This window comes from Dasypus novemcinctus, chromosome 1, assembly GCF_030445035.2.
Source record: "Dasypus novemcinctus isolate mDasNov1 chromosome 1, mDasNov1.1.hap2, whole genome shotgun sequence".
Taxonomy (NCBI): Eukaryota; Metazoa; Chordata; class Mammalia; order Cingulata; family Dasypodidae; genus Dasypus; species Dasypus novemcinctus.
Window position 1 is genome coordinate 35,122,238 of NC_080673.1, and position 288,358 is coordinate 35,410,595.

Below are 288,358 nucleotides of genomic sequence, written 5' to 3' on the forward strand. Positions count from 1 at the left end.
TTCTTGACATTATTTAATAGCATTGAAGTTGATTCTGGCTTAATTAAATTTTTGCATATGAGATGAGATGAGATGAGAACTCAAGATTCCAGTAAACACCTCAACAAAAATGACCAAACATGACTGCCCAGTTACCTCTAACTCTAATTATATATAAATAAACCATGAGGTTGCGCTGATGCACAGTGCAATAAGGGTTTGGTAAATATCAATCTGATGAACACAAATACATAATCTCAATTCATAAGTAAAATTCAAAGACAAGAAATATACCTTAAAAATATCAGAGAAGTCAAAGTTAAAAAACTGGAACTGTACAATTTTAAAATCCTCTGTCTTCCAAGAGTCTTTTCAATATATGCTGTTTTTAATGTCTTTATGAATCAAGTTGACAGGAATATTTTAAATAAGCTATTAAAAAATTGAAGGTGCTTTGTTTTTAACAGGCATTGCAGTTATTTTTTCTAATTCTTATCATTTTAAATGATTTTTTAAAAATTAGATGTCTTTTTTTTCAGTTTTTCTAAATAAATTTGTTTACAGTGTTTCAAAAGGTATTCAGTGTGCGCAACAGTTTTATGAAAGAACAATATATTTTCCAACACCTCCATCTGCTGGCTTAGAGAAAAAGTAGATTTTTATTTGCCATTTATTTAAATTTAATATTTTTATAATTTATTTTGTTTTATAGATATAAAACATAAAATAGTCAAATTAAATTAGACTAATGCCATTTGTCAGTTATTCATCAAAAGAAATAGAAAAAAAAGATTTTGAAGTATAAATTTAACATTTAATACTTTCAATTGAAAAATCCCACAGAATCAAATACTCATGTTTATCACCCTCTTAAACAGTTTTATTTTCAAAAGTTTTAGTGATACATAAAGCATTAACATTAACAATTTTTAGAATGCAAAAATACTTAGCATTTCCTAAAACTCTGCTGTTGATTTTTTAGTTAATTACACGAGATGTATCCATATGCCTATTTTAAATCTATTATTACCACAAAAAAAAAAAAACAGATTTCTGAGTTACTGTACTAAACTAGTATATTCTCGCATCCTCATATTAAAGTTCTTAGACAAGACCCACAGCTGCAGGTGTCTATTGAAGGCATCAATGCCTATGGGGCTTTGGAAAGTATTCTAAAGAACAGAGAAAGGAAAAATTTGAAAAATGAATTCCCATGGGAAAAGCATCCTTATATTCTCTGACAGTTAGGAGGCACTCGATAAATATTTATTGAATGAATGAATGAATTCTTGAGGCCCATTACTGGTTTCAATTACTGCACACATCAGATGCTAGTTTGATTTTTTTTTTTTTCTGGTTTTATGCTTTGTAGTTTCTCATAATGAAGACTTAGCATTTGAACAACCTTCAGGAAAAAAAATAAGACTATTTCCAACTAAGAAGAAAAAGAAAGAGGAAGGGAAAGAGGAGTGAGGAGGAGGAGGAGGGAAGGAAAGAGGGAGGGAAGGAGAGAAAAAGAAAGAAAAAAAGAAATGGGAAATCTGGCTTTATTTCCTCAGGTACCCATGGAAACAAATGGGAACAAATTGGTACTTTCATTATTCCACTGTGACTGTGAACTAGAAGGATGTGGGAGTTCAATGTGATGCACATAGACATTTTACCCAGTTCAGAATATAATGACTTCACTTCATTTGCATAACCTTAACCATTCAGTAGATCTTGCTGGATGCTTAAACCAATGTGGATCTCAGCATTTCCAAATATGTCCCTCCTTCTGAAGAATAAAATTAAATAAGTAAACTAATAACTTTTCTACTTAATAATATTATACTATTGAGCCGTAAAACTCCATTTTCTTAATATAAAAGTTTAACCCTGTCGGATTTGTATAGATTACCTAGGAAGAAGAAAGCTCATTAATGAACATTGATTGGTGATGCATATCTTTTTAATAATGGAGTTAAAGAGCAGAATTCTTAGATTTCTGAAGGAAAATGGTGTAAATAAGTTGTTTTGGTCTTAACTATCAATATATTTTATGTTGTCACTTCCACTTCATATAGGAAAGAATTATAGACTTCCTGACTGAAAAGGTAAGAAAATAAAGGTTAAAAATTGGGATACAACCTTGAACAGACACAACAAATTTGGCATTAGAGATTTCCATCTATTTCTTTACTGCTGATTGTGATTGTAGTTTACACAAGCATCTCTCTCTGAAAAGAATTAAACTAAATTTACCTTTTCTACTGTAAAACTTCATACTATAATGAAGGAATTAAGTCACACACACAAAAAAAATTAGTGGCTGCCTAGTCATTGAGTCAATGTCAACTCCAGGAGGTTCTATCCAATGAGCTTTGTTTCAATATTTCTGTTTCACTAGGACTCTTCAGTGGTTAATAAGCTTATTATAACCTGGGCAGTGCAAATGCCATGATTCCCAATTCCCATGTCCACAACTTTTTAAAAAACTTTCAGTTCTTCACAGTAATTTGTGTTATGTCCTAAATTAATAATCCGTGGAGGAGTAATTACGTAATCTGAAGACATATGTATTTTTTTTCCAGCTTCACTTTGTTAGAAAAACAAAAATCCCAAGCACATGGAAACTGTGCTACATGAAGATTTGCAGAACTCAGCACTGTGGTTAAATGAATTAAGCGGTACAATTTTTACTTTACCAAAGTCATGTGCTGTACAGATAGATGTACACAGTCTGTGAAAACTCAAGGAACTTAATATATAGGTAACATCATTCCATTTTAGTCTGCCTATCTTATTTCAATAAATAGTATATTAAAAACAAATCTATTCACAAATATTGAGACTAAGAACTTAGTTACCTAACCGAAACTAGCCACAATCTTTTATCTTTGCAAGATCTCAACATAGTCATTCAAGATTTGTCGGTGTCAAAGTATATTCATTTTGTTCACTGGTCATAATGGTTATTTTCTCCATAAGTTTCTCTTATAATCTCCACAAAATGAGTGAACTTTTCAATCACTGACCATTTTCAAAAAGTATATCTGTCGAATACCTTCACATTATTTTTTAAATCTATATAAATCCAATACCCATGGAGGTGTCTTTCCTTAAGAGTCATCACTTCTGACACATTTTGACATAATATACAAATGCATACAGTTAAATATTTAGCACAGTTGCATGTCAAACTTATAAATCAGGAAAAATGGAGACCTTTTTATACCAAATGAATAGTTTAAATCAGATAAACTGGTCAAGCATAAGGGGCTTCAAAAATTAACACAGCTGTTTGTATATATGCATGTCCTAAAATTTTCCAAGATATTATTCTATAGGCATTGCAAAAAGCTGCAAATCCTCTTTAAGGGTTCTCTCTCTCTCTCTCTCTCTCTCTCTCTCTCTCTCTCTCTCTCTCCCCCCCTCTCTCCCCCCCGTCCCTCCCTCCTCCCCCCCCACCTCCCTCCCTCTCTCCCTTTCTCTCCCTCTCTCTCTCAACCATTTCTTTTCTCATTTAGCATCAACATTTGAAGAAAACATAGAGGACTGAAAGCTTCTTAAATCGATTCTTCTCAAACAATTGATCCCTAGGCATCTAATAGCATCACAGTAATGCCTCTCTTCCATCAAAGAAAATTGTTTCATTTCTTCATTCATCCGGGTGACAGCAGTATCAAAACGAGTTGATGATGTTCCAGACTATTATAATCAAGCTCAACTATCGAATATATGATTAAGGCTTAATATGGTGAAGTGGGATGGCAACGTGTGTGTGTCTAATGTGCAGTTGGGCTTTTCCTGTGGTAATTTTCTGCTAGCTCCTTTGCACTGTAGCCAAAGTGGGGCGGGGGGGGGGGGGCGAGCCATCTGCAAATTCCCCCAAATTGTCAGCTATGAAGTACAAGCTGCGAACATCAAGACAGGAAAGAAAAACCCCAGAGCAGCAGGCAGGAAATGATGGCAGCTGCTGGGAAGAGGGCAGGAAGGTACAGTGGCTGCTGCTGCACTGCCCACGCGGGAGCGGGGGAGGGAGGGCCTAGGCAAGCGCCTGCTAATCCTTCCATGGAACCTTCAGAGTCCTAATTACTTGGTTTCTGTTACTTTATCTGACACCCTGAAAGAGGTTCATCGCCGGCCCCGGAACACTGCGTGGAGTGTTAGGGCTAATATGGAGAAATGCAAAGACTAAAATGGCTGATCAGTGACTTCTTCAGATTTTCAGACTCGTGCGAATCCAACTGCTTTCGGGTACTTTTCCTCTCGCAGGCTCCGCTGGAGCCCCGCTACCTGAGAACAAAGCTCGGGCCGCCGGCACAGCTGACCGCGGCGCCCAAGACTGCATCGCCGCTTTCAAGTTAGCGGAAGCTCTACTGAGCAACTGACCGCGCACCCCACGCCACCCAGCCGGGCTCGGGCCTGCACCGGCCTCGCTCCTGCCCGTGCCGCGCCCCTCGGGTGGGCGTTATGTAACAGCCCCGAGCCCAACTCCAGAACCATCTGAACGTGGGCCTCGCGGGGCCGTGGAGTGAGCCGGCACTGGGGCTGCGGATCTAAGCCGGAGGCCCCAGGCGCGGGCCCCAGCGTGCACGGCGGAAGACCGAGCCCGGGTAGTCCCCTGGGGATCTGTCCAACAGCCCGACAGCGCGCTCTGGGGACCAGCGTGTTCTCGGCGGGCAGGGTGCCCACGGGCGCGCAAAGGGAGATGGGGAGGGGAGCGGGGAGAGCGCATCTCTAGAAGCATTCGGGAAGAGCGAGGAGACCCTGCACCTAAAAAAGTACTCCCCCGTTGCAACCCCCACCCCAGCTCACCAGTGCGCACACACTTCAGTGCCTCGCGCCCCCTCGTCACCGTTCTCCCTCCCCCCAGCCAGCGGGGGTCCCCGAGATTGCAGCCACTTTCCTCCTACGCCGTCTCAAGCACGCGCGTGTGCAACCGCTCACATCTACACATTAACATACACATGCACTAACATACACTCACACACACACATCACGCCGCACTCACACTCGCTGGCATTTCAAGTGCGGCACCGGCAAGGCATAAATATGATTTACTTACAAGCATTGGTGACTGCGAAGCTGTTTGCTACCTCCAAATTGTCGATGTGGGGTGTCAGTCTGAACTCCGAAGTGGAAAACTGAACCATCCCTACCCGAAATGCACTGTATTCCTGATCGGCGCCCCTCGGAAATAGCCCCCCTGCAAAGAACAAACACCAAGCAAGAGAAGAGTGTCAGTGCCCGGGAGGGAACGAGTGGAACCGCTAGCGCCTAACAGCCCTGGAGTCTCATATTGACGTTAACAGGCCGAAAAATCACAGCGGACTCGGGCCGAGGGGTTAGAACTTCCGTACCGTATCTAACGGGTTCACACATTAATTAAGAGTCTGAGGGGCATGGCAGATGGACAGAGACGTTCTCATTTCCTTCTGGTTGCAAGGTTTGTATTTAGACCCCAAGAGAATCTGAACAAATGAGAAAATGCTGTTAAGGATGAATTAATAAATATGGGTGTCAGAAATGAGAAGACCTTTTGCTCGATATAGCCAAGGCATAGCTTCTCCCTCTGCTTCATCCTAAGAAAAATCATGTACATTCTAGGCAGTTTTAAATCTGGAATGCAGTCAAGCTATGACATAAGTCTACATGACATGAATTAATTTGTCCACTGTGAACAAAGATTAGCACCAAATTATACACAATTGAAAAGCATAGCAAAAAGGATACCTACCTATCTGTATGCTGTTAGAAGAGACACCAAAAATAAGTCCCCAAAAAACAGCAGAAAGGAGGACAGAAATATGCATAATCTTTTGCATTTCCAAGAAAAGTAGAGCATCCACAAAACACCTTTTTTTAAAAAAATCCTTTTCCTCCTCTTCCTTCTTTGGCCGTTTATTTTCAGCAAATTAGATCCTCTGCATTTTGAGAGAGCAATATAGCACCAAGCTGCTAAAAAACTGGAGTGGATGCAGAAGCCCTTTTCCCCAGGTCCTGCTCCAGGCGGCTGCTGCCCTGCGCCCTGTCCCCGCTCCCGAAGTCCGGAGGACTGGCTCGATGCAGTTTTCAGCGGTGCTGTCGCTGTGGTACCAGTGTCTCGGAATATTCAGCACCCTCCCAAGCACTCACACACACACTCACCCTCTCTCGCGCTCTCTTCTCCCTCTCTCCTCTCTCTCACACCCGCGCGCGCGCACGCACACACACACATACACACACATACAGGCAAGTCACAGAGAGGGGTAGGCGGTCCCGGGCGCGCTTGCGCGACTCGCAGCAGACGGCGGGCGCGCGTGCCCACTCCTCCCCCGCCCTGCACCCGGTGCCCCGCACCGCCTTGGCAGTGGGGTGCGCGGCGCTGGAGCAGCTTAGCTAGGAGCTATACAGCCGCTGTCCTTCCGCGAGACCGTCGGTGTCCGGAGCCACCGCGCCCCCTGAGCACCTCTGCCTTTCAGCACCGAGGACAGCTCCCAGCCCCTAGCCGGGTGCTACTTTCACGCCGCTGCTGTGGTGGAGATGCTCCGCCGCTGGACTAAATGCAGCAAAGCTGATTTCCGGCTGCTGTGCAGGAGAGGCCGAATTACTAATTGTTGTTGGCGGTGGAGTATTCTTTTCCCCGGCCCTGCTATTTCACGTTAAAAGTAATTCTGATTCTCATCTCTTCTGTGAAAATCCATCTAGTAATATAGAAACGCTGCCATCCACTTTACCTGACCCAGCCGAAAAAGAAATAAGCAAGCAAATTACCCACGGGAGAAGTGCTTCAAAATTGTTAACTTTAGCTTCATGTGGTGTAGCCAGGATGCAGGGAAAACCCAAAATTCTATCTTTAAAGGCTAAAACCGTTAGGGGGAGATGAAGACTGAATTTTTGAATTACTTTGCATGGGAAGTCCCATATTTAGAGTGTGTTCCATGAGGGCTGTGATACATACCTGTCCAGCCACATTTCCTGCAGGTTTCTCTCGCTGCATTCACTGCTGACTCCCTTTGTCAAGCCTTGTAGACTTCTTAGAAGTGCTTTCTTTAGGCAGATTGAAAGGTGTAGACGCTGTTTCAGGAAAAGGCTTCATAGGAGGAAAAGATGAGAATTGCAAGGCTAGAAAGGCCACAGAATCTTTTTTAAGAGTTTTAGTTAAAAATTGGAGACCCCATACCGTTTTGGGCATGAGTTTTCTGTTTTTGTTTTTAATATCCAAGAAAGCAAGCGTCTTCACCACTTCGAAACCACGAGCTCAAGACTATTTGGAAACATGAGGTTAAAGAGAAAAAGGTTGTGGGGAAGGAGTTGGTGGGGAGGATCGATGATTGGACTTTTCCCTGTGGAATTTATGTGCTTCACACTGCTTGTGAAGCCGATCCCTAGGAACCTGTACTGGCAATTTCTTTTGTGTCTCAGAAATCCCTCACCAAAGTTTTATGGCTTTTGTGGTTTAAACAAACAAACGAAGATTGAGTGCAAAGGACTATTTCCAGGAGACAGGATATCGGAGCCCACAATATTAAAGGAAGAACCTGCTAATATTCCTGATTGCTGAGGGTTAGTCTATTATTATACATTGCCTTCCTGTGCAATTGTCACTTAATAGCACGCCTGCAGCCTCTTTGTTGTCTGTATTATGCCATACTTGCCTTTTTACCATTCTTGGCCTTAATTTCCCCCATATTAAAAATGACAAGGATGATCAAGATGGCCTCAGTGGCTGAGAACTGTTAAAATCCTATAATCCTGTTATGGCCTTCCCCTTTCTTTGATTGTGGAAAAAGTTTCCTACATCAAGAAGTGAGAATACATTTAATCTATTATTAAACTTATAAGCAATATGTAAATTCTATTACCAAGAATTTATTTTAATGTTATTGTCCACACTATATATAAAGGAAATCCTCTGAATCAAAATACATTTGGCCTCTTAAAAATTAAATAAGAATAAAAACAATAAGAGGGGCATAAATGAATACATATATTCAAAATTATAGTAAAAATATTTAAATATTATATATTGTATGACTATTTGTGATTCAAGGTACAAAATTGATTTGAAATTATTTCTTCTTTGAAATTAAAAAATATATATATAAGAATTTATAACAGCTCAGCACAAAATGAATAATACCTCTTGCATCATTTTCTTTTTTTCCCCTCCATTCAAATTTTTTTCACAAGCAAAACTTAAGTTTCACACAAGTAACTTGAAATGAAACAGAGTCTGGGAGAGGCACAGAAAGACAATGAGACAGAGAGAAAAGAGATAAAAGCTTAAGAAAGAGTGATATTTGAAGTGTGGGTCGATATAAATTGAATTTTAAAATATTGGGGATATTTCAAAAGCTATTTTTATTGTAAGTTATTTCAAAGTCAAGGACAGAGGTGAATTCAAAACTAACTAAATTGCATTCTATTAAAAACAGATGATATAAAAGTAAGACTATGCTGAATCATAGAGCATTTCACCCTAATAAATAATATGTAAGAACTCAGGGCAAATATTAGTGTCTAGTTATCAGTTATAAGTCATATAAAGAGTGGAACAAAAAAATTCAGCAGACATTATTTGTAATTCAACTACTTATTATATTAATGCATCTTTCATAAGATAGCTGGGAATGCATCTTTTGGATACCTGGAAACTTACCTCTTGCAATGTCACTATCATTGTGTTAATATTATCATCCACAAAACTTTTCAAATTCACTATGACCTTTAAATAACATATATTTGTCAAGCATAGAATACTGTCAATTTAAGCGCAATAAATTTAAATTGACTGAGACAAATGCGTTATAAATAAATGGAAAAACACTGGAATTCATTTTTGTGTGTCCAGAACTTTATATTTAATACTTAGAATCCTCATGTTTCAAAAATATAAATCTCAAATTGATTCGTTACAAAATCAATTTTGTTAATTTCAAAAATTCTTAGGTCTACAGTTGAAAAGTGTGCTCCAAGATATGGAGTTTGCTATTTTCTGCCCTCTGCTGTTCAATCTTGACAATTATCTAAAACATCAGAACTGTTTCTGAAGCAAGGATGACAGTAAAACATAGAAGGAATAAAAATAATATCCATCCCATCATTTGGTTAATTTTTGTTTGTTTGCTTGGTTGCTGTTGCTGTTGCTATTGTGTTGTGTATGTTTAAATTATGAAGATAATTTTTTCCCTTAAGGCTAAAAATAAGTATAAAAGGCAAAATTTGAATTTCTCCTCTATTTAAATGTAAGAAATAATTTTTCTTTTAAACCTTTAATATGTTTAGAAATTTTAAATATATTACTCATCATGCACATTTTTCAGTTGTGTCTCACAGAGAAAAAGTTGTACATAAAGGAAAGTCTTGTCAGGGTAAGGGTAGGAGATCATTTTGAAATGACTGGCAGAGCAAAAGTTTAGCTAGCTTTGTTATCAAAATTGGATTATAAAAGTCAGTATCATAACCTTTACTGATGGAGTCTGACCAAAGTGGAAATTGCCATTCCTCATTCTATTGATACTCTGGAACTAAAAATGTAGGGCATCTGAAAGTCTTAGATGTACATTAGAACATTAGAGAACTTAGATGTACATGATGAACATTAGAGAGGAAGAAGAGTTCATATTAGTTTCAGCAGAAGATGGCAAGGGTAGCTTTTCCTAGAAAAGAAATTCAGGTTCCAAGAAGGAGTCTGTAAAGACTGAGAAAAGAAGAAAATAATAGAGTGGGAAACGAAGATTTTAATTACTCAGGGCTATAAATAGAAAGGGGAATTCTGGGGAATTTTAGTTCCTTAATTAAGGTAATGAATGTAATGTTAAAAGTTGTTCAAATTAAGACAATATTGATTACAATTTTCTTTTTAAGGTAGAAAAATTTTAAAGCACTGATTCAATAAAGCCAATCAAATATTAATAACCACAAAATGCATAAAAAGCTAGACTTTGTAAGTTGCTATATGAATTTAAAATAAAGTCCATAAATGGGAAAAAAAATACTTAAGAGTTTTAAATTGTTTAGGGGATGTCTTAGTTTTTTGGCTGCTGAATCAGTTATCATGCTAAGGGGCGGTTTAAACAATGGAAATTTATTGGCTCATGGTTTTGAGGCTAGGAGAAATCCAAAACGAAGGCATCATCACTACAATGCTTTCTTCCAAAAGATTGTGGTATTTGGGCCTGGCTGCTGGCAATCCTTGGTCCTTGACCTTTGTCACATAGCAATGCCCATTGCAGCCTCTCCTGACTTCTCCAGGTTCCATTGACTTCCAACTTCTGGCTCCTCCCTATGTGGCTTTCTTACTTTCTCTGTGACATTTCCTATAAGGTCGTCAGTAACACTTCAGTAATCTGATTCAGCTGGGTCACACCTTAACTTAAGTAACCTCATCAAAAAATCCTATTTACTAGAGTTCACAACCCCAGAAATGGACTACATTTAAGAACATGTTTTTCTGGGGAACATAGTTCCAAACCACCACAGGGCTTTGATTACATGCTATGGAATTTAATAAAATTTCCCCCTATTGATAGCAATTCTGTGCAAGAAGTACTTACAGGGGCTCATGGTCTTCCATTTATTAATTCTTTATGTATATGTAAAGATAAGTATTTAATTCTCACTGTTCACTTTTAACTGACAAAGAAAAAAGTAGAAGCTACAAAAACTGTGGTACAAGTAGAAAAGTAGAAGCTACAAAAACTTCCCTGCTGTTCTGGTCCTGCATGTACCTGCCTCTGGCCAGTCACATACCTACTTAAAGCTTCCCAGTAAAGTACAACTTATAGGATGAGAATCTGAAGTCACTTTCAATACCCCCTACTACATACTGACCTGTCATATCAGGTATCAAATGTAAATCTTTCAAATGACAATATAATTGTGGAGAACTTCTGATTTTCTTTCTAATTCTGTGGGTTATGTTTAAAAAAAAAAAGCAAAAGTATGTTTACCTGATTTCTAGATACTCAGTTATATTGCACAGTTGTCACTTTATTGAATGTGTACCACAGTCCTGTGAAATTTATAAAGCATACCCTCGTATAGCTTCAGGTGCTAGAATTAAATTGATCTGTTAACACATGCAAAAAAAGTTAAGATACTATAGATACCTTAATAAATCCCAAATACTTTATCCTGAGTCTTCTGCTCTAGAAGAGACATCGTCTGGAAGTTAATTTTGACAATAATCAATCTGTGGTGTTTCATATGATAGTTACTAGTTCTTGAAAAAATCAGCTAAAACTAACAATCAATTGAAAAAGAAATAATTAGCTTTTAAAATCCTATTTTAATTCAATGCTGATAAATGTCCAATATAAATAAATGTCCAAATATTTTCCACTCTTTTAATATGGGACAAAGCATGAGTATACTGAATTGTTTCCCCTTTCCATTTATTTAAAGTGGAACAAGAATTTAAGAATTTTTCTGAAGCAATTTGAATAATAAATCTTATCCTATTATAAAGATTTTTCTAGTATTTTACATGGCCTTACACTTAACTGAATAACATTCTTTACCTACTTGCATTAATTAACCTTTCTAGAACATTCAACATAGTTTTCAAAAATTCTTTTTTTATGTTATCAGTTTTTTAGTATTTTAATTATACCACAAAATTACAATATGAAATTCAACTGTCACAAAAGATTTTTTTAAAATCACTTCAACTCGGTGGCTGAGAGCACTAGAAGGGCAGGCTTCTAGCAAAATTATTCAGCAGGACTCCATTGGTATTTTTAAGATAGTGTAAGAGGAGTAAAAGGGGAGAAAAGAAATAGACAGCATAAAACTTAGCTGCTACAGTATCTACTTCTTTAAATGATCATAAGACTTAGATTGGTAATTTCAGCCACTTTCGAATATTCCTTTTATATACACATAAATTTTGCCAGCTCCTTATCTAGCCTGTGTTCTTTACTTGGTGGTGTAACTCAAACTTTGATTCCTTCAGGATCAGAGTCCTTGATGTTCTTGTTTTTATAAGGTTACTAGAGCTTTCTTTGGGCTGATCAATGGACAAGGGACTATTAAGAGGCACCTGCTGATTTCCTGCTAAATAGTGGCTTCCCCTCTCCTCCTTTCCTCCATTGAATAGCACATCACCACTCCCCCTGGTAATCAGGATCAATCACATAAGCAAGAGAGAGACATTTACTTTACTTGTTGAACCAGCATCAAAAGGAGCACAAAATGACTAGAGAACAGTCTTAGCTATCAAAACTTCTGGAGCATAACATTTCCTGACGGAAACATTCCTTCTTTGAGCAACTAGAACATTCAAACCAACCATAACCAAAGATTCAGTATCATGAAGAAAAATTCAACGTGTAGGTTTGCTTTAGTTTCTCAGCAGCTAAAACAAATGCCATACAGTGGGTTGTCTTAAATACAGAAATTTATTGATACATGCTTTTGAGGCTAGACATCCAAAAGCACAACATCAGCAAGGCAGTGCTTTCTCCCAGAAGACTGTGGCATTTTGGACCTGTCTGCCAGTGATACTTGGTCCTTGGGTTTTCTTTCATATGATGATGTCTTCTCTTTCTATTCCAAGCTCTACTGACTTCCAAGTTCTGACTCTTCCCCATGGTTTCTCCTTCTGTGTGGCATATGCTTTGCTTATAGTAGCTTCAGTCATATTGGATTAAGGACCATTCTCATTCAGTTTGGTTACACCTTAACTAATAACATAACCAAAGAACTTATTTACAAATGGGTTCACAACCACAGGACCATGGAACCTGAACATGCCTTTTGTGGGGGACATAATTCAGCTTCCAACAGTCCACCTTCTGGACCCCCCAAAATCCATGTATTTCCCTCATACAAAATACATTAATTCTATCCCAAAAGCCTTAAGTCATTTCAGTAACAATGCTAAGTACAAACTCTCATAAAAACCAGTTACGGGTGTGGTCCAACCTGGGGCAAAATTCCTCTGTATGTGATCCTGTGAAATTTAGGATACTAGTTATATGCTTCCAATATACAATAGTGAGACAGGCAAAGGATAAATATTATCATTCCAAAGTTTAAAAATTGGAAAAAGTAAAAAATAAATGGAGGGGGGATGTCTGTCACGGGTCTGAAACAAGTAAAAAACACTTTAGGAAAGTCTCCATTAGATTTCAAGTTCTGATGGTCATCTGTGTCTTGATTCTTTGTCCTCTGGGTCTGACGGAGCAGCAGCCCCACCCCTTCCAAGGCATGCTCTCCAGGAACACTGGATTGAAGGCTCCAACCTCTCTGAGTATTTGGATGGTGACCATGCTTTCTGCAAATGCCAGGGCACACGCTCACCATCTCTGAACATTGGGGTTCACTCTTCCTGAACAAGAAGGTGCAAGACCTGCCCCTCCAATTGGAGGGTTGAACCTGCCTTTTCTACACATATGTGTAGGGCCACTCTCTTGACATAAGTAGATCTCTTCAGTCTACCCCTCCCCCCCAGCTTCCATGATACTGCCCTTAAAATCATTCTTCCTTCAATTTGTCCCTTCTCTGTCCCTCTCAGGAATAACTACTATTCTTACAAGTTTCTTGAAAAACCTTGTTGGTTTTGCCTGCAGTTCCAAGGGTTCCAAATCATCAGGCAAAAGAATGGCATTTCCGATCCTGACTTCCACTAAAATGGCTGGCTGGCTCCATTTTCAGCCACACTTTCTTTAGCAAAAGATTGTTCAGCTAAAACCTCACAAGGAAGCCTGTTTCTGTGTAATCACTTCTTGAAAGCTCAGGGAGGTGCCTGTTAGAGTTGCTTCTGGCCCTAGTCTCACTGCACAATATCTGGAGAGACAGAATTTTCCAAATCATCATTTGCTGGTTTCTTTCAAGTTATCCTTTTCCACTCTCAATTCAGCATAAGCTGCAAGAAGAAGTCAGGCTTCACCTTCTACAGTTACCTTGGTAATCTCCTGAGCTAAATATCCAAGGCCATTGCTTTCAGGTTCTGCCTTTCATTCAACATCAGAACACAATTAAACCAAGTTTTGTGCCACTTTATAACAAGGATTACGTCCCACACTCTTTCTGTTTGGGCACATCTTAACAAATAACATCTTGACAAGTCCTATTTACAAATGGGTTCACTCTCAAAGAACCACAGGTTGTAAACTCAACATGCCTTTTGTGGGGGACATGATTCAATCCCCAACAAGGTACTTAGTTGTAACAGTGATTTGGTCCACTCCCCTTATACCTTTTAATTGTCAGACCTATTACAATCTTGTTATAGGAAAGACAGTATAATATATTGGCCAATTATTTAAAACCATGTATTTCCTTAATTCTGTAAGATTTTACCCCATCCCTTCAGGGTGTCATCTCTAAGCTGATGTCAACCTAAGACTTTAGCAGGTTCTTCTACCATTCTACAAAGTCAGTTTCCTCAAAGTAATAGAATGTGTAACAAGACCAGGGAATATTGGGGCATGAAACTATTGCTACAATTCTTTTACCATAAAACTTGAGTGGTGGGAAGCAATGTTGTATGGGATTCTGTGGTGATAGATAAAACATTCCATAGGTCCATTAATGATAGCACTGAATAAGACTGCAAGAACTGAGCAGAGACTTCCTGGAAAATGGTGTCAAAGTAGGTATGCAGAGTCTGACTCCCTCACAAAAAAGAATAGAGAAAGGATAACAACCTATCTGAGGTACTAGCTTTAGAATGGGATAGTGCTATGCAGCATCCAGGAGAGAACTAGACAGATAAAGAGGCCAAAGGTAAACCATGAGTTACTTGCCCCTGTGGCTGGAAATGGCACACATACCCCATCCTCAAGGCAAATAGCCTCAGTAAAGCCCTTAACTCACTACAACCAAGGGAGTGGGATGGAGCATTCCCTGGGAGGAAGAGGGATCTAGTGGAGGGTGGAGAGTGGTTTCTTTCAGTAAATTTGGCCAACTGAGCCCCCTTTGAATCTTGGAGGGTCTTTAGCCAGTACTGAGGTGGTCTCAGGGACAGGAGAGGGGGATCTGATCAGGCAGGCTTTCACACCCAGCCAACCTGGGAGAGAGAGGAACTAAAGTAGAGAGGGGTAGAGACAGGTGCCTAAATAGCCCAGCTTGGCAAACTGTTAGACCTAAACCACCTGAGGGAGAAGAGGGCAGTTAGAGCCACATAAGCTTTTTGAAGCCTGCTTAAGCTGTGGAGCTGGTATAGCTCAGTGGAGGAATTCATGTCTTGGATATACAAGGTCCATGGTTTGTTACTTTGGTCTGCTTAAGGAAGTGATCCAGAGAGAGATCCACTGGTTTATCAGGTATCCAGCTGGTATATTATGACAGAGAACATATAGACAGATTTTTTTAAATTGTTTTAGGTTTTCTTGGAGCTGTTATTTTTTACTTTTTATAGGTTCCTTTTTTTCTTCTTCTTCTTTATTTTATTCAATGAAACCTGGTACATTACCTGTGGAGGGCATGCTAAAGGGTGATTGACTGATGTGCATCAACAGCCTGAGAAGTGCTTAGGGGCTTAAGAGGAAAGGCTGTTTTTCCTGGATATTTTGTTGTCAATGTTTTGTTTCTTGTTTGTTGACTTTCCCTTTTCTTTGTTTCATTTGTTTTTCTTTTCCTTATTTTTTCTACTGACTTTATTTCTTTTATTTCCTTCATTTTTTTATCTTCTGTTTTCTGTTGTTTTTCTTTTATCCCATCTCCTTTTGTTTGGCATTTTTTTTAATTCCCTCTCTTTTTCTTTTTCTTCCCTTTTCCTCTTTTCTCATCACTCCAGCATTTTAATTCATTCTATTTTTTTTCTCTCTTTTGGACCTTGTTTCATATTTTTTTTCCACCTTTTTTATTCTTAGTCCTTTGTACATTTTAAAATTTTTTCCTCATATTACAATTTTATTTTCCTAGCTCTTGTATGGTTCATTTTCTACCATTTTTTAAAAAAAAATATTATTACTATTATTCTTTTTCTCTTCTTATATCTTCCTTTTCCTCTGGCCCTAATTTTTTTTCAAGGGAACACAGACAACTACAAGGATACAGTATAAGAGGAACCAAGTATCAAAAAGGAACCTTACCACACACAAACACAAAAACCAAGAAAATAAAAGCCTAGAGTAGGAAGAGAATCTATCCAACCAAATAAGCAATCAAGATAAACTGATGCCTAGATACCAACAAAAACTGCAAGGCACACTAAGAAACAGAAAGACATGACCCAGTCTAATGAACAAACAAAAAAACAGGAGGAGATGTAGAACATGGAACTAATCAGGGATGTCCAAACAAATATCATGAATCAACTTAATGAAATGAAGGAAAAGGTAAAGGATATTAAAAAGACACTGGGGGAAACGGACTTTGGCCCAGTGGTTAGGGCGTCCGTCTACCATATGGGAGGTCCGCGGTTCAAACCCCGGGCCTCCTTGACCCGTGTGGAGCTGGCCATGCGCAGTGCTGATGCGCGCAAGGAGTGCCGTGCCACGCAAGGGTGTCCCCCGCGTGGGGGAGCCCCACGCGCAAGGAGTGCGCCCGTGAGGAAAGCCGCCCAGCGTGAAAAGAAAGAGCAGCCTGCCCAGGAATGGCGCCGCCCACACTTCCCGTGCCGCTGACGACAACAGAAGCGGACAAAGAAACAAGACGCAGCAAATAGACACCAAGAACAGACAACCAGGGGAGGGGGGGGATTAAATAAATAAATAAATCTTTAAAAAAAAAAAAGACACTGGGAGAACATACTGAAGAAATCATAAACTTACATTAAAGGATAATGGATATGATACTGATGTACAATGTAAGAAATAAAAAATATCCTGGAAGCATATAACAGCAGATGTGAACAGGCAGAGGAAAGAATTAGTGATGTCAAAGACAGTACAACTGAAATTAAACAGATAGTAGAATGGACAGATAAAAAGAGAAAAAAATCCAGCAGTGACTTAGGGATTTGAATGACAACATGAAACACACAAATATACACATTGCAGGCATCCCAGAGGGAGAAGACCAGGGAAAGGGGGCAGAAGTGTTAGAGGAAATAATGGCTGAAAAATTCCCAACTCTTTTGAGGGACATGGACATACATGTCCAGGAAGTGCAGTGCACCCAAACACTGTAAATCCTAACAGGCCTACCCCAAGACACATACTTGTCAAATAGTCCAGTGCTCAAGATAAAGAGAAAGTACTGAAAGCAGTAAAAGAAAAAGATAAATCACAAACAAAGGAAGCATGAAAAGGTTAAGTACTGATTTCTCTTCTGAAACCATGGAGGCAATAAGGCAATGGTATGACATACTTAAGGTGCTAAAAGAGAAAACTTCCAGCCAAGAATTCTCTATATAGCAAACCTGGCATTCAAAAATGTGGGAATAGTTCAAAATATTCACAAACAGAAATTAAGAGTTTGTCAACATAAAATCTGCCATTCAAGAAATACTAAAAGGAGTCTGCAGGTTGAAAGGAAAAAACAGGAGAGAGAGGGTTGGAGGAAAGTGTAGGAAAGAAGATTATTGGTGAGAATAACTAAAAGATTGAGAGACAAATAAAAACAACATATGACATATATAAGCCTAAAGAAAACATGGCTAATGTAAGCAATTCCTTGATAGTAATAACATTGAATGTTAATGGATTAAAATCTCCAATCAGAGACAAAAATTGGAAGAATGGAAATATGACCCATCTATATGCTGTCTACAAGAGAATCACCTTAGACCCAGGGACACAAGGAGGTTGCAAGAGAATGGTTGAAAATACAATTTTATATGCAAATAGTGAGCAAAAAAGTGCAGGAATAGCTATACTAATATCACACAAAATAGACTTTAAATGCAAAACTATTGTTAGAGACAAAGTAGGACACTATATATTAACAAAAGGAGAAATCTATCAAGAAGAAAAAACAACCATAAACTTTTATGTACTTAACCAGGGCACCTCAAAATATATGAGGCAAACATTGGAAAAACTAAGTGCAGAAATGGATGCTTCTACAATTATAGTGGGGAATTTTAATATACCATTATCACATTAGAAAGAACATCTTAACAGAGGATCAATAAAGAAACAGACACCTTGAATAATAATTAGAGGATCTAGACCTAATAGACATATACAGAACATCACACCCAAATACAGCAGGATATACATTCTTCTCTAGTACACATGGATCATTCTTCAGGATCGAACACATGCTGGATCACTGAAAAACTCTCAACAAATTCAGAAAGATTGAAATTATACGAAGTAATTTCTCTGACTAAATGGAATGAAGCTGAAAATCAGTAAGGAGCAAAGAACTAAATTAGGCACAAAGATTGGAAGTTAGGCAACACACTCTTAGACAATCAGTGGGTCAAGGAGGAAATTGCAAAAGAAATCAGAAACTATCTTGAAATTAATGAAAATGACAACACAATATATCAAAATCTATGGAATGCGGCAAAAGCAGTGCTGAAAGAGAAATTTATAGCCATAAATACCTATATTAAAAAAGAAGAAAAAGCCAAAATCAAAGACCTAACTGCAACCTGGAGGAATTAGAGAAAGAACAACAAACTAATCCCAAAGCAAGTAGAAAGAAGAAACTACAAAGATTAGAACAGAGCTAAATAAATTTTAAAATAAGGAAGCACTAGAAAATATCAACAAAACCAAAAGCTGGTTCTTTGAGAAGATTAATAAAATTAACAGACACTTAGCTAGACTAACAAAGAAAAGAAAAGAAACAATGCAAACATATAAAATAAGAAACAAGGAAGAAGATATTACCACTGACTCCAATGAAATAAAGTGTATCATAAGAGAACACTTGGAAAAATTGTTTGCCAACAAGATGGATAAAATAGATGAAATGGAAAGTTTTCTAGAAACACAAAAGCAGCCTATATTGACAAAAGAAGAAATTGATAAATATAACAGACCAATTACAAATAACAAGATGGGATTAGTCAACCAAAACCTCCCAAGAAGAGCCAAGGACCAGATGGTTTCACAAGTGAATTCTAAGAAACATTCCAGAAATAATTAACATTAATCCTGCTTAAACTCTTCCAAAAATAGAAGTGAAGGGAACATTGCCTAACTCATTCTATGATGTCAACATATTCCTAATACCAAAGCCAAAGAAAGACACACAAGAAAGGAAAATATAGACAAATTTCTCTAATGAATCTAGACACTAAATTTCCCAACAAAATACTTGCTAATCACATTTAACAATACACCCAATGAATTATAGACTATGACCAAATGGGTTTTATCCCTGGTTTGCAAAGATGGTTCAACATAAGAAAATTAATCAATGTAATACACATTAACAGCTTGGGGAGAAAAATCACATGATCATCTCTATTGATGCAGAAAAAGCATTCTACAAAATAAAGCACCTTTTCCTGATAAAAAAACATTTCAAAAGATTGGAATAGAAAGCTGCTTCCTAAACATGGTAAAGGGTATATAAGAAAAATCCAGAGCTAACATCATAGTCAATGGTGAAATGCAAAAAGCTTTCCTTCTAAGTTCTGGAACAAGACAAGTATTCCCACTTTCACTGCTCACACTTTCACTGCATTAGAAGTACTCACTCAATCACTTAGGAAATAAAAAGATATAAAAGGCATCCAAATTGAAAAGAAAGGTGTAAAAAATTCACTGTTTGCGGATGACATGATCTTATATGTAGAAAGCCCTGAGAAATCTACAACAAAACTTCTAGAGCTTATAAATGAGTTCAGTAAAGTGGCAGGATATAAGATCAAAATGCAAAAATCAATAACATTTCTGTACACCAATAATGAACAATCTGAGGAGGAAATCAAGAAAAAAAATCCACTTACAATAGCAACTAAAAGAATCAAAAACCTAGGAATAGACTTAGCTAAAAATGTAATGGACTTGTATGCAGAAAACTACACAAAACTGTTAAAGGAAATCATAGAAGACCTAAATAAATGGAAGAATATTCTCAGTTCCTGGATAGGAAGATTAAAGTTCATTAAGGTGTCAATCCTACCCAAACTGATTTACAGATTTAGTAATAATACAATCCCAATAAAAATTAAAAAAGCATTTTTCACTGAATTGGAAAATCTAATTACAAAATTTACTTTGAAAAGCAAGGGGCCTCAATAGTCAAAGACATATTGAAAAAAAAAATGAAATTGGAGGACGCACACTACCTGACTTTAAAACATACGACAGAGCAACAGTGGTCAAAACTGCGTGGTATTTGCACAAGGATAGACATACTGACCAATGGAACAGAACTGAGTGTTCTGATATAGATCCTTGCATATATGGTCCACTGATATTCCACAAGGCCCACAAGCCCACTCAACTAGGAGGGAATGGCCTCTTCAACAAACGGTGCTTGGAGAACTGGATATCCATATCCAAAAGTATGGGAGAGGATCACCATCTCATGCCCTGTAAAAAAATTAACTCAAGATGGATCAAAGATTTAAATATAAGATCCAAGACCATAAATCTCCTGGAAGACAATGTAGGGAAGCATCTTTAAGATCTTTTAATAGGAAACAGTTTCATAAACTTTATACCCAAAGCACAAGCAATGAAAGAAAAAAACAGATTAACGGAACTTCCTCAAAATTAAAAACTTTTGCACTTCAAAGGAGTTTGCCAGGAAACCGAAAAGGCAGTCGACTAAATAGGAGAAAATATTTGGTAACCATCTATCTCATAGGGGCCTAATATCCAACATATAAACAGAAATCCAATATCTCTGAAATAAATAGACAAACAACCCATTTTAAAAATGGGCAAGTGATTTGAATAGACACTTCTCCAAAGAAGGAATACAAATGACTATAAAGGACATGAAAAGATTCTCAACATCACTAGCTATTAGAGAACTGCAAATCAAAACTACAATAATATATCATCTTACACCCATTATACTGGTAGCTATTAAAAAGTAGAGGACCACAAGTGTTGAAGAGGATGTGGAGGAATAGCAACACTTATCCACTGCTGGTGGGAATGTAGAATGGTGCAGCCGTTGTGGAGGACAGTTTGGCAGTTCCTCGGGAAGCTAACTGTAGAATTGCCATATGATCCAGTAATCCCACTGCTGGGTATATGTCCAGAAGAATTGAAAGCAGGGACATGAATAGGCTTATGTACAACAATGTTCATAATACCATTATTCACCATTACTAAAAGTTGGAAACAAACCAAATGTCCATCAACAGAAGAATGGATAAGCAAGTTGTGGTATACACATAAAATGGAACATTACTCAGCTGTAAGAAGGAATACAGTATTAACTCACAGGATGACATGGACGAATCTTGAAGACCTTATATTGAGTAAAGTAAGCCAGGGATTGAAGGACAAATATTACATTATCTCACTGTTACAAATTAAGCAAATTAAGCAGACTCACAGAGCTAAAGTCCAAAAGATAGGTTTACAGGAGACAGAAAAGCAGTAGAGGATTGTGAGCTAATGCCCATATGGGCAAAATCTATGATAAGGTAGAAAGGTGTAGTTGTCCAGTGATGGGCCTGACAGTGTGCAGTGATACCATTGGTTTCTGTGGTGCTAGGGTGATGGGGGGGGGGGCAGTGCTATCCTTGGAAATGGGAGAAGGGTCAGGGGAAGCAGCAGGTGAACTCTGGGAATTTGCAGGTCTGTAGTTAAAACTACAATGTTGGGAATGTTCTTTTGGCAAATAGGTAGGGGAGGATTACTGGTGTAGTGTGTTTGATGTGGGGAGATACATACAAGATAGGGCATGCCTGGGGCATGCTTCTACAGAATATGTAAGGGTTCATCTTATCATAATGTTTTATATCAGTGGGTGGAGACCCGCACAATAAACAAGAAAATATTAAATTCCTATCTTAGGGAGTTGTGCTGTGTTCTCAAATGGAGGGACAAGAGGCTTTCAACATAGGCAGTGCCTAATAAAAGACAACAGACCAATATGCCAAGCCCTCAATATTATTGTAAATAACTATGAATCTTATTCTTCAAAAAGTGAAAGAGTGTGTACCATAGGTCCCAAGGTGAGGGGTAGGGAAGAATAGAATAGATGGAACCAAGGGCTTTTTTAGAGCCTTAGAATTGTTCTGCATGCTCTCGCAGTAATGGATACAGTCCATTTAAAATTCCATCAAAATTTATAAAAGTGTTCAGTTCAAAATGTAAATCATACTGTAAACCACTGACCATGATTAGTAGCAATGCTTCAATATTTGTCAACTCTAACAAATATACCATCTGCATATAAAACGTTATTAATAGGTGAGTGGGGAAAAGGGGAAGGGCACTAGGTATATAGGAATCTCCTATATTCTACGTGTGACTTTTCTGTAACTTAAAGCTTCTTTGAAGATAAAATGAAAAAAAAAAAAGCAGTGGGATAGTATAGGGAACAAAATGTCACTGTACAAACAAAACAACAGATCTTACAGTGATGAAAGACATAATGGCTAAAAAAGGGTTTTATATTATTTAAATTTATTTTAATTGTTTTGTATTTTACATGTTACTTTTTAAACTATCATTATTTCATTTTCTTATTGTTTTATTTAGTTATTTTCTTGGCTTCATCTTTGGAAATGTTTTGGATCACAGAATAGTCACAGCTTTGGCAGGGGAGGAACACTGGTGCGGGGAGATGCTTGGGAGGGGGTTCATCAGGGTGATGACTCTAAGGCATATAAATGTATTCAAGTGTTCATGGGGAATTGTCATGGTGGGTGGAGATCCACACAATACCCTAAAGAATATCAAATTCCCATCCTTGGGAGTTCTGCTACATTCTCTAATGGGACAGCAAGAATTCTCCAAGCACAGGGATAGTGCCCAGTGAAGGAGGATGAACCATTGTGCCAGGCCCTTGATCTTGATGTTTTTACTTATGAACCTTCTCTTTTGAAATTGAAACTTAGTCTAGTAGTTAGGTTGCCTAATAGTTACCTTCTGAGGGCCTCCTTGCTGCTCAAATATGTCCTCTATGTCTAAGCCAAATTCATCACATAAATGCACTACCTTCCCCCACCCCATGTGGAACATGACTCCTGGGGATGAGCCTCCTTGGCACAGAGGGATTATAACCAAGTGCCAGGTAACAATGCCTCTGATAAAAGACCTTGATCATAAGGGAGAAATGGTAAATACAAATGAGTGCTTCAGGCTAAGAGATTTCACTGTGATTAGGGAGGTTATTCCAGAGGTTACACTTATGCAAGTCTCAACAGGATCTCATTGACTGCCACAGTAAATATTGTCTCAAATAGCAGGGCTCCTGAACGCTCTAGAGACACCCAGACACTATAGGCAGGGAAGGCAGGGCTGGTGTTTGGCACCTGCCAGTAAACCTGATCTTGGAATTTTTGCTCCCCAGTTGACAGAGTTGGACTCATTTGTGGTTTCCCTATGCATGGCTCTTCTGCCTCTTCTAATTGAACCCATAGTTAGTACTATACTTGATCGGTGTATGTCCAAGAGAATTAAATCTTTGGTCAACCCATGTGCCAGTTGGGCTCTGAATCTCAGTAGAGTTTCAACACCTACTCTCTAGTTCATTGGACTCCTCCAGGACAACTAACAAGGTGATGATGATGGACAACGCCCATCCCAAGGAACAGAGAGCGAGCAACAGCAAGCAAGATAGTTCTCAATTGGAGGCAGAGTGGGCATCACCATCCCATAATCCTCAAGACTTGGGAATGAACAAAGGACTAAATTAGACCTACTATTATTCTACTATAGACTTACTGTTATTGTAGCAATTTAAGAACATTTATCATTGATGTGGAAGCAGTGGCCACCAGTTGTTCTGAGGGGAGAGAGATGGAAAAATACGTGTAGTATGGGGGCATTTTCAGGACATTGGAATTGTCCTGCAGGATGTTGCAATGACAGATACAGGCCATTATATATTTTATCATAACTTACAAAATTGCCCGAGACAGAGTGTAAACTATAATATAAACTATAATCCATGGTTAGTGGCAATGCTTCAATAAGTGTTCATCAATTGTGACAAATGTACACACTAATGAAGGATGTTGTTAATGTGGTAATCATGCAAGGGTGGAGTATGTGGGGCATATAGGAAGTGCTTACATATTTTATGTAACATTTATGTAATCTAAAGTTTCTTAATAGAAAGAAAGAGAAAGAAAAAGAGAAAGAGAAAGAGAGAGAGAGAGTAAGAGAGAGAGAGAGAGAAACTACTCAGCATAAGAAAAACAAATCCACATCCTGAGTATATATCTACTCTGTGAGAACTAAGCACTTCAAATTGACCAGGTTGCCAATCGTTTTCACCAGGATATGTTTGGCTTTTGGATTTTGGTAGATTGGGCACTCAGCAGAGGCCACAGTCAAAAGCCTTAATAAGGAAAACATGCTTTTATTGCCATGCATAGCTTCCATTCCTGCCACTTTATATATAGGCTCATTTTGAAAACAATAGTGTGGATAGTCAAAGAGTTTAACTGATGCCTTATCTTGGCCTCTTGATTGTTGAGTCTCTTCTACCACATATGGCCTCTGATAGGCGTCTATGAAGGATGCAAATATCTTCACACTTTATTCACAATATAATTATTCTCTCAGATCTTCTTGTCACTAACGTTCCAATTTTGTTTTTTCCAGCTCTTGGCAGCCAGCCAATCCATTATCCCTTGTTCATAAGACAGTATAATTCTGGATTTCATGTCATCTCTCATTTCATGCAGTGCTTAAATATTTGATGCACTACCCAAAGTACTGCCTGTTTGGTATACCAAAGGCTCACAAGGCCACTCCTGGGCAAGGTTTTGTGCAGCAGCCATCCACTTCTCTCTGGTGCCCAGAGCATGTATATCCATTGATAAATCAAGCTGAATTTTTCCTCCTGAACAAATAGGTAAAAGGGAACTACTAAATAGGCCATAGGTGGTGTGGGTTAAAGGAGAGGTAACAGTTATAGAAACAGGTGCCATGGGAGTTTGAAACATCTTTTCATGCAATTTATTTGGGCCTTGTGGACATGTTAAAGCCCATTCTTGTAAATATCATTTATATTTTATAATTGAGTGATGCTGTGCATGTCCAATTTTATGGTTCAATGGATCAGATAATGCCGATTTCTTCAGGATGGGAAGATCATGTTGCAGAATCATATAATGTCTTATGATCAGAAATTTAATATATACCAGAGCCCAGTGGCAAGTCAGTATCTGCTTTTTGAATGGAAAATAGTTGCCAGCAGAGGGGAGCATGGTCCTTCTTCAATCTTGTAATATTTTTGCTGTGATTTTTTTGTTAGAGATTGTCACTGACTCTGGATAGAATTTGTCTGCCCCACACTATCAATACGATTAGATCTACTTTGTCTCAAGGTTTAAGTGGCCACTTGCATTACAGTCTGGATTTGCTGCTGAGCATTTTATTTCTCTGATTGGTTCCAACTGTCAGCCTTACAGGTAATACTAATAAATGGGTAAAAGCAGGATGGACAAATGTAGTAGACATTGCCTGCAAAACCCAAAGAAGCCTACCAAGCATTGTGCTTCTTCTTTATGGTGGGTGGTATAAGGAACAACTAACCTCAGTTACTGGATGCTTAAAACATTTCACCTATGAGTCATGTCCCTTAACTGTAAATGGGTTTGTCTCCCATCCACAGTTACAGGTGTTTTTAGTATCAAATGTCATGATGTCATCAATATAACATGAGTTTTATGTTCTAGTTTAGAGGCCATCACCTCTAGAGTAGTCTTTGTACCTCTCTTTAGGATATGCTAGGATCAAACTCTTATTATGGCCAAGAGACAATGAGAGATTGGAGTGGGAGTGAATTGCTTTATCTTGGGAGGTAACTGTCCCATGTGTATTCATATATTTCCTTTTGCATATAAGGAATGGTTCCCTTAGAGAGCTGAAAGATTTGTGTCTTCTTGAACAGGAAGTTGTGAGGAATTTAGAATTTCAAGGTTCTCAATCTCATCCAAGACTGTCCATGTGTCCTTATGCCATATGTCAGGGTTCCACTTCTTCCCTATCAGTACCCTTGTCTTGTTCTACCCTGGTGTGGTAGAACATTTAATTGGCGCTGAATCTCCCAATTGTGTCCCCTTATTGCCAAAAATCCAATTCCAACTCTGTTCACTTTAAATCAGAACTTAAATATGTTTCTGAGCCATAAATGCCCTTTGACTACAAGAGAGCCTACTGTTTCAAAACTTCACATATGTCTTATGGTTCTCCATGAATATTCTTAATTGTATGCTCATAGGTTTTAATTCCTATATTCCCTATGTTTATTCTAGGACTAAAGAAGAAGATGGATAGCTCCAGTATTTAAAAATCAATACTGTTGTCATAGCACTAAGTAACCAGGGCCATCTGATATCCCTCCAGTTCTACTTTATCCCATACTACCATTAGTGAAACTTCTAATAATTCTGATGCCACCATCTGTAGATTACTCATGTCCCATATTTCTTGCTCCCCAAATATTTGAGTAACCAAATCCCTGAATCCCATATTGAGGTCTGTTTCCTAGGGCCAGTTCCAGCACCAATTACTCTATTTGGTCCCTGTAGAAAACAAGGTATATTCAACTAGTATGGTCCAAAGAGATTTTACTTACAAAAGTATGTGGGAGGGAAGGGAACCACAGGAGACAGTGCAATAATTCAAGTTTGGTAGCAGCAGAGCTGTTGACATCCTAAGGCTAAAAGGAATGAAGGAGGAACTGGCTATCTGAATTCAGAAGGAGGGGGTCATTTAGAGAACGCTACTTTGAAAGATGCAGTAATCTTGGCTGAAGGACACATATCACCTAGAGTAACCTATTAGGGAGTAAGTAAGAGGAATAACTATCCCAGTATTACTCTGACCAGGCTCCCTATCAGCTAAAGTCTAATGAAAGCCAGATTCTAATGAAAACCAGAGGAAAGGAAGCCACTGATATAGTCCATACAGGTCAGCTTGCTAGGGTAGAAAGCAGGGTGGAGGATAGAGAATGGAGGTGAAGGAGAAATTAAATATATCTACTACAAATGGTGATTATTTCTTAAGTCCATGTCAAGATTCAGAAAAATGTCAGAATGTGAAAGGAACCACTAGGTAGAGACACTGAAAGTTAGGTTGCAAAACGGGTATAAGATGGAAAATAAGTTGTTTTTCATGATCATGGTTGGCAACAGATTGTTGGTTGATTGTTGAGTTTTGCAGGAGTACCTGGGGGGAAACGGGAGAAAGGAAGGACAGAATAGTGGCTGTCTGACTTTGATTCTGATTCAATGGTTAAACCTTTAGAAAGAACAGAAGATGATGAAGGAGATGATTTCACAAGAGCCTCTGTGAGATGTTGTGGCAAAATTAGTGCCAACTTAGACCACCAGACATCCCCAAATCTGTTTGGGTCATAATATGACTATGTCAGAATGAATATCCAAGGAATTCTATGTTGCTTTAACAGCTAGAGAATTTTCCACCACAGGAACAGCTTATAAAGCACATAGATGTTCTCACAGACGGCACCAGCATCAGGAGGTGGGGAAGGTTCTACAATAAAATGGTTTAATAAATATCAAATATTGATAAAGGGACCAGAATCGAAGAACTTTGTGGACTGATCGTAAGCACATGTAAAATAATCCCAGAGACTCCCACAAGTGTGAGGAAGAATTTGTTGGAGGCTAAGATGCTTTATTGTGAAGGAGGGGTCAAAAGTCAGTAAAGATTTTTATCATTAAAAGTTACCATTTTGAATCCACAGCCTGAGGAAACCTGGAAAAACAGTTTGCACACATGAGGTCAGTGTTTAGGGGATCTGGCTACCTTACTTATATGAGTAAAATTAGAAATTTGTCTGACCTTCTGAATTTAATTTCTATGATGGAATTTCATTAATAAAAATATAGTCCTAATTTAGTAGCTAGAAAGGCCAGGAATCTGCCACTCTTTTCCAAATATACAAATAAGGATTTAAAAATTTACACTCCAGTGCTCATTTTGGCAGCACATATACTAAAATTAGAACAATACAGAGAAGATTAGCACAGCCCCTGCACAAGGATGACACGCAAATTCGTGAAGCGTTCCATATTTAAAAAAAAAAATTTACCCTCCAGTAGTTCCTTCTGGAATATAGCAAAGATAATCCAGGCAATTTTAATTAAGGAAATCTAAAATAGCCAGTGCAAATGAATATTAATTACTGACTGAATAGTCTAAATTATAGAAATAATTATTACATGCAGAAAGGAAGAAGTGAGAGTAATATCTAGATAAAAATGTGCTTAAGCCTCTGATATTTGGTCAACTTAAATTACTCATATATTAAATTTTTTGTTATTCGAAAAGTTGTCGGTTTACAAAAAATTGACACCATGCCTTAGTGTGGTACATTTGTAACATTCATGAGGGAATATTTTTATAATTGTACTATTTGTCCATCATTTACAATCAGGTTCACTGTTTGTGTTGAACTGTCCTATACTTTTAAAATTTTTATTCTAGTAACACATATACAAACTAACCTTTCCCCTTTTAACCACATTCAAATATATAATTGACTGCTGTTACTTACGTTCACAACATTGTGCTATCATCACCGCTGTTCATTACCAAAACTTTTCCATCAACCCAAATAGAAAAACTGTAAAATTTATGCATTGACCTGACATTCTATACCTTCACTCCATCCTCTGGGAAACGTTTTTCTAGATTCTGACTCTATGAGTTTGCTTACTGTAATTATTTCATATCAGCAAGGTCATACAATATTTGTCCTTTGGTGTCTGCTTCTTTAATTCACTGTGATGTCTTCAAAATTCATCCTTGTTGTGACATGTATCAGGACTTAATTCCTGTGTATGGCATGTATGTACTATATTTTATTTATCCATTCATCAGTTGCTGGACACTTGGGTTACTTTCATCTTTTGGTAGTTGTGAATAATGCTGTTATGAGCATTGGGGTGCAAATATCTGTTCTAGTCCCTGCTTTTAAATCTTTTGGATGTAGAACTAGAAATGGAATGGTCAAGTTATATGGCAGTTCTATACCTCACTTCCTGATGAACTCCAAGAATGTGTTCCACACTGGCTGCACCATTTTATATTCCCAACAACAATGAATGAGTGTTCCTACTTCTCCACATCCTCTTCAACTCTTGTAATTCTCCATTAAAAAAAAATTAGTCATTTTATGAGTGCGTAATGGTGTCTAACTGTTGCATTTATTTGCAATTCCCTAATAGCTAGTGATGTTGAGCATCTTTTCATGTGCTTTTGGCCATTGGTGTAACTTACTTGGAAAGATATATATTCAAGTCTTTTACCCATTTTTTCTTTATTAGAGAAATTATTGGTTTATAGAGCAATAATGTATAAAATACAGGATTCCCATTTACTGCCTTATTGTTAACATGTTGCAGTGGTGTGGAACACTGTTATAGTTGATGAAAGCATATTTTTGTAATTGTACTATTCACTACAATCTGTAATTTAACCCAGGGTTTGTGTAGTGAGGTTCCATGGACATTTTTATAAATTTCTTATTCTGCTGCCATATATATTTATATATGATATAAAATCTATCATTTCCCCTTTTAAGATATATATATTTCAGTGCAGTTAATTACATTAACAATGTTGTGCTACCATCACCACCATCCATTATTAAAATATTTCCATTGTTCCAAATAGGAAGCTTATACGTTTTAAGACTTAACTTCCCATTGCCTATCCTGATCTCATCCCATTGAACCTACATTCTAGATTCTGACTTTATGGCTATACTAATTATGTCATATCAGTGAGGTCATACAATAGTTGTCTTTTTGTTTCTGGCTTAAATCACTCAGCATGATGTTTTCAAGATTCATCCATGTTTTCACATGTATTAGTACTTGATCCTATTTTATGGATGATTAATAAGTGTATATACTACATTATGTTTATCCATTCATCAGTTAATGGACACATGGTTTACTTTCATTTTTGGCAGTTGTGAATAATGCCACTATGAACATTAGTGTGCAAATATTTGTTCAAGTCCCTGATTTCAAGTCTTCTGGGTTTATACCTAGTAGTCAGATTCCGAGGTCAAATGGTAATTTTATACTTGACTTTCTAAGGAACTGCCATTCTGTCTTCTAGAGCAGATGTACCATATTACATTGCCACCAGCAAAGAACCAGTGTTCTTCTCTTTCCACATCCTTTTCAATGCTTGTAATTTATTGTTTTTGTTAACAACGAGCATTCTAATAGTTGTGAAATGGTATCTCATTGTAGTTTAGATTTGCATGATGTTGAGAATCTTTTCACATGCTTTCTGGCCATTTGTGTATCTCAATTAGGGAGATGTTTATTCAAGTCTTTGCCCATTTTTATATTCTGGATATTAAACCCTAATCAGATATGTAGTTTCCAAATATTTTATCTCATTGCATAGGCTGTCATTTTGTTTTCATAATGAAGTCTTTTGAGGTGCAAAAGTTTTTCATTTTGTCTATTTGTCTTTTGTTGCTTTTACTTTGGATGTAAAATCTAAGAAACCATTGTCGAAAACAAAATCCTCAAGATGCTTCTCTACATTTTCTTCTAGAGGTTTGATAGTTCTGGCTCTTATATTTATGTATTTTATCCATTTTGGGTTAATTTTTATATATTGTATAAGATAGGGGCCCCTTACTTCTTTTGCTTAAGGATGTCTGTTCTCCCAGCACTATTCTTTCCCAACTGTGTGGCCTTTTCACCCTTGTCACAAATCAGTTTGTGATAAATGTGAGCATTGATTTCTAAGCTCTCAATTCAATTTCATAGGTCTATATGTCTGTCCATATGCAGGTACCATGCTGTTTTGATGACTGTGGTTTTGTCATAAATTTTAAGAACGGAATGTATAAGTCCTCTAAATCCATTCATCTATTTCATGATGATTTTGCTTATTTGGGGGCCTTTAGCTTTCCTTATAAATTTGATGATTGGCTTTTCTATTTCTGCAAGTATTTTGGAATTTTTATTGGGATTGTATTGAATCTATAAATCGCTTTGGGTAGGATTGACATGCTAACAATATTTAGTTTTGCAATCCATGAACACAATATGTTCTTGCATTTACATAAGTGGTCTTTGATTTCTTTTAACAAAGTAGTTTTCTGTGCACAAGTCCTTTACATCCCTGGTTAGATTTATTACTAGTTATTTTATTCTTTTAGTTGCTATTGTAAATGGATTTTGATTCTTGATTTCTTCCTCTGATTGTTCATTGCTTGTATATAGAAACTACTGATTTTGGGGTGTTGATTTTGTACCCCACCACTTTGCTGATTTCATTTATTACCTAAAGGAACTTTGTTGTGGATTTTTCAGGATTTTCTGTATATAGGATCATATCATCTTCAATTAGGGAAATTTTTACTTCTTCCTTTCTAATATGCATGCCTTTTATTTCTTTTTCTTGCCTAATTGCCTTGGCAAGGTCTTCCAGTACAATGTTAAATATTATAATGGACATCCTTGTCTTGTTGCTGTTCTTAGAGAGAAAGCTCTCAGTCTTTCATCATTAAGTAAGATGTTAGCTGTGGGCTTTTATATGCCGTTTACCATATTGAAGAAGTTTCCTCATATTCCTAGTGTTCTAGCTGATTTTATGAAAAAGAGATGCTGAAGTTTTTCAAATGACTTTTCTGCATCAATGGAGATAGTCATGTGTTTGTCTTTCTTTCATTCTGTTTTGTGGTGTATTACATTAAATGATTTTCTTATGTTAAACCACCTTTGCAGCAGGCAGGAGTGTGGAGTGCGGCACATTGGAGCTTTCTGCTAGTTTTCGCCCTTGCTCTGAGAACGGCGGTCCGACTGCACTTCAGTCCCGGACGTCCTTGTGTTTTGGGGCAGCAGCCTTCTCTCCGACCTAACCTCCAAACACTTTTCACACCACCTCCCTGCCATCGTCTTGGCTGCAGCCTAGGCCATACTGCTGCACGTCCTGTACTCCCACCAGCCGGGACCGTCCTGATACGCTTTGTCCAGCTCTGTCACATCGCTAGTCCAGATGATTGTAAAGTGCTGACCAATTGCCACTGAACATAATTGAAATAGAAAATAGGAAGATGGCAGCAAACTCTTCAAGACAAGATATTCAAAATGAAAATAGAGTTACCATCTTGACAGAACTGGGCAAAGAGAAAAGGAAATTACTTATGAAGAACCAGTCTTCAACAAATCATACTGGAGCTATATATTGACTTCTTCAACAGAATAGATGATATACCCATCTTGTTTTAATTGACTTCATTTGTTTTAAGTTATGCATACAGAATTTTTAAAGAAGAATATGGTTTGATTCAGTGATTTAAAAAAATTATTGGACAAAATAACAAAAAAAAACTGCCCTTGCATACCAGGAATAAATCCCACTTGATCGTAGTGTATAATTCTTTTACTTTGATGTTGGATTCAGTTTGCTAGTAATTTGCTGAGGATTTTCACATCTTTATGCACAAGAGTTAGTTCTTTTCTTGTTGTATCTTCTTCTGGCTTTGGTATGAGGGTGTTTTGGGCCTCATAGCATGGATTAAGGTGTGTTCCTCCTCTACAAATTTATGGAAGAGTTTGAGCAGAGTTGGATTTAGGTCTTTTTGGAAGGTTTGGTAGTATTCTCTTATGGAGTCATCTGGTAATGAGCTTCTCTTTTTTGGGAGGTTTTTTATTATTTATTCAATCTCTTTGCTAGTAATTTGTTTGTTGACATCTTATATTTCTTATTGAATTGGTGAAAATAGTTTGTTTATAAGAATTTGTCTATTGCATATAGGATATCTAATTTATTGATATAAATTTATTCATAGTATTCTCTCATAGTTCTTTTTATCTCAGGGTTGCTGGTAGTAATGTTCCCCTTTCCTGTCTATTTTTCATAATTGTATTCTTTCTCTTTTTCTTCATAAATCTCGAAGAAGATTTGTCAATTTTATTGATCTTCTTCAAGAGCAAATTTTGATTTTATTGATTCTCTTTATTTGTTTTTCTCTGTTATTTATCTTTGTCCTAACCTTTGTTATTTTCTCCCTTCTGCTTGCTTTGGGTCTAATTTGCTCTTCTTTTTCTATTTTTTCATGTTTTGAGATTATATCTCTGATTTTAAGTCTTTCTTCCTTTTAAATGTAAGCATTTAGAGCCATAAATTTGCCTCTCAGCACTAACTTTGCTATATCCCATAAGTTCTGGTATTTTCATTTTCATTTGCCTTATGAATGATCTGTGTGCAGTTAAGAAGAATTTGTACTCCCTTTTTGCTGAGTGAAGGTTCTGTAGATGTCTGTTTATTGTGTGCACTCTATGTCTGCTTGGAAACCGAACCCAGGACCTTCCATGTGGGAGGAAGGAGTTGAATTGTTTGAGCCACATCTGCTCCCTGCTTGTTATGTCTCCTTGTTGTGTCTCATCATTGCATCATTAGTTGCATCCTCTTGTGTCATCTTGCTGTCTGGTTTGTCTTCTTTAGGAGGCACCAGGAACTGTATCTGGGACCTCCCGTGTGGTAGGCAGGCACCCAACTTCTTGAGAAACATCTGCTTCCCTGTTCCTTCAGTTTTTCTTCCAGCTGGTGATGTGACAGAGATTTTCTTGAATGCCAAGAGCTAACCAAAACAAAGAAACCAAGGCAAAAAGCGTCTTTCACTATCTGCAAATTAGTTGTTTTGGCTGGTAGTCTCTTTCAGAGCTTAGCCCTCCTATCAAGTAGATCAGTCTGAGAAAAATGGAAAGTACTAGGTCTTTTCTGTCATATCTGATCCCTGTGTAGAGCTGGATCCAAGTAGACTGCTTCATCTCCTGGGTCTGTGTTCCCTCAAGGCCCCAGGAAATCCCCATTTACAGTTCACTGGAGTTTGAGTGAGCATTTCCATGCTTCCTTTGAAGCAGAACTCCTCCCCCCTCCACAGTGCTATTTCCAGTAACTTAATGCCTGTAATCCATTGTCCCAGGCCATTACAATTTAATTTTTTCTCACTCTGCCCCAGCTGTCTGCAAGTGGCTTCTCTGCCTTCAGAATAAGCGCTGGGAGGTGAGACATGTTCACAGGTTCAGTCTTTCAGACATCCAACCAATAGATTTACACTGGCATAGTTGTACCCTAGTAAACACACAGGGACCACTCTGTTTACTGTGCGACAGAGCGAGGAAGCACACTAAGAGCACAAGGTGTCTCCACCTTGGCTTGTAGAGGACACCAGCAAGGGCACCAGGAACTTCCATGGCTTTGGAAGTTGTGTTTTTTCTTAATTCAGCATTTTCTCAGTTAATGCTGCCCTTTAACTGTTTTCTGTAGTTTTGAGGAAGGTTACTGTTTTAGTTTCCTAGGATGCTAATGCAAATAACATGAATGGGTCAGATGAAACAATGAAAATTTATTAGTTTACAGTTCTGAGGCAAAAATAAAGTCCAAATCAAGGTATTATCAAGATGATATTTTCTTCCTGAAGATCAGCATTCTGGACTGGCTGCCAGCGATCCTTACCTTGTCTAGTACATGGCAAGGCACATGGTGGCATTTCCTGGTATTTCCTTTCTCTTCCAGGATTGGTTGAAGTCCAGCCTCTTGCTTCCTGTGGCTTCTCTCTGCCTAAATTTCATCCTGCAGTAATAAGATTAAGACCAATCCTGCTTGAGATGGGCCACACCTTCTTAACTGAAGTAACCTCATGAAAAGTTCCTATTCACAATGGGTCTGCATCCACAGAAAGTGGATTAGACTTAAGAACTTCTTATTATGGGGAACATACAGCTTCAAACGACCAAACTCCACCCTCTGAACACCAAAAAAACATGTTTTTTTCTACATGAAAATAAATTCATTCCATTATAATATCCCCAAATCCTTAATTCCTTTCAGAAAAAATTTTTTAGTAAAAAGTCCCATCAGAATCAACTGTGGATATGGTCTCTCTTAAAGAATGATTCCCCTCCATCTGTGGACCTGTGAAACCTAGAGAACAAGCTATCTGCTTCCAAAGTACAATGGAGGGACATGCATAGGACAAACATTCCCTTTTCCGTAGGGAAGATTTGGAAGGAAAACAGAGGTCTTGAGTTCCAAACAATTCCAAAACCTAACAGACCATTTTCCATTAGATTTCAAGGTCTGGCGGTAATCTATAGAAGAAGCTTTTTTGTCTTCTGGGCCTGATGAAGTAGTAGCCCTATCCCTACCAAGTGCTTGTACAGGAGCCACGCTCTCCCTGATACCGAGGTGAAGACTCAAACCTCCCCAAGCATTGAGATGGTGACCAGGCTCTCCTTTAATGCCTGGAGACAGCTCATCCTTCTCAGGGCATTGGGGTGATGGCAAGGCTCTCCACAATCTCTGGAGCACAGACACCACCCTCTCTGAGCATTGAGGGGGCAGCACTCTTCTTGAACAATGGGGCAGAAGATCCACCTCTCAAAGCACCAAGGTAGACTTACCCTTTTCATACACGTGGGTTTGCCCATTCTCTTGGCCCAAGATGTTTCCTGTAGAGCCCTCAGCTTCTATGGTTCTGCTCTTGAAGTGACTTTTCTTTCAATTTGTCCTTTCTCTGTCCCTTTTAGTCCAGGTTGACCATGTTTCTGTTCATAAAAATTATACAAAAAACTTACAGGTTTTGCATATAGTTCACAAGAGTCCAAACCCTAGGACAAATACGTTTCCACAGAGCCTACGTGGATGTTTTATTTTCCTGAGTTGTTCAAGAAAATACCATGAAGTGGAGCAAGTTAAACAATGGGAATTCATTAGCTCACAGATTTGAGGCTAAAAGAAAGTTCACATCAATTCATCATCAAGGTGATGCTTTCTCCTCAAAGACTGGTGTTCTGGAGCTGGTTGCTGGTCATCCTTGGCTCTTCTGTCATATTGCAAGGCACACAGCAGAGCTCCTGTTCTTTCCCATCTCATCCTGATTCGGTCAATGTCCAGCCTCTTGTTTCTTGTGGTTTTCTCTCTCTCTGTGTGAATTTCACTACACTTAAAAAGGACTCCAGTAATAGGATTAAGATCCATCCTGATTGAAGTGGTGACACCTTCTCAACTGAACTAACCTCATGAAAAGGTCTTACTTGCAGTGAGTTCATACCCACAGGAATAGATTAAATTTAAGAATGTGGGTTTCCAAGGTACATACAGCTTCAAACCACCGTATTTACTGTCTTTAAGATTCCTCTGCTGCCTTTGCCCAGGGAAGTTATAATAATGGCTGCCATCAGAACAGACCTCCAACAATCTGTAGTAATCAACCAAAGGTAGAGATCTGGGATCAGACCACACATCTCTGGAGTTTGGAAACCTAGTTCTTTATGCCCCACTCTGGCACCAGCAAGCTAAGCCAGGAGGCAGACTACAATCTCCATGACTTCCAGTCATGAGGCTGGGGGAACAGGGATGGTAGCTGCTGCAGGGAGAATGAAATCTACTGGTCCTTATTGCAATTTACCAGTCTCTTTGTCCCTTTCTTCTCTGGATGCTGCAGAGGGCTCCCTTAGACTCCAGAATATCAAAGTGGATGACCTGGAAAGTTCCTGCGAGTTCAATTGTTGTTTGGGTGGAATGACTGATTCCTGAAGATTTCTACTCTTTCATCTTCGCACTATTTTTTTTATTCCAGTATCATCAATTCAATGAATATTTATTGATATCTGTGTACTTGAGAAATCAAGGTCAATATTATAGGTTTTACCTTCAGAGAACTCACATTCTGGTGGAAAGGACGCACAATTTCATTGAAAGGCTAAAATGTTACACAAATTACTTCTGCTCTAAAAAGATAGGGCATGATTCAAATGTCGGAAAATACATTCTCTTTCTATAGGGATTGGTGACAAAACAAAGTTAGAAAGGTACTCAATCTTATAACCTCTGCAGTTTGGAGTTGCAAAAGTGTAAGAACTTGGATATGCCAAGGTGAATCTATTGCTGAGAAGAAACGGAAAGAACTACATTACACCATTTTGGGTTTTTTTTTTTCCAAAGGAGGAGACTTGAGTTTCCACAAGAAATCAATATGAGTGGCTCAGAAAACAGAGAATAAAATAAATATGAAGAGAGTTTTGAGGGACATTTCAAAACACACAGCATAGCAGGAGTCTGGATCCTACAGAAAATGTGGCCAGAAATTCTTGAGAAGAAGGACAACAGGCACTCATTTAATAAATGGAGATGTAACATTCAATTTTAAGTTGTGGTGTTAGGATGTAACCACTTTCCCTTGCTTTAATTTTTGGTGAAAACGTGTTATGGAGGTTGAGTTCCACATCTGCATCACCAGATTGTAGAAAGAAGTTAATATAAAGACTTTGGTTATTCAGGGAAAAATCCACAAACTTGTCATACATTTAAATAAATATGTTTTCCAAGGAGAAAAAGTATTACAACTATTTGAAACTAAAGACTAAAGAAAAACAAATAAATCCATTTAAATATGACAATACTAAATTTCTTACTGTATCTGTATGAAGCAAGAATGAATAAGTTTCATTTTCTAAAAAGGGTAATTTAGTGGTTAGGTTCTTTAATTTTTATGCAAATAACAACAAAAATTCCAGCTTCAATCGCTTTAAAAATAAGATAAGCATATTGAATTATAGAAGTATAATTACAAGGTTATAGCAGGACTTGGAAAATCAATCATTCTGATTTTCTTTGAAACAGCTTTTGTCCACAGTTAAGATTCATTCTTCTTATAGTTGTAGTCACTAATACCATAAACTTTTTATTTTGTTTTTTTCAGCTGAAGAGAAAGCACTTTCATCGCAGCATCTCAAGAAAATTACCTACATTTTGACCAGCTTTAAACCAAAGCCCATGTCCAAGGAAAGGAAATATGGTGACTGAATTATCCCAAACAGGATCTGGCCCTAAAGCTCAGAGTTAATGGAGTGTATGGTACTGTGAAAAATGGGGAAGATGGATGAGGAATGCTAAGTAGACTCGTAAGTATGTCTTCTAGGGTAGATGTGGGGGAGGGGGTGAGGAATAAGACTATTCTAATAAAAGAGAAATTCTGTGACTTTATACAGAAGCATACTTTCTCTAATAACCTGAGAAGCCTTCAAATCAATTAGATCACTTAAATATTATTTGCTATGACTATAACATTCCACTCAGTCTTCCTTTCACAGGAGATTCTTTGAACATTGTGTAAACTGGTAACTATGTAGACTCACTTGGAATACCATCTTTACTACTATATATACAACCTGGGAGAATATCAAGGCCATGAAAGTAGTTTGAAACCCAAATAAACTCTAAGCTATACTAAATATCCTCCACCCTTTTTCCAGCAGTTTTATAACATATAAATGTTTTATCTCTGATACAACTAATGAGTTCCATAAAAGAATTTTTAGGCCACAAACATATCTGTTCAATATTCTCCTTTTGGCAACAGCAATTAGGTTTTTTATGAGACTGTGCTAAAATAGATAAGGTCCAATAGCCATTTAAAAGACTTTAAATAACATTTTTCTTATATCAGAACATTAAAGACTATGAGATTTTTGCTTTTGTTTTTGTTTTATTTGTTTTCTTTGTTTTTTCAGCATTAAAATAACATTTACTGCAGTATATTACCAATGACAGATTTTTGCCACCCTATATCATATATGGATGAATGCTTTAAAATTGCAAACAATTTTTTTCAGATGCTGCTATTAAAGCAAAAAAATTAGAGTGTATCTTACAACATCCATGGATCAAAGCTACATACTAAAATAATGGGGGGGGGGGAGATGGAACTCAAATAAATTTCACCAACCACTTAAAGTTTTGAAAAGTTAATTATAAATTTATACAATATTACAATTTGTTATTAATTTTAGAAAAATGCCCCTGCCAGACTATACACAAAAGCCTAATTCAAAAGTGCCATTAACATTCTTTTCTACTGGAATGCATAACAGAGCATATCTTAGTGACAAGAAGTTCTGGTACAATTAGAGGGCAAGACTAATTTATAGAGATAAATAATTTATGTTTTGTTCTCCCTCTTACAGAAGGATCTTAAAGAATGAGAGCTATTTTCCTTCTCCCACTCACCCCTTTGAAATGTTCTGCTGGGTTTTAAGTCCCAGAGGCAGAAAGACTCTCTTGCCCTAGTATCAGATATGGGAGGCTTTGAATTAAATTGTCTTACAGAGAAGGATGTGGTTCTGTAATTGGAAGCATATTAAAACTAAAAAGGCCTAAATATGTAGAAACTGTCTCTTAGGTGAATGACAGTGATATGTGTTTTGTTACCTCTGGTTTTTATTTCTTTTTCACAAAGGTGGTGGGGTGGGTGTAAGGTAGAGATCTTCACAAGACATGGAGAAATATGGACATGCCTGAGAGCCAATAGAACCCAAGCTGGATGGCATGTGGAGACTTGGAGATGTGAAGAGTCCTAAAATCCATGGCCTTGGTATTTGGTCAGAGGAGTCTGTGCTCATGCTTGGACTAGCTCACGTATGAGTGATTAAGTAGCTCAGTAAACTAGAAAACTAGCATCTTAGCAACAACATGATGTACGAAAGAATAGAATTCTTTCTTTTATTTTCTATGTATTCTTCAGCTCTCCAAGGTTTTCGTTGTTGTTGTTGTTGCTTGTTTGTTACATTTAAAAACAGTTTTTTTGTTCTTTTTTGAAAATTCTTTTTCCCAGCTTTTTAATGTAACTCTAGGAAGTGGAAGGCCCTCAAAATACGGCAAATTGAATTTCTCACACCTTGGACAAGAGGGTATAGAGTAAGTTTCTATTTAATTTAGCAAAATAAGGGTACCATAACCATCCTATGTCCTTCCTATAATTGTGGATGAAAAGTATAGCCTCTATTTTAAGTTATACCTTTGATCATTACTACAACCCAACTGGAGCCAAATAAAATTTCCTTTGGGTTATAATATTTCCAAATATAAAATGATTTCCTTCTTCAAATTCTAAATATGAGACATAGAATTTCTTAGCTGAAATGTTTCTGTAAAGAGTAAAACTCTAATATTTTAAAAAATCTGAAATTAAAAAATCCCAAAATATTAGGATAAAAAGTTGTTCACAGACTTAGGTAAGGGCTACATTTATGTGAAGTTTTAGAGTCATTGAGAGAACAAATGGGAAAAGACAAAGTAACCATAGCACAGAAATGTCCGACTGTCTCAAATAACATTTTCTGTAAATGCAAACATCTAAAGAAATTAAACTGTTTGCTTGGAGTTATGATAAAGGCAATGTGATGGCAGAAGGCTAAAGGTAACTATAGAAACATTGCTGTGGATTGAATCATGTCCCCCACAAAAGGCACGTTCAGGTCCCAACCCCTGATCCTGTGGGCATGAGCCCATTTGTAAATAGGACCTGTGTAGATGTTCTTAGTTAATGTGTGCTCAAGTTAGAATGAGGGTGGGCTTAAGTACAATATGATTGAAGTCCTTATAAGCAAAGGAAATTAGTCATGGAAAAGATAAGCCATATGGAGGAACGAGAACCTGGAATTCCATGAAATTGGGGAAAGAAATAAGATGGTACCATGTGCATTACCATGTGATGAAAAAACCAAGGAACTCCAAAATTGCAGACAGTCAGAAGATACCAAACTCAGGAGAAATAATCCTTCTAGTTTCTGAAACCACGCATCAATAAATTCCTGTTGTTAAAGCCAATTTATTCCACCTAATTCTATATTTGTCTAGCATCTAGAAACTAATACAGCTTTTGGTTTTGGAAAGTAGGGTGTTGCTATGCCAAATAGTTAAAAAAGTGGAAACAGCTCTGGAATTAGGTAATGGGTAGAGGTATAAAAATTTGTGACATGCTGGATAGAAAAAGCTTAAATTGCTTTGAACATAGAAATCAGGTAGAAATCAGGACTTATATTAGTCTCCCAGTTGCTACATTACAATGGTTTTGTTTAACACTAAGAATTTATTGGCTCACAGTTACAGCAGCTAAAATGCTTGTTTCCTTCCACGGTTGGTATCTTCTGGCTGGCTGGCAATAATTGGAGTTCCTGGCTTTTCTGTCACATGGCATTGCACATGGTGATGTCTTTTCCTTTTTCTGCCATGTTCCACTGACTTCTGACCTCTGACTGTTTCCCATAGTTTCTCTCTCTACATGGCATTCTCTATAAGGCCTCTAATAATTAAGAGTAAGTCCCATATTGATTCAATTGAAGAGGTTCTATTTACAATCAATTTATTCCCATAGAAGTGGATTAAGATTATGATTTTCTGGGGTACTTAATCCCACGACACAACAAACAGTAAAAGTATATTTGGTGAAGTCATAGAAAGAAATGATGAATGTGTCTTCAAAAATTGGAAGAAAGGTGATCCTTTGTCTAAAGTGACAGAGAGATTGGTGAAATTGAGCTGTAATGTCAGATGGAAGTCAACACTTGCAAGAGATGAACTTGGATATTTAGCTGAAATTTCCAAGCTAAATGTGGAAGATACAGTCTGCTTTCTCCTTGCAGCTTATAGTGAAATGAGAGACAAAAGACACAAGCTGAGGATTGAAGTGTTAAGCACAAGGAAATCAGCAAGTAATCATTTGGAAAATTCTCAACCTATCCAGATAGTATGCTCTATCAGGGATCTTCCTGAGTTTCCAGAAAGTGAATCTCCAGAAAATGAGTCTCCATATGAGAGTTTAACTTACCAGCTCTTTGCTAAACAGATGATTGCTGAACATGGATACAGTCAGCCATTTCCATGGAAGTCAGTATTGGAAATGCCGTTATCCAGGAAGTATCTTTGGAAAGTTCTATTGTCTGATGGTCTGTACAGCATGCAAAACCTGCAATATCTTTGTAAATTTGTTATGAACAGAACCTCTGCAGGCCCCAACTGAAGGGACAGGGAAGAGATAAATCGAAGGAAGAATGACTTCAAGGACAGAAAAATGGAAGCAAAAATCTGTACCAAAAAGATCTTCAGCCAAAAGAGCAGGCCCACTTATATGTATGGAAAAAGAGGTTTATCCCCTGTGCTTGGAGAGAGAAGGCCTTCTTCTCTGGCATTTGGGGTGGGGTAGAGTATGGGCCTTGCACCCTATATTCCAAAAAGAGTGCCACCACACCAATGCTCAACATGGTGGGACCTGTGTCCCAGCCTTCACTGAGATGCTGAGCACCATTCTGCTCACAGAGGGTGGGGCCTTCACCCCAGTGTTCAGGGATAACATGGCCTCTAAGCAAGGGCTTGGAAATAGTGGGGCTACTGCTCTATCAAGAATTAAGCTGAGGGTGGGAATGGGAGGAAGAGATGTGATGTGGGGGCAATTTCAGGACTCGGAGGTGTCCTGGGTGGTGCTGCAGGGACAGTTACTGGACATTGTATGTCCTCCCAGGGCCCACTGGGTGGACCGGGGGAGAGTGTAAACTGTAATGTGGCCCATTGACCATGTGGTGCAGCAGTGCTCAGAGGTGTATTCACCAAGTACAATGAATGTCCCATGATGATGGAGGAGGTTGTAGTTATGGGAGGAGTGGGGTGAGGGGGGTAGGGGGTATATGGGGACCTCATATTTTTTTAATATAACATTAAAAATAAATGAATTAATTAAAAAATAATAATAGTAAAATTTAAAAAAAGAATTAAGCTACTTATGACTCTCAGATCTTGAAACCTAGTGGAGTTTGTCTTGCTGGGCTTAGGACTTGTTGGGGAACTGGGACCACTTGTTGCCTTCCAATTCTTTTTGACTTGAGAATGCTTATCCTATGCCTGTCCCACTACTGTAGATTGAAAGCAGATAGCCGGTTTTCTAAGTTTCACAGGACCACAGAGGAAGTTTGCCCCAGGATAGACCATAACCAATTTTGATAAGGCTTTGTACTTAGCATTGTTACTTAAATGACTCAAAGCTTTTGGGACATTGTGGTGGAATGAATGTGTTTTGCATGTGGGAAGAACATTCTTTTTTGGATTCAGAGGCAGACACTGTTAGGGATTGAATCAAGTCCCCCAGAAAAGGTCAATTCCAAATTTTTGGTCCTGTGGGTGTCAACCCATCTGTAAATAGGATTTTGTATATATTATTAGTTACAGTGTGTCCAAACTGAATTATGGTGGGCCTTTGTGGGAGGAGGGGCACCCGGCTTGCCTCAGTGGCAAACAGTGCGGCAAGAGGTGACACCGCCTCTGCCCACTGGGCCTAGACAAGGTGACCACGCCTGACCAGGCCTTTGCTGCTAACGGCTAGCCGGCACCGCCCTCCCCCTTCCTATCTCCCGCCTAGCCCAGTTCTCACTTCCCCTCCCCCCTCCCTTAAACCTAATCTCTTAGTACGCTGTTTGCCCAGCAACAGCTTACAACCACCTATCAGCTTAGTAACAGTGTCAGCCTATCAAGAGTTAGCACATACTCTACTGGCCAATCACTAGCCCAATGCCAGAACATTGCCTTATATGGAAACAGCATTTGCCCTAGCCAATCAGAACCCGCCACACCACTCCCCAATCCTATAAATCTGCATCCCCTTCCGCAATAAACCAGACTTGTGCCATCAGCCTGTCTCCGCGACTCCTTCCTGGGTTGTGTGCCCTCCACGCCTTCAGAGCCCCCGAGGGAAGCCTCAGCGGCCGTACGAGGCTTTCTTCCCCACGCCAGGGACCCCTCTCGTCCCACAACGGGACCCCACTCATCCCTTAACAGGGACCCCGCTCGTCCCACAACGGGACCCCACTCGTCCCTCAACACGGACCCCGCTCGTCCCATAACAGGGACCCCGTTTCATCCCTCAACTGGCGCCCAACGTGGGGCCAAAGCAACCCCACCACTGCACCGCTCCAAGGGTAAGGGCCCCGAGACCCTCCGCTGCCTCACTCCATAACCTGGCGGGCCCCCCCCTCTCTTCTCACCCCTATCTTTTCGCTCTGCATTGCTGCTCCTGAACCTTGGCGACCTCATATGATCCACGGCGGTCTGGGAGAATCGCTGGATGACTTTCTCCTTCCATGTCGGGGGCTTATACCGACCCGCTATGATCAAGAGGCACCAATAAAACTCTCAGGAGCACGTGCCTGAGCACCTCCACCCCTGCCTTCACCTCTGCCTCCTCCCCTGTTCTCGTCACCTTTGTGTTCGTAGTCCTACTCTCTGCCTTTTGCCTTGCCGCTACTGCTCTGCCGCGGGACGCTCATGAGCCCCAGCAACCTTTTCCCTTGCCTCCTCCTTTCGCCCCTTTGTGCCCTTCTTGCTTCCCTCCTCTGGCAGGTAAGGACTCTCGTCCACTGGACTCTCGTCCATCCCTGGGACCTCTAATCGCCCGGGGCAGGACTCTTGCCGTCCGACCCTTTCAGGCCGGGCTCGCGTCCCCCTCTCGCTGAGGTGCGGACTCTCGCCGTCCGATTCTAGGAACCGGACTCTTCGCGTCTGCCCTCTGGGCTGGACTACGGCACGTCTTCCCCCTTCCCCTAGTCCTTACCTATCTCCACTCCCAGCATGGGGTCCTCCCTTTCCCGTAGCCTCTATGGTTCCGCTCCGCCCGGTTCCGCCCCACCCCCCGCTGCTGCTTATGCTTGCGAGAAGGACGGCTCCGCTGCTCCTGACGACGACGAGGTCTCCCTCGTGTCGCAGGTTGACAGCCTCTTAGAAGAGATGCCCCCCGCCTGGTCACCCCCGCCAGCTCCTAGCTCCCCTCCTTCTGCGCCTTCCGCGCCATCTGCCCCTGCTACTCAAGATGGCGGACTTCCGCCTTCTTCATGGTCTGCTCCCGCACCCCGAAATGGCGGATTTCCATCTTCCTCTTGGCCTGAGCAGACCACCGCCAAAAATGGCGAGCTTCCGCCTTCCGCCACTGCCGCGCCCCCGGCTGCCGGGCGTGAGCCCGCCCCCTGGCCCGGATTTGGGCCTCCTGGCCCTCCTCTCCCTCCTCCTCCAGCATATAACGCTGCAACTGCCAATGCAGGCTCGGCCTGGGGGCTACCTAGTGCCCCTTGGACTTCGCACCCCCCCCCCCCGCTAGTTCCCTCCCGGCCCCTCCTACCGACCTCCCAGTTGCCCTCATTCGCATGCAATGCCAGCAGATCTCTCGTGGAGCCCCTGCGCCTGGCACGACCCCCCAGTTATACCCGCTTAATCTTGCCCCCTCTCTGCAACGACCTCTTGCCTGGTACCAGCATGACGCCGATGATATTAAACGCCTCCGGAAGGCTATTAAGGAGGACGGTCTGAATAGCCCATATGCTCGACAGTTGATAGACGATCTGTCCGGTCACCTGAATCTTCCCTACGACTGGTTCTCGATGGCCCACGCCATCCTTACTCCCGGCCAGTTCGTAGATTGGCGAGCGCACTACCAGGATCAGGCTGAGCAGCAGGCTGCCGCCAACAGGCGGCTTAATATTCCCTACCCGCTTGAGAGTTTCCTAAGCGCCGGCTCTTACGCCGACCCTGCGGCATAGTATCAGGCCCCGCCCCAGTTCTGGGAACAAATCCGCTCAGTCACTTTGCGTGCCTTCCACAATTGTTCAGCCAGCAAGGCCGACAGCCTTGCCAAACTTATTCAGAAGGGGGATGAAGATTTCGCCTCCTTTGTCTCGCAGGTCCAAGAGGCTTGCGAGCTCAGGGTCGTGGACAGTCAGGCCCGGCGCGCCCTGGCCAGGGAGCTTATCCTTGAGGGGGCCAACTCGGTCTGTAAGCAGGCCCTGCTGCCCATCCGGGACAAGGAGCTCCACGACTGGATACTGGCATGCAGAGACTTAAACCCCTCTTCCCAAGCCCTGGCCACCTCCTTAGGTCAGTCCCTTGCAACGGCCCTCGCCCTCAACACTGGCTGCTTCAAGTGCGGCGAGTCGGGACATTTTGCACACGACTGCACTAGTGGCCCCCTGCCTCCTGGCAGCGGCCGCAGGCCAGACAGGCCCGCCACACCCTGCCCTAGATGCAGGCACGGCTATCATTGGGCCAGAGATTGCCGGGTGCACCCCAGCAAGACAGGGAGGCCTTTAAACTTCCAAGGGGGCAAGCCTCAGCCCCGCCACCAAGAGGTCACATGCCCACTGCCAAAACCCTGATGTGGACGCTTCCAATAAGCAAGGACCGACCCTCCCTGGCATTAAGAATAGATGGGCATTGGTTTCGTGGTACATTGGACTCGGGGGCAGAAGTCTCCTGCTTCCCCATCTACTATGAAAGATACTGGAATCTGGTCGAGGGCCCCCCAGTGCAGGGCACCACGGGAGCAGCGTCCTCCCAGCAGGTCAGGGACCCCCTAACTTGGGAAGATGAGGAAGGGCACACAGGCAGTTTCCGGCCCCTCCTCCTCCCTAACTTGCCCACCATCCTTTGGGGAAGAGATGTCCTCTCACAGAGCGGAGCTTTCATCGCTACGGCTCCCCCCCAATAGGATGGGCCATTGCTCGCGGCACTCAGCCAAAACCCACCCCCCTGCATGGGACACAGAGGAGCCCATATGGGTTGAGCAATGGCCTTTACCGCCCCACAAATGCGAGGCCTTGTCGTTACTGGTACAGGAACAATTGGAAAAGGGACATAGAGAGCCTTCCACCAGCCCCTACAATTCGCCTGTCTTTGTCATTCACAAAAAATCCACAGGCAAATACCGGCTTTTACATGACCTCAGGGAAATTAACAAACACATTATTCCCATGGGCTCGGCACAGCCCGGCCTACGCCACCCATCGGCCATTCCTGCGCACTATCATATACTCATCTTAGACATCAAGGACTGTTTCTTTTCTATTCCTTTGCACCCTAGGGATAAGCACAGGTTTGCCTTCACTATACCCCTAGGCAATCACAAAGGGGCTAACCCCCCGGTATCAATGGCGCGTCCTCCCACAGGGCATGCGCAACAGTCCCACCATCTGCCAAAACTTTGTCAATCTGGCCGTCGAACCATTGAGGCAGGAGGCATATATCATCAACATTACGTGGATGATATCCTCCTGGCCCATCCAGATGCACAGCATCTACAAGACACCATGACCAAACTCCTCACAGGCTTGCTGGCTCTCGGCCTAACCGTTAGCAGAGAGAAGGTGCAACATGCACCCCCATTCACCTTTCTCGGGTTCCATATCACATCTCACGTGCAGCCCGTGGCCCCACAGTTAAGCATTCCCAACAGCCTAACCCTGGCCGAGCTGCAGCAGCTATGCGGAAACATTAACTGGGTACGCACGGCTATCCCTGTCACCACTGCGCAGCTCGAGCCGCTGTTCTCCCTCTTACGAGAGCCATGCCAACCAACATCCATGGCGGCTCGGTGCATAAAGGTTACTCCAGAGGCCCGGGCTGCCCTAGAGCGGGTCAACAGAGCCATAGCTACCATGTCACTGCAGAGACACGATCCGGAAAAACCTATCCTCGCCCTCATCCTCCATACCCCTAAGACGCCTACCGGCGTCCTCTGGCAAGAGGGCCCTCTCCAATGGCTACACTTATCCAAAAGCCGGATCCCCAAAATCTGCCCGATCTTCCAGGCCTTCATCAGCCTGGCGCATGACCTCCTAACACTCTGCCTTCACACCTACAACACACAACCGACTTCCATTATCTGGCCACTCTCTACAGGGACCATTGATTACCTCATACAGGAAAACATATCCATGCAGGTGCTGCTGGAGCGTTACTCGGGGACCTTTGACAACCACTACCCCAGTCATAAGCTTCTCCAAGGGCTGATCCATATGCCCTTGGCCAGCCAACATCACCCTTTTCCTAGCTCCACACCACTGCCACACTGCACCATCGCATTCACGGATGCCTCCAAAACTAAGTTTGCATTTATTGCTTACGTCAAACACCAAAAGCAGCCCGTACGGCGAGTCTTTAAAAACCCTAACTTGGTACAAGCAGGCGAGCTTTCAGCCGTTGTCGCCTGCCTCCACGCTTTTGCAGACCAGCCCATAAACATCTTTACGGACAGCCTATACACCATACAGGTCTGTGAAGCTCTCGCCTACACCACCTTCTTCCCCAAGGATACGCCGCTCGATCTAGCACTCACTGCGCTGCAACAGCTTCTTGAGGGAAGGTTCCACCCATGGTATATTGCACACATTCGGAGCCACACGTCCCTACCGGGACCCCTGGCTGCTGGTAATGATCTAGCAGACCGTGCTGTCTCCGCTCACGCCCTTAACATGGCGGGAGACCACATAAATCAAGCAAAGTCCTTGCACGCCAGGTTTCACTTTTCGGCCGCCTCGCTGAAACACCTACTACCAGACTTGCCCACAGAAACCTGTAAACACCTCGTGCGCTCTTGCCAAACCTGTGCGCCATTCCTCCCACTTGGGCCCCTGCAGCCCCAAGGGGTGAACCCCCGAGGGCTCAAGCCCAACTCCCGGTGGCAAATGGATGTAACTCACGTCCCCTCATTTGGGAGGCTTAAGTATGTCCACGTCGTTATCAACACCTACTCGCATCTCACTTATGCGGCCGCCCTCCCGGGGTAATCTGCAAAGTATTCCATCAAAGCCTTGAGACAGGCCATTCTGTTCATGGGTGTCCCCTGGGACTTAAAAACTGACAGCGGGACCGCATATCATAGTAAAAGCTTCCAGCTCTTCCTTCAGAACTATAATATCACACACCACTTTGGCATCCCTTACAATCCACAGGGACAGGCCATGGTGGAGAATACCCAACACCGCCTAAAGGCATTAATACAAAAGGAGAGGGGTATACACCCCCAAAATTCTGCAGATGAGGTCATTACAGCATGTCTCATCCATCTTAACCTCCTCACATTTGACAGCAAGGGCCTCTCGGCCACGCATAAACACTGGGGACCATCATACTTACCTACACCTATGCCTATGGTCTACTGGAAAGACCCAGAAACTAATGCCTGGAAAGGGCCCAGTCCCCTCCTCACCCAAGGGAGAGGGTTTGCTTGTGTCTTTCCAGAAAATGCCTCACAACCATTCTGGATCCCAGGCCGAAACATCAAACCTGCCACCGCAGCCGAAACTAGGGAGGAGGAAGCGCCACCTCCTAAAGGCCCTACAGCGTCGGGAACCCCACAAAATGCCTCCCAGCCGCTCTGGATCCCCGGGAGAAACATCAAATCTGCCACCGGCCAGCAGCAGGTCCCAATGACGGATGATGAGAGCACTCGCCCATCGGATGGAGAGGCTGAACGTGGCCGCGGATCCAGTTCATGACACCCTCCTCCTTGGACAGCTAGTACAACTTGCTGTCGCACCTTGGCTTCAAACAAGAAACCTAAAAATCTACGCTCTCTCCTGCTTTTCATGTTAGCCCTGTTCCCCTCCGTGTCCTCCCCCCCCAACATCGAGAGCCCCGGCATATTAAAAACAAAGGGGGAGATGTGGGAGGAGGGGCACCCGGCTTGCCTCAGTGGCAAACAGTGCAGCAAGAGGTGACACTGCCTCTGCCCACTGGGCCTAGACAAGGTGACCACGCCTGACTAGGCCTTTGCTGCTGACGGCTGGCCGGCACCGCCCTCCCCCTTCCTATCTCCCGCCTAGCCCAGCTCTCACTTCCCCTCCCCCCTCCCTTAAACCTAATCTCTTAGTACTGCTGTTTGCCCAGCAACAGCTTACAACCACCTATCAGCTTAGTAACAGTGTCAGCCTATCAAGAGTTAGCACATACTCTACTGGCCAATCACTAGCCCAATGCCAGAACATTGCCTTATATGGAAACAGCATTTGCCCTAGCCAATCAGAACCTGCCACACCACTCCCCAATCCTATAAATCTGCATCCCCTTCCGCAATAGACCAGACTTGTGCCATCAGCCTGTCTCCGCGACTCCTTCCTGGGTCGTGCGCCCTCCACGCCTTCGGAGCCCCCGAGGGAAGCCTCAGCAGCCGTACAAGGCTTTCTTCCCCACACCAGGGACCCCTCTCGTCCCACAACGGGACCCCACTCGTCCCTTAACAGGGACCCCGCTCGTCCCACAACGGGACCCCACTCGTCCCACAACAGGGACCCCACTCGTCCCATAATAGGGACCCCGTTTCGTCCCTCAGGCCTTAATCCAATATGGCTGAAGCTCTCATAAGTAAAGGAAATTGGGTACAGAAAGACAATCCACAGGAAGCAAGCAGAAGCTGAAAGTCAATGCAACTCAGAAAAGAAAGGAAAAGACATTTCCACGTGCTTTGTCATGTGATGCAAAAGACAAGAAACCCCAAAGTTTCCCAGCCAGTCAAAAGATACAACTCCAGGAGGAATCCAGTTTCCTAACCTCTAGAACCATGCATCCATACATCGCTATTCTTGAGCCAACCCATTTTATGTATTTATTGTATGTTGGGGGAAACAAACAACAAACAATTTATGCAATACAGCTTATCAAAGTCTTCCATGTATAAGTGACCAGGAGTTCAATATATGCAATGAAGAAAGGAGGCTAAATAGAATATGAACATTATACATCTTCAGTTTCTCCATAGGTTAGCAAAATAATTTGGATATAAAAGAGATACTCAGAGCTCAGGAGCAAGTTGCTGAGAATGAAACCAAACTGCAATTTTATATGAAGATTTTTCATAGAAAGGCAATAAACTTATCAACTTGCAAAAAATAAGATAAAAGAGATACATCACAGGGCATCATATCTTAGGCAGTCTTTCAATGGTATTTTTCTATTTGGTATATTTGGCCATGAAAATTTCAAAGCAGCTTTTCAAACCTAGCAAATTGCAAAATTAACATATAAGATGTGAAAGGAATATGAACAGCAAATCTTGATTATTACTCTCGAAATTCCATAGTAGAATAATATATGGGATAATCATCAGTCTTTTACTTCTCATTTCTAACCATGGTTTCATTATTCAGATATACAGTTTTGTGTTCATATTAATGGGTAAAATTCTATTACTTATAAGAATAATACTAATTTACTCAGCACAGCCTCATAATATATACAAATAAAATACATTATATGTTAAAAGTTCTGAAGTAGTTGTCTTTATAAAGTGCTTACTATGTGCCAGAATCTGAATGTTTAAATATTTCACCACAATACTATTAGAATAACATCATTTTTTAAAGGACTAAAAGACCCTGAAAGTTTAAGTAACCCAGAACTAGTAAGTGGCAGACCAAACACTTAAATAAAGATCATGACTAACTATTAAAATCATATGTGATTAGCTGTACTACAAGGTAAATGCATAATAAAATCATAATAGTGTGGAATAAGATGACATTCTCAATTTCTGAGATTTGTATGCAATCTAATGCAAGGGTCAACCCTCAACTATGCTCCTTTCTATTATCTCATTCATCATTAATTCATTTATCATTTATTTGTTGAATTCCTTGTCTGTGCTAGGTAATGGATGTTGGAGTTACAGTCAGATGTGGTTCCTGCTCTTATGAAATTTTTATTTGATATTTCCATATGTTACAGTTGGGGGAGACCAACAACAAACAATTTGTGCAATACAATTTATCACAGTCTTTGAAGTATGAGTGACCAGGAGTTCAATATATTCAATGAGGAAATGAGGCTAAACAGTGAAATAAAAATTCTGGGTCTAGATGTCACTCAGCACATACATACCCAAGTCTCCCTGTCCAGTGCTCAGAATATAGTCCTCCTTATAAGGAAGGGGATGGTGCTCTGAATGGCTTGAGGTTAAAATTGTGAGGGCATAGAAATGCTAAGTCAAGGAAATCAAGGTGGGGGTGAAACTACAAACTGGAAAGTGTGGCTGGGTAGATTATTCTGCGGCCACGTTGCCTTTACCTATATAGTTAATTGGGGTAGATAGGATATGTTCATGAGAAGCAGGGATGCTTGTACACAGATATCAACTAATTTTGCCTTTGGCCCAATTTAAGTTTGTGATGCTGAACAGGAACTTTGGAATTAACTAAGCACTTCTCAGTTGTAAACATTAAACAATATAAAAATCCAGAAGGTAATAAAGAACACTGCTCTGAGTAAGGAAATGGTTGAAGTGAAAATTCTGAATTCCATTAACTCCCTTTATTGACAATCCTGTCTATCCAGTATGCAAGTCAGATAGTTCTTGAAGGTTACAATTAGTTTATTAAGGATTAAACATAGTGAATCCTCTGGTTCATTCAGATAATCTGAAAAAGTAAAGAATATATAGGAATGGAACAGAAAAATGGAGATTTGAATGCTGTTTTGAACCTGGCTAAGGACTTCTTTTTCAATTCCAATTTTGGAGTCCAGCCAGGTAAAACCTGCATTCTCCTGGAAGGGAATACAGTGTATATTTTCAGTTTTGCCACAGATATATTTTAATTTACTAGTATATTGTAATTTTATGTTGAAGTGAGATTCGGAAAACTTCATGAAAAAGTTTATCCCCCTCCCCCATGAACTGATGATATCATGATAGTTATCGCCTCAGAGGAGGAATCTCAAAAGTAATTAAGGACTGTGTTGACCCTCATGAGTAAGAGAGGCTGGTTGATAAGTACAGGTCCAACCTGGTCTTTGGAATTAGCAAGGAACTCAGTGATCGGCAAGGCTTTTGGTATTTTGGCAAAATCATATTCCTTATCTAGGAATTCTGTTGACCTCTAATGACAAAGTCATCAGAAAGATTTCTGAAATTGAATTGGGCCTTGAGGAGGAAAAAGCATTAAAAGAATTACAGAGTGGTCACATAAGCAGCCCTACTTATCCCTATGACCCAACTATTCAAATTATATTAGAAGAAGCTGCAACCACAAAATACATAGATTGGATGGACCCTTTGACAAAAACTGAATAAGGCTACTCAGCAGAGGCCTCTCAGGTTTAATGCCTACAAACTGTTGCTAATTTTAGCCTATTTGAAAGAAAATGGGTGCCCTCTTATTGCATGTTAATCAAAACTTCAGCCACTAATGAAAGGGTCAGATAAATCTAAGACCAGCATAAGCAACCAACACTTGGATGACATTAGCAAAGCATTCTAACAGGGAGAGAGTACCTCAGCAAAGTTCATTTATAAAGTGGAAGTGATGTATTTAAGTGAAGGATATCATGAAAAGGAGCAGATTATCTCACTGCTCATAGATTTTCTGATAGATACCTCTGAGGAACTCATTTATCTCCATCACTGTGCAGTAAGAATCTTATTTTCTCCCAACTGAGGAATGTAGGCTTTCTTGTCATGAGTGGGAGTTCCTAAATTTAGGACCACATTGATGTTTTAAAATTAGCCACAATATGCACAGCAGATGGTAAAATATTGATGAGAGAAAGCAAAGACAAGTTCACACAATAGGCAAAGCTAAGACCTGTTTATTTAAAGCGGAAAAGAAATTAGGATCTGACTCTCTGAAGAGTATGTGAATAGTCATAGACTCTTGGGCAGTAGCCAAAGGCCTTGCTATATGGTCAGGCAAATGGGACTTAGACAAATGAACAATGAAAATACTCTGTACATAGCATTCAGTTATAGAATGATCTATGGGAATTTAGAGGTAAAATTAAATTGAGTCATGTAGGTATCTGGATCTACCATAGTCCTTATCCTATTCAAAACAGTAGTCATTAAAAACTGGAATGGGGAAGCAGACTTGGTCCAATGGATAGGGTGTCCACCTACCACATGGGAGGTCCATGGTTCAAACCCCGGGCCTCCTTGTCCTGTGTGGAGCTGGCCCATGCACACTTCTGATGTGCGCTAAGAGTACCATGCCACGCAGGGGTGTCCCCCGCATAGGGGAGTCACACGTGCAAGGAGTGTGCCCCATAAGGAGAGCCACTCAGTGCAAAACAAAGCACAGCCTGCCCAAGAATGGCGCCACACACATGGAGAGCTGACACAACAATATGACGCAACAAAAAGAAACACAGATTACTGGTGCTGCTGATAAGGATAGAAGCAGTCACAGAAGAACACACAGGGAATGGCCACAGAGAGCAGACAACTGGGGGGGGGTGGGGAGAGGGGAGAGAAAATAAATTAAAAAAATAAATCTAAAAAAATTGGAATGGACAATTAAAATATATATTATTCAATAAAGGTAATGGGAAAATTTTGGAAGCTAGGCTTATGTATTTAAATTATTGTTCCTTGCATTGTCGATGAGAAGAAATAAGGCAGGGACTCCACTAAAAAGGCTTCTGGGTCAATAGGTAGGAGTATGGGGATGGGGGAGAAAAAAATTACACAGCTTTATATTTTTATCAACTAATGTTTTTTTGTGCCATATCTAGTCCTATGTTTGGGTTTATACTTACATGTACCCAAGAAAGGTGATTATACTTTCAAAACCACAGTATCCATACTATTAAATTTGACACCATGTCTTCATAAAGGTACATTAATGGGTCATAACTTCAGCCCGATGTAGCCAAATTAGGATTGACTATGAAATGTACCATTACTACCAATCTTGCAATCCTCTGTCTGTCATATCCTATCAAATCCACAGAGGGTGAGATTAAGGAGAAATTAGTGAAATTGCTGCTATTGCCTGCCTTATGGGTAAGTAGGACATTTAAGCCGAAAAGGCTGACCATGGGGAGTAGTAAATGGAAATAAGGGTAAATAATAGCAAATGGTAAATGGGTCACAATCTCAGGAAGTAAGGAAATCATGCTATTTCCCCAACAGTATCAAAGAACAAGAGAATAATATTCTCAGCAATTGCTCTCAGATTGGTCATTGTTTAGTGGATAATGTTGCGTGAAACCTCTGAGTGTTCAGAGGTTTTTTCTGAGGAATTAGACTCCTGATGATTTATGATTTCTACCTATAAACTGTACCTGGAATTTTTGGGGGAAAGAGGCAACATGGAGCAGCCTGATAACTCATTACTCTATTTATAGTAACCTCCAGCTACCATTCAGTTTACTGTTTTTAAGCTATAAGATCATGACTATTGGATAATGACTCATATGGAACTTCATACCAGTCAACAATGATGACAGAAGATTTGTTCCTTCACAAAGGAAGGACTTCGAGATATTCTAATCACTATGGAATCTTATATCTTTAAAGTGTAGTTCCAGGAGTGGTAGTGGATCAGGTTGTGAGGTAAATATCAAGGACCCTATGATAAGCCTACATTGGGTCAGCTGTTACAAGACCAGTGGCTTTTACTGTTGCTCTCTAATGACCCAGTACTATGACTAGAAAAGATATTGCCCTTCCCATGATGCAACGGGTTAGGATTAAAGAAATAAAGGACACCGCCATACTGTCCCTTGAGGAGGAAGATGGATGGGCAGTGTTATATACTATGACCACTTGACCCCAGGATCTGTAAAATCATGTATTATGAGAAATGGGACACGCTTATGTTCACAATCCAGATAGAATCTACAAGTTACTGAACAAAGGCCTCTAGTAACCACCCTCGTTGCTATGCATGTTATAAAGCATGGTTTCTGCTAGGAAAGAATGAGAATGATATTGTGTTCACATTCATAAATAGTGTGTCAAATATTCCTTTTAATTTATCTGCCTCAGCTCTATGGCAAACAAAGATTTGTAAGTTCATGGGTAGAACTGTTTGAAAACCAGAGTTCCTGAGGATGATGACATCCAGGATGATAAAATATTTTGAAAGGCAGATTTGAAATCCCACATGGTACAAAATCTTTTAAAACTTATTGGCCAGAAAAAAAATAGAAGTAAACGTGTCCTTTAAAATGTTAAAAAATACATCATTAAACACATATTTTTTAAAAGTTCAAATAACTACAGATCATGGAATTTAAAAGGTTATTTGAGTTGGTAAAAGCATATGAAAGAACTATGAAAGGATATCATCACAGTTAAAAGGCTTTGTAAAGAGAATTCCTTCTACCATTAAATGATTCAAATCATGGTAATCAAGGGGGTTAGAAGGTTTATTAGTTATTCCTTTCACATAGCAACTATTCCCATTGCAGTTTTTATGTATCATTTGTAATCATAAGAAATTAAATGGAAATTGGGGGGAGTTTGGTGGAAGTTGCAGACAACACATGAAGTCCAGCAGACAAAACAAAAAGTTTAGAAATTCAAAAATGCATAAAATCTATGTATAGTATTATATAATACTTAGCCCAAATTTTACAATAAGGTACTGTAAACACCCCATAAAAGAAAAAGAAAAAATTCAGACTTCTTCCTTGGTACAAAGTGAGGGCCAAAAAAATTTTATGTGGATTTTCAAGATCACTGGGGTGCCATTCCTCTAACACTGTGGTGTGGAAGGAATAGCTGTATTTAACATAAAATAGCTCAGAAAGTGAAATATGAGAAATTATTAAAAGTTCCTGAGAAGAGTCTAGGAGACTTTGATTGAGATCAGATGGTGAACTAAGAAGAAAAAGGTTAGCAGCAGGTCTATAATAGTTTCTTTCCCTTTATGGTTGATATCAAAGAAAGAAAGATTACTGGATCAAAACTCTTTGTAAACATGATAGTGGGAAACCTCCTGACAAACAGATTAATAGAAATTACCACCAATAGTCCTTACTCATGAAATGTTTTCAGCAGGAGTTATGTAGTCTGTCTAGCATTAAGTATGGCAAACAGATATGAGTATATGGATTTGATGGCTTCCCAGAAAATTTAATGTAAGCTATGCAACTATTGGAGAAAAAAAAAAAAGTGCCTCATCACCAAATAAGCTTCCTTCTGCATAAGTTATTGGATCACACACTTCATTTAGAGACCTCAAACATAAAAGCTGGTAGAAAACTGTAAAACATTGCTAAAAGAAACCAAAGAAAACATAAATAAATGGAAGGACATTCTGTGTTCATGGACTGGAAGACTAAATATCATTATGATGTCAATTCTACTCAAATTGATTTAAAGATTCCATACAATCCCAGTAAAAATTCCAGCAGTTTCAGAAATAGAGAAAAGTCAATTAACAAATTTATTTGGGACTACAAATAGCCAAAAATATCTTGAAAAAGAAGAATGAAGTTGGAAGACTCTCACTTCCTGACTTTAAAGCATTTTACTTAGCTACAGTGGTAAAAAGAGTTTGGTACTGACATAAAGATAGACAGACTGACCAAGGGAACCAAACTGAGAAGTCGGAAATAGACTCTCACATGTACAGCAAGTGATTTTTTACAAAGCTGTTATGCCCACCCAGCTGGGCCAGAAATATCTATTCAACAAATAGTGGGGAGGGAACTGGGTATCCATAGCCAAGAGAAAGAAAGGGGATCCTTATCTCACACCTTATACAAAAATTAACTCAAAATGGATCACGAATCAAGGACCTAAATATAAAAGCTACAACCATAAAACTCTAGAAGATAGTGCACAAAAACATCTTGAAGATATTGTGGTAGGTGGTAGTTTCTTAAACCTCACACACAAAGCACAAACAACATATGAAAAAATAGATAAATAAGACCTCCTCAAAATTAAATACCTGTTCTTCAAAAAGACTTTGTCAAGAAAGTAAAAAGGCAGGCTACTCAATAGGAGAAAATATTTAGAAACCACATATCCAACAAGGGTTTGATATCCATGATAGAAAGACAAGCAATGCATTACAAAATGGGCAAAAGACTTAAATAGCCATTTCTCCATAGAAGAAATACAAGTGGCCAAAAAGGACATGAAAAAATGCTAAACATCACTAGATATGAGGAAAATGTGGATCAAAACTACAATGAGATATCATTTCACTATATAAAATGGACATCATCAAAAAAGAAAACAGAAAACTACAAATGCTGGAGAGGATAAGGAAAAATAGGAATACTCCTTCAAATATTGATGAAAATGTAGAATGGGGTAGCTTCTGTGGAAGACAGTATGGAAATACCTCAAGAAGCTGAATAGAGATCTGCCGTAAGATCCAGCAATCCCATTTCTAGGAATATTTTCAGAAGAACTGAAAGCAAGGACACAAACTGACTTTTGCATACCAATGATCATAGCAGCATTATTAACAATTGCTAAAATATGGAAACTATCCGAGTGTGTCAACTGCTGAGTGGATAAACAAAATATGGTATATACATACAGTGCAATACTCTTCAGCTGTTGAGAAGAAATGAAATTGGGATGCATATGACAACATGGATGAACCTTGAGGGTATTATGTTGAGTGAAATAAGCCAGGCACAAAAGGAGAAATATTGTATATTATCATTAATACGAACTATAAGATGAGTTAATTCATGGTGATAAACTCTAGAGTATAGGTTACTAGGAATAGAACGTAGGTTAAGAATGGGAGCTGATGCTCAATGTCTGGAGAATTTTTAATAAGATTTATCATGGAGTGTGGAAATGAATAGAGTTAATGGTAAGAGCAAGTATAACTAACACTGCTGATTTATAAATAAGATCATGGCTGAAAGGGGTAGTCTGTGGACATAAATGTCAATTGAAAGGAAAACTAGAGAATAACCTAGGGTATGTATAATATAGTGATTTCAGTGGTGCTTGAAGATTGGTTAATAGTATAAATATGAAAATGTTCTTCTTTCACCAAGTGTTAAGAATGTGATGATACATAATGTATTAGTCACCCAAAAGGGGTGCTGATGCAAAGTACCAGAACTCTGTTGGCTTTTATAAAGAGTATTTATTTGGGATAGAAGCTTACAGTCACAAGGCCCTAAAGAGTCCAACTCAAGGTAACATAAGAGGTACTTTCTCACCTAAAGTCTGTTGCTACAGGTTGATGCAAAATGGCTCCTGATATCTGCGAGGGCTCAGCCTTCCTCTTTCCTCTCAAAGCTCTATGGTCCCAGCTTCTCTGATCTCAGCTGTAGGCTGGCATAAGGCTCACCTCTCTCCCCAGGGCTCTTTTCTTTCTGGGCTCAGCTGTTCTGTTCTTTCCACAAGGCCAGCTGTAGTCAAACAGGCTCATTTCTCTTCCCTGGGCTGTGTCTATGGAGCACTCTCTCCTCCTGCATTTCTGCTTCTGTGTTCTCCTTCTCCTTGTATTTACTCCCCTGTCTTTGACTGAGCATCTATTTATATAGTCCACAAAGGGGCAATAGAGGGTGGCAACTCAAACTGAGACACCTTAATGATGTGGTCAAATAAAAGCCCTAATCTTGATTTAATAAAGTAAAAGTGAAACCTTTGAATACAATACTATCTTTTTTTTAAGATTTATTTTATTCATTTATTTCCCCTTTCCCCGCTGTTGTCTGCTCTCTGTGTCCATTCGCTGTGTGTTCTTCTGCATCTGCTTGCATTATCAGGTGGCACTGGGAAACTGCATCTCTTTTTTACTGCATCATCTTGCTGTGTCAGCTCTCTGTGTGTGAGGTGCCACTCCTGGGCGGACTGTGCTTTTTTCACATGGGGCAGCTCTCCTTGCAGGGCACATTCCTTGCATGTGGGGCACCCCTATGTGGGTGCGCCCCTGCATGGCATGGCACTCCTTGCATGCGGCAGCACTGCACGTGGGCCAGCTTACCTCATGGGTCAGGGGGCCCTGGGTATCAAACCCTGGGCCCCCCATATGGTAGGTGGATGCTCTATCAGTTGAGCCATTTCTGCTCCCCCAATACTATTTAATTTGCCCAGAGAAACAGACCAGTTTACAAACACAATCCAATATCTACTTTTGGAATACATAAACAATACCAAACTGCCACACTCCACCCTCTGAATTTCAAAAAGACGTCACAGCATTAAAAAAAACAGCCACCTTAAATCAGTAACAATGCTAAGTACATAATCATATCACAATCAGTTTAATGAAAGTAGTTTGTCTTAGGGTAAAGTCCCATTTGACTGTAAACCTCTGAAGCTTACAAAACCATTTCTTTGCTTCCAATATATAAAGGGACAGACAAAGAATAGGCATTTGCATTACCATACGGAGAAACTAGGAGGGAAACATGAGTCATGGGTCCCCTACAGTTCTGTAAACCTGCGGGGCATACTTCATTAGAGTTCAAAATCTGAGAGTCATTCTCAAAATGATGGTTTCTTCTCCCTGGGGCCTCATGGAGGCCCACCCTTCCCACAGGCTTGCCCAGTGGGCATTTTCTTGAGTCCACCCTCATCAGGCATCTGGATAGTGACTGGGCTCCAGACCTCCCTCCAAGAACAGTGGTGTGATAGCCACACCTCCCCAACCTCTGGGATAGAGCCTTAACCCCCAGGACGTGAGGTCAAGGCAACATCCTCCCTAATCTGCACACAGGGGAAAATCACATCTACTGTAATTTATGGATGATTATTAACAGTAATATCGTAATATTTTTGCAACAATGGCAATGAGATATATCAATTCTAAAAGACAACTACAGGGGGGTATAAGTGGGAAGGAGATTTTTCCTTTTGGAGTAATGAAAATGTTCTAAGACTAACTGAGATGATGATAGAACAGCTCTGCAATGAAAATGAGAGGCACTGTGTGTACACTTTGACTGGATTGAACAAAACATGAGCTGTAAAATCCAGTGGCAAAATGGACTGTGTTTAACAGGACAAATGAGACCGCTTTCTCATGAACAATAACAAATGTATAATACTAATACAGGGTGTTAGTTTTTAAGTGTGTTTCTCATGGATTATGTTCACCAACCAAAAACAGTAAAATAAAAATTGAAAAACAAATGATAGCCAAAAATAATATCAGTAGCAAAATGAGGGCAAAAAATTGCCATGAATTTTGAAAGGGAAAGCTGCATTCTTAAGTAATTCTGGGTTACAGAATAAATAAAATGAAACTTACAAAGTATTTATAATTAAATTTCAACAAAAATACCCATAAAATTTGTAGCACACAGTAGTATTTAACATGGAATTTATGCACTTATTAGATAATAAGAATAATTGGAAAAATGTGGACTAAATATTTCATGCAGTAAATTGAGAAAGAACAACAAAATTAACCCAAAGAAAAGAGAGAAATGAAACAATGGAGGTAAAAGTAGAAATGAATGAAGTAGAACACACATACACAACAAATCAGAATTGATCAATAAAAAAAAGGTGGTTCTTTGCTAAGAAAAATAAAGTAGAAAACCTCTACAAGAGGAATTAAGAGAAAAGAAGATGAGTTAATAACATTAAGATGAAAAGTGACACGACACAGATTATAGTATTTTAGATACAAGAGAATATTTCATGAATAATGCTAAGCCAATAATTTAATAATTTTTTAAAAATGGATAATATTCTAGAAAACATATAAATGGCCAAAATTGGCCCAAGAAGAAAAAAGCCTGAATAGACCAATATTTTTTTTTAATGAGTCCAGGGTTATAAATGTTTCTCCAATCTACTTTCAACAACACAAGGCCTAAACTGTTTTATGGGATCTCCAGAAAACTCAAAGCACCACCAATTCTAGGTTTATATCATCTCTTCCATAGTTTTGTAAGAAATAGGAAGTTACCCAATCATTTTTTATGAGACTAATGTAACTTTAATGCATAAACAAGACAATGACACAAGAAAAAAATGTTTTTGGCCAATCACTTCTAAATACAGATGCAACAATTTAACATAACTATTAAAAGCAAGATTGAATACGAAAGGATTATAGTAAAAACAATGTATCATGAACAGATACAGTTTATGTAGAAATTCAGACTTTATTTCATATTAAAAAATCTTTTAAAATAAGTAGCTACATGATTGGCTAAAGGAGAAACAAAATATAAGCTTCTCAATAGCTGCAAATTGAGAAAATGTGTATTTTCAGCAATTCAGCTTGGCAACATTTCTAAACATTAAATTCTGACTCTGTTGCTCATACATTTTAGTATGTCCATGTCATCTTTCAATAAATATTTCGCTTTTAAAATGTTCAAAAAAAAGTTTAGGTATGTGAAGGTTTCATTTATTATGACACAGGCATTCGAGATGGTACGGAGGACCCATTTTATGGAAGGAGGAAACCAGAAGAGGGCTGGCTCCCAGGGGTGGAACAACAAACAGACAAGATGAGTTGTGATTTAGATCTGAGATCACAGACGATAGGGCATGAATGTCCACCAAGAGAAGACACTCTTAACTACAGCATATTCTGCTTCTTCCAAAACACCACGGAGGTCAGAAATGACTCAGCCTGTGTGGAAGGACTTAGATTCAGCCTGGATTCAGCCTAAATCCAAAAGATTCAGACGAGGTGAGTAGGCAGGCCAGCGGAGGTGTTTCCTTCCAGCCGTCCTTCACGCGAAGGCAGCAGGAGTCGTTCTTGACGTATGGGATGGTGGGGCTCAGGAGCGTATATAGTTCATTTTATGAGGTGGGGGAGAATGAGCCTGGAGACTATACAAGCAAGGAAGTGTTTGCAAATGAATAAAAACACAAATAAATAAATGAAACAACCTGCTGAAACTAAGTTTTTCGCTGTGGGCCATCTGGTTTATATCAATTAGCACACAATTATTTTATTTGATCTTTGAATAGACATTTTATCAAAAAGCTTCTAATGTGACCTTAATGTGAAACTGTTCCATATCCACTTCAAAAAGGGCAAAATAAAAATAGAGTATGTCAGTTACAAATAAAACACCAATTGATGCTATTGTATATATATATGTACAAAAAGAGACATATACACACACATCCATATATATATATTCACTTACCACACCATAATCACGCCATACAGACCACAAAAGAAAACAGGGAAGTAAGTATATTCCACATATATGTTAAAAATATATACAGTGACTATCCTTAAAATATCTGAAGAGGGGAAGTGGATTTGGCTCAACTGATAGAGTGTCTGCCTACCATATGGGAGGTCTGGGGTTCAAACCCAGGGCCTCCTGACCCATGTGGTGAGCTGGCCCATATGCAGTGCTGCCATGCACAAGGAATGCCATGCCACACAAAGGTGTCCCCCATATAGGGGAGCCCCCGCAAGGACAGCCACCCCACACGATAAAAGCGCAGCCCACCCAGGAGTGGCACCGCACACACGGAGAGCTGACACAGCAAGATGATGCAACAAAAAGAGAAACAGATCCCCAGTGGAACTGATAAGAATGTAAGCAGATACAGAAGAACACACAGCAAATGGACACTGAGGGGTGGGGGGAGGATGGGAAGATAAATAAATAAAAAATCAATCTTAAAAAAAAAATTCTGAATAGCCTAACATAACTTTAGGTCAAATTACAAGAATATTTTCAATAGTACAGGTAAATAATCCATGCATTTTTTTTCTTTTCCTCAAGTAATTGAATTCCACCTTCTTGTCTGAATGATTTTTAATTTGTTTCAACAGCAAATATATTTCTAATGACATGCTTCATTAACAATTCTCCCAAATCGTTGGGTGTCATTTTTCATTAATTGTCCTATACAGTGTGTCTCAAAAAAGAAACATTTGAATATTTCAAAAGACTCTTTAAGCATCCTATATATTTAGATTTTAAGTAATGGAGAAGGTGTTGCAGTATTTCAAAATACCAATTCTCTTTCTACTCTTGAAGTTTTGGTACCCTCTCTACATTGCCCCTCCTTCCTTTGTTTAGACTCAGTGACCCAGTAGACTAATATTACTTTAGTATCCATCTTGCATTATACTTGTCATCTGTCAAGTATTTAACAAATATTTCTTGAAAAAAATTAATATATATTATGACTATAATATAAAATATTTTGCCTTAAGGAGTCAAGTACGATTTGATTAATCAGAGGTTAGCCTCAAACATTTTAAGTATGAGTAAATAGTGCAACACATTACCTTTTATACAGGATTAGATTAATTGGATATTTGGATTAATTGAGAATAACAGTTAGGTTCAGTAGTTAGATTTTTGACCTTCAAAAAATTAGAATATGATAAAATGTATTAACACTATAATTCTATTGAAGATAACTTAATATTCCCTCCGTGCTTCCAAAGAACCTCAAAGTCATACAGTTTTCCACAATAATCATTATGAGTATTAATTATTTAGTGATAACCTGTGTGCACAAGTTATAAGAGATTGAGCTCAATATCTATGCATATACAGCAAAATTATTCTTATTCTTCCTTAAAAAAGAATCTTGGGAAATGGACTTGGGTCAACTGATAGAGCGTCTACCTACTATATGAAGGGTTCAGGGTTCAAACCCAGGACCTCCTGACCCATGTGGTGTGGCGAGCTGGCCCATGTGCAGTGCCATGGCAAAGAGTGCCATGGCAAAGAGTGCCATGCCACAAAGGGGTGTCCCCGCATAGGTATGCCCCATATGCAAGGAGTGTGCCCCACAAGGAAAGCCACCCTACGTGAAAAAAAGCACAGCCCACCCAGGAGTAGCACTGCACACACAGAGAGCTGACACAGCAAGATGACACAAAAAAAAGAGATGCAGTTTCCAGTGCCACCTGACAATGCAAGCAGATGCAGAAAAACACAGTGAATTGACACAGAGAGCAGACAATGGGGGAAAGGAGAAGAAATAAATAAAATAAATCTTTTTTAAAAAAAACCTTAAATATTCTCATATATTTGCATTTTTGATAGAAAACATGTAAAATATGACCATTAAAATGTAGATTCTTAATTTTTAGCATTATTATATTTCATCACTCACAGCCTAATTTTTAAATCATGGATCTCCAATTAAGAATTCCAAAGACTCCTTTGTCATTCCAAGATTATTTTAATATGTAATTTTAATTCCTTCTAATGTTCCTCTCCTTACATTATTTTATATTCTAAGTTGATACGTATGATTATGGATGCTAAGATAACTAAAGACCAGAAGTGATATGCCTCTGTTGTCAGAATGCCAGAGTATTTTTTAGTCTAACATCATTTTTAAATAATGAAATAAAGAGAATTTGAAAAATAGAAACATAGCCATTTTAGTGCTAGAAATAGTAGTAATAATAATAGTAATATGAGGTAAAATTAGATAATAGTAACCATAATGTATTGCATACTGTCTTAGTTTCCTGGGTCTGCCAAAACAAAACACTGCAGACTGCATAGTTTAAAACAACAGAAATTTATTGTCTCACGGGTTTGGAGGCTAGAAATCCAAAATCAAGGCGGTGGCTAGGCCATGCTTCCTTTAAACCTGTAGGGGAGAATCTGTTCCATGCCTCTTCTAGCGTCTGGTGGTGGCATGCTGGCAATACATGGCTTTCTCTACCTCAGTCATCTCGTGACATTTCCCCCCTTCTGTCTCTCTATGTACAATTCTTAGTTCTTCTCAGGAGTCCAGTCACATTGGATTAAGGCCTACCCTAATCCAGTTTGCCTCATCTTCACCAATAACATCTTCAAACACTCCATTTCCAAATAAAGTCACATTCACAGGACTGCGGTAAGGACTTTGTGGACACAACACACCCTGCAACACACAGTGACTGTGCCGAGCACTTTACACACACACACATATATATATATAATTTTTTAAGATTTATTTTTTATTTATTTATTCCCCACCCCCATTTCCCCTGTTCCCCTCTTGTCTGCTCTCTGTGTCCATTTGCTGTGTGTTTTTCTGTGTCTGCTTGTATTCTCATTAGGTGGCTCCAGGAGCCAATCCTGAGACCTTCCAGAGTGGGAGAGAGGCGATTATTCTCTCCTACCACCTCAGCTCCCCTGTTCTGCTGCATCTTATTTTCTCTTCTCTGTATCTCTTGTTGCGTCTCCTTGCTGTGCCAGCTCTCCGCGTCGGCTGGCACTCCTGTGCGGGGCAGCTCTTCCTGTGCAAGGTGTCATTCCCACGCCGGGCGGCACTCCTGCATGGGGCTGCCTTCCCGCACGGGCGGCACTCTGCGTGAGCCAGCTTGCCCTCACCAGGGGGCCCTGGGCATCGAACCCTGGACCTCCTGTGTGGTAGACAGGAGCCCAATTGGTGAGCCACATCCATTTCCCTACATATATTAATACATTAAATCCTCACAATAGTGTTATGAGATTGTCATTATTATCCCCATTTTATTAGTGAAGAAACTGGCACTCTCAAATGTTAAGTAATTCACCGAGATTTATACAACTAGTAGGTGAGACTCTAACCTCTTCTGATTCCAAGCCCTTGCTTTTGACCAATAAAATGTGCAGACTTTACATTGAATTGGATAATTCTTATATTATTCATATTCACTCTTTCAAAAAAGGGTAACAAAAAAAGAAAGATTCTTTGACAGGGTTTGCATGGTTCTAAATGACAAACCCAGAACTGTAACCTAGGTTACATAGGTATTATTACTTCCAACTCAAAGGCCTTTCTAGTTCCCTCTCCTGGGTATAGATGCTACCCATTCATCTGTAAAATGTAAAATCTACATATTGTAACCATATCATATGTAAATGTATGTACAGACTTTTACATATGTTTTTATATGATATTGGCTTTTGACTTGGTTGAGAGCCTCAAATGATTTTGATATGATGCATGTTCACATATATTTCAAATTTTTATTTGGGCATTTAAATTAGTTCATCTAAAACTTTGAAAGCTTCTCAAGGCCCATGGACTTGGAAACCATAGTGACTTTTGAATGAAAGAGCTTTTGAGTATACAAATGAATGAACCAGAAAAATGCAGCTGTGTTTAGAAAGAGGCTTTACAATAGTCTGAGGCAGAATTTATTAGGTATTCCCTCTTAATGAGTTCCATATAATATTCTCTCAGTTAATAAGTTAAAGATCATCTTTGAAGCTGACAAGCCTGCAGATTTTGACTTAGACTTGTAGAAAATGCTGGGTTTTATTAGTAAAGCAAGCAGATTTGGTGCTGCCATTTTGTGCCAGATGCACATTCTAATTAAGTCCAAAAATCTGTCTAGTTTGAGGTGGTCGTCCTCAAAGAGAAGCAGATGAAGTGCTTACTATTGTTAAATGCTGTTTTCGTCCTGCTACTATTTTCAACTCTTATGAACACTTAAAAGAATGTGCCAAGGGCTGAGCTTTCAAATGCTAGAATAATTTGCCTCTTCAGCTTGTTTACCATTACACAAAAAGGGATTTCTGTGGCATAGAGCAAGGCAATGCTAATTGACTAATACAATTGCTATTCAGTGAGATAATTGGTTAAGGACCTGTAGTTTTACTGCCATTCTTGTTTAAGCATGGAGAGCTCTGCCCCTGTTATGGTCATTTCACTGTCACTGATATTAATTGAACTGCAGTTGCCTCATGTTGAAAACTGGGATTTACTGGAAACTGTTTCAAGTTATAGGATTAAGATCAAATGGGAGTTTTAGTTAAGAAACGAACATTAGCTAAAATGTATTATATCATCAGCTAAGAAAAACTTAGAGAAATAAAATTCAAATACCACTTAATTTTTATTGTAATGTTTCTGTACTTTACAATTCATATTTTTCTTAATTCCTAGCTCCAAAATTCTTTGATGTATTGTAAAATGACCTTTATTTAACTATATTAATAGTATATTAAAGTATTTCTTATGTCTTCCTCAAGGTGCATAATTTTTCTTTAGGCAAATGGCTGATTGTGCTCCACCTTATTATGCTTTTTTAAAAAAATTTAAGTAAACTTTATTTCAACTTCAAAAAATAAAATAACAGACAAAAGGCAGCTTAACAAATTATGGAAGAATTAATTTTAAAAATTCTGTTGTCACTTTATCTTATTTAATCCTAAAAACAAACTCAATTGTTTCTCCAGTGTTCAGAGAGATAAATAAGCAGACTAATTAAATGACATGAATAAGGTCTCCTTGTTAATGAAGAAAATGAAAGGGAAAAAAAGCTTGATCATATTCATATCTCATAAAATTAAATCCCATATTCTTTGTTTTTTACCTTTGGCATTGATACATCTTCTTTGCCTTTGCTACAAAAATATTACAATATTACTGTTAACTATAGTCTGTAAGTTACATTTGTTGTATTCTCCCAAGTGTAACCATATTCTTAACACATTGTAATTGAGGAATATTCTTGTATTTTTATTGTTAACCACAATCCTTATCTACCGCCAAAATCACTGTTATACAGTGCCTAGCTTATCCTCTGGCTGCCTTTCAATTAACATTAACCTCCTTAGACTACCCTTTTCAGTTACAATCACATTTATAAATCAGCAGAATTAGTTATACTCATAATGTGCTAACATCAACTCTATCCATTTCCACATACTTAAAATAGACCATATTAAAGTCTACCTACATTCAGTATCAGCTTTCTGTTCTCAATCATATTCTGTCTCCTATTAACCTATATGTTATAGTTTAACACCATAACTTTATTCATTATTTTTAGTTCACATCAGTGATACCATACAATATTTGTCCTTTTGTGGCTGGTTTATTTCACTCAACATAATATCCTCAAGTTTCATCCATGTTGTCATGTGCTTCCTCAGTTCATTTCTTCTTACAGCTGAATACTATCCCATTGCATGAATTTACCACATTTTGTTTATCCATTCGTGGGTTGACAGACACTTAGATTGTTTCCTTCTTTTAGCAGTTGTGAATAATGCCACTATAATATCTGTGTGCAAATATCTGTCCATGTCATTGTTTTCAGTTCTTCTGAATATATTCTTAGTAGCAGGATTGCCAAATTGTACAGCAGTTATATATTTAGCTTCCCAAGGAACTGCCAAACTGTCCTCCACAGAGGCTGCTCATTTTATATTCCCACCAACAGTGAAAGTGTTTCTATTTCTTCACATTCTCTCCAGCACTTGTAGTTAAAATATAAAATATCAACCCTGAGTATAACCAACCTTGAATATAATATCCATGATGTCTACTAATATAAATCACATGAAAGTCTATATTCTTAAACCAGGGATTGGCTGACATTTTGAAAGAACTTGACCTTAACCACTTAAAAGGTTAAGAATATATTAAAAATAGAAAGGTAATGTTAACCATGGACTACAAGTAATAGTATAATTATAATAATACAGTTTCGATTGTAACAAAAGTACCACACCAACTTAACATGTTAATAAGGAAAACTATGTGTGTGAAGGTATATAGGAACTCTGTACATTCTGCATGATTTTTCTGAAAACCTACAACTTCCCTATTAAAAAAAAAAGAAATTATTGATCTACCATTTATACATATGTTGTTTGAGCAGAAGAATAGTGTTGTCATAACTTGATTTTAAGATATTAAATGATATGGGGACCTCATATTTTTTTACTGTAATTAAAAAATGAATAAAGACAAAAAAAAGAAAAAAAAAAGATATTAAATGAAACACATCCTGGGTTGTTTTTTTAGGAAATAACATGCTAAATCGTTTATAGGTAAAGGGACAGTCTATCTGCAACTTTACTTTAGTCATAATTTAAATGTCCTTAATATGTCTCACAGACACACAGAAATACACACACATGGGGAGGAGAATAATGAAGCATTTGTGATAAAGTGTTACTATTTGGAGAATCTGGATGATGGTTACACAGAAATTCTTTGTGACCTTTTTTTTCCAAATTTTTAAATAGTTTGAAATAATACAAAAATTAAGTTTGTAAAAGGGATCATGATGTATTAACCACCTGATAACTAAACTGTAAGAGCTTGGGCACATCAGCTATCTTGTTGAAACTCTACATTAGGAGTCTTTTGGAAGGAAATTTTGGAGAATGTACCAGAAGCTAAAATGTTTACACCTCAATTAAACAACTCCAATTCTAGTCATCTGCCTCATGGAAGTATCCACCTACGTGCCAAGAGATGCTTATTGCAGACTATTTTGTATTAGAAAGAAAGCAACCTAAATTCCCATTAGAAAAGAAGTTAAACAAGAGCAAATTCATGCTCTGAAATAATAGGGACACAAAAGGTAGATTTATGAACATTCAGTATATCCTCACATGGAAAGGTCTCCAAGACATATTAAGTGAAAATAAAATTTAACTATGCATATGGTAATAGCCCACTCATGTTAAAGCCCATATGTTAAATTATCCTGTATATTTAAAAATGAGATACGGGTTGTAAATGCCTAGAATAGATCTAGGGGAACACAAGACTGTGATGACCTCTGGGGAAGAGAGAGAACAGTTTGAGGACAGGAAACTTTAAGTACTTACTCTAAATACATTTGTTTGTTTTATAATACTTCAACATACTTAGGCATCACTTGTGCAATTAAAAAATAAAAATCATAAGGTTAATTCAAAATTAAGTTGGGTTATAGTGGAATGATTGCTGCAATAGTCTGGTTAAGAATGGAGAACTGAACTAGCAGGAATGGAAAGGAGATATGTGTAAGGAGGAGAATTTATAGGACTTGGTACTTGAAAGGAAGGAAGACTTAGGATGAGTGACTAGAATAGTGATGGCTTTACCGGAAATAGAAAAATTCAAGGGGACCTATTGATTTGTGAGGAGGCGATAATTTTAATTTTGGAGACATTGAATTTGCGGTTATCAGCGAGCCCTCCAAGGTAGATACATTGCAGGCTGCTTGGAAATATATAACATTTAAAAGTACCCAGATAAGAACTACTCTGGGGTTAAGTGAATTAACTCTTAAGAGAACTGAAAACTTTCGGTGGACACTGATTGTACATCTTTGCTATGATCATTCTCCAGTGTTCCACATGTATTTATATCCACACACTTAATCCCACTGTAATTACTTATATATAATTTGGTATTATGATTAATCTTAAGAAGCTACAAACTCCTATACCTATACCAAACTTCCATATGGTATATTTGCCAATTTAAATTCTGTATCTAGAGCAGATTTCCTGATATGAATGAAACTTGTCAGAATAAAAAGATTCTAAGCAAATCAAATTTTTACAAATGAACATATTAAATGACTGAAGTCCTAGACTAGACTTTTTTATCCATTAAAATATTATTGTCCTGGCTCCCTTTTGTCATTAATAGAACATGGAAATCTAACAACTGGGTCACTTGTGGCATTTTAAAACTACTTATATGGCTTTGTTTCTTCAAATAGGGGGTGGTGAAGGATTCCAGGGGATTAGATTATATACCATTTAGAAATTGAGTGAGCAGTGAGACTCTAAAAAAATTAAACAAGTCTTCAATAAATTGAATATCATTGATCACATATGACAACTGGCAGAAACAGTATTTTTGAATACATTTTATTATTTAATTGGCCCAAAGAACTCTCAACTACAACAAAACCCTTCAAGTTATGTAAATATGCTTATTTGTTCTTTATGCTATGTGTATTACTGATAATTTTAATTACATCTATGGCAGAAATAAAAAGGAACAATGGCTGTGATATCAGTTGGGAAATGGGAGTCTTGTGGATCAGAAAATGGTTATTTTTAGGTTGGAACAAGATCAAAGTAAAATAAATTTTAATTATCTGGAAATTTAGCAAGAAAGAAAATACCAATAGAAGTGAAGTCTAACGCTATTCCTTTGTTTCCTCCTAGGTTAAAAGAGCAAAAAGTTACTATTTCCTTATCCTTTAACTGTTTTGTAACCAATTCTAAAATATTAAAGAAGAAAAAGAAGTAAATGCAGAGAAAATTTCACTTGCAAATGTGTAACTATTTTAATAAAATAAAGTTAAAAACCCTTTAATGGCAATGGAGTTTTAAATAACTCCCGTTATTTTAGTAATAGGATATTTTCTTCTTGGTGTTTTGAAAATGATGGGAAATCACATATCTACTATTATATATCAACTTTAAAAATTTATGACTCTTCTTAAGGCACTATGCTTTTGGGTATCCTGTATGAACAAAATGAAATCCATGAAAATATATTTAGGTTTAAGATGGATTAAATAGACTTTCCTTTCTCCTAAATGTTTAATCAATGCATCTATCCTTTATTTTTACTTTATCACAAACCAGGATTCACTATGTATTTATGTACATCCATAATTTCCCTTTGTTTCAAAAATGCTTACAGTGTTTTTGTTATTTGGCATTTTGACAACACAGGCACACTTTACAATGGGCTGATTTTACAAATTAGTCATTTTCTGAACTTTATTTCTCTAAAGAGCCCACATAATTATAACTAATTTTTTTCTACTTACGAAGTTTAAATAATATGTAATACAATTTAGTTTAATCTTTGATAATACCATTGAAAATTATACAAGAATAAAATGCTTTTTCTATTAAGTTACAAGGAAGGAAAATTGAAATACTATCTATGTTAGAACGGTGACCATAGCAATACGCAGCGTGCACATTATTTTATTATCAGAATTATCTGAAGAATTTTCAGTTTACACTAACTGAAGAGAATTGTTTGGATTTTGATTATGTAATATGCTTGTCTTTCATTTATTCCTAAAGGAGTATGTATGCTATACATGTATATGTCATTATTAGAGCTCAGACATTACAGGGTCATGCTGCCATTCAAAATTAAGATGCCACACTTTTATTACAATCGAATAGCATCCAAATGCAATATATTGCTATGAAAATGCAAACATTTTCACAGATTGCCATTTATGAATGGGATCGGTGACAATGAAATGGGATTTTATTTTATGTAAATGGAAATGATTCATTATAAATATATAGACCAATATATAACATTGAAGAACAAGAAGCAGAAAGGAAACAACGCTCTTGCATACAGATCAATTCGCTTTGCTGCTGTTGGAATAACAGGTTTGGCAGGAGGTGGTTTCTTGGTATTCTTTGCCTGAGATTTCCCAAGTCCATTGTTGACTTCAATGGGTTTTCCATAGCAGTCATAATTGGATAATTCAAAATCTCTTGGTAAGCTTCCAACAATGCTGAAGTCATTAGACCTTAGATCAGACTTAGAAGTACAAACTTTTTTGCATCTGGTCTCACCAACCTAAGGGGAAAAAAATTAACAACAGAGTGTATTTAGAATTTTTATTTTTGTAAAACACTTTCCTCAAAAGAATATATTTTTTTAAATTGCTGGTTTCCACAAGAAAGTATTTGTTTATGCTACAAAGAACTAACAGAAGTAATAATCAAGTGTTAGCCATCAGGTTGCCTGAACATTTGGAGCTCTAACATGTACCTATATAACAAAGTTTATGCTACAGAATAAACTTTTGATAGATTTTTTCCTAACTAGAGAGGTTGTGGGTTTACAGAACAATCAATCATGAAATAGTGGATTCTCACATAGCACCTTATTATTAACACCTTGCATTGGTGTGGAACATTTGTTACAACTGATGATATACATTTTTATAAATTATACTATTTACTATAGTCTGTGGTTTAACTTAGGGTTCACTGATTGTGTAGTACAGTAGTTTCGTGGATTTTTAAAAATTTTATTGTTACTATATATGCAATCTAACATTCCCCCTTTTAATTATATTCAGATATACATTTAAGTGCTGTTAATTTTGGTGTTTTTATTATTATACACTGTGTCTAGAAAGATGTCTAGCAAAAAATATAGACATTGGTTAAGGGGTTGAGAGAACAATGGAGGCAAGTAAAATTTAAATTCTTTAAATGTAACTTTGAGAAAATCACACATACACACACATATATATATATGATTTACCTTCATTCCTTGCCCCACTTAAATTATCCAAATAAAATTTTTAAAAGACCACTTTTAACAATCTCTCTCTCTCACACTCTTGCTCCTGCTCTCACACGCCCCCTTACACACACATCCACACTCACTTGCATTCACCCACTCGAGCGCCTTCCTCTAATAGTTCCAGACAGAAGAACAAACCACATTTAAAGCTCTAGTTTTCCAGGGCTGTTGGAGGAATGTGTAGTCTCAGCATGTATCAGTGCACTTTTGTAAAGAGTAAATCACCACCTTGATTGGAATAGAAGTTGAGGAAAGACTCTACATCATCAAAACTTTGCATTATCCTCAGACTCTCAAAACAATATTCAAAATCCGGGGCTCTGTGGATATCCCATTCTTTCTTTCTCCACTTGGAACTCCCAAAATATACAGATGTCCTAACACTGCTTTAGAATCCACTTATCAAAATAAAGGAGTACTCTAGTGACTCAAATAGGAGGGCTCCCTATCACTTAATTTTGCTTTTTCACAGAAAAGAACAAATGTCTTGACTATATGAAGGTATTTATTATAAATCATATTTCATATATGACTAGCTATGGTTTAGTATCTGTAAATAACTAAAAAGTGACCACATTTATATGATATTACAACCTTAGCCACACATAAATACATGAAATTTTCTAAAATTTTTACATAACCATACTCTTTAATTCTGCCAGGCATCTTAATAATTCTAAATTTTATCTGTGCAGTTTACTCAAAATGCAAACAGGATGTTATGGTTATTCAGAAAGACCATGTAAATATAGTAAACTTTTCAATAAGAGAAAAATTTCCTTAAAGTTAAAGCAATAACATTAAAAAGTCCTGCAAAAAATCTTCAAACCAGTTATACTAAATTATTAGACATGAAATTTATAAACACTTCTAGAGACTTTCATGCTAATGTGCTGGGGGTGCAGTTAATGTTGGGGTTTAAGATATATTTAGGGGATTTGAATCTCTGGACTGACAATGTGATAGCCAGATCCTGAGCCTCAACAGACTCCAGCACCTACAATCTGATTTATTGGACTTACCACACTCAGCTAAGATGGAGGTGAAGAAGGACAACCACCACACCATGGAGCCTAGAGTGATTACAACTGAAAATGGGAGGATTGCATCCAGCATCCAGGTGGAATCTAAGCCTCCTCTTGACATAAAGGTGCAATGGACACAACCAATCCAGTGTCCACATAGAAGAGGTGGCATTGGATTGGGAAAAGTGGACATAATGGACAAAGGGTATGGGGAAAGGCAGGAAGAGATGAGAGGTGGAGGCGTCTTCGGGACATGGAGCTGCCCTGGATGGTGCTTCAGAGGTAATCACCGGACATTGTAAATCCTCACAGGGCCTACATGATGGAATAGAGGAGAGTATGGGCCATGATGTGAACCAATGTATATGAGGTGCAGAGGTGCCCAAAGATGTACTTACCAAATCCAATGGATGTGTCATGATGATGGGAACGAGTGTTGTTGGGGGGGGGAGAGGGGGGGTAGGGGAGTGGGGTTGAATGGGACCTCACATATATATTTTTAATGTAATATTATTACAAAGTCAATAAAAAATAAAAAAATTTAAAAAAAAAAAAAAACACTTCTAGAGATATATTTGAAGGCTCCTATATTCAAGGCACTTAGGAATTTGTGTGTGCATGTGTGTACTGGAAGAGAGAACCTCTACTACGAAAGTAAATGTGAATACTGTGACAGAACTGAATAAAGGAATAAGATTAGGTTCCCTACTGGGGAAACCTCAGAGTTCCTTAAATAGGTTATGATTCATTAACTAGTTGGCTGGTCTCATCTTGTCCCATTTATCGGTGATTTTATACAACATAACTTTCCTTTTAGTACTCTTTTTAATACTTCTCTACATCTAAATAGCATCTAAAATATGTATACATGAATGTACAAAAGTTTACAATATAATTATAAATACTATTTTTAAATAGTAATAATATCACATGAAGAGGTTTTAAAGAAACTGCTTATAAATAAAACAGTAAGGGCAAAACACTGCCTAACACACATTCTTCAAAAGTGATCTTGGTTCTATTAACTTCCCATTTATAAAATCACAATTATTCCTCATCATGAATATGAATCTCATTTACTTTCACCATTGTCATGGTTAGGCTCCTGTGTCAACCTGGCCAGGTCATGGTGCCTGATAGTTTGGTCAAGCAAGCACAGGCCTAATTGTAACTGTGAGGACATCTGTGGACTTAAATCATTAGCACGCTGATTGCATCTAGGACTGACTACATCTACAATCAACTGAGGAGATTGCCTTCAGCAATGAGAGACGTCTCATCCAGTCTGATGAAGGCCTTAAAGGGAAGAGAGATTTCAGCAGGTAGAAGAGAGAGAATTTTCATCTCGACTTCAGCCAGCCAGCTCCTTCTGGGGAATTCATTGAGGACCTTCATCGAGTTCCTGGCTTGCAGCCAGCCCTATGGAATCTGGACATGTGCACCCCAACAATCACATGAGACAATTTTATTAAATAATATTTACAGATATTTACAGATCTCCTGTCAGTTATGTTTCCCTAGAGAATCTTGACTAATATAACCATATAAACTACAATTACTTCTGAAAATTACTGGTAACAAAAATGAGGTAATATGATAGTGAAACAGTGAAGAATAAAAAATGAAGCAGATGAAAAAATTTCTAATGCTTCCAACTTTAGTCTCCAAGATTTTCTTTGTGATATCTTTCAGTTTAAGTCCACATACATTTAAAAGCAATTTTTCTTGACCAGAAGACATATCACGGTAAAGTAAAATCTTCTACTTGTCATAAAAATATGTTCAGAGGAGAATAATCTGTATATATTTTACCAAATTTAAATCAATCCTTATTTTAGAAAAAATTCCATTACCATAAGAAGGTAACTATTTCATTTATGCTTGAACATTAACTTTAATTTTAAAATTGATTAAAATCTTTGGGAAGCCGACTTGGCCCAATGGATAGGGCATCCACCTACCACATGGGAGGTCTGCGGTTCAAACCCCGGGCCTCCTTGACCCGTGTGGACCTGGCCCATGTGCAGTGCTGATGCACGCAAGGAGTGCCCTGCCACACAGGAGTGTCCCCTGCGAAGGGGAGCCCCACGTGCAAAGAGTGCGCCCCGTAAGTAGAGCTATCCAGCGTGAAAGAAAGTGCAGCCTGCCCAAGAATGGCACTGCACACACGGAGAGCTGACACAACAAGATGACGCAACAAAAAGAAACACAGATTCCTGGTGCCGCTGATAAGAACAGAAGTGGTCACAGAAGAATACACAGCAAATGGACACAGAGAGCTGACTACTGGTGGGGGGGGGCGGGAAGGGGAGAGAAATAAATTAAAAAATAAATCTTTTAAAAAAATAAATAAATAAAAATGTAAAATCTTGGGAATATACTCTACTTTCTGTGTCTTTTATTCATAATACCTTAATGCATAGAACATACTAGGTGTTAGAATAATATAAACAACAGTAGGTTCTCAATTGTTATACTGCTGAATAAAAATGAACCTAATAAGCGAGCAAACAAATTAGTGAGCAAAATATTTAAAAAGCTGAGAAATTACGGAAAACAACAACAACAACAATTCTATAGTTTTGACAGCTTATTTTTTGCATGCAGGGCACAAATTACAAAAATTTCATGTTAAATATTAGATTAATTATCATTGATTTTCCTTATAACTGTTTTTCATCCTTTTCCTTGGCAAGCACAGTTTTATATATATAATACAATCAGTTTCAAAAATTTTCCACTGATTCTGGCAGGACAATAGAGTAAAAAACTACAAGATTCAGTCCTTCCATCAAAACTATTAAAAAGGCAGGAACTCTCTAAAACAACTATTTTGTAACTCTGGAGGCCAGTGGAACACTGTACAACACTCAGGGAAGAATGGGCAGAAGAGACTGGTAAATTACTGTAAAGAACAGTAAATTGTGATGCCTACTAGCACTATCCCCCACTCTCACAGCAGCTGTCATGGGTTCTAGCCCCTGGCTAGCTCTTTGGTGACAGAAAGAGATAGAAATATCATCTTTCCCAAGACCGGGGGTGGGCACAACCAATCTCTGACCGTGGCTTTTCATAAGCGATTTCAGATCACTGGAGGCTGGCCTTTGAGGGTGACCATTATCCCAATCAGTCCTGGAAAAAGGTAACAGTGGAGACTTAAAGTGGAGACTTAAAGAGTTAGCTGAAGGGCTGCACTTGCTGGGCAGGTCTAGAAAGCTCAGTTTTGGGAAGTGGTGGTAGAAGCTCCTGGCACCCTTCCTGATCCCCCTCCCCAGGGTCCTTTGGAGCTACTCTGCACCCTCTTCATGGGTCCCTGGACCTGCTTCAGCTGGGAAAGACTGACTTGAGAAACTTTTTGGTGCACCACTCCCAGAATTTGGCCTCCAAGCAAAAGTAGCTTGAGACAACAAAAGGAGTTTAAGCATCTATACAGGCAGAATGCCTGGAGCAAAGGCTTGAATGCTTTAAATACTCTGAGAGATCTGTCCCCTAGCAAAGAAAAGGGGCATTCAAACTCCGGAGAGCAGGGGAACCCTAAAAGAACTAACAAGCTCTGGCCCAGGACAAGATACAAGTGCAGACTGGGAGAACCCCAAACTTGCGTTTGCCTTGAGCAGAACTTCATGATAGGAGGGCTGAAGCTCCAGAAAATCTTCATCTTATTGCAGCTGGTTAGAAAATCAACAGATAGCTTGGGAATAAATACCAGAGTTAATATTTTAAAATATTAAAATGGACAGTGTGCAAGCAAGAGTATAAGGCAAACAAAGAAACAGGAAATTATGGTCCACAAAGGAAGAGGAAAAAATCCATAAAACATCAATGAAGAAGGCCAGAAGGTGGACAAACTCAACAAAGACATTTTAAAAATGACCTTAAAAATGCTAAAGGAGCTAAAGGAAAATACAGAGAAAGAACTAAAGGATATCAAGAAAACCATGAATGAGTTATTTGAGAATCTTAGTAAAGATATGGAAATCTTTAAAAGGAATGAAACAGAACTTATAGGCGTTGAAGATCAGAAAGTGCCCAGGAGGGTTTAAAGAGCAGACTTGAGCTGGCAGAAGAATCATCAAACTCAAAGACAAGACAATTGAAATAGATAGGCTGATGAGAAGAAAGTAAAAATAACTATAATAAAGTAAAAATAGTCAAAGGCACTTCTGGAAAACCACCAACCATACCAATATATGAACAATGGGAATTCAGGAAGGAGAAGTAGAGAAAGGACAGAAGGAATATTAAAAAAAAGAGAGAGAGAGAACTTCACAAACAGCAAAAGATGTGAATATGCCTATCCAAGAAGCCCAGAGAACACCAAAAAGGATGAACATGAAGAAAGATATATCCTGCCACATACTGATCACACTATCTAATGCAATGGTCAAAGAAAGAGTTCTTAAAGCTGTGGGAGAAAAGTAATGTGTTATGTACAAAGGAGTTCCAATTAGACACAGTGCCAATTTCTCATCATAAACCATGAAGGTTAGATGGCAGGGGGTTAAAATGATTAAACTATCAAACAAGAATTTTTAGTCTGGAGAGAATCTCTTTTAAAAAATGAGGGAGAGATTAAGATATTCTCAGATAAAGAAAAGCTGAGGGAGTTCATCACTGCCAGACCTGCCCTACAAGCAATACAAAAGGAGTTCTTCAGAATGAAAGGAAAGTACACGGGATGCAGGTTCAAAGAAGCACCAAGTAATTAAGACTTCCAGGAAAGGGTAATTATAAATGCCAGTGATATTATATTCTTTGGTATATAACTCCACTTCTTACTTCCTACAGGTACTAAAAGACAAATGAATAAAAAGTAATCATAGGAGATTTCCCAAAAGACAGAGAATTAGAGGGGCAGAAGGTTCACTTCTCTCCCAGAAAAATAGCTAGAGAACAGGCAGAAATTGTCTGGAAAACAGTTCAAGGGCTTAGGACATCAGAGGAAAGTTAAATATTACCAAGAAGAGAGAGGGATGAAGGAAAGATGTCTCAGCTGGCTGAAAAGGCGCCATGAGTAAAGCTGCAGCAGCTGCTGCTGGAAACCATCACCCCACAGTCAAGCAAACAGCAATGGGCCCTCTGGCCCTTGGCTTGTGGCTATGGACTGAGGGGATTGCAGAGGTCCTCTTACCCAAGAAAGGGAAGAGGGAGGGACACAGCCAATTAAGATTTTAGCTAGTGAACTTGGCCTGTTGCATCCTAGGAGTCACAAACTTCCAGGCTGGGTGAGGCAGTGACACTGCCTGAGAGCCAGCATGGAGCTAAAGATAACCTGCCTTCTCAAACACACTCCCTACTGCCCTGGACTTATTGTTGACAACACAGAGGAGGGAAAGTGGCTGGCCAAAGGAGAAGAACAGCTTCTGAGAAAGTTAGTTTTTGAGGTTTGGCCTATCTGAAGAGATATTGCTTCTGCACTGCATGCCTGAGAGGCTGCAGTGAATGCCTTTCCCCCTAGATCTGGGGTCTGAGATGAGAGGTCTGCCAAAGAGCACAATCTGCGGGCAGAATAGGAAAGTGCATGCAACAGGCAAGAGAGAGAACTTGGCCATCAGAGTAAATTCACCAACACATTCAGATGCCTACACATCAGCGAAAAATTACAACCCAATCAGGAAAGAGGAAGACACAGCCCAGCCACAGGGACAAACCAAATATCCTGACAAGTTACAGGATTAAAGACAATTAATTAATGATAATTACACAACTCTCCTAAATCACCTCAGAGAATTGAAAGAAAATAAAATTAAAGAGATAAAAGATACTAAGAAGACACTGGGTGAGCATATATAACAATTTGAAAGCATGCAAACAAAAGTAACAGAACTTTACGGGAATGAAAGACATGATGGATGAGATAAAAATTCATTAGAGGCACATAAGAGAAGATTTGAATTGCCTGAAGACAGAATTAGTGATTTTGAAGACAGAATATCTGAACCCAAAAAGAAAGGAGAAGAGAAAGAGAAGAGAATGGAAAAAGTGGAACAGAGTCTCAGGGAATTGAATGGCAATGTGAAATGCACAAAATCACATTACTGGTGTCCTAGAAGGAGAAGAGAATGGAAAAGGGGCAGAAAGAATAGTTGAAATAACAAATGAAAACTTCCTAGGCCTTATGAAAGACATAAACATCTATATCCAAGAAAAATGCAACCCAAACAGAAACATCCCAATAGACCTATCCCAAGACACCTGCTATTAAGAATGACAAATATCAGAGATAAAGAGAGGATTCTGAAAGTAGGAAGAGAAAAGGAAAATATCACATATAAGGGAAATGCAATAAGATTAAGTACTAACTCATCAGAAACCATGAGGACAAGAAAAAAGTGGTATGATGAAATTAAGGTACTGAAAGAGAAGAACTGCCAGCCAAGAATTCTATATTCAGCAAAACTGCCCTTCAAAAATGTGGGTGAGTTCAAAGTCTTCACAGACAAACAAAACCTGATACAATATGTTACCAAAAAACCAGAATCACAAGACATACTAAAGGGAGTCTGAGGTCTGAAAGGAAATAAACAATGGCAAGAGATTTGGAGAAGAGTGTAGAAATAAAGATTATTAGGAAGTGTAAAGGGTAAAAATATTGACAATAATACGATATGACAACAGAGTGCTGAAGGACAAAATGGATGAAGTAAGTAATATCTAATAACATTAAATATTAATGGTTTGACCTCCCAAATCAAAGGACACAGACTGATAGAATGGATTAAAAAATATACGAGCCAAGTATATATTGTCTACCAGACACCAACCTCAGGCATAAGGACACAACCAGGTTAAAAGTGAAAGGTTGGAAAAAGATATTCCATGCAAATAGTAACCAAGAAAGAGCTGGAGTAGTGATACTAATAAACAAAGTAGATTTCAAATGCAAAACTATTATAAAGGATAATATTATTAAATATTATAAAGGATTATAATATTATTATAAACTATAATAAAAGGAGCAATACACCAAGAAAAAATAACTAGACTGAATACTTAGGTACCTAACCTGAGTGTCCCAAGATACATGAGGCACACATTGGCAAAACTGAGGGAGAAATATATGTACAATAATAGTTTTGGAGACTTCAATATACCACTCTCAGTATTAGACAGAATATCTGAATAGAGGATAAAGAAACAGAGAGCTTGAAAAATACGATAAATGAACAAGACATAAAAGACATCTATAGAGCACTGTACCTCTGAACAGCAGGGTACACATTCTTTTCAAGTGCTCATGGAAACTTCTCCAAGATAAGCCATATATTACATCACAAGACAAGGTCCGATAAATTAAAAAAGAATTATAATAAAAGAATTATACACCATGATAAAGTGAGTTTTATACCAGGTATGAAAAGGTGGTTCAACACAAGAAAATCAATTAAATAAACCACATTGATAAACTGAAGAAGAAAAATCACATGACCCTCTTGCCTGATGCAGAAAAGGTATTTGACAAAATACAGTACCCTGTCTTGATACAAACTCTCCAAAAGATAGGAATAGATGGATGCTTTCTCAATATGGTAAAGTACATTTATGAAAAACCTATAACTAGCATTGTACTCAATGGTGAAAGACGGAAGGTTTTCCTGCTGAGATCAGGAAAAAGAAAAGGATGTCCAATATCACCCTTGTTATTAAATATTGTGCTGGAGATTCTAGCTAGAGCAATTAGACTAGATAAAGAAATAAAGGCATGCAAATAGGAAAGGAAGAAGTAAAACTTTCACTATTTGCTGATGATATGTTCCTATATCCAGAATATCCTGAAAAATCCACACAAAGTACTAGGACTAATAGACGAGTTCAGCAAAGTGGTGGGATATAAGATCAATACACAAAAATCGATAGCATTTCTATACACTAGTGATAAGGAATCTGAAGAGGAATCAGAAAAAAAATTCCATTTATAACAGCAATTAAAACAATCATATACTTAGGAATAAACAATCAGGGACATAAAGGTCTATATTCCGAAAACCACAAAACATTGCTAAAAGAAATCAGAGAACACTTAAATAAGTGAAAGGACATTCTGTGTTCATGGATCAGAACACTAAATATTGTTAATATGTCAATTCTACCCAAACTGGTTTACAGATTCAATGCAAATCCAATAAAAATCCCAACAGCCTTTTTTGAAGAAATGGAAAAACCAACTATCAAATGCATTTGGAATTTTAAGGGGCCTCAAGTAGCCAAAAAGTTCTTTAAAAAGAAGAACGAAGTTGGAGGACTCTCACTTCCAGACTTTAAAGCATATCATTTAGATACAGTGGTAAAAACAGCATGGTACCGGCATAAAGACAGACACATTGACCGATGGAAATGAATTGAGAACTCATTAATCGATCCTCAAATCTACAGTGAAGTGATTTTTGACAAGGCAGTCAAGTTTTTCCAGCTTGGCCAGAAGAGTCTTTTCAACAAATGGTACTGGGAGAACTGGATGTCCACATGCAAAAGAAAAAAGAGGACCCCTGTCTCATACCTTATATAAAAATTAACTCAAAATGATTCCAGGAACTAAATATAAAAGCAACAACTATAAAACACCTAAAAGAAAATGTAGGAACACATCTTCAAGACCTTGTGCTATGTGGTAGCTTCTTGAACCTTATACCCAAAGCACAAGCAACAAAAGAGAAAATGGGAGAAAATATTTAGCAATCACACACCCAATAAATGTTTAATATCCATGATATATAGAGAGATCATATAACTCAACAATAAAAAGACAAACTATTCAATTAAAAAATGAGCAAAAGACTTGAAAAGACAATTGTCCAAAAAGTAAATTCAAATAATGAAGAAACACCTGAAAATATGTTCAACATCACTACCGATTATGGAAATACAAATCAGAACTACAATGAGATATCATTTCACACATGTTAGACTAGCCACTATTAAAAAGTCAGAAAACTAAATGTTGGAAAGGATTTTGAGAGACAGGAACTCTTTTTCACTGTTGGCGGGAATATAGAATGGTATTGCCACTGTGGAGTACTGTTCGGCAGTTCCTAAGAAAGCTGAATATAGACTTGCCATGGGACCTGGCAATACTTTTACCAAGTATATACCCAGAAGAACTGAGTGCAGAGACACAAACAGGATCTGCACATTGATGTTCAAAGTGGCATTATTCACAGCTGCCAAAAGTTGGAAGCAACCCAGGTGTCCATCAACTGATGAATGGATAAATAAATTGTGGAGTATACACACAATGGAATATTATGAAGCAGTAAGAAGAAATGAAATTCTGAAGCATATGACAATATGGATGAACCTGGAGGACAGTATGCTAAGTGAAGCAAGCCAGACACAATAGGACAAATACCGTATGCTTGCGCTATTATGAACTAAATAATGTGTGTAAACTCATGGAGTTAATATTAATAATTGGAATATAGGTCACTAGAAAGTAAAAGGTGGGTAAAGAATGCAAAGCTCAAGGTTGATCTGTGCAGAATTGGTTAAAATGTTTGGAAATGAACAGAAATGGTGAAATCACATCATTGCGTTTTTAACTAGCAGACCTATTATATGGGTAAGTATAAAGCCATGTATATTACTAGAAGGAAAGCTAAAAACTGTAACATGGGACTGTATAAGATAGTAAAACTTCATGAAAAACATGAAAATAGGTGATATTGCATATAAAAGGCTATTTATAAATTATAAATACAAATACTAGAGAGAAGGAAACAGAATAGCAGCTATATATGGCAAGGGAAGCACAGAGAAATTGAGAGGTGATGAGTTTTGTTTGTTTGCTGTTTATTATTATTATTATTGGAATAATGAATTGCTCTAAGAATGACTGAAGTGATGATTGCACAAATATGTGATTACACCAAATATCATTGTTTGTACACTTTGGGTGGATTTATGCTTTATTAACATGTATCAATAAAATTTAAAATTTTTTAAAAATAAAAATACAATAGATGCATATAAGAACAGATTTGGAAATAGAGGAGAAAAGAATGGTAAATTTGAGCAGGGGATGAGGGTATTGCAGGATAGCATGAACAACAAATGTGTTATGGGAGTTCCAGAAGGAGAAGAGGAGGAATAAGGAACAGAAAGTGTATTTGAGGAACTACTGGTTGAAAATTTCCCAATTCTCATGGAAAACATGAATATATGTGTCCAGGAAGCACAGTATTCTCCAATAAGAATAAACTCAAATAGATCTAGTCTAAGACACATCATATTCATAATGTCCAATGCCAAAGAGAAAGGGAAAATTCTGAAAGCAGCAAGGGAGAAGTAAAGTATCACATATAAGGGATGCCCTCTAACAGTTAATTCAGATTATTCTTCAGAAACCATGGAGGTGAAAAGGAAGTGGCATGTTATAATTAAGGTACTGAAAAAGAAAAACTGCCAGCCAAGAATTCTATATCCGGGAAATTGTCCTTCAAATATGACAGTGAGTTTAAAATATTGACAGATCAAAAGAATATAAGAGAGTTCATAAACAAGAATCCAGCTCTGCAGGAAACAATAAAGGAAGTTCTAGTCAATAAAGAAAAAAACAGGAAAAAGAGGATTGGAGAAGAGTGTAGAAGTGAAAACCATCAGAAAGGGTAACCAAAAGGGTAAAAAGACACACAAAAATAAGATGTGGCATATGCAAGCCAAGGGATAAAACGGTTAAAGTAAGTAATGGCATTACAGTAATAACATTGAATGCTAATGTATTAAACTCCCTAATCAAAAGACATAGGCTGACAGAATGGATAAGAAAACATGAGCCATACATATGCTGTCTACAGAAGTCTTAAGGATGCAAATAGACTGAAAGTGAAAGGTTGGGAAAAAGTTACTACATGCAAACAGTAACCAAAAGAGAGCAAGGGGTAACTATACAAATATCGGACCAAAAAGACTTTAAATGCAAAAAAAAAAAAAAAAAAGATAAGAGATGCAGGAGGTCATTATATGTTAATAAAAGGGATGGTCCACCAGGAAGAACTAACAGTCATAAGTATCTATGTACTTAACCAGTGTGCTCCAAAATACATGACAAATACTTTAGCAAAACTGAAAAGAGAAATAGGTATCAGTACAAAAATAGTTGGAGACTTCAACGTCCCACTCACAGCGATAAAATAACTAGACAGAAGTTCAAAAAGGAAAGAGAGAGCTTGAAAATATGATAAACAAGATAGATACGACAGACACATACAGAATACTGTACCACAAATAAGCAGGTTATATATTCCTCTCAAGTGTTCATGGACCTTTCCACAGGATAGACAACCAGTTGGGTCACACACACACACACAAAAAAATTTCTCAATAAATCTTTTTTTTTTAAGATTTATTTATTTTTATTTATTTCTATCCCCTTCCCACCCCCCACCCCAGTTGTCTGTTCTCTGTGTCTATTTGCTGCATCTTCCTCTTTGTCCACGTCTGTTTTTGTCAGTTGCACAGAATCTGTGTTTCTTTTTTTGTTGCATCATCTTGTTGTGTCAGCTCTCCATGTGGGCGGTGCCATTCTTAGGCAGGCTGCACTTTCTCAGGTGCTGGGCGGCTCTCCTTACGGGGCACACTCCTTGCACGTGGGCTCCCCTCCACAGGGGACACCCCTGCGTGGCAGGGCACTCCTTGCGCGCATCAGCACTGCGCATGGGCCAGCTCCACATGGGTCAAGGAGGCCCAGGGTTTGAACCGCGGACCTCCCATGTGGTAGATGGATGCCCTAACATTGGGCAAAGTCCGCTTCCCTCAACAAATCTTAAAAGATTGAATTTATAGAAAGCACTTTTTCTGATGACATGGAATGAACCTGGAAATCAATAATAGGTGGAAAAGGGGGAAATTTGCAAGTATATGGAAGCTAAACAACATACTCTTAAACAATCATTGGGTCAAAGAAGAAATTGCAAAAGAAAATAGTAGAGATAACAGATGTGGCTCGAGTGGTTGGGCTCCTGCCTACCACATGGGAGGTCCCAGGTTCAGTTCCTGGGGCCTCCTAAAGACAAAACACAAACAATGAGCAGACAACAAGCAAATACAATAAGCAGACAATGAGCAAAAACAATGGGCAGACAATGAGGAAAAACAAAAACTATCAGAGAACAGAAGTGTTGGTTGCCCACCTCCAACATGGGAGGTCCCAGGTTTGGTTCCCCGTGTCTCCTAAAGAGAAAAAACAAACAGACAATGAACAGACAATGAATGCAAATAATGAGTGCAGGAAAGAAGACGTGGCTCAACTGACAGAGTGTCCGGCTACCATATGAAGGGTCCAGGGTTCAATACCCAGGACCTCCTGACCCATGTGGTAAGGTGGCCCATGCAGAGTGCTGTCACATGCAAGGAGTGCCGTGCCTTGCAAGGGCACCCCCCATGTAGGGGTGCCCCATGCACAAGGTGTGTGTCTGTAAGGAGAGTCACCTTGCGTGTAAAAAGTGCAGCCCGCCCAGAAGTGGCTCCACACACACAGAAAGGTGACACAGCAAGATGACACAACAAAAAAGAGATGCAGTTTCCCAGTGCTGCCTGATAATGCAGGTGGACGCAGAAGAACAAACAGTGAATGGACACAGCAGACAACTGGGGGAAAAAAATAAATAAAATAAATCTTAAAGAAAAAAACATAATGAGTGCAAACGATGAACCAAAAAACAATGAGCAAAAACAACAAGCAAACAGACAAAGGGCCATCTCATGGGGAAGGGAGAGAAAATACTAGATATCTTGAGACAAATGAAATAAAGATTCAACTTACGAAAACTTATGGTATACAGCAAAGACAGTGCAAAGAGGGAAATTTATCATTCTAAATCCTTACATATATATATATAAAAGACCTAACAGAAAACATGGAGGAAATAGAAAAAGAACAGAAAACTAATCCCAGATCAGCAGAAGGGAAGAAATAACAAACATTAGAGCATAAATAAATAAAGCTGAGAACAAAAAACCAACAGAGAGAATCAACAAAACCAAAAGTTTGTTCTTTGAGAATGTCAATAAAATTGACAAACCTTTAGCTAGACTAACAAAGAAAAAAAGAGAGAAGATGTAAGTACATAGGAAAAGGACTGAAAGGGAGACATTACAACTGACCTCAAAGATATTAAAATGATCACAAAAAATATATTATAAAAAACTGTATGCCAACAAATTAGATGATCAAGATTAAATGGATAAATTCCTAGAAATAGAAAAACAAACATTTCTCTATAAGAAATACAGGAAATCAATAAACCAAACATAAGTAAAGAAATCAAATCAGTCATCAAAAATCTTCCCACAAAGAAAAGCCCAGGACCTGATGGCTTCACAGGCAAATTCTACCAAGCATTTTGAGCAAAATTAATACCAATTCTGTTTAAATTCTTCCAAAAAATTAAAAAGGAGGGAAAATTACCTAACATATTTTGTGAAGCCAATATCCCTCTAATACCAAAGTGAGAGAAAGATACTACAAGAAAAGAAAATTATAGACTAAATAGATAAGTGTAATCTTCTCAAATTAAACACTTCTGCACCTCAAAAGATCTTGTGAAAAGGGTAAAAAGGCAGCCTAATCACTGGAAGAAAATATTTAGAAATCACATATGTGAAAAAGTTCTAATATCCATAATATATATACAGAGCCTACAACTCAATGACAAAAAGACAACCCAATTAAAAATACACAATGATATGAATAGGCATTTTTCTAAAGAAGAAATACAAATGGGAAAAAATTCGAAAAAATGTTCAACATCCCTGGCTATTGGGGAAATCCAAATTGAAGCTACAAGATACCATTTCATACTGCAGCACTCTGATATTGTTTATGAATTCTAAAACTAGATAGTGGATTGTGTTTGTAAACTGGTCTGTTCCTCTGGGCATACAAAATTATATTAAATTCAGAGGTTTCACTTTTACTTGATTAAATTATGATTAGAGGTTTGATTGGGTCATGTTGGTAGAAGGTTGAGTCCCTGCCCTCTTGGTGGGAGGGGACTCACAGAGAAAACTACAGGGCAGAGGAAAGAGTTTTGATGCTGGAGCCAAGGGAAGTAAATACACAGGAGAAGAACACAGAGGAATAGAGATGACTCCATAGACATGGCAGAGACCCTGGGAAGAGAGAGAGCATGATATTCTATAGTCGACTTTGTGGAAAGGGTAGAATAACTGAGTCCAGAAAGACATGAAGGAGCTGAGAATACAGAGCCTTAGGAGGAAGAGGAAGGCCGAATCCTCGCAGAGACAAGCAGCCATCTTGCCCCAACATGTGGCAACAGACTTTGGTGAGGGAAGTAACTTATGCTTTATGACCTAGTGACTGTAAACTTCTACCCAAATAAATGCCCTTTATAAAAGCCAACAGACGTCTGGTATTTTGCATCAGCAACTCTTTGGCTGACTAATAACATATATACTAGAATGGCCACTTATAAAAAAACTGAAAACACAAGTTTGGAGATACTGGAGAGAGACAGGAAAGCTTATTCACTATTGGTATGGATGTAGTTGCTATGGAAGTCTCTTTGGTGGGTCCTAAAGAAGTTAGATATAGATCTGCCACGTGAACCAGCAATACCCAAAAGATCTGAGAACAGGTACATGAACAGACGTCTGCACACCAATATTCACAGTAGGATTATTCACAATTGCCAGAAGATGGAAACAACCCAGGTGTCCATCAACTGATGAACGGTAAACAAACTGTGGTATATATATATATGATGGAATATTATTTAGCTGTAAGAAGAAGTGAAGTCATGAAGCATAAGACAACATAAATGAACCTGGAGGACATTATATTGAGTGAAGCAAGCCAGACACAAAAGGATAAATACTGTATAAATTTTTCTCTTATGAACTAATTATAATTAGCAGATTCAATGGAGTTAAAAGCTAGAATCCAAATCACCAGAGAATGGAAAGCTGAGGCTTAATCTGCATAGAATTAGTAAAAAGATTGTTTGGAAATGTTTGGAAATGAATAGAAATGGAAAAAGTATGTCATAGGGTTTGTAATAGTAGTGCTAACATGCGGGTATGATAGTGATTGAAATGGAAAGCCTAAGAGCATATATATCACTAGAAGGAGAGCTAGAAACTGAAACACAGACTATATAGCATAGCAAACCTTCTTGTGAAAACTGAATGTTTTAGAGTCATATATAAGAATGTTTTTCTCTGAAACAGGACAAATGTACGTTAATCTTACAAGAGGCTAATATTATGGTGATATTTGGGCAAAAATACAAAGTAAACAAATGATGGGCAGTAATGTATAGGAAAATATTAATAATCTTCCATCAATGATAAAAAAGGAAGCATGCTAAGTGAATGAAACTATGATTGTACACTTTAGATGAACTATGTGGTTTATGAATGTTTCAATAAAATTGATTTTAAAAAGTAATGATGGATCTATGGTTTTGGACATAAATTGTACAAAGAAATAAAGGGTAACCATTACCAAAAAAGGTGGGGAGTTGGAGAGGAATACTAAAAGCATGTGTGTGCTACTGAACTCAAGTTGGTATCAAACCAAATATGATATTTAGGATGTTAAATTTTAACCCCATGATAACAACAAGGAAAATATAAGGAAAGTATGTCCAGACAGAAAAGAGAAGGAACTCAATATGTGATAACATAAAAAGTCAAATAAATATAAAAGTAGGTAATAATGGGAAAATTAAGGGACAAAGATGTATAAGACTTACAAAGGTTAAATAGCAAAAAGGCAGAAGAAATTCCTGCCTTATCCATAGTGACTTTAAATGTAAATGGATTAAACTCTGTAATCAAACAGATAAAAAGCATGACCCAATTCTATGCTGTCTGCCAGAGACTCACCTTAGTTTCAAAGATAAAAGTAGGTTAAAAGTAAAAGGATGGAAAAAATTATATATGGTGCATATAGTAACCAAAAGAGAGGTGCAGTATCAACACTAATATTGGATAAAATAGACACTAAGAAAAAACAGTTAAGAGGGACAAAGAAGGTCATTATACATTATATACTGATAAATAGGTGGATTCAAAAGAAGATATAATAGTTATAAATATATCTGGGCCTAACATCAGAGCCACAAAATACATGAAGAAAATACTGACAGATCTGAAGGGAGAAACTGACTATTCTACATTAACAGTAGACTTTAACATATTTCTTTCAATAAGGATAGAACATCTAGTCAGAGTGTAAAGTATAATGTAAACTATAATCTACAGTTAGTGGCAATTCTTCAATATATGTTCAGCAATTGTAACAAATATACCACACTAATGAAGGATGTTGGAATGTGGGAAAGTGTGGGAGGGAGAGGGATTAGGGCACATGGGAATCCCCTATATTTTTTATGTAACATTTATGTAATCTAAAGTTTCTTTAAAATAAATAAATTTTCAAAAAATATATACCCCCCCCCAAAAAAAAAAGAAAATACAAGACGTGAACAATACTTTAAAACAACTAGACCTAACAGATATATATAGAACACTTCACCTCACAAAAGAATACACATTATTCTTGAGTGCACATGAATGATTCTCCAGGATGGACCGTATGTTAGCCACAAAAGTCTCAATAAATTCCAAACTATTGAAAACATACAGTGTATCTTTTCTGACCTCAGTGGGATGAAGCTAGAAATCAATAACACAGGGTGAAATGGAAAGTTCACAAATATATGGAAATTAAATATCATATTCTTAAACAAACAATGGATTAAGCAAAAATTCACACAGGAAATTAGCAAATATCTTGAGACAAATTAAAAATAAAATACAACATTCCAAAATTTATGGGATATAGAGAAGGCAAATTTATAGCTATAAATTCTTACATTAAAAAGAAGAAAGAATTCAAATTGGATACCTAAACTAAAAACTGGAAGAACTAGAAAAAGAAGAGCAAACTAAACCCAAAGCAAGCAGAAGGGAGGAAATAATAAAGATTACAGCAGAGATAAATAAAATAGGAAACAAAATCAATAGATAGCATCAACAAAACCAAAAATTTGCTCTTTGAATGATCAATAAAACTGACAAACCCTTAGCAAGATTGACCAAATAAAAAACAGAGGATACAATAAAACAGAAATGAAACTGGGGACATTAATACTAACCCTGCTGATAAAAAGGACTATAAGAGGACCCTATGAACAACTATATGCTAATAAACTAGATGAACTGGACAGATTCTTAGAAACTCACAAACTAGCTAATATGGCTCAAGAAGAAACAGAAGATCTCAACAAACCAATTACTAGCAAAGATATTGAATCAATAATCAAAAACCTCCCAGCAAAGAAAATCACAGAGCCAGATGGTTTCACAGGGGAATTTTACCAAACATTCCAAGAAGATTTAACTCCAATTCTGCTCCAACTTTCCCAAAAAATTGAAGAGGAACAAACACTCCCTAGTTCATTTTACAAGGCCAACATCATGCTCACATGTAAGCCTGATAAAGATACCACAAGAGAAGTAAAGACCAATGTCTCTTATGAATATAAATGTAAAAGTCATCAACAAAATATGATTAAACCAAATCTAACAGTACATTAAAATAATTATATATCATGATCAGCTGGGATTTATGCCTGGTGTGCAAAGGTTGTTCAACTAAGTAAACCAATTAATGAAATAAACCAAATTAACAGAATAAAGGATTAAAAAACACATGATCATATCAATTGTTGCACAAGGGACATTTGACAAAATCTAGCACTCCTTCTAGATAAAAACATGTAGAATATTAGGACTAGAAGGAAATTTCCTCAATATGATAAACAGCATATATGAAAAACCCAGAGCTTTCATCCTACTTATGGTGAAAGACAAAGTTTTCCTTCTAAGAGAAGAAACAGTCACCACTGTTATTCAACATTGTACTGGAAGAACTTGCCAAGGCAATTAGGAAAGGAAAAGAAATAAAAGGCATCCCTATTGAAAAGGAAGAAGAAAACTCCCTATTTGCATGTGGCATGACCCTATATACAGAAAATCCTGAAAAATCCCCAACAAAACTCCTATGCATAATAAATGAATTCAGCAAAGTAGTGGGGTACAAGATAAACACCTCCAAATCAATAGTGTTTCTATACACAAGCAATGAATAATCAAAAGAAGAATCAAGAAAAATATTATATTAGAGCAACTAAAAGAGTCATATATCTAGGAATCAAACTAACCAAGGATATAAAGGACTTGTACATGGAAAACTACAAAATATTGCTAAAAGAAATTAAAGAAGATCTAAATAAATGGAAGGACAGTGCATGTTCATGTACTAGAAGAGTAAATGTTGTTAAGATGTCAATACTACCCAAAGTGATTTATAAATTCAATGCAATATCAATAAAAATTCAAACAAACTTCTTTCCAGAAATGGAAAATCCAGTCAGTAAATTTATACAGAATTATAAGGGCCCTGTCTTAGTTTGCCAAAGGGCTGCCAATGCAAAGTACCAGAAATGGATTGCCTTTTATAATGGGAATTTTATTTAGGGTAAAAGCTTACAGTTCTGAGTCCATGAAATGTCGAAATCAAGGCATCAGCAGAAATGCTTTCTCACCAGATAGCTACTAGTGATCCTGGCACATTGCCACATGGTGAAGCAAGATAGCTGCTCATCTCTGCCCAGGTTTTAGCCTTCCCATCCAAAATCTACTGTCTCCCAGAGCTCAACTGAGGGCAACAAGGCATATGGTTTGTCACTTTCTGAGTCCGCTCTCTGAGTCTTAGCTGCTTTCTTCCCAAGTTCAGCTGTGGGCTATCAGGCATATAGCTTGCTCCGTGGACCTAGCCTGTTGGAGGCTTCATGTCTAAGCTTTGGCTGCTAGCAATCCTCAAATCATCCCTCACATAGGAGGATCAAAAATGTCTGTGTGGGGAAGTGGACTTGGCCCAGTGGATAGGGCGTCTGCCTACCACATGGGAGGTCCACAGTTCAAACCCCAGGCCTCCTTGACCCGTGTGGAGCTGGCCCATGTGCAGTGCTGATGCACACAAGGAGTGCCCTGCCACGCAGGGGTGTCCCCCGCGTAGGGGAGCCCCATGCACAAGGAGTGCACCCTGTAAGGAGAGCCACCCAGTGCAAAAGAAAGTGCAGCCTGCCCAAGAATGGTGTCGCACACACGGGAGAGCTGACACAACAAGATGATGCAACAAAAAGAAACAGATTCCCAGTGCCACTGATAAGGATAGAAGTGGTCACAGAAGAACACACAGTGAATGGACACAGAGAGCAGACAAGGGGGGGGGGGAGGAGGAGGGTAAGGGGAGAGAAATAAAATTTTTAAAAAATCTTAAAAAAAAATCTGTATGTATCTGTGTTTCTATGTGTGTCTCTCTCTGTGTCTCCTTTTATCTAAGACCCAGCAAGAGGGCAGAAACTCAACCTGAGTCACACCTCACTGACATAGTCCAATCCAAAGGGCCCCACACCCATGGTGGAATGGATTAGTTCAACAACAATCTTTTTTTAGGGGAGAATTCATAAAAGAACTTCAACTGTCACACTCCACTCTGAATCCCCCAAAAAGGCATGTTCTTTCCATGTGCAAAATACATGAATAAGATTACAGTTTTTCAAAAATCTTAAATTGCTTCAGTAGCAATGTTAATTACAAAATCACATAAAAATCAGTTATAGGCATGCAGTTGGTCTTGAGTCAAAAGTCTCCGTTGGCTGTAGACCTCTGAAACTTACAAAACAAGGTATTATCTGCTTTCAATATACAAAAGATAGACAGAGGATAAACAATAGCATTATCGTTTGGAGAAACTGGAAGGAAAACAGGTATCATGGGTCCCAAACAGTTCCGAAAACCTGCATACTCCATTGGATTTCAGTCTGAAAGCATCTGCAGAAGGATGGTTTCTTCTTCTCAGGGCTTCATGAAGGCCCCCCTGGCACAGACATGCCCAAGGACCATTTTCTCAGATCTACCCTCATCAAGCACCTAGGTGGCTGCCAAGCTCCAGACCTCATGCTCCAAAAACACTACAGTGACAGTCACACCTCTCCCAATTTCTAGGACAATCTCAATCCCCTTAGTACAGTGGGGTGGCAACATTCTCCCTAATCTCTGGATCACAGGCCTAACTCTCTCAAAAGAGTGGGGTGATGACCTAATTCTCTCTAAGCTTCAGGGAATGTGCTTCACCGTTGCTGTAGTCTGAGGTGGACAAACTTTCTTCGAACAATGGGCTGGAATATTCACCCTATTCAAATGCTGGGGCACACTCACCTCACATGCATGGATGGGGTCCCACTCTTGGCCTGAGAAGATGTCTTAAATCCAGACCTCAGCTTCCATGATTTTTTCCCCCAGAAGTGGTTTCTCCTTCAATCTCTTCCTTTTCTGTACCTTTTAGTCTAGGCTGACAGTGGTTTTGTTCATACAGACCTCACAAAAGGCTTATTGCTTCTGTATGCAGTTCACAGGAGTCTAAGCCATCAGACAGTAAGACTTTCCACAAATCCCTCCTGGATAACTGCACTTCCAATCCTGACTTACAAAGAAACAGCTGCATGGTTCTGTGTTCAATTAAATCTCACATGGAGCACTATTCTCTAGGGACTCACTCTCTAGAAATTTAGAATTTTCCAAGCCATCAATTCCTGGTTTCTTTGTGCCCAGCAGTCAAGTTCTCAACTCATTTCTTTCCTCTTGCATTTTGCTATAAGCAGTAAGGAGAAGCCAGGTTGCATTTCCCACACTGAGTTTAGAAATCCCCTCTGCTAAATGTCCAAGCTTGTCATTTTCAAATTTGTCCTTCCATCTATAATCTGGAGTCAATTTGCTAGTTCTCTGCCAATTTAAAACAAAGGCACCTTTCCTTGCGTTCCAATAACATGTTCATCATTTCCGTGTAAGGCCTTATCAGAACTATCTTTATCATCCATATTTTTATCAACAACAGTCTCTTCAAACAATCTAGGCCTTTTCTATCATGCATCTCACAATTTCGCCAAAAAATACCACTTATGCATTTATTAGCGTCATTCCAATATTTTTGGCAATTGCAAGCAGTGGCATCCCACTCTCCTGGTATCAATTTTTATCTTTGTTTCCCATAGGGCTACAAATGTAAAGTACCAGAAATGAGTTGGTTTTTATGATGGGAATTTTATTTGGGGTAAAAGCTTACAGTTCTGAGGCTATGAAATGTCCAAATCAAGGCATCAGCAGATATGCTTTCTTACCAAGTCAACTGCTGATGATCCCGGGGTCCTGGAATGTGAACAAAGATGGTGGCCAATATTTGCTGAGGTCTATACCTTCCCCTCCAGAATCTACCATCTCCTGGAGCTGAGCTGTAAGCAGCCAGGTAAAAGGCTTGTCTCTTTCTGGGCCTCCTCTCTCAGCTCAGCTTCTCCACTTTCTTCCAGAGTTGAGTTGTGGCCTTTCAGGCATATGACTCTGTCCTGGAGACTTCATGGTTAAGCTCTGGCTGCTAGCGGCCTTCAAGTCCTTTCTCACATGGCAAGGATCAAAAACGGCAGCTTCCTTTCTCTGTGTCTCGCTCTATGTCTCCATTTATATAAGAACCAGCAATATGGCAGAGACTCAACCTGAGTCACACCTCACTGACATTGTCCCATCCAAAGGGCCACACACACACAGTAATGGATTAGTTAAAACCATAATCTTTTTCTTTTTTGGATTCATAAAAGAACTTCAAACTTTAACAGGCCCCAAAGCTAAAGCCATCTTTAAAAAGAAGAATGAAGTTGGAGGAATCACAATTCCTTATCTTAAAACTTATTACAAAACCACAGTAACTAAACAGCATGGCATGGGCACAAGGACAGTTATTTGGACCAATGGAAACAAAATGAGAGTTCAGAAATCAACTCTCACATTTATGGCCAATTGATTTTTGACAAGTGGGCTAAAACCACTCAACTGGGAAAGAACAGTTTCTTTCACAAATGGTGCTGGGAAAACTGTATCTTCATTTTCAAAAAAAGGAGGACCCTGTAGCAGTTTGATATTGTTTATGAATTCAAAAATAGATATTGAAATATGTTTGTGAATTGGTCTTTTCCTCCAGGCATATTAGATTATATTTGATTCAGAGGTTTCATTTTTACTTGATTAAATAATGATTAAGGCTTTGATTGGGCCATGTCAGTAGGATGTTGAGTCCCCTTGGTGGGCAGTGACTCACAGAAAAACTGTGCCACAGAGAAGGGAGTTGGAGTTTTGAGCTAGAGCCTAGGAACTAAACACACAGAGAAGCAGATACTGCAGAGGCCCTGGGAAGACAGATGAACTGTTCACCTGATAGTCTATAGCTGGCCTTGCGGAGAGCAGAGCAGCTGAGATCAGAGAGAAACAAGCCCCAGGAAGAGAGGAACCCAGGAAGCCTGAACCATTGCAGACATCAGCAGCCATCTTGCTCCAACACATGGCAACAGACATTGGTGAAGGAAGTAACTTATGCATTATGGCTTGGTAACTGTAAGCTTCTACCCTCAAATAAATACCCTTTATAAAAGCCAATGGATTTCTGGTATTTTGCATCAGCACCCCTTTGGCTAATACAGACCCCTTCCTCATACCTTTTACAAAAATCAATGCAGAGTGGACCAAAAACCTAAATACAAAAGCAAGAACTATCAAATTTCTAGAAGAAAATATAAGGAAGTTTCTTTAAGACATTGTATTTGGCAACAGTTTCTTGCAACCAATGAAAAGGTAGATAAATGGACTATCATTAGAATTTAAAATGACTGTTTATCAAAGAACTTTACCATGAAAGTAAAAAGACAACCTATACAATGGGAGAAAATATTTGGAAACCATATATCTGATGACACTAAAATTCAGAATGTATAAAGAAATCCTTCAACTTAACAAAAAGTAAAACAACTCAATTTAAAAATGAACAAAAGACTCGAACAGACATCTCTCCAAGGAAGATATACAAATGGCCAAAAAGCAAAGGAAAAAATGCTTAACACCATTCGCCATCAGGGAATTTCCAATCAAAACTGCCAATTCCATAACATTTCACAGCCATTAAAAAAAAAACAAAACAGAAAATTACTAGTGCTGGGGAGGATGCAGAGAGCTATAGGAACACATTCCTTGCTGTTGGAAATGTAAAATAGTACATTCATTATGGAAGACAGTTTGGAGGTTCCTCAGAAAATTAAATATAGAATTACCATATGACCAAGCAATCCCACTAATAGGTATGCACCAAAAAAGCAGGAATTTGAACAAATATTTATACACTAATTTTCATAGTGGCATTATTCACAATTGCCAAAAGATAGAAGCAACTCAAGTGCACATCAATAGATGAATGGATAAACAAAATGTGCTATACACATACAATGGGATTTTATTCAGTTGTAAATAGAAATGAAGTTATGATACATGTAACAACATGAATGAACCTTGAAGACATCGTGTTGATGTTTTGTTGATGAAAAAAGCCAGAAACAAAAGAACAAATATTGTATAATCTATATGATATGAAATAAGTAAAAGAAACAAACTCATGGAATCAGAATCTAGAGTATTGATAACTAGGGGACAGAGTGGAGAGAGGGAATGGGAAGTTAAGACTTAAAACATGCAAGCTTCCTATTTGGAAGGATGTAAATGTTTTAGAAGTGAGTAGTGGTGACGGTAACAAAATATTGTGAATATAATTAACAGCCCTGAAATATATATTTGAATGTGGATAATTGGAGGAATGTTAAATTGGATATATGTTACTACGATTAAAAAATTAAATCCATGGAACTGCACTACATAACAGAAAACACTTTTAAATCATGGACTACAGTTAATAGTACAAATAATTTAAAAAATGCTTTCATCAATTGCAACAAATTTACTATACCAATAGAAGATGTTAATAATATGGGAACTTTGTAGTTTATGCATAATTATTCTTTAAAGCCACAACATCTCTAATGAAAATATTAAAAAATAATAAAAATTCCCACAGTCCATATTTCATTATACTTCTGTTATTACTATTATTATTTTGTCAAAAAATGATATGTTTTAATTGAAATTGATACATAGAAACTAAGAGAGTTTATAAAAAATAGGTCAGCTCTACAGGAAGCACAAAAGGGAATTCCGCAGCCTGACAGGAAAAAATCAGGAGAGAGAGGCTTGGAGGAAAGTGTAGAAATGAAGATCATCAGAAAGGGTACCCAAAAGGGTAAAAAGACAGACAAAAATAAGATATGACATATGAAAGCCAAAAGATAAAATGGTCAAAGTAAGTAATACCTATACAGTATAACAATGAAGGTTAATGGATTAAACTTCCCAATCAAAAGACACAGGTTCCATTTTTCTGTTAGAATAACTTGTAATATTGACATTAATGTAGTTGTTGCCAGGTGTTCAGAAGGCAGGGGGAGGGAAGAATAGGTGGAACACATGGCACTTTCAGGGCAATGAAAGGGTTTGATATACTGCAATGACATGCATGACATTACACATTTCTCAAAGCCTATAAAATTGTACAGCACAAAGTGTAAGCCATTAATGTAAATTACAGATTTTGGTTAGCAATGCTTCAATACTGGTTCATCAATTCTAACAAATGTACCCACTAATGAAAGATGCAAATAATATGGGAAACTAGGTGTGTGTGGGTTTGTGGAGTTATATGGGAATTCCCTATACTTTCAGTAAGATCTTTCTGTACATCTAAAACTTAGCTAAAAATAAGCATTATTTAAAAAGACACAGGTTGAAAGAATGGATGAAAAACTATAAGCCATCCATATGTTGTCTGCAGGAGACTCACCTTAGACCCAAGGATACTAATAAGCTGAAATGGAAAATTGGAAAAAGATATTTCATATAAACAGTAACCACATAAAGAGCAGGGGTAGCTTTACTAATATCGGGGGGGGGAGGGGAAGACATTAAATGCAAAAATGTTATATAAGAGATGTAGAATATCATTATATATTAATAAAAGGGGTAATCCACCAGGAAATCCAGGGGGGTTACTTGGCTGGAAGACCAGCACTCAGCTAGCTCAGAGAGTGAGGAAAGTTGCCTGGGTGACCAGGGGAATGTCCCATTATGGGGTACAGAGCAGGCTCTTGAGGTGGGGGAGTTGCAGGGCAAACAGGTGTGGGACCAGCACCCAACCGAGAGGAAGAGTTTTAGGGGGGAGAAGAGATAGGTTTGGTAAGCCAGAGGGGGAAAAATAAAGGCGAGACTACAGCCAGAGCTGAGGCAGCTCCAGGGAGAGGGGAGGGCAGACCTAATCAAGCAGGACTGTAACCCCTACCCACCTGGGAGAGAGAGAACTGGGTCAGTAGGGGTAGTGCTGACAGGTAACTAACAGTACGGGAGAAAGGGAAACCTGGAGAGGCAACCTGCAAACCCTCAGAAGCCCATCTGGCCTGAGGTAAATAGGATAGGCAGAGGCAGAGAGCAAGCATTCAGGAGTCTACCTAACTAGTGGAACAGGTGGAGCTCATTGTTTGAATGCCTGCCTCACATTTGTGAGTTCACATGTTCAAGCCCCAGTACCTCCTAAAAAAAAAACAAAAAAAAAACCTTAACCAGCCTGAGGGACAGGGGATGGGGAGAGGTAGCCAAGGACCAGTAAGGCGGCCAAACAGCAGTGAAGAGAAGGGACCCAGAGAGTGATCCAGTGGGCTGTCAGGCACCAAGCTGACTCACGGGAGCAGGAGTTGAGGGATAAGCAGCCTTGGGACAGAGAACTTATAAACAGAAAGTTTTTGATTTGGATCAAATCAAATATGGATGAATCTTAAAGACCTTATTTTGAGTGGAGTAAGCCAGTCACTAAAGGACAAATATTACATGAGCTCACTGATAGGACCTAAGCATATTGAGCAGACCTACAAAGATAGTTTTAAAGATAGGTTATCATGAGGCAGAAAGGGAGTAGAGTGTGGTGAGTCAATGCTCAATATGGGCAAAACCTATGATGAGACAAAAGGGGGTGGTTTGGCAGTGGATGGGGATGATGGTAATACAGGGTTGTGAGTGGGACTGATGGTGTGGGAATGTGAGGGGAGCAGGGTAGAGGGTTGGGGCAGATCTAACGATGGAACTGGGGGAGGGCATGAGGAAGGAACAGGTCAAGTCTGGGGATTTGCAGATCTGTGGCTGAAACTACAATGGTGGGAATGTTCTTTTGACAAATATGGCAAGGGAGGGTTGCAAGTAAAGGGCATCGCTGGTAGGGGGATATCGGAAAGAGTGCACCTGGGGCATGCTTCTGTGGAATATAAATATGTTCACCTTGTCAAATGGTGTTATCTCACTGGGTGGAGACCCAAACACTAAACAAGAAAATATTAAACTCCCATCTGGGGAGTCCTCCCATGTTCTCAAATAGAGGGGCAAGAATCTCTCAAGTACATAAGCAGTGCTTAATAAAAAACAGACCATATGTCAAACCCTCAATATTAATGTATGCAACTATGAAACTTATTCTTCAAAAATTGAAACTTAGTGGTTATCATTGTTTCTGAGGGGAGGGGGAGGGAAGAATACGTGGAACATAGAACATTTTTGGGCACTGGAATTGTGCTGCATGATTTTTCAATGATGGATACACACCACAATACATTTTGTCAAAACTTATAAAAGTGAATAGTGCAAAATGTAAAACATACTGCATACCATTGACCATGGTTAGTAGCAATGCTTCAGCATTTGTTCATCATTTGCAACTCATTTAATTTATTATTGATAGGTTTACAGATTTGGCAAGGAAGGATCACTGGTGCAGGGTGTCGGTGGTGATGGGATATTGGGGAGGGGAGCACCTGGAGCATGACTCTTAGGAATAGGAATATATAATCAGGAGTAGAAGGGGTGACAGTACTACTGGTCCCACAGAAATAAAATGGATCATAAGAGAATATTACGAAAAACTGTATGCCAACAAACTAGAAAACTTAGATGAAATGGAAAAATTCCTAGAAATGCACAACCAAAATTGACTCTAGAAGAAATAGACCTCAACAAACCAATCACAAGTAAAGATATTGACTCATACATAAAAAATCTCCTGACAAATGTCCAGGACCAGATGGCTTAACAGATGAATTCTACCAAGCATTTTGAGGACAATTAATACTAACCTTGTTTAAACTCTTATACTCTATAAAGGCCATTTATTTGGTGTAGAAGCTTACAGATACCAGGTCACAACATGTAAGTTACTTCCCTCACCAAAGTCCATTGCCACATGTTGAAGCCATCTTCCTCCAACATGTGGCAAAGGACTTTGATGAGGGAAGTAAGGAAGATGGCTGCTGACATCTGCAAGGGTTCAGGTTTCCTCTTCCTCTTAAGGCTCTGTGGTCCCAGCTTCTTCCAATATCTGGTATAGGCTGGGATAATTCTCATCTCTCTCCTGGGGCTGTATCTCCCAGGCTCAGCTGCTCTGCTCTCCCCACAAGCCAGCTGTAAACTGCCAGGTAAATGGCTTGTCTCTCTTCCCAGGGCCTCCACTGTGTCTAATGGAGCCTTCTCTCTTTCCTCTCATATCTGCTTCTCTGTGTATTTACTTCCTGGGGCTCCACATCAAAAACTACCCCCACACTGTTCTGTTAATGTCATTTTTTCTGTTAGTATTACTGAGGTGGCCCAATCAAAGCCCTAAGCTTAACTTAATCAAGTAAAAGTGAAACCTTTGAATTGAATAAAATCTAATATGCACAGGGGAACAAACCAGTTCATAAACATAATCCAGTATCTATTTTTGGAATTCATAAAAAACTCCTACACTCCCCAATGTACCAAAGTCACACTCATCTATAATTTTCCTATACATGGTTTTTCTGCCCCTTTTATTTGAACCTATAATTAGCACTATACCCATTAAATGTATGTCCCAGAGACTTAAATCTCCTGGGTGCTCATATGCCCTGCATAGCAGCAGAGTTTCAGCCAACATTTACTCTTCAGTTCATCAGACTCACTCAGAACAACTAACAAAAGGATGATGATGGACAATGTCCATATCCCAAAAAAAAGAGTATCTAAAACTGCAAGCAGGACAGTTCCATTCATTTGCCCAATGGGATCTAAGCCCCTCTCAAACAGAAGCAGTGTGGGCATCACAATCCCCACATCCTCAAGACTGAGGAATGAACAAACATAAGAAGGAAAAGCAACTATTCTTTATTAGAATGTTTCTGGCTATTGATCATATATTTAGAAAATTCCAAAATATCTACAACAAAGCTACTAGAGCTAATAAGTTCAGCAAAGTTGGCAGGATACAAGATTGATATAAAAAATCAGTAGTGAGTAGTGGACATGGCTCAACTGACAGAGTGTCCACCTACCATACGGAGGGTCCAGGATTAGATACCCAGTGCCTCCTGACCCATGTGGTGAGCTGACCCACACGCAGTGCTGCTGTGCGCAAGGAGTGCCGTGCCACGCAGGGCCGCCCCCACATAGGGGTGCCCCACACACAAGGAGTGCACCCTGCAAGGAGAGCTGCCCTGTGTGAAAAAAGCACAGCCTATCCAGGAGTGGTGCTGCATACACGGAGAGCTGACGCAAAAAGATGACGCAACAAGATGACACAACAGAAAGAGAAGCAGTTTCCCAGTGCCACCTGACAATGCAAGTGAATGCAGAAGAACACACAGCAAATGGACACAGAGCAGACAATGGGGAGAAGGGGAGAGAAATAAATAAAAATAAATCTTAAAAAAAAAAACAGTAGTGGTTTGATACATTAGTAATGTACAATCTGAGGAGGAAATTGATTATAAATTCCATTTATAATAGCAACTAAAAGAAACAAATATCTAGGAATTTATCCAACCAGGGATGTAAAGGACCTATACTTAGATAACTACAAAACAATGTCAAAGGAAATTGAAGAACACCTAACAAATAGACAGACTTTCTATGTTCATAGATGGGAAAACTAAATATCATTATGACATCAATTCTACCCAAATTGATTTGTAGATTCTATACAATCCCAATTAAAATTCCAAAATCTTAATTTAAGGAAATTGAAAAGTCCTGTGCCAAATTTATATGGAGGGGAAAGGGGTCTCAAATAGCCAAAAACATCCTAATAAAGAAGAGCGAAGTCAGAGGACTCATGCTTCCTGAACTTATAGCATATTACAAAGCTACAGAGGTCAAAATAACATGGTATTGACATAAAGAAAGATACATTGATCAATGAAACTGAAGTGACAACTAAGAAATAGACACTCATCTTTACAGTCAACTGATTTTTGACAAGCCTACCACATCCACTTTTCTAGGACATAACAGGATCTTTAACAAATGGTGTAGGACGAGCTGGATATCTTTAAGCAAAAGAATGAAAGAGGACCCCTCTTTCACTCCCTATACAAGAACCAACTCAAAATGGATCAAAGACCTAAACATAAAGGCCAGGATCATAAAACTCCTAGAAGACAATGTAGGAAAACATCTCCAAGATTTGGTGGTAGGAGGTGGATTCTCAGACCTCACACCCAGAGCATGAACAATAAAAGGAAAAAATGAATAATGAGACCTCCTCAAAATTAAACACATTTGTACTTCAAAGGACTTTGTCAGGAGGTTGAAAAGGCAGGCTAATCAATGGAAGAAAATATTTGGAAATCCAACAAGGGTTTAATATCCATGATAAATAAAGTGGTTCTAAAACTCTACAATAAAAAGTCAAATGACCCCAATGAAAAGTGGGCAAAAGACATGAATTGACATTTTTCCAAAGAAGAAATATAAATAACAAAAAACACATGAAAAGATGTTCAACATCACTAGCTATTAGGAAAATGCAAATCAAAACTACCTTGAGATATCATTTAACACCTAATACAATGGCCATTATTTAAAAAAAAACAGAAAACTACAAAAGTTGAAGAGGATGCGGAGAAACAGGAACACGTACTCATTGTTTGTGAGAATGTGGAATGGTACTGTCAGCAGCAGTTCCTAAGGAAGTTAAATATTGATCTGCCAAGTAAACCGATATTACCACTACAAAATATATATCCAGAAGAAGTGAGAGCAGGGACACAGACAGACATCTGCCCACTGATGTTCACAGTGGCATTACTTACAATTGCCAAAAGATGGAAACAATCCAAGTTTCCATCAACTGACAAACGGATAAACAAATTGTGGTATAGGTATAGGGTAGAATATTATTCAACTGTAAAAAGAAATGAAGTCATGAGGCATATGACAACATGTACGAACTTGGAGGATATTATGCTGAGCGATGCAAGCCAGACACAAAAGAACAAATATATGATTTCACTATTATGAACTAAGTATAATGAGGAAGAATATAAGCTAGACTTTAAGTTACCAGAAAATAGAATAAGGTTAGAAAATGGAAAGCTGAGGTTTAACTTGCTCATAGTTGTGTATTTATCACTTTAATCAATAGTGAGCTCAGAAGTGGTATTACACATTGTTAGACTCTGTCCATACAAAATATAATAAAAATAAATTACAGAGACGAAAATAGATTAGCAGTTACATATGGCCAAAGAAGGTTAGAGAGATTGAGAGATGCCTACTAAGGGATAGGACTTTTGTTTGGTTGGTTTTTGTTTAGTTTTGCTTTTCTTGTTTTTTTTTGGGGGGGTGGTGGTAATGAAAATACTTTACTATTGATTAAAGTGATGAATACACAACTATGTGATTAAACCAAATGCCATGGACTGTACATTTTAATGTATCATATGGTATATGAATACATTTCAATAAAATGATTAAAAAATCCTACAATTCATATTCAATTACACTTCCATTATTAATATAGTTATTTTGTAAAAAATAAAACGTATCTTCTGATTGAAATTAGTCAACAAAATTTTGTCTTTTGAAAAACAAAACACATTGAAACATATAAATTTTGAATCCCAAAACTATATTATGCTTTCACAAAAAAACACTAAATTAAATATATAATTCTTTTAATTTATATTTTTAAATTCTTTCATTTGTCCATATGTAACAATCCTAGTAACTTACAAAGCTTATATGTTTCATCCAAGTTTTATGTGATTAATACTAAGTTATATCTGAACTCATTCTTATTTTGAAGCCTGTGCCAGGATAAAAATATTATATGTGTATAATGTTTATTTTAGAAATTGTATTTTGTCTTTAAGGAATACTAAGTTATTTACATTTTATTTCTGGAGATTAATACTTCTGGTCAACTAAAACTCTAACTATAATTCTATGTTTTTTAGAGCAAAATGTCAATTAGTTTCAGAACCCAGATATGTATGTTTCTATTAGCAGCTACGAAAAGTAGAGAATTAAAATACAGCTTTTCTTACTGGCAGAATATCTCAGCCTACAAGTAATATCAGGTGTTAAAAACTGCTTTTTGACTTTGGATAAAAGGGGGAAAGGACTTTATGTGGCTTTGAGTCTCCAAAAAAGAGTTGGGGGGTCATTAGACGGGTGATGCTTATGCAAGCCTCAGGAGGGTACCAGAGACAACCAAGGCAGATGGAAACCCAGGTGCTAATTCTCCTGAGGGCTGCAGAGACCCACACGTTCTATGGTCATGGCAGATGGCTCTGGAGTTCAGGACCATGTCAGTTGGCCCTACTTTGGAGTTTGTGTTCTTGAGTGTGATGGAGTTGGACTCAGATATGACCTTTCTATACATGCCTCTTCTGTTTCTTTTACCAGACCTGTGGTTGGCGTTTGGCTTGGTGTTTACTTAGGAGACCTGAATCTCTGAACTGTCCATGTGACAACCAGGCCCTGGGCCTCAGCAGACTTGCAGGTCCTACCCACTGGTTTACTGGACTTACCCTGGCCTGCTGACAGGGAGGTGAAGAGGGTCAACCACCACACCAGGGAGCCAAGAGTGCCTACAGCTGCAAGCAGGAGAATTGCAACCATCATCGGTGTGGAATCTAAGCTCCCTCTTGATGTAGAGGGTGATTGGACATAACCATCCCAGGGTCCACAGGATGGAGGAATAGAGTATGGATTAGAGTGGACTTACTGGTGTTCTGCTGGGGAACTATTGTGATTAGTAAGGGAAGAAATTGTAGTAGTGATGTGGAGAGGGTGGCCACAGTGGCTGCTGATGGTAGGGAGACAAAGAAGAGATATGGTGTAGAGGCATCTTCAGGATTTGGAGTTGTCCTGGGTGGTGCTGCAGGGATGGATGCTGGATGTTGTGTGTCCTGTCGTGGCCCACTGAGTGGACTGGGGGAGGGTATGGACTACAATGTGGACCACTGTCCATGTGGTGCAGCGGTGCTCCAGAATTCATTCAGCAGGTGCAGTGGATGTGCCACGATGATGGAAGTGCTTGTTGATGTGGGAGGGGTGGGGTGGGTGGGGTGGGGAGTATATGGCAACCCCATATTTTTTTAATGTAATATTTAAAAGAAAATAAAGAATTAAAAAAATACAGCTTTTCTTAAATGCATTCAACTTTTATTCAGTGTGCAATTATTTAAACGCTTGAAAACCAAAGTTAAATTACATAACTAAGGGTAATATTTGGTGGATCTTTTTGCCCTTTACGTTCATATTCATAAATAATGCCCCAAAAAAGCCAGTTGTAATGAGTCTCCTTCCATACATAACCTACTTAGTAGAATATATAAAGATTAAAAAATCATTTGCATATTGGTGTTCTGTTCTACAGAAAATTTCTGTAGTTATCAAGGCCCCTTTAACACAATAGAGAATGGAGCTAACTATGACACCACTGGAAATCAAGCACCTGCTCTAAACATCCTTGTTTTCTGTCTCCAGATCCCTTAGCCATGGTTCAAACTGGAGAGTGGGAAGATTAGTGGGCTGGAAACATGAGGAAGTGAGAAAAGATAGGGAAGAGGTAAAGGGAGGGACAGCTAGAGTTAAAACCTCAGAAAGTGAACACCTCCATGTTATGTAAAGATCTCACATATTCCTTTTCCATTCCTGGCATATGAAATGAGTACATGTTTCAGAAGAAGAAACAGAATTTCTTGAAAAGAGGTGTATGCTTCAAATACCAATTCCTTAGTGTGCTGAAGAATGCTTTAAGGAGAACTTTATACTGCAAGGTATTAATTGGTCTTTTTAAAAATATATATTTGTTGTTGTTGAGGAAACTATATTTTTAAATTTTTTTTTATTTTTTAAAGATACTTAGATTATATAAATGTCATATAAAAAATATAGGGGATTCCCATATGTTCTGCTTCCCACACCTCTCATATTTTCCCACATTAACAACATCCTTCATTAGTGAGGTACATTCACTGCAATTGATGAACACATTTTGGGGCACTGCCACTAAGAATGGATTAAAGTTTACATTGTAGTTTACACTCTCTCTCTCACAACAATTCTGTAGATTATGGCAAGATTTATAATGGCCTGTATCTGTCATTGCAATGTCATTCAGGACAATTTCCAAGTCCCCCAAATGACCCTGTATTATGCCTGGTTTTCCCTTTCTCTGCCCTCAGAACGTCCAGTGGCCTCCATATCATTGATATAATTTCTTCCATTTCTAGAATCACAAAAAGTCTATAGTAGAATACCAGTAAGTCTCCTTTAGTCTATAGTTCATTCCCCAATCCTAAGAATTCTGGGATGGTGATGTCACCCCACCTCTAATTGAGAGGGGGCTGTAATCCTATAGAGCCAATGGATGGGACTCTTGTGCTTGCACTTGTAGACTCTTTTGGTTCCTTGGTATGGTAGTTGTCCATCATCACCTCCATGTTAGTTGCCCAGGTGAGACCAATGAACTGGAGAGTAAATGTTGCAACTCCAATGAGATTCAGGGCTCAGCTGGCACATGGACAGCCCCAAAATTTAAGTCAATTAGACATACACCTACCAACTCTAGTAATAATTATAAGTTCAAATAGAAGGACAGAAGAGCCATGTGTAGGGAAACCACAACTGAGCCTAATTCACTCTGGGGGGAGGGGCATATAATTGGCTTCTAAGTTGTTGGTGGTAATAGAGACTAAAGGAAAATATTGGGAAAGGGAGTCATAAATTCCCTTGAAAACTGAGTTCCTGGTACAGGAATGCAATGGCCCTGAAATGGCCCAGTAGGTAGATCAGTTGCAACATTAATAGAAGTATAAAGAGTAGCCCATTGATATGTCTATTTGACCATTAAAGTGTGGTAGGAAGGGTACTGGTACAATGAGATATTGAGGGTCTTGAAAAATATAGAAGGGCTTTCTACTTCCAGGAAGAAGGAATAGAAAAGCTTGTTCCCTATTCCTCTCACTAAAAACATTGAACAACCCTGGACATTATATATAAAACAAATACAAGAAGACTCTGAGAGTTGGACAGAGAAGGCAGATCAGCTAGGAATTGTGAGATCCAAGGAATGAGACAGTAGTGGTTTCTCTAGGTTTTATTTTTGCCTTTTACACCCCGGATCTCAAACTGAATGAAAAAGGAAAAACAATAGATGTCAACACCAAGAAGACAAGAGAGGTTAGAATTGTCTGGCACAGATTTTAAAACACCCATGATAAAATATTTCAACGAGCAATTGGAAACATGCATGAAACAAATGAAAAAAAAGTCTTAGCAAATAAATAAAGATATGAAGGAAAACCAAAAAGAAATTTTAGAACTGAAAAATACAATAACCAAAATAAAAGCTCCACATATGGGCAAAACAAGAAAAGAGATAAAGAATCAAAAAAGACATAACAAAAAAATTACCTAATCTGAACAATAGAGAGATATTAGACTGGAAAAAATTAAGAGAACTTCAGGGATTTGTTGGTCTCTAACAAAGGATTTAACTCTTGTGTCACTGAATTTCTGGAAAGAGAAGAGAAAGAGGTAAGGGCTAAAAAGGTACTCTAAGAAATAATAGCTGGAAACAGTCTAAATCAACAAAGGAGACTGCCCTAAGCAACATAGGTAATCTCCTCATCCAATCAGTTGGAAGTCTTAAAAGCCAAAACAGATGGTTTCAGAGGTTATAAGCATTTCTTCCTCAATTTCAACATTGGATCTTGCCAGAATTTCCACCCAGCCAGCTTCCTCTGGGTAATTTGAACTAAGGATTCAACAGCACCTTTATTGGAATTTCCAGATTACAGTTTGCCTACAAAGATAGGACTAACCAGCCCCATTGTCATATGGGCCAATTTCTTATAATAAATCTCTTTATATGCACATATGTGTATACATACATATATCCTATTGGTTCTCTTTCTCTGGAGAACCCTGACAAAATACAAAATTTTTAAAAACATAACAAATCCACAATTTATAGTGGGAGACTTCAATACTCCTCTCTAAACGTGATAGAACAGACAGAAAATCAGGAAGCATATAAAAGAACTCAGCAACATTATCAACAGACAGGATATAATCAGCCTTTCTATAGAACACACCAATCAACAATAGCAGAATACATGTCCTTTACAAGTGTCTGTAGAATGTACAAAGATAGACTCTATACTGTATTGCAAAACAAATCTTGATAAATTTGAAAGAATTGAAATTATACAGAGTATGCCCTCTGACCACAGTGAAATCAAACCAGAAATCAATTAGAGAAAGATAACAGGAAAATTAACCAGCACTTGGAAACCAAATAACATACTTGTGACTAATACATAGGTTAATGAGGAAGTCACAAGAGAAATCTAAAAAAAAAAAAAACAAACTGAATTGAGTGAAAATGTAAGACACAATGAAAGCAATACAGACATGACAATTCATTGTACTAAATGTATGGAAGGTATGGAATAAAAAAATAAGGAAAATCTCAAATAAAATACTCTAAGACCCCATCTCATGAGCCTACAAAACAGAAAGCAGAACTAAGAAGAAGAGGGAAATAACTAAGACAAGAACAGAAATCAATGAAATTGAATTACTATTTAAAAAATCAATGAAACAAAGAGCTGGTTCTTTGAAAAGATAAAGAAAATTGAGAACCATCTAGTAAAACTGACAACAACAACAAAAAAAAAGAGAAGCAAATATCAGGAATGAATCAGAGAATATCACTACAGAACTTGCAAAATCAAAAAGGATAAAAAGGGAAAATTATAAACAATTCTATGCTCTAAATTTGATAACTTAGATGAAATTTCTCAAAAACCACAAACTACCACATTTCCCTCAACATGAAATAGGTCATATTAATAACCCCATAGTTAATAAAGAAATTGAATTCATAATTTTAATACTTGCAAAAGAGAAATCCCAGTCCTGATGTTCTCCCTAGAGAATCCAATCTAACATTTAAATAAGAATCAATACATATTTTAGACAATTTTTTTCCAGGAAATAATAAAGAAGAGAATACTTACCAATTCATTTTATGAAACAAGTATTACTTTCGTAACAAAACCACATTAACCTAGTAAAAATTAGGTATAGACCAATTTCTCTCGAGTAGAGATGCAAAAATCCTTAAAATATTAGCAAATAGAATTTGACAATATATAAAAATAATTAAGAACCATGACCAGTGTAATTTTTATTGGAATGTAAGGCTGGCTCAATATTTGAAAATTAATTATAGTAATCCACCACATTAATAGGCTAAATAAGAAAAATCACAGCAGCATATTAATTAATGCAGAAATAGTATTTGAAAAAAATCAACAACCATTCATGATAAAAACTCTCAGCAATATAGAAAAAGAAGGGAACTTCCTCAATTTGATAAACAACAAATAAAAAAAATCTCTAGCTTACATGATACTTAATTATGAAAGATTAAATGTTTTCCTTCTAAGATCAGGAATAAGGCAAAGATGTCTGTTCTTATCACTATCATTCAACATAGTATTAAAGCAACAAAAGGCATACATATCAGAAAGGAAGAACTAAAACTGTCCCAATTTGCAGGTTTCATCACTGTCTCTATAATTTGCCAAGAAGCCTACCATATACACTTCTAAAACTAATAACTGATTTCAGGGGAGCAGATGTGGTTCAAGTAGTTGAGTGCCTCCTTCCCACATGGGAGATCCCAGGTTCAGTTCCTAGTGACTTCTAAAAACACAAAAACAAACAATAAGCAAAACAGATAAAAAGGCCAACTTAGGGAACCCGATGTGGCCCTGTTCTTGAGCACCAGCTTCCAACATATAAGACCCTGGTTTCGATCCCCAGTACTTTAAAAACAAAAACAAACCAACCAACAAGCAAAAACTGATTTCAGCAAGGTCACAGAATATAAGATAAACATACAAAAATCAATTGCATTTAAATATATTAATAATGAACATGTGGACATCAAAACTAAAAATACAATACCACTTATAATCACCCAGATATGAAATATTTATGTGTAAATATAATAAAACATGTAATATTTGCATGTGAAAACTTCACAAAACTGATGAAAGAAATCAAAGTTCTATATTTATGCAAAAGCTCAGGTCCATAGACTGGGAGATGAATATAATAAAGACATCAATTCTGTACTGTAAATCCTATTAAAATCTCTGAAAGATTTTTAGTAGATATAGACAAGTTTATTTGGAAATTTATATGGAAATGTAATGAAACTACAATAGCTAAAGCAATTTTTTTTTAAATGAATAAAACTGAGGAATCAAGAGGAATTTTGAGGAATCAAGTTATATTATTTAGGTAGAATAATCAAGATTGTTTGATGTTGATGGAATGATTGACACATAGAACAATGGATAAAATAGAGCAATGGAAGAAATAGACTCACAAATAAGCCCAATTGACTTTGACTTTTTTTAAAAGATTTTTTTGAGGTACCTGGGACTGGGGATTGAAGCTCGTATGTGGAACCTCATATGTGGGAAGCCAGCACTTAACCACTGAGCCATGTTGGCTCTGCTGAGTTGCCTTTTTTCATTTGTTTTGCTTGTTTGCTTTTTTTTGGAGGCACCAATAACCGAACCATGCACCTACTATGTGGGAAACAGGTGCTCAACTGCTTGAACCACATTTGCTCCCCCCAACTGATTTTTGACAAAAGTGCAAAAGGAATTCAATGGAAGAAAAACAGCTTTTTTAACAAATGGTGTGGTAGCAAGTGGATATGCAAAGGAAAAAAAAAACAAGGACCTTGACCTAAGTCTCATATCTTATACAAAAATTACCTGAAAATAAGCCATGAAAATTTGTAATGTGAAACATAAAACAGTAAACTAGGAGAAAAGCTTTAAGATTTAGAGGTAGGCAATGTGTTCTTAGACTTGACAACAAAAGTTGGTCTATAAAAGAAATAATTGACAAATAGGACTTCATCAAAATTTAAAAATTCTGTTCTAAAAAGACCATGCTAAGATGATGAAAAAACAAGGTAAAGAAAGGAAAAAAATTCTTGCACGCCACATATTCTATTGAAGAGTAATATATAGAATTCATAAAGAACTCTCAAAACTCAATAGTGAAAAAGCAAGCAATCCAATTAAGACATGAGCAAAATACATGAAGAAACATTTAGTTGAAGGATATACAGATGGCAAATAAGCACATGAAAATATGTCCAACATCATTAACCATTAAGTAAATGCAAATTAAAATCACAATGAGATATCTACCAGAATGGCTAAAATATAAAATAGTGATGAGGATGCAGAAAACCCAGATCACTCACATACTGCTGATGAGAATTTAAAATAGAATAACTAATTTGAATAACAGGTTGTCAATTTAATAAGAAATAAAACATACATCTACCAACAACCAAAACTGTACTTTTGGGCAGTTTTCTCAGAGAAATGAAGACTTATATTCACACAAAAATCTGTATATGTAAGTTCATAGCAACTTTATTCAAATAAGCAAAACAATATAAACAATCCAGAGGTCCTTCAATGGGTGAATGGCTAAACAAACTGTGGCACATCCAAACCACTCAGTGATAAAAAGGTAAGAATTACTGATACCCACAACCACTTCTATCACTCTCTAGCGAATTACGCTGAGTGAGAAAAACTGATCCCAAAAGGTATGTATGATTCCATTTATACAACATTCTTGAAATGACAGTATTAAAGAAGTGAAGAACACACCAGTGGTTGCCAGGGCTAAGGAGGGAGAGGGGATAGGAGGGAATGGGTGTGCCTATAAAATGGGAACTTGGGGGACTAGTGTAGTGGGATGGAAATGTATGTTGACTGAATCAAGATTAATATTTTGGTTTGATATGGTAGTATAGTTTATAAGATATTACCATTAGGGGAAGTTGGGTAAAGTGTATTATTTCTTGCAATGCATGACTGAATTTACAATTATCTTAAAATTAAAAGTTTAATTTTAAAGAAACATAAAGGATATACTGTGTCCTGCAGTTCAAGCTTCATGAGGAATTGTATTGTGCACTTTGTGAGAAGGATAGGTGTCATATTTGAAAGATATCCATATCAAGTATGGAAAGAAGACTCATTGAAGCTGTCACTTTAGCTTCAATGTGATAGTATCCCGTGGAGTATTCTAGGTATAGGAAGGGTAAAGGAAGTTGTGTTATGTGGAAATCACCAAAGATCCTCAAGGAATACCTACAAGGTAGTAGGGTAGCAGCAGATTCAGGAACAGCACTTTTATTTTTCAAATACCACCCTCTTATTGGGAAATCCTGTATGGCCTTCTGTGCCTAGAAGACAGCCTCAGGGCTCAGCTAAACTCTACTTCGAAAGACATCTGTCTATTACCAAGGTAGGATTGATTTGCCTCCATCAGCTCTGACAGAGCTAGATAACTTCCAATTTAGGATTTCCTAGGGTATATGCCTCCCCTTTCTCTAGCAAGTAGTGGATAGTGAAATCAAACTACTAAAAAGAGATAGCAAGCCTTATTTGAACCAGTCTAAACTGGTTGTTTTAGACTGTAGGTTGCTGTGGCAGTTTGTGAGCTATATAAACAGATGCTCGACCAAAGACAGGGAAGTAAATATACGAAGAAGGAGAACACAGAAGCAGATAGGCAGGAAGAGAGAGTGCTCCATAGACACAGCTCCCAGAAAAAAAGGTGAGCCTGACCTTGGGGAGAAAACAGAGCAGCTGAGCCCAGAAAGAAACCAGCCCTTGGGGAAAGAGACAAGCCTTATGCCAACCTATAGCTGAGATGGGAAGAAGCTTGGACCATGGAGCCTTAAAAGGAAGAAGGAAGGCTGACCCCTCACAGGCATTGCCCACCATCTTGCATCAACATATGGCAACGAGTTTGGGTGAGAAAGTACCTCTTATGGTACCTTGAGTTGGACTCTTTAGGGTCTGGTAACTGTAAGCTTCTACCCAAAATAAATACCCTTTATAAAAGCCAACAGATTTCTGGTATTTAGTATCAGCACCCCTTTGGCTGAGTAATACAGTCCCCTTAAGATAATTTTTCCATGTCTGAAAAACCCTTGGGAACTGGCAATCTTATTCCAATAAGTAACAATTTCCCATGATGGGAGCATTACCCTGAAGAAAAAAATCCAGTCAAAAAAGATCCCATTTGCAACAGGATGCCTCCACCCTGGGACTGAAAGGGTCATTTTCAGTACTAAGCCAGAATCAAAGCAGAAGTGAACAATCCTCTTGGGTCAGAAGGACTGAGACCCTGATGTTTGTTCTTGAGAAGATGAGAGTAGAAAATTAAAGTCTAGTTACCCCTAAAATAACAAATACCTCAGGCATCTTTAGGTGCCTATGATAATCAGTTTGGTTACCAGTTATATCAAAACCTCAAGCATCACTAGACATTTTGGAAGACTGAAAATATTTTTGCTAGATATAGTATGTATAAACTCATAAAGAGAAGGTGGCTCAGAAAATTCAACACTAGACTCAGGAATACTATTCCTTGAGTGCTAGTACTGTGGACACCCAAAAATCTGGTCTTAGAGGTTCACAAGCAGTGAGTTTAGATGAATGGTTCAAGGTACCATCTGGATAGAGAACAGACTTCGGCAAAAATGATGAACGTTTCATTAATAGAAGAGAGAGAGAACCACACATGTCAAAAAATACTCAAATGGTCTGCCTAAAATTTGTCTGCTGCACATCTTTCCAGAGTTTTGACCAAAGAATGGTCATGCCAGGTGTCTACCTTTATAACACTGAAAGTCCAAAGTGATGGTTTGGGAAGATTGGAATAAGTCCCAAGATGTAGAAGTTAGAGACATGATATCTTTGAGGCTGTATTAGCTCTGCATTAATGAAATTTTTACATTTATTCTTCATCAAGAATGTTCAGGCTTGAGAGAGGCTTAAGGCCTGAAAAACCTTTCCACAAAGTAATAGCTAAGTATATTTGCAGATGGTCTTGGCTTCTAGACTCAGAAAATGAGTTAAATAACTTTACTGATAAAAAGGCCCCAGACATCACCCTAAAAGAATAGCTTGTCTATTTTTATATCTAAACATACATATGTGGCATACTTGTTTAACATTCTGGGTAAGGGAAGTAGCACTGGTCAACAAATTGATAGAGTAGTAGAGGACAGAAATATAAGCAGAGAAAGCAAGAAGTTCAAGTTGTTAGGAAAACATGGGACTATTATTCTTTTGTAGTACTTGGCATGCTTAGCTCCATGGAAATGCTCTTTGGGCTTTTACCAACCAGAGCACATCCATTAGGGCACTCTTGGGGTAAAAAGGTAACTAACCTTAATCTACAAAGCAACCTGTTGCTCCAGAATTTATTATTACCTGGTCTAAAGGCACTGCACAGTATTCTTAGACCCATGATCAAGTGGCAAGGCAAGGATAAGGGATGAAACCCTATCCAATTCATCACCAGCCATTCGCTGGTGAGCTAGACAGATCTCTAATTATGGGCAGTTTCCCTCTGGGCCAGGCATCCAATAAATAAATATTCTACCCAATACATTATATGAGAAGCTCTCTAATCTTATGGGGAACTACTGGGGGATTTAATCAAGAGCAGAGGCTCACCCCAGCATTCAGTGTTGGCAGAAGGTAATCTCCTAGCCTTTCAGTGATGTTTATCAGATGAAAAAATGAGGGAGGTTTGTAATCCTGGCAAAATTTCCACAGTCAATATTGCCCATCAAAGCACAGTTTTTTTTTTCCCTTAAACTCAGTAGAAAGTCTCAAGACATTTAATAAGGTGTTGAATTATTCCCCTAAGTGTTTTGATTGTTTTCTATTTCTGTTCCAGAAAATCTTTTGTGCTCAGTTCCTTTTCATCTGTGAGAGAAAAACAAGCAAATACCAATTCTATCAAACCTTTACACCTATAGAAACCTTTACATCCTCTCCTGATGCTGCAAAGCAGATGGGGGGAATTATTTAGTCAGACAATTTCATTCTGTCTTACCTGCAAAGTGCTAATGTGAACAGGAGTTCCTGTACCATTCACAGTATTTTTTTTTGCTGCATTTCCACCTTTCCCATCTGCCTGCTCAGCCTTGGCAATTCTGGCTTTTTCTGCCTCAACTCTTTTGGGGTTGTTCAACATCACCTGGACAACAGCATACTCCACCAGTGACGCAAACCCAAAGAGAAGGCAAGCAATGAGCCAAACATCAAGTGCCTTCACATAGGACACTTTGGGAAGTTCAGCAGCAAGGGTTGTGCACTCAGATGCCAAGCTGAGTACCGAGAAGATACCTACAGAAACAGAAATGGGAATAAAGTTACTTTTAACCCCTATGAAATTTTCTTCATTCATTACTCTTTAACTAAATCTCTACCAGTAATTTTCAATGGGCTCTGCACAATCCACAGGCTCCCTTTACAGCTCAAAGAGTAAAAGAATTAATAAGTACATTTTTAATGTAAGGATTATTGATTGTGTATGAAGATGTTTCTAAATGCTTACTATTTTCTAAAATAAAAAGGAATTTAAACCAGGCGTGAAAACAATTTGGGTCTGGTTTAAACATTAAAGATGCCTAAACTACTTTAATATCTCTGAGGAAGCCAGACAGCTCTCTGGATTATTTCATTTTTCATCCGTTTTAGATAGATTTTAGTTATAGAGCTGGCTATTATCACATGAACAAACAAATCAGAACAAGAATGGAACATATAAAGCAATTTTCTGATAAGGTTCACAATAATAAAATTTAACAGGGAAGACAAAATAGGAACCACACCTGATCATTTCAGGGAAAATAAATGATTCCATCTTTTCAAGGAAAGAAATGAAATTCTACAATATGTATTATTAAATGTATTTCTGAACTCCCAAAGGGAGATTGCAATAATTTGTCTCTCTCTTTTTCTCTCTTCTTGCTGGCCTCCCACCCTATCATCTCCTTCTTTCTATTTGCCTCCCTTCATAACTCTTAAGGGAGAAAAGGGAGAGACATGCCCAATAGTCACTGACTGCCAGTGACATACCAGTCAAAAAGACACCTCACTCAATGTCAAGAGAGCTTCACTTTCAGTCAAGTAGGAAATAGGTTAGCTGGTGCGCTGTGAAGTCATTTCACTTACTGGACTGAGTATACTTGGATTTGACCACTTCTCAGCATTAATGAATACTTTATCCTAATAAGTAAGGGTATAGTTGGTTCTCTTTTCCTTCCCTTGAAATGGTAAGCACCATATTCATATTAATAATCAGAGCTAAAACAATGAAATCATATTTTATCAACTGCATCATGAGAGAGGCAATAGAGCTCTGAAAGGTCTAAAGATTTTCAAGTATTCAAGAGCCCAAGTGACTCAGCTAGAAAGAAAGGCTTTCCACAAAACACCATGACTTCTGCAAATGGAAACAATATTACTTAGACATGTAAGTTAAGTACCTAAATCACTATTAAAGTAAATGTCCTTAGGAAAACTAAGAACTAACTAATAGAATTACATTTTTAATGCCATTTCCAATGTTTTCTAATCTGGAGGTGGAAAGTAACATAGAAATCCAAGATCTTATCAATTAGTGTCCTAAACTATAGTTAAATTACATCTCTGGACATTAATTTGGCAAGCCATCTTTCAAAGTCAGTATTTCTATTCTTAATCAAATTTTGTTAATCAACCTATCAAGCATAGCCTTACTTAATTCCATGAGAAAGACTATATTGACATATTCTGTTCCTGTAGTATATTAGGAATTTTATGAAGAAATGAAGAATACTGTCAGATTAGAGAGGGCATTGAATGACTATATTAAAGGGCTTAATGCATTATTTCATACAGAATATTAAGAAACTAAATTTGGGGAAGAGAAATGACATTATAAAAACAATTTTTAAGTAACATCAACCTGGTAGTGACGTGTGAAACAGATTGAGAGGGGGAAAAAAGATAGCATGTCATGATCAAGTGGTGTTTATCTTGAAATCAATTCCATAATTAACCATATTAAAATAAATAAGGAAAACCAGGTAATCATTTCAACACCTGCAGATAAAGCATTTGACAAAATTCAACACTCATTCATAGTAAAAAAAAAAATAAATGCTCAGAAAACTAGGAATAGAAGGTAACTCCCTCAATCTGACATCTATGAAAAATCTACAATTATATTGCCCTTAAAAGTGAATGATTCAATTATATCTACCTAGAATTAAGGCATCCAGTAGGAATGCAAAATGGTGCTACCATTTTGAAAAATATTCTGGCAGTGTTTATAAAATGTACTTTTACCACACAACCCAAAACTCTCATTTTTTTGTATTTATCCAAGAGTAATGAATACATACAGCCAAGCAAAGACTTGTAAACAAATATTCATAGCAACATTATTATAATAGCCCAAAATTGGAAACAACCCAAAATCCATCAATTATTGAATGGCAGAACAAACTGTAGCATATCTACACTATGAACCACTACTCGGCAATTAAATAGAATCAGACATTTCACAACATAGCTAAATCTCAAAAACATGAATATGCCCTTATCCTATAATTTTTTAAATGAGTATGGCTACAGAGAAACATGCCACCATGCTAGCTGATCTCATTTTACATTTATAATCACTAACCCCAAGTAATCCATAATCCTGTCATACAATCAGAATGTATTTCCGTTGTCATTATTACTTTAACTTTCTCTTCAAACTACAATACTCTATCCCATCTCATTTGCAACCCATGACCCATTTTATTGAGAAAATTAAAGCAATTATAGAACAGTAGATGTAGTTCAAGTGGTTGAATGCCTGTTTCCCATGTATGAGGTCCAAGGTTTGATCCCCCTGTACCTTCTAAAAAAACAAATGGAAAAACCAACTCTCATTGAAGAGTGGATGTAGCTCAATAGTTGAGTGTCCGCTTGCAAAGTAAAAGGTCCTGGGTTCAATCCCCAGTACCATCTTAAAAAAAAAAGCAATTGCCCATCTATCCCCATCTATTCCCATATCCTCGGTATTTTTCTTATACTACAGAATGAGGATCAGCAAACTATGGTCCATAGGCCAAATCAAGCCCATCCTCTTTACAAAGTTTTACTGAGTCACATCCACACCATTATTATCTTTCTAACCTCATCTCCTACTTCTCCCTCTTTTACTCACTCTACTCCATGCATACTGTCCTCCTTGTCCTGTTCCCAAAATACATCCAGCATGCTCCTGAATCAGCATGTCCTTGATGAGCACTCTCCAGGCCCATTCTTTCCTAGATATCTATATGAGCACCATCTTATATATTATTTAATGTATTTACCATATTTGTTGTCTCTTCCCAGGAGACCTATAAACTCCTTGAGGTTAGGAACTTTTTAAAGTTCTATTTCATTAACTATCTATTTTGTTACCTATATTCTCAGTTTTTTGACCAATACTTGGTATATAGTAGGCACACAATAAATATTGTTGAAAGAATCAAAATGTATGAAAGTGCTTTGAAAACTGTTAAGTGATCTATAAATGTGGCATATTAACTCCTGAATGTGTAATATGGTCTTTACACTCATGATCTCAATTATCTCAATAACCCTTTAAGTACTTTTTTCATCCCAGCTGACATTTAGCAAAGTGAGGCTTAACGAGGTTAAATTTGTTATTTAAGTTGTCAAAGCTAGAAAGCAACGAGTGGAATTAAAATCCAGGTTTGATTCAACAGACTTGTTTCCAGCCATGAAACACTTGTGTCCTATAAGAGGTCTACCAGATATCAGGAGACAGCTCAGGAACCTGTGTCAGAAGTCCTGCACTGGATGGGGATTTACAGAGAAAAGTCCTTTAAGGATATTTCAGTGATTGATATGTTTCCAAAGTACTCTTGTAAACCTGATATTTATATTTATATCAATGCTTGGTAGTAAGATACTGCTAATAAACCAAAATTGATTATGGAAAATGCATGATATTTTGTCAGGTTTGAGAATTTAAATATGGATTTTTGTCATTTTTTTCCAATACATTCTACAACATAATTAATTCTCATTTCCTGAAGGAATCAATTTATCTACCAATAGTTATTTTCTTCATTACAGACACATATGTCTTGGGATGCAATATGCCACATATTTGATTGTTAAGGTAAAAGTTTAGTCTTTGTGATTTTTATTAGATTTGAACCACTGAATTTGTTATTCAGATAAAACTGTCATTTTCATTGCTTCTTTACTGGACTCCTAATCTTTAAAATCTGTATTTCATTTAATACCTCCAATAAGTCTGGAGGGAGATTTTCCCTTGGCCTTTCTGAAGAAAGAAAATAAAAATCAAATGCAGCAACTATTCATTCACCAAGAGATCTTACCTACATGAGTTCCAGGTAATATTCGGAAAATATAAAGACACACATAGTAGTAAAACATTTTTAAACACTCAAAACAATCAAAATTTATTGTCACCAATGTCCTGATTTTAAAGTTTATTCATTTTACCTGTAAGTAAGGTCTCTTGGGTTCATTCAAACAGAGCCCTTTTAATTTGTGTTTTCATACCACAGAATATTAACAATCACAAATTGGTAAGTAATGTTTAAAATGATAAATTATATTACATAGGCATGATTAAGAGTATGGGATATATATATAGAAAGATTTCCATCACAATAGTTATCTTTAACTTTGGCATTAAAGGGGATTTTAGAGTTTAATTATCTGTGAAAATCATGTATTAATAATTATTTCATGACAGACAAGGTAGGATAAATTAGGGGTGGCTGTTCAAAACACCCCAAATGTACATAAAGAAAAATTATATAATCAGAGAGGGCAGCAACACTTCTGAGAAAATCTAGTTCAATGTCAATTTCTGAAGGAAGCCAAAAAAAAATAGGTTGTCATCAATTTCAAAACAACTAGTTACACAGGCCAAAGATCTTAGAAAGTCTTGTCATGAGATAGAAGCATGCAACACTTTACCCAGGGGCACTCTGGCAGCGCTTGCATCAGGGTTGATCCAGAAGGAAAGCCAGGAGAGGACCACAATCAGCAGAGTCGGCGCATAGACGCCCATCATGTAAAACCCAACCTGTCTCCGTAGGGTGAAGATGACTTCCACACACGTGTAATAGCCTTTCAGAAAGAAACACATTCGTGGTATGAGATTCTCACCTACAAAGATTTTTCTGAAAACAGAAAATTAGCACTGCTAAGTTTTGTCACCTCTATTTGGGGCAATTTCACAAACTAAACTCCACACAAATGTTTTTCTCTCAATACATAGAATTTATGTGATCTAAAAATGTGATTAGAGAACTTGTTTCACCTGGCCTTTCCCAATTTCATACTGGCATTGAGAAAACGATACCACATGCTGCTTCACATGTCATTGTCTAGGTTTTAAAAAATCTTCATTCAGAGAATTTGCAATAGACAAACTTTTCATTACTCATGGGTACTTTCAGGACAAATGATCTGAAGGAATTATAGAGGAAGCAGTAAATCAAAGCTGAACAAGTCTAAAAAGAAATACTCTTGGATTATACACTGTCAGCCTAATTTTTCAGCCAGACATACCACTTATCTAGAAAGGATGTCATCTAAAATATTACATATGTATATTTAAATCTTAAAAATTAAAAAAGTACTGGAAGTAAACATCAGCAAGCATAAGACGTAAGTATATTCAGTCAATTTAGGTAAAGATCACATAGTGCAATCATTTGACATTCTCAATTCTCTCCCCACCCACACTCTAGGCCCTTAATATACTTTAACTGGGGGATGAAGAAAGGGCTTTCATTTTTGCAAGCTGGGACAAATTCAGAAATTGCTTGACAACATAATCCTAGAACTGTCAATATATCAACTTGTCTCCACTGGAAAAAAAAAAACTTAAAATTAATCAACAATTATGGGCAGTCTCATAATAGGTTTTGCTGCCTTAAGACTGAAAATAAGTGAGGCCACAAATAGTCTCACAGCACCCACAGGTGTTTAATCTAATTTTTTAAATGTTTTGGTCCTTTCTGTTAATAATTTGCATACAAATTTTAATGTCTACCATGCTTAATTTAGATAAGAATGTAATTTACCATTTAACAAAAATCAAATGTGTAAATATTAAAAATTTTAAATATCTTCAAATCATTGCTGCCTCTGGAGATTAGAAAGATATTAGGGCTAATGTGAAAAAAAAAAGTTGATTTGAACAAAAGTAAATTCTAAATTATGCCAAATATTTCCCAATTATTTCAATAACAAGAAATGTATGTTAGCACTTTAAATATTAATTCACTAAAACTAAGTATTTCATTTAAATTGTTCAAAAGTTTTAAAAAGTTACAAAGAGCAAAACAATGGAAGTTCCATCCTTTTTCTTCCCCACCACTCATGTAAACCAAGGCAAAGACAAACACGTTTGTACCTAACAATAAAGTATAATATTTCCAAAATATGATCTTTCATAACTCAAACTGCTGCAACTAAGTTTGCTTACAGTCTTTCCTAAAACTGTTTCTAAAATATCTCACTTTGTCCTAGCATCATTTAATGGAGTTAGTTTTAAATTCACCTAGTGCACATGAAATGGAGAATGACACACATGCGCTCCTCAGAAACTTAAGTAGTTTTAGATAGCCTCAGTTGCCACAAATATTGTAACAATTTACTATAAAGTTACTCACTTTAAAATGAATTTCTATATTCCATCCAAAGAAATCTAAATGACAACTTAAATAATATGAACCTTGTGTTCTGAAGCAAGTTTTGACTACATCCTTTTTATGAAAGCACACACTAGGGGAATTCGTGAGGCTTGGATGCATTTAGCAGTAAAATACATGCTTCAATATTATAGTGATTTGCTCTATAAACTTTTATGAGAAACATTTTTAAAATCTTTTTTGATCTTTCCCTAGTAATGTTACATTTATGAGAGACAGGTGGGCAGCTAATTGATATATATGTTCATGGGCCAAATTCAATTTATTTTCTATTTCCTGTGAGGTTTTATTTCATTAGTATTCACTGAGGTTTCCAATTTTAGTATTTTTGTATACTTGTTTTCCCATATATTTATCCACGTTTACAATTTGCACAATCATAAAAAGGCATAATTTTAATAAAGATAAGCTGAGTATTTCCATTCAAATTAAAGAAAGTATTGGCCATCATTTTACATACTGCTCTATACCATTTCCATTCAAATTAAAGAAAATAGTCGCCATCATTTTATATATTGCTCTATATCTTCTCCACTATTCTACATTGTTAAGCATTCTACATATTTTGAATGTCCTATTTTTCAAAATAGATTTCTAAATAGTATCCAAGCATTAAAATGTGTTTTACTTATATTCATTTGATGGTTCATGTAAATGTTGATAAAGTACCTAAAACACTAATTGCACAATAAATATTATGCTAGCCATGGAGCTAATGAGAGTGTGACTTACTTAAGATAACAAAAAAATACCATGAAAAAATACATTATCATGGCTCTTGAGTAATCCTCCAAATATTCTCTAACACAGCACTCCTCATTTCTTCTTAGAACTAAAATGAATTATTAATTTACTTATTTGGTTATTTCTTTATCACGCTAGACTATGGTTCTATAAAGGCCAGAGACCTACCTGTCTTGATTCCCTGCTGACTCCACAAATCAAGATTTTTAAAAGAAGGGCTTAAAAGTGAAAAAAATGAATATCCCCTAAGATTTTAAGTACCATTACACAATTTTATGCAATTACATACATTAGAAATAAAATTACTACTTTTATTTCCATCTCCAGATGAAATTTTAATAGTGTCTACTTTACATTTCTAAAAGCAATTTAGAGACTACTAATGGGAATAATAAAAGTACTTAACCCATTGGGTTGTTGTGATGAATAAATTTCTGTAAAGCACTTAAAGCAATGCCTAACACATAGCAGACACTCAAAATGTTATCTACTAAATAAGTGTTCTTTTTTTTTTTGTACTCATAGTACTGTCTTCTTTATTTTTTTTTCAAATTCTACTCAATTTATTCATTTTTTTAAAAGATATTACATTTAAAAAATATGAGGTCCCCCTTTGCCCCCACCGCCCCCACCCCACCACTCCCCCCCAACAACACTCTCCCCCATCATCATGTCACATACATTGCATCTGGTGAGTACATCTCCGGGCATCGCTGCACCCCTTGTCCCATACCACAGCCCACACTTTCCCACATTCCATCCAGTGGGCTGTGTTCTTACGTAACAATCCAAAAAGTACATTTGTTGGCTTCTGAGATTATTGTTTTTTTCATTATTAGGTAATCTGTAAAACTCCCTATAAATGACAGTCAAGCTTCTTAATTTGAGAGAGGGGTAAAGAAGGGAGGCGGAACACTCAGCCCAGTCGCAAGGCTGACACCAACTATCCTGGTGACATTCGACAAGTCATTCAGTGACCCTGTACCTCAGTTACTTTGTGTGTTAAAATAAACATGGGAACTGATTCAGAATTATCAGTAAGGTTACTTCCATATCTAATAATCTCTGTATCCATGACTCCTTCATTGAGTCCCTTAATGGTCAAATCTTTAAGAGCACTCTGTCATTACTTTTTATTTTATTTATTTTTTCCTAACTGGTTACTTGGGGGGCAGGGTGGACCTGCACCTCACTGCACAGGTCTGGGATGCCTTTTTATTTTTTTTCACTAGGAGGTCCTGGGGATCAAACCAAGTCCTCCGTATGGTAAGTGGGAGCTCAACTGCTTAAGCCACAACTGCTTCCCTGATATTTTTAAAAGCTTGAGAATTCCGTGAACACTGTGAGCATGTGATTATTATCTCTACTGTAGTAAACTAAGTTCTACAACGAAGGGCATAGATGTTTGTGTTTCTTTGTTAACATATTGGAATGTTTACATTAGATGCTTAAAATCTAATTTTATATTATTTATACATATGTATATGTTTACTCTATCTTTTATTTTTAATATCAACAGGAATGGTTTAAAGTATATTTTTGGCCCCTGATGATGTCATAATATAGGAGCATTTTTACATAAACATCTGATTTCTCTAAAGTCTATACAATTTCATGATATATTTTTATTATTGCAAGGTCAACATAAATGTTACAATGAACTTATATTTTAATTATACCTATTCCTGAAGAGTTTTGTCATGATTTACTTTCCTAACACAGAATTAAAATTTGGTAATTTAAAAGTTGAGCTGATTATTAAATAAACGTAATGATCAAAATCCAATCATCTCTTTACTTGTAATGCTAAGTAAAATAACACTAGATTCAATATCTAAAACATTTTAATAACCTATAACTACAATTAAGACTCAAGATTGAATGATAATCATTGAATAATGAGTACCGTGTTTTCATTTCTGCAAAAGTTTGATGTAATTTAAGGAATGAGGTTAATTTGTTCTGCTCTTCATAATTGGCTGTTCTGTGACATTGCCAAGAAGATTGTAAAGAGAATATTTACTGATGTCCAAATACTTCACATTCTCATTGCTTCCTGCACAGCATAAAGATCAATACTTTCTAAAATGAAGAAGGTGGGGCAACCACCATCTAAAAACTGCCCAAAAGCCACTGGATAAATATATACCAATTACATGGCTCATATCCATAATGATTGCTCCCAAACTAAATCTTGTAAGAAGCTGAATTTCTTGGGAACATCTATGAAAACACTGCCTGGGAGTGTACACATTACTAAAATAAAAAATTGAAAATCTCTACCATCCAGAATTACATAAAGAAAATTATAACTAGGAACAGAAATAAAAAAACTTACTGAATATAATTTTGTGAAAGATTTAAATATATGAATATAAAGATAAACTACTTATAAATGCTGAATTTATTTTTAACTAGTTTTTTTATACTCTCTCTTTAACATACAGTAATCTTAAATGTGAACCTTTGAAACAGTTTAATTTGCTTAATTTAAAGAATACTACTTACCCGTGCCTTTGTAGTATTTTGTACAATTACCATATTCAATATCTTCCTTTTTAATATCAAATTGAGGCAAGGCAATTTTTTCTAACTGAACAGGATCTCCTGATTGCCATATAAACCGTAAATCATCAGTTGTGTAACCAACTGTAAACAAAAATAAATAATAAATTTAAAAGTTAGTTTAAAATATAGGTAATTATTAAATGATTTTTTAAATATTTTAATAAATTAAATTTTAACATAGCAAACATAAATAAAATAGGGTCTTCTTACATGAAATTGTTACAAAAATGTAAAGAGGTAAAAAGCTATGGCTATTTATGACAATATTAGCATAAGAGTTATAGATAGTCTTAAAGTAAGAACAATTTTAAATAATCAGAATTTTGCAAATAACTAAAATCTTTCAGTGTCATTTACAATAGTTCATTTCTCTATGTCAATTCTAAACTGGCATCAATAAAAAAGTAATAAATAAGTGATACTTTTTAAATATGCTTCCAAGAGTGAACTATGTTACCTAGAAATATTTAAAGCAAGTTTGTGTGTGTGTGTGGTTTTAAAAAATGGATCTTAATCTACATTTATTTGTTTAGACATAAACAAATATGTAACTGTGTATATAGATGATAAAATTAAAGCTTTTAACTTTAAAAGACTTTTTTTGAAGAAATAACTGCAAACTGTTCTACAGCAGTGGCATGACCAAAGAAGAGCAAGCAAACAATCCCTCAAATGGATATTATTACAGCATTATTTCAGTTTCCTGAAGCACACATTTTGGACTTAGGTAATGCGGCTACAATTCAAGGACCCTATGCGGTTTTAGAGCATACTGCAGTCTACTGCTCAACTCTAGAGTATGCACTTTTTAAGACAATACTTCAGTGCATCCGCCAAGAGAATTAGGATGTAAATTCACAGAATTTTATATATACATAAAGACATATATACAACACATACACAAAGCTGTACACATATACACTCACATATGCAAAATCTCATTTTATACTTAGAAAGTAACAAATACTATTAAAATTTAGGATCCTCTTCAGCAAATTTTTAAAAGATAACATGTAACAACTAGATAACTGTGAAGCAGTCATATGCAACATATTTTACAAACTTATTTTTCTTACTCTGCAGAAATAGGTCACAGTATACAGGGATTCAAACTGAAGATCCAATATTGGTATTAATTTTCCAATGTTTATTTCCTAATTTTATTTTTAAAAGATGGGCATAATAGCAAATGAATATATTTTATAGACAAAAACAGTAATTTCAACTAATACATCTAGTACATCTTAAAAACTGAAAAATATATGATCATAGATCCACAGAAAACCCACTTTTATAGAAAATAAAGTTTACTTTCTTTTTTTTCGTAACACATAGTGTCTTTTTCCAAACTAGAGTTGATATTCTATACATCTATAGAAAATGAGTGTTTGCTAAGATTTAGGGGATATTTTTCAATGTTTCCCAAATATTCTATTATGAAAATATGTTTTATAACATCTGAAAAGTTAATTATAGCATAATTTTTTCCTTTATGTTTCCTGTATTATTAATTCAAATGGAAGCTAACTGGAAATAAAATCAAAATGTATATCCACATCAAAGGAACTAAAATTAAAAAATAATACTAAAAGTCTACCTTAACACAAATTAACATAGTCAAGAAATAACTATAGGTTCCCTAAAGAAATTATTATAAGGACTATTTGTAATCAAAAGCATTCATTTTACTAAGATATTAGCAAACTATGTTGCCTAAAAACTTTCAGCTTTTTTATTCCCATAGTCACTTATCATCTCATTTACATACAGCTTTCCAGCTGCATCTTGCAACGCTGTGTGTCCATGGGAAACAAGGTCAAGTCCAAAGGGCACGAAAGAGTAATAGATAACCTAAAAGTAGAAACAGAAGTCTTAGAAATCATTTAAAATACCCCTGTGTGACCTACTGCTTTTAAAAGGAAAACATAAATGTACAGATATGAAATATCAAAGAATACCTCATACTGACAAGAACATCTCCATCCCGGAAAATAAAGAGGAGGATATTTTCCTGGGTTACATCATGAAAATTGGCACTTTTTTCATTTGCAAAAAATAAGTCAGGTTTCCACAGACATTTGTACATTGTGGGATCCACTGTCAGTGCATCGGAGCCCCTAAAATCATTAGGGAGCTTCAGCCTGGGATCATTCCATTTTTGTCTCAGAAAGATGTTAACTCTATAGTCCTGGGGAGGAAAACAAATATTTGTGTATGTGTGTGCACATTTATTGCTATTTTTAAGAAAGTGTTCAGCATCAGAATAAAAAGCGTTTCAACAATTAGCAGCACAAATCTTTTCGTTCTTCCAGTACTGAGCAGGCTCACAGGCCCTCTGGCCACTAAAGAAGAGCTCCATCAGCAATATAAAATGACCATTGTGCTTCCCTAATTGCTCTTCATAGACACTTCCATAACACTTGCTATTTCAAATATTAATATATAACTTCACCAATAATTGCTTTACGTTTATACAAACACTGATTCTTCCAGTTGGTTAGGTGGTAGTATTGGAAAAGCATGAAAACTGTTAAATATTGAAATTATTCTACCAAAAGAAAGTAAAATAAAATTTAGTTAGCAGTAGAGTTTTAAAAGAAGGGAACTATTTCTATGTCTTTTACTAATTAGCAGGCTACTAAAATAATATAGTTACATGTATTCTTGAGAAGGTAAATGAAAAACTGTCCTTAATCACTCACACATATAAAAGACTAAAAAAATGCTATGACAGTCAAGTGAGATTTTGATTATGCAAAACAAATCAAAGTGGATGCAAATTTTATAAACATTATGTAATAGATATCTAACTATAGTAGATAAATATTTTCAAATCCACTCAGTAAGTAAATATTTAACTTCAGCTATTTGCCTATCACCAATAACTTTGATGTTACAACTTTGCAAAAGTTGAATTATATCAAGTCATATAAATTCTTTCTAAGAATTTGTGAACATAGGAATATCTTAATACCCTTATATATATTATAATTGTCAGTAAAAACCAGGGATCTGGCACAAATTGGATTATCAGAATACAGAGTCAAATGCAGCACTGAGGCATCATGCTGAGGATTTTGTTTTTAATTTTGTCCTCTAAACTCAATATGTACAAACTGTTCACTGACATCATTATACTGTGCTCCAATTTCCTTACTTTCAGTTATCTAAAATTCATATAATATCATCTATCCAAAGCTTTTGACATGATCAAAGTGAACTAGATCATAAAATTCTAATAAACATTCAAATAAACAGAAGATGATAGATCACCTTTTTTTAAATAGTAAAACATAATATCTTTCTAGGAGACATAGATACAGAATTTATCTATGTGTGAAATGTAAAATAAAGCAGAAGCAATGACCAGTGATCTTAGAAATTTACTTTCTCTCTCGTGTAATCTTGTGTTTACATCCAGATTCTATAAAATAAATGAAGAACAGAAATGCACATAATAACAATATGTATTTACTGAACTACAGGCAGTGAAATAAGTTTTAATCTACATACATCTTGTAGCTTCTCTAAACAAGATGTTTAAAAAAAAAACTTCAACATTCCATGTAAGTTGATACTTTTTTTTAAAGATTTATTTATTTCTCTCCCCTTCCCACCCCTCCCCCCCAATTGTCTGCTCTCTGTGGCCATTTGCCATGTGTTCTTCTGTGACCACTTCTATTCTTATCAGTGGCACCGGGAATCTGTGTTTCTTTTTGTTGCGTCATCTTGTGTGTCAGCTCTCCCTGTGTGCAGCACCATTCCTGGGCAGGCTGCACTTTCTTTCGCACTGGGCGGCTCTCCTTACGGGGCGCACTCCTTGCGCGTGGGGTTCCCCTATGTGGGGGACACCCCTGAGTGGCAGGGCACTCCTTGCACACATCAGCACTGCGCATGGGCCAGCTCCACACGGGTCAAGGAGGTCCGGGGTTTGAACCGCGGACCTCCCATGTGGTAGGTGGATGCCCTATCCATTGGGCCAAGTCCACTTCCCTAAATTGATTCTTTAAAATCATATGCAGTTGGTTTTCGAGTACCAGAGTCCATCAAAATAGGGATTGCATAAACTGACACTGAACTGAACTTCCTTCTCAGTAGTACTGCTGAAAGAAAAAGATCATGTGTTTCTAATTATATGAACATGGAATCAAGGAGCAAATGAAGGAGGCCTGTAACCGTAGAAAATGGAGACCTGCCTTACTATCTACATGTACTTTCTGCCTCTCCTAGCTTCTGAAGCTTGACCACAATTCTTGGTGTTCCTTGGCTTGTGGACTCATCTCGGTCTCCACATGGCCTTCTCTCTTATAATGGAGTCCTCCCCTTGGCCCTTCTTTATGTCTCTTGACATAAATATGACAGGATACCTGTCATATTGTACGAAGGCCACCCTAATCCAGTTTGGTCTCATCTTTTCTTAAATACAATTAGAAACATTGCTTAGAATACTAAAATATATAGGAACAACTAAAACTCCAAACAGAATATTTTAAGTAGGCACAATCATTAAAAATCCTCATAGAAAAATTTAATGATGTGGAAAACATGATGATATATCAGTATTTTTTAAACAGGAGGTTATAAAATGATATAATTATGTTTTTAAAAATGTATGTGCACATATATAAACATTTTTGTTTCCTATAATTGTATATTATTTTTATAAGTGAAAAATACATACCTTTTGAGCAATAGCAACAATTTTGAAAAGATTATGAGATGAAATTTAATTTTTTAAAAAGTTGCACACAAGAAGAAACACCCTTAGCTTGGTCTATTTCAGGGTCCTTTAGTACTTTTAAAGAATAGTATTAAGATGCTTTAAAAAGAGATCAAATTATCTGATGTCTGTTAAGACTGATATTTATTACTTCCAAAACCCTCATAACTCTTGATTTTATGACTGGAGCAGATGGAATATGAAATGGTAGGTAATTTTTTAAATGACTGCATCATTGTAGTAACACATGCTTTAATGCCTTCAAAAGTAAGATAGTTACAACTAGTTTTCCTACATTAAAGTAGTCATTTGAGATTAGTCTTACATAATTAGTGAGACCATACCACTGATCTGCCTTGGGCAGTTCTGGGTTATGCAGTTTGACCTCATCTTAGCTAAAAACATCTTCAAAGACCATATTTCTAAGTAAGGTTACAGTCACAGGACCAAGAGTTAAGATTTGATCATGTCACTTTGGGGGACAGGATTCACCCAATAACATACATTTTAGTGTTGTTCACTTATTCTTTATATTTTTAAACTATTGTTCTATACCTCAAATCCCTTCCAGAAAAGGGGATGGATATTGTAATAGTTTGATATTGGTTATGAATTTCAAAAATAGACATTGGATTATATTGGTAAACTGGTCTGTCCCTCTGGGCATATTAGATTATATTAGACTCAGAGGTTTCACTTTTATTTGATTAAATAATGATTGAGGCTTTGATTGGGCCACATTAGTAGGACATCAAGTCCCTACCTCCTTGGTGGGTGGGGACTCACAGAGAAAACACACCACAGAAAAGGGAAGTTGGACTTTTGATCCCGGAGCCTGGGAACTAAACACAGAGAGAAGTAGATATGTGAGGAATGAGAAAAGACTCAATTGTACAGAACAAAGACCCAAGACCTGGAAAGAGAGATGAGCAGTTTGCCTGATAGTATATAGCTGGCCTTGTGGAGCTCAGAGAGAAGCAAGCCCCAGGAAGAGAGGAACCCAGGAAGCCTGAACCGTTGCAAACCTCGGTAGCCATCTTGCTCCAACACGTGGCAACAGACTTTGGTGAGGGAATTAAATTATGCTTTATGTCCTGGTAACTGTGGGCTTCTACCGCAAATAAATACTCTTCATAAAAGCCAATAGATTTCTGGTATTTTACAACAGCACCCCTTTGAATGACTAATACAGACATGAAACAAATAAGAGTTGAGAGATCTTTTCACACCTCATGAGAGAAGAGTCTTTCTGCATTAGTTACAATATACCAGTGTGACTTCCAGAATCAGGATGCTTTATTTCAGTCTAATTTAGGTTTTCTTATTTAAAAAAAATACTAGGTGTATGTGTAGATATAATACATACAGAGAACTCATTGGTACACTTTATCTAGATCCAAAAAACCACATTTTGGAACAGATACTGATGTTTTAATGAAGGAAATTAATTTCTAAAGATATCATGCCAATAATCTATAATAATATTCAAGATATTATCTGACAGAAATTAGTTATGATAAACTTTAACTTGAGCATAGTTTGTGCAATTTATAAAAAAATCCACCTTTTAATGTTTTGGTTGGAACTTTGGATATTAAGCCAGCATTATACTGAATACTGTGTTAAAACCTCTACACATGCACATAAGTACAAGAGGGAGCACTATTTTGAGCTCCACCTGTTTCACAATAGCATGGCTAACTCATGTAAAATTATATAGCAATATTATTGTTCTTTTTAAAATTTCATGGCAAATTTAATATTTTCCTCCAAATGAACTTTATTTTTTCTAAAGCCCTTATGAGTCTAATCAATGTTTCTACATATTCCAATAACATTATGATATCACTTATTCATATTTTAATTTCAAACCATTTTAGTCAGCAGAAGAATCTTTGGTGTAGAGAAAAGTCTTACATAGAATCAGAGGCCTTGGCAATAGAACATTCACCTGTGGGAAAATTTAGAAATTATGTAAGAATACATTAATTTGTAGTACAGCCCAATTATTTATTTGGTATACCATCACAGATAACTTTTTATATAATGTATCCCACTGTATAAGGTCTAGTATAATGGAGTCAGCATGGGCTTTGAAAGGTCCTGATTCAAATTTCAGTTCTGACTCTTAGAAGCTCTGTGACTCTGAACAAGCTTCTTAACTTTTCTCTGAATTTCAACTTCTCAATATTAAAAAAGAGGAATATTAATATCTTAATATGCAATTGTGAGGATTAAGAAATAGTCAGTATAAAATATTAATACAGAACTTGGCAGATGAGTTACCTTCACATTTTACATCCTTGGAAATCCACCCACAGAGTGGATTTATTTAAATTCCTTCTAAATCCCAAGGTAAGTTGGTTCTTTAATCCAGGTCAGGCTGTGAAATATAGTGCTACCCTGTCTGGAAAAGGGCTGCCAAAAAAACATTGTTTCAACACCATATGGTGAAGGTTGAAAAAAATACACTCCCTCTTAGGATTGCAGGGAAAGACTTGCTAAAGAGTGATATATACTGTGCAGGCCAGGAAAGTGCACCTCTGTGGAACTGAAGGGAGGTGGAAATTTTGGTGTTTTTCCTGTCCCTCTCCCCAGGGACTTTAGGAACTGGCTTGCACCCCATTCATGGGTCACTGGACTATTTTGATCAGTTAAACATGAGAAATTCTAAAGACTAAGATGAACCAAGAGTAAAAGAAAATATTTAACACAAAGCCAATAAACAATAAAAGCCTAGGAAAGAAAGAGAATCTGACCGTCAGAGTAAACTCATCAAGATAACAAGATTCCTAGATTTCAGCAAAAAATTATAATCCATACTAAAAGACAGGAAGATATGGCCAAGTCAAATAAACAAAAAGAGTATAGAGTTTGGAAAAACTAATTAAAGATGTTCAAGCAAATCTAAATCAATTCAAAGAGATAAAGGAAAGTATGACTAAAGAGATAAAGAATATTAAGAAAACACAGAGTGAGAATAAAGGAAAATTTGAATGCCTACAAAGAAAAGTAACAGAGCTTATGGGAATGAGATACATGATGGATAAGATAAAAATACATTAGGGGGGAAGAGGGCATCACATTAGGCAGGCAAGGCTCAATTCTCTTACGAAAACAATAGAAAAAGAGACAAAAGCTGCCTGAGGAACCTGTTTTAGGGGTCAGCAGATGAGGACAGTGCTTCACAACTCTCAGAAGGGTGAGGGAAAGAGAGATGAAGAATCCTAAACAACAAACTGAGTCACTAAACCTCCTGGCTGCTGGGAAGGGCTCCTTTTCCCAAACCCCAAGTAATTAAGTGGGGTTAAAACCCCAGGCCCATTGCAGCTGACTGAAAGGTGAGCAAACATCTTCCTTCCAGTCAGCCATTAAAAGGAAAAAGGGATGGGGAGTCAGGGGGCTTTTCTTCAGTGAATTTGGCCAGTGGAGTGCATTTTGAATCAAAGAAATGGAAAGAAATACACCTCTGTGTAAAAGTGAGCCAATGAGTGTCATCTGCCACTCAATCTGTAAATTGCATGGACAAAAACTGCACTTGGGTCACAATGTGCTCTAACTTCTGGAAGAAAATCTGCCACCCATTAGTGAGTCCCTGGCATGATTTATAATAACTTAAGCTGAGCAATTTTAAAGACACAGAATAAGTTGAACCAAATATCAAAGAATAGCTATGAAAAAATAATTACAATAGGCAAGAGAGATAAATTGGTCATCAGAGTAAATTCACCAATATATTCAGATGCTTAGACATCAGAAAAAATTACAAGCCATACTAGGAAATAGGAAGACATGGCCCTAACAAAAGAACAAACCAAATATCCTGAAGAGATACAGGATTTAAGACAATTAATCAATGATAATCATACAACTATCCTAAATCATTTTAAAGAATTGAAAGAAAATATGACTACAGAAATACAGGATATTAAGACGACACTTGGTGAGCATAAAGAACAATTTGGAAATCTGCAAAGAAAAATAACAGACCATATAGAGATGAAAGACACAATGGATGAGATTAAAAATACATTAGAGGCACATAAGAGCAGATTTGAATTTCTAGAAGGGAGAATTAGTGATTTCAAAGACAGAACATATGAATTGGAAAACAGGAGAACAGAAAGAAAAGAGAATGGAAAAAACGGAACAGGGTCTCAGGGAACTGAATGACAATGCAAAATGCACAAACCTATGCATTTTTCATGTCTCAGAAGGAAAAGGAGCAAAAAGACTATTTGAGGAAATAATAATCAAAAACTTCCCAACCCTTATGAAAGATATAAATATCAATATCCAAGAAGGACAATGCACTCCAAACAGAATAAATCAGATCGAACTATTCCTAGACACTTACTATGTAGAATGAAGAAAATCAGTCCTAAAGAGAGAATGAAGAAAACAGCAAAAGGAAAGGAAAGCATTATATAAGATTAAATGCTGACCTATCATCAGAAACCATGGAGGTGAGAAGTAAGTGGTATGATCTATTTAAGGTACTTATAGAAAAAAACTGCCAGTCGAGAATTCTATATCTGGCAAAACTGTTTTTCAAAAATAAGAATGAATTTAAAGTCTCCATAGACAAACCTGAGAGAGTATGTTACAAAAAGAGTATGTTACAAAAGACCAGAATTACAAGAGATACTAAAGGGAGGGCTGCAGAATGAAAGGGAAAAAAAAAAACAAGGATGAAAGACTTGGAGAAGAGTATAGAAATAAGTATTATTAGAAAGGATAAATTAATGGGTAAAAAAACCCCAAATATTAATAAGATATAACAATGGAAAGCCAAAGGACAAAATGAACAAAGTAAGTAATATCTTTATAGTAATATCATTGAATGTTAAAGGCTTGAACTCCTCGATCAAAAGACATAGACTACCTAATTGTAATAGCTACTGAATGTTTTCTTATAGCTTTCTATAACCTCCAACACAGAGTCTGTTTAACCCTCAGATAACCCCTTTTAAATATTTCTCCTTTTCTTTCTCTGACATCTGGTAGAAAGGACTTGCTGCTTATCCCAGTGTGCTTTCTCAGTGTCTTTTGACTCTTCCTTTGTTGGGTCTATTGCCCAAAAATAAAGACCACATTTTGTATAAATAAATGAATAAATAAATAAGTCATAGACCAATAGAAAAGATTAAAAATACCAGCCATTTATATGTTGTCTACAAGAGACTCAACTCAGAAGTAAGGACACAACCAGATTGAAAAGCTGGAAAAAGATAGTCCATGCAAACAGTAACCAAAGAAAGAGATGAAGTAGTGATACTAATATTGGACAAAATAGATTTCAAATGCAAAACTATTATAAGGGATGAAGAAGGTCATTATATATTAATAAATGGGGCCAGTCATCAAAAAGAAATAATTATAATAAATATTTATGCACCTAACCTGGTGCCCCAAGATACATGAGGCACACACTGGCAAAACTGAAGGGAGAAATAGCTGTCTCTACAATAATAGTTGGAAACTTCTATACATAATTCTCAATACTGGATAGAACATCTGGACAGAAGTTAAAGAAACACAGAACTTGATTAATATGAAAAATGAACTAGACCTAACAGACATTTATAGAGCATTATACCCTAAAACAGCAGGATATACATTCTTTTCAAGAACTCATGGATCTACTCCAGGATACACCATATATTGGGTCACAAGACAGGTCTCAATAAATTTAAAAAGATTAAAATTATCCAAACACTTTCTCTGATCATAATGTCATGAAACTGGAAATCAATAACTGATGGAAAAAGGGAAAAATCATAAATATATGAAAATTAAACAACAGATTCATAAAAAAAATAAGTAGGTTAAAGAAGAAATTGTTAAAGAATTCAGTAAATATCTTGAGATGAATGGAAATGAGAACACAATATTTCAAAACTTATGGGACACTGCAAAGGCAGTGCTGAGAGGGAAATTTATAGCCCTCAAGGCTTACATTAAAAAAGATGAAAGGCTAAAATTGAAAATCTAACTGGACATCTGAAGAAAAGGAAAAAGAACAGCAAACTGATCCTAAACCAAGTCAAAGAAATAGTAAACATCAGAGCAAAAACAAATGAAATTGAGAACAAAAAAATAGAGAAAACAGAAAAAAAAAAACAAAAATTGGTTCTTTTAAAATATTAGCAAAATAAAAAAACATTTAGCTAGATGGACAAAAAAATAAAATGGAACACAGAATCAGAAATGAGAGTGGGGTCAATATCACTGACCCCAAGGAAATAAGAGATATCATAAGAGTATACTATGAAAAAAGGTATGCCAAAAAACTAGACAATATGGACAAGAGGGACAAATTCCTAGAAACACACAAACCACTGACACTAACACTAGAAGAAATAGAAGACCTCAACAAACCAAAACAATTGCAAGAAGAGATATTGATTAATCTCAAAGATGAAAAGCCCAGGACCAGGTGGTTTCACAGATGAATTCTCTTAAACATTCAAAGAAGATCTAATACATATCTTGCTCAAGCTCTTCCAAAATATTAAACAGGAAAGAATGCTACCAAACTCATTCTATGAAACCAACATCATGCTAATACCAAAACCAGACAAAGATGCTAGGAAAAAGAAGATTACAGGCCAGTATCTCTAATGAATATAGATGTAAAAATCCTCAACAAAATACTTGCAAACTGAATTCAAAAAAAGCACATTAAAGAATTATACAACTTGATCAAGTGGGTTTATCCCAGGTATGCAAGGGTGGTTCAACACAAGAAAATCAATTAGTGTAATAAACCACATTAAAAACTTGAAGAAGAAAAATCACATGATCCTCATGATTGATGCAGGAAAGGTGTTTGATAAAATATAGCATCCATTCTTCATAAATAAATTTTTAAAAAACCTCCAAAATATAGGAATAGAAGGAAAGTTTCTCAATATGGTAAAATGCATAAATGCAAAGGAAAGCCTACAGTGAGCGTTGTAATCAATGGTGAGAGACTGAATGCTTTCCCACAACTCAGGAACAAAACAAGGATGCCCACTGCTCCAATTGTTATGGAAGTTCTAAAAAGTGCAATTAGGCGAGATAAAGAAATAAAAGGCACCAAAATAGGAAAGGAGGGAGTAAAACTTTCATTTATGATATGATCCTATATCTAGAAAATCCTGAAAAATACACAGCAAAGTTACTAGAACTAATAAACAGTTCAGCAATGTGGCATGATGCAACATTAATACACAAAAATCAATGGAGCAGGTGTAGCTCAGTGGTTGGATGTGTTCATGTTTCACAAAAGCAGGGTCCCATGTTCAATCCCCAGTGCCTCCTAAAAGATAAAATCAATAACATTTCTATACACTACTGATGAGCATTCTGAGGAGGAAGTCAGAAAAATTCAATATATAATAGCAATTTAAAGAATCAAATGTTTAGGAATAAACTTAAAGACATAAAGGACCTATATTCAGAAAATTACAAAACATTGCTAAGAGAAACTGAAGGAGACTTAAATAAATGGAAGGATATTCTGAGTTAGTTCATGGACTGGAAGACTAAATATCATTAAGATGTCAATTCTACCAAAACTGATTTACAGATTCATCGCAATCCCGAAAGCCTTTTTCACAGAAAAGTAAAAGGCAACTATAAAATTTATTTGAAAGAGTAAGGGGTCCCAAATAGCCAAAAATGTCTTTAAAAAGAGAAACAAACTTGGTAGACTCTCACTTCCTGATTTTAAAGCAAATTACTTAGTTAAGGTGGTAAAAACAGCATGGTACTGGCATAAAGATAGACATATTGACCACTGGAATTGAAATGAGAATCTGGAAATAAATCCTTATATCTATGGTCAAGTGATTTTTGACAAGGCTGTCAAATGCACTCCAGCTGGGTCAGAATAGTCTATTCAACAAGTGGTGCTGTGAGAAGTGGATATCCACACCCACAAGAAAGAAATAGGACCCCTATCCACACACCTTATTACAAAAATTAACTCAAAATGGATCAAGGACTTAAATATAAAAGCAACAACCATAAAACTTCTAGAAGAAAACATAGGAAATCCTCTTCAAGATCTTGTGACAGGCAGTAGTTTCTTAAACCTTACACCCAAAGCACAAGCAAAATAGAAAAAATAATGGAACTACTCACTTTTGCACCTCAAAAGAATGTGTCAAGATTAAAAAGGCAGCCAACTTAATGGGAGAATATATTTGGCATCACATATCCAATAAGGTGTTAAGCTCCATTTTATATAAAGAGATACTACTGATGTGGGCTATGGGTGGGAGGCTCTTTGTCTCTTTGGAGATAACCTTAACCTAAGCTATCCGTCCTGACTTGTGGGTGTGGGATGGTGAGAGGCTGCAGCCCTGTCCTTGGTAACCATGGCAATGACTCCAGTCCCAAGAAACAGTTTATCAATGCAAACTCTATAAACTTTAAATATTCAGGGAAAATGCAAATTAAATGTGCTAAAAGCTTATCTAGAATGTCTGAAGTCCATGCTAAAAGCTTACCTAGGATGTGGAAGATATATATGCTAATTCAAACCTATTGAGCACTGAAACAAAGAATGATTTAGCTCTTCCTCTGTATAAAAGGAACTCTAAATTCTTGTTTGGGCTCAGGTTTGAAACAGAAAGCTCCTGAGTCTGCCGGCTGTCAATAAACCATTTTTCCTTCTCCAAATCATTCCTGAGTCCTGGACTTTCTATACGCAAATAATTGAACCTCTCTCAAATTATACAACACTACAACTCAACAATAAAAAGACAAACTAACCAATTAAAAAATGTGTAAATGACTTGTATAGACAATTGTCCAAAGAAGGAATACAAATGGTGAAAAAACAAATGAAAAAATGTTCAACATCACTAGCAATTAGGGAAATGCAAATCAAAACTACAATACCTATCATTTCACTAGCATGAACACTATTAAAAGTCAGAAAACTACAAGTGCTGGAGAGGATGTGGAGAGACAGGAATGCTTAATTCACTGTTGGTGGCAGTGTTGAATGGTACAGCCACAGTGGAGGACTGTTTGGCAATTCCTAAGGAAGTTGAATATAGATTTGTAATGTGACTCAGCAACAACACCACTCAGTATACACCAAAAGACATATGCTCATTGATGTTCACAGTGGCATTATTCACAATTGCCAAAAGATGGAAACCAGTCAGATGACCATCAACAGATGAGAGAATAAGCAAACTGCGGTGAATACTGATGATGGAATATCATGCAGCTTTAAGAAGAAATGAAGGAGTGAAGCCTGTAACAACATGGATGAAGGATGAACCTGGAGGATATTATGTTGAGTGAAGCAAGCAGACAGAAAAAGACAAATACTGTATGATTGTGCTATTATGAACTAAATATATTATTTAAATTCATGGAGTTAATAATTAGAATATAAGTCACCAGAAAATAGAATGAAGGTAGCAAATGGAAAGCTGAGGGTTAATCTACACAGAATTGGTTAAAAAAAAAAAAAGGGTTGTTTATAAATCTTGGAAATGAATGGAAATGGTGAGAACACATCATTGCATCTTGCATCTAACACGAGAAGAGCTATTACATGGGTTTGACAGTGGTTGAAAAAGAAAATCTAAAGACATATATTACTAGAAGGAAAGCTAAAAATATACAATGAGATTGTGTAACAGTGAAACCTCACGTGAAATATGAATATGGGTAATACTGCGTATATAAGACTTTTTACAAAATATAAACACAAATAAACTAGAGAGATAGAAAGAGAATAGTAGCTATGCACAGCAGCAGAAATAGAGAGCTTCAGAGGTGATGAGTATTTTCTTTGTCCATTTTTGATTTATCATTATTATTGGAATAATGAAAATGCTCTAATAATGATTGGAGTGATGAATGCACATCTATGTGATTATACCAAACACCATTGATTGTACACTTTAGATGGATCTATGCTTTATTAGCATGTATCAATAAAATTGACTTGTTAAAAAAAAAGAGGAGAAGAAAGGTTGGCAACATTCTGTAAGAGAGTCACTGTTAACAAGTGCAAACTTCAGCTATTTTGTACTTTTGCTGAAGTTTCAAAGAGATTTCAGTATTGACTTTATTCAAGGATCACCCTCAACTTTCCACAGGCTTCACATGAAACAAAAAAGTATGCAGCCACCCCTAGCCTGAAGTCTTTTTTGACTTGGATGGTAACAGTTAGAAGGCCTTGAGTGTATGAATGCAAATAGTGTTCAAAAGGTAACGTACAGAACTGCATGTTCAGTAAACTTTGACCTACACAGTTACCAAGAACAAAGTAAAATTATGAATCTAAAAATAAACCCATAAAAAATATATGAGACATCTATACCCTGCCTACAAGACACTTAACTTAGACCCAAGGATTCCGTAACAGTTTGCAGCTGGGTGAACTCCAGTAGATCGTGTCCTTAGAGCTAATCCATTTCTCTATGTGTATGCTGGTTTGAGTCTTTTGTGGACCCCAGAATATTATATTCTAAAGCTAACCTATTCCTGTACATATAAACCTATTCTATGTGGGACCTTTTCGTTAGATTCAGTTAAGGGAACTTTTGATTAGATCAGCTTTGGTTAGATCATTTCAGTTAAGGACCTTTGATTAGATTGCAGGACCCAGGGTGGGTCCTAATCCTCCTACTGAAGTCCTGTATAAACAGAGGAGAGAGGAGAGGAAGAGCTGCCATTATATCCTGCCATGTGATAGAGGATCCAGATCACCTGAGAGGACAGAGGCTAGAATCAGTGGAGCCTGAAGCTGAAGAGGTGAGGGAAGAGAGGAGCCATGTGCCTGATTGTCCATAGCTGAGCTCAGGGAGAAAGTAAGCCTGGTGGGGAGGGCAGAAACCAGCTGCTATTTGCCTTGCCACACGGCAGGAATCAAGGTCTACCAGCAGACAACCTTTGGTGAGATGGCATCTCTGATGATGTCTTGATTTGGACATTTTCACAGCAGTCAGAACTTTAAGCTTTTACCCTAAAAAATTCTCATTGTAAAAGCCAATCCATTTCTGGTATTTTGTATTGACAACATTTAGCAAATTAGGTCTTTCTGTAAAACTACTGTAGATGGGCTCTTTTGATTAAATTATTTCATTTAAGGGCCTTTGATTACATTGCATCATAGGGTGGTTCAATCCTCTTACTGGAGTCCCTTATAAATGTGTGAAATATGTAGAAAGAGGCTGAGAGAGAAGGTTCAAGAAGCCAGAAGCTGAAATGAATGGAACCTGAAAGAAATAAAGCCACAGAAACACATAGGAGCGCAGAGAGAATCCCCCAGAGGCTGAAAGAGGGTCCGGAGGCTGGAGACTGGAATCAACAGAGCACAGAGGCATGAAGAGAATGCAGAAGCTAAGAGAGGAAGCTGCAGAAACCAAGAGCTGAAAGCAATAAGACACAGGGTGCCTGAGGTGATTTGGACATTTTAACAGCCTCAAAATTGTAGGTTTTTAAATTGACAAAGCCCTATTGTAAAAGACAACCCATTTCTGGTATATTGTCTTGGCAGCCTTTGGTCAAACAGATGCAAATAAACTAACAGTGAGAGGTTGAAAAAAGATATCCCATGCAAACAGTAACAAAAAAAGAGCTGGGGTAGCTAAACTAATATCAGGCAAAATAGACTTTAAATGTAAAACTGTTAAAAAGAGACAAAGAAGGATATTATATATTACTAAAATGGGGACATCCACGGGAAGAAATAACAATCATAAATATTTATGCAACTAACTAGGGTGACCTAAAATACATGAGGCAAACACTGACAAAATTGAAGAGATAAATAGATGTCCCAAAAATAATAGTTGGAGACTTTAATACACAACTCTCACCAAAGGATAGAACATCTAGACAGAGGATAAATAAGGAAATAGAGTGAGTAATATAATAAATGAACAAGAACTATTGCACATACAGAACATTGCACCCCCAAAACAGCAGGATATACATTCTTCTCAAGTAAAGAGAGATCATTCCTCAAGACAGAACACATGATGTGTGACAAAACCAGTCTAATTAATTTTAAAAGATTGAAATTATACAAAGTACTTTTTTGATCATAGTAGGATAAAGCTGAAAATCAGTAACAGGCAAACAACTAAAAAATCCACAAATATCTGGACATTAAACAGATTCTTAAACACTCAGTTCAGTGGGTCAAAGAAGATATTGCAAGGGATATCAGTATATATCTCAAAACAAGAATACAGTGTATAATAACCTATGGAATGTGGAGAAGGCAGTGCATAAAAAAGGAGGAAGGAGTTATAATCAAAGCTCTAACTGCACACCAGGAGAAACTAGAAAAAGAAAAGCAAACTAATCCCAAAATAAGCAGAAAGAAAGAAAGAAAGATTAGAGCAGAAATAAATGAAATTGAGAAGAAAAAACAATAGAATCAACAAAACCAAACATTGGTTCTTTGAGAAGGTCAATAAAATTGGCAAACCCTTAGCTAGACCGACAAAGAAAAAAGAGAGAAGATGCAAATAAACAGAATCAGAAATGAAAGGGGGGACATTACAACTGAGTCCACAGAAAATTTTTTTTAAATGATAAGAGTCTGTAAGAACAACTTTCTACCAACAAATTAGACAACTTAGATGAAATGGACAAATGAGCAAACTCTACTATATATTAGGAAAAATAGAGGCCACAACTATGCAATCACAAGTGACTGAATCAGTCATCAAAAACCTCCCATAAATGAAAGCCCAGAACCAGATGGCTTCATAAGTGAATTCTAACAATCATTCCACGAAGAATTAATACCAAGCCAGCTCAAACTCTTCCAAAAAATTGAGGAAGAGGGAACAATACTAACTCATTCTATGAAGCCAAAATTAAACTAATACCAAAACCAGAAAAAGATAAAATGAGAAAATGATACAACAATCTCTCTAATGAAAATAGTTTCAAAAATTATCAAAAAATAATGCAAATAGACTACTTCAGCACATTAAAAGAATTATATACCATGAACAAGTAGATTTCATCCCAGGTATACAAAAGAGGTTCAACACTAGAAAATCAATTAATGTAATACACCATATTAACAAATCAAAGGGATAAAACCATATGATCTCAGTTGATTTAGAAAAGAGATTTGCCAAAATCCAGCATCCTTGCTTTGAAAGATAAGAATAGAAGGAAACTCCTCAATATGATAAAGGGCATATGTTAAAAACCCATAGCCAACATCATACTCAATGGTAAAAGACAGAAAGCTTAACCTCTGAGATCAGGAACAAGACAAGGATGCCCACTGTCATCACTGTTATTCAACATTATGCCAGAAGTTCTAGCCAGAGCAATTAGGTAAGAAAAGAAAGAAAAGGCATCCAAATAAGAAAGAAAACAGTAAAAATTTCACTATTTTCAGATGACACAATCCTATATTTAGAAAACCCAAAAAAATCTATGACAAAGCTACAAGAGCTAACAAATTGGCAGGGTACCAGATCAACAGCCAAAAATCTGTAGTTTTTCTGTATACTAGTAATAAGCAATCTAAGGAGGAAATCAAGACAAAAATCCCATTTGCAAAAGCAATTAAATGAATTAAATATCTAGGAATAAATTTAACCAAAGATGTAAAGGATCTGTACTCAGAAAACTACAAAAACATTGCTAAAAGAAATCAAAGAAGATAAATAAATGGAGGGACATTCCATGCTCATGAATTGGAAGACTAGATGTCATTAAGATGTCAGTTCTACTCAAGTTGATTTACAGATTCCAAGCATTTCCAATCAAAATTCCAACAGCCTAATTTGCAGAATTGGAAAAGTCCATTATTACAAAGTTACAATGGTCAAAACAGCATGTACTGGCATAAAGATAGATATACTGATCAATGGAATTAAATTGAAAGTGTAGAAATTACTCATTCCTACAGTAATTTTATTTTTAACAAGGCTGCCACACCCACTCAGCTGGGACAAAACAGTTTCTTCAAAATGGTGCTGGGTGAATTAGATATCCATATCCAAAGAAAGAAAGAGAACCCTTATCTTACACCCTATGAAAATTTAACTCAAAATGGATGAAAGACCTAAATAGAAGAGTCAGGAGCATAAAACACTTAAAAGAAAATGTAGAGAAGCATCTTCAAGATCTTGTGGTAGGCGGTGGGTTATTAGACTTCAAACCAAAGCATGAGCAATGAAAGAAAAAGTAGATATGGAACCTCCTCAAAATTGAATACTTTCGTGTTTCACAGAACTTTGTCAGGAAGGTAAAATGGCAGCCTACTCAGTGGAAACCACATATCTGCTAACAGATTACTATCCAGAATATATAAAGATTCCTATGACTTAAAAATAAAAAGATACAAACCAATTAAGAAATAGACAAAAGACTTGAATAGATATTTTTTGAAAAAGGAAATACAAATGGCTAAGAAGCATATGAAAAGATGCTCAAAACATTACTAACCATTAGGGAATTGCAAACCAAAACCACAATAAGTTATCATTGAGATGAAACGTCAGGACATTATATTGAGTGAAAAAAGCCAGACACAAAAGGGCAAATATTGTATGATTTCTCTAATATGAACTAATTATAATGAGCAAATTCATGGAATTAATATCTAGAATAAAGGTTACCAGGGGATAGAATGAGAGTAGAGAATGGGGAGCTTGATTTGTGCTTGATTGTGCAGAATGATGCTTGATTTGTGCAGAATGTTTAGTAAGGTTGATTGTAAATGCTTGGAAATGGATGGAGGTGATGATAGAACATTAATGTGAGTGTAACTAACAGCGCAGAATCATGTGTGTGATTGTGGTTGAAAAGGGAAATTAAGGGTCGAGTATGTCACTAGAAGAAAAGCTAAAAGATGAACTATGGGGCTGTACAACATAGGGAATCCTGTTGTGAATGAGGAATGTGATTAATAGTACAAATATAAGAATGTTCTTCCATGAAATAGAACAAATGCCCACCATTATTACAAGGTATTAAAATGGGGGGTATATGAGAAAAATACACCTAAGGCAAATTATGGACTATAGTTAACAGTAATATTTTAATATTCATTCATCGGCTGTAACAAAGGGGCCAAACTAATGCTAAGTGTCAGTAATAGGGGAGTACTAGGGGTGTGGGGTTTCTAAAATTGATTGTGGTGCTAAATGTACAACTCTGTGATTATACTGATAGTGAATGATTGCATACTTTGGATGATTGTACAATGTGTGAATAAAACTTCTAAAAAATGATTTATTACCTATGTATTCCTTTCCATGCTCTGGTTGCTAACTATAGAGCCAAGAGTACTTCCTGGCCTTAAAGACACAACTTACTATGAGGGATATTGACAATCAGTCAAATATAAAGCAACTAGGAAAAGCCTATGTAAAGGGAAACAATTTGCACTGGGTAATCTAATCTAGACTCCTGGGATCAGTTAAAATAACTGAATGAAGTGATACCTTCACTGAGATCTGAAGGTTTGTGGAAGTTAGAAAAACCTACAGTCTCAATTCTGTTCCTATGTAGTCTATGGCAAGTCATTTAACATCTCTGAGCCTGGATTCCTTGTTGACAAAATTTGTTGCAATTATTAATAAAACCTAATGTAAATGAGATCCTGAACTAAAGCATGAAAACCGGCCAGAGTGAGAACTCAAAAAAAGTTAACTAATTGAACTGCATGTATTATTGGCATTATTAGCATTGTATATATTTCCATCACTTTGAAAATGTTGACAACTACTTAATTTTTTAAAGTTTTAAGTTTATTTCTGAGTTGCAAAGATTATTTCCCCTTCCCCATGTTTTTAGAATTTCCTATATTCCCCCATTCAATCTTGGTTCCCACAATCAGACAGACAGAAAGCACAAGAACCTTCTTTTTCTTGCATCTGTAGTAGAAAATGACAATTACTCTTAACAGAATTCCCTTTCTATTGGTATAAAGATGCTGCACAGAAGTTGTAATTGGTTACTAAAAATTATCAAAATTAAAATTAATGTTATTAATCATTTAAAATCTTTTATAACCCATTTTTATGTACTATACATCACATTAGGTGCTAACTGCACAGAGTAACACAATAGAGTAAGAGAATACAAATATGAGGTTTCTGGACTATTATTTAGATTTACCTAAGGATAAAATGACTAACAATGGCAAACTTGTTTTATGGACAAATCGAATATAACAGAGCATACCATGTTATTAAATTCCAGGCTAAATTTAAGGATTACAAAAGAAATTCAGTTAACAGTTTTGCTATTCTACCTCAAACATTCGTTCCTCTTTTTTATGTTTATTTAGTCAAAAGTTATTCAGAATAAATCCTTCTTATGTTCAAGAGTCCAGGTTAGTGGTATGGGAGAGATAAAAGTTTACAGCCCATGTCCTTAAGAAGTGATGATTTTAAAGGAAAGGAAATAATTGGTAGGTTCTCTAAGGGTAGTAAGAACAAAATGATATACTAAATGAGAGAATAACTGATTAATTCAGTCACCAGGTTCCCTGGTTTGCATCTTTTGTGGACCCCAGAAAATTATGTTCTTAAGCTAACCCATTCCTATGTGTGTTAGCCTATCCTCTGTGGGACCTTTTGCTTAGATTCAGTAAAGGGACTTTTTGAGTAGATTGCTTCAGGGCTTTTGGTTGGACTATTGCAGTGAGACATGACCCAGGGTGGATCTCAGCCCTTTTGCTGGAGACTTATATAAACGGAGAACTGAAAGCAGAAACACACAGAGAAAGAGAACTGCAAACTTCTACTCTGCCATGTGAGGCAGGACTCCAGGAATGTCTACATCCTCAGAAGAAGAAAACCCATGAGGCTGAGAAAGAGGGAGGGAGCTGGAATCAGTAGAGCAGCCTGAAGCTGAAGAGACAAGACCCAGGGAGAGATGAGCCATACACCTGATGGCACACAGCTGAGCTCAGAGATAAAGTAAGCCCGGAGAGAAGGCAGAGACTGGCTGCCATTTTGCTTTGCCAAGTGGTAGGAGTCAAGGATGACGTTTGGTGAGACAGCATCTCTGATGATGCCTTGATTTGGATATTTTCACAGCCTTGGAACTGTCAGATTTTACCTTAATCAATTCCCACTGTAAAAGGCAACTCATTTCTGGTATTTTTGCACTGGCAGCCTTTGGCAAACTAAGACACTGAGGATCTGAAAAGGCTTGTAGAATGTGACTCTCTGGAGGGCCTTGAAGAATGGGCAGAATGTGGGCAGTTGGTGACATGAGGGAAGAACGGGATTAAAGAGAGAAGCAAGAAGTCACTGTTGCTTAAGCAGTTTCTCCAATAGCACAAAATAGTTATATTAAACATCAAGACACAGAAAATGGCAGAAACATTTGAGATCAGCACTAAAAAGAAACCCAAGCAAGAGACAGAGGCTTAGGGGTCATCAGTGCAAAAGCGGGACTTAAAACCAAGAGCAGTCTCTCTCTGCCTAGAGGGGCCCACACCACATCTCGGTGTGTATTTCCAACTTTCTCTCTCATTTCTCAGCAAGCTCTGTTCTTTCCCTCATTTCCCAAAAAAATTCTTTTTACTGGCCTAAGTTAAAAGAAAAACAAACAAACAAACAAACAACAAAACAACCAAGAGCATTCAAAGTTACAAAAGTAGGAACAAATGAGCCTCAACAGACTCCAGCACCTACAATCTGATTTATTGGACTTACCACACTCAGCTAAGATGGAGGTGAAGAAGGACAACCACCACACCATGGAGCCTAGAGTGATTACAACTGAAAATGGGAGGATTGCATCCAGCATCCAGGTGGAATCTGAGCCTCCTCTTGACATAAAGGTGCAATGGACACAACCAATCCAGTGTCCACATAGAAGAGGTGGCATTGGATTGGGAAAAGTGGACATAATGGACAAAGGGTATGGGGAAAGGCAGGAAGAGATGAGAGGTGGAGGCGTCTTCGGGACATGGAGCTGCCCTGGATGGTGCTTCAGAGGTAATCACCGGACATTGTAAATCCTCACAGGGCCTACATGATGGAATAGAGGAGAGTATGGGCCATGATGTGAACCAATGTATATGAGGTGCAGAGGTGCCCAAAGATGTACTTACCAAATCCAATGGATGTGTCATGATGATGGGAACGAGTGTTGTTGGGGGGGGGGAGAGGGGGGGTGGGGGGTGGGGTTGAATGGGACCTCACATATATATTTTTAATGTAATATTATTACAAAGTCAATAAAAAATAAAAAAAAAATAAAAATAAAAAAAACAGTATAGAAAAAAAAAAAAAAAAAAAGGACACTGTGGAAAAACTAAGGAAATATGAATAAAGTCCGTGATTTGAAAAAAAAAAAAAAAAAAAACAAAAGTAGGAACAAAGAGCCCAGATGAAAACCTGAGCTGGCCAGAGACTTAGAAAAAGTGACTAAAACCTGAGATAGTGATTTCATCAAACCAAAGGGGCAACAGGCTTCCTGATGGCCTAAGCATAATGCCAGAGAGGAGTTAAGTACAATCACACTGAATATCTTTGGCAAATGAGAAGCCCGTTGAAGATTTTAGCAAAAACACTCTCTCAGGAGTGGTGTATCAAAAGCAAGATTACAGAGAATTAAAGAGTGAACAGAAGGCAAAGTTCTAATCTACAAAATGAGAATAATAATAATACATGCACAACATAGGGTTTTTATGAGGGTTAAATGAGAATATATATTATATGTAATATGTATCTAAAGTACATGAACAACACTTACCATAATGAGCACTGAATGAATACAGGACTTTTTAGCAAGATACAGTCTTTGGTACTATTATTCCCTTACAGTGCTGATAATAATGATTAATATGTGACTTTTACTTTTAAAAATTCTGCATGTAGCGCAGCTTCTTCTATTTGCTCTGCACTATGCTCCTCAACCTATAAATTATTCTTTTATAATAATACATGTCTACATCACAAATGTTGAAAGTGTGAGAATATGTTATTTTAACAACTCCTGAACTCTCCTTCTTGTTTCCAGCTGTTCTAGTGTAAGTTCAATATGCCACATAAGCTTCACATAGTAATTCCTTTTCTTTTTAAACAGAATTTCATCAGAGTTGTATTCCAACTCTGCAAAACTGAAAATTGCCTACTTCTCTACTCTATTCAATGTACCACTATTGGTCCTAGTATCTTATTTCACTATGGAGGTCCTTCAAAGATACTTTTCTGTTATTATGTAGTGACATTTAAATATATAATGATGATTCTATACAAATGGCAGCAAACTTACGTGTCTTGTGAGAAAAAAGTGTTCTAAAGTTTTACAATCTAAATTAATAGTTTTGGTTCAACATTCATTAAAAAATAAAAGCCCATTAGTTAGTATGCTTTGGTTAAAGTTTTATGGGTATTTCCAAATAGTTGCTAATTATTGGAATTTCAAACGCTCTACATTAAGATAACTATCTTTGGAAACTATTTATTTTCACTTTCAATGATTTAATCGATAATTATATCTCTATATTTATTTTGCAGTGAACAAATTCCCATCCCAAACAGACTTCTTTTATCAGTAGGAAATTACTTGTTTTCAAAGAATTTAGTGACAAATACTATGAATTATTCATGCCAAATAGCAAACTATTAGTCATTATCTGGAAAATGGATATTTTCCAAAAAAATTCAGTATCAGTTAAACCCAAATTAAACCATTTCTTCAAGGCAATAAATCATTTCACAGTAATTACAGCCAGCTGGTTTCATTAATAATATTTTATATTAAGAATTGTGTACAGGAGAGGACTGTGGGAAGATGGTGGAATGGGGAGCTCAAGGATTCAGTCCTTCCACCAGAACAACTATTAAATATGCAGGAATTGTCTGATATAAATATTTTGAAACTCCAGAGGCCAGTAAAACACAGTACAGCATGCAGTGAAGAGTGGGAGAAAGAGGCCAGTAAATTATTGTAAAGAACAGTAAATTGTTCTCTCCAGGTTCTTAGCGGCCATCCCACATTCTCAAGACTGGCCGCCAGGAAGTCCAGCCTCTGGATAGCTCAGTGGAGACAGAGAGCAACATAAAAATCATCTTCACCAAGACCATGGGCGGGCACAGCCTATTGCTGATCATGGCTTTTGATTAGAGACTTCTGATTACTGGAGGAATGAGTCTGGTGGTCGTTATTGTTTCAACCTGCACCAGACAAGGGTGGCAGAAGAGGAAATTTAAAGATGCTATGCTTCTTCATGGCTTCAGGAGCAGCTGAAGGGCTGCATCTGATGAGCTGATCAAGACATTTCAGCTTTGGGGAGCAAGGGAAGAAACACTTGGCCCCCTTCCTGATCCTCTCCCCAGGGCACTTTGGAGCCAGTCTGTGCCCCCTTCATGGGTCCTTGGAATCGATTTGGCTGGGCAAATCTGACTTAGGAAACTGCTCTCAAGGCCTGCCCCGCCTCCCGGGATTTGCCCTCCAGGCAAAAGGAGCTTGAGACAACCAAAGGAAACTATAGAGACAGACAGTCTAGGGCAAAAGCTTAGTTGTTTTAAATTCCTAGGACATGAAGTTCTGTCTCCTGAGAAATAGAGGGGGCATTCAGACTCCTGTAAACAGGGGAACATTAAAACAACTAAGAAGAACAATCCCAGGAAAAGACACAAGGCCAGAAAAGACGAGGAACCCACACTGCATTTCCCTTGGATAGACTTTAATGAGTTGAGGGCTGTCATTGAAGAAAATCTCTGTCTTATGACAGTTACAATATTTAAAGTAAAGATCAGGCAGAAAATTCTGAGATCGGCAAGAGAAAAGCAATGTGTTATGTACAGAGGAGCCCCAATTAGAGTGCTGATTTCTCATCAGAAATCATGGAGGCAAGAACGAAGTGGGCTGAAATACTTAAGTACTTAAAGAAAACAACCAAGAATTTAGTATCTGGCGAGGGTAGGGCTTCCTGTCTTAAAAGGCCTGTTAACCAAACCCAAAACTACAATCAAGTGCTCAAACATGTTTGATGTTAAGGAATTCAACTCAATCTTCTTTTTTTTTTTTTAACAAATCAATTTTATTGATACACATTAATAAAATACAAATCCATCCAAAGTGTACAATCAATGGTGTTCGATGTAATCACTTATTTGTGCACTCATCGCTTCAATCATTCTTAGGGCACTTTCATTATTCCAATAATAATAATAAACAACAAACAAAACTCATCACCTCTCAATCTCTATGCTTCCCTTGCCATATATTGCTGCTGTACTTTTTCTTTCTTTCTAGTATATTTGTATTTATTTTGTAAAAAGTCTTATGTATGCAATATTGCCCATGTTTGTACTTTACATGAGGTTTTACAATCTTCTTTTGACCTCTTTTTCATCCTGAGAGTGAAAAGTGGGAAAGAAACCAGGAAACCACAGATCTGAGGATTTCTGTTGTGGTTTGATGATGTCCTTCCTTTCAGAATAGCATATGACAAATCTGAGGATTTCTATTGTGGTTTGATGATGTCCTTCCTATCAGAATAGCATATGACAAACGTACTGCTTGTTCTTCCAAAATTCTTGATATATATGAATTAGAAGGATTTAATATCCTAGCAAAGGTGTCTAATTCTTCACATGCCTTCTTACAAGACTTGACTGGTCTTACATTGCTACATTAAGAGAAGCAAGCTGTTCAGATCTAGCACGTGAGCAATGAGGATACCATCTAAGAGGGGCTGCCTTCCTCCGCACACTGCTAAAGGGCAGAAGAAAGTTCTGCATTATCAGTAGTTACTTTAAATGTGAATATATTACACCCTCCAGTGCAGGCAGTGACTGGCAGAATGTAAAACAAAGCATGACCCAACTATATACTGTCTGCGAAACAATCACCTTAATTTCAAAGACACAAGTAGGTTGAAAGTGAGAGAATGGGAATAAAATATACCATGCAAGTATTAATTAAAAGAGAGCTGGAAAATCTATACTAATATCAGATAAAATAGACTTTGAGTAAAAAAAAAAACAAAACAGTTAAGAGACACAAAGACAATCATTAGAGACTGATAAATGGGTCAATTCAAAAAGAAGATGCAACAATTGCATATATATATAGACGTGACAACAGAGCCACAAAATATATGAAGAAAATACTGACAGATTTGAAGGGAGAAACTGACTGTTCTACATTAATAGTAGACTCTAATACACCTCTTTCAATAATGGATAGAACATTTAGTCAGAAGGTCAATAAGAAAATACAAGACTTGAACAATACTCTAATACAACTAGACTTAACAGGTGTATATAGAACTCTTCACCTCACAACAAAAAAATACGCATTATTCTTGAGTACACATGAAGGATTCTCCAGGATGGACCATATGTTAGCTCACAAAACAAGACTCAATAAATTCCAAACTATTGAAAAATGCAATGTATGTTCTCTAACTTCAACAGAATGAAGCTAGAAATCAGTAACAGAGATGAAACGGAAAATTTACGAATACGTGCAAATTAAACAACAAACTCGTAAACAATCAATGGGTTAAAGAGGAAACCACAAAGAAAATTAAGAAATAACCGGAGGCAAATGAAAATGAAAATACAACACACTCAAACCTATAGGAGGCAGCAAAGGCAGTGCTCAGAGGCAAATTTATAGTTTTAAATGCTTACACTAAAAAATAAGAAAGATTTCAAATCAGAAACCTAACCTTAAAGCTGAAAAAATAGAAAGAAGAGGAAACTAAACCAAAAGCAAGAAGAAGGAAGAAAAAAAACAAGATTAGAATGGAGAAAAGACTAAACAGATTTTTAAAAATAGGGAAAGAATCAACAAAACCAAAAGTTTCTTCTTTGAAAACAAAAAAATTTGACCTTTAGCTAGACTAACAATGAAAAGATGAGGGAGGATACAACCAACAGAAATCAGAAATGAAAAGGCAGATATTACTACTAACCCTGCTGAAATAAAAAGGACAAGAAGATACATGAATAACTACATCAATAAATTAGATCACCTAGATGAAAAGAAGTAATTCATAGAAACACACATACTACTTACACTGACTCAAGAAAGAAAGAGATCCCAAAAGGATAATTATTAGTAAAGAGACTGAATCAACAATGAAAAAGTTCCCAACAAAGAAAATAAAAGATGCCCAAGAAAAGAAAATTACAGAACAATATCTCTTATGAATATAGATGGAAAACTCAACAAAATATCTGCAAACTGAATCCAAGAGCATATTAAAAAATTATATACATAATAAAGTGGATTTTATTCCTGGAATGTAAGAGTAGTTCAAGAGAAGAAAATCAATTAATTTAATATACCACGTTAACAAAATGTAGGGGGAAAAACACATGATCATCTCAGCTGATTCAGAAAGGCATTTGATAAAATCCAACACCCCTTATGGATAAAAATTCTGAACACTAGGAATAGATGGAAATTTCCTCAGGAAGATAAAAGAAATACAGTAAAATTCCATAGTTAACATCCTACTTAATGGCAAAAGACTGGAAAGCTTTCCCTCTTAAATGAGGAATAAGACAAGGTTGTCCACTGTCACCACTGTTATTCGACATTGTGCTGAAAGTTCTTACCAGAGAAATTAGACAAGAGAAAGAAAATAAAAGTCATCCAAACTGGATAGGAAGAAGTAAAAGTTTCCCTATTTGATATGATCCTATTTACAGAAAATCTGGAAAAATTTATAGCAAAGCTCCTAAAGTTAATAAATGAATTGAACAAGTGGCAGAGTAGAAGATCAACACTCCAAGTGTTTCTATATACAACCAATGAACAATCAGAAGAAATCAAGAAAAAATCCATTCAAAAAGCAACTAAAAGAATCACATATCTAGGGATAAATCTAATTTAGGATGTAAAGGACTTGTACACAGAAAACTACAAAACATTGCTAAAAGAAATCAAAGACCAGCTAAATAAATGGAAGCACATGTTGTATTGATGAATTGGAAGACTAAATATTCCACTCATAGAAATTTACAGATTTGATGTAATCCCAATCAAAATTCCAACAATCTTCTTTACAGAAATGGAAAAACCAATCATCAAACATATAGGGAAGGGTAAGAGGACCCAAATAACCAAACTATCTTGAAAAATATGAGTGAAGTTGGAGGACTGATACTTCCCAATCATAAAATGTATTAGAAAGCCACAATAATTGAAACAGCATGGTATTGGCACAAGGATAGACACACAGACAAATGGAATCAAATGGACAGCTCAGAAAACACCACTTTATATTTATGGCCAACTGATTTCTGACAAGAGGGCAAAGACCACTCAATTGGAAAAGAATAGTCTCTTCAACACATGGTGCTGAGAGAGCAGGATATCCACATGGAAAAAAGTAGAATGACCCCTTACACAAAAAAAATCAACTCAAAATGGATCAATGGGCTAAATACAAGAGATAGAACTATAGATGGCATCAGAGTAGCTCAGGTAGGGGCAGCTCTTTAGCAAAACAGGGGAGAAGGCTTAGAAATAGTCTGAGGGAGTCACTTTGGGCTTCCCTGCAGGCAAGGAAAGTGCCACATACACAGTGCAGGAAGGACTAGGGATGCAAAGATGGAAAGGCCAAAGGTAAAACTGTAAGTTGACATCCTTAAGGCTGGGAAGGCTGCTGATCCCCCAACCCAAGGCAAGCAGCCTCCGTAAAACCTGAAGCTGAGTGGACGACAGAGAGGGAAAAGAACAGATTCCTTCCAGGGAGGAAGGAAGGTACTGCAAAGGGCTGACTGAGGTTTCTCTTCAAAGAATATACCTACCATAATTCACTAGCTCAGGAAAGGTAGTAGATACTGAAGAATTCATCTCCATGGAAGTTTTTGCCAATGAGTGGCATTTGCAGGCCAACCAGGAAAGTGAATGAAGACAGATTGGTCTCTCCTGATTCTTTCTCAGGCACAGTAAACCTAGTCATGCCCCATTAGTGGCTCTGCCACAGTTTCGTCTACTTAAACAGGGCAATATTGGAGTTTTAAAGGAAAAAAAAAAACTAAAAATCAAAGAAAAGCTATGAAATAAAACCACTAGGTAAGAGAGAGAAATTGATCAACAGAGCAAAATCATCAGTATAAGAGCTAGAACTAAAAAAAACTCCTAGAAGAAAACATAGGAAAGCATCTTTATGACCTTGTGTTTGGCAATGGTTTCTTAGACTTTACACCCAAAACACTGCAACCAATAAAACAGATAAATGGGACCTCATCAAAATTAAAATCTTCTGTGCCTCAAAGGACTTAATGATGAAAGTAAAATGACAACCTACACAATGAGAGAAAATGTTTGGGAGCCATAAAACAAATAAAGGTTTAATATCCAGAATACACAAAGAAACAATTAAATTTAAAAACAAAAAGACAAACGACCTAATTAAAAATGGTCAAAAGACTTGAACAGACATCTCTCCAAAAATGATATACAAATGGCCAAAAAGCACATGAAAATATACTCAACATCATTTGCTACTAGGAAATGCAAAGCAAAACTATAATGAGATACCATTTCACAACCATTAGAATGGCTACTATTTAAAAAATGGAAAATTACAAGTGCTATAGAGGATGTGGACAAACAGGAAGAGTCGTACAATGCTGGTGGTAATATAAATGGTGTCGCCATTGTAGAAGACAGTTTAGTGGTTCCTCAGAAGAGTTAAGAATAACCTATGACCCAGCAATCCCACTATTAGGTATGTACCAATTATATTGAAAGCAGGGACTCTCACTAATAGTGGCACACCAATGTTCATAGTGGCATTTTTCACAATTGTCAAAAGATGGAAGTAACCCAAGTGCCCAACAACTGATAAATGGATAAACAAAATGTGGTATAAACATACAATAGAATATTATTTAGCCATGAAAAGGAATGAAGCCCTGATACATGAGACAACATGGATGAACCTGGAAGACATCATGTTGAGTGAAAGTACAAATATTGTATGACCTTATTGATATGAAATAATTATAATAAGCAAACTCAGAGTCAGAATCTAGAATATAAATTACCAGAGATTAGGGTGGGTGACGGGAATGGGAGGTTAAGGCTTAAAATGTATAGAGTTCCCATTTGGAATAATAGAAATATTTTGGTAATGGATGGTAGTGGTGATGATAGCACATTTTGAACATAATTATCAACACTGAAATATTTATCTGAGTATGGTTAAAAGAGGAAATGTTAGGTTGCACATATAATTTTTTAAAAATCCATGGAACTACCACTATGCAAACAGTTAACCCTAGGTTAAACTATGGACTATAGTTAATAGTAAAATTACAAAAATGTGCTTTCTTCAATTGTAACAAATTTTTCACACCAACGCAAGCTGTTACTAATAGCATGGTAAGTGGGAATCTTGTATTTTATACATGATTGTTCTATAAATGCATAACTTCTCTGAAAAAGAAAAAATTAATTTAAAAAGTTAAAAGTTAAAAAATGTTTAATTAAAATTTAAAGAAGAATTGTATATCAATATTTTATAGTATTTTGGGGATAGCTCCTCTGGTGCTTGTCATTTTTACCTAACTTCAACTATATAATCTTTATACCATTTATGTTCTCTACATTATGATAAAAACAAGTTAGCATTCAAAGAGATAAAAGAGATCAATTCTCATCTGACGGTATTATAATTAAAATTCTGTCAATGATGCTGTTATAAGCCTGGTTTGAAAACTATTTTAGAGCTCAGCCCTTAGTGAGGTTGACAATTTCATGTAAGACTATCAAATTAACAAAATGCCAGTAAAATATCTTGGTTATATTTTAGCTACTTTCCTTAATTTATTATTTTTAAGGTTTTTAGTTAAATGTTGTTTAATAATACCTTACAAATTTGCTTGACCTATATCAATACTCAATTTTTAATAAGAGTACCTGCTATGTAGTGTCATAGTATCAGGGACCTCCTCTTATCACAATTATTTGAATGCTCTTTTTAGATCATTAGTTATTAAATTTTATTTCGCTATCCCTTTCCTCTACCAGATTACCCCTTGCATAAAAACCCACTGGGGCTGAGTATATGGGAAGTGCCCAATACATATTTATTAAAATTTAGAAATAGAGAAATGACGTATGGGACATTTTGACAGGTCAGGATGTTTATCTAGCATTATTCACACCATTAATTTACTCTTTTTCCTACATCCATTGGTAATGGTTAAATTATTGAAATAAAAAAATAAAAATTGGACATTTCTTATACTACTGCATTGCCTGATGCAATACTCTTACTTGAAAAGTTCAGTCCCCAGTGCTTCTGGACAACATAGCCTGGAGAAAAAAAGGTAAAGAGGAAAATACTCAAAATAAATTATATTATTCTTCAGTTTCAGTCAGATACACTAAAAAAGTAACTTTGACAAAGGAAAAAGAAATACAGTATATTTTTAACCACAAAAAAAATGTAAACTCTCTTTTGAATTACATCCTTGGTAATAATTAATTTTAATGTGCAAAATTTTTTATAATCACTCAATAAAAACTGATTTGTTCGGTAAAAAAGACTAAAATACAGAAAGAGTTAAATATAAACAGATAATCCGCTAGCAGGATGAGGGAGAAAAAAATTATTAACAAGTATGCATCAGGGTGAATACTGTTTTCATACAGCTGCTCTAACAAATTATCAAAACCTTCGCAGTGTATAACATAGCACAAGTTTATTTTTTTTACAGTTCTAGAGGTAAGAAGTCAAAAATCACTCTCACTAGTCCAAAGTCAAGATGTCAGCAAGGTTAGTACTTTGTGGAGGCTCCAGGAGAGAAGCCTTATGTTTTCAGCTTCTGGAGACCACATAGATTCCCTGGCTCATGGCCCCTTCCTCATATCCCTCCAATCTCCTACTATTGATTTGATCTTCCTGCCTCTCACTTATCAGGATCCATGTGATTGCATTAGGTGCACACTGATAATCCAAGATAATCTCCCTAACTCAAGGTCCTTCACTTAATCATATCTACAAAGTCTCTTACACCTGGGGGTTAGGAAGTGGACAGCTATTGTGAGTGGGTATTATTCAGAATAAAACAGGATGCAAACTCTGAAAATTAATATTTGGAGAAGAAATGAATACATAATTATTTTAAGGTTTATGCATCTGAAATGTAAAATAATACTAGAAAAAAAATGGAACAAATATGCCTGTTTTAATTTCCCAAAGGCTGTCAATGAAAAATATACCAGAAATGGGTTGGCTTTATAATGGGATTTTATTTGGGGTAAAAGCTTACAGTTCTGAGGACATGAAATGTCCAAATCAAGGCACTGTCAGAGTTGGTTTCTCACCAAAGGCAGCTACTGGTGATCCTAGCATCCGGCCACATGGTGAATGTGGTCACTGATCTGTGCTAAGGTCTCTACCTTCCTCTCCAGAATATGCCATCTCCCAGACCTCAGCTGTGGGCAACGAGGCATAACGCTTGTCTCTTCCAGGGCCTCCTCTCAGTCTCTTGGAGCTTCTCTGCCTTTCTGCAGCATGGGAGAATCTAGAGTTGTTTCTCTCATGTGGCCAGATCAAATATAACAGAGCTCCCTGTTCCTGTGTCTCTGTATCTCTGTTTATATCAGACCCAGCAAGACAGCAGACACTCAACTTGATCCTGACTCACTCCTGTCTTAGTCCAATCTAAAGAGTCTCATGGCCACAGGAACAGACTGGTTCAAAAGCATAATCTTTCTCTTACAGGGATTTATAAAAGAATTTCAAACTGTCACAGTGCCTAATACTATTTTATAATACACAAAACCTTGCTGGAAATTTATTAACTAAAGCAAACAAATTTAATAATAAACTGAGGCAAATTTTAAGGAAAGGGCTCTAACTGTGTAGATAGAAGGGAGCATAAATAATAAAATTGTTTTTAAGACAACAAAGATGAGCCATTTCCAAGAACTAGAGCAGACTCTTTAAGCTCGTCTCAAATATGATTTATTTTCTTTATCCAGGCATAATCGCATTGCCCAAAAGGAACTGAAGTCTATTATTAAAACAAACAAATTATGCAGTCTAAAGGCATAGAAATTCTGACAGAATCATGAACCGTAATATAATACTAAATCAATAAAATTATAAAACATGCCTGAACCAAAAGAAAAATGGATTGTATAAACAGGTTTTATTTTCATGAAAGAGCTCTTATGTGTTTCTGATAAGACAAAGTACCTGTGTATAGATTTTTACAATAAGTCATCATATCCATGGGTTTAATAGTTCATATTTTCTACTATGAAAATTCCACTGAGGTAAGCCAAAGATAGGAACTGAATGGAAAGCAAACAAATATAACCATAACTGTAGATCAGATGCCACCTGGTCTCTAACAAATCATTCTTCACGCTGTTTTGAATGCTCTTATGTCAGTTGTCATATGCAGTAGCATTTAACCTGGTAAAATTAGAAGTGATTATTCTAGCAGCTTCAAATTACATTTATTTGACAATTTTGGTAATATAACTATTAATGTCAGCAAACACCATTTATAGTCTTAATAATACCTTTAAAAAGGTAAGGTAGCAGAATACAAATGAGCATGCAGATAAGATAAATAAGAATCATAAAACTATGAAATGACATTATAAAACAAGCTGAAGGCATGCGGAGATGTGGAAGGGCTTATGGATCATTTATGTAGCTATAAATTTTCCTCTATTACACAATTATGGTTTGTAAAGAAATGTATGTGAGATTACTTCTAACATATATTTAGTGTCTTTATTAAAAATTTTAAAAAATACATGAACAGGGAGATTAACATCATCAATATAGCAATGTAAGACATCCTTGGAAAAGTCTACCCTCAGAATAAACATACAAGTACAAATCCCACTTGATTAGCACTCTGAAGGATGATATATATGGAAGGATTCTACCAATGCTGAAGTGAAGAAAAAGAAAAATACTGTCTAAATTCAGAGTGACGATTTGAATTTTGTGAATCCCAAAGAAGGTTATGTTCTTCAATAAATCCTTTCCTGTAGGTGTTGGACCTTTTGATTGCATTAAATTCAGTGAAAGGACCTCTGATTAGATCACTAGATCTGACTGCTTTAACGCTTTTGGTTAGACTGTATCAGTGAGGTGTGACCCAGCGTAGGTCTCAGCCCTCTTGCTGGGTCTTACGTAAACTGAGAACACACTGAGAGAAAGAAAAGACACAGAGAAAGGGAGCTCTGCCACTTTGATTCTGCCATGTGAAAGAGAGTACTCCAGGATCTGTTAACAGGCAAACTTTGGTTACAAAACTTCTAACCAAAATGATGCCTCGATTTGCACATACTTACAGCCTCGGAACTAAGCTTTTACCCCGAATAAAGCCCCTTTATAAAAGCCAACCCACTTCTGTTATTTTAGCATTGGCAGCCTTTGGCAAACTAAGACATTCAGGTAGAAGATTTCCCTCCAGGACTCACTAGTCTGGACCCCTCCCCCTCAGCTGACCCCGCCCAGGTTGGTGTGGCATAAGGGCAGCATGGCCCGGGTCCCCTCTGCCATGGATGCAGACTATAGAGCCACTCACAGCAGCAAGTTAGAACCTCAGGCACAGGGGCCCAAGTACACAGAGACCCAGGGAAGAACACAAGCTGGTAAGAAATGCCATAAACAAAAGGGCCCCAGGGGGAGAAAGAGAGAAAGAGAGGCTGGGGAAGAACTGTTGGGAAGAGTGCATATACTCAGTCCAGTCCCTGTTCTCTAGACCAACTAGAAACAAAAAAGACCTTTCTGGATTGACTTCATCTGGGATTCCAGGGTGGGATACTTAAAGAGGGACAAAACCAGAGACAGAATACCCTCACAGAAAAAAAGAGGATGGGGACTGAGCTGCTATAGGACAGGATGGTATGGCAGTGGTATGGTATTTTAGGGAACTGAAAGAGAAAAACTACCAAGTAAAAATTCTTTATGCATCAAAACTGTCCTTCAAAAATGAGGGAGAGTTTTAAATACTCACGAATAAACAGAAACTGAGAGAGTTTGGGAAAAAAAAAAAACTGACCTACAAGAATTACTAAAGGAAGTTCTGTAGGTTGAAAAGACAGGAGAGTATGGCTTGGAATAGTGTGAAGAAATGAAGATCTTCGTAATGGTAATAGGGTGATTGCAAAACCCAGTAGTACTATGTCCTCAATATATAAATATCTTTAATTCCTGTAAGAGTCAGGATACAATTGAACAAGAAAATGGCATCTTTTCTGATAAGGGACACTCAAAATGTAAAGAGGTAACATGGGACAAAAGCAACAAAAAAAAGTGGGAAAGGAGGGCTATGGGAGCACAAAACATGTTGGTAAATGTAGCAGTTTGATATTGTTTATGAATTCCAAAAATAGATATTGAATTATGTTTCTAAACTGGTCTGTCTCTCAGGGCACATTTGATTATATTGGATTCAGAGGTTTAACTTTTACCTGATTAAATAATGACTAAGGCTTTGATTGGGCCACATCAGTAGGACATTGCATCCCTACCCCCTTGGTGGCCAGGGACTCACAGAGAAACTGCACCACAGTGAAAGGAAGTTGGAGTTTTGATGCTGGAGCCTGGGAAATAAGCATACAGAGGAGCAGAAAGAAAGCTCAATTAGATTTGGCAGAGGCCCCAGGAAAAGAGATGAGCCATTGCCTGATAGTCTACAGCTGGCCTTATGGAGAAAGCAGAGCAGCTGAGCCCAGAGAGAGGCAAGCCCCAGAAAGAGAGGAACCCAGGAAGTCTGAACCCTGGGCAGACATCAGCAGCCATCTTGCTCCAACACATGGCAACAGACTTTGGTGAGGGAAGTAACTTATGCTTTATGGCCTTGTAACTGTGGGCTTCTCCCCGAAATAAATACCCTTTATAAAAGCCAACAGATTTCTGGTATTTTGCATCAGCACCCTTTTGGCTAATAAACCTAGTAACGTTAAGTTGGTATCTTTACAAATTAGTAGGTTATAGGTGTAGGTAACCATAAAAAAATAATTCTAAAAGCATACAGAAATAAAAATGAGAACGGTATCAGTCAGTTACATCACAAAAAAATCAACTATACAGAAAAGTAGGTTGCAATAAAGTAGGGGTTCTTAACCAATTTTGTTCCATTGACCCCTTTGCCAGTCAGGTGAAAACCACAGACCCCTTTTCAGAATGTAGCGGAAGATAGTTTTATCGGAGGTCAGAGAAAATAAAGATAATAAGTTGATTTTTTTTTCAATTCAAGCTCACAGATCCCCTGAAATCTTTCCATCAACACCTTGGAGCCATGGTTAAGAACCTCTGCAATAAAGGAAGAGAGAGACAAAAAAAGATATGATGTATAAAAACCAAAGATAAAATAGCTTTGTAAATACTGCCTTTACAGGAATAACACTGAATACTAATGGATTAAACTCCCCAATGAAAAGACGCAGATTGGTGAATTGGATGTAAATATATGCTCCAATTATAAATTGTTGATAAAAGATTCACCTTAGACCCAAAGACTCAAACAGATTGAATGAGAAAGGATGGAAAAAGACATTCCATGCAAACAGTAAATCAAAAAGAGCTGGGTTAACTATACAAACATCAGACAAAATAGACTTCAAGTCAAAAGCTATTACAAGAGACAAAGAAGGACACTGTATATTAATAAAAGTGTCAGTCCGCCAGGAAGAAATAATAGTCATAAATATTTATGCACCTAATCATGGTGCCCCAAAATACATTAGGCAAAAAATGGCAAAACTGAAGGGAGAAATAGAGACCCTATAATATTAGTTGGAGACTTCAATGCACAACTCTTATCAACAGATAGAACATTATCTATACAGAAGATCAATAACGAAAGAGAACCTGAATAATACGATAACTACTAGACCTAATAGGCATATATAGAATAGTGCATGTCAAACACAGCAGGATATACTTTTTCTCAAGTAAAGAGAGATCATTCTCCAGGATAGTTCCTATGTTGGTTCAGAAAACAGATCTAAATGAATTTTAAAAGATTGAAATTAACAAAATGTTTTCTTTGACTATACTAGAAAGAAACTGGACATCAGTAATAGGCAGAGAACTAAACAATCCACAAAAATATAGAAGTTAAATAACATACTCAAATAATCAGTGGGGCCAAGAAGAAATTACAAGGAATATCAATAAATATCTTAAGATGAATGACAATGAGAAAACATATCAAAAGTTCTGGAAGGTAGTGAAGGCAGTACAATGTAGGAAATTATTAACCCAAAATGCTTACATTAAAAAAGAAGAAAGGACTAAAATCAAAGACCTAACTGCACATCAGGAAGAACCAGATAAAGAACATCCACTAAACCCAAAGCAAGCAAAAGGAAAGAAATAACAAAGATTAGAACAGAAATAAATGAAATAGAGAATAAAAAAGAGAGAGATAAAACCAAAGTTGGTTCTTTGATAAGATCAATAAAATTGAAAATTAAATTGGCAAAGAAAGAGAGAAAACACAAATAGATCATAAATGAGAGGGGCCACATTACTAATGAGAGCACAGGGTAAAAATGGATCTTAAGAGGATACTATGCACAACTCTTTGCCAACAAATTACACAAACTGGATTAAATGGACAAATTCCTAGAAACTCTTGAACAACCTATACTGACTTGAGAAAAAATAGAAGATCTCATCAGACCAGTTACAAGTAAAGAGATTGAATTGGTCATCAAAAACCTCCAATAAAGAAAGTATAGGACTAGATAGTTTCACAGATGAATTCTATCAATCTTTCCAAGAATTAATACCAATCCTACTCAAACCTCCCAAAAAGTTGAAGGAAATTCTACCTAATTAATTCTATGAGGCCAACTTCACCCTAATACCAAAGCCAGATGAAGATACTACAAGAAAGAAAATTATAAACCAATTTTTCTTATGAATACAGATGCAAAAATCCTCAATAAAATACTAGCAAATCAAATCCAACAGTACATTAAAAGAATCATAAACCAAAAACAAGAGAGTTTCATCCCAGGTAAGCAAGAGGGACTCGACATAAGAAAAACAATTGAGGTAAAACACCACATTAACAAAGAGAACAAAAACCACATAAATATCTCAATTGACAAAGAAAAGGCATTTGATAAAATCCAGCATCCTTTCTTGATTAAAAAACACTTAAAATAATAGGAATAGAAAGAAACTTCCTCAATACGATAAAGGGCATATATGAAAAACCCACAACAAACATCATACTCAATGGTGAAAGAATGAAAGCTATTGTTCTAAGACCTTGAAAGAAAATACAAAAATACTCACTGTCATCACTGTTATTCAACAATGTGCTAGAAGTTCTTGCCAGAGAAATTAGGCAAGAAAAAGAAATAGATGGTATCAGAATTGGAAAGGAAGAAGTCAAACTTTCAGATTACATAATCCTATATTTAGAAAGTCCAAAAAATCTACAATAAAGTTACAAGAGCTAATGAAAAAGTTCAACAAAGTGGCAGGGTATCAGATCAACAGTCAAAAATCTGTAGTTTTTCTATACACTATTAGTAATGAGCATTCTGAGAGGAAATCAAGGACAAAATTCCATTTATAATAGCAATTAAAAGAATAAAATATCTAGGAATAAATTTAATCAAAGATGTGAAGGACCTGCACTAAGTAAACTACAAAACATTGCTAAAAGAAATCAAAGAAGACCTAAATAAATAGAAGGGTATTCCATGCTCATGGATTGGAAGACTAAATGTCATTAAGATGTCAATTCTATGCAAATTGGTTTACGGATTCCAAGCAATCCCAGTCAAAATTCCAACAGCTTAATTTGCAGAAATGGAAAAGCAAATTATCAAATTTATTTGGAAGTGTAAGGGACCTTTGGAAGTGTAAGGGCCAACTTGAAATAGAAGAATGAAGTTGGAGGACTCACTCTTCCTGACTTTAAAGCTTATTAAATATCTACAGTGATCAAAACAGTATGGTATTGGCACAAGGAGAGACATTTAGACCAATGGAATGAAACTGAGAGTTCAGAAATAGACCCTTACATCTATGGCCAATTGATTTTTGACAAGGATGAAAGGCCACCTAATTGGGAAAGAAAAGTCTCTTCAATAGATGGGGCTGAGGTAACTGAATATCCATATGCAAAAGAATGAAGAAGGACCCCGATCTCACACCATATAAAAAATTAACCCATTTTTAAGTATCAAAGACCTAAATATAAAAACCAGAACTATAAAAATCCTAAAAGAAATTGTAGGAAAGCATCTTCAGTTTCTTGTGTTTGGCAATGATTTCTTAGACTTTTCACCCAAAGCACAAGGAAAAAAGCAAAAAAAACAGGTAAGTGGGACCTCATCAAAATGAAAAATTTCTGTGCGTCTAAGGAAAAAAAACACAACCTGCTCAATGGGAGAAAATATTTGGTAACCACATATCTGATAATGGTTTAATAACCAGAATATATAAGGAAATCCAAAAACTCAACAATAAAAAGACAACAAAATGTAAAAGTGGACAAAAGACTTGAATAGATTTATTTCAAAAGAGGATATATAAATGGTTAAAAAGCAAATGAAAAGATTTTCAACATCATGAGCCACAAGATAAATGTAATGAGATACTATTTTATACCCACCAGAATGGCTACTATTAAGAAACCAAAACATTATGTGTTGGAGAGATGTGGAGAAATAGGAATATCCATTCATTGCTAGTGACAATCTATAATGTTATAGCCTTTGTGGAAGACAGTTTGGCAGTTTCTCAGAAAGCTAAGTATAGAATAATCATATGGCTGGCAATCCCTTTACTAGGCATATATCCAAAAGAACTGAAAGTAGTAAGAACTCAAACAGATATTTGCACACTAATGTTCACATCAACATTATTAACAATTGCCAAAATATGGAAGTAATGTAAGTGTCCATCAACTGATGGCTGGATAATTAAATGTAGTATGTTCAAACAATGGAATATTATTCAGCATTAAACATGAATGAAGTTCTGGTTCATGTGATGGCGATATGGATGAACCTTGTAGACATCAAGTTGAGTGAAATAAGCTAGACACAAAAGAACAAATGTTTTATGATCTCACTGATATGAAATAATTAGTATAAATAAACTCATATAATTGGAATCAAATATATGTTTCCAGGGGCTTGTTTGAGGGTAGGGAATGAGGAGTTAATGATTAATGTGTATAGAATTTCTATTTGGATTGACTGTAAATTTTTGGAAATGGAGGGTGCTGATGGTAGAACAACATTGTGAGTATAATTAACAGCACTAAATTATATAGGTGAATGTAATAATAAGGTGAAATTTTGGGTCATACATTTTACTAGAATAATACTAGAATAATACAGTGCCGGGCACACAATCCCTTAAAATCAGCACCTTGTCAGTGGGCCTTTCCTTGGAAGATATGACAACATATTAACCCAATTTAACAGAGTTAGATTCATTTATAATTTCCCTACATGTGATTTGTCTACCATTTTATTTAAGCCTATAATTAGCACTATATCTTTTAAATATATGTCTCAGAGGCTTAAATCTTCAGTTTATTCATCTGCCACTAGAGCTCTGAATCTCAAAGGAGTTGTGGCCAATATCTACGCTCCAGATCATCAAACTCACCCAGCACAATTAACAAAAGGATGATGATGGACAACTCCCATTCCAAAAAACAAAGAGTGCCTACAACTGCAAGCAAGTGAGTTCCATCCATCTGCCCCCTCTCAATCAGAAACACAGTGGCATCACTATCCCAAAATCCCCAAGATTGACAAATAAACAAATATAAGCAGGGAATGCAACTATGGACCCAAGTAGACATTACTATTCTAGAAATGGAAGAACTTGTAACATTGATTTAAAGACAGTGGTCACCAGAGGTTCTGAGGGAAGGGAGAGGGAAGAATAGGTGTAACATGGGGCATTTTGGGTACATAGGAATTATTCTACATGATATTGCAATAATGGGTACCGCCCAATTTCCATTTTGTCAAAACATACAAAATTGTGCAGTACACAGTTTAAACCATAATGTAAACTATAGACCATGGTTAGTAGCAATGCTTCAATATTTATTCATCAATTTTAACAACTGTACCACAAAATTGTAAGATGTCATTAATTGGGGAAGATGTGGGAGGTGAAAGGGAGAATCCCTTATACTTTCAATGTAACTTTTCTGTAATCGAAAATCTCTTTTAAAATAGTTTATTATATATACTTTAAAAAAATAAAATATAGGATAATACAACAAAGTAAATCCTATTGTACAGGATGAGCTCTAGTTAATAATACAATTATAAAAATGTTCTTTCATGAATTATAACCAATGTACTATACTTACACAAGATGTTAATAATAACATCTTGGTATACTGGAAAAAATACACCCTTAAATAAACTATAGACTAAGGTTAATAGTACAATTCTAATATTCTTTCATCAGTTCTAACAAAGGAACCACAACAATGCAGTGTTAATAATAGGGGAATGGAGTAAATGGGCACACTGTATTTTTTACATGATTTTTCTATAAACCTACAGTTTCTCTAATTAAAAATAAATAATAAAGAAAGAAAGAATAATAAGTGAGAAGAATTTTTTTTCTAATAGGATGGTTTAAAATTTTCTGACAACAATTTTATGCTGATAACCTTGATTGTTTCTTTTTTGTTAATCAACTTATTACATAGAAAGAATGGATTTTCCCCATTCCTCTCAGAATTCCCCTACATTTTGCTTTCTGGAATAAACAGCTGCCAGTTTAGATAGAGAGGTATGAACTGGGAAGGAAGGTATTGAACAATACTGAAACTTTCCAAATTTTAGGAATTCCTTTCCAGCAGATTCCTATAGGGGAAATTTCCAGGGGGTTCATATTAAATAAATCCACAACTGTATAATTAGTAGGTCTAGTAATAAATCCCCATTTTCTTTAGCAACTTGAGGAAGAGATTCTTTTGTGAAACAGTCCCTATTTTAGATGTTACATTAAACTGCAAATACATGACAACCAAAGAGTTACCATCACTGAGTAGATACTATGTCAGGCAAAATACAGTTGTTTTCTTTTAGAATTTTTTTCACTTTTTAGGGTGTAACACAGAAAGTACACAAAAGAGCTTGAATTCAAGAACAGACCTGTTTAATGCCACAATTCATACACTGTCCAGTATTATGTTGACACTGAATATACATCCTATATTTAGACAACTCTAATACTCTGTGCTTTCCCAATTTCTCAGTTCAGGCTTTTTTTTAATTATGTAATTCATATTCATAGATATATTTCCAGTTACTCTTCTTAGTCATGACTATCATTTCTGACCAGTGTTTGTTTTTAATAAATAACAAAGTTTTCCCAAATCATTTTTTTCCTTAGAAAGCATCTTAATGTTGTCCATATATCTATAATAGCTTCTGCCTTTCCTAGCTATTAAGCTACATGGCCTTAGGGTATTTGCCTTCAAAACACTAAGAAAATCAATAAAATATTATCATCTCAAAAGAAATGTCTGTCAAATTCTCTTTTATAAAGGTGTATGAAATATTGCTGAAAGCAAAAAATAATAATAATGAAGTAGAATAATTAAGACTAATTGATGTGTGTGCTTCTGATTCTGAACATTTTAAGTTGTGTCTGTTATGACACAAAGTGAAGGGCAGACAGGTATTCATCCAGGTTATTTAATCAAAAGAAATAGTCAATACAATAATTTGGATCCTCAGGATAAAGCCCTCCAAATTTTCTAAAATTAACACTTTACAATAATAATATTATTCAGTATGCTATTTAACCAAATGAATGTTCCACATTAGTCTGTGTTTAAATTTGCTCTGCCAATCCTTCTGTTTAAGCAAACATTGGAATTTTTTTGTTCATTTATTCACTCAATATTAGCTAATATAAGAAATAATATATGTATATGTTCTCTATTGAGTGCCTGCCTATTTCTCTGTATTTTATGGAAAATGAAGAAGTAAAATGCATTATTCCTTACTTGAAGGCGTTTATAGTTCATTAAAGAATAAAAGTATCAAATAGTTAAATTATAGTAAAGAAACAATCAGAAGTAACAAAGCTATGATAGGGAAGAAAGACCTCAATTGAAAAGAGGCACAAAGTGAGTAAAGGAGCTTTAAAAGACTGATTAGAAAATATAAGATCAGGGGCAGGCTAAACAACAGGGACAAAGATTCCACTCCTTGGTGAGAATTGATTGAACGTGTCCCAGGAATAATTACTCCAGCTAGCCACGGTGGAAGGTCTATGAAGGAGGAAATAGGAAATAATTTTGGAAATTATAATTTTCACATAATTTATATAAGAGTTCTTCAACCTTTGCAAACTAAACATCCTTTTCCTCTAGGTGTTTTCAACTCAATACAATCAAGGAACTACTGGTGAGATCCACAGAAGTTTAGATAACTGATAGTTGGAGGGATTGGAAATTTATTAAATAATAGATACATGAATGGTACCTACTGGACTGTGAAACGTGTAGCCTTTATTCAAATGAGGAAAAAGTTCCTTGCCGTAGTTTCCCCCAATGCTCCAGGATCAGATTACAGAGGCCCCTGAATGCAAGATAAAGTGGTAGTAATATCCTGATAGTGGTGTATTAAGACTAATGTAGATAAATAGGGTACAGAGAAAAGTATAGAGACCATCTAGATCTCCTTCAATGTTCAACTTTTAAAAAATGACATCTCATTCTTCAAAGTAAAATGCTTAGAGAGACTAATCATGTTTTCAATTAATGAAAGCACCTATCTTTAGAGGAGTCTTCCAGTGATCTTTAGTGTATGTCAGTGTCACATAGATGAACTAAAATGTCACTGGTAGTGAACTTTGAACTTTATCCGAAAATTTTCTTTAAATAAATTCTCTAAAAATTCACACACTGGCTAGGAAAATCAATTCCTTGAGAAGTAAATGTATGCCTCTATTAAAAAATAAGTAAAGGACCATTCCCATCACAATTGGATTTAAAGATAATTGTTTTGTTTCCTTGGCTGTTCAAGCAAATAAAATACAAGTTAAATTAAACAATGGGAATTTATTGGTTAATGGTTTTGAGGCTATGAAAAGTCCAATCAAGGCATCATTAAGATGATGCTTTCTCCCCAAAGACTAAGACATCCTGGGGCTGGCTGCTGGCATTCCTTAGCTTTTCTGTCACATGGCGCTATACATAGCAGTATCTCCTGGCCTCTCCCTTCTCTTCGTAGTTTTGCTGACTTTCAGTTCCTGGATGCTCTTACTGTGATTTTCTGTCTGTCTGAATTTCTGCTCCTGTTCATGCTACTTTAAAAGACGCTAGTAACAGATTAAGACGCAACCTGATCAGTCTGGGCAACAACTTAACTGAAATTACATCATCAAAAGGTCTATTTACAGTGGGTTCGTATACATAGGAATGAATTAAGTTTTAGAACATGTTTGTTTGTTTGTTTTCTTCAGGGGTACACATCTCCAAACCACCACCGTAGTCATAAATACAATATACAATTGATTTTTATACCATACTGCGGTCACCGCTCGGGCTGAAGTGTGGTTTGCTGGTCTGGCGGGGGAGCAGCCACGGCAGGCCAAGCCGCTGCCCCCATAATAGGGTGGCTGGTCGGACTCACAGCCACCCCTGAAGGGAGCTCGGCATGGGTGCAGAGTGCCCTCGGGACTCCCCTTCTCGGCAGCCATGCTTCCGCGGCCGCCCCTCCTCCCGGATGGCGCCACACGATGCCTGTGGGGCGGCACCCTTCTTCTTCTTTCTCCCTGCGCAGGCGCAGGGCGGAAAATTCCAGTCTGCCCTTTTCCCCTCCCCCGACAGCAGCAACAGCCAGGCGTGGGCGGAAAAATCCAGTCTGCCCTTTTCCCTTCCCCCGACAGCAGCAACAGCCAGGCGTGGGCGGGAAACTCAAGTCTGCCCTCTACCCCAGCAACAGCAGCCACCAATCCCTAAACCCTGCCCCTTCCCCCAGCAACAGCGACAGCCAATCCCTAACCACCACCCCTCCCCCGTCCAGTACCTCCCACTGACCTTTCGCCGGCAACCAATCAGAACAGGGCGTGGCTTCGACCAATCAGCCTTCCCCAGCCCCTATAAAACTGTTGCCTCTCCCTCAATAAAGTGGACTTGCGTGTTTACCTTGTCTCCGCGGTAGTTCTTCTGCCATGCGCCCTCCAGTCCTGAGAGCCCCCGACAAGGGCCTGGCCTCCCTTGTCCCCAGTTCGTCGCCTGCTTCTCCGGGCGACCCCCTTGTCGCCGGCTTCGCCGGGTGACCCCGTCAGCCGAACTGCGCAACCCCTTGTGAGACCGATCCCTCGTCTGCTGCCGGACCGACCCTCGTCCCAAGTGGGACCGACCCCTCATCCCAAGCGGGACCGACCCCTCGTCCAGAGCTGGACCGACCCCTCGTCCGCAGCCAGACCCCACCTCTACCGACCGAGCAAACCGTCGCACCATACTATGTTGCTACTAGGAATAAAGGAGTTAATATTTAAATCATTATTTCTCTAGTCTGAGATATTTCCTGAAAGATTACATTGTGCTACAATTATTACCAGACTTAAAATCCAAATCTTATGGCTTAATAAAGATGCAAGTATCTTAAAAAAACCTAGACCTTCTTTTTCCCCAATGAATTATCATTTCAGTATATGTTTGCCAAAAAGAGCACAAATCTTATATTCTAAAACACTGAAAAGCAAAGAGAATTATTTGAGTGTATTTTGAAAAGCCATGAGGGAAAATTACCTCGCATGTCACTCTGAAAATTCTGTTCATGATACTTTATAGACATCTTCATACATAAAGTCCAACTCATCATGGATAGCATCTGATCCCCAAAACTTCTCTTTTCTGTTCCTCTCAAAACAAGGTCTGCCTGTCACTCTTCACTTGCCTTTCCCTTTTTCCTTTTCGAAGAGTTCTACTGCCTATTTTGTGAAAATCAATTTTCTTCTTTCTTACAATTCTCTGCTCTACACATCACAAAATTAGCACAATAGATAATACAAAGAATCTCCACAGGAAACTGGAAGAAAGAAAACCTGTGAATAATTCATTTTTTGAATGCTCATACATATAAATATATTAGAAAAAATATTGCTCAAGAGTTTTCATTGCATATATTTTCCCAGGTAACATCCAGTGGGGTGGGGAAGCACATTAATTCTTCCAAGTTTAGATGTTTTAATGCAGCATTAAAACTAAGCTTGAGTTACAAAATTTCACAGGCACCAGAAATCACCAAATTAAACACCTTTGCAATTTGGATATTTTTACATGGGGAGATAGTATGCATTTTTCCTTAGATTTACCCCCTATTTTTCAGTTTTAATGTCATTTTCACTATCCTTTACTAAATGTTTTGACATTTGAAAATATTAAACTAATTGTAATCTTACCATTGTGGTCTCTTGAATGGATCCAAAACTGTTAATAAATATGTTGACTACTACATCAACTGGAATACCTATGAATAGATATAAACGATACATTTAGTAGTTGTAAAACAAAACCTTAGAATCTTCATATTTTTATGGTTTATGCATCTAATTTTCCATATTTTCTCAATCCACATAGGACATAAATCATAAGCTCACAATTGACACTGATTTTTATTTTTCTAACATAGTACAAGTTAAAAAGGAGTTGTTATATTTAATGAGGTTGTCTAGAAATATTTCTTAAATTGTAACAACTTTAGGGAAATATATGTACCTTTGGGGAAAAAATGTTAAATTGTGCTGATTCATTTACTTATTTCTATATTTATATATTTTTAAAGATTATTATTTTTTTACTTCCTCCACCCCTTCCCACCCCACTCCCCGTTGTCTGCTCTCTGTGCCCATCTGCTTTGTGTTTTCTGTGTCTGCTTGTATTCTTGTCAGCAGCACCAGGAATCTGTGTTTCTTTTTTGTTGTGTCATCTTGCTGCGCCAGCTCTCCATGTGTGTGGCGCCACTTCTGGGCAGGCTGCACTTTTTCCACGCAGGGCAGCTCTCCTTACAGGGCAGAATTCTTGCGTGTGGGGCTCCCCTGTATGGCATGGCACTCCTTGCGCGCATTAGCACTGCGTGTGGGTCAGTTCACCACACGGGTCAAGAGGCCCCGGGTTTGAACCTTGGACCTCCCATGTGGTAGGCAGATGCCCTATCCATTGAGTCAAGTCAACTTCCCTTATTTCTATATTTTTAAGAAAATGTAAATTAGTCTTTAAAAACATAATTTCAAAAATACGGTTCAATATTTTGCAGTTTTCTAACCACATCTCAAAATCTTCCTTCAATTATAGAACAGTCTTAATAAATTTTATTTAACATTATCATTCTATTATTTACATAACATTAAACCACTCTTTTAATGTTTAATTTGTGAAAATGTAATGTTAATCAGACAGAGTCATTTGAAGGTTCTTGCCAGACATGTTGGAAAATAATGTGAAAGGCCATGGAGTATGAAATAAAGTATAATGTTGCAAATTTCTCTTTATTTTATCCTTCCTTTTTTTTTTTTTTTTTTTACTCATTGTGGGCTGCTGTTTGGAGTAACAAAGGGAAAATGTGAAGTTTAGCCTTTTAGCCACATAGCCCTGACTGATGAAAAACAGGTGGTGAATCAATGTATAGTAGACATGTGACAACACAGACCAGGTCTGTTGCTGAAAGTAACTGAATAGGTTCTGCTAATGAACAAAACCCACTGTTTTTACAACATAGTTGTATAACTTCAATTGACTAGAAGCAGCTGCAGAGCTTTATTTCAGTAAAGGAAAAAATATGAAGCCTTAAAATGTTAATCTGATATATATTAATAACTGTCCTTAACCATGCAGTAGATTTTTGCCAGTAGATTTTTCATTTTTCATATAGTTTTTCCTAACTCATCAAGAACACCAAAAAAAAGTCTATGCAATCTGCTCATGATTTTTATTTTATTGCCAGTATGGTTTGGGTTCTTGAAAGGTGTGATCAAAGGTAATATTTTGTTGGAGGAGAAAGTCTCTGTTGTAGAAAGCATGATCCCTTTCATTTACAAAGTTGACATGTTTTTAAATACCATATGGCCATCTTTATTCAGAAAAATAGAAGGGAATTATTTGTCAATGTGAAATACAAGCACAAAGTGCAAGAATCTAAATGCACATCACAATTGTTCTCTATCTATAAATGAGTAAATATTGTCATTCTCTTGCAAATTGTAACTTTGGTGTCAGTGAATAAAAGCCAGATCAGTATCCAGAGCCTAAATTTTAAGCCACTGAAGCTGAGACTACTCAGTACTGAGAACACTCATCACAGAGATTAGCCTATTAATTCACTGTAGGCTGTATTTTTGTTTTTCAGTCTTGGAACCATTTAAAATTCTTAGGAAAGCGAATTTGGCCCAATGGATAGGGCGACCACATGGGAGGTCTGCAGTTCAAACCCCGGGCCTCCTTGATCCATGTGGAGCTGGACCACGGCAGTGCTGATGTGCGCAAGGAGTGCTGTGCCACACAGAGGTGTCCCCCGCATAGGGGAGCCCCACGTGCAAGGAGTGCGCCCCATAAGGAGAACCGCCCAGTGCAAAAGAAGGTGCAGCCTGCCCAGGAATGGCGCCACCCACACGGAGAGCTGACACACAAGATGATGCAACAAAACGAGACACAGATTCCCAAGGCTGCTGACAAGAATACAGGCAGACACAGAACACACAGCGAATGAACACAGAGAAGACAACTGGGGGGGAGGGTCAGGGAAGGGGAGAGAAATAAATAAAAAATAAGTCTTTAAAAAAAAATTCTTAGCATTAATATTTTGCTTGCCTTTGAATGTTTTTGGTATTAAATTACTCTGAACTGAACCACATCACAGAACAGTTATATGTCAATCTAGATTCTTATTAACCATTTATTTTTGTTTTGAATATCACCAAAATTACAACCACAAAGAATGAAGATATTTTGGGAAAATAAAACAAACCTTTGAAATTTGGTCTTATCCTGGGGTCATAACTGACCAATAGCCTATTCAAGATATTGCTAGTGGAATTGGCAGGTACTCGGGCAAGGTCCTCTGCCGACTGCTGGCTATAAGAGAAAAGAAAATCTGATAAGTATGTAGAAGTAGTAAACAAGAGAAATGAGGAATTTTCACTGGAGAAGCTTCACATTTGAGAAAAACCCACAAATATAATATGGCCTTTCCAAATACAATTCATTGAACAGTAACAGATATTGTTAGAAGCCTAAAAGGTATTTGTCATAAAAATAAAAACAAACAGAAAAATATTTTAACACATAATTTTACCAAATGCATGAAAAAAACTGTCCAAAATAGTGTTACATTATTTTAATTAAAATTAAGCAGACACCTTAGTTGTCCTGAAGCTGCCTGCAATTGAAAATCAGGATAGTCACAAGGGAGGGCAGACAATGAGAGAACACCAGCAAAGAACATTTTTTGAATCATATATTAAATTAACCTATTAACCTTGTGTCTAAGCAATTAGTACATAAATATTCTAAGACAATATGACCATAGTTAGTCTAAGAATTAATAAAGTCATCTTGATATTTAAAAAAATTATTTTCCCCAAGAAATACACGGTGAATGCTCTCCTCAGACTTGAGTTAAATGTTGTTGCTCCAGGTGGAAAAAAGTGGTGAAACATTTTTCTCTATTATCAGAATATCTAAACAAGTAAAATACTGTACAAATCTAGAAGAAACAACTACTTTTTTCTTTTCTGTACATATTTGTCACTTCTTTACCAATAAGAGAAAAAAACTTACCATGCTTTTCTAATTAAAAATGAATCTTGACTAAGTTTGTAGTTACTTAAGAGCATTGTAAAAAAGGGCACAGACTTAGAAGTCAACTACAAATGTTGTGTTGTTTTTTGCTTGGTTGGTGTGGTTGGGTTTACTATGCAAGTTTTACCTGTGAATAATCATTTTCCTAATACATATAAAATATCTAGGATAACGAGAAGGAAGATCAAAACTATACTTGGAGCATTTAGCACTATCTATCCTGTATTCAAGGGGTGAAAGTCTCAATTTTATTAATGAAATTAATTTATATACAGCAAAGTTACATGCACCAAGGGCTTTGCTTTGTATTGAAATCCCAACTCTTGCGTTTCAGGTAATTATGTTCTCAGTTAATTATCATACAACCTGCTAATTAGAGGCAACCCATTTGGTAAGGTAGGGCAGGTGGTAAGGTGTTCGTGAAATACCCAGAAATACTATGAATTGATACAGAAAGCCCTTTCAAGTAGAAATCAATCAGAGTTCAAAACATTTAAGAAAAAAATTGAAAATCAATTAGTTGAAACTCCCAAAGTTGCAGGAAATATTATCAGTTCTAATATAGCTGCAGAGCCTTAGAGCTTGATAATAGGTTTCCATTTCACTGCAAGTGAAACTGTAACCCCTTAAAGCCAATTTTCATTCCTTTCCAAAAGGTGGAAACCTGGAAAGAGAATGAGGGTATGTGGGAAAATTGTGTATTAGGGTGCAAATTATTGCTCAAACCTATCTGCAAGCTTTCTTACTCAAGGAAGGGAAACAGAATTAATTACAAAATAAACCTGTATTGGATCAATTAAGCACTACTATTATTGTGTCCTGATAAAAAAGACTTTGTAAGTACATTCTTCCTAAATAATGACATGACGACATAATGACAAATTACTACTAATTTTTGTCATTTGGAATTTTGCAGGCTGATTTCTTCCAGCTCTGAGTTGTGTGTGTCAGTGAAACCCTTTTATTTCTAGACCTCTCACTACTAAATTTTGTCCCACCTCCATTCACTGGTTCAAAATCAGTCCCTTCCCTGGAAAACTGTAACTTCCATTCCTAAACTGTCTTTAAATATTTGCTCTTTCTTAAAATCTTCCCTCTATCATCCCACCTTACTCTAATGAACAGAAAATTAATAAATACACTACTTGGCAATTATGTTGTAGTTCTTTTTTCACATCCACATGTATATTTCCAACTACAATGAACACGGACAGGATAATTCTTGAGAGAATCGGCTTCTGTATTTTTGTAGCTCCCAATAACCACATATATATGTGGTTAAATACACACTATTTCAAGCACTTTCCAGCTGCCAGCTCTTCTAAGTGTACTTCGCCCTTACCGTCCCTGCTCTGTGGTGAAAGCAATTCCCTGCATCCTTCGAAAGGAAGAAAAGAATTTCTCTTGAAAAGCTCTCTTGGGCAAGAAAAAATTTTATCCTCAGAAGTTTCCCAGAATTGGCCAGTGGGGAACCAATAACTGGCAAGACACTTGTGATTGGTTCAGATCAATTACCTGGAATGGAATGGATCTGGGGAGTCATTCATAAAAAATGTCTGCTTCACTCTTTTGTTTACTACTTGCAAATGCCTTCTTGGTTAAATAGGAGATATATTAACAACACAAAAAGCTGCTTCTCAGTGGAAAGACAAGTTTGCAGGAGGTGAGTGAGTACTCAGAGAGTACAGTTGTGTATGAGGGATTAAGAAACTGCAGTCAAGAATTTTCAAAGATGATAATGAAGCCTGATTGTTCTAATTCCTAGCTAAGTTCTCATTCCACCATAAATCCACCAAAATGGAAGTGAAATATTATCTATCATTTAAGTACCAATCGTACGTGTTTACTTTAGTATACATATACAATCTCTTAAATTTTATTAGTCTTACTAATCATTTTTAAAAATCATTAATCCTGGAAAATATGAACTGGACATTTCTATAATTTACCAATGGCACACATTCCTCTAACCATCTTTATGTCCTCTTACTTCTCTCCACAGTAAATTAATTAATTTTAAAAATCATTTTTATTTTTGTTAACAGCAGCACAAACTCAATGTCGATTAACAAAATCTCTTGAAAATCAAAAAAGACTGGGAATATATCAAATATCTTCTAGCCCTTTTTCTTCTATTATTTGTGTCTATATATATTTTCACCTCTGTGCTGTAGGTAACCAGATACATATTTATTTAATAAAGGTGAACTTTACATATTAGAAAGTCAAAGATATTTTAACATTTAAATATTCACATGCATGAATTTAGATTTTTTCCCACCTAAAAAAATTAAGAAATTATGTTTTCAGCTTCACAAACTATAATGACATTAAAGTCATCGCTACGCATAAAAATAAACTTATTTTAAGAATTCAGATGGATATATAAACTTTCTTACAAAGAGTTAAAATAATTTCCATGTAGTATATTTTCCTATATCTGCACTTTACTATAATTTGGAAAGAGTATCATTTATACATAATAAGCAGGAATAAAAAGGATTAAATGCAATTAAATCTTGCACTTAATGTTAGCATCAATATTAGAATCTTCATATTCTATCAGTCCAATGTTTTATTCATCTGTCTATGCTATTTTGTTTTATTTCAAGTTACTTATCAATAATTCTGATATAAGACAGGATTTATTTCTTAGAAATATGATAATAATTTAAGAAAATAACTGACATTACTAAGGCAAAGTGATCAAATGACTACAGAAAATGATGTTTTATGTCAAAAGCCTTTTTTACAACCAGTACTCTTTTTTTTCACTTGCCTAAAGTTGAACCAATGTCACCACTAATAAGTAAAGTTATGCTGATGTGGGCTACGGGTGAGAGGCTGTTCGTCCCTTTGTGTACTGACTTGTGGGTGTGGGGCAGTAAGAGGCTGCAGTCCTGCCCTTGATGACCACGGCAACCACTCCAGTCCCAGGAGGTCATTTAGCAATGCAAACTCTATATACATACCAGTCAGTCCAGGCAAACTCCGATGGTGGTGATACCGAAGCTTAAGGGAACCTGGATTTGGCCTCGAATGGGAAATATAATATAGCCTATGCATAAATTTGAAATCATCTAATTCTATATCCAAGTGTGCCTAGTCTTTAGAAATCCAGTTAAGTGATATAGGCCCTATGGGCTTTGAAAGTTCACAAAGGATGTAAGACTGAATGTGTATTCAAAGTTGCATCCAGACGGAATGTGGGCAAGGTGCTAATTCAAGCTCACCTGAAATGTGGGCGATACGTTAATTCAAAACCTATCTGGTACTCAGGCAAAAACTTAACAAAGAAAGTAGTTTTCTTTCATAAAAGCACCATTTGACTCCCCACCCTGTATAAAAGGAACTTGAAAATCTTGTTCAAGGCTCCAGTTTGAAACAGAAAGCTCCTGAGTCCTGTGGTCAATAAATCATTTTTCCTTTTCAAAGTCATTCCTGAGTCCCGGCCTTTCTATAAGCAAATAATTGAACCTCTCTCGACTTCTACAACAATGCCAGGAATGCATCAGACTATATGGCTATATGATGTAATGTTTTCCAGCACTGAAGGAAAAATCCAGGAATTTCCTTCCAAAGAGGGAAGCTCAGTTTTCCATTAACTGAACAACAAATTCTTATTTTAACATGACCTTTTAGCAACCACACTGTCAGCACACAGATAGCAAGTTCCATTTCAAAACAGGTGTGTATGAGCATAATGTTTTGATCTTCTCTTTCAAATCAGGATTCTGAGTCCAGAGGGAATTTTTTTCCCCCTAGAGTTGCAAATAAATGACTCTGCTCAAAGGTCTTCTCAGCCCTGAATGCAGCAGGGCACATGCCAGTGTAAGTAATCTGGGTGTGGGGCTACATAGCTTTCAGCTGGACATGGACGAAAGGAAATATCAAGGAGCAGACACAAGGGAAGAGCAAGATATGTAAAATGTATAGGATGCATTATTTCTCTTGTTTACTCTATGTAAGTGATTAGCTCTGTCTTAGATTACAGACACCTTTAAGGATCTGATAAAAGCTATGTAAGTGTACTTCCCTGAAAAAATGCACAATAAGTTTGCAATTCTGAGGATTCTTTCTCAAAACTGTGGAAAGAAGAGTTTAAAAAGCCCTTCTTCCCGAAAACAAAGGCAATTATTCTCCCTTGTACAGCAAAGGATTCAGGCTCTATTGCATACTTTGATTACTATAAATTCTCCTTTCCAGGTAAAGCAAAATATAAGAAAACACAAAGGATCATTGTTGGGTAAGACCTAAAGTGAAAGATTCTCTTTCTTTCTGAATACTACCCAAAAAGGACTGAGAAATGGATTATATGAAAGGAAATAATACAAATGTAAATAGTGGAAACAAGAAAATTTTACTAGTCACATCATTTTTAAGAAACTGGTATCCTCACCTAAAGTGAGGATTTTAAAAAAGAGAGAGCAGCCATCTTGTAGTGACAAAATGTAAGGAAGTACTCAAAAAGAAAAAAAAATATGGGAGTATGTCAAAGGGACACAAGAGTCAACTTAAAGAGCTCTTAATGGCCAAAGCTCCCATGCACAGTGCTGATACGCGCAAGGAGTGCCGTGCCACGCAGGGGTGCCCCGGGTAGGGGAGCCCCACACGCAAGGAGTGCACCCCATAAGGAGAGCTGCCCAGCGCGGATGAAAAGTGCAGCCTGCCCAGGAATGGCACCGCACACACGGAGAGCTGACACAGCAAGATGACGCAACAAAAAGAAACACAGATTCCTGTGTTGCTGACAACAGAAGCGGACAAAGAAGACACAGCAAATTGACACAGAGAACAGACAATCGGGGCGGGGGGGAAGGGGAGAGAAAGAAATAAACAAATAAATCTTTAGAGGAAAAAAAATGGCCAAAGCTGTAATAATTTGAGCAACAAAATAAATAAGGTCATATTGGATTTTAACACACAGCATAAAATAAACATCCATGACTTCATACTGATACAAATAAATGATTTAATAAATAAATGGGAGAAAGACAAATCTCCCCCTGCAGATGAATTACAAAATAATTTATACAGATACTCCTTCCTCAAGAGATTATCTCCCTACTCCTCAAGTGTGGGCTGCCTATAGTGGTTTCCTTCCAAAGAATACAATTTGGAAAGGGAGTTGTCTTCATTTGCTAGGGCTGTTACAACAAATACAATGGAATGGTTTGACTTAAACAACAGGCATTTATTTTCTCACAGTTTCAAAGGGTACCCACATCAAGGTACCCGCAGGCCAGGCTTTCCCCAAGTCTACCGCATTCTGGTGGTGGTTCAAACTCTGGTTCCACCACGTGGTAATCTCTTTCTGCCTCCTCCTCTGGTTCCTTACTCCTGCTCATTTGTGTCCTTACAAGGACTCCAGCCATAATGGATTGAGGCCTACCCTCATTCAGTTTGGCCTCACCTTAACTAATAACATACTCAAAGATCCTATCTAAAAATGAGCTCACACCCACAAGACTGGGGATTAGGACTTGATGTGTCTTTTGTGGGGGACATGATTCAACCCCCACAGGGATAAAAGGGTGACTTTACAGTGGAGAAACCTGACAAACACTACCTCAGTCACATGCCCAAGGGCAATGTCAACAATAAGTCATGCTGACAATATGTAAACTTAATATGTGATGAAAACAGTGCTTTATCGCTGTGCACTTCCTCCCTATAACACGTAAGACTGGTCTAATCATGAGATAAACATCAAACAAATCCCAATTGAGGGGCACTTGACAAAGTACCTGACTCAAAACTTTCATGGTCATCTGAGAAACCATCATGGCCAAGAGGAGTCTCAGGAGACATGATGACTAAGTGCAATGTGGTATCCTGTATGGGATTCAGGAACAGAAAAAGGACATTAGCAAAAACTCAGGAAATCTGAATAAAGTATGGACTTTAGTTAATAATAATGTATCAATATTGTTTCTTTAATTGTAAAAACTGTACCACAGGAATAATGTAATATGTTAATACTAGAGGGGACTGAGTACAGGGTATGTGGGAACTCTATCCTATCTTGGCAATTTTTTGTAAATCTCAAATTATTCTGAAACAAAATGTTTACTTAAAAAAGAGCAGAAAAGAAGTTGAAAGATTCAGGAAAGGCAATCATATTCTCTTATTCTAAAATCCACAGCCTGAACAGCAAACTCTGTATATGATGATGTCAATCTGACATCCTGGTCATATGCTAATAAAAACACACTGCTACGAATTTATAAGTCTGTACATATGAATTCATTAAAAGTTTAACATTCCATTACCAAGAATTTTTGTATAAATAGGTAGATAATCAGAGAGAGAAATAGAAACACAAAGACAAATACTTTTTATATTCAATTAATAAACTAAATCAGTAGTTACATATGAATCCAGATAATTTAGTGATATAGTGGCATATTTTCATTTGTTTTGTATTTTTCTAACCATAGAATATTTTATTGTCACCTTTCTTGACAATTTCTGTATTTTCCTTTTCCATTCTGTGTTTTCACAAATTAAACTATAAACAGAAAGTTTATGAATATAGTGACATCTTTTACATGATATGTTGAGTTTAATTAGTTTATATTTATTTGAAAAAAATGTGTTTATGGATACATGTGTATGTGTGTGGCAAATTCTGTCATATGCTTATGGGCCAAGGATCATAATTAAAAACAGTGTGCCACAACATCCATATTATTTACTCCCCAAGTGTGCTTAAGGAATTGTTGGAGCCTGAGGAAACATTTTCAAATCTTGTCTACCTCAAATTATACAATTACATTATCCGTGGCTCAAAGAAAATATTTTTAACAAAATAGAAGCATCTATTTGGAGAGACGCTGGATTTTGGATACCAGCAGTCTCTAAATCTCATCAAAGGCTATCCATTAACGTATTATATGTGAAATTACTCATTCTATGAAAACATAAGTATTTTCTATTTATATGGCATGCTTCTCAGTATAAAACATCATATACTCTTACTACCCATAATTGGCTTATTAATGAGATACAGAAATTATGACATAAGGATTTTGACTTAAACCTCAATCCAAACACAATGTTTATTATGCAATTACTTTCCATAATATGCAGAAATAGGATTACATCCTAACCCAGCAAAGAAGAATCCTAAGTAATAACTAACTCTGCTATAATAACTTCATATTCATATTACCTATCTTTTATCAATTTTCCCTATCTATTATACATATAAAATTATTCCCTCCTGGCCTAACAGAAATGTTGATAAGATAAGATAAATAACACATGCATACAGTGCATTCCCCCCAGCGTGGGACATGACACCCGGGGATGAGCCTCCCTGGCACCAAGGGATCACTACCACATACCAGCTGAAGATGCAACCTAGAAAATGACCTTGAATTAAAGGTTCAATATGGATCAGCAGAATATCCCTGTCTACATATAATAACATGACTTCAAAATGCTGTTTGACCTAATGTAAGGGGGAAATGGAAAGGAGAAATGAGATTATAAGGCTATGAGTCTCTAAAAAAGAGTCTGGAAGTTGTCAGAAGGAATGCCCTTAAGCACAACTGAGCAGAGTCTAAGAGACAGATAAAGTAGATACAACCCCAGGTATTGGTTCTTTTGAGGGATAAAGAGACCCACGGGTTCTATGGTCATGGCAGACGGGGTTCACTGCCATGGCAGATGGCCCTTCTTTGGAACTGGTGTTTCTGCGTGATGGAATTGGACTCAGAGGGGATCTCTTTTCACAAGACTTGCATGCTACTTTATTGGAATTGTAGTTGGTGCTGGGGTTTAAGATATATTTAGGGGATTTGAATCTCTGGACTGATAATATGACACCCAGGCCCAGAGCCTCAACAGACTTCAGTTCCTACACTTTGATTTATTGGACTTACCCCACTCAGCTAACATAGAGTTGAAGAAGGTCAACCACCACACCATGGAGCCTAGAGTGTCTACAACTGAAAGCAGAAGGAGTGCATCCAGTATCCATGTGGAATCTAAGCCCCCACTTGACATAGATGTGCAATGGACACAACCAATCCAATGTCCACAGAGAAAATGTGGAATGGGTGTGGGAAGGGTAGCCATGGTGGCTGCTGGGTTTGGGGAATGGGAGGAAGAGATGAGATGTGGAGGCGTTTTCGGGATGTGGAGTTGTCCTGGGTGGTGCTTCACGGATAAATACAGGACATTGTAGATCCCCCCAGGGCCTACTGGATGGAACGTGGGAGAGTGTGGGCTATGATGTGGACCATTGACTATGGGATGCAGTGATACTCAGAGATATACTTACCAGGTGCAATGGATGTGTCACGACGATGGGAGAGAGTGTTGCTGTGCGGGGAGTGGGGGGTGGGGGCGGTGGGGTTGAATGGGACCTCATATTTTTTTAATGTAATTTTTAAAAATAAATTTTTTAAAAAAGTTAAAAAAAAAAAACAAACAAATAACACATGCATAATAAAGTTGAGTATCAGTGAGGTTATAATTGACAACAAACATTTGTTTAAGAGTCAAGAGACTGCCATTCTAGCCCCAGAGAGTCTGTAACCTTACCACATGATATTGGGCAAATTGACCACCTGCTCTGAGTCTCAATATACTCATCTTAAAATAAAAGGTTTAAATTAAGTGGTTTCTATGACTCCATTCAGCTGAGATTATAGGATTCTAGAATTCTACCTATAGTGAATGCTGTATGACCCAGGTTGCTCTTCAGAGCTGAGGCCACTGCCAGGAATTTTGGCTGCTGTGGTGGTTTGAAGATGTATGTACCCCTTGAAAAACATATTCTTAAATTTAATCCATTCCTGTGAGTATAGACCCATTGTAAATAGGACCTCTGATGAGGCAACTTAAGTTAAGGTATGACCCACCTCATTCAGGATGGGTCCTAATCCTATTACATTTACTTAATCCCAGAAGAGAGGTGAAAGACCAGCAGATGTTACCATGTCACTTGCCAAGTGACAGAGAAGCTTTGATGATGCCTTGATTTGGACATTTTCTTGGCCTCAAATTGTAAGCTAATAAATTCCCATTGTTTAAGCTAACCCATTACATGGTAACTACTTTAAGTAGCCTAGGAAACTAAAACAGCTACTTAAGGTTTGTAGTGGGGGCTCTTCTGAAACAGCCTTCTGCTAAAAGAAATATCTTGCATGAAGGTATGTTCTCGCTCTGGAGGTAACCCACATATAATGACTGTGATATGGGGAAACAGTTACCTGGTTCCCATGCCTCAATCCAGAATAATTCTGAAGGGCTATCCCAGCTTCAGAGTTTCCTGTGGCATCAACTGAGGCCTCAATGACAATGGCTTTGCAGTTCAACTTCTTCCTGTGTTTAAATCTACTTCCCTCACCCCCTTACAGGTATTATTCCAAGAACAATTACTTTCTTCATGAACTTCAAGTTCATCATCTCAGAGCTTGTTTCCCAGAGAACCCTTAGATGGAATAAGGAGAGTTCCAGTATTACAGAGCGGGGAAGGGATAGAGGTGATGCCAGTAGAGGCAGGATTGTATGCCTGAGAGTTGAAGATGGAATCAGACAGATTTAATTTCCTCTTTAAAAGTTTCAAACTACCAATCAAGAAGAACTCTTTCATGTATCTACCAAAATTTAAGAGTTCTTACATGAGCATCTAGAAGGTAATCAAATGATATAGACTTGCACTGTATTTCAAAACTATTCAGGCCCTTAAAGCTAACCAAAGTAACATTAATGAGATAATTTTGAAATGTATATTTTAACGGAAAATGATACACTATCTAGTATTGTTAACAAATTATTATTGACACGATTAATATCATCTATCGCCCCTACCTTCTTGTAGTTTGTTCACTGCTTTTGGGAGAAGAATGTTCCTTGAATACAAATCTTCATGAGTTGGAACTATTTCCTTCTCACAGAACTCATACTTAAATAATATTACACATTTTGAGTACTGACATATGTATGTCCATCCATTCATTCAACAAATATTTAGTGAGTGGCTATTATGTCCAGACACTTTTCCAGGTCATGGGAAAATAGTGGCAAATAAAATATACAAATGTACTCCAGATTCAAAGTTCATGGAACCAAACCTCAAATTCAGAAGAGTAATTGCCCTGAGAGTAGAAAAACAAAAGTCTCAAATTCCCATTCCTGAATACTACTCAGTGGTATGATTTGTATTTGATAGGCTTTCAAATGCCTGTTAACCCAAGTCTAGCCACATTTATAAAGAAGAGATGGTTATTCCAATGTTAAGGTATAAAACTTCATTTCCAATTGCTCTGTTTACTTTGCTATTTTTCCCAGGTGTGATTTTTATTTTTTGCTTGTTTACTTTTTAATTTAACATTTGAATACAAATTAGAAACAAATTGAGTCCATACTGTGCCAATGAAAATCCAAGCATTTTGTGTCTGTGTATATGAAAATAGGCAACATTCTTATGGAAATGCAAAGGACCTAGAATGACCAAGGTAATCCTAAAGAAGAACAAGGGTAGAGGGCATACTTTACCAGGCATTCAGCTATAGCAATTTAAAAAATGTATTGTAGATCCAAAATGTCAGAGTAGGGAACGACAAGCTGCAGTCCTCCTCCAGAAACTATGGGAAGGTAGGCAGGTTTCCCTGGCAGAAGGGAAGCCACAGGATTGCGGCAGCAATTGGAGAGGGCAGCTAGAGAGGAGGGAACCAGGTGGCCAATGGAAGGGGAAGCCATGGGAGATAGGGCAGACAATCCTGCACATAGCCAGCTCAGAGGGAAAGGGAAGTAGGGGAAGTGATTTGGCTGGAAGACTTATGCTCAGCAGACTCCAAGAGAGGAAAGCCACCAGCCATCAGGGGTGTGTCCCGGTGCCCTGCAGGCTCTTGAGGTGGGGAACCTGTGAGGCAAACAGGTATTGAGACTGGTACCCAGCTGGCTCAGGGGGAGAGAGGAATGGGGAGGAGACAGGATAGGTGGACCAGATCTCAGTTGGTTCAGAGAAAAGGAAAGACACCAGCTGGCGCTGAAGCAGCTCCAGGGAGAGGGGACAGGGGAGGCGATCAAGACGGTTTTCACACCACCCGCCCTGGGAGAGAGAGGAACTGGGTCAGGGAGGGCTCGGCTGACAGACACCTAACAGCCCCGGAGAGAGGGAAGCCAGGAGAGGCAGGTGACAAGCCTTCAGAAGCCCAAAAGGCCTGCAGGAAAGCGGGCGGGGAGAAGCAGCCCAGAAACTGCCAGGTACCAAAAAAACCTAGAAGGGAAGGGATCCAGAGAGTGATTCAGTGGGTTGTTAGGCACCCAGCCAGCTCCCTGAGAGAGGGGGAGTTGAGAGATAAGCAGCCTCAAGACAGGACACAGAATTATTTTAGGTTTTCCATTGTTGTTATTTTTTTTTAATTATTTCCTTTTTTCTTTACTCTTTGTTTTTCTCTCTACACCTGGGTACCTTACCTGTGGCAAGCAGGCTGCAGGGTGATTGGCGAGCACTGGCAGATTAAATGGTTCCTAGTGGCCTAAGAGGGAGACCTGTTTTTTCTGGGGTTTTTTCCCTTTAATACTTCTTTTCTTTTTTTTTTTTCTTTTTTCTCTTTTTTTCCCTTATTTTTCTTATATCTTTTCTTGCATTAATTTTTCCCTTTTCCATTGGTTTTCTTTCACTCCTCTTGTTTGATCTTCTTTCTTCTCTTCTCATCTTTCAAGTCTTTTATACTATTTTTTCCTGTTTCTTTCTTTTTATTCTGCCTTTATTATTCCCACTTATTTTTATTTTTTATGATTTTTCAATCTTATTCCTTTTTTTTCCTTGCACTTCTATGGTTCCTTTTCCATCCTTTTATTATTATTATCCTGTTCCTCTTACTTTCCTTTTTTACGGTCTTAAGCAGAAAGAGAAGCTAGCCACCTGAATAAGTTCATCAAGACAAACAGATACCTAGACACCAGCAAAAAATTACAAGCCATACTAAGAAACAGAGAAGAGGATGTGGCTCAACCAGTTGGGCACTTCCCTATGACATGGGAGGTCCCAGGTTTGTGTTAGGTGCCTCCTAAAAGACGACAATCAGACACCACCCCCAGCCACAACAAACTAGGCACTGCCTCCTGTGGCAACAAGCTGGATGCTGCCTCCCACCTCAATGAGCTGGATGTCACATCTCACTGCAATGAGCTAGATTTTGCTTCCTGCATCAACAAACAGACTCCACAAACCAGTAGATGCTGCATCCCATGAAAAGCGGATGAGCTCAGGCCATTGAGCACTCGCCTCTCATGCAGAACATCCTGGGTTTGGGTCCTGTGTCTCCTGTAGAAGGCAAGCAAACAACAAGCAGACAGACAAGAGAACCATCTGGGGGTAGGGGTGATAAATGAAGTAAATAAAATAAATCTTTAAAAAAAATTGGGGGATGTTTCTTGACAAGGTACATTTAAAAAAAACATACACACAGACTTTTAAAAAACAAAAGAAAAGAAACAGATATAGCCCCGTCTAATGAACAAACTAAAAAGCAGGAGGAGACAAAAAAATGGAACAACTAATCAAGATTGTCCAAACAAATATCATGAATCAACTTAATGAAGTGAAAAAAGAGATAAAGGATATTGAAAAGATACTGGGTAACACACAGAAGAAATCATAAATACACATGAAAAGATAACATATCTGATGGTGATGAAAAGCTCAATGCAAGCAATTAAAAATATGCTAGGAGCACATAACAGCAGATTTGAATGATGCAGAAGAAAGAATTAGTAACACCAAAGATAGAACATCTGAAATCACAAAGAGCAGATAGCTAAAAAATCATCAGTGACTCAAAGAACTGAATGAAAATACAAAACACACAAACTTATGCATTACAGGCACCTCAGAAGGAGAAGAAAAGGGAAAGGGGGTCAGGAGGAGTATTGGAGGAAATAATGGCTGAAAATTTCCCAACTCTTTTGAGAGACATGGATATACATGTCCAGGAAGCACAGCACACTATAAATAGTATAAATCCTAACAGGGTGACCCTGAGACACATACTTATCAAATTGCCAAAAGCTCAAGACAGAGAGACTGAAATTATCAAGAGAAAAGAGATCCATCACATACAAGGGAAGCTTGATGAGATTAAGTGCTCATTTCTCAACTAAAGTCATGGTGGCAAGAAGGGAGTGGAATGACATAGTTAAGGTGTTAGAAGAAAAGAACTGTCAGCCAAGAATTCTGTATCCAGAAAATCTGGCATTCAAAAATTAGGGAGAGGGAAGTGGACTTGGCCCAGTGGTTAGGGCATCTATCTACTACATGGGAGGTCCATGGTTCAAACCTTGGGCCTCTTTGACCCATGTGGAGCTGGCCCACGCACAGTGGTGATGCAGTCAAGGAGTGCCGTACCACGCAGGGGTGTCCCCCATGCCAGGAGTGTGCCCCATAAGGAGAGCCGCCCAGCATGATAGAAAGTGCAGCCTGCCTAAGAATGGCATCACCCACACAGAGAGCTGACACAACAAGATGACGCAACGGAAAGAAACATAGATTCCCGTGCCGCTGACAACAACAGAAGTGGACAAAGAAGACAACGCAGCAAACAGACACAGAGAACAGACAACGGGGTGGGAGAAGGGGAGAGAAATAAATAAATAAATCTTTTTTTTTAAATTAGGGAGAGTTAAAAATATTCACAGATAAACAGAAATTAAGAGTCTGTCAGTAAGAGTCCTGCCCTTCGATAAATAAGAAAGGAAGTTCTGCAAGTTGAAAGGAAAAAAACAAGAGAGGGTTGGAGGAGAGTGTAAAAAGGAAGTGTATTAGAAGAATAACTAAAATGATAAAAAGGGAAATAACAAAATATGACATATATAAACCTAAAGAAAAAATGGTTAATGTAAGTACTACATTGAGAATAACATCATTGAATGTTAATGGATTAAATTCCTCACCAATCAAAAGGCAATGACTGCCAGAATAGATAAGGAAATATGACCCATCTATATGCCCTCTATAAGAAACCCACCTTAGACCCAGAGATGCAAGAACGGTGCAAGTAAAAGGTTAAATAACCATTTTACATGCAAATAGTCACCATAAAAGGGCAAGAGTAGCTATATAAATATCAGACAAAATAGACTTTAAAGCAAAACTATTGTAAGAGACAAAAAAGGACACTATATATAAATAAAAGGAGTAATCTATTAAGAAAAAAGAAAAATCATAAATAGTTATGCACCTAGCCAGGGAACCCCACATTTACATGAGATAAGCAATGGAAAAACTAAGGGGAGAAATAGATGCCGCTACAATTATATTGGGTGACTTTAATACACCATTATCACCATTGGACAGAACACCTCAACAAAGCGTTAAAAAAGAGAGAAACCTTGAATAATGTATTAGAGGAACTAGACCTAATAGACATATACAAAATATTACATCTAAATTCAGCAGGATATACTTTCTTCTTGAGCACACATGGATCAATCTTGATAATAGACTACATGCTAGGTCACAGAACAAGCCTCAACAAATTTAGGAAGATTGAAATTATACAAAGTACTTTCTCTGACCACAAGAGAAAGAAAATGGAAATTAATGAGGAACAGAGAACTGGAACAGACATAAAGATATGGAAGTCAAACAGCACACTCTTAAACAATCACTGGGTCAAGGGAAAAATTGCAAATGAAATCAGTAACTACTCAAAAGGAATGAAAATGAGAACACAACATACCAAAATCTATGGGATGCAACTACAGCATCCTTCTCAGGACGAGAAGGAAATTTATATCCTTAAATACTTACATTAAAAATGAAGAAAGTGCTAAAATCAGACTTAACTACACACCTGGAGGAACTAGAAAAGAACAACAAACTAATCCCAAATCAAGGAGAGAGAAGGAAAAAAGAAAGATTAGAGAATAATTTAAAATTATGTCGAGAATGAAAAAAAAAAAACACTAGAAAAAAATTAACAGGACCAAAAGCTGGTTCCTTGAGAAGATTAATAAAATTGACAAACCCTTAGCTGGACTAGCAAAGATAAAACAGAAAAGATGCTGTATTAATCAGTCAAAGGGGTGCTGATGCAGAGTACCAGAAATCTGTTGACTTTTATAAAGGATATTTATTTGGGGTAAAAGCTTACAGTTACAAGGCCCTAAGGAGTCCAATTCAAGGTTACTTCCTTACCAAACTCTGTTGCCATGTGTTGAAGCAAGATGGTGAGTGACATCTGCAAGTGTTCAACCTTCCTCTTCCCTCTTAAGGCTCCATGGGTCCAGCTTCTTCTGATCTCAACTGTAGGCTGGCATAGAACTCAACTCTCTTCTCAAGGCTTCTTTCTTTCCAGGATCAACTGCTCTTGTCTCTTCACAAGGTCAGCTGTAAACTCTCAGGCAAATGGCTCATTTCTCTTCTCAGAGCCTCTGCCATGTCCAGGGAGCTGCATCTCTTCCTCTGTGTATTTCCTCTGTGTATCTACTTTTATGTGTTTCCTTGATTGTCTGTTTATATAGCCATGAAGGGGGCAGGGACTCAAACTGAGTTATACTCCACTGACTGGGTCAAATCAAAGCCCTCATCTTAACATAACTTCATCAACAACATCTCAGCTGAATCAAATAAAATCAAAGCATATCACACCAAGAGGAACAGGACAGTTCCTCTAATCACTAATCTCTCTTTGGAACTCATAAATAATGTCTAAGCAATATCTCTCTTTGGAATTCATAAATATCAAACTACCACAAGTGCAAATACATAAAATAAAAAATGAGAGAGGATATATCACCACTGATCATGCAGAAATAGAGTATCATTAGAGAATACTTTGAAAAATTAAATGCTAACAAGATGAATAACTTAGAAATAATGGACAAATTTCTAGAAACACCAAAGTAATAGACATTGATGAAGGAAGAAATAGAAGAACTCAACAGACCCAAATCACAAATAGTGAGATTGGTCAGTCATTAAAAATCTCCCAACCAAGAAAATTCCAGGACCAGGTGGCTTCACTGGTGAATTCCACCAATCATTCTGGAAAGACCTAACACCAATCATTTAAACTCTTCCCAAAAATGTAAGTGGAGGGAACATTATTATCTAACTCATTCTATGATGCCAACATACCTTAATACCAAAGCCACATACAGGCACACAAGAAAACTACAGACCAATCTCTCTAATGAGCTTAGATACTAAAATTCTCTAGAAAATGCTTGCTAATCATATTCAACAACAAATAAAATGTATATGGTATGTAAGGATGTGGTATGTAAGGATGGTTCAACATAAGAAAAGCTATCAATGTAATAACACCACATTAACACAGCAAAAGAAAAGAATCACATTATCATCTCTACTGATGCAGAAAAAGCATTTTATTACATACAGAATCCTTTCATTTTTATAAAAATCATTATTTTTAAAGAAGCTTTAGATTATAATATTACATTGAAAATATACAGGATTCCCATATACCCCACCCCCTCCCACATTTTTGCCATTGATAACATTTTCATTAATGTGGTACAATTGCTACAATTGATGAACAAATATTGACCCACTGCTATTACACATGGTCTATAGTTTACATTAGGCTTCACACTTTGCACTGCACAATTTTATAAGTTTTGACAAAATGCATAATGGCCTGTATCCATCATTGCAATGTCATGGAGAACAATTCCTATGTGCCCAAAATTCCCCATGTTACACCTATTCTTCCCTCTTCCTCCCCTCAGAATCTCTGGTGACCACTGTCTTCATATCAATGTTACAAGTTCTTCCATTACTAGAGTAATAATAAGTTTACTTTAGTCCATTGTTGTACTCCCCCCTTATGTTTATCCACTCTTCAGTATTGAGCAATTTAGGAAGGCGATGCCTACTCTGCTTCCTATTGAGAGGGAGCTTAGATCCCATGGGGCAGATGGATGGAACTACCTTGCTTGCAGTTGTAGATACTCTGTTTTTTGGAATGGGTGTTGTCCATCATCATCCTTTTATTATTTGTCCTCAGTGAGTCTGATGAATTAGAAAGTAGGTATTGGCTGCAACTCTGCTGAGATTCAGAGGTCAGCCAGTACATGACTTAAGTCAGAAGATTTAAGTCTCTGGGACATATATTTAATAGATATAGTGCTAATTATAGGTTCAAATAAAAGGGACAGAAGAACCATGTCAAATTCTGACACACTGGGGAAATACGTTATCATATATTCCAAAGTAAGGTCCACTAACAGGGTGCCAATTTCCTTTGGTTGTCTGCCCTGACTATAATGTCTAGATGTCTCTAGAGCCCTCAGGAGCTCCCTGCTTGAGGCATTGTTCACTGTGACATTCCGCAAGATCATCCTCCCAACTCACTTTGAAATCTCTTTTGTATTTACTATTTCTCCCTTTAGGTCAAGGTCTTTTTCCAAATGCATTGCTAGTTAGTGCTTGGTAATAATCCCTCAGTGTCAGGGAGGCTCATCCCTAGGAATTATGTACCACACTAGGGGGATGGCAGCGAGTTTATATGATGAGTTGGGCTTAGAGAGAGTCCACACTAAAGCAACAAAGAGGCCTTCAGGAAGTAAATCTTAGGCAATAGATATTACCAGGCCAAGTTTCAGTTTCACAAGAACAAGGCATATAAGTACAAGCACTTTTATCAAGGGTCTGGTGTATCAGTCTGTTTTCCTTCACTAGACACTGTCCATATACTCTAGAGATTGTTACCACGCTATTAGAGAATGTAGCAGGACTCCCCAGGATGGGAATTCAATATCCTTTTAGTTATTGTGTGGGCTCCACCCACTTAGACAACACCCCACAGCATCCCTTCTTGTTAAAAACACTTCAAAAGATAGGAATAGAATGAAAGTTCCTCAACATGATAAAGGGTGTGTGTGTGTGTGTGTGTGTGTATATATATATATATATATATATATATATATATATGAACAACCTAGAACTAACATCACACTCAATGGTGAAATGCTCAAGTCTTTTTCTCTAAGATCTGGAAAAAGACAAGGAAGCTCATTGTCACTGCTTATTTAACAGTGCATTAGAAGTACTTGGTTGAGCACTTGGGCAAGAAACGAATAAAAGGCATTTAAATTGGAAAGGAAGGAGTAAAAATTTCACTATTTGTCAATGACATGATCCTATAGACAGAAAACCCCATAAAACCTACAACAAAGCTTCTAGATCTGAGAAATGAATACAGTAAGGTGAAAGGATATATAATCAAACTACAAAAATCTGTTGAATTTCTGATAATAATAATGAACAATCTGAGGAGAAATCAAGAAAAAATGTTTACAATAGAAACTAAGATAATCAAATATTTAGGAATAAAGTTATCTAAAGATACAAAGGACAGGAACACAGAAAACTACACAACTGTGTTAAAAGAAATCAACAAAGACCTAAATAAATGGAAAATATACCATACTCATGGGAGCTAAAGACTAAACATCATTAAGATGTCTGTCCTACTCAAATGGATTTACCGATTAAACACAATCCCAATAAAATTACAATATCATTTTTTACTGAACTGGAGAGCCAATTATGAAATTTATCTGTAAGGGCAAGGGGCCCTAAAGAGCCACAAACATTGAAAAAGAAAACAAAAACTGGAGACATCATTCTACCTGATTTTAATGCATACTACAAAGCTACAGTGGTCAACATTGCATGGTATTGGCAGAAGGACATATATACTGACAAAGAGAAACAAATTGAGAGTTCTGATATAGATCTGCACATATACATTCAACTGATGTAAGACAAGGCCAACCAGCCCACTCAATTGACACAGAATGGCCTCCAAAAAAATGGTGCTGGGATAACTGGATATCCATATCCAAAAGAATGAGAAGCTCAGCATCTCACTGCCTACATAAAAATTAACTCAAGATGGATCAAATGCCTAAAATAGAAGAGCCAAGACCATAAAGCTCCTAAAATATAAAGCAAGGAAGCATCCATAAGATATTGTAGTAGGAAAGCATCCATAAGATATTGTAGTAGGACAGTTTCACAAACTTTACACCCAAAGCACAAGCAATGTAAGATAAAATAGATAAATGGGACTTCCTCAAAATTAAAAACTTTTGTGCTTCAAAGGAGTTTCTCAAGAAAGTGAAAAGGCAGCCTACTCAATGGGAGAAAAAATTCAGGAATCACTTATACAATAATGATCTAATATCCAGCACACATAAAGAAATCCTAGATCTCAAAAATAAAAAGACAAAGAAGTCATTTTTTAAAAATGGGCAAGAGACTGGTTTGAATTGATACTTCTCCAAAGAAGAAATACAAATGGCTAAAAAGCACATGAAAAGAGGCTCAACAACACTAGCTATTTGGGAAAAGCAAATCAAAACTATGAGATATCATCTTATACCTATTGGATTGGTGACTATTAAACAGAAAACTACAAACATTGGAGAGGATATAGAGGAAAGGGAAACCTCATCCACTGCTGGTGGGAATGTAAACTGGTGCAGCCATTGTGGAGGATGGCTTGACAGTTCCTCAGAAGCTAACTATTGAATTTCCACATGATCCAGTAATTCCAATGCAAGGCATAAACCCAGAAGAATTGAAAGCAGAGATGTGAACAGATATATGCATAACAATGTTCACAGAAGCATTATTCACTGTTGCCAAAAGTCGGAAGCAACCCTAGTGTCCATCAACAGATGAATGGATAAGCAAAATGTGGTATATACATACAATGAAATATTACTTAGCTGTAAAAAGGAATCAAGTATTGACACATGCAACAACATGGATGCATCTTGAAGACCTTATGGTGAGTGAAGTATGCCAGTCACTAAAGGATAAATATTGCATGACCTCACTGATATGACCTAAGCATATTGGGCAGACGCATAGTGATAGAGTCAGGAAGATAGGTTATCAAGAGACAGAAAGGGAGTAGTGTGTGGTGAGTCAATGCTCAATCGAAGGCTGGTCTGGCAGTGAATGGACGAAGGGTGGTATAGGGATGTGAGTGGGGTCACTGGTGCTGGAATGAAAGGATGAGCAAGGAGGGGGAACAGTTGGGTTGGACTAACCAAGGAACTGGGGGGGAGGGCTTGAGGAGGAAACAGGTCAACTCTGGGAATTTGTAGGTCTGTGGTTGAAACTAAAATTGTGGGACTATTCTTTTGGCAGATATGGCAGGGGAGGATCACTGGCACAGGGTGTTTGTGGTAGGGTAATGTGTGGGAAAGGATGCACCCAGGGCATGCTTCTATGGAATATTAGTGTGTCCATCTTGTCGTAGGGTTTTATCTCAGTGGGTGGAGACCCACACAATAAACAACAAAGGATTAAACTCCATCTAGGGAGTCCTGCTACCTTCTGAAATAGAGGGGCAAGGATCTCTCAAGTACATAGGCAGTGCCTAATTAAAGAAAACAGACCATATGTCAAGCCCTCAATATTAAGGTATGCAACTATGACACTTATTCTCGATAAACTGAAGCTTAGTGGTTACCATAGGTTCTGAGGGGAGGGAAAGGAAGGACAGGTGGAACATAGTACATTTTCAGGGCACTGGAATTGTTCTGCATAATTTTACAATGATGGATATAGGCAATTATTTATTTTGTCAAAATCTATAAAATGTACTGTGCAAAGTGTAAACCATAATGCAAATATTGACAGTGGTTAGTAGCAATGCTTCAATATTTGTTCATCAACTGTAAAAAATGTACCATATTCATGTAAGATGTAATCAACAGGGGGAAACGGAGGAGGGGGAGGAGGTGGGGTATATGGAAATCCCCTACATTTTCAATGTGACTTTTCTGTAACCTAAAGCTTCTTTGAAAATAAAGTGATAAAAAAATAAGGACACTGGGGAAACTTACAGAAGACATTGTAAACATACATAAAAGATAAATCAAAAGCATAGTGCAAGAAATTTTTTTGGCTTTGTTTTTTGGGAGGTATTGGCTTACAGAAAAGTTACAACTATGGCAGGGAAGGATGACTGGTACCGAGTCAAGAGTGGGGGGATATGTGGGGAAGGATGCCTCTATGGAATATGACTGTGTCAAGCGGTAATGGAGTGTTATCTGAGTGGGTGGAGATCCACACAATAACTAACAAAATATTAAATTCCTATCCTGGTAAGTGCTATATTCTCTAATAAAGTGGCAAGAATCTCTAGAGTATATAGGCAGTGCCTAGTGAAAGAGGACAGACCAATATACCAGGTTCTTGACCTTAATGCTTGTACTTATGAGCCTCATTCTTGTAAAAGTGAAACTTAGTCTAGTAATGCATATTGCCTAAGAGTTACCTCTCAAAAACCCCTTGTTACTCAAATGTGGGCTCGCTCTAAGCATATAAGCTCACTGTTTCCCCCACCCCCCACCTCCAGCATAAGACATGACTCCCAGGAATGGGCCTCCCTGTCACCAAGAGATTATTACCAAGCATCAACTAGTGATATATTTGGAAAAAGACCTTGACCAAAAGGGGGAAATATTAAATATCAAAGAGTTTTAACAGCTAAGAGATTTCAAAGTGAGTCTGGAGGTCATTCCAGAGGTTACGCTTATGCATATCTCAAGGGGATTCCACTGACTGCCACAGTGAACAATGCCTCAAGCAGGGGTACTTCTGGGGGCAACAGAGGCATCTGGACACTATAGGCAGGGCAAACCACCCCAGGAAATTGGCACCCCATCGGTGGGCCTTACCTTGGAATATATGTTAATGTATCTCCCAATGCAACAGTTAAATTTATAATTTCCTACAAACGGTTCTTCTGCCCCTTTTATTTAAACCTGTATTTAGCACTATACCCATTAAATATATGTCCCAGAGACTTAAATATTCAGTCTGTTCATATGCCAGTTGAGCCCTGAATCTCAGCAGAGTTGTATCCAACACCTACTTTCCAATTCCAGGGACTCACCCAGAATAACTAACAAAAGGATGATGATGGACAATACCCATCCCAAAAAAACAGAATACACACCTGCAAGCAGGACAGTTCCACCCATTTGCCCAATGGGATCTAAACCCCCTCTCAATTGGAAGCAGAGTGGGCATCCCCATTGCATCCCAAATTCCTCAAGATTGAGGAAAGAACAAACATAAGGTGGGAATGCAACTGTGAACCGAAGTAGACTTATTATTATTCTAGAAATGGAAGAACTTGTAACACTGATATAAAGACAGTGGTCACCAGAGATTCTGAGGGGAGGGAGAGGGAAGAGTAGGTATAATATGGGGCATTTTCGGCATATGGAAATTGTTTTGCATGTATTGCAATGATGGATACAGGCCATTATGAATTTTGTCAAAAGTTATAAAATTGTGTGGTGCATAATGTAAATTATAATGTAAACTATAGCCCATGGGTAGTAGCAATGCTTCAATATATGTTCATCAATTGTAACAAATGCACCACACTAATGAAAGATGATATTAAGGGGGTGGGAGGAAAGTGTGGGAGAAGGCGGGGGAGGGTATATGGGAATCCTCTATATTTTTTATGTGAATTTTCTGTACTCTAAAACTTCTTTTGAAATAAAGTTTTTAAAAAAGGAAAAAAGTGAATTGCTGGCCCAAGGGCAAGCAATGTTAGACTGGTGGAATAGAAAGCAGAATCAAGTAAGGAATGTACAAAAAGTCAATTCAGTAGAGTAAGGATGGCTGTTTCAGTCAATGTGCTCCTTAACTGGATATGTACATTTTTTAAATGAGATTTGGCCCTACCATATATCATACACACAAACAAACAAAAAAATTGAAATGAATTACAGATCTAAATGGGAAACATAAAACATATAATGCTGCCAGAAAAAAAAAGACTATCTTCATGATCTTGCAAAAGGAATAGATTTCATAAAAAAGACACAAAAACAATAATCTTAAGAGAAAAGATTAACAAATTGGTCATCATTAAAAATAAGAACTTCAGTTCATTAAAATATACCATTAAGAAAATGAAAAGGCATAAAAAAGACTAGAGATGTGATTTGTAATACATATCTGACAATAGATCATATCCACTATGTCTAAGAAAAAGAACCACCAAAAATGATAATTGGGCAAAACATTTGGACAGGTATTTTGCAAGAATAATGAAAAGTCCAAAATACATAAAAGCTGATCAACAATGTTAACCATGAGAGAAATGCAAATTAAAACCACAATGAGATATCATTGCTACCCCGACCAGATAGTGAAATTAAAAATGACAATATCAACTGTTGATGAGAATGTGAAATACCTGGAACTCTTATACATAGAAAATGGGAGGATATTTGAAAAACATTGGAAAACACTTTTTCCATATCTTCTTCTAAAGTTATGTATGTATAAGCACTATGATACTATAATTTAACTCCTAGGTGTACAACCAACAGACATAAATTCTTGTATCTTACTCCTCTTTATCAAGTTCTAGTAGAAGGACTTTGAGACACTTCTAGATCTTATTCTATGTTTACTTTGACATTTTTTCCCATGTGTAATTTCTGTTTGTTTAATTTTGTATTTAATGTTTAGTTAATTTCAGAGCATTCTCCCAAGTGAAATAGTCCTTCTTCCCCTAAAGCAAATAGTCTTTTCAAATAAGGTCTCTACTTCCCAAAGTCTATATTTATTATTCTACAATAAAATGGATAAATATAACATATTATGTTCATAACAATTAAATACTATACTGCAATGAAAAGAACTACTGCCATACCAAAATGGACAAAATCTCACAAGAATGATGTTAAGTAACAACCAAAAACAAAAGAGTATGTACTGTTACATTTCTACTAACATAGATGTCAAGAGCAAGTTATTGAACCTGTGGTTGGTGCTGGGGTTGGTATATGTCCAGGAGGCTTGAATCCCTGGGCTGTCCATATGCCAGCCAGACCCTGAGTCTCAGCAGAGTTGCAACACCTACTCACCAGTTCGTTGGACTTACTCAAGTCAGCTAACAAGGAGGTGACGCTGGTCAACCACCACACCAAGGAAACGAGAGTCTACAACTGCAAACAGGAGAATCCCACCCATCAGCCATGTGGGATCAAATCTCCCTCTCAGCTAAGAGGTGGAGTGGGCATCACCATCCCAGAGTCCTCAGGATTGGGCAAGTAAGCATGGACTAGAGTGAACTTACTGGTATTCTACTACAGAATTATTGTGACTCTAGTAATGGAAGAAATTAAATCATTGATGTGGAGACAGTAGCCACTGGAGTTGGTGAAGGCAGGGAGAGGTAAAGAGAGGTGTAATATGGGGGGGGGGAGCATTTTCAGGACTTGGAGTTGCCCTGAATGATATTGCAGGGACAAATGCAGGACATTATATATCCTGCTATATCCCATTGAATGGACTGGGAGAGAGTGTAAACTACAATGTAAACTATAATCCATGCTGTGTAGCAGTGCTCCAAAATGTATTCATCAAACGCAATGAATGTACCACACTAGTGAAAGAAGTTGTTGATGTGGGAAAAGTAGGGGGGTGTGGGGAGTGGGGCATATGGGAATCTCCTATATTTTAAAAGGTAACATTTTTTTGTGATCTATATATCTTTTAAAAATAAATTAAAAATATATGCTAAAAAAATAATCTAAAGTGATAAAAATCTGAATAGTGCTTACCATTTTGGGCAAGGTGTGTTGATAGGGATATGATGTAGAAAATTTCTGGAGTCCTAGGAATGTTTTATAACTTGGTCTTAGTTGTAAATACATGGGTGCGTACAAATGTAAGAAGTCACTGAATTATGCTTTAAGATTTGTGTACTGTGCTGAATGTTGGTTATACCGCAAGTTAAAACAATACAAAATGGGTAGGAAATTTTAGGTGGAAGAATATATAAGAGCACATCAAATCTATAAAAAAAGAATGGTAGATTCTAATGGTGTAGTTTACAAGCAAAAGTTTGTTACACATACATACACTTGTGCCTTTTGCAGTTTAATCAAAAGATTAGTAATATTCCTTTTCTTGAGCTAATTGGTTTATGGATTTTTTTTATTTATTAGAGAAGTTGTCAGTCTATAGAACAATCATGCATAAAATACAGAATTCCCATACACCACTCACAACCAACAACTTGAACTGATATGGAATACGTGACAACTTTTGATAATACATTTTTATAACTGTACTATTAATTAAAGTCCATGATTGAACTTAGGGCTCACTGTGTAGGATAGTTCCATAGATTGTTGTTCTTCAATTTTTATTGTTACTATATATATATATATACAAGCTAACTTCCCCCCTTAGTCATATTCAGCTATATACAGTGCTGTTAATTGCCTTCACAATGTTGTACTACCATCATGGCCATCCAATACCAAATATTTCCATTATTCCAAATAGGAATGCTGTACATTTAAACCCTGAAAATCCCATTCCTTATCACCACCCAGTCCCCTGGTAATCTATAATTTGTTTCTGAATCTGAGTTTGCATTTTAATGGTTTCAAATAAGTGAGATTACCCAGTATTTTCCTTTTCTGTGTGCTGGGTTATTTCACTCAACATGATGTCTTCCAGATTCATTCATGTTATTGCATGTATTCAAATTTCATTGCTTTTTATGACTACTATTCATATTTTTTCAAAGGGTTTTTATCATTAAATGGTGCTGTATTTTGTCAAATGCCTTTTCTGTATCAATTGAGGTGATCAAGTGGTTTTTTTCCTTTATTCTGTTAATGTGATGTATTACATCAACTTATATTCTTATGTTGAACCAACCTTGAATACTAGGGATAAATTCCACTTGAGCATCATGTATAAATCTTTTAATATGCTGTTGAATTCAGTTTGATAGTATTTTGTTGAAGATTTTTGCATCTATAGTCATGAGATGTTGATCTGTAGTTTTCTTGTGGTATTTTTTATTTTTTCATTGTTGGGGGTTTTGATTAGTGATTCAATCTCTTTACTAATAATTGGCTTGTTGAAATCTTCTATTTCTTCTTGCATCAATGTAGGTAATTTTTGTGTTTCTAAAAATTTGTCCATTTCATATAGGTTATTTAATTTATTGGCATACAGTTGTTCATAGTATCCTCTTCTAATCCTTTTTATTTCAGCATGGTCATTAGAAAGGTCTCTCTTCTCATTTCTATTTGCTGTTATTTATATCCTCTTTTTTTCTTTGTCAATTTAGCTGAAGGTTTGTCAAAGAATGAACTTTAGATTTTGTTGATTCTGGGTTTTTTGTAGGTTTTTTTGTTTTTTTTTTTTTGGTGTTTTTTTGCACTCTGTTTCATTAATTTCTGCTCCAATCATTGTTATTTCCTCCCTTCAGCTTGTTTTGGATTTGCTCTTATTTTCTAGTTCATCCAGTTTTGAGGTTAGGTGTCAATTTGAAATCTGTCTTCTTTTTTAAGATAAGCATTTAGAGCTTTACATTTCCCCCTCAGCACTGCCTTTGCTGAATTCCATATATTTTGTTATAATTTATTTTCACCTTCATTTGCCTCAAGATGCTTCACTATTTTGCTTTTAATTTTCTCATTAATCCATTGGTTGTTTGAGAATATGTTGTTTAATTTCCACATATTTTTGAATTCCTTTCTCCCTCTGTTATACTGATTTCTAGCTTCATGCATTGTGGGAGAATATACACTGTATGATTTTCATATTTTTTTAATTTATTGAGACTTGTTTTGTGACTCAAAACATTCTGGAGAATGGTCCATGTAGACCTGAGAATAATGTGTATCCTGTTTTTGTTGGGTACAGTGTTCTATACATGCCTGTTAAGTCTTATTAGCTTATTGTATCATTCAAGTCCTGAACTTCTTACTGATCTCACTAGATGTTCTATCCATTATTGAGAGCAGTGTATTAAAATCTCCAACTATCCGTGTAGGACAATTTCTCCCTACAAATCTGTCAGTATCCAATTCATACATTTTGTGGCTCTGCTGTCATCTGATAATTCTAATTGTTGTATCTTCCTGTTGAAATGTCCCCCTTTATCAGTATATAATGACCATCTTTGTCCCTCATAACTGTGTTTGACTTAAAGTATATTTTATCTGATATTAGTATAGGCACCCAAGCTCGCTTTTGTTTACTACTTGCATAGTGTACTTTTTCACATCCTTTCACATTCAACAACTTGTATCTTTGACTTTCAGTAAGTCTCTCACAGAGAGCATATACTTGAGACATGCTTTTTTGTCCATTCTGATAAACTCTGCCTCTTGACTGTAGAGTTTAATCCATTTACATTTTTTTAAAAGATTTATTTATTTCTCTCCCCTTCCCCCCACCCCCACACCGGTTGTCTGTTCTCTGTGTCTATTTGCTGTGTCGTCTTCTTTATCTGCTTCTGTTGTTGTCAGCAGCACGGGAATCTGTGTTTCTTTTTGTTGCGTCATCTTGTGTCAGCTCTCCGTGTGGGCGGCACCATTCTTAGGCAGGCTGTACTTTCTTTCGCGCTGGGCAGCTCTCCTTACAGGGCGCACTCCTTGTGCGTGGGGCTCCCCTGCACGGGGGACACCCCTGCATGGCAGGGCAATGCTTGTGTGCATCAGCACTGCGCATGGGCCAGCTCCACACGGGTCAAGGAGGCCCGGGGTTTGAACCGGGGACCTCCCATGTGATAGACAGATGCCCTAACCACTGGGCCAAGTCCGACTCCTCCATATACATTTTAACCTACTGGTAATACAGGACTTTCTTCTGCCATTTTGCTATGTAGCCTTTGTAAGTCTTACACTTTTTATTTTCCCTCACTTCCATTAATACCTACTTTGATATTTAATTTGCCTTTGTGTGTTGTACCATATTAACTGCCTTCTTCTTCTATCTGGATATATTTTTCTTTTCACTTTGGTTACCATGGGGTTAAAATTTAACACCCTAAATACATAACAATCCTATTTGGTTTGATACCAACTTAACTTCAATAACATGCATGCACACTTTCCCATATCCTCCAGTCCCCCCACATTTTTTGTACTTATGACCACTTATATCTTTGTACATTGTATGTCCAACAGAGGTTCATCATTATTATTAATACATTTGCATTTTTGTACCTATAGGAAGTAAAAAGTGAAGTTACATACCAAACAGTGATACAATATCACTTGCATTCATAATTATCCAAATGGTTACCTTTACCACAGGTCTTTCTTTGTTTACGCTGCTTTGAACCACTTTCTAGTGTCCTTTCCTCTCAGTCTGAAAAAATCCCTTTTTCTTTCAGCACATTAAGAATTTCAACCTACTTCTTTCTTGCCTCCATTTTTTCTGATTAAAAATCAGCAATCTACTTGGGACTCCCTTGCATGCAACCTGTTATTTTTTTCTTGCAGCATTCATAACTTTCCTTTGCATTTGATAGTGTAATTAATAAATGACAGAGTGTCTTACTTAGTCACAGGGCTGCCAATGCAAAGTACCAGAAATGGGTTGACTATTATAATGAAATTTCTTTAGGGTAAAAGCTTGCAGTTCTGAGGCTGTGAAATATCAATATCAAGGCATCAGTAGAGATGCTTTCCCACCAAGGTTGGCTACTGGTGATACTGGGGTCCTGCCAGGTGGCAAAGCAAGTGGCCATTGATCTCTGTTGAGTTATCTGCCCTCCCCTCCAGAATGTGCCATCTCCCAGAGGCCAGGTGTGGGTGAAGGGCATAAACTTGTCTCTTTCCAGGCCTCCTCCAGCCCAGCAGTGGGCAATAAGGCATGTGGCTCATCTCATCATCCTTGAGCTGCCCCAGGTCCCAGCCTCTTGGGGGCTTCATGCTTAAGCTTTGGCTGCTACCAAACCTCAAGTCCTCTCTCACACAGGAGAATCAAAATTGGCAGCTTCCTTTTTCTTTGCCTTTCTTTTATTCTGTTTATGTAAGATCCAGCAAGAGGGCAGAGACTCAACCTGATTCATACCTCACTGATGTATTCCAGTAAAATGGGTTTTACACTCACAGGAATGGATCAGGTAAAAAAACTTTTTTTTTCCTTTTTGGGATTCATAAAAGAACTTCAAACTGTCACAGTGGGTCTATTTTCCTAAATGTTTATCCTGTTTTTTGTTCCTTGAGCTTCTTGTATGTATACATTTACATTTTTTGCTAAGTTTGAGAAGTTCTATCTCAGTTTTTCTTTGAATATTCCTTCTGTCCCTTCCTCTTTATTCTCCTTCTGGGAAACCCAGAATGCATATATTGGTTCACTTGATTTGGTTCCCAAAATTGTACCCAAAGTTGGATTATTTTCATATTTAATTTCTTTTTTTTCCTTTCTGCTCCTCAGCCTGACTCATTTCAAGAGTCCTGTCTTCAAGTTCACTGATTCTTTCCTCTGCCAACCCCAATCTGCTCTTAAAACCCTTCTGGGCATTTTTCATTCCTATTATTATTGTTTTCAACTCCAGTCGTTCTGTTTGGTTCCTTTTTAAAATTTCTAAGTCTCATGTGGCTCATTCATTGTTTTCCTGATATCCTTTATTTCTTTCTCTGTACCTTCTTCATCTCCTTGAGTAAGTTTAAGATCATTGTTAAAGTTTTTTTTTGGTTTTTCCACATTCTCATCCACTCATTGGTGTTTTCTGTATTTTTATCCTCTTCCTTTGAATAGGCCATCATTTTTATACCTCCATCTTGTATCTTTTGCTTCTCACTATATATTTTAATATTTTAAAATAATAACTGAGATTTATTCTGTGATATATTTGTCTCTTGGTTTTATAACCAGCTGGTGATAAAATGGAGATTTTCTTGAGCATCAGCCCACCTATCAGGAAGGTCTGCCCAAGGTGAATACAGTGTGCAGGGTTTTCCCTCTCTTTCTGGGCCTCTGTCTTGTCCTGGACTGCTTATTTGTTACTTTGGAGTTCCCCTGTTTACAGGAGTTTGGTTATCCCCTCTGTTTCCCAGGACACAGAACTTCCTCTCCTGGGTACTTGAAACCAGCAGGCCTTTGTAACAGAATGTCCACTTATACAGTTTTAACATTCCTTTTGTTGTCTCATGCTGCTTTTGCCTGGAGGGAAATTCTGGGAGGAGGACCATTCCACAGATGACTTTCCCAAGTCAGTCTTTTCCAGTCAAAACAGGGCCAGAGACCCAAGAAGTGGGTGCAGACTGGCTTCAAAGTGTCCTGGGGAGGAGATCAGAAAGAACACCAAAAGCTTTTCCAATGGCTCCCCAAAGCTGTTCGTTCCTGACATGCCAAGAAAATGCAGTCCTTCAGTTAACTGTCCTCCATGAGCCCCAAGGAAGTGCTGCATCTTTAAATCTCCACAGCCACCACTCTTGTTTAGGAAGGGTTGAAACAATGGCTGTAGCCACCTTTGTCTGGGATGGTTTGAAACAGTAGCTGCCCTCAGAGCCAAGACCCCTGCAATCTGAATTTGCTAATCAATGGCTGTTTTCAGTGATGGGCAGTGCCCACCCCTCTTCTTGAGAAAGAGCCTTTTTAGGTCCCTTTCTGAGCTAGCCAGGGACTGAACCCAAAGGTGGCCTGCCATGAGAATGGGGAATGGGCACTGGAAGCTGCCATACAGAGAGACCAATTTACTATTCTTTATTGTATTTATCAAACTCTTCCTCCTCCTCTTCCTAGTATGCTGTACAGTGTTTTTCTGGTCTCTGCAGTTTCAAAATAGTTGATTCAGACAGTTCCTTCCTGTTTAGTAGTTGTTTGGGTAGAGGAACTGAGTCCTGGAGCACCATATTCTGCTTTCTTCTCCAGAAGTCTCCTCTTGTTTCATTTTTAATGGCAGCATATCATTTTGAGATTTCCAAACCACACACCAAAGGCAAGCTCTCCTTACGTAGTAAAAAAAAAAAAAAAAAAAAAGGCTTTTGCCTCCCTAACTTGAAACATGGTTTGGAACTATCTACCCCAGCAAAAGACATACTCTTAAATTTTATCTGCTCCCATTATAAGTGGGAGTTTTTGATGGGGTTACTTCAGTTAAGGTTGGCCCACCTCAATGAGCTTGGTCTTAATCCTATTACTAGAGTCTTTTATAAGCAGAATGAAATTTAAACAGTGTAAGATCAAGTCACAGAAGGAGCAGCCAGAAGCTGAAAGTCAATGGAACACTAAAGAGACAGGAGAGACCATGAGAGTGCCATGTGCATTGCTATGTGATAGAAATGCTAAGGACCAGGTATCATAAGCAGTCAGCCCTAGAAAGGCATAGTCTTCTGGGAGAAAGTATTGCTTTGATGATGCCTTGATTCTGGATTTCTACTAGCCTCAAAACCATGAGCCAATAAATTTCTATTGTTTAAGACAAACCATTGTATGGTATTTGCTTTGGGAACCAGTAAACTAAATCAAGAGGTACCATTTGTGGAGAACACCAATTCTGGAGCGAGACTGTTTGGGTTTGAAACCTGTTTTAGCACTAACTAGCAGCGTGGCTTCAGACACTCATATCTCTGTACTGTAGTTAGCTGATTTATAAACAGAGGTAATAAACCTAGAAAATAAGTCTTTATAACAGGCCTGTTTTCAGAAATGAATTAGGTAATATATGCAGAGTTTAGAATAGCACCTAACACTTAGTGTGATATAATTACCAATTCATAGGAACCTGTTCGTTCCATATGCAAAGGAAGAGAAACCTATGATACAAAAGTAAAACAACTAGTCAGGAAAAGCTAGTCAAATCCACACCAATTGAAAGTCATCAATATATAGTTTAGTGAACATGCAGAATATCTTGATTTCTTAACCATATACATACTATATATTAATGTATTTTATTTTCCAAGCCAAAATTTCTAAATATTTATGGTTCCAACTGATAAAAGGGAGTATTTTCCTTGCTACTACAATCCAAAAATTTAAAAACGAGATATTACATAAAGAGAGGCTGTATAAGAAATTGAGAACTGAAAACAAATAATTTACATGTCATGGGGTTTTAGAGTAAATCATTCCAGGAGACACTAGAGAGAATTTTTCTCTTATCTATTATCAAGGAACCTAAAGAACTCAGTAAAAATCCTTTAAAAAGGGCGACTACTAATCTCTTGAAACTGCTTCTGCTTTAAATCTTCTTTGCAGCTTTTCTTTGTACACTTATGTCTAAAGTTATGATAACATAGAGACAAGAAATCTTTTTTTTTTTTTTTTTTTTTGAGGTACTGGGATGGGGCCAGGGAATGAACCCAGGACCTCGTATGTAGGAAGCCAGAATTCAAGCACTGCGCCACATCAGCTCCCCTGAGGTTTGTTTGTTTTTAAGAGGTACAGGGGATTGAACCTGGGTTCTCCCATGTGGGAAGCAGGCACTCAACCACTTCAGCCACATCCACCCCCCTATGTATCTCTTTTGAATTATATCTTCATTGAAATATCCATAGGCATTCAAGTGATGAATGATGTGTATCCTGGACAAAAATCTCACAACAAGATACAGAGGCAGCAGGTACAAATGCATACTGAGAGGTGAAGAGCTTTCTCATAATATTAATGCAGTGACATACAGATTATGAAAAATTAGCCATTTTCCTCCCTATCAACCAATGTTTGGAAACCAATATAACTTTTTATCGAATGATCTACAAGCTGGTGGACTCAATTATGAAGAATTTTTTCCCCACCCCTCTCCAAGCCTGCTCTGTGACCTACTTCACCTGTATTTGGATGAAATCTCCAGGAGATCACATAATATTCTGAATCACCTTCACATAATAAAAAGTCCCTCATGGCACTTTCAGTCCCACTAAAATTGTTACTTCATAATTAAGATATACAGTTGTATGTAATAACCAACAATTCTGAGCTTGATTCAAAAATGAAATCTTCTCTCTCTCCAGCCAGACTTTCCTCAGTCAGGGAAGTTCCCAGTGGGCTGGAGAATGACTGGCTTTTGCTCCATTCCCCTGCCTTGCTCATTCACAGCATTTTTTTTTAAGGAAACTTTAGATTACATAAACATTACATAATGTACTTTCCTACATTAACAACAGCCTTCAATAGTGTGGTACATTGGTTACAATTAATTGATGAACATATATTAAGCATTATTTTCCCTCAAAATCCCCTCTTCAAGAACCTTCAATTTCAATTACCATGAAATAGACATCCATAGCTTATCTCCAGCTGGCAACTACTGATTCTAACTTCAGCCACAATCATTCCATCATCCCTGGCCTCCCTCCCCGCCCCCCCCCCCCCACACACACACAGAGATTCCACTGTTGGGGTTCATCCTCTTGGGTTCTTTTGGGAAAAGTTCATTTGTTTTAAACTCCAGGGCAGGGTGCATGTTTGCTTACTTGCTCTCTCCACATCTGAGTCATAGTAATTACTCAGGCATTCTTTTCCTTGAAAATTGAAAATATATGGTCCATTCTCTCTACCTCTGTTGGTAGTCAATTATCACAGTCATGCCTTTGACTTCTCCAATGTGAGTCATACACCATTCCACTATGAGCCCTTAACATACAGGCTCAAGAATCAGGAAAATCATTTTCCTCCCTTCCCTATGGTGGGAAGCAGGGGAAAATGCCACAGCATTTCCACAACTTTTCCAAAGAATTTCTTCCCCTTGGTCTCTTCAATCTTAAATGTTTAGGCCACTGAGGTAAATGTTGGGCTAAATGTCATAAACCTGGTTTTAAGCCACTTGTTTTGTAAGACTTGCACAGATCTGGCTCCTAACTGTGATATAAGGGGATTCGTGGTATATATTGCTCTGTTCTTAGCCTTTGGGGCCTCAATCAGAACTGAGAAAGGATCTCATATCTACTTTCCTAATATTCTAAGCCTAATTTTCAACCATCCTTAGTGGTAGTTTCTACAAGAAAATATAAGTAATGATAGATTACCTATATAAATTACATAAATATTGATATTTGCTTTAAAATCCACTATAAGTAATTCAGATGTTTTGTAATATCAAATAATCAATGGTCATTTCTGCATTTTAGATTCTGGCAGAACACAACACAAGGAAAAAAGACTTTCAAACACAGATGATTATAAACACACATAGCTTAGCAATCCACTGTAAGTAGAAATTTAATAATTTCCACATGACTAAAATTTTTAAATAACCAACATTATCAATGGAATTGTAATAACTTGTTTTAATTATATAGAATTATTTGTCCTAATTAATAGTTGAATCAGTAATCAGACATTTGGACAGAAGTATCTCCAAAACAACCTCTATGTCAAATATTTTCATTTCTGATCTAAAGAGTTTAGAATAACATGTAAAAGATAGCTGTTTATCTTCTAAAAATTCTCTTTCTTCCCCCGAAAAGTCACTGTATGAAATTTATTATTAACTATACATAAAGAGATCTTAAAGCAATAATATTCCTGTTCAGGTAGTATTTTTCTCCTAAATTTTCACACAGTTTTGAAAAGTGGTTTGTGCAATACTATGTAGAAACAGATCACCATATAAAAACAAACAAGTATAAAGTAAGAAAGCAATGTGAACCCTGCAAACTGTTCTTTTGGAACCCACGGAGACAGGAGGATGAACTGTATGTAAACAGTTATCTAATACATGGCACAGGGGTGTCAGTAAATTAAAAACTGTATGCTGTATGCTTAAATAATTTAGACTTATGAGAAATATCAATATTCTATTATCTATCAAAATATTATTCCCTAACACGCTGTTCTACTAAATTTTAATTCTTACCACTCTTTGAATAAGGTATTTTGCATTGAATCTGGGTCCTATTGCAGAATAAATGACAAGATTAGAAGGTACTGATCTGCTAATACCAGATAACCATAAATTCCTCTTTATATTTCCCAATTTAATATCACTTTTAAGCAAAACAATTGATTATCTAATTTTTCCCCACCTATCATTGGGAAAAAGATGAAAATGCTATTCAAGGGTATACTTTTAATTTGTCTGAGGGATTCTACCATTCTGGAATTCCTCCAGCAATTGTATCCTCCCTCTTGCATTATAAAATTTCTCCTTCTAAAGATTTATTTCATCAGTTTACCATATGCTTTATTATCTCCTATCTGTAAAAACCTTTCTCATGGCCCATATCCTCCTCCAACTATCACCCCATTTCCCTTAACATCAAAATTCCCTCCCCGCCAAAATTGAGTACTTGCGATCTTGGTTTTTTCTCTTCTGAATTTCTTTTGAACCCAATTTATTCAGACTTTTGTAAACCACAATCCACAGAAAAAAGTCTTGTCAAGGAAAACGATGTTGTCAAATTCAATGGGCAATTCTCTACCCTCATCTCTTTTGATCTAACATTGGTACTTGACCCCTACCTACATCATTGGTATTCATCCCTACCACCTTTGCAAAAGAATTTCTTAAATTCTAAATCCATTTGAACTTCCAAGTGAAGGAAATCAATCTCTTGCTTTACTGTTCTTTCCCATTCTAGTCTGACTGTTCATTTTCCCAACCTCAACCTAAAGAATCATTTATCAGGTATCTTTACTTTTCTATACAAGTCATATGGTGACTTTACCCAGTCTCATGACTGACAACTCTCAAATTTTTATCTCCAACCCAGACTGTTTCCCAGTATTTCTGACTCTATATTCAACTACTTATTGTATATTTCCACTTAGCAGCTATTAATAGACACCTGAAACTTAACATGTCCAACACCATTTTCCTGGTCTTCCCTCATCTCCACCTTGCTCTTAATACTATCTTCAATAACTCAGTAAATAAAAACGTCATTTTTTTTTGTCACTCAGGCCCAAAATATGGGAATCCTTTTTGATTCCTTTATCTTACACCTCACATACAAATCCTGTTGACTCTATCCTCAAAATATATAGAGAATCTAACCAATTCCAACTACCTCTACAACTATTACGCTTACCTGAAACACCTGGAATACGGCAATATCCTACTAAAAGGTTGCCCAGCACCCATTCTTGCAGCCCTATACTTTTATTTTCAATACAACAATTTCTAGATCTGCATGCTGGTTACATGGTTACATGGGAACATTTATTAAGTTATACTCTTATTATTTGCGTACTTTTCTGTATGCATATTATATATAGAAAATATATATACACACAAACATATACATACACACATACATACAAAGATAAATTGTACAAAGTAACTAAAAGGTATTAAAATCATTGATTAGTTAAAACAAAACTTCCTACTTAATAACCTATATGAAACAGCAAATACATGTATCTAAATTTGTTATGGCAGTTTAAAAGATAATTCACGTTTCTATTTCTGAATAATGAGACCTTTGTTTTTTATCCCTTGAAAACAGAGACAACAAGAGCCATGTGTTTTATACTTCATTCCTTTTTAGGTATGACTTTGTAGATCTTATTGTGTGGCAATAAATCATAAACTGTTTCTTGGCAACAGTAGCTCAGAATGAGTTTTTATTTACAAAATTACTGGTAACATCCAACCTGAATGCTATTAATCTAATTAATGGCTAGTTTTTATGTGGTGGAACACACGTCTATGAGCAGGAAGATGGAAGACTGAGCACTAAATAAGTGAACATTCTGTTATTTAGAAAGAAATTTCTAAAATTTCAGCAGAGACCTATATTTAAATCCAATATAGTGCTTGAAAGTGATAAAAATATACAAAGAGTGACAAAAATGGCAAAGAAGTGTGTTCTTACTGGTGAGGGTAATAACTAAACGACTATAATCATAGTGGCAAATTTTAATAAATACTAGGACTTGTAATTAGAAGACCTATGTTTTAGTCCCAGTACTGCCACTAGCCAGCTGGCTGTGCTCTCAGTGAAAGCTTTTATCTTTTGTGACCTAGTTTTCTAATTTTCCAAATAAACAGAATGGAACAGCATGCACTGCATGAACAGAGTTAGCCTAAAATACCTACCTGGATCAGATACTAGCTATTAAATTTATGACCTAGGAAAACTATTATATAGAAACACTCTCCACACCACAAGTTCTTCATAAGTAAAGGATAACTAATGCTGCTTGCTGTACATGAGGATTAAATGAGGTATCACGTGTCAAGCATCTGGTACCCACTCTCAAATAGAGAAGGTGTGCCACAAATGCTACTTCCACCCCAGCGTTAATCTTTCACATCCAAGAAGAAGGCTATATGTAATAAGGTGACTCAGATAACTTTTCACATGATTAGCTGTTTGACATGTAAAAATTAGATTAAGCAAATGATAGAAGAATGGGACCAAGAATAACATGAAATATGTGAAATTCCTTTGAACTCTTCAAAAGAAATTCCATTACAAACATATGTAACACAATTTGTAAAACACTTATGTTTTAGAAAATACTTTTGTAAACAATTTCAAATTATACTATCAGAGAAGACCTCTGAAATAAAGATTATTGTTTGCATTTTACCAATAAGAAAATTGAACTCTGGAGAGGTAAAGTTCACAATTTTTTTAAGGGATGGATTCCAGAACAGAACAGAGGTATTCTTAAAGACAATACTATTTTCACATATTAACATTTCAGAATAAATTTTTCCTCCAATTACCCTGAGAAATTCATAAAATCATATTAACGTCTTTATTTTACAAAGCAGATGACTGAGGCCCAAAGAGACTTGTCTGAGGACACAGAATGAGGTGGTAACAGAATGAAAGAAAAGCAAATTCTTCTCTTGAATTTCAAAGCTAATCCTTCTTTCTCTGTTTTAATTCAACTTATTTAAAATTAAAATTTTCATTATTATTAATTTTCTTTACCATTTAATTATGCATGTTGTTTTAGAAGTTGTTTAAAAGCATAAATATATCTGACAGTCATTCTGAATTACATTCTAGATGCCAGTATCTCTTTGCCAGATGTACAGAGGGATTAAAAAATGAAAACAAGTGCCAACCACAAACTCTATGGGGAGACAGACATGTAGACAGCCTTATTAATTGAAATATAGCATGGTAAGTTCCCTGGCAGAGGTAATAAAGAAAGGGCTCTGAGAGAACAAAAAACCATCTAACTGCCTGAAGGATTTCGTAGAGTAGATGACATTTTAGCTGAGTCTAGAAGGATAAGGAAGGAACTATTAAATTCAGGGAGGAGTTTACAGCGTATATAACAGAAGAGACTTACAAAGAGATCTGTCTATCCAAGAACACTTAGAGTTCACAATGCCACGCAGAACAGAATTGAAAAGAGAAAAGGTTGACCATAAGCAAAGAAGTAAATGACTGAATACATACTGAGGACCACAAACCTGCTGGCACTACAGCACAGCAGTCTCAAAGTGTGGTCCACTGATTCCTTAAATTCCCCAAGGATCTTTTAGAGGGGTCCACAGAATGAAAATATTTTCATAACAATACGAAGATTTATTTTCACAATGTTGACATTTTCACTGATGGCACAAAAGTATTAGTGAGTAAAACTGTTGGTGCCTTGGCACGAATCAAGATAGTGGCACTAAAATGTATTTGTAGTCATTGTATTCTTCACCAACACACACTAGTAGTAAAAGAAAAAGCATAAAAATAAAAAAACACAAAACCAGAATTCTTTAGGTATGTTCTTAAAGAAGCAGTAAAAAGAAACCACCTTACTAAGTTCTGAAACTTGAATCCATATCTTATTAACACTCTGTGTGACAAAATGGAAATGATGTGTAAAGATGTGTAAAGCACTTCAGCTGCACACCAAACCATGGTGATTGTATCAAGGAAAGACACTTGGATGACTGCTAGCTGAATTAGACTACCTGAATTACATACTTTTCATGGAATACCATTATTATATGAAAAATTGACATAAAAATTATGGCATATTAGACTTGGATATTTGGCAGAAATTTTTTCAAAAGTGAATAAAGAAAGCCTGTATCATCTTTAGGAAAAACAACTGAGAGATTTTTCAGTCAGTGATAAAATCTACCTTTGGAATGAAAATTAGAATTTTAGAAAGCTTGACATTAAAGAATATTCACTATTATCTGAAAAGGCTGTTAAAATACCCTTGCCATTTCCAATTACATGTCTGAGGTCAGACTTTCTTCACATACTTCAACCAAAACAACATACCACGACAGACTGAACACAGAAGCAGATATGAGAATCCAGGATAAGCTAAAACTCTTTAGATCCTTGAAAATGTTAAGATTGTAAATGGGTTTTGAGAACAACAGTTGGAGGACAAACCACTTCTAGCGTATGAACTAAAGTAGAGAGGACAGAAAAATGCTCTAGAGTTGAGATAAGTAATTGCAATAATAAATTAAACATGAAATAATTAGTGCCTGACAAAAACCAAAAGAGTGGCAATGAGGAGAATCTGCCAAATCCAAGAGTCATTTTTGAGCAAGAATGAACAAGATGAATACTGTTGAGATGAACAGGTGAAAGGGCATGAACGAATTTAAGATATCTGATGTTTATCATTTGTAAAACTGGATCAAGAGCTGGGAAATGCACACGGTAGAGCCAGTTTGATATGTTAGATACATTAGCCTTAAGGATTCAATAGTTCATCTGGGCAAAATGGCCAGAACTGAGTTGAAAATAAGTACATGAAACTCACAAGAATAGTTACACCTAGAGATAAAGATGTGTGAACAAGTATAGATATATGTGGGAATTATTCACGGGAAAATTGATGAGTAAGAAGGTAAAAGGACTAAGGATGAATATCTGGTAAAACCCAGTATTTCAGGAAAGATTTTAAAAAGGAATAGTCAGTGAAGGTAGTTAATAAGTTGCAGTCAGAAGGTAGGAAAAAAGAAGGAATCAGAAAAATTCTGGAGGGATTTTTTCAGGATATAAAAGGTAGTAGTCCTTTTCAAGTTATATAAGCACACGAAGTGACTAGATTTGTTTAAAAGGAATAAAACAAATGTCTTTATCAAAAGTCATTTTCAGTAAAATGATGACAAAGGGAGTCAAATTTAATAGGAGAATGATTAAATGATCTTGTTTCATTTATGTAAATTGCAGTAAAGGTAAGAAATAATGAGTTAGAACTGAGAAATTGTAGGCTATTAGTTCCAGATATATGGCAGTTAACAGCAGGAAAAAAATATAGATGCAATGGAATAGGAATATAAAAAATCTTTTTTTTTCAGATGTGAGGCCCTTAGGTATGTTTATAAGATTTTTTAAAAAGACCCAAAGAAGAGAAGAAAGAAAATTGAAAACCACACAGAAGGCCCAGTCAAGAATGAACAAACATTCTGAATAACAGAAAACATCTACATTTGTTGAATTAAACAAAAATACTATGGATGTTATAGGCAAATGAAAATAGAATGTAGAGATGATATTCAAAGAGTTGCAATAAATCCTTTGGATTATCTTTTAAGTCATTACATAGTTTCACTGAGAATTAAACATTCACATACTACATACCCATTCATTAAAAGGTTTGCATTTTCTCTTGGGTTATTTCAGTCAATAACCCAAATAATCAATTCCTACTACTGTCTTCTTACATGAAGACTAATAAAGGTCAGATGTTTCAAGTTAATCAACAATTCAATAGTGATTTTATCCATGTTTCACTGTTATACCAGAGATCTAGAAATATTATGCCAGATTTACATCATTTCTCAGAGTAGTTATTTATATGTACATAATTTTGAATAATTTCCTTTATGAGTTCTAAATATGAATTTCCATAAATTGTCTATGGTAAAGAAACTAATTTATAAAAAATTTTCTGCTAGTCTTCTGCTGTCTAGGATAGAGCAATGATATACCTATTTCAGTTAGTAGGGCAGTAGAGAATCCAGAAGACTGGTAAATATACTCTTCTTTACTACATTAGAAAAATTATTTACCTCCAAAAGAAAAAAAAAAAAGAACACATTTCTGTAAATAAAATGCCTTAGTTTGTGAACATCTGGAAGACTGAGAAAGCAGACAAATCATCTTGCACATAAATTATTTTTCTAGTATGGTAACTCTGAAGTCAGAGTCCCTCTCAATTAACGTGGCTAAAAATTAGAATTTGGGCTATTCTTCATCTTGCTTACACTTGATAAATTGAAAATCAGGGGAAAAAATCTTTGCAAACAAAATAAATAAATCCTGAATATAAAGGCAACAAAACCATCATAAAGGTATCATAAAAGATAGGTGCCATGAATAAATGATAAAAGTAGGTCATTGAGATCAAATTTTTCACTAAACAAATGAGAACAGTGAGAACCAGATAAGGTGATTTATTGGTGGTTATACATCTAACAAAAAACAGAACAGATAAAACAGTGTTCTTTCTGCTATATCACAATGCCTTGTTTATCATGAGTCAGTAGACACACAAAGTGAACTTTAAATATTTCAGAAGTGTTACCTCTAAATATGGTTCCAGTAAGCTACTGACCCATCAAAATATTAATTTATGTTTTTCTATATAACCAGTTAATCATTTGGCAAGCAAAAATGGGGTTTTTACTTATGCAAAGAATTTAGAAGTAGGCAGGATATAAAAGTATATATCCACCTCAAGTACTTACTGTTTTTTCCGAAAAGTTAACATTTTTTTCAAGGTTTGACTAGAAAATAAAAGACATCCTACCAAGATCATTAAATTTAATTAACTGTCAAAACACACTATGGACAAAAGGGATTAGGAGGGATCAAGAAGAAGGGGTTTAATATTAGCTCAGATCATAGGCTAATGAAATCTTGGGGATAAAAAGTTTGAAACTCTCTAATCTCACTTCCCACTGATGCTTGATTTCTCTCTAAATGTCCCCTGCACAAGCTATGTTGAATCACTCCTGTGACAAAGAACCTCCCAAGTAAATACATTTTCCCTATGGACAGTTCTAACCGTATACTTCAAAATTGAACTTCTCTTCTTCCGTGTTTCTTTCTTGGGTCTTCGTTCTATACTCTGAGGTCATACAGAGGAAGTCTAGTTTATCTTATATGACAACCTCTCAAATATCATCAGATGATTATTCTTCTATTCTTCAAAGGAAAGAAAACCATAGTACCCTCAATCAAACAACACATGACAATCTTTCAAATCCCACCAAATCCTGTTCATAATTCTCTGAACAAATTCCCTTATAACTCTAATTCTCATAACTATGAAAACGAGAATTCAAGACAATCTTCCAGGTATAGTATGACTACTATGAAATTAACACTTTTTTCTTTCTAAACATTGTATTTCTATCAATTTCCAAGACCTCAAATCATTAAACAGTTACAATGTGCTATTAGTTCATATTAATCTTCTCAATTGACACTTCTAATTATTGGGGAAAAAAAAAAAAGCAAAGTAACATCTGAAGTGAGGCCTGAAGGATTGAGAAAATCCAGATAGATTAGCAGGAAACTGTCATTCTAAACATCAACATGCCTAAGTACAAACAATAGCAAGGGAAGGTTAGGCACTAAGAGTAGTAGACCAGCCTTTCTAAATTGAGACTGTTTCACATAAAGCTTGGAATGTAAAATAGAACCAAATTAGAAAGACCCTTGAAAATCAGGGTAAAGGGTTTGCACTTTATCCTTTGGCAGTAAGTAGACAGTGTGGGTTCTTGAACATATGAATAGCAAGATGAAATGGAAGCAGTATGTTAAGATGGATTATAATGAGCAGAGAAAAAATAGAGGGAAAAAGTACAACAGGAAATGACTGTAACAGAGAAGTTGAGAGTGATGGTAGGAGGAGATACCGATGAATAAAACTTGAACATAATAAAAGGAGAAATAAATGCAGGGTATATTTAAGTTTCATACTTGAGTAACTGGAATAATGAGATTGCCAGTTTGAAAACCTGGGAAATTATTTGGAAAGGGAAGATCACAAATGCAACTGATTGCAAAATAATAGCATGTCATTAAAGTGGAATAGTTCAATGGGTAATAAGAAAATATACAATTAAGATTCAGTTAAAATTAGATCTAGTTAGGTTATGATAATAATAGTAGAGACAATTTTAAGTTTAGCCACTTTATAGGTTATTCATATACTTTTCCAATCATCCTTTTATTTTTGGCCAATATATTTTCTTCAACCCTCTAGGAAGAAATCAGAAGTAAACTAAACATCAATCTGCTCTATTAATAGTAAAGAACAAGTTTAGAAAGGAGATGGCTAAAATAATACATAGACACACATAATGGTTTTGATTATTTATGGTACCCCAACCCACTTACCACATCAGAATGATGGACACAATTGCTATTAAATGAGACAATACCTCTCAGAAGGCAACAAAAAATAATTTCTCATAGCCACCATCCATCAGAAAAGGGGTTTTTAATATTTAGGTCTTTGTTCCATTTTGAGTTAATGTTTGCATATGGTGTGAGGTAGGGGTACAACTTCATGCTATTGCATATGGATATACAGTCTTCCCAGTACTATTTGTTAAAGAAACTACTCTTTACCACCACTGAATGGACTTGTTACCAATGTCAAAAATATACTGGAAAAAAGGACAAATACTATATGATATCACTGGGATGAAATAATTTTTAAAAATAAGCAAATGGAGTCAGAAAGTAGAATAAGTGGTTACCAGAGGATTGAGTAGGGGATGGTGAGTTAATGATTAATTCGTACAGAGTTTCTGTTTGTGGCAGTGGAAATATTTTGGTAATGGTGAGGGTAGCACAACATTGTAAATGTAATTAAAACCACTGAATTGTATACTTTAAAATTAGTTAAAATGGAAATTTTATGTTGTATGTTACCAAATAAAAAAACCTTTTATTTTATGAACAAAATAACTAATAAAAATGTAATATTGTTTCCCATCATGCACAGAGACCCAGAATAAAACTTAAGAGTTCTATGTCATGATTTTAAAGCTATAGTGCCAACAGTTTGAAGTAAAGGTAATTTGGAAAACAGGATGAATACAAGTTAAAATGACCACATACTAATAGAAATAATAGCAATCATGTTCAAGTATCAATTAAGAGCTTGTTATTATTCTTCCCATACCTACGATGTATTTGTGGGCCAAATAAACATAATAGTCATATTTATATGTAAGCTAAATGTACTTATAAGATACATGTATTTATATGGTCTTATATGTAAACTATATTGATTATATTGTAAACTATCAATTTTGCACTTGCTCTAAGTTACTAGATGATTAAAATTCCAAAAGCTCTCTACAAAAGGCAGGTTGCCTAACTCATTATGTCCAAAAGGTTACAGCCTAGTCAAGTTCAGTATTCAAAAGTGCCATTGCATCTGCTATGAACAAAAATGGGAATGACAAGTAATGTTGTTTTGTTTCATTATTTGTTTAGATAGTTCTATTTTGTTTTGTTTTTATCATTGTTGTTCGATCAAATGTTCTGAAAATAGATTTGAGTATGTTCTGCTTTCATATGTAATATATAAATAGAAATCCATATATCTATGCTGTCTTCTTATAAATTACGTAGGCATAAATCAAATAAATTATATTTGTCATCCTTCAATCATTTCTTGAAAAGAATAGTAGCTTGACATATTTCTTCCTAATGGTTTAAGTAATAAAAAGAAAGCATTTTCTGGGTTTGAGATATGCAAAAATCGTGATTATTGTTGAAATCTCCAAAAGAAATTCTGCCACCGATGGTTTTTAAATCCTTATTTACTTACACATGTTCATTTTATATAGTAGAGCATTCCAAGAATATGCATCAAAAATGATGGCAGATCTATTATATCTGGACTCATATTTTTGTTTTAAAATTTTCTCTATATTATTCTATTTGATAATAATAATGAGGCAGTAATAAAATGCAATACATTAAAATCACAGAATCTTAAAAATCCCACATCTTGAAACAACCTCAAATATCACCACCCATCCAATGCTAATCTAAACTTTCTCTAAAATAGACAGTCAAGTAATTATCCCACATGTCCAAATACCTCCAGTTACAGTGAACTCCACAAACTCCCTTCCCAGTCATTTATATTTAGGCAAACTATATTGGAGCCAAAAATATTCCTCCCCAAAGTACCTAATCATTAGCCCTGGTTTTAACTCTTGCTGCCAACCAACAAAGTTTACTTCTCACTGACATCACAGTTTTTCAAAACTTTGAAGACAACTTTCAAATTTCTTCAACTCTTCCTAATATGACATGACTTTAATTACCTCAACAATTCTTATTTCTCTCCCCTGAAAATATTCTCACCAGCAAAGTGCAGAAACCTCTTTAGGCCTTGCTTTAAATAATTCTGGTATATAAAGTTATATAAGTAATGTAGATTAATAAGATAAAAGCACTAATTTATTTCTTAAACATCTATGTTCATTCATATCATGATAATGCGACTATTTAATATTTTTTTTCCAAATGTGCTTTTCCATCCTATACCTGTAGCAGTGACTTCTGGTCAAAAGTGCAACTCATACTTTAACTTTGTTAGATTTACCCCATCGCTTTAGCCCTTCAATACCATATTTGCATCCTACTTCTGACTTACATTTAAACTACATGTCCCAATATCACAATGTCCTCAGTTTGGGTATTTCCTCTGTATAGTCTTAGTTTAGTCACTGATAGAACATTGAACCAAAATCTCTGGAGAGGCCAAATTTCTCCAGGAAACATCATCCAGGTTGAAGATGTTCCACTAATTACCTGGTTGCTAATTCACCTAGTTTTCCTTATGTTTCCTTATGTTGACAATTTTTATATATCGTCCACAGGGATCATGAGTTATTTTCTAGTACCTTAATAAAATCCAGATAAAATGACTTGTAAGAGATAGGCAAAGTTCCTTAGATTTTTATTAATTCATTAAACAAATTTTTCTTACATATATATATATATATTTTTATATATATATATATAGTGCCAGACACTGTATTGTACTCTGGTGATTGAATCAAATAAGACACTGCCCTCAAGGAGCTTACAGTCTAGTAGGGAAAGCAGATAATTACAATCAATGATCACCATTTATTGTTATTAATGTGATATGTAATTAGGAGTCACAGAGTATGATTTATCTAAATTAGACTGTCAGTATTAGGAAAGGTTTCTCAAAGGGAAAAAACAGAGTTTGAGTTAGAGTCTGAGGTACCTATGGGACAGCCAGATTGAAATGTTGGGCATATGGGTGTGACACTTGCCGAGAGGTCTGTGCTGGACTTGCAGAGTTAGAAGTCAACAATGAATAAATGGCAGTTAGAGCCATGGAGTGAAACAAGACCACTTAGACAGGAGTTAACTAAAGAAAGAAGAAGACCGACACTTTCGATAAAGGGAAAAACACAGAGGTGTGAAAGATCAGGTGTGAATGAGATGATCTACGTGTGAGCCTACTGGGGATGGGAACTAGGATGGGAAAGATACTGCTACAAGTATCAAAGTCCAGTATAGTTCTTGTGTGCCAAGTCAAGAAATCAGAACTTTATCCAGAAAGTTACGGACCCCTAAAAGAGCTCTAAGCTCTTTAGAAGATGGATTTAAGATTTAGAAAATACACTCTGGAGTCAATGATGAAAATGAGTTGAAAGGAGGGAGACAAGAAGCAGGGAGATCAACTAAGAAAGAGTCCACAGCAGGGGGGTGTGGAGAGGGGCAGTGGTAATTAGTGTCCATAGGAATGAGAATGAAGGACACATTCCAAAGATGGAATTGACATGAACAGACATGACTTGGTGACTACTGAATTTCACAAGCTAAGGTAAAAAGAGGTGACCCCAGGTTTTTAACTCAGATGGCAAGGGAGGTGGTGATACCATTTGCTGAGAAAGAGAACACTATCAGGAGGGGAGGATTTCTGAACTCAGGTTTTATCATTTTGGGTTGAGTCTGAGCTCAGCAGGGGATAGACAGGTTGAAATGCTGGATGTATGACTGTGTTGCTCTTCAGAGAGGTATGAAGTGGACATATACACTTAGGAGTCAACAAGGAATAAACGGTATTATAGTTACAGACCCGGATTTTGGCAAGAACATTCAGACAGAATGTATAAAAAATCAGAGAAAAGACAAATAGCTAAGTCAAATCTAAATTTAAGCTGTAAAATAAAAAAGATGATTGTATCCAAGGACTTACTAAAATATTTTTCTAATCCAAGGTTTATTTCTTGTTTATTAATACATATTAAGTTTCTAGTAATTTGGGAAGTCAATTTAGTTTATCAACCTGCTCTAGTTGCTTCACTTATACATCAAAAATACAACCAATAATAGCACAAATTGATAGTTTTCTGGTATCTCAAGACAATGCAAATTTTTAAAAAAGCACGTAACGAGCCAGGAAATGTTTATGATATGATTCAAGCTCACCAAAATTTTACCCTAGAATATTAAGCAATCCAAGTCTCTTATTTTTTCCTACATTTAAAAACATTTTTCATCTTATTTATAGTCTTTGAGGAGAATATATTGCAATATCAGTAAAATTTAATGATTTCACTCATGTTTGCTATACATATACTACATATTAGCTCCCCATTGCCTTATCAATTCTTTTCAAAAAGAGGATTGAATGAACAAAAATATCACTACCCAAGAATTTCACCATTTTGAAGAGTACTATCATAGACTTCCCCTAACTTCTGGGTTCTGTGATTTCAATTATTCTTCTTAATCAAGATATATATATACTCAATGAATTTAAACAAGATGAGCAAACTGAATCATCCTCTAATGTATGCAAATATTTTACATATTCTTTCACAGCACAATATTATAGCAGAGATTTTTACTCTGTATGTCCCAAGAAATTTGATATAATAGATCCAACCACAGCCAAGGAAAACTCTAGTCCCTATCTTCTTAAGTTCATAATTCAGTGATAATCAAGCCTGAATAATTTTCAATAAAATGTTCAAAAATATATTCAAGTCAAATTCTCCAAACTATATCCTCAGTTCTTTTAAATGAGCTGGAATTTTGGCAGCAGCATTAATGTAACTACTGATATTTTGAAAAGAGTAATCTAAAGCTTACCTACTTTCCTAAAAAGATAAGTGAAATAAAATTTAACTATGTTAGAAAATTTCACAGAAAAATTTCAATTAGCTACTTATACTAAAATACTATGATGTGGGCTTACCAAGTATATGTTGGGCATTCCAACTGTGATTTGCATATTCACCAAAAAGAAAACCTTTATTGTTTCAACCTTTCATGAATTTAACCAAATTTCTGTCTTAAAAAGGGCAGATACCGTATATACAGTCAGTTTGTATATAAGGCAATTTAATAATGTAATTATGAAAAGGTATAGAATGTTTTCCAAGACTCATGTAAAATAAACTGTAGTTAAAAGGCTTGCTGTTCCTATCTTCAGAACTCTTTGATTCACAACATTTGATGGGGGCGGGGGGGGGGGGGGAGGGGGGAAGAGGACATGAGCTCTATCAGCCTCCTCATATAGAGAATCTGCCTGATCCAAGAAGGCTTGAGTCCACACACAAAATCGCCATGACTATAAGGCATGAACACCAGCTTCCAACAACATATCAACACTCATAAAATAAAAGGTTAATATTAAGAATATCTGAATCACAAAAATGTCCTTTCACTTAGGGAAGCCTAAGATGTAACAAATGTTCTGATTTCCTAAAAATGCTTATCTCACAGTTGTGGCACAGAAACTCTAACAGTATAGAGTAGTAAGAGTTGCATATTGTGATTATTCCTGAACCTGCCTCTATCAGACACTTGATATTAAAGCTGAGAATCAAAAGATACCCCTTAATATGAAGATTTATTTAATGCCAGATTTCAAGTGGCTCATGATAATTTCTCCAGACTTTTAGTCTCACATATTCATATAAATACCCAAAATATCAATTCTAATGTCCCTGCTTTACAATATATATGACCCAATATGTATCCTCATCTCTCTAACAGAACAACTTTAAGCTGCAACAATCTACATCTAAATAATGCTGATGATGGAATAATATATTATCTATCACCAACATGACATTAAGAAATCTTAATATTAAAATGACCTGTAAGAACAAATTAATTTTATTCCAGATCCACATCACATTTTGCATTACTTTAAAACACCTCACATTTTGTATTATTTATATGTATACTGTTCAATTGCTCTAAGAATTGAATATTACTTAGTGTTATTTACTAGCAATATCAACCTTTCCTAAACAAAAATAGAGTTTAAATCACAAAACTTTGTCTATTATTTGGGCTCTTTTTATGGAGCAGGGAGATGGACAGATGAATTTAGATTTTTTTTAATACAATTAATTTCAAAATTAATTACATGCTTTTTGAGAAATATTCTAACTTCCTAACATAGGTTATGTTAAACAAACATTAAAATAGAAAATTGACCTACCATGTGAATTTTTTCTGCCATGTAGCAATATAAACATAGTTTAGCTCCCTAATTTTTTAATAGATAATCATGTTTAGTGGTATATTTAAAAATCAATGTTTTAAACTTGCTCAAAACATGGAACCTCAGTATCTAATTAAAGTTTCACATTTAGGATAAGAAAAATAGTAATTTTTTCCACTTTTGTAAAAGTATAAAATTATATAAGAGCGTGGCATGAACAAAACTTTATAAAACTTCACCAGGAATTAATTATACATTCTTAAACTCTCTTCACCGGTTTTCCACCTATGAAACAATGTGTGCATATTCTAATACGAAAAGTTTTGCTGACATGTATTTTAATAAACCACCTTACTTTTATAAAAATGGAATAACTTATTTCTCCATATAAGAATATAAGACATGAAGAACGTACGATGGGCATAGATACTGCTTCTTTTTCCCCTTCCCTTTCTTTGAAGACTTCTCTTTAGAATAGGCTTCTTCAACCCACAAGGAAATTAAAACAAAAAAGACAATAGCCAATAAGAACTTCATCTTGAATACTTAAATTTCGGAGATCGATCTACAAGAAAGAACAAGCAAATGTTTACATTGATACAGCAGATAACTGTATGACTGTCCTTATAAGCAGTATGATCATCACTACCATTTGTGTATCAAATCCTGACTGTTCAAATATACATGGTTACAGTTCAACAATATTCCTAAGATCTTTTTTTGTGATTGTTTAGTTATGAAAGTTAGTTTAAAAAATGGTTCATAGAAAACAAGACCCCAATGTGGTATTGTTTTTACGCAAAATTTCTGATTCTACAGTTACATAAAATTGTAAATTTATATTGAATTGCACAGTATATGAAACACATGTTTAGAAATATAGCTACAAGGATGTTTAACCAAGCCTAAAATGGCTATCTCTGGCTGGTAATCCTTTTTCTGTCTGTATCATTTGAATTTTGTATGTACATTTTTTTTTTAAACCATGAAACTACCTTAAAGTGGAAAACTCTAAGATTAAAGTGATGACACATAAATGAAAATATTAAGATCAAGGAGTTTTACACTCTAAATTCACAGTGTTTTTATTTAAACACATTAAATTTGCAAACTACTGTTTGCCCCGAAAAGGTGCATATTAAAGTTAGATTTTTAAACTTTCCCATTTACATGATACTAACATTTATCATCAAAAAGACTACTCTAGAAATTCTAGGTAAAATTATATGAAATAAAACAGTAAGTATAGTCAAATAATCTCCTTAGCCACATTTTAATAACATTTTCCATGCTCAATTGAGAATTATTTATGCTATGAAGTCTGTTGCATAAAATAAACATAAGTGTCAACTACCATTGGAATATTTAAACCTCTTCTGTATTCGTCATTTCCCAAGCCATAAATTGTTTGTCCATTGTTTTCCGCAGTTTAAGAGAGCTGTCTTATCCCTCAATACTAACTTAATTCCAATCTGACCTTTACAAATTTGGTTTTCTTAGGTATTGTTGTAGGTCCCTTTTTGCCAGGAATTCTTTTTTCTCACTCTTAGTCTTTTACACCCCCAAGGCAAGTCCAAAGGCCCTCTTCCCTGATCCTCCTTTAAACTGAGGACCACATAGGAGACTTAACAGAATCAGCAAAAACAGCATTAGGCTCTCCTCTTCTAACTTACAGCTTTGGATGCTCTCTTCCCCATTCTACAGTGGCACCTGCTTCCAGACACCTCCATCCTCAGCAGCAGGTACTTCTCCCACATTCACATACCTCCCCAAGAAAACACAAGAGCTGTCCTAACGGTTTGAAAGGGGCGAGAGATAAATTCGTGGCTCTGTGCTGCCTTCACCCTAACCTATCAGACGCAGTGACTAGGGGATCTTAACAGATGAAGCGACACAAGGCGCCCTCCCCGCCAATCTTGCGTTCCCTAATTTGCCCCGGCCCGCTCCATCCCTCCATCCCGAACGTCTCTAGGGAAGCCACCGCACTCGCGCTGTGGCTGCAGCTGCCCCGCGCCCCGCGCCCCGCGCCCCTCTCCCGGGCACGCCGCAGTGCTCCTTGCGCTCCAAGCGCCCCAGCCTCGACCTAGTCTTTCCGTGGAGGCATTTACTCGCGGGCGCGGATCCCCTCCCCGTACTCCTTTCCGGCCACTTCCTCCTAAACGGAGCCCCCGCCACTTACCGCGAGGCGCCCCCGCCCGCAGTTGCCAGGCGAGGACGCGACGGCTCCCGGCCGCGGAGGCGGAAGCGGCTGGGGGCGCGGCGGCCGCAGAGCAGGGAGCTCGTCCCCGCCTCCCGCGCCGCCGCCGAGCTCGGCTGACGCGCCTGCTCGGGCCGCGGAGCCTGCGCCGTGGCGCGCCGCGGCCGGGGCCTCCGCAGCCACCCGGGCGGCTGGTGGGACCCGGGGTGCGCGCAGCGAGTCGGGATGACGGGACCAGGGGAGGGAAGAGGTATCCGACGGAGCCAGGAAGGACGTCACACCGCCTTCCTCCCGGTATTGGATGTGTTTCTGAGCTTTAGGCGGCAAAAGTGGGGTAGGAGGCCAAGGACACTGTTTGTACAGAAGAAGAAAAAAAAAGCGTTCCAAGAGCCGGGATGCTTAATGTCATTTTTCTTCTACCAATAAAAACCAAAAATAACAGCAGATGACCTTTGTGGATGGAAGTGCATCAAAATACAGTCTCTGTTATTTCACCATTTGTCCAGAATCCTGGCATCTCATATATCTCTGAGTCTTAATTAAAATTTTAAAAAGCCCGATCTTTCTAAGCAAGCTTAAATTGGTCAAAACGATTAAGACTGTATAGTCGTGCAGGTTATATTACTTTAGTATGTTACATAATTAACATTTGTTTAGTACTTTGCAGCGTTCTAAGCACTTTCAAAGACATTTTCTCACTTGCCCTAAAAGCAGTCCTTTGGAAATGTTTTATGTCATCATTCCCACATTATAGAAACTGAAGCTCAGGGATATTAAGAGATTTCCTTAGGGTTACAAATCTAGAAGGAAATTTACCAAAGGATCAGTAATGTGAGGAAAGGAGTGACAGAAAATGAAGCTGGAGGGCTTGGCAGAGTCCACCTCGTGAAGGCCCTCATCTGCAATGATTATTTTATAGGCTATACAAAAACAACAGTTTTAAGAAAAGGGAATTACATTGTCCAATTTGTTTTGTAAAGTGATCATTTGACATTCATTTGTAGAATCTGATCAGAGAGACAAAACAAGGAGCAAGAAGATAATTGACAAAGTTGCAAAAGTCTACACACACACACACACACACACACACACACACACACACACAACCATAGACAGAGACCTGGGAAAATGAGAGGGACCAGAGAATATAAAAGATACCAAGGAAAACAAAATCTCCAGCATTGGCAATGAGTGAATGCTGAGGAATGGAAAATGAAAAGTGACAGTTTGAGGGTGTATTACTTAGGGATCTCCACAGAAACAGAAGTGACAAGATCTATATGTATATGAATATTATGAGATTTATTATAGGAATTGGCTCACAGAACAAGGGGAATTGGCAACTCCAAATTTTGTAGGGCAGGCAGCAAGTTGGGAATTCTAATGAAGGTTTCAATGAATTCCCCAGGAGAGGCTGTCAAACTAAATTAGAGATAGAAATTGTTCTTTCTGACCGCTGGAATCATCAGTTCTTCCTTTAAGGGCTTCAACTGATTGAGATTTGTGTCTTGCTGAAGACAATCTCCTTTGTCGATTGTATTAGTAGTAAGTCATAAATGCAATCAACTGACTATTCAAATCCATGAAATACCTTCACAGTAAAAATCCGGCCAGTGCTTGCTTGGCCAAGCAACTGGACACCATAACCTAGCCAGGTGTATACATGAACTAAAACATCACAGATGGTATGAGGTATGAAGTATGAGGATGGCCAAAACTTAGAAGCAACAGGGTAGATTTGGGGCTTATATATTTTGTTTTGTTCTAATTCAGTTTGGTGGCAGGAAAAGGAATATAAATTGTGGGTAGGCAATTTCAAGCAATCACATTCTTACTGTTACCCTGAACTGCACACCCTCCTTGTCTTTCTGCTGCATTCCCTTGACACAATTCTAATTCTGGGTGAAGCCAACTGCCTGCTTTCTCTCAAACTGAGTCAATGGACATACTACCCAACTGAATAGTTTAAATGATATTTATAATTGATAGGTCCAACAATCTTATTATGTTTACTCTTGTTTTCCATGGTTATTCCATGCATTCTCCATCATTTTGAAATCTCCAAGCATCTGTTTTCCTACTCCCTTTCAAGAGATGAGCAAAAGAAGCCAACAGACCCCAATGTCCATTCAAAAAACCCATTTATGAATTTTTTCTTCCTTCTTTCATTCAGCTACAAGGAAAACATTCTCCTGTGTTTCTTCTATTTAAGATCAATTTGATCACCTCTGCTTTGAATCATATCACAACTCATATCTTTAGGGGCATGAGACATCAATCACCTCTCTTCTCCCTTTTCTTTTTCTTTTCCCATTGTACTGACTCCATCATTAAACATACCAAGGACTTTCCAACATTAAAAAATAAAATACTTTCTTCTGCCCCAGCCTCCACATGCAGCTTTCACTCTTGCTCCTTCACAACCAAACCTTTAAGTATTTATTCTGACTTTATTTCCTTACTCACCTCTTAACATACTGTGATCTGGTTTCTTCCACTTCATCAAAACTGCCCAAACAAAGAACAACCAATGATTAGGATGTTCTAAAGATATTGTTTAACTTTTCTTTATCTCTTTATACTATGTACTCTTTCTTTTTTCTTGAAAATTCCTCTTCTTTTGGCTCTCTCTACTCTGCCTTCTTTGGCTATTTCTTCTTCATTTCATTGATAGGCTCCTCTTCCTCTATCCATTCTTTAAATGCTGCTAGTTCTAAAATTTCTTTTTTAAGCCCCTGCTCTTCTCACTCCACATATCCTCTCTATTCATTTCACTTACCATTTCTATAGATACTGATAACCTCTTAGTCTCTTCTAGCCCTGATTCTCTGGGATTTCGAAAACTATATAACAACTGCTTCTTAGACAGCTCTACCTGGATATCTTGCAAGAATCTAAAATTGTAAGTATGTCATCTTCTTCAGATATTTCCAATCTTCTCATAGTCCAGAGTTTAGAATTTCTGTAGAAGCACCATTAGCTAACTAGTTTCCCAAATAATCTTGTGCTTATCACCACTTTATGCATTTTACTTCAGCCCAGTGGCCTCCCTTCTCCTCCTCAAACAAGTTAAACCTAGTTCCACGTCTGTGCTATACTTATTGTGCATTTTATCAAAATTGCTCCTTATAAAGTTCTTCTTATACAGCTGGAACTTCCTTATCCTTACCTCAAATGTTATCTCAGCATTTCCTGATCCCCTATGTAAAATTAGTACAAATGTCATTCTCTCTTCATAGTCCTGTTTGATCTCTTCATAACTTTTATCATAGTCTATAATTATCTTATTTGTTTATGTGTTTACTTGTTTGTCATGTCCATTAAAACCTCAGTTCTGTGAGGGTAGAAATTATGCCTATATTGTTCAACATTGTATTCTCTACATTTAGCACCCTTCCTGCCAAATAAAAGGGCTTCAATAAATATTTTTTAATGAATCTACTGGGCATTTTCCTAGACCTCATTGCAGAAGGCCAAGAAGGTAACACAGGAAATGCTATGAAAAGTTTGAATGGAAGAATTTCTTTCATTTGATAATTCTGGATATTGAACATACTACTAGAATATTTATTTTACAGCCTGGTCTTACTAGAGTAATTGAGCAAAATAAATTCCCTTTTGCTAAAATCAAAATAAAGAGATTGGGTTCTTTAGTTTCATTTTCAGTGTCCAAGGAGTGCCAGGAAACAAGAAGAGAGAAAAAATGAATAAAATTCAATAAATTTAACATTATTTTCATTTTTTAGAAACCATATATGTCATTATCTCCACATTGACAAGTATACAAAAATGTTTTTGAAGAAATAAGCCTCTTCATTTGCATGACTTATCACAATGATACTATTTATGACTAAATAGAGCACTGTTGACTTGACGGTTTTAGCTTTGCCATATATGAAAAAATAATTGAGTAGTTCTTCTAAGACATAGATATAGGTTTTTTTTACTTAAACTAATTCAAAGGTGAGAATCTCTTTTAAAGGACAAATGATTTTAAAAATTCAGCATTTTTCAGGTACTCATTGCAACATTTAAACAGATTTCAATATAAAAATTAATTTTAAAAAATTTATTTGAGAAGATGGAAAAAAGTTAAAAGACTCCAGAAAGATGACTTCTTATGTTAATAATGAATTTATCTTTTTAAAAGTTACCTCTGTAGTCATCACACTGTGTGTGTGTGTGTGTGTGTGAAAGAGAGAGAGAGAGAGAGAGAGACAGAGAGAGACAGAGACAGAGAGAGAGAGATTGGGGCAGTGGAGAGGAAGTCAGAGCTAAATGATATAGTTTGGAGAAAAGGAAGTGGATCATATAATCACAGTCATTTAAGGATTTTCCTTTCCAAGGGAACTCTTCAGGGAGCAGCTTCTATGCAGTGTGTTTTACAATCAAGCAAGACCATGAAGTTAGAAAGGAGAAGTTGAATGAGGAAATAGGGGTGATGACATCCCTTGTGATTAATTTCACTGAGGAACCATCCCCACCTGTTTTGTGATCAACAGAGGGAAAGCCTAATGCTCCTTAAGGAAGGGACTGCACCAGGAGAACAGAAAGCCAGGAGGAAAGGTTTCCTTCCTTCTTACTCCAAGAGGTGCTTAAAAAACTTGGAGACTTCTATACCTAATCCTTCTATCTCTAGGTCACAGTTTGCCAACCATTTTCTCCTAGCCAACTGGTGACAGAATTCATTCTCTACCTTAAACTACCATCAACCCTCTACTTCCCAAAGATTTTAACTTTCTGACCTCCAGAGACAATAAATAAGACACTCCCCAAATATGCTTAAGAAAATAAAAATTAATTCTTAAGTTGGAGAGAAGTCATTTAAATGGAGTTAGCAGGGAAAAAATTGTGGTTTTAGAGTTAAAAAGTCAGATTCTTGTGTTAAATTAAAAAGTTAATAGAGGAAGAAGTAAGAAAATAGGCAAAGCAGAAGGATAAAAATCAGAAATACAGAAAATCAAATTCAGAAACTTCACAACACACAGACACACATGCCTATTAAAAGACAAATACCAGGTTGAATTAAAAAACAATATCCAGCTATGTGTTTTTTAAAAGGAATAGAAGAAAAATTCCTATAGAAGAGCTATAAAGAGCAAGATGACTAAAGACAGTTTAGACATCTGATCTTTTTTTTTTAAGATTTATTTTATTTCTTTCTCTTCCCCTTCCCCCCCATTGTCTGCTCTCTTTTCATTTGTTGTGTGTTCTTCTGTGTCTGCTTGCATTCCCTGTGACATCAGGAATCTGTGCCTCTTTCTGTTGCATCATCTTGCTGCACCAGCTCTCTGTGAGTGTGGCATCACTCCTGGGTGGGCTGTGCTTTATTGTGCAGGGCAGCTTTCCCTGCAGGACGCACTCCTTGTGCGTGGGGCTCCCCTACACGGGGGACACCCTTGCGTAGCATGGCACTCCTTGTGCGCAGCAGCACTGAGCACGGGCCAGCTCACCACACGGGCCAGGAGGCCCTGGGTTTGAATCCTGGACCTCCTATATGGCAGGTAGACAATCTATCAGTTGAGCCACATCTGCTTCCCATGACAATTTTTAAAAATCACATAAAGTTAGATACAATGCTAAAAGCATTAAATTAGGTAAAAAGGCACAAAGCAAAGGGAAAACCATACCATGAGGAAAGAAAAAATATTGAAGAGATAAAGAAGCAAACATCAGAACCCAACTGAGATATAACAAGGATGTTAGAATTATCAGCAGGAAATTTAAAATAATTGTGATGAATATGTTAAGGTCTCTAATAGAAAAAAATAGAAAACATGCAAGGAGCAATAGGTATTTTGATCTATAGCTATAAATAGGTTGAAAGTTAAAGGGTAGAAAAAATATTTTATGCAAATAGCAATCAAAAGATTGGGGATGACTTTGTTAACATCAGAAAAAATAAAATTTAAGTCAAGACTGTTACAAGAGACAAAGAAGGACATCATATATTGATAGAAGAGTCAATTTAACAACATTTAATAATTATAAACAAATATGCACCTAACAGCATAGTGCCAAAATATATGAAGCAAACAGTGACAGAAACAATGGGAGAAATAGACAGTTTTACAATAATAGAGATTTTAATACATGACTTTCAATACTAGGTAGAACTTCTCAACAGAGCATCATTAGGAAATAGAGGACCTGAACAGCACTATAAACCAACTAGATCTAACCAACATAGAAGCCTTCAATCAGCAATACAGAATATACATCTTCTCAAGTGCACATGAATCATTCTTTAAGATAAATCATGTTTTAGAGAAGAGACCTCTAAATAACTTTTTAAGTATTGAAAATATGGAAAGTAACCTCCCTGACCACAATGGAATGATAGAAATCAACAACAGAAAGAAAACTGGAAAATTTACAAATATGTGGAAATTAAAGAGCACATTCTTAAACAACTGATGGATTAAAGAAGAGTTTACAAGGGAATTTAGAAAATGTCTAGAGTCAAGTGAAAACAAAGACACAGCACAACAAAATTTATGAGGTGCAGCAAGGGCAGTTCTCGAAGTCATATTTATACCTGTGAATGCCTATATTGAAATGAAGAAAGCTCTCAAATTAATAACCTAACTTTACATCTTGAGGAATTAGAGAAACAAGAGCAAAGTTAACCTAACTTTAGAAGAAGAAAGGAAATAATTAAGATCAGAGTGGAGATAAATACAGAATAGAAGAATAATTGAGAGAATAATCACAACAAAGAGTTGGTTCTTTGAAAAATATAAATAAAATTGACAAGCTTTAGGAAACCTGGCCAAAAAAAAAAAAAAAATGGGATTCAAGTGACTAAAATTAGAAAGGAAAATGTTGATACCACTACTGACTTTACAGAAATAAAGAGGATTGTAAGAGAATATTATGAGCAGTTGTAGGCCTACAAATTAGGTAATCTAGAAGAAATGAAAAAATTCCTAGAACTCAAGTTACCCACTGTGGCATTTTAATATTATTTATGAATTCCAAAAATAGATATTAGATTATGTTTGTAAACTGGTCTGTTCCTCTGGGCATATTAGATTGTATTATATTCTTTTTTTTTTTTATTGTAGTAGATTCAGAGATTTCATTTTTACTTTATTAAATTAAAATTGGGGCTTTGATTCAGCCACTTCAGAAGGATGCCAGGAACCTGCCCCCTTGGTGGGCAGACGATCACACAGAAGTAAATGCTCAGAGAAGGAGAACACAGAGGAAGAGAGATGGCTCATTAGACGTATCCTGTGGCCCTGGAAGAGAGATGAGCCTGATAGTCGAGAGCCGACCTCGTCAAGAGACCAGAGCAGATGAGCCCATAGAAGAAACCAGCCGTGGGGAGAGTGATGAGCATTATGCCAACCTACAGCTGAGATCAGAAGAAGCTGGGACCATGGAGCCTTAAAGGGAAGGAGGAGGGGTGAACCCTCACAGGTATTGCCTGCCATCTTGCATCAACATGTGGCAACAGACTCTGGGTGAGAATGTACCTATAATGGTAACTTGAGTTGGATTCTTTGGGGCCTTGTGACTATAAGCTTCTACCTCAAATAAATACCCTTTATAAAAGCCAACAGGTTTCTGGTATTTTGCATCAGCACCCCTTTGGCTGACTAATACACCCACATTGACGCAAGATGAACTAGAAAACCTCAATAACAAATACAGAGATTAAAACAATAATTGGAAATCTTCTACTAAAGAAAATTCCAGTACCAGATGGTTTCACTGGTGAATTCTACATAACATTTGTAAAAGAATTAATACTAATCATTCTCAAACTCTTCCAAAGAATTCAGAGAAAGGAACACTTCAGAATTCATTCCTTCTATGAGGTCAGTATTACTCTACTAACAAATCATGATAAAGACATAAAGACATCACAAGAAAAAAATTACAGACCAATTTCCCTTACGAATATAGATTCACAATCCTCAACAGAATATGGGAAAATTGAATCCAAAAGAATATTAAAATGATTGTACAACATGACCAAGTGGTATTAATCCCAGGAATGCAAGGGAGGTTCAACATATGAAAACTAATCAAGGTAACACACTATATAAAGAGAATGAAGGGGAAAAAATAGAGGCAGAAAGGGCATTTAACAAAATTCAGCAAATTTTCTTGATGAAAAAACTCTCAGAAAAGTAGGAATAGAAGGGAACTTTTTCAAAATGATAAAGGGGATGTATGAAAAACTAACAGCTGCCATCATAAGCAATAGTGAAAACCTTGAAGGCTTTCCTCCTAAAATCAGGAATAAGACAAGAATACCTATTTTCACCACTGCTATTCAATATTGTACTAGAAGTTTTTGCCAGAGCATTTAGGCCAAAACTTTTTTTTAAAAATGAATGGAGGGAAATGTACTTGACCCAGTGGTTAGGGCGTCCGTCTACCATATGGGAGGTCCGCAGTTCAAACCCCGGGCCTCCTTGACCCGTGTGGAGCTGGCCCATGCACAGTGCTGATGCGCACAAGGAGTGCTGTGCCACACAGGGGTGTCCCCCGCGTAGGGGAGCCCCACGCGCAAGGAGTGCTCCCGTAAGGAGAGCCGCCCAGCGCGAAAGAAAGCCTGCCCAGTAATGGCGCCGCCCACACTTCCCGAGCCACTGACAACAACAGAAGGACAATAGAAGCGGACAAAGAAACAAGACACAGCAAATAGACACAGAAAACAGACACCGGGGAGGGGGGGATTAAATAAATAAATAAAATCTTTAAAAAAAAAAAATGAAAGGAATCCAATATGGAAAAGAGGAAGTATAACAATCTTTATTTGCAGATGACAAGATCTTATATACAGAAAACCTAAAGGAATCCACAAGAAAATTAATGTAGCTAATAAATGAATCCAGCAAGGTGGCAGGATACAAAATCAACACACACACAGAAGAACCAATTTTGTTCCTATACGTAGCAATGAACAAACAATTCCATTTACAATAGCACTGCATTTCCATTTACAAAAATAAAATACATAGGAATAAGTTCAATTAAGGATACAATAGTTTTTTCCTGAAAACAACAAAATACTGCTGAAAGTAATTAAAGAAAACCTAAGTAAATGTCAAGACAGCTCATGTTCACAGAATGTGAGAGGTAACATTGTTAATGTCAACATTACCCAAAGTAATATATACATTCAATGCAATCCTAATGAAAATTCCAGCAGCCGTTTTTTTTTTCCAAAATGGAAAAGCTGATCTTCTAATTTATACAGAACTGCAAGGGGCTGCACATAGCCTACACAGTCACACAGTAGAAGAACAGGGCTAGATGACTCATACTTCCTAATTATAAAGCAACAGTAATCAAGAGTGTGGTACTGAAACAAATATAAATAAATAGATTAGTGGAACAGAATTGGAAGTCCAGAAATAAATGCACACATCTATGGCCAATTGATTTTTAACTAAGTAGATATTTCGGTGCAATGGGAGAAATAGTAGTCTCTTCAACAAATGGTGTTGGGAAACTGGATATCCATATGCAAAAAGTGAAGTTAGATACACAGCTCACATCATATACAAAAGTCAACTCAAAATGGATCAAGGGTCTAAATGTAAGAGTTAAACTATAAAACAAAAGGGGGACATGGAAAGGACAAATGAGTTTATATGGCTATGAGTCTCCAAAAAGAGCCAGGAGGTTATCAGAGGGGCTGCCCTTATTCACACCTCAGCAGAGTCCCAGAGACAGATAAAGTAGATACAACCCCAGGTATTGGTTCTTCTGAGGGTTACAGAGACCCACAGGTTCTATGGTCATGGCAGATGGAGTTCAGTGCCATGTCAGTTGGCCCTACTTTGGAGTTTGTGTTTCTTTGTGATGGAGCTGGACTCAGATGTGATCTTTGTCCATAATCCTCTCTTGTTACTTTTACCGGAACTGTAGTTGGTGCTGGGGTTTAATGTATACCCAGGGGACATAAATCTCTGGACTGACCGTGTGATAGCCAGGCCCTGAGCCTCAGCAGACTTGCAACTCCTACACTCTGGTATATTGGACTTACCCCACTCAGCTAACATGGAGGTGAAGAAGGTCAACCAACACACCAGGGAGCCAAGACTGCCTACAACTGAAAGCAGAAGAATTGCATCCAGCATCCATGTGGAATCTAAGCCCCCTCTTGATATAGATGGAGAGTGGACACAACCATTCCAGGATCCACAGGATGGAGAAATAGAGTATGGATTAGAATGCATTTGCTGATATTCTATTCATGAACTATTGTGATTAGCAGTTGAAGAAAATGTGGCATTGGTGGGCAGAAAGTGGCCATGGTGGCTGCTTGGGATAAGGAGTGGGAGGAAGAGATGTGATGTGGGGGCATTTTTGGGGGTTGGAGTTGTCCTGGGTGGTGCTGTGGGGTCAGTTACTGGACAGTGTATGTCCTCCTTTGGCCTGCTGGGTGGACTGTAGGAGAGTGTGGGCTGTGGTGTGGACCATTGACCATGAGGTGCAGCGGTGCTCAGAGATGTATTCACCAAATGCAATGAATGTGTCATGATGATGGAGGAGGTTGTTGTTATGGGGGGAGGAGTGGTGTCAGGGGGGTGGGGGGTATATGGGGACCTCATATTTTTTGAATGTAACATTAAAAAAACCAATAAAGACAAGAAAAAATACAAAGGAAAAGAAAAGATTAAAAAAAATTCTTATGAGATAACATCGGGGAAAATCTTCATGACCTGGGATTTCACAATAGATTCTTAGATATGACATGAAAAGCACAAGCAACAAAAAAAACAATAGATAAAATTGATTTTGTCAAAATTAAAAACTTTATTGCATTGAAAGAAATTATCAAGAAAGTGAAAAGACAGCCTACAAAATGGGGAAAAGTAGCTTCAAATCATTTATCAGGAAAAGGTTAAATATACAAACTACATAAAGAATTCCTACAACTCAACAACAAAAAGATAAACAAACCAATTAAAAATGGACAAAAGACTTGAATAGACATTTCTACGGAGAAAATATAAATGGACAATATACACATGAAAAGATACCGAACATCTTTAGCCACTGGGAAAATGAAAAATAAAACCGTAATGATACAGCTTCAGAAAAATAGCCATAAGCGTGGCTATTTTTTTTTTATGGAATATAACAAGTATTTGAAAAGATGTTGAGAAATAAGAACTCTTGTTCATTGTGGTGGGAACATAGAATGGTGTCGCAAAAAACTGAAGAGGACAGAACACTTCTTAAATCATTCTTTGAGACCAGCATCACCCTAATACCAAAACTAAATAAGGATACCACAAGAAAAGAAAATTACAGACCTAAACAGTTTTGAATATAAATGTAAAAATCCTCAGCAAAGTATTAGCAAATCCAAATGCACATTGAAAGAATTATATACCATTTATCCCAAGAATACAGACGTGGTTCAACATAAGAAAACCATTTAATGCAATACACCACATTAATAGAATGAAGGAAATAAGGCACATAATCATTGCAATTGACTCAGAAAAGGATTTGACAAAATCCAAGACTCCTTCTTGATGAAAACACTCAGAAAACTAGGAATACAAGGAAACTTCCTTATTAAGATAAATGGCACTTAGGAAAAACCCACAGTTAATGTCACACTCAATGGTGAAAAACGAAAGATTTTCCTCCTAAGAACAGAAACAGACAAGAATGCCCAGTTTTTTATTCCTGGAATGCAAATAATTATTGTATAATTTTGTAGATTGAATATATATCAGCAAACTTGCTAATTTCATTTACTAATTCTAACTGTTTATACACTTTTTACGTTTTCTAAGCATATAATTATTATATTTGTGCACAATCCTGGTTTTACTACTTTCAAGTTATTATGTCTTTTTTTTTTTTCTGGCCCTATTTTACTGGCTAGATCTCCAGTGTATTAGTGAATGAAATGCGGATATTTGACATCCTGGTCTCGTTTCCAGTTTCAAGAGGAAATTATTTCTATTTAACCATTGAGTAAACTGTTTGTTCTAGATTATATTATTGATAATCTTATAGATTATATATAATATATATGTAGTCTTATAAATATTTTAGATTATTATTTTCCCTCATATTCCTAGTATTCTTGAAGTATTTATCATAAATAAAAACTTTGTGTTGAACTTTGTCAAATGATTTTTCTAAATCTATGAAAATAATCATGTGATTCTTCTCCTTCCTCCCTTTTTTCATTAGTGTGGTAAATTTCACTAAGTTTTCAATGTTAAAGTAACTTTGCATATATGGAAAAACTCCACCTGGTTGGGATTGATTGATTATATTTATCTATCTATCATCTATCTATCTATCCATACATAATTATATAGTATATATATGTAAACTGAATTTAAATTAATAATATTTTATTAAGGATTATTGCATTTCCATTCATGAGATAGACTAGTCTATAATTTTCTTTTCTTCTAATTTCCATGTTAAGGTTTGGATATGCTGACCTTATGAAAAGAACTAGGAAATATTCCCTCTTTCTTTTCTTCCTTGGAAGAATTTATGTCTGACTGGTGTTACTTCTTACTTATATTTCTTTTTTCAGTATTTGGAAAGATACACCAGTGAAACTATCTAGGGCTAGTGAGTTCACTGTGAGAAATTGTTTTAATTACGTACTCAATTTTAACCTTGACTGCTAAAGAATAGCATTCAATTCCTAACTATTTATTGAGGATAAGATATAGCAAGCATTATGATGGAGGCTGATGATACAGTGGTGATCCTGTGAGCCTAAACTGAGCCTATGTTGAGGTTTTAAAGATAAGACGCATGGGCTAGCTCTTGTAGAATGTACAGACTAAAGCAGGAGAGAGACAGTTGTCAACAATCATAACAGTAAATGTGATGTTCAGTTTTGATTAATTCTAAGTAGAAGTTCATGCCATGAGAGTTGATAATGGAAGATTTCATCTCCTGCAGAGATATTAGGAAAGACTTTCACGAGGAAATGATATTTGTAAATAATTAAATGTCTTCGACTTCGAAGCACTTCAACTTCAACTTCATTTTGCACTTCTGGCTTTCCATACTTAAGTGGACATTTTGCTTTTCATCATTCTGTTACTATCAATACTTCTTCCTGCCAGATGGCATCTCTGTAGACAACTGGTTGGCCACAATCAGCTGATCAAGTCCATGAATCTCCACAGAAGAAGAATTAATCTGGAATAAAAATCTCCACTCTGTGGATTCCCATAATCAAGCTATTAGCGCTCAGCTCTTTCAGCCACCTAGACCACTGCCCAGGCTCCAGAAGTAGTCCCAAAATTTTTTCAGCAATTCTCTTTACATATCTGAACCTATTTGTACATGCCCAGAGGTTCAGCAGCCTTCCCTTTATAACTCTCAAAACTCAAAGGGCACCTTCTTTCCTGATGACCCACCCACCCTGCTAATTCATATTAGACTAAATACCACAAAGACCTTGGGCTAGCACCATCCAAAACACAAAAGATACAGCCCTGCCTAGACCCTGTTGGCTCAGGTGAAGGGAAAAAATTATTTTCAGACCTCAAGGGCGATTTCTCCTCCTATGGATTACCAAGGTAACATTACAGCACTTTTCTCATTAGAGCAAAGAAAGAGAAAAAGAATCACAGGTTTAATTTTGGGGGTAAATTATGCTGTATATACAATAAAAGTATTCGTTAATTAACCACTATCATTTTGTTCTGACACTGGTGTGGAAAAAAGACACTAGTTATCTCATGAAAAATGCCTCATATATCCAATGGCAATAATCAGGCTGTTCCCTGAGCTTTTTGTTTCTATTATGAATAGTCCAACTCTTTAAGCTTTTCTGCAGGTCACTATTTTCTATCCCCTTTTTCGATTTATACTTCATTCTTCCCTGAACTTTTCCAGTTTGTCTAAATTTTTCAAAATGTGTACTAACCAAAAGAAGACACAATATCCTAAAAAGAACTTATGGATGCGTAATATTGCAAAAAGATTAATTCCAAATGTCCCATGATTTATTCCTTTTAACAAATTCCAGAATAATAGTGGCTTGGGGTCAGCCTCAAGATTTTAATTTTTTAAAATATTTTTTTGTCTAGTCATTTCAATATTTAAATTTCTCTCCTGAGTTTTATCCTGTGTTAAAAACCAATATTTTTGCTAATGTCACTTTGATCCTTATTGTGACATTTCAGAATAAAGACAGGCAAGCTTTCCAAATATTAAATTATTCCACATCTCAACCCAATTATATGTATGGATTGATTATTTAGTAGCTTCAATCTATTGAGTTTTGTCCCAAAATTCATAATATTTATGGAAAAAAACACGAGACAGTAACTCAAAATGTATTTCCGATTATTTCAGACAAATTTAATTGCATTTTCTCCAGCTTTAGCAATGATGATACAATTTTGTTTAAAACATAGACCCAGTTCTATTACAATTAAGGATATTTTCTTTTAGTTTCATGTATCTAGAAGAATATGAATAGATCAGATAATCTATTCATATTCACTATAACAACCATGAATAAATTCTATAGCATGTCACACTCTTAAAAGATAAAAAAGCATATTTGATTCTTTTTCTATAAATTATTGAATCAAATATTTCCAATCATGGACTGTTAAATAACATTAGAAACTTTTAGTTTCCTAGGCTGCTCAAGCAAATATCAATGTTTGGGTAGGGCTAAACAACGGGAATTTATTTTATGATTTGAGGCTGGGGAAAGTCCAAATCGAGGCATCATCAAGGTACTAGTTGCTGGCCATTCTTGGTCCTTAGCTTGTCACATGGCAAGCCACATGCCAGTGTCTCCAGGTTCTGTTGATGTTCAGCATCTGGCTGTTCTTTCTGGCTTCCTCTCTCTGTCTGAATTTCATTCAGCTTATAAATGATCCCAGGAATAGGATTAAGACTCATCCTGATTGAGGTAGCCCACGCATTCTTACCTGAAGGACCCTAATTCATTGTTCTACTTAGAATGGATTCATGTACACAGGTATTCCCCATCCCACCCACCCCACTCCTCCACATCAACAACCTCTTCCATCAATGTGGCACATCCACTGTACCTGGCAAATACATTCTGGGGCACTGCTGCACCACATGGACAGTGGTCCACATTGTAGTCCACACTCTCCCCCAGTCCACCCAGTGGGCCACGGCAGAGCACAATAACCAGCATCTGTCCCTGCATCACCACCCAGGACAACTCCAAATCCTGAAAATGCCCCCACACCATATCTCTTCTTCCATCTCCCTACCATCAGCAGCCATCCTGGCCACCCTCTCCACATCACTATTATAATTTCTTCCCTTACTAATCACAATAGTTCCCCAGCAGAACACCAGTAAGTCCACTCTAATCCATACTCTATTCCTCCATCCTGTGGACCCTGGGATGATTATGTCCAATCACCCTCTACATCAAGAAGGGCCTTAGATTCCACATGGATGATGGATGCAATTCTCCTGCTTGCAGCTGTAGGCACTCTTGGCTCTCTGGTGTGGTAGTTGACCCTCTTCACCTCCCTGTCAGCAGGCCAGGGTAAGTCCAGTAAACCAGAGGGTAGGACCTGCAAGTCTGCTGAGGCCCAGGGCCTGGTTGTCACATGGACAGTTCAGAGATACAGGTTTCCTGAGTATACACCAACCCAAACACCAACCACAGGTCTGGTAAAAGTAACAGAAGAGGCATGTGTAGAAAGGTCGTATCAGAGTCCAACTCCATCTCACTCAGGAACACAAACTCCTAAGTAGGGCCAACTGACACGTCCTGAACTCCAGAGCCATCTGCCATGACCATAGAACGTGTGGGTGTCTGCAGCCCTCAGGAGAATCAGCACCTGGGTTTCCAGCTACCTTGGCTGTCTCTGGTACCCTGCTGAGGCATGCATATGCATCACCCCTCTGATGACCTCCTGACTCTTTTTTGGAGACTTATAGTCATATAAACTCACTTGTCCTTTCCATTTCCCCCTTTTATCCAACGTCAACCTGATATTACATGTAGGCTGAGATATTCTGCCAGTCTGAGTTGACCCCTTTATTCAAGGTCTTTTTCTAGTTACATCATCAGTTGGTGCTTGGTAGTAATTCCTTGGCACCAGGGAGGCTCATCCCCAGGAGTCATGTCCCACACTGGGGGGAAGGCAATGCATCTACATGCTGAGTTTGGCTTGGAGAGTGGTCACATTTGAGCAACATGGAGACTCTCATGAGGTAACTCTTAGGTACCCCGCAGCTCTAGACCTAGTTCATAATTCAGGCACACAGGCTCATAATTGGAGCCATCAGTATCAAGGGCTTATTTTTGGACCATTCATCTTTGTTGGTCTTTGCCATTGCCCTTGGGGGATTGTTGCTGTTCCATTGGGGAATGTGATGATCTCCCCTGGCCAGGAACTCAGCACTCTCTCAGCTGTCGTTTCCAACTGAAACCACTATGAAAATATCCAAACCTTTCTATGTACCCTGTATACATGACCTGGAGAACTCCCCCCACCAATAACACCCCACACAAGTGCTCATTCCCCACCATAGTTGAACCTCTCTGTGGTCCAAATCTTCTTCAGAAAAGAAGTCCAATATATTGCCAGATTCCATTAAGAGTAAAATGGAATATAGTGAAGGGTTTAAAGGTTAGATATAGAATACACAGTAATTTAGGAAAATTAAATAAAGGAAAAATATATTGGAGTATCAAAAAATGAAAAAATGAAAAAGCTTTGTTTTTGACATTTTGCCTTTCATCTCTGCTATAGGTGAGAAGGAACTCTTTTACTCCTGTTTGCTTTCTGTGTCTGTCTGTCACCATCACCCTAGTAGTGAAGGCTGGTTTCACCATACAACTTTTTCTTTTTCGCTGCTCCTGTTCAGAGATAACAATTGCAGCTGGATAGGGCTCTCTGCTCAGAGGTCTGCTTCTAGATTCCTATAATCTTTCCCTTATTCCCCAGTCCTGAGGGTAGTAGCTACTTCCTGCTCTTACTTTGTGTGGTTTGCTTTTGTATTTCCCTTTGCTCCTAAACCCTTCAATACCTGGGTAACAAATTTCCTCTGTTAAATCCCCCTTACTTGAAAGCTCCTGAACCCAGACAGATGAGATTACTCAAGAAATCAACTTGACGTTTTGCTTCTCTTTATTATTCAGAATTTTGAACTATTAAATACAGATGTCTCTGACATTAGTGAGAGAAAGAGAATGAATTAGAAGACAACATCTTTCTTCCTTGGAAAAAGTTCTCTATAAATATCCAGTCATAAGAAATAACATACATTATGCCAAAATTAGAATCTACAGTCAGAATGCAAAACAGAAGTAGGGTCCAATCAAATTTTCCTTGGAAATCCCTAAATAGTTCATGAACATAACATGTGGTTTTGTATAAAATACTGTATTTAAATTATTTATTAAAAATATGTATAAAATGCATAGTATGTTTTAATAGTACCTATATAAAATGCAATTTAAATAATTTTGTTTAAATTGTTTTCCAATTTTTTATTTTGAACATAGCCTGACATTTCATAGTTTAAATTTAAATATAATGCAACATCACAGCTGTATCACTAAGTTGTTCAGATAGGTCAGGTATGTGTAGAGCTGTGAGAGGATATGGAAGTTCAAATGTTATTATGTTCCCTAGGATATGGTTTTGGAATCCAAGAAGTATAACATTAACTAGCCAAGTTTTAGTAGTTTAGAGATATTAGGCTTAAAAAGTGCTTTTATAACCACATAAGTATTTGTGTTAATTAGAAAAGATTTATATACTTCCTACAGAATATCTATTTTGTAAAGATTCCTAGGAGGATTTAATAACTACCGCAAATTCTAACATAAAATATATGCTTATAATTGAATATTAATTTACAAATAATATACAGTAGTACTTTGGAAGTACCTATGAAAATCCTCCTGTTTTCTCAAATATTATCAATTTTTTACAGAAAGTAGTTCTCATCACTTCGATGCATTTATTATAAAGGTACAGAGCAAAAGTGAGTGTCTCTTTTTTTCATGAGTATCTAACCCACTATTTTTCTTTTTTCTTTTGCCCTTCCCCTCTCTCTCCCCCCTCCTCCCCCTACCCCTGTCCCCCCATCCTGCTGTTTTTGCTGTCTGTGTCCATTCGCTGTGTGAACTTCTGTGTCTAATTCTCTTTTTGTTTTCTCTTCTTGTTTTTTTCTCCTCTAGGATTCACCGGGATTCAATCCTGGGGACCCCTGATGTGGAGAGACGTTCCCTGTCAGCTGTACCACCTCAGTTCCTAGAGGGTGTCTCTTTAATGCAAGGTTTTACCAGTAAGAATCTTCCTATATAATCTTTAAGTATGGTGATAAATCTTTTTTTTTTTAAAGTGAGCTCATCCAGGAAAAGTACCTCATGATTCCTACAAATGGCACTCTATTAATAATTCAGTTTTATAGGCAATTTATTGTCTCAGATTTTATATCTATCATTTCTTTTTTTAAATTTATTTTTATTTATTTTTTATTTATTTCTCTCTGCCCTACCTTCCATTTGTGTGCTCTCTGTGTCCATTCGCTGTATGTTCTTCTGTTACTGCTTCTATCATTATCAGTGGCACCAGGAATCTGTTTCTTTTTGTTGTGTCATCTTGCGTCAGCTCTCCCGTGTGTGCGGCACCATTCTTGGGCAGGCTGCACTTTCTTTTGCACTGGGCGGCTCTCCTTACAGGGCAAGTCCTTGCGCTTGGGGCTCCCCTACGCGGGGACACCCTGTGTGGCAGGGCACTCCTTGCGCGCATCAGCACTGTGCATGGGCCAGCTCCACACGGGTCGAGGAGGCCCAGGGTTTGAACTGCGGACCTCCCATGTGGTGACGGACACCCTAACCACTGGGCCAAGTCCGCTTCCCTCTATCATTTCTATTTTCCATATTTTTATTCAATTACATTACTCTCTAAGAATTTACCATAAGGTTTTAGAGGAAAACTCTTTTCTACAAGCAGTTATTAATAATACAAAATTATAACTCTCAAGCACTAAAATGTATTCTTCTCCTTGATTTATTTCTCTTAGTAAAGGTTTACTGAGATAATTTCACTGGTAGAACAGTAGTGACTATTATGTTGTATTCCAGTAGTATGTGTGAGTTATATTGCACCTATTACTATTACTACACATAGCCATGACCTATGTGACAAAATGAAGTGGCTATTTTCAGATAATTCACGTTAAAAATATTTGCTCATGAATACCAAAATAGATTTTTAAAAATTTAATGGTTATTTGATTATCTTTATTGGTCTTTAGTGCTTTGTGTACTAAATTTCATACAACTTTGGAATTGATACTCCATCTGCTTAATGAGTTTAGTTCTTAAAATATACTGGATTAGAAAGTTCTATAGCAAGTAACAGTCTCCCAATATATACTCCTGATCAAAATGGGGCCTATGAAAGTTTTGAGTTTGCCCCCTCACTTTTCCTGTCCATGCCTCACTCCCCACCCAGGGCATTCCATGGATCTAGGCACTTCAGAATGTCCTTTCAGCACCCTGACTCAGCCTGCCACCTATTTATTCCAATTATCATGCTGCCTCCTTTATTCCCAGTCATGTTCATAAACTCAAATAATCTGTCAAGCCTGAGGTAAGTAATCTGGTAAAAGAATCAATGCAGTCGAATGTAAATGAAAACTACCCCAGAACTTTGCAACTTAAAAACCGATATTTGGAGATTATGAGCTTTGGGATAAAACAATAAATTCCTAGTGGTGAAAATTTTAGTGCAGCAGGCCATCTGGCAACCAAAACGGGATTTGTGTTCCTACCACGTATACAGATGCTCTTTAATATTCTGCCTTTTGACTTTGAAAAGCAATATCAAATATAACAAAAAAATCTCTCCTCAGAATGACAGAAAAGATCTTTGTGAGAGTCTCTGAACTTAGAAGTTTGAATTTTTTTATTTCAGTTTTGAACAATTTCTTCGATATTTCAGGTGTGCAAGTTATAATCCTTGAACTGCAGAAGTTGAGCCAGAAGAAAGATAAAATTAATCTTAATTCAAAGTAAGACATAGACCATCACCTACACCATAAAATAAAGTTGTTATTTTTTGTTTGACCACCTGAAAGTATATTGTTTTCTTTAACCAGTTAAAGAGGAAATGTTGGCATGATTTTATAAAACTTGAGCCAGACCAGCCTTTTGTTTGGATCCATGATTTATCTCAAGACTTGGAATTCAGTATCAGTCTATTTGTGAAACTTTCTAGTAATCTTCAGAGTCCTATATCTTTATGAGAACTGTGTATCTAAGAATCTTAACTTTTTGCAAAGAAATGAATATTCAACTCTAAGAACAAATATGTTGAATATAATTATATTCAAATGATCTACCTCAGAAGACTTACAGTAATAATTTTGTTATTTGGGAAGTTAATAATTTTAATTTCATATATGTAATTTAGCATCAATGTACTAAGTGATAAAGCATCATGCAATATGTGTGCAGCAAGATTTTCTCAATGTCAGAGATTTACACAGAGTAGCTCTACAATTACAGGAAATGAGCTGTTTTTTACAATTTTATCATAATACTAAATATCTTTTGGTTGGTATACATAATAGCAGATATAGATTATCTATTATATTATATCTGGAGTTTTTTTCATTTTTTTAATCAATTTTATTGACTGTTTTCATAAACCATATAATCCATCTAAAGTACACGATCAGTTGCCTTTTGTGCATTCATCACTTCAATCAATATTAGAACATTTTCTTTATGCCAATAAAAGAACAAAGAAGAAAAAAACAACAAAAGCCAAAAACAATTAACCAAACAAAATGAAACTCTACCCTTAGTAGTCACCTCTCAATTTCTCCCTACTTCTCCTGCCATACAACTGCTAATCAATTTCTGTCTCTATAATTAATTTGTATTTACATTTTGTATAGATGGAGTCTAATAATACGTAGTACTTTTTATCTAGTTTCTTTCACTTAGTATACTTCCTTTTTTAATATTGATGGGAGGTTATTAAAATATTACTTTACTGTAGGTAGTTTGCTTGAGCTGTGTTTTTGCCCAAATGTCACCCTGATATTAACATCTTCTAACATTAATGTACATTTGTTTTGTTTCAGAGAAAAACATTTTTATATATGCGTAAGTAACCACACTTTTTTCACAGGAGGGTTTGCTATGCTATACAGTCCCATCTTCCATTTTTTAGCCTTCCTAGTGACAGACATAACCTTAGACTTTCCCTTCAACCACTATCATACCTATAAATTAGCACGGCTCATTATGAAAGTTTATAGGTAGGTTAGTGAAGTGTACATTCATCACTTGAAGCAATATTAGAACATTTTCCTTATGCCAACAAAAAAGAAAGAAGAAAAAAACAACAAAAAACAAAAACAATTAACCAAACAAAAAGAAACTCTACCCTTGGTGGTTGCCTCCCATTGAATAGAATAAGGTCACTAAGCATCATTGTGCATATTATATCTTCTTTTAAAATCGGGTTATCACATTGCATTTTGCAATTGTAGATGTCTACTTCCACTATTCCAGAGAGCTGCCTTTGTTAGGTGTTAGCCCTCTCATGTTAAGCATAACATTGCCGTGATTCAAATATTTGGCACCTCGTGATGGTTTGCAGTTTGCCTGTGATCTCCTTTTGCTGCATTCCTTTTTTTCTGAGTTTGCCAATAAGGTAAGTATAATTTTGGAGTTTAAAAGACATTTTTTTTTTAAAGATTTATTTTTATTTATTTCTCTCCCCTTCCCCACCTCGCCCCAGTTGTCTGTTCTCTGTGTCCATTTGCTGCATGTTGTTTTTTTTGTCCACTTCTGTTGTTGTCAGCAGCACAGGAATCTGTGTTTCTTTTTGTTGTGTCATCTTGTTGATGTCAGCTCTCCGTGTGTGTGGAGCCATTCTCCGGCAGGCTGCACTTTCTTTCGCACTGGGCGGCTCTCCTTATGGGGTGCACTCCTTGCACGTGGGGCTCCCCTACGCGGGGACACCCCTGCGTGGCAGGGCAATCCTTGTGCACATCAGCACTGCGCATGGGCCAGCTCCACACGGGTCAAGGAGGCCCGGGGTTTGAACTGCGGACCTCCCATGTGGTAGGCGGACGCCCTAACCACTGTGCCAAGTCCACTTCCCTAAAAGACATTTTTGTTCAAACAACTAAAGCGAATAATTACCTTGTTTAATTGCACAGGACAACTTGGAAAATTATAAAAATAGTAAATTTTTTGTTATCTTAATTGTTATTCTGGAGTTGAATGAAAAGAAACGCACACATAGAGTACTGACCTCTAGGAGTTTACATTGCAAAGATTAGGCACTTTTCAGCATGATATACCTGTGAGGAAGTTGATACTTAAGGCAAACTCAGAAATGACCTCTTTACAGCACTGAAGTATTCTCTGACCTGGTGCTTCTCAAACTGGAATCTGCTTCTCTGATCAACTCCCAGATGATGCTGGCCCTGTCAGCCCATGGAGCCACACTTTGAAAAGCGAGGCTCTGGAACAGCACTGTCCAAGAGGATTTTCCACAATGATGAAAATGTTCTATATTTGTGCTTTCCAATATGATAAGCACAAGACATAAGTGGCTATTGCACACTTAAAATGTGGCTAGTCAACTGAATTTTCATTTTACTTAATTTAAATTAATTTAAATATAAACAGCCCAATGTGTCTAGGGATTACCTTATTGAATAGTGTAGATCTAGACTGCCTAAAAGCCTTCATGCAGGTGCTCAGTGGATAAGCACCAGCTTCCCACCTGTTAGGTCTTAGGTTCAATCCCTAGCCCCAGTACCTCAAAAAAAAAAAGGAGTTATTGCAATATTCCTTGCAATATTCCTAATATTCCAAGACATCTGAGTCTGAAAAGTGAAAGAAGCTAGTTCAATAAATACTAATCATTCCCAAGGTTATATATATGAAATCTCTACAATCAGCTTTTTAAAACAGACATATCTTCTCACCTATGGAAACAAATGGGCATTCTAAGGTAAACTAACAAACAGAAATAAATGTTTAGCTTAAGAACACATGCATCCCGAATGGGAATGATATTTTCCCTCAACAGGGCTAAAATTGGTTCTCGGGAAGCAAAATAAACCTTAGGCATTACAATAATTGGTGGCCCTCCAAAACCCAACCTTATCTGACAAAAACTTATTCCTTAGTATTTTATTTTTCTCATTAGGGAGAATTTATATTTAAGTTTTCTGTTTAGGGAGCAATAATGAAAAAAGGCTAGAAAACACTGGTCTAAGGTAAGTACCAAGGTAAACAGAACCTGAATTTGAATAAGTTAATTTATTTTACAGCTTCCTAAATCACTAACAAAATATCATAATTTAACTTCAACTATCAGAAAACCTCATAAATGTGAGTTTTATAGAGCTAATTCTTCTAAGAAGGACTTGATTTCATTTAAAAACTTGGAGGGATTTTTCCCACCTTAGCCTTTGAAGAAATAAAAAGATAAGGTGAACAGCATTATCCACCAAAAAATAACAAAGTAGGTTGTAAGGCAACAGAAGCGTTTATCTGGGGTCTTAGAATTGCAATTCGGATAGCATCATTTAGGTTGCAACCCAAATTGTCTCCTGTCTTGGTTCTTCCAGGAAAGGTTTTTTAAAGAAAAAGAAGATGATTGTATAAGTTGTTTGTGTTCAGGTATTCCAAATGCCCTTCAGGTTAGATAGTTTACTGAGTTCTTTATTTTGTGGTTTGTTTATGGTGACTGGATGCCTTAGGTTTTAAAGAACACTGTTGCTTGAGGTTTCCATACTTTGGCAGTTTGTGATACCTGGCTGAGATTTGCATGAAATTAACCTCCAGAATGACTTCCAGACTCTATTTTAAACCCCTTAGCCATTGTAACTCAATGAGTATGGCTTCATTAAAATTGTCAGAGGATACAACAGCACTAAAACTGAAAGTCAATTGTAAGCTTTTGACACTTAAATGTACTTGAGAACCCTAAGTTCAGAACTAAACTGTCAAGCAACTTACCTCCTTGCTTGAGACTTGGGCTTTGTATAACTATACTAGGAAGCTCACAATGAAAGCTAAACACAAATAATGATATGACGCCCATGCAGAAGAACCCTAAAACTTAAATATCAATGAACTAGAATTTAAGATCAATGCAGTGCCTTGGCAAGAAGCAAGAGCTCTCATACAATACAAATGGGGGATGTTGAAATCTCCCTTCCCTCACTGTTACTGGACATGCTGTTAACATGACTTTTCTAACTGTGACTTTATGAAATGATAATTTCATAAAGTGGAGAAAGGGGGGTCCGGGGAGTGATTCATTCTACACAGACCATAGTCACTGTTCTTAAGAAGATTTGGTAAGAAATGGTGACCTACAGATGATGGAGTGCTAGTAACTGCTTAACACCCAGGTCTCTGCAAGAAAAAAACAAAAAAAAAACCAAAAAACTGTGATTTATAGCAAGTACTAATTTCCATAAAATACCACCACTGTGTCTGACATGATGTCACTGAATATGGGGTTTGAAAGAGATACGCGGCATAACACAATTCTAAAATAGTTCCCTCATAGTAATCAATAGACATGGTCTTACAATAACAGTGAAATTTAGTAAAATATTAAAAAGTGGTGTTTTGAATATTTATTGCCTGTTTCTAATATAATGTGTTTAATTGTAAGCTTACATAATTTGATCTTGCAAATGTTTCTTTTTAACAGTCAGCATACAGAATATTTAACAATATTTAACAATTGAGCTCCAGCATACCACTGCCTGTGGACAATAATGAGAAATAATGAGTTGAGAACTGACTTACAGTCTCATATCTGTAGGATTTATATGGCCCTGGGACATATTTTTCTCATGGAAAAGACCAGTTATGAGATTTATGGATCAGTGGTTTTATCTATCAATAAATTTATTAGGCTGACATTATAAACTAGATCCAGTGCCCTTAATTTTTTTTTATTCAAGCAGAAAAATGTTTTGTTATTTTCTATTTATTATCGTATACCTTAGCTTATTCCGTGTTTTTTTCTTTGGGCCTAAAACCCACTGTAGAGAAATAACTCCACCTTTTCTCTATATTAAAAATCTATCACTGGGAAGCAGATTTGGCCCAACGGATAGGGCGTCCACTTACCACATGCAAGGTCCAAGGTTCAAACCCTGGGCCTCCTTGACCCGTGTGGAGCTGGCCCATGCGCAGTGCTGATGCGCGCAAGGAGTGCCCTGCCACGCAGGGGTCCTCCGCGTAGGAGAGCCCCACACACAAGGAGTGCGCCCCATAAGGAGAGCTGCCTGGTATGAAAAAAGTGCAGCCTGCCCAGGAATGGTGCTACACACACACAGAGCTGATGCAGCAAGATGATGCAACAAAAAGAGACACAGATTCCGGGTGCTGCTGACAAAAATACAAGCAGACACAGAAGAACACAGAGCAAATGGACACAGAGAGCAGACAACTGTGGGGAGGGGCAAGGAAGGGGAGAGAAATAAATAAAAAATAAATCTTAAAAAAAAAATCTATCATTAGTAATAGTTATATTCAAAGTACAATTGTTCTGTATGGCACACAGCAAGAAGGCATGAAAACATAATAAAACACAAGGTTGGCTCTCTGCCCCTTCCCGTTGGACAGACAGCCGCAGCTCTTCGCGCAGCTCCAGCCGCATCCCTGAGACAAGATGGTGAAGACTGGAGTAAACGGATTTGGCCGTATTGGGCGCCTGGTCACCAGGGCTGCTGTGAACTCTGGCAAAGTGCAGGTTGTTGCCATCAATGACCCCTTCATCGACCTCAACTACATGGTCTACATGTTCCAGTATGATTCCACCCATGGCAAGTTCAAGGGCACTGTCAAGGCTGAGAACGGGAAGCTTGTCATCAATGGGCATCCCATCACTATCTTCCAGGAGCGAGACCCCGGCAACATCAAGTGGGGTGATGCCGGTGCTGAATATGTTGTGGAGTCCACTGGTGTCTTCACGACCTTTGAGAAGGCTGGGGCTCACTTGAAAGGTGGCACCAAGAGAGTCATCATCTCTGCCCCTTCAGCCGATGCCCCCATGTTTGTGATGGGCGTGAACCATGACAAGTAGGACAATTCCCTGAAGATCGTCAGCAATGCTTCCTGCACCACCAACTGCCTGGCTCCCCTAGCCAAGGTCATCCATGACAACTTCGGCATCGTGGAGGGACTCATGACCACTGTCCACGCCATCACTGCCACCCAGAAAACTGTGGACGGTCCCTCCGGGAAGCTGTGGCGTGACGGCCGTGGGGCTGCCCAGAACATCTTCCCTGCATCTACCGGCGCTACCAAGGTTGTGGGCAAGGTCATCCCAGAGCTGAATGGGAAGCATGGCCTTCTGCGTCCCCACCCCCGACGTGTCTGTCGTGGATCTGACCTGCCGTCTGGAGAAAGCGGCCAAATACGATGACATCAAGAAGGTGGTGAAGCAGGCATCAGATGGTCCCCTGAAGGGCATCCTGGGCTACACTGAGGACCAGGTTGTCTCCTGCGACTTTAACAGTGACACCCACTCTTCCACCTTTGATGCTGGGGCTGGCATTGCTCTCAATGACCACTTTGTCAAGCTCATTTCCTGGTACGACAATGAATTTGGCTACAGCAACAGGGTGGTGGACCTCATGGTCCACATGGCCTCCAAGGAGTAAGAGCCCCTGGACCACCAGCCCCAGCAATGGTTGAGAGGAAAAGTGGCAGCTGCTGGGGAGTTCTGACCCCAACCTGATCCCCCACCACTAAGCACCACCATCCGCCAGCTTCCATCCCAGACCCCCTGGAGAAGGGGAGGGGCTCAGAGGGCCCTACCTTGTCGTGTACCATCAATAAAGTATACTGTACCCCCAAAAAAATAATAATAAAATAAAATAAATAAAACACAAGGTTGATATTGTATTTTATAGCTTATAAGTGTATATAACACATGATAAATCATGGACAATTTATTCAGATAAATTTTCATTTAAACACAAATTATGCGCCCAAACTTTGTATTTTTGTCTCATATTTGTGAAATTCATTTTAATGGATGTTTATTCAGCATTTAGCATATGTAAGGGAAAGTATTAAATCAAATTAAAAATGAGGAATGTAGATTATTTTTTCCATTTTTAGGCAGGCAGGAAAATAAGGAAGATATTTCCATTTGTTCCAAACTTTAAGAGCCTTGACAACTAGAGGTGTTAGGTCAGGGGGGAAAAATATGTATCATCTGTCTTTCTGCTCTCCATACACCAACCACCACTACTTTATCACCACTTAAGGAAGATTTTAATTTGTGCCATTTGATTACTAGGAATAATGGTAGAGATCCAAAGAGAAAACGTAGGAAGAATTATCTTGATTCACGTAATAAAGGGATTATTAAAGAGTAAAAGGGAAAATAAACAGCATAGAATGGCGAGAGATAGATTTAGAGGGTTAGAAAGGGTTATTAGAGTTCTGAAGGCACTCTGGAGAGATGAAAGGGTAAAGGGGATTCTGAAGAGTTCAGGAAGTTTCCCTAGCTCTTCGGTATTTTTCAGTAAAACTTATTACTCTTGAATACTTTTAGAATTAGATTCAGTTTTCTTTTGAATATGTCACCTCCCACCCAGGCTTTAAATGAAAAACCCAGGAAAGACAGGTAACAACAGTGGGTATGTCACCTCTGTCCTCCCTAATTCTCTATCGCTCAAATCCATCAAACTCTAGAACTGACTGTTCATTTGAATCTTTACAATCTGTGAAAAGTTTGGTTCAAATAATTATTATTAAAAAGGATAAGAACTTCATTACACTAAGTTGTAAAGAAAATACCTTAAATATTTCTATTCTTACGAAACTGAATTCTTAATTTTAAAAAAAATCTTCAAAATAACCCAATCTTCTGACCTCTCTCCTATTATTCCCCATATAGAAATGGATTCAAAGTCAGCAGGGAAAAGAGTGACTAAACTGCTGACTGAATCACTCTGGAATCATGCATTTTAAAGCATAATTCAGCAATTATGTTTTGTCTTTTGACCTAGACATCTCTTTGTAACTTTTTAGCTCTGACCATCTTTTCCAAATTTCCTGCCTACCTGCAAGAGATTCCTGCAACATATTTTTCCAGTCTTTTCCATTTATTTGTTGAGCTCACAAAATTCCTGCTTAAAATATGGCATTGGTGAAAACTATGAAGACAACAACTATTGTTCAGACTGGAAATGTCTGTGGCCAAGAATAGCAATAATTTCTCTGGTGCTATTTCTATCATCAGTATTCTTACTCCTGGCAACTGTAGATCAGCTTTTGGAGATTTTATTGAACAAAGGAAATCTGAATTAATGAGCCAAGAAAAATGATCAAAGATTGGATGTAGTTAGAAAAAATAGGCAAAGGAATGAAATGTATTCAATGATGCTAATGCATTGCACAACTATTCTAAAGGATGTAACTTATCAACCTTTTGAATAAACAAACATAGGTTAAAAGTTGCTACTGTAATACCCTCTTCCAAGGATAGATTTTGACATGATCACAGTGAATTCTTACCAAAGCAGAGGGAAGGATTTTCCCTAATCTCTAACTCTTTAGACCCAAGGCCACTCAATTGAATCTTCAGAGCCTTCTAAATACCTATTTAACTAATCCATTTATACCAGTTGTTCCAATTCTGCATGTAAAGTACACAGTGGTTGTGACTAGCACCAACCAAAAGGAAAATATTGAAAATAAAATGTAAATACAGGTAAGTGTCTATACTAGTCTACTACTTGATGTAAATCTAATACTGATATGTTCTTTAATGCCTTAGGATCTGAAAACACAGATATTTTTCAAATCTAGAAATTAGATAAGTAAGACTCAACACCAGAAAACTGCATTACCAGCTTTTAATGAGATAAGACCCTGGGCAAATAGGCCAATAAAAGATGGACATGGTTTAAAGTCCTGACATGAACCTATATTAATGATCTACCACAGAATACAATAGAGTACACTCTAGATTCTTTGCAATACCTGCAATTGAATTGAGATATTCCAAAATGTGGTTCCTGGTGGCTATTCATATCCTGTTGATATTTTATAGCTGGGTTGGTTGTCATAGTCAAATTGAGTAACAGTGTTTAGACATTTTAGGGTCATGGCCTAAATTGTTCTAATAAATTAAACTTACCCCAATTTCATGCCTCACTGTGGAAGCTTGACATAAGGTGTTTCAGAAAAGAGAAGTTAAAAGAATCCAGAAAAGAGAAGCTCAAAGAAACTAGATAGCATGGAATTGAATGGCATATGCAGTTATAATTCTAGAAGCTTTAAATTAAAATCCTAATCTTAGGGGTCCTCCTATTTGGAATCATTGAAACAATTTATATTCGCCACAGTTTTCTTCTCTGTTGAATGAGGAGAATGTTGTCCCCATAAACTTATCATATAAAATGATACATTAAAAATAACAGTTCCATCCTGAAATTGTGAATATGCTAACGCTGATGCCAAGCACTTAAAGAGACTGCTAATATCACTTTCTTTTTCAAGAGTTTATGAAGTTTTCCTTGAGTGGAAATTTACCCTCTATGGCAGTGGTTCTAACAATTCAGTCGTGTGCTTCAGAATCATCACCCAGAGAGAACTAAAAATGCAAATTCCTGAAATCTACACCCCAGAGATTCTGATTTAGTAGGTCTGGGATATTCAGCCTGTGTGATTCTGTTGCAGATGGTCCACATACTATTCTGCAAAGCTCCTCGCATTGACCTGCCCCGTTGAAGAATGCATGTAACTCAGTTTCAGCACAGCTGTTGCCTCCCTAGTGTCAGGAATTAATCTGTAATGGGTGTAAGTGATTAATGTTATCAAATTGGGTATGTATTTAATATAATATTTGATGAGTATTTGAAGAATTATGAAAAATGCATATTGGTTTCACATTTAAATAACTTTTCATCCTTATTGTCAAAAACCATACTAGTATGCGTCAAAAAATTGAGAAAAATCTAATTGATTGTGAAATATGTTTTGTTTACATAGTATTTATTTGTTCAAAGCATTTTCTCTTAAGGCTTCTGGGAAATATTAGAAAAATTATATAAAATTACATATTTTAATAAGTCATCATCTGATGATAAAGGGTTTCCCCTCATTATCAGGTGCGTGCGTAAGAGAGGCAGAGAGAATTCTTGGGTACAAACCAAGAATACACAGAGAGAATCAAATCTGAAGGCATGAAACTGCTCCCACATTATATGACATCCCCAAATATAAAATGACCATTCAGCAAATGCTGGGTGTTACAAAGTATGGCAAATATCTACTATACAACAAACCTCTACACATCAGAGAAGCAGTAAAGTTGTCCAACACTACAGTTTTCTCAAGTTTTCAGAAGCAGCACAGATATAAAATACAATATTATAAGAATTGGTGCCTAATATAGGTGCCATATATATGGAAGAGGAGGTGTTAACAAGCTAATTTACAGGAAGAAACAATCTCTAATTATGAAAAACCATTGGCTTTGGATGTGGTTAGCCTTTTGGCTACATGGAATTATTCTGTTCTCTTTGTTATTCAACTTTAGCTAAGTTTATCTAAAATATATGTTTTCCTGAGAAGGAAAAGAAGGCAGAAACTGATAATTTGATTATAACTCCCATCAGTGGCCACTTCCTAGAGCTTACTTTAGAGAGTTAATTTTGCACTATTAATTGTATAAAGTTTCTAAGTTGATGTACCTAACAAATGCTATATTTTATCTATTTAATATTTTATGTATCATGTAATTTTTTTACTTGGTTTGTATTAAATGCATGCTTCTTTCCTTTGGGAATTTTAGAATTTAAGAAACATGATGACCATCTTCCCTAAATCACTGCATTTACCACTTTACAAAGTTTGTATCAGATATCATGCAAAAATGTTATCTGCAATAAGTGCTTAAAAATACATGAGTTAGACACCAGAAGATCCCAGGCTGCAAGTCTTTCTGAAAATACCAGATAATTATTCCTGTATAAGTCCCTCCTGCCACTATAATTCTTCCTTCTATCTACATGTGTCCACTTGGCACAGGGCACATAAAATGGCCTTTTGCAACCTTACATATTCCCCTGCCTTCTTACATTTCCTTTGTGTTCTTGGTGATAAAAATAAAAAAGTCATTAATTTCATTAGGTATTAACTTGTTGATAAATGTGATTTACTTTTCTAAAAAGCAAAAACATGTGAGGACAGTTGCTAGGGGTTGAATTGTGTGTCCCTCAAAAACATGTGTAAGTCCTAACCGCCAGTCCTATGAATGTGACCTTATGGAAATAGGGTCTTTGAAGATGTTCTTAGTTAAAAGGAAGCCAAACTGGATTAGGGTGTGTCCTAATCCAATAGGACCCCTGTCCTGGCAAGCAGGGGAAGGAGACACAAAAGTACCGAGGAGATGACCAAGTGAAGATAGAGACAAGAAGGAAAGTCATGTAGAGACAGAGATAGAGATGCATCTGCAAGCCAAGATTGAGGGCAAGCTCCAGCTAGAGGAAGCAAGGAAGGAGCCTTCAGAGGGAGCATGGCCTTGCCGATATTTTGATTTTTAGCTTCTGGCCTCCAGAACTGTGAGGCAATACATTTCTGCTGGTTTAAACCATCCAGTCTGTGGTACTTTATTAGAACAGTCCTACCAAAGTATGACAACTGTTACCTACTTTACAATCAGGTCTTTTAAAAACATATTTGAAATATCGCTTATATTTAACTTTTTAGGAGCAGATTAGTATTTTATAAATTTAGATGTGATTTTATAATTTGATAGCCTCCAGAGAGAAATATTTTAACTCATGAAAGTTTTTAAATTATGGCAGAAAGGCTTGCTTTATATTAGAAATTCATCTTTCTCTTTCTCTCAAGGTGAGGACTTTAAGTTTGTACTTGACCTTTGGAAATATATTTTCACTGAGTACTTCAAAAGGAAATGTTGAATTCTGATTAATTCTAATATATTTAAATATTTGAAATACTTTATAATAAGCAAAAAATAATTTTCCTATATTTTGGGAAGATTTTTATCCATAATTTAAATTTAAATGGATTTATACAAGCAAAAACCCAAGATAAAAAAAAAACCCTGTAATAATAAATGCTAATCAGTAAAATAATAAAGACCCAGGGAAAAACCTGTTATACTTGCGCATGTGAGACCAAGAAATTTTACATTAAAACTCATGAATTACTATGGAAGGATGTTGAAATATGTGTTGAAAAGACACACTTCAAGCTTCTAGTCTTATAAACTTGGTTTTATATTTTTCCCATTATTTTAAATTTGAAACATATTTGTTTTCTATGTTTTGCTTATTTGTTCATTTCTAACAGACTTTTCTCTCCTGCATAGAATACTAAAGACTACTTTAGATATTAATGTCTTCAGCCTGTTGCATGAAGCCAAACTTAGAATATATCATCGGACTGAAAAATGTAATTAATACAAAGGAAAGGAATTTCTAAATAAGTCAAGATTTTAGTTTAGAAGGCTTAAGTTTTCCCTGCTTATTCTACATCTGTTCATTTGTGGGGTTGGGGGCAGCATGTTTGGAGGGGAGAAACAAGTTCAATCCTCCTTCAGACATGTTAAAAATTACATGACTTGAGCTTCATTTGGTTTGCATGACTATCTAGACGTATTATTGGCGGCTCTATTTCATAACCCTCAAGTTTTTGTTTTTTTTTTAATCCACCCCCCCCCATGGCCTGCTTGCGGTCAGCTCTCTGTGTCCATTAACTGTATGCTCTTTTGTGTTTTTACTTGTCTCCCTTTCTGTTGTGTCACCTTGTTGAGTCGGCACTCCAAAGTGTTTACAGGCCCGGCAGCTCTCTGTGGCGTGAGGATGAGCCTGCCTTCACTAGGGGGCTCTAGGATGCAAACCCAGGGCCTCCCATATGGTAGACGGGAGCCCAACTGATTGAGCCACAGCCGCTTCCCTATCCCCCGAGTTTTAATCTGATGTACACTCAGAAAAAATAAGCCAGTATATTTACAAACCAAGTAAACTTGGAAAGTTGGAAGTCTTCTAAATTCACAATAATACTTATCTTAATACTTTTTCCTCAGAATTCCTGAGCTCTCCTTTCCTTCTTTACTTCTGGTTGTGCTGGGAAAGAAATATTATCAGTCAACAATTTTTTAACTTTGGGGCATTTTTTTTTTATCAATGCTGACATGTTTGATGCTTCCTATATCCTATGTCAGAAACACTGTTGACTTAAGTCAATACGTATTTTGGGCAAAAGAATGTATTTATTTTTCTTGAATACTCATGAATAAATTGCTCTTGAATGCTCATGAATTGTTGTTGAATAAATTCATAAATGAACAATAGTACTGAGAACAATTACTACTGAGCATATGCAATAGGTTAAATTTCACAAATAGGCAATAGTACAAGCACAAATTATGATAAGGTATAACTGCCACTTGCAAGAAATGTAGTGAGTGTGTGTGACTGAGTCGATATGTGTGCTGTGAGACAGGAGAATGTGCTAGATTAAAGATAGCTACAAATTCTTTTTCACTCTTGCTTTTGAGAAGTGAAGTCTGATTTGCCTCCAGTTGAGTCTGGGAAGGCCTTAGTGACTTCTTTGAATGATGGAGTACGTTGGCAGTAACGTTAGGAAGCTTCCGAGGCTAGCCCATAAGATGACTTGTAGTTTCATCTCTGGCTTTCTTGAAATGCTCACTCCTGGGAGCTCACTTCTTCTGAGAACTCAGCCAACATGCAGTGAGAAGCTGAAGCCACACATAGAGGTCATTTGTAGGTGCTCTGGTAAAAAGCCCCAGCTGGGCTCCCAAGCAAAAGCCAGGGTCAACCACCAATCTTCTGAACAAGTTATCTTGGACATCTAGGCCAGTAGAACCCATAGGTGACCAGAGCCTCAGCTGACATGAGTCTGCAACTACACTAGAGACTACAAGTCAGTACTGCCCAGATGAACCCATTCAACCCACAGAATAATTAAATACCAATAAATTGTGTTTTAAGTCACTAAAATTGTGATGGTTTGTTCTCACAGCCACAGGAAAGATGGAACTAAGTAATAGTTGTCAACAAAGCAGGAAGTATATTGTGTAGTTTATGCAGGGAGAACTACACATGTAATCTCAAGCACAAATAAGATTTCAACTAGAAGAAGTAATTAGGAAAGTCATTCCAAGCAGAGGAAAAAATAAAAAAAAGTATAAAGGAATGAAAGAATAAGACATGATATAAGTCATTTAAATTCAAATCCAAACCTCTCCATTTTTCTAGTTATATGATCTTTGGTAAGTTTCTTAACTAATTTAAACTCAGGTACTTATTTATAGCATGGGATTATTATAAACATACCTACTTCATAGATCTGTTTGGAGATAAAATGAGTTAATGCATATACTACACCAAACATAGTTCCTAGCACATGGTAAAGTTGGTTACTATCAGGTAGATATAGCCATACTTTCACATATGCATTCCAAGCTCAAGTGTTATATGCTAGTTAAAGAATATTTAGTTACTTCTCAAGGGTCAGGGTATGTTACATTCTTTAGTTTTTGTAAGCAAGTGTTTATAAAGGTAATTTTATTCCCTCAATGTTAGCTCACCATTAGGAAGCAGCCACCTAGTGGTTACTTACTCTCCCTGTATTAGAATACATTGAATTATGTTACAGTAGCAGATAAAGAGGGAAATCCTAGTAGCTAAACACAGCAAATGTTTATTTTTAAAAATCGCTGTCCAGCCTGAGTTTGCAGTGGGTTCTGCTCCACCATGGTATAAAGAGATTTACATCGTTAAAAGCACCACCATCTTATAGCTACATGATCTGGAGCACAAGTTCTCCTTGTTTGCTGAGACAGCAGGGAAAGGACACTGGAGGATCATACCAGGGTCTCATCTAGTAGTAACACGTACTCTCATCTCATTTAATTGGCCAGAACCAGTCACATGGTCCTCCCTAACCAGTGGTTGGGGAAGGGAACCAAGCCAATATAGATAGACAAATGGAATATTTGGTTTTACTGACTTCCAGACTCACAGACTTGGATTGCAGTCAGTGTAATATTAATAATAATGAACAGACCTCACTTTAAGACTGTCATGGAACATTCAAGTTACATTTTAGTAAGTGTGCATGTACATGAATTTGATGAAAATATAGAAACTAAAATAATGAAAGTAATAGGGCAAAGATGACCAAGAATAACAATATTAATATTAATAAAAATAAAAAATAATAGCTAATATTTATTTGTGGTTTATGATATACCAGACACTATTTTAAGAACTTAAAGTATATTATTTCATTTAATCCTCACATCTACCCAGTAAATTAATTATTATCCCTGTTTTATAGATGAGGAAACCAAAGTACATAGATTAAGTAATTAGTCACAGATCACCCAACAAGGTGGTAGAAGCAGGATTTGAACCCAGACAGTCTGGCTCCACATTTTGCTAAAGTGAAAAAATCAGAGGATAGTAACTGGAAATAAGCCAGCTTGTTTTGCAAAAGGCCTCATAGCGTAGTATCATTACCATATTGAAATACTATGGACCAGAATCTGATTCTAAGCCTTCCAAGCTCAGAAATATCTGTCTGCTCACCAGCCTTGGACTGTCAAGCGCAAACTTGAAACTGATGTATAATCAAAATGCCACAGTATTATTTTATAATGAAAACTTTAAAGGGCCTCAAAGTCTCCAAGAAGTTAAATCATGTTTATTTGTTTAGAAAATCTGTGAGACAAACAGAACTAACAAAAGTACTTGTGTATAAATTTATAATTAATGGTATAGCTGCTAAGTGGCCTGAGCACTGGTGTTCTCCTCAGGAGTTGACATGGACCTGAAAGATGTGTGGTGAGTAAGGAGTTGGAACCAGGAGAAGTTACCTATGTGAACCAAAGTTTATTGACATTGAAACCATGGAATTATCCCATCTCACAATAAGAATTATGTCTGCCTTTGGAATGAGTCAGGTATTGTCAAATAGACTACCACCACCCTTACCTGCTCAGTCCAGACCATAGGATACCAAATTTTCTGAGTTACCAAGATTTTTATTGCCTAAATAATTTTTTCATGGAGCCTATAAGACGAAAGAAATATTTAATAATTCTTTTCATTAACCAGGAAGGGCTAAACAATCTAATAAGCAGTCATTTGACAAAATAATCCAAGTAAATAGAAAAATTAGTATTTATATTCCATTCTTTACCACAATTACCTAGTAATGGTATGTGTGCACCTTTTGGACTCTGTACAACTTCTCAAACCTTGAAATTACATTAGACAATGCCATCTTCATTTCCTGTTCCACACTGATTTTCATGTGGTAATGACTTATCTTCCCCCCCCCACCCCAACACAATGGCTACTTTGTCTGTCTGCTCTTTGTTTCCGCTGGCTGTTTGTGCTCATTGCCTGCTCCTTGTGTCTGCTCATTGTCTGCTTGTTGTATCCACTCATTGTCTGCTTGCCTTCTTTAGGAGGTACCAGGAACTGAACCCTGGACCTCCCATGTGGGAGGCGGGTACCATCTGTTTGAGCCACATCTGCTCCCTGCTTGTTGTGTCTGCTTGTTGTCTGCTCATTGTATCTGTTCATTGTGTCTGTTTGTTGTCTGCTCATTGTGTCCACTCTTTGTGTCTGCTCATCTTCTTTAGGAGGCAGCAGGAACTGAACCTGAGACTTCCCATGTGGGAGGCAGACACCCAACTGCTAGAGCCACAACTGCTTCTTGGTAATGACTTCTAGTCATAGAAACTGTTGAAAACCCAACTTTGCAAGGATGCGACATCATAGAAAAGAATGTAGAGCAATCTAATATCCAAACGGTGAAGTACTTAGCAGTCTATGCATTGCCCAACAGATGTTAAATATTGTTATGCTCTGTCGAAAATTCATAATATACCATGAGGGAGGGTTAATATATGGGACCACTGTATGATGTTATGCATGTTTGTTTTGTAAGTTCACAACATTTACTATACACTTAATTGTTTATGTATGTTCATATACAAATGATATAAAGATAATAATAGAATTGGTTAGGGGAAAAATACTTTGTTTAGCAGTAATATTTTGACAATGCTCTTTAATTATTAAAAAAGTTTAAAAACAGTGCAAGTTATTGGCGGTAGGGTAAGATGTTCCATATGTTTGTTTGCTATTATACATATTTGTTTCGTAGGTCACAACTATTATACACTTATTATTTATGTGTGCTTTTGTATGTGTGATATTGCAATAAATTTTTTTAAAATTCATGAACACATACTATACCATGATAGCCTATGTGAACTTAAGGTGTCCTAGACAATATCTGGGTAGTCAACATTTATTTCTAAGTGTTTGTCTAAGCCACTTAGAATGACCAACTTTTAAAAATTTAACTCATCTTTCCTTGGTTATATTAATATATTCCACCTGATACTTTCAGTCTGGGTGAAATCCTTTTGTTTCTACCACTGATCACATATCTGCCTAGACTAGTATTACTATTTAACTCTCAAGTGGCAACTTCATTTTTTTACCATGCTTCTGAATTCCTAGGGGACCTTCATCATAGCTCCAGTGTAAAAAATAATAGAAACTACTCAAAACTACTAAAAAGTTGATATGAAGTCTACAATCATCATGAAAACCATGTTGGGCAGATGATTGGTCTGACAATTTCGGGCCCTATCTCTCGGCTGTTTCAAGCCAAAATGAAATGTGACTGCCAGGCTGTGAGACATTCTAAATCCTCACCTCAACAACCTGGCCTTGTCAGATAACCTTCAGGTTCCCAAAGGTATCAAAACATCTTGCTGCTTGCAAAGGCAAACTATTCCTTTTCCTCCTTCATGAATTTAATGTAATATCATTCATTGTTTCTATCAAAAGGAGAAAAATATTTAAATTTAAAAAGTAATAGTTAAACAATATATTTTGGGTAGTATAGTGAGTTGAATGGTGTTCCTCAAAATTCCTGCCCACCTGAAATCTCAGAATGTGATTTTATTTGGAAATAGGATCTTTGTAGATGTAGTCAGATGAGGTGAGGTCACACTGGATTAGGGTGGATCCTAAGTCCAATGACCAGAGAAAGAAGGCCGTGTGAAAACAGAGATAAGAGGTTGGAGTGATGCAGCTGGAAGCCAAGGAACACCAAAGATTGCTAAGAGCTATCAGAAGCCAGAAAGAGGCACAGAGGGATTCTTCCCAGAGCCTTCAGAGGGAGCATGGTCCTGCCAACACCCAAATTCGAAAGTGTGGCCTCCAGAATGTAGGAAAATAAATTTGCATTGTTGTTAATCACCCAGTTCTGTGGTAATTTGTTATGGCAGCCCTAAGAAACTCACATACAGCTACCTTTGAATAACTTCCTCATCTACTCAGTCGTTATTGCTTCAGAGAATCCAGCTTAGTGGCATATATACTTAGAGTGCCAAAAAAACGTACTTTAAAAAGGAAACTCTAAAGATTGTTTCTAATCAATTGGTATTTTATGCTTCGAGCATGGTCAAAGAGTTTAAGTTTGCTTTTTTGTTTTTCTTTTAAATGTAGCGTATGTCACCATACAGAAATAAAAGGCAAGTACATAAAATTGGAAAAGCATGTTGGTTTGAATTCTTTTTTCATGAAATTAATTCCACTGATTGTGAAAGTTACCTAGTCTAAAAGGTTAAAGTAACTGTCATTATCAAGCACTTTTTAAGTTGTTTTTTTGTTTCAACCAGTCACTGTAGAGATAGTGAATATTTGCTGAACAATACAATCTACCCTTCAATAGGTAAAAGAAAAGCTGACAAGGTTTTATTTATTAAGATTTTTTTCTAGAATCATTACTGAGTAGATTCTAATACATTGTTTTGCAAATATATCATTTATTTTTTTAGGACTATTGGGCATGATATTTGCCTAGAGTATCAGCCCAGGTATTAGGCAGTTAGGTGCTGTTCTGGCTTTTCCATTTGAAAACTATGATCTTAAAAGTGAATGTATTTGTCAGGTTTCACTGGGTTAACCCTGAATAACAAACATTGCCAAAATCTCAGAGGCTTTTAACAACAAATATTTACATCTCTCTCACATTGTTTGCTGGTGTCTACGCTCAGGGTTATTAGTCAAGTTCATGTCTGCTCCCTGAATCTCTTCTTATTCTGGGGTCCAGATGCAGGGTAGCCTTACCTAGTATGTGATGCTTATGTGATGAAAAGAAGAGCACAAAAGGGACAGTGGGAATTCAATGTCTCATAAAACCTCATCCTAGTTTGCAATTTCATTTCCATTCCTATTGCTTTGGCAAAGGAAGTCATATGGCCAAGGGCAGTATCAGGGAAATGGGGAAATAATGCGATCTACTTCAGTCTGCCCTACTCATCAGAAATACTCTTTTCCCCCTTCACACGCAAAATATACTCATCTCTGCAAGACAAAAGGCATCCAAAAGTCTCATCCAATCATGCACCAGTAGCTAAATCCAGGAACCTATGATAGTCTCTCCGTCAACTTTAAATGTGACTTCTCTTGATTTTCAGACCTGTGGTATAAAAAGTCAAGTTTTCTCCCTCCCAAGCAGCACACCCAATGTACAACGATAGAACAGAACATCTTAACCACAATAATCACTCTCATCTGAAAAGGTGGAAGATTTGGAGACACAAAGCAGTCACAAGTCCACAAAATTCAGAAATCCTTCTGGGCAAATATTTCAAAGTCTCCCTATTCCTAGGGGACAGGGAATGTTTATTAATTAGGTCTCAATTTGAATGTAGCTTCACTGTCCATTTAAATCATGGCACAACCCTATAGAAGTCCTTTATCCTCATTTTTATTTTGGCTGTATCTGAAAGGACCACTGGGATTTTTTATGACATTTGTGGTGACTGAGCTGCTTTCTCAGCCTACTTCCTGACCATAGACTTGGGAACACAAGTGTCAGTTTATGTCTCATATAGTAATAGTTTATTTTAATCTAGGTTGCCAATATCTTTAATATTACAACTCTTTCAGAAAATTTGTTATTCTAATGCTTATAGCCATACCCAAAATTCTTTTTGAGACCCACCTCTCTCACTAGACTTAATTACAAATGCTTTTGTCCTTATCAGCCCTCTCTGAGACCAAGTTTTTTGTCACTTTCCCTCAGCCATTTTATCCAACTGGAGACCACATGAATCCAATTAAAGGTCTTAAAGAAATGTGATATTGTCACAACCTTGATTTGTTTTTGTCCTAAGGCTGTGTCTTGGCTCCAAATACCAAATACACTAAGACTATTCTCAGCCTTCCACATTTTTGGATTCAAAGTTTAGCCAAATATTTCCTCACTGTATAATATGGGTTGCCATTTTTCCAGACTTCAATAGCAGTTTCCTTACCACATACAAACCAACCACAAAGCCAATGCTAGAACATCCGATTTTTTGTCATTGTAAAAAACACTCCACTTCTAGATCTCAAGGTCCATATTGTTCTTAGTCAGCTTAAAAATAGGTTATATTCCATAACAACAAAAACAGCAAAAAATGTACAGCAGGAACACTTACGTGATTTGCACATTACTTGTTGTTGGCTATAGACAACTGTGCTCCAGGCTATGAATTGGTTTCAGATATAAAAATCATTTACAGTTGAAAATTGTCACAGTGTCACTTCAGTCCATGTTCCATTAGCCAAAGAAAGTCACACAAACAAGCCAAATATTGATGAGAGGAAAAAGAGTCTTCTCAGTGGCAGGAGAGGAGACAATTGAATATTTGTTGAAGAATAACACAATTTACCACAGTCGCTAAACTTTTATTGGCCTTAGAATGATTTCAATCAATGATGAGAAAAGCCAGTAAATAAAATCCACTCTTATGTAACTAATAGTTAGATGCTGAAATATCTTCTATATTGTAGGTATTAAGAGCAGTAAAAATCATTTTGTAATATAATTGTAATTATTTTGTAAATAGTAATTATTTTTAAATAAAACTGAAACATAGCCACACCTTGCTTTCTCTATATATATCTTTATTAAAATCACATGCCTGGAATTGTGGGAACATGGCATTGGATTAGATATACAAGGCTCAGCTCTCACAAAAACAAAAGATACAGAGTGAAAGGCTGCCCAAGGGACCTGCTTTGGGGTCAGCAGAACAGGACAGCACTTCACAACTTGCAGAAGGGTGAGGGACAGAGAAATGAGGAAGCCAAAACAATAAACTGTGAGTTACTAAACCTCCTGGAGAAATAGATATCTCTACAAGAATAGTGGGAGACTTTAATACACCACTCTCGGTATTGGATAGAGCATCTGGACAGAGGATAAATACTCGGTATTGGATAGAGCATCTGGACAGAGGATAAATAGAGAACTTGAATTACATGATTAACGAACTAGCCCCAATAGACATGTATAATGCACTGCATCCCAAAACAGCAGGATATACATTCTTTTCAAGTGCTTATCGATTCTTCTCCAAGATAGACCATATGTTGGGTCACAAGACAAGTCTCAATAAATTTAAAAAGATTTAGATTATTCAAAACACCTTCTCTGATCATAACAGAATAAAGCTGAGAAATGGACAGAAAAAGGGAAAATTCACAAATATATGGAGATTAAACAGCACACTCTTAAATAATCAGTGGGTCAAAGAAGAAATTACACAAAATTTCTGCAAATATCTTGAGATGAATGAAAATGAGAAGACAACATATCAAAACCTGTGGGATACCATGAAGGAAATGCTGAGAGGGAAATTTATAGCCCTCAATGCTTACATTTTAAAAAAAGAAAGAAATAAAATAGATTATCTAACTGCATGCCTGGAAAAACTAGAAAAACAACAGCAAACTAATCCCAAACCCAGCCAAAGAAAATAAATAGTAGTAAAGGTCAAAGCAAAAATAAGTGAAATTGAGAACAAAAAATCAAGAGAGAGGATAAATAAAACTAAAAGTTGGTTCATTGAGAAGATCAACAAAATCAACAAACCCTAAGCTAGACTGACAATGAAAAAAAGAGTGAAGACACACATGAATAAAATCAGAAATGAGCGGGGGGGTGTTACCACTGATTCTGTAGAAATAACAGAGATCATAAGAGAATACTGTGAACAACCGTATGCCAATAAACTAAAAAAGGTAGATGAGATGGAAAAATTCCTGAAAACACATGAACCACCCACACTGACTTTATTTATTTAAAGATTTGTTTTATTTATTTATTTCTCCCTACCTTTTCATTGTTTGCACTTGCTGTATCTGTTCATTGTGTACTCATTTTCCTTTTTTTAGGAGGTGCTGAGAACCAAACCCAGGAACTCCCATGTTGTAGGCAGGAGCTCAATCACTTGAGCCACATCTGCTTCTACACTGACTTTAGAAGAAATAGAAGACCTCAACAAACCAATCACAAGAGAAGAGATTGAAACAGTCATCAAAAAATTCCCAAAGATGAAAAGCCTGGGACCAGATGGCTTCACAGAAGATTTCTACCAATCATTCAAAGAAGATTTAATACATATCTTGTTCAAGCTCTTCCAAAATATTAAACAGGAAAGAATGTTACCAAACTCATTCTATGAAGCCAATATCACCTTAATACCAAAACCAGATACACCCTAATACTAAAACCACATAAAGATATTATGAAGAAAGAAAATTACAGACCAATATCCCTAATGAATATAGATGCAAAAATCCTCAACAAAATGCAAACAAATCCAAAAGCACATTAAAAGAATTATACATCACAATTAAGTGGGTTTTATCCCAAGTATGCAAAGGTGGTTCAACACAAGAAAATCAATTAGTATAATAAACCACCTTGGTAAATTGAAGAAGAAATGTCACATGATCCTCTCTATTGATGCAGAAAAGGCATTTGACAAAATATAGCACCCTTTTGGGATAAAAACACTGCAAAATATAGGAATAGAAGGAAGCTTTCACAATATCGAAAAACGCATATATGAAAAACCTACAGCTAGGATTGTGCTCAAGGGCAAAAGACTGAAAGCTTTCCCGCTGAGATCAGGTACAAAAAAAAGGATGACCACTGTCACCATTATTATTCAATATTGGGCAAGAAGTTCAAGCTAGAGCAATTAGGCTACATAAAGAAATAAAAGTCACCCAAATAGGAAAGGAGGAAGTAAAACTTTAACTATTTGCTGATGACATGATCTTATATCTAGGAAATCCTGAAAAATCCACAATAAAATTGCTAAAATTAATAGAAAAATTCAGCAAAATGGCTGGATATGATACAAGGTTAATATGCAAAAATCAATAGCATTTCTATACAATACTGATGTGCAACATGAGAAGAAAATCAGAAAAAAAAATTCCATCTGTAGTAGCAACTAAAACAATCAAATATTTATGAATAAACTTAATCAAAGACATAAAAGACCTGTATTCAGAAAACTACAAAACATTACTAAAAGAAACTGAAGAAATCTTAAATAAATGGAAGGGCGGCAGACTTGGCCCAGTGGTTAGGGCATCTACCACATGGGAGGTCTGCAGTTCAAACCCCAGGCCTCCTTGACCCATGTGAAGCTGGCCCATGTGCAGTGCTGATGCGCACAAGGAGTGCCATGCCACGCAGAGGTGTCCCCCGCGGAGGGGAGCCCCACACACAAGGAGTGCGCCCCGTAAGGAGAGCCGCCCAGTGCGAAAGAAAGTGCAGCCTGCCCAGGAATGGTGCCGCACACATGGAGAAATGACACAAGATGACACAACAAAAAGAAACACAGATTCCCATGCTGTTGACAAAAACAGAAGCAGACAAAGAAGAGGCAGCAAATAGACACAGAAAACAGACAACTGAGGTGGGGGGGGGGAAGGAGAGAGAAATAAATAAATACATCTTTTAAAAAAAGGTATCTAACTTATAAAATAAATAAAAAAATAAATAAATGGAAAGACATTCCATGTTCATGGATTGGAAGACTAAATATCATTAAGATCTCAATTCTACCCAAACTAATTTACAAATTCAACACAATTCCAATAGAAATCCCAAAAACTTCTTTGCAGAAATCAAAAGGCCAATAATCAAATTTATTTGAAAGGATAAAGGGCCCTGTATAGCAAAGAATATCTTAAAAAGGAAGAATGAAGTTGGAGGACTCTCACTTCCTGACCTTAAAGCATATGACTTAACTACAGTGGTAAAAACCACTATAGTGGTAAAAACATATGGTAGTGGCATAAGGAGAGACAGATTGACCAATGGAACTGATTCAAGAACTCAGAAATTGACCCTCACATCTACAGTAAAGCAATTTTTGACAAGGCCGTTAAGCCCATCTGTTAAGCCAGAACAGTCTATTCAAAAAATGGTGCTGGGAGAACTGGATATCCATATCCTGAAGAAAGAAAGAAAACCCCTATCTCACAGCTTATACAAAAACTAACTCAAAATGGATCGATTTAATATAAAAACAATAACCATAAAAATCATAGAAGAAAATGTAGGAAAACATTTTCAAGATACTGTGGCAGTTTCTTAACCCTTACACCCAAAGCATAAGCAATAAAAGAAAAAATTAGATAAATGGGACCTCCTCGAAATTAAACACTTTTGCACCTCTCAGGACTTTCTCAAAAGGGTAAAAAAGCAGCCCATTCAATGGGAAAAAATATTTGGAAATCACATGTCAGATAAGGCTTTAATATCCAGGATATATAAAGTAATGTTACAATTCAACAATAAAAAGACTAATAACCCAATTTTAAAATGGGCAAAAGACTTGAATAGATAGTTGTCCAAAGAAGAGATACAAATGGCAAAAAAACACATTAAGAAATGCTCAAATCACTAATCACTAGAGAAATGTAAATCGAAACTACAATGAGATATAATTTCATACTTATCAGAATGGCCACTATAAAAGACCGAGAACAAGTGTTGGAGAGGATGTGGAGAGATAGGAATACTTATTCACTGTTGATGGGAATGCAGAATGGTACAATGGAACAGTAACTGTGGAGGACTGTGTGGCAGTTCCTAAGGAAGCTGAGTATAGACTTGCCATGGGGCCTGGCAATACCATTGCTAGGCATTGCTAGGTATCAGAAGAACTGAGAGCAGTGACAGGAATAGACATCCACACAGCAGTGTTCATAGCAGTATTACTCAGCCAAAAGTTGGAAACAACCCAGGTGTCCATCAACTGATGAATGGATAAACAAATTGTGGAGTATACACATGATGGAATATCATGCAGCATTAAGAAGAAATGAAGTCATGAAACATGACAATGTGGATGAACCTGGAGGACATTATGTTGAGTGAAGCAAACCAGACACAAAAGGACAAATACTGTATGATTACCTTAATATGAAATAAATATATTATATGAAATATGAATATAGGTAAAATTGCATATGTAAAATTGTTTTTCTTTGAAGAAGAACAAATATAAGTTAATAGTACAAAATATTAATATCAGACAAAAAAAAACATACTAAGTGGAGACTAGACACAGAGCACTACATATTGTATGATTTGATTTATATAAAATGTAAATGAAAATATAAATCAATTTATAAAGATGAAAGCAGATTGGTGGTTATGTAGGTCTGAGAAAGGAATGCTAAGGGATGTGGAGTCTTTCTTTTTGGAGTAGTGAAATTGTTCTAAACTTTTTGAGATGATGAATGTACAATATTGTGAATATACTAAAAGCCATTGACTATACACTTTGGATAGAATTGCCAGAAACAGCAGCTATGTACAGTGGGGGAAGCATAGAGAAGTGAGGAATTTTCTTGTTTGTTTGTTTGTCTGTTTTTATTATTATTGAAACAATGAAAATGCTCTAATAATGAGTGAAGTGATGAACGCACAACTATGTCATTATACCAAATACCATTGATTATACACGTGGACGAATCGTATGTTTATTAATATGTATCAATAAAATTGATTTGTTGAAAAAATAGCATCCTAACTTTCTGTACATATTATGATGTAAATGAATATGCACTAATGAATGTAGATCTGACACTATACACATCATGTGTTACTCACAATCAGAATATCAATGCAAAGTGACAGTAATTTCTTTATCTGTAATAAGAAAACACATAAATGTGAGTTTATCAGTCTACTGGGAAAATTTCAATATCATTAAATCACCAAAGTGCTGCACTAAAGCATATTTGACAAATTAGTTCTTTAGTGTTTACCATTATATTGTTCGTCTGCCTATCAGCCCAGTGTACCCTGGCTTTCCATTTGAATGAAGGTAAGTTTTTCTATAACATGAATCAGGCATAAACTAAAACTTCTTTTACTACCCCCATTACCCTCATTCCTCCTTCAGAGAGGAGTTCAGAATTCTTTTGGATTATTTGAATTTTTCGCTTCTGTCTTTCATGTAATGTTTATATATGTATTAGCCAAAGGGGTACTGATGTAAAACACCAGAAATTGGCTGGTTTTTATAAAGGGTATTTATTTGGGGTAGGAGCTTACAGGTACCAGGCCATAAAGCATAAGTTACTTCCTTCACCAAAGTCTATTTTCACAAGTTGGAGCAAGATGTCTGCTGATGGCTGTGAGGGTTAAGGATTCCTGGGTCCTCTTGGCTCAGCGCCTCTGTTTTCCTCACAAGGTCAGCTGTAGTCTATCAGGAGAATGGCTCTGTCTCTCTCCAGCTTCAGCATCAAACTCCAACATCAAAACTCCAACATCAGAAACCCTTAACCCTGTTCTTTGCCATGCCTTTTATCTGTGAGTCCCCACCCACAATGGGGTGGGACTCAATGTCCTAATGATGTGATCCAATCAAAGCCCTAATCATAACTTAATCACACCCAGGTCCAGACCAGATTACAAACATAATCCAATATCTATTTTTGGAATTCATAACCCTATCACACTGCTACAACATACAAGAATCAGAATTAGAGCAGTGATCATGAAGTCTACTAAGAAAGTGAGCAAAGGGAGAATGTGTTGCTCTGACTAGGAATTTCATTTATTCCTTCTCAGCACCTTTAAAACTCTCACTCAGCACCTGGTAGTCATTTCAGAAAGTTAACAGTTCTATGGTACTCTGTAATAAGTGCAGTTAGCTTTGTACATGTGTCCTATTATTCAAACATTCTGTGACTATTATGTTATCCATCTGTCAGATCTCATAACTGCTGAGATAAGGGTAAAAGATTCAGTGCTTCTAAAGGAATTTTATACCAGCTGTTGATGTCAGTTTTCCACCTGTTTGGTTTATAACAAGCTCAAATTTACAAGACAGGATATGACTACTTTCAAGGCAAAAACTGAGTCCATTCATTCCAGGGTTGGGAAGAGGCTGTCTCCTCGGTTTTTCAGGGGCACAGTGTCATTTCATTCACTCATCGCAGAAGTTTGACCTGCACTGGGATGTGAGCCAGGAACTACTGGGCTGGGGGAAGGATGAAGTAAATGCACACAACTCTAATTCTTGAAGTTGTGCTCTTCATTTGCAGTCTCCTCCTTGTGCATAAATTAAAGTTGGGTCTGGTAATCTAAGACCCAAATACAAAAGCCTGGATTCTCAGATATAAACCCTAATTCTTTATTATTCCCTTCCACTTTTTAAAAATCCAATCAAGAAGACTTCTCTGAAAACCAGTGACAGATTAAAGCGCCATGAAATAAATCTTTAAAAAGACAGCTGTGAAGGGAACAAATTAGATTACAATATATGACACGAGTTATAATTAATTGAACAATTTCTACAAGTTATATATGAAAATAAATTTCATGACCTATTAAGTTTGATTTCATAACAGTCCTAGATATATTCAAGAAAAAACTGAAAAGGAAGTAGCATATATACTGACACAGCATTTGCTATGTGCTTAAGTTTAAAAACTGTGTTTTTAAATATCACCTGTTCTCTAACAAACCATATATTTTACAAATATCCTATTTGAAAATAATTTTGAATTTGCAGACATCTTTAGTTGTTCTTATACTGCCTTCTGCCAATACTTTAAAGGTTCTCATCTCTTGTGTGGGATATTCATTCATTCATTCATTTCTTCATTCATTCATTCATTCGACATACATGGGTACTTATATATATTAGGCATTGTCCCACATATTACAGTAGGACAAAAGATAGAGATAAATAAAGCAAGAGATATGACCTCAGGTAGTACATCTGATCTAGTGAGATGAGAAGACAGGTTAAGTCAGAATGTGTTTAACTTTGGAATAAATAATGTTAAAATCTCAGTGGCTTATCACAGCCAAGGTTAATTTCTAACTTTTATGACAACCCATCATGGATTAGTGCATGTGCCATGGGGCATGAAAGTTGTTTGTAGAAGGGGATTCCGTGAGGTGACTCAGGAATTGAAGCTCTTTCTATCTAGTGGCTCCATTAATTTCCATGTGTGGTCTTGAAAATTCCTATGAAAGGGAAAAAAGAGAATGTGGGGAACTGAATAAAGGGTTTTATAGCCAAGAACAACAGTTGTATTTTTCATATGGCCCCCACCTAATTACAAAGGAAGGTAGGAAATAAAATATTTTTTATGTGCCCAGGAGAAAATAAAATGGAATGTTAAAGAACACATAGTGTTTTTTTCTGCCAGACAGATATATATGAAAATATTTACGATGTGGTAAATGCTATCATAGAAAATCTTATTTTATTCAAAGGGGGGGGGGTGGTTTCCAAAGACTTTTATATTAAAACTCACAAAATTATTTAAATTTTCCCATAAAAATAAATGCTTCTTAAGGGATATGTGTTTTCAGAGGTTTTTAGCTCTCCAACTATTTTAGCACATTTTTTGTTTGAAAACCTCTTTTCATTTTCACATCTTTACCTCTAATATTTTCAAGTTTACTTTTCTAAGTGATTTAGCAAAGTATGCCATGCAGTGCTTGATCTTCTTCTTGGCATTACCTCACATTTAACTCGCATTCCAAAGTTACTGATTTAGGGATGCATTTCCAGCAATAGCAGTAATATCCTTTAACAGTATCATCTGGAGGTCATTAAACAGTTGTGGTATATGCTAAAATACAGACCAATATCCCAAAATTGCCCATAAACTTTTTGAGGCTTATAAATTACATGACAATGACGTAAGGCATTTCTGTTTCCTAGCCAAAATGATGCCACTATGTGACAATAACGTTAAAACAGTTTACAATTCCTTTGTCGGATAGTTTTAAAATTATGTGATCTTGATGAATATTTTAAAATTTTATCAGATTATTAATAAAGTGTGACACAATATTTGAACTACATTTTAAGCTCACATAATCAAATTTGCATAAAATGTGACCAAGTTTATAAACTTTTTCAATAGCCCCATAAAATTCAGACTAATCTCTGATAATTTATCTATCCTGAGCCACTTCTAATCCTTTCCCCATATACTCCACAGAAAATTACAAACGAGAAGCACAAATTTTATCATGTTACCCCTTAAGTAAAAGTTTTCATTAGTTCTTCACCTACCTCCACTACCTATAAGTCAATGGCCAAACTCTTTAAATACAACTCAATACAACAAACATTCACTCTCCTAGATGCCAAGTATCTGTGGGAAACAAAGCTAAAAAGTCTTTCACAATCTTTGCAAAATTTCCTCTTCCATCTGTATTTTCTTCTTCTATCCGTCTTGGGCTCTACACACAACTAGTCGCTAGTCATTCCCTGACCACAGGTGTTTTTTTGATCATATCTCCTTGCTTTGAATATGCTGTATCAACCAGAGTTTAGGGTAGAAAAGAGATACTTCAAGTAAAAAAGATTTTAACACAGGAAATTAAGTACTTACAAAATGCTTAGAAAGACTGGAGATGCAAAGTTATGGTGCTGTTAATGGACTGATGAGTTCAGGGACACACTTGGCATTGAAAACTAGATCCAGGTACACGGATTCTGGTCCCTTCAATCACACTGACTACTTTTAGCTATAAAGCAGATGACCAGACATCAGAATATTGAGTTGAGCTGCCAAAACCTTTTCAAATCTAACATCTATGTGGCCTAATTTGCCAGTTAGAAGAGCAGCAGGAAAATGACTTATATCTCGTAACCCCGTTCCGAAAGTCACACAAATGCATCTAATTAGCATATCCCAATTTGCATCCAAAACCTTGGCTACAAGGAAGTCCAGGAAACATAATTTTAGCTCTCTTTCCCCTACAGTTCAGGAAGTAAGAATAATTGCTAAGTCATAGCCAGGACATAGGCCATTTCGTGATAGTTCAAGCATTCTTTCTCTATTCCTCTTTTTTTTTTTTTTTTAACTTTTTATTTTGAAATACTTTCAAACTATAGAGAAGTTACCAAAAAAATACAAACTCCATGCAGAAAACTCCAATATACCTCCATCTCCCCAAATACCAAGCACCACCAATTTTAATATTCTGCCATATTTGCCTTATCATTCTATCTACCTACCTACCTACCTATCTATCATCTCTCTTTCTTTCTATCATTTATGTGACTATTTATCAATCTGTTTTCTCAAACTTGAGAGTAGGCTGTTTTAGTTTCCTAGGCTGCTCAAAGCAAATGCCATGAAATGGGTTGCATTAACCAATGGGAATCTTTCACTGACAGTTCGTGGTCAGGAAAATGTCTCAGTCAAGACATCTTCAAGGTGGAACTTTCCTCCTGAGGACTGCTATAGGTGATCCCAGATCCTCTGTCACATGGCAAGATATATTCAGTGGCTACTTGTCTCTCCCTTCTTTCTGGGTTTCCCTCATTTCAGCCTCTTGCGTCTGTGGCACTCTTTTTCTTTGAATTTTATTCTCTTATAAAGGACTCCAATAAGAGGATTAAGACCCACCCTGACTGAGTTGGGTCACCCCTTATCTGAAGTAGTCTCATCAATGGGACCTACTTACAATGGGTTACACTCACAGGAATGGATTCAATTTAAGTGCATGTTTTTCTGGGGTACGTCCAGCTTCAAACCACCACAGTTGTATGTATCATATTCCTTGAACACTTAGTACTGCCATGTCTGTTTCCTAAGAACAAATATATTCACTTATATAACCACCTTATTTGCAGTTATTAAGTTCAAGAAATTTAACTTTGATATAAAGCTTATAATCTATATTCCAGTTTTTTCATATGTCCCCAAATGTCCTTTTGTGTCTTTCTTCGCACATTATTATGTCCTGTCCAGGATCACATATTATATTTATTTGTCATTGTCCTCCCCTATTCTTTGCCTATTACAATACTTATTCTGACATTCAGCTCAAGTATTACTTCCTATGGGATATACTTTCCCTGGCAGTCAGTCAGGACCACAACATTGCACGGTTCCTAATGGTATCATTCTCAGGAAAGGCACTGAATATATAGAATATATAGATACTATTGTTATAGGTTGATGTTTCCCCAAAGATATATTCAAATCATAACCACCAGTCCTGTGAATGTGAACTTATTTGTAAATAGAATTTTTGATGATGTTACTAGTTAAGATGAGGTCAAACTGGCTTAGGGTGGGCCAAAATCCAAAATGGCTGGTGTCCTTATAAGCAGAGGAAATATTGACTCATTAATGAGGAGACAGAGAGAGAAAGAGACAGCCATGTGATGGAGGCAGCAATTGAGTTATGTCACAAGCTCAGGAACATCATGGATTGACAGTCACTGTCAGAATCCTACAGACTTTAGAGGAAACATGGTCCTACATACCTTGATTTCAAATTTATAGGCTCCAGGATAGTATGACAATAAATTTTTGTTGCTTGAGCCAGATAGTCTATGGTACTTTGTTTCAGCACCCCTGGGAAATTCAGATAGCTGGATACTGAGTGAAATGTTGCCTCCGAAAATAGTGTACCTGGCAGCCCTGCTTTTAGTGTGCTTCCTCAGTGTTCACAAACTTAATTATGTTGTGATGATTTGCTATCTGTTGACCCCACTTGGCTGTGAACTTTCAAGGAGCAAAGACTGTATTTTATTCTTACTTGAGTATTTTCCTTTCTTTTTACCATGCCCAGGGGAAAATCAGGTTTATAAAAGGCATTTTAAGAATGTATGTTGAAGGAATAACAGTGAATGAATGAATGAAACTGTAAACATTCTTCTTAATCATAGATTTTTACATCATTTTTGTTTGGCACTATCAGAGCAAACCGGAGACTTATGAAATCATTTTATGTGTGCAGAGGAAATGTCTATGAAATTTTTAAATATCTAGGAGATACTTTTATTTTTTTTAAGATTTATTTTTTATTTATCTCTCCCCGTCCCCCCTGCCTTGATTGCTCTCTGTGTCCATTTGCTGTGTGTTCTTCTGTAACCGCTTCTATCCTTACCAGCAGCACCAGGAATCCATGATTCTTTTTGTTGCGTCATCTTTTGTGTCAGCTCTCCGTGTGTGTGGCACCTTTCCTGGGCAGGCTGCACTTTCTTTCATGCTGAGCAGCTCTCCTTATGGGGCGCACTCCTTACGCGTGGGGCACCCCTATGCGAGGGTCACCCCTGCATGGCAGGGCACTCCTTGCGCGCATCAGCACTGCACATGGGCCAGCTCCACATGAGTCAAGGAGGCCCAGGGTTTGAACCATGGACCTCCCATGTGTTAGGGGGACGCCCTATTCATTGGGCTGAGTCCGCTTCCCTAGGAGATACTTTTTAATTGCTTATTTTAAATGAACTTAAGATGATTAGCCAGGAAAATGCATAAATACATAAAATATTTGAGAGTTACTAGTTATAAGCTACATTATGATTTTTAGTATGTTTGACATTCCATAAACTGCTCAGATCTTTCTCCCTATAAAGGGTTCAAATTAAGCTAGGAACAAAGGGTGGTGCACCTTGGTGTGATTTAGGGTTTTGTTGTTGTTACAAGAAATAAACTCACTGAGACTGCAGACAGAGAAAAGAGTACAGGAACTTAAAGAACTTAGACACATAGGCTAGAACTTAAACTGAAGCTGAAAATTAGTCAGGAATTCAAGCAGCTCCCAGTACTTTAATTAGATTATACATAAAAATAAAGTTGTCTTCATAATTTGTTGAGCTTTTCCAATGCAGCAATGTCTTATTTTGTGAAGTGCCAATAAATATTTATTTTCATTGATTCATAATAACATTTTGCTTTATATGTAGCTGTGTTTATCTGGTGTCTTCAAAGACATACTTTTTTAAAAAAAAAAAGAAAACAGTATTTTTATAGCTATGGGTGTCTGAGAATTATAGACTTCTAACTAAAAAATTATATACATTTTCTCAGGATAAAATTCCTATTTAGACCAGTGATACAAAATTGTATAATATCATCCATAATGTGGAATGAACTGATAAAATTAATGAGAAAGGTTTTTGTACTAGACATTTTTGAGTGAAGGGAAAATATTATTCCACAGGCATTATAATGACTGAAATTTCATATATTTATGGCTTTGATAAAGAGCACATAAAAGCAATAGGCCTGAAATTGAGGAGTGAAATAATTTTTCACTCTTAAAGGAAAAAAAGCTGCTCACACTGTTAGAGAAATCACATGAGAAAAATTCTATATTAATGTAGTCTCAAATCTTACACAAGCTATTTTCTGTTAATATAGCACTTTCCTCATCACCTCAAAATTGAATTACTTACCAAAATAAAGGTCCTGTTATTAATATTCAGGCAGATTTATTACTTAAAGAGATTTGAATATTGAGATTAAAAAACCTTCATCTTTAAAATACCTTAGGAAAAGCCAAACTCAGCATATAAATGCATTACCTTTCCCCCAGTGTGGGACATGACTCCTGGGGATGAGCCTCCCTGGCACTGAGGGATTACTACCAAGCACCAGCTGATGATGTAACAGAGAAAGACCTTGAATAAAGGGGTCAGCTCAGACTGGCAGAATATCTCAGCCTACATGTAATATCACGTGTTAAAAAATGCTTTTTGACCTTGAATAAAAGGGGGAAATGGAAAGGACAAGTGAGTTTATATGGCTATGAGTCTCCAAAAAAGAGTTGGGAGGGCATCAGAGGTGTCACGCTTACACACACCTCAGCAGGGTCCCAGAGACAGCCAAAGTAGCTACAGCCCCAGGTACTGGTTCTCCTGAGGGCTACAGAGCCCTACAGGTTCTATGGTCATGGCAGATGGCTATGGAGTTCAGTGCCATGCCAGTTGGCCCTACTTTGAAGTTTGTGTTCCTGAGTTGGACTCAGATGTAACCTTTCTACACATACCTCTTCTGTCACTTTTACTGGACCTGTGGTTGGCACTGGGGTTGGTGTATACTCGGGAGACCTGAATCTCTGATCTGTTCTTGTGACAGCCATGCCCTGAGCCTCAGCAGACTTGCAACTCCTACCCTCTGGTTTATAGGACTTACCCCAACCAGCTAACAGCAAGGTAAAGAAGGTCAACCACCATGCCAGGGAGCCAAGAGTGCCTACAGCTGCAAGCAGGAGAATTATATCCATCATCCTTGTGTAATCTAAGCCCCCTCTTGACAGAGAGGTGGAGAGGACATAACCATCCCAGGGTCCACAGGTTGGAAGAATAGAGTAGGGATTAAAGTGAACTTACTGATATTCTACTATGGAACTATTATGATTAGTAATGGAAGAAATTGTAGCACTGATGTGGAGAAAGTGGCCATGGTAGCTACCGAGGGTAGGGAGAGGGAAGAAGAGATATGATGTGGGGGTATTTTCAGGACTTAGAGTTGTCCTGCATGGTACTGCAGGGACAGATGCTGGATAGTTTATGTCCTGCTATGGCCCACTGGGTGGACTGGGAGAGAGTGTAAGCTACAATGTAAACCATTATCCATGTGGTGCAGCAGTATTCCAAAATGTATTCACCAAATGCAATGAATATGCCATGATGATGAAAGAAATTGTTGATGTGGAAGGAGTGGGGAGAGGGGGGTGGAGGGTATATGGGGATCTCTTATATTTTTTGAATGTAACATTTTTTTAAAAATAGAGGAAAAAAGTGTTGAGGACCTGGTGATACATGGGAAAATAAAATTAATTTTTACTTACAGGCTATTGTTAACACAAATAGTGTAAATTTTTTTGCAACAATGGCATAGAAGGTCCTATTTCAATGCCAAGGGTCAAGAATAGGGGTTTTTTGGGAAGTGGACTTGGCTCAATGGATAGGGCATCCGCCTACCACATGGGAGGTCCAAGGTTCAAACCCTGGGCCTCCTTGACCCGTGTGGAGCTGGCCCATGCGCAGTGCTGATGTGCGCAAGGAGTGCCATTCCACACAGGGGTGTCCCCCGCATAGGGGAGCCCCACGCGTAAGGAGTGCACCCCGTAAGGAGAGCCGCCCAGCGTGAAAGAAAGTGCAGCCTGCCCAAGAATGGCGCCGCACACACGGAGAGCTGATGCAGCAAGATGACACAACAAAAAAAATACAAATTCCTGGTGCCTCTGATAAGGGTAGAAGTGGTCACAGAAGAGCACACAGCAAATGGCCACAGAGAGCAGACAACTGGGGGGGGGGGGGAGGAGGGGAGAGAAATAAATAAAAAATAAAGAAAAATTTTAAAAAAAGAATAGGGGTTTTTATGGGTTAAGGGATTATTCCTTTTGGAGTAATGAAAACATTCTAAAATTGATTGAGGTGAGGACAGCACATCTCTGTGATAAAACTGAGAGCCACTGAGTGTACACTTTGGATGAATTATACAAAGCATGTGACTGTATAATACAATGAACACCATTGTTTATGATGGACTGTGGTTAACAGCGCAAATATAAAACATTAAATCACGAACTATAACAAATACACAATTCTAATACATGGCGTTAATAATAGGGTGGTTTGTAGGAATAAAAAAATCAAGTTTAAGTTAAAATTAAAAAATACTAAAGTACCTTAGGAAAATGATGCTAGCCAACTTCCAGGTAGAGGATGAAGGAAAATTACACATTGGACCCTTGCTATGTATACACCAGGATTTTTCATATATGATATAAATATATATAGCATACTTATTTAACCTAAACTGAAATTGTAAAATAAATATTATTATTACTAGTTTAAAAATAAAGAAATAGATATGATATCATCAGCATGGCAACATGAAAAAGCCATTTGATTAGCTTTCTGAACAATGGTAGAGACTAAAAAAGGACTCCACAAATACTGAGTCAAAGGAAAAGAAAATTATCAGGTAGGGTAACTCCACCCAGACTGCTGGTCAGATCCTGGTCTCCCTCCTCACTCAGTCCCACAGAGCTTGAGTACTGCAAAGGGGCAGTAGAGCCGGGGACCCTCCCACTACTGGCAAAAACTATGGAGTGACTCAGAGCAGTGAGTTAGAATGCCATGCGTGTCCTGGCTCAGAGACCTCAGTCTGCAAAGGCTCAGGGAGGAACACAAACCACTGAGCAGTGCCATGTAAAGAAGGGCGCTAGGAGGAACAAAAAAGAGTGAGAGCAATATAGCTGCTGGCAGGAACTGTTGTGCCCTCACTCAAACCAGTTTCAGTTGGCTGGACCACCTAAGCACAAAACACACATTTCTGAGTGACCCTCTTACCCTCCTTTCTGGATTGGTCCCATCTGGTCCCCCAGGGTGGAAATCCCCTAATGGGGACAAAACCAGGAGAAAAAGGCAGGGGGGTGGGGGCAGGGGGCCGGTAAACTGAACTGCTGAAAGATAGTCTCCAGAACTGAGAAGTATAAAGAAAACAGGGCACAAAATGAGTGAGAGAATTTCAACACATCCTAGAAACTGGGGAGAAAATTCTGCATGTGCACACACACACACACACACACATATGCAGAGTTTAGCAGAGAATTAGCAGAGGAAAGAAGCAGAGTTTCACAGAGAATTAACAGAGGAGAGAAGCTTTCACGTGGAGGGTAAACAATTGCACAAAAAATGCAAACCTAAAAATTGTACCACATATTCAAGGCAAAAATCAGATGAAGAAGGGCTGAGAAAATAGGAGCAGTAAAACACATGCTGTTGGAAAGCAGATGTGGCTCAGGCAACTGAGCTCCTGCAACCACATAGGAGGTCACTGGTTCATATTCTGGTGTCTCCTAGGGAAGACAGCAAGCTGGCGCGACAGGTGAGTGCAGCAAACTGACACAAGAGACACAAGAAGAAAAAACATAATGAGAGATCAACAGGGCAAGGAACAGAGGTTTGCAGTGCCTCCTAAAGAAGACAGCGAGCTGACATGGAGGGCAGGCATGGCGAGCTGATACAACAAGATGGCAGAGCAAGAAATGTGAGGAGGAAAAACTTAATGAGGGACACAACAAAAGCGGGGAGCAGAGCTGCCTCAAGCAATTAAGCACCTTACTCCCACACCAGAGATCATGGGTTCTGCTCCCATTGTTTCCTGAAGAAACAAGGAAGATGAACAGACACAGCAAGAAAAAAACAACAAGGGAGTGGGGGAAATGAAATAAATCTTAAAAGAAAAGAAAACCCAAAAAACACAGGCTGTTCTAAAGGTCTAGAATAAGTTGGACCAAATGTCAAAGAAGAGCCTTGACACGAAGCTAATAAACAATAAAACCCTAGACAGGAGGGAGAAACTGACCTTCAAAGTTAAACCATCAAGATAATCAGATGTCTAGATATTAGCAAAAAATTACAAGCCATATTAAAAAACAGGAATATATGGCTCAGTCCGGGGAACAAATTAAAACTTCAGAGAAGACAAAGAAGTTCTAACAACTAATCAAAGATGCTCAAACAAATCTCTAGCTCAATTCAAGGAGAAGAAGGATAATATGGTTAAAAAACTAAAGGATATTAGGAAGACAATGTGTGAGCAGGAAGAAGAATTTATAAGTGTAAAAAGAAATATAATAGAAATGATGGAATAAAAAGTACAATAGTAGGGATTAAAAATACACTAGATCTAGACCAGTGTGTCAAGACCTCAGAATTGTTGCAAGTAACTGTGAAATTTTTCCTTCAAGGAGTGAAGCCTGGTGGTTGTTGTGAGTCTTGAAGGGAGGAGGAGGGAGGAATAGAATAAATGGAACAGGGGGCATTTTGGAGGAAACAGAAGTGTTCTACATGATCTTGCTATGATGGAAACAGGCCATGTTGAATTGCATCAAAGTTTATAAAAGTGTATGGTCCAAAATGTAAACCATAATGTAAACCTTTTATCATGGTTGATAGCTATGTTCAATATTTGTACTTCAGTTGTAACAAATGTACTATCCACATATATACACAATGTTATTAATAGGGGAAGGGGGAAAAGGGGAGGATGTTGGGTATATGGGAGGCCCCTGCATTTAGTACATGACTTTTCTGTAACCTAAAATTTCTTTGAAGACAAAATGAAAGAAAAAAAGTAAGACACTGGGGAAATAAATGAAAGATAATGTCAGTGTACATATAGGACAACAGATTATATAGAGGTGAGAGGGAAAATGTCAAAAAATTTTTGAAATATTTTTTCATTATTTTTATTATCCCAAATTTTATTTAATTTTTTTGGTATTTTATTTCTTTTTAAAACTATCATTATTATTCATTTTATTATTAATTGTATTTGGCTATTTTATTGGCTTCATTTTTGAAGAAGTTTTGTATCACAGAAGGGTTATAACTGTGGCAGGGGAGGATCTTTGGTGCAAGATGTCTCTAACGGGATTCATGGGAGGAAGCTCATCTGGGTATACATGTAAGGCTTATGAATGTGTTCAAATGTTCATGGGACATTGTCATGTGGGTGGAAATTCACACAATGACTGAAGGAATATCAAATTCCCATCCTGGGGACTTCTGCCTCATTCTCTAATAGAGCAGCAAGAATCCCCTGAGTACAGGGGCAATGACTAGTGAAGAAGGATGGTCCATTGACAAACCCTTCATATTGATGACTGTGCTTTTGAATCTCTACTCCTGAAATGGAAACTTAGCCTTGTGTGGTAGGGTGCCTAAGATTTGCCTCCCAGGAGCCTCCTTAGTGTTCAAATGTGGCCTCTTTCTAAGCCAAACTCAGCATATAAATACATAAACTTCACCCTAGTGTGGGATATGACTCCCAGGTATGAGCCTCCCTGGAATTGAGGGATTATTACCAGGCACCAACTAGCAATGCAACTGGAAAAAGACCTTGACCAAAAGGGAGAAAAGGTAAAGACAAATGAATTTATATGGCTAAGAGACTTCAAAGTGACTTACTTTGAAGGGAGATCATTCCATATGTTGCACTCATGCACATCTCAGCAGGATCTCTTTGACTGCCAAAGTAGATACTACCCCAAATAGTGGGGCTCCTGAGGACTCTGGAGACATCCAAACACTATAGTCAGGGCAGATAGCTCAGGAATTTGGCACCTTGCCAGTGGGCCCTACTTTGTAATTTATGTCCCCCAGAGTGAGAGAGTTGGACTCAGTTTCCAACATGGAGGTGATAATGGACAACTATCATACCAAGGAACCAAGAGAGTCTACAACTGTAAGCAAAGAGAGTCCCATCCATCAGGCCTATGGGATCACAGCCTCCCCTCAATTAGACGTGGAGTGGAGATCACCATCCCAGAATCCTCAGGATTGGGGAAAGAATTATGGACTAAGGTAGACTACTGGTATTCTGCTATAGACTTATTGTGATTCTAACAATGGAAGAAATCATATCATTGATGTGGAGACAGTGGCCACTGGAGGCTCTGGGGGGCAGGGACAGGGAAAAACAAGAGTAATATGGGGGCATTTTTGCAACTTGGGAATTGTCCTGAATGACATTGCAATGACAGAAACAGGCCATTTTAAATCTTGTCATAACCTACAGAATTGGGTAGGAGAGAATGTAAACTACAACGTAAACTTTAATCCATGCTTAAGTGCAATGCTCCAAAATGTGTTTATCAATCACAATAAATATACTTTACTAATGAAGGGTGTTGTTAATGTGGGAAAATGTGGGCGGTGTGGGGAGCGGGGCATATGGGAATCCCCTGTATTTTTAATGTGATATTTGTGTAATCTAAGTAGCTTTAAAAATAAATTAATATAATTTTAAAAATACACTAGATCTATGCAACAGTA

At 37.0% G+C, this 288,358-nt stretch overlaps 2 protein-coding genes, 1 non-coding gene and 1 pseudogene across 12 annotated transcripts in view; 2 read left to right on the forward strand and 2 right to left on the reverse strand.

Moving 5' to 3' along the window:
- Positions 1-6,807, reverse strand: part of GRIA2 (glutamate ionotropic receptor AMPA type subunit 2) — a 171,236-nt gene extending 164,429 nt beyond the window's left edge. For 5 of the 10 annotated variants that reach the window (XR_011648473.1, XR_011648474.1, XR_011648471.1 and 2 more), the window contains exons 1-2: positions 5,702-6,388; positions 5,030-5,170 (exon numbers count right to left, since the gene is read on the reverse strand). Coding sequence is in view for 5 of the 10 variants with exons in the window: in XM_004450788.4 (XP_004450845.1) it covers positions 5,030-5,170; positions 5,702-5,789 (229 nt within the window). In the remaining 5 variants the exon portion in view is untranslated. Of the gene's footprint in view, positions 1-5,029; positions 5,171-5,701 lie in introns of all 10 variants that reach the window. The other 5 variants (XR_011648472.1, XM_058278166.2, XR_011648470.1 and 2 more) reach the window with 4 other exon arrangements.
- Positions 6,808-27,887: 21,080 nt separating this feature from the next.
- LOC111762401 (U6 spliceosomal RNA) lies at positions 27,888-27,994 on the forward strand. Its single transcript, XR_002795517.2, has one exon. It is a non-coding gene; the product is annotated as a U6 spliceosomal RNA (small nuclear RNA).
- A 42,788-nt stretch (positions 27,995-70,782) lies between these two features.
- Positions 70,783-228,630, reverse strand: GLRB (glycine receptor beta). Its single transcript, XM_058278251.2, has 10 exons — positions 228,357-228,630; positions 226,593-226,742; positions 176,177-176,283; positions 173,616-173,683; positions 128,493-128,722; positions 128,303-128,385; positions 126,475-126,615; positions 121,478-121,630; positions 116,523-116,815; positions 70,783-72,495 (listed from the first exon to the last, which is right to left on the reverse strand). Exons 2-10 carry the CDS (start codon positions 226,712-226,714, stop codon positions 72,199-72,201), a joined length of 1,494 nt encoding a protein of 497 aa, XP_058134234.1. The 5' UTR covers positions 226,715-226,742; positions 228,357-228,630; the 3' UTR covers positions 70,783-72,198.
- Positions 228,631-254,020: 25,390 nt separating this feature from the next.
- Positions 254,021-255,216, forward strand: LOC101443202 (glyceraldehyde-3-phosphate dehydrogenase pseudogene; annotated as a pseudogene).
- The last annotated feature ends 33,142 nt before the right edge of the window (positions 255,217-288,358 follow it).

What these genes read in the sequence shown, in the direction of transcription:
- GLRB (XM_058278251.2), bottom strand. Translation starts at nt 226,714, where the DNA reads ATGAAGTTCTTATTGGCTATTGTCTTTTTTGTTTTAATTTCCTTGTGG. An exon ending in GATAAGACCAAATTTCAAAG is followed by an intron (nt 173,684 to 176,176) that starts GTTTGTTTTATT and finishes ATCTATTCATAG; the next exon opens with GTATTCCAGTTGATGTAGTA. An exon ending in CAAGATGCAGCTGGAAAGCT is followed by an intron (nt 126,616 to 128,302) that starts GTATGTAAATGA and finishes TTTTGTTTACAG; the next exon opens with TTGGTTACACAACTGATGAT.